Source organism: Prionailurus bengalensis, chromosome A2 (assembly GCF_016509475.1).
Source record: "Prionailurus bengalensis isolate Pbe53 chromosome A2, Fcat_Pben_1.1_paternal_pri, whole genome shotgun sequence".
In the NCBI taxonomy this organism is placed as follows: Eukaryota; Metazoa; Chordata; class Mammalia; order Carnivora; family Felidae; genus Prionailurus; species Prionailurus bengalensis.
Window position 1 is genome coordinate 68,647,415 of NC_057348.1, and position 288,358 is coordinate 68,935,772.

Here is a 288,358-nt window from a genome sequence, read left to right on the forward strand (position 1 = left end):
ACGTATTTCTAACCAGCACGATTACAAGACTCCTCAGCCCACAATTACGTTAGAAATAGCAACTACTTAAAAGGTAGCTGTCTTGCTCAATTGACGGATGGTTAAGGAGAGATACTGAAAGTTAATAAATGCATAGCCACCTAGATGTGGATTCAGGTTAGAGGCTAATACACCCCAAACCACCTTAGTGCCTAGGGGACCGCCATCTGATCGGCCAGCCTATCAGTGAGTGTCAAGAATGATGAATGTCCGTGGTTCCTTCATGCCCTTCAGATGGCAGCTTGCACATGAAATGCTCAGAGAAACCTCTCCCGTGATCCTACTGGAAGCAGCCCTAACCCATTATTGTTTCTCAGCACCCTTTATGTTTTCTTCCCAGCACCTATCAAAACTTGTAATCATGTTATTTATAACCTTACTTTTTTTTTTCTTTTGGTCTACCTACTGCATGAGATATGAGCTCCATGTGGCAAAGAGCCACGGTCTCCCTGATTCATCACTGACTGACCAATTCCTGGCTCGGTCCTTGTCAAATGTAAGGTGCTTGATAAATAAATATTGGGTGAATAAAGAAATGTTACCAGAGGGCGCCTGGGTGGCTCAATCCATTGGGCGTCCGACTCTTGGTTTCGGCTCAGGTCCATGATCTCATGGTTTCATGAGTTCATGCCCCACGTGGGGCAGCATGAAACCTGCTTTGGATTCTCTCTCTCCCTCTTTCTCTGCCCACCCCCCACCTCCACTTGGGCTGTCCATCTCTCTCAAAATAAATAAATAAACTTAAAAAAAAAAGAAAGAAATGTTACCAGGGAAGCACCTACATTCCTTAATTACAATGTATCACTTTAGAAACATTTTTTTAAGGGGTGCTTGGGTGGCTCAGTTGGTTGGGTGACTGAGTTCAGCTCAGGTCATGATCTCACAGTTTGTAAGTTCGAGCCCAGTATTGGGCTCTGTGCTAACAGCTCAGAGACAGGAACCTGCTTCGGATTCTACCTCTCTACCCTTCCCCTGCTCACACTCTGTGTCTCTCAATAATAAATAAACGTTAAAAAAAATTTTTTTTTAAAGAAACATTTAAAAAAATTTTTTTTACATTTATTTATTTTTGAAAGACAGAGAGAGACAGAACACAAGTGGGGGAGGGGCAGAGGGAGAAGGAGACACAGAATCTGAAGCAGGCTCCAGGCTCTGAGCGTCAGCACAGAGCCGGGCTCCGGACTTGAACCCACAAGCTGTGAGATCATGACCTGAGCCGTAGTCGTATGCTTAACAGACTGAGCCACCCAGGTGCCCCAGAAACATTTTTTTTAACTGAGGAACGCTCCTCAGAAAGGTGGTTAAAGGATGTTATTTCCTGGAAGGACAGGAAGGTTGGGAAAAGATAACCACCATTTATTGAGCAACTGTGACGTATCAGGAATGTTAATCCTCACAATGACGCAGTAGAATAGGTGTGATTAGTCCTCATTTCACTGATGAGGAAACAAGTTAAGCAACTTTCCAGTTTTGTGACTTAGCGGGAAAGCCTGCATTCAAGTCCATTACTTAGATGGGTAAATCTTCAATATTCTCATGTACGAGATAACTCTTTTATTGTCTGAGATGCTGGATGGGCCCAAACCAAGAACTAGGGTCCAAAGAGACTAATTAGGAAGGGAGGAAGGGAGGAAGGGAGGGAGGAAGGGAGGAAGGGAGGAAGGGGAAAGTTCGTGTAGATTGTGGCTGAGTCAGGTCTGAGAGTCATGGCAGAGAGATGAAGCTCAAAGGCCAGACACGGAATTAGGAAAGGACAGAATCAAATGTCAGGGGTCCTGTGAAGACAGGATGAGTCACTCTTCAGCCCATTAAAATCTGGCTTCCTACCCCCAAACTTTCCCCAAACAGCTCTCATTAATGTCATCAATGACTTCGACATCAACAAATCCAATGGGTAATATTTATTCTCTATCCTGCATGGTGTCTCAGTAGCATTTGGCATTCTGACCATTTCCTCCTTTGTGAATCATTGTTTACCCCTGGCTTCCCTGCACCCTCCCTTCTGGTCTTCCTCTTACCTATTTGCCTCTCCATCTCAGTCTGATTTGCCGCTTCACTCTGCACTACCTGGGCAATAAATATCAGAGCTTCAAGGTCAAGGTGAGACCTCTTTCTCTTCTGTCTCCCCGTCTGTATACCTCATGTCTATAGGTAAACTCATCCATTCTCATGGCCCTCGATATTACTGACCAGCTGATGACTCTTTAAAATTTCGTTTCCCATCCTACACTATCCTTCTGAGCTCCAGACTTGATTTAGCAATTGCCTACCTGGCATTGCTCTTTGACTATTCCAAAGGCAGTTCAAATTTAACCTGTTCAAGTACACACTCACCCATTGCAATCTTGATTGTCTTTAATAGTCCTCATCTTAATAAATGAGCCCATCTACCACTTGAGCAAGGCAGGAACTTAGCATGATCTTTATCATCTCCTTCTCCCTCAGTCCTCACATATAAACCTACCAATTATCTTTTTTTTTTTTTCTGGAAGCACACTTAATTGGTCTCTCCACCTCCACCCTTGGTCTCTTATGATCCATTCTCTATGTTGTCACCAGAGATTTGGTTTTAAAACACAAATTTGACTACGTCATCCCACTATAACCATAGAATAAAACCCCAGTTTCTACATGGTCTATATATTCCTGAATGATCAGACTTCTGCCTTTATTTCTAGGCCCATCTCAATCTGTACTAATTCTCTACTTTTGGGTTCTCGCCACCAATGGCCTTCTTTCAGTTTGTAGAACATATCATGCTCCCTTTGGCCTTAAGGCTTTGGACATATTCTGTCCCTCTGCCTGAAACATGATCACTCCCTTCTATCACCCCGCATTTGGTCAATCCTTAGATCTCAACTCAAATGTTACTTTCTCAGGGTCCATGTACATTTTAGGCCCCATAACACACACACACACACACACACACACACACACACACACAGGATTAAGTTCCCCTAATACCCAACATACTTGTTCATAGGTCCCTATACATTGTATAATTTGATTGTCTCTCTCACTGAACTATAATCTTGGAGAAGGGGGGCATGGAGATTGCTCATCATTTTGTCCCAGAAAGAAACACAACATTTTGCACAAGGAGGATCTGTGAGTATTTGTCAAATGAAGGAAGGAAGGAAGAAGAAATGTAGTTCTGAGGGGCCTTTCAGGTATCAACAGCTTATATGTATCAGGCAGTGAGTAGGCAGGGCAGGTATACCTGGCTTAAAGTGAGAGAGATGTAGTGTTATCAGTAGAGAATATGTACCATTTATTTATAAGGCAAGAAACATCTCACTTCATCTTTAGATTTCTTTGATTTTACAAAGCTGAGCTGTTGCTAACAATTTTTTGTTGTGATTGTTGCTGTTTTGGTAAATTATATTTCCCCATTAACTTTTAATTCACTAATTGAGACACATTTCCATTATAGAAATTTATTTTTTTTAATGTTTATTTATTTTTGAGAGAGAGACAGAGATTGGGCAGGGGAGGGGCAGAGAGAGAGGGAGACACAGAATCCAAAGCGGGCTCCAGGCTGCAAGCAGTCAGTGCGGAGCCCGAGGCGGAGCTTGAAGTCACCACCTGTGAGATCATGACCTGAGCGAAAGTTGGATGCTTAACTGACTGAGCCACCCAGGTGGCCCATCCAACTTTTCTTTCAATGATGAAAGAGATTTCTTCAGGCCTGAAGACCATCGTCAGTGGATTCAGATTGCTTGGGTTGATACAGCATCTAGCGCTCTTCTGATAAGAGCCCCTTAAGTGCTACCTTAGCAGACCACTTTGACTCAGTCTATGTGGTTGGGGTGGGACTGACCCATCCCTGGCCCCAGGGGAGGGCGAGTGATCCATGTCTGATCAGGGTACCACTTCCCCTGGCCAAAATGACTGGCACACAGAAGGACACAGTTGTGCCAATGGAATTCAATTCTGGTTCTCTGAACTGAGCGGAAAAAAGAGAAACTCTCCTTCCTTCCTCTTTCCTTGGCTGAAAGAACAGAAGTTAGTGTGCCTTGCCTTTCTGCACTCTTGCCCCAACAAAGTGAAAAGGGAGGGTCACCCGGGTGGCTCAGTGGGTTAAGTGTCTGACTTTGGCTCAGGTCATGATCTCATGGTTCATGGGTTTGAGTCCCACATTGGGCTCTGTGCCGCCAGGGACGAGCCTGCTTGGGATTCTCGCTCTTTCCTCTCTCGGCCCCTTCCCCACTCACACTTTTTCTCTCTCTCTCTCTCTCAAAATAGATAAGTAAACTTAAAAAAAATACCCTCCTCTTATTAAAAAAAAAAAAAGAAAAAAGAAAAAGAAAATGGAGCTAATACACAGAAAAGCATAAGTGGGGGATTGGTAAGATGATGTCAATGGGCATAATTTGGTGGTCAGTGCATCATAGGGGCCGGGGTGAAAACTTTTTCTGTAAAGGGTCAGCCAGTAAATAAGCTAGGTTTTGTGGGCCAGTTGTGACTACTGCCCTCATAGCACAAAAACAGTGATAGGTGATATGTAAACTAATGAGCGAGGCTATGTTCCAAAACTTTTATTTACGGATACTGAAATTTGAATTTCACATAATTTGTATGTGCCCTGAAATGTTATCCTTCTTTTGATTTTTTTCCAACCACGTAAAAAGTGTAAAAACCAATCGTAGCTTAATAACGGGCCATCAGCCAGATTGGCTTACAGACTACTTGCCTTTTCGGTAGAGGGCCTGTAAATTCTCTTCCTTGCCTTAAATCAATCAGAGTGTGGGGGTTCTTTGTGTTTTGTTTTTTTGTTTTTTGTTTTTTTGTTATTTGCAAATGGAAGAGTCCTGACCTTATCCCACACCTGGGATTTAGTTTCTCTTCCTTCTTAGCCTAAACAGCCAAGAGGTCTGGACAACTCATAGAAATGAATACATAAGACACTCTTTTCACACCTGCTAAGGTGGGCAAAAATGTTTGACAATATCTCAGCTGGTAAGCTGTACGAAAGCTGGGACTTCCTGAGGCGTCGCTTCAACATCCACAGGAAAAATTCATTAACAAAAATAACAATGCAGTTTGTTATACATTTACTAACCTAAAAAGAATTACTAACTTAAGAGCCTGAAATTTGACAAGAACTTATTCAGAACAGCGTATTTGTGTTTGACCCTTTCCAGATTGATCTCCCTTGACTCAAAAATACTGTATTAGATGTTAGTATTAATAGTTTTGCCATTGTCTCAGGTGGAATTTATCACCCAAACCAGAGTATACTGCTGACAGTGTTTTTAACAGTACCCTCAATCATTTATTCCTAATTAAAGTTGTCTCTGTCAATCTGCATATATTTTTCTTGCCGCCCATTACCTGTTTATTCGTCATTAAGTTGGTTCTTGGTATTTTAAAAACCTATTGTTTAATTTAAAGCAAAGTGCAACAAAGAGAAACGAACAAATAATTATAATAAATTGATCTCTATGCTAATAATTGACTCAATATACTCTACAAGCTTGAGATACAAGCTTAAAATTACTGTTTTTTTTTCTTTTTTACCAAATATTTTTACCTGTTTATTTATTTATTTATTTATTTATTTTTTAAAATATAATTTGTCAAGTTGGCTAAGAAGGAATTGATTTTCTTGCCCTAATGTGCATCCTAACATTGACACTAATTACTCAGCCATGCAAACTAATGATGAAAGGAAATGCAAATCTGTATGGAAACGCTAACAGAGCCTTCACTTTCAAAAAATATCCACTAATGACACGATGCCCTTTGTTCTTCCACCGTAACAAAATCACTACTTACACGTTTGCACGTTATCTCCCAGGAAGATAATTTTTACACTTCACATTGTTGTCACCATTGCATCCAAATTTCTGCATGTGTTTTTATTGTAACTTTCCATTGAAATTTGGCATTGCTTCGTGTTTCTACACTGTCTTCATAGTGACCATTTTATTGGCAACGTGACATTATAAAATATTACGTTTCCTTTATATATATATTAAGCAGAAAGATTGTATTTCCCTGATGTTTTAGAAAATGCTTCTTGGGGTCTCTGAATCCATCTAGAGTCTCTGAGGACCATTAAAGAGTTCCTTTACCATTTCCCTCTTGGATATTAAGCAGCTCCTTCTTGATTTAGTAACTGTCTATTCTCTCCTGTCCAGATCATGCAGGTTGTACATCTACTTTATGGGTATACCAAAAACAAAAGTAGTAATTCCATTACAAGTCCTATAGACAACATAGATTTCTTACCTTTTTTACTTTTTTTTTTTTTTTTAGAGAAAGAACATGCATGAATGGGGAAGGAGGGCAGAGGAAGGGAGAGAGAGAATCTTAAGCCTACTCAGGGCGCCTGGGTGGCGCAGTCGGTTAAGCCTCCGACTTCAGCCAGGTCACAATCTCGAGGTCCGTGAGTTCGAGCCCCGCGTCAGGCTCTGGGCTGATGGCTCAGAGCCTGGAGCCTGTTTCCGATTCTGTGTTCTGTGTCTCCCTCTCTCTCTGCCCCTCCCCCGTTCATGCTCTGTCTCTCTCTGTCCCAAAAATAAATAAATGTTGAAAAAAAATTTTTTTTAAAAATGAATGAACATAAAAAAATTTTTTTTTTAAGATTTTATTTTATTTTTTCTGTTTTTTATTATTCAAGTTAGTTAACCTGCAGTGTAGTCTTGGCTTCAGGGGTAGAATCCAGTGATTCATCTCTTACATATGACACCCAGTGCTCATTCCGAAAAGTGCCCTCCTATTTAACCCTCCCCCCTCCACCCACCTTTCCTCCCTTCTAGAAACAGTGTTTGGTCTCTATATTTAAGAGTCTCTTATGATTTGCCTCCCTCTTTGTTTTTATCTTATTTTTCCTTCCCTTCCCCTATGTTCATCTGTTTTGTTTCTCAAATTCCACACCGGAGTGAAATCTTATGATGTCTTTCTCTGACTGACTTATTTTGCTTTGCATAACGCCCTCTAGTTTCATCCACGTTGTTGCAAATGGCAAGATTTCAGTCTTTCTCATCGCTGAGTAGTATTCCACTGTATATATGTACCACATCTTCTTTATCCATTTGTCAGCTGATGGACATTTGGGCTCTTTCCATAATTTGGCTATTGGTAATAGTGCTGCTATAAACATTGGGGTGCACGTTTTAAAGATTTTATTTTGAAGTAATTTCTACACCCACATCGGGCATGTGAACTGACAATTCCGAGATCAAGAGTGACATGCTCCACCTACTGGGTCACCCAGGCACCCTCAAAATGTCCCCTATCTTAGTTGTGGTGGTGATTTCACAGGTGCACTCACTGAATTTTATACCTTTAGCAGATACAGTTCCTTATAAGTAAACTATACCTCGGTCAAGTTGATAATTTTTTTTAATAGGCAAAAGATTTAAAACAGACACTTCACAAATGGCCAATAAGTACATGAAAGATCTCAATACCATGAGACAATAGAGAAATGCAAATTTACACCATATAAAGCCACTTAATGCCTGCATTTTACTGCATGTAAATTATACCTTAATTTTTAAAGTGCAGCTCTTAAAAAGAGAATTAAAATAAATTTTCTTTTCATTTTAAATTTTTTTTCTTTTTTTTCAACGTTTTTTTATTTATTTTTGAGACAGAGAGAGACAGAGCATGAACGGGGGAGGGGCAGAGAGAGAGGGAGACACAGAATCGGAAACAGGCTCCAGGCTCCGAGCCATCCGCCCAGAGCCTGACGCGGGGCTCGAACTCACGGACTGCGAGATCGTGACCTGGCTGAAGTCGGACGCTTAACCGACTGCGCCACACAGGCGCCCCTAAATTTTCTTTTCAAATCAGAAACAGAACACTCAGAGATTTCACTTGCAAATGTGTGAAATCAGTACTCCAGGTTATTCCTTCAGCATTCTTTGGAAACACTCTAAATGTTCTTCAATAAGGAACAGGAAAATAATTTATAGTACATACAGCAAAGGAAGTACTCTACTATGGCAAAAAGAATGAGGAACTGTATTCCACTGATGTATCTGCAGGTTCTGATGGAGCTGATTAACTTTTCCCCTTTGAAACCTGTTCTCCACTTGCTTCCAAAACAGTAGATCAGGCCACTCCTCTCCCTGGTTTTTCCTCCTTAGGTCCAGGGTCTCTTTCACATTAGAGGCCCCGGGGCTCAGGACTCAGTCACCTGTCCTTGTCACGAATATTGTCTTCTAATCCCTTTATGACCTCATTCAACCTCAAGACTTTGAGTAGTATCTGTATATTGATGGTCCCAATTTTTGTCTCTTGCCTGGACCTCTCTCCTAAAGCCCAAACTCGTAGCTCCAACTCCTTACCCGATATCTCCATTTGAAAATCTAAAAGGATCTCACACATAGCAAGTTCAAAACCAGATTCTTAGATTTCGCCCTTCCAAACCCCTCCCCCCACTCTGTTTTCCATCTCAGTGAAGACCACCATCCTCCACTTGCTGACCAGGAACTTCAGGTCATGCTTGGCTCCTGTCTTCCCCTCCTGCCCCAGATTCAACTCATCAATAATTTGTATCAGCTCTTGTATCTACATACAACCAGAATCTAACCACATCTCATCACCTCCACAGCACCAAGCCAGGCCCACATCTCACCTGGATTATTACAAAAGCTTCTTCCCTGCCTTCATTCTATTCTGGACTCAGCCACAAAAGAGATCCAGTCAAGACCTAAGTCAATCATGTATCTCACTTCTCTGTTCAAAGGCTTCCAATTTTATCCCTTTCTATTTTTTAGGAAAAGCTGAAAACGTTACTATGCCCTACCAAGGCCCTGTGGTCCCCCTGCCCCTCTGACCTTAGCCCCTGTCTCTCCCACTCCCTACCCCAAACTCCATTCCAGCCACGCGGGCCCGCTTGCTGTCCCCTGTATAAACAAAGCCTCCTCCTCCCAGACCCCTGCTGGACTCACTGACTCTCCTCCATGAATTCACATGCTCCCCTTCTCACTGAGGCCCTCCACCCCATCTCATTTAAATTCATTGATCTTTATGCTGCTTCCTTACTTTGTTGTTCTGCACAGCCCTTATCCTATAATATTATGTGTACTGGCAGTCTTTTGCCGGTTAGAATATGTGCTGGGCACTGTTCTCACAATTCGGCAATGCAAGAGTAAGCACTGCTCGGTACACAGAAGTCTCTCAACCAAGTGCATGTGCGCAAGTGTGATGACTGAGGAGTTTACTACACATTTAACTGGAACTTACGGAAGGCCATCTTCCACTCACTCTTCTCCTTAACCCCAAACAAGATGCGCAGAGGTCTGTTCTCCATAGCTCTGTGTGTCCCACAGTCGGTATAAGAGGTGATAAACCAAGGAGCTGTCTCAGGAGGCGACCGGAAGAACATCCCGCTGCTGCTGGAGAAAAAGAACTGGTGATTTATGTGTATCAACCGCCTTGGAGAGGGCACAGCATCCTGGAGCTTGTCCTAGATTGTCTGGTCATAGTAGAACCCTAATTCCTTGGCCTTGGAGTCAGGTAACATTCGAGGCAGAATCCTGGAACCAGGGAAGGGGGCCCTGCATTTTCCAGAAGATGGTCTCTTTCTGTCTTCTGTACCCTAGAGGGCAGCCTTAGGTTCAGGGGAGGGTACATGACCATTGAAGATTTGTCCGTGAAGCTGTCTGATGCCACAGGATTTATCTTAATCTTTATCTAGAATGTGGGGTCATTAGATCTTCCAGGAATAGGTAAAGGTGTCACACTCCAGTAGAAACACAGCCAGCCGACCTACCCAAGGGCTGGCGGTACAGGAACTATAGGGATCAGGTGACAGGGAGACATGAGAGCTTCTCCGCTCCCCAGTTGTCATCTTCTCTCCTCCAGATGTGGCTACTCTTCTTTGAAGTTCTAGCCTGTCACATAAGTCAGTTTAGAGGGGCTGTAGAGTTGGGGTGCGCAGGTTACCCCCTGGCACTCCCCTGAAGACTTCCTGAGGACTCTCCAAAGGGTTGGGTGTGTTCAGTCACTTTCTGGGAGAGGAGTTAAACTTGGTGGCCAGGGAGGAAACTGGTGTCTCCCACCTAGTGCACTTACTCAGCACAGCTGGGTGAGGGGAGAAGGGCCAGGACTAGGGTGGGGGGAGGGGGCACTGAGGAAAGGCTGGGCCCTATGCCAAGAGCAGGCTGACCAGGAGAACCCTGGCTCCGTCTAGGGTAAACTGAGAGCAAAACAACCCTGTAAGGGAGGAGAGGCATCTCAGGGCTTGTCTGAGGCGCTACACACAGTGGGATATGCCCTCCGTGGTGGAGGGCCAGGACCCGTAAGGTGGGGCTGGGAGCTCAAGCCACTGCTTTTTTCTCTGGTTCCCCGAGGCCCCAGGTGTCCCCTGGTCCACTCAATGCTGCCAGCTGAAAAAGAAACCGCCCCAGCCAGTTGCCCTGGAGACATCTGGGCCCTCCCTCTTCTGCAGGTGCCGGGCAAGAGGCACTGCAGGAAATCGAACTAACAATTCCAAAAAGAAACTTGAGAAACCTTCCAATCTCAGAAGAGGAGTTGGGGGTGTGGGGGAGGAACGGATATCCCCATTCCTCATCTTGCTGAAATCAAGCTAAGACCCCCATTCTCCCAGGCTGGTCCGGCTTCCAATCTCTCATTTAAAAGTGAAAGGTTTACAAAGAGACAAAAAGTCTTTGTGGGGGAGGGGGGGGACAAAAGTAGTAAAAGGAAGGAATTACGAAGTATCCCAAGGTGTGGCTGGGATGTGGGGCCTGCTGGCCACAGGTCTCGGGTGAAGCTCTACAGGGCCAAAAATCCCACGAAAATCCCGCCCGGGGGCAGGAGGCCCTGGGCTTTCCCCGGGGGACTGCCTCTAGTCTTTGTGGAAGCCCTCAGGGCACCGCCAGCCTCCTCCTACGCGCGCTGCACTTGGCCTCAAAATCCCTCCGGCTGGAACGCAGCTAACTTCACCTTCACAGCTGCTCTGAGATCCCGATATCGGTCTGGAACCCGAGACTGCTCCCCACCCCCACCCCCCAGGAAGGGAAGCGGGATTGAAAGCCACCTTTGAAGCCAGGCAATCGGGGAGCTTTTGTGCTGAGGCTCCAGCCGGGCTCCGAAAGTGCCAGTCGAAGGAGCCTGCGTGGTCCCCGTTAGCGCGTCCATCCGCAGGCGGCTGGAGCACCGACGGGGGGGGGGGGGACGGGGGGGCGGGGGGGGCGGCCCTTTTCGGGACATTCATTGCCCCTTTTTCCCTTGCAGCTGCTGCACCAAATAGCAGTTCTTTTGAAGGCCAGGAACAAGGCTGGTCCTCAAAGTTCATAATTAGAAATCTCAGGGAGAAATCACTGTTGCTAAGTTATGCCATGGGGAAGGGGGTTTCTTTTTTTGTAATCAAAAAAAAAAAAAAAACAAACAAACAGAACAAAACGAAAAACAACACTAATTCTATGTTTAGATTGTTCATATGACCATAAAGACCAACTGACGGATAAATCTAATGGAGTGCACTTCACGGCAGGGGGCTCAGAGCAGAGCCAGTGAACTGTCTTTGTTTACTGCTGTCTGCAAATACAGAAAGCTTAGAAAATCTCCAGGGAAATGAAAGAATGTTATATATGCAAACCATAGTTCCAAGAACACATGTACATGGTAGGTTTTGTCAACTGCCCTGTGCTAGGTGCCTACATTATTTCAAGTCATAACAAACCTGTGGGGCAAATATTTATGACAATTTACAGAGAAAAAAAAAACTAAGGCTTTGGAGAGATTGAAAAAAATAAAGCATGCTCAAAGTCACATTTAGTTTATGGCAATTTTTACATCATATGGTTATTCCATATCCCTCCCAAGTTAAATATATATATATTTTATATATATAAATATTATATATATTTATATATTTAATATATATTTATATATATTTGTGTGTATACAATATATACAGAATAGTAATATGTATATATTATAGAGACATATATATGAATGTATAGCAAACAAAAATAATTTAATATAAAGTATACATAAAATCTACAAATATTTAATTAGGGGTTGAATACTTCTTTTATAAATTATATTAGTGTATGAGGGAGTAAAAAACAACCTGAAAATTCTGATAGCCTGATAAAGGGATCATTGCCTGGCACGTTTCATGCCCATCATGTAGATGTGACCTATGTGTCCCCCGCAGAAGGATCTACTCTCTGCCATCAATTCCACTCCAGGCCCAGGTTGAGGAGGAAGCCACTCTCTGGAGCATTACCGGCCAACAAGATAGAGGGAGAGGTGTCAAAGGAACACCTGTGACAGAAGGGGTGCCCGGCTTCTGAGAGCTTCTGCCCAGAAGTGACGTGTTTCCCTACATTACCATATCACGCAGCTGACTTCCAGGGGACCAGAAAGTACCACTCTCCCTTGGGGGTTGGGGTAGCCAGATCCTGAGGGACACACTCTACATTTTTTCCCCATTGGCTACCATGGATTGTTCTCAGGCTAGGTTACTTGCCCAAGAAGGAAAGGCAGCGGGCACTTGCCCAATTAGCTCACCAGGTAACAAAACTAAATGGCACATTGTCAGAACAACTCACTAATCTCCAATGACATAGTAATTTCCCTAAATTTCAATGCAAGCATTGAGAATTCATTTTTATAGTGGAATAGCAAAACATCCTATTTTTTTTTTTTTTGGTGGTGGCATTTAGAAATCAGTGAAATTGATGATTAAGGTAGAAAGGTTCTTTTTCTTACATACACACACATCTGGTTCGTCTAGGTGACCATTTACAGGCTGCTTATAATTTCTATGAGAGCAGGAACTGGTACCCGACCTCTGAGTAGGGTACTTCAGACTCACTGAGCAGACAGTAAATGCCATTTTCTCCAACTGTGAATTTTAATAAAATAGCTAACAACCCTGAGAACTCCTTTGTGTTTTATTTTACTACTGAAATATTATTAGTCCTTCCCCTCCTTGAAACAATTCATTTGGACAAGGTGCTCACCCTGTCATCTGCAAAATGGCAGGGCCCTCTCTCTGATGTCCCTGCCCAATCTGAGCCTTGACTCAGGCTTTCTTGTGGCTCAGTTCTACAGATTAACAACTGCAATAATTTCTAATTTTCCATTGAATTGCAGAAATAGAAGAGCAATTAACTTGGATTTCTCCAGCTCTGTTGATCATTTTTAATCTACAACATCCTACTCCTTACAGACCCTACAGACCCTGCCATCATCTAGAAATGCCACTTTGAAGGGTACCTGGCTGGCTCAGTGGGTACAGCATGTGACTCTTGATCTCGGGGTCGTGAGTTCAAGCCTCATGCTGGGTGTAGAGATTACTTAAAAAAATAAAATCTTAAAGAAAAATTAAAATGCCACTTTGAATCTAACTTCTGGAGACCCCCTCAAAAGCGATTTTTTTTCCTTCTTTAGTACAGATCAATCCTTCATTCATTTCCTCTATATTCCGTATGAAGGAAAATAAAGTGACACAATTCTCTCACTTTGTGAAGTGCCCTGAATTCCTGTTTAGAAGAAGCTAAGCTTGACAATAGGTCTTTGTCTCTTTCTTACAAGAGAAGAGACACAATTATATTAATTAAAATAAAAATTAAATATAAATAAATGAAAATAATAAATACAAATAAATTAAAATAACAATATTAACTTATAAATAGCTAAAATACCTCAAAATGTCTCCTTAGTTGTTTCCTTATGAAGCACATATTCTATCATGCATTACAGTTTATTATAGACAGATAAGCTGGGCAAAACTTGCTGATTTGCAATAATATTTTGTCCACACAGCCTTCTAAGCCCTTACCTCCTACCCCCGATTTTCTCCAACATTAGCACAGGTCAGCTCACAGTACATGGTCACTGTACATACAACCATCCATTGAGAAGGTCCTTCTTTCTTTATCCTACAGTAGGACTCTATTTGTCTCCAATAATTTTTAATTGACATATATATTACATACATATATATGCCTATAGAATGTCAACCATGATAATGGTATAAGCATCAGCTGCGATAAACATTTGCGTTTTTTGGAAAAAAAATAGAAATATGCTAATGTTTGAAATATGCTAATTTAAAGTGAGGTCTATCTTGATATGCTATGTATTATGACTCGGACCGAAATCTATCCACAAATGCATAGGCATACTCATGAGGTGAGCGAGGATGAGCCGGAGAGAGAAGGGAAGGTAAGGAAAACCAGAGATGAGAACCATACCTAATGCATCATTGGCATTAGCATCCTTTAACTGGGAAGGACACAGCTGTAAACTTGAATGTCTGCAGTAGCCATGAAGATCCATGGACTGATGAATCCAGCTGGTGTCATTGTGAGCTAGAGACTTGATGTCCTTTCTGAAGGGGGCAGCTATGACCCAGCACATTGCCATCTCGCTTGAAAGAAGACACAGTTGGCCAGCACTTCCCGGTTTTCAGGAGGAACATAAAATCTGGGGCACCTGGGCGGCTCAGTCTATTAAACATCGGACTTTGGCTCAGGTCATGATCTCGAGGTTCCCCACGTCAGGCTCTGTGCCGATGGCTCAGAGCCTGAAGCCACTTCAGATTCTGTGTTTCTCTCTCTCTCTCTCTTTGACCCTCCACCACTCACTCTCTCTCTCTCAAAAATAAAAAACATTAAAAAAAGAAACACAAAATCCATATTTTAAATATGAAATGTCCTGATTTTTAAATGTTGCTGTTAATTCGATTAAAATAACTATTGAATGGGCCACAGAAGCCACATCCTGAACTTGGTCTTCAGGCCACTAGCTATAACCCTGAGGCTAATGCTTTCACTTATAACTATCCCTGAGAGAAGCAGTAATACCTTGGACAAAATTATTTAATCTCACTTTGGAACTGTTAACATGGGCAAAACATTGTGCAGTGTCCAGAAGCTTCCTACAAGATCCTTTGCAAAGTAATTAACAAACATCTCAACAATGCTAGAAACTAGCATTCAGAAATGTGATCCTGCTTTTCAAGCATTACGTAACCCTCAACCCTAGAGATAATGAAGAATACTAATGACATATAATGCTAATAAGAATACTAATGACAAATGAATGCTTCAGCAGTTTTGTGCTAGCCATATTATCCCCAAAAAAGCAGCAGCTTCTTCCCTACTCTCTGCCAGAGATGGCTCTCAACTCAGAGTCAAATGCAAATAACTTGACTCAAAGGGAGAGAATAAATGGCTGAGGAAAGGAAGAATGTCTGTAACTAGGAACTACCCCCCCCCACCCCCACCCCCTCAGCAGCAGGCCTACTGAGGTCACTGACCCTCACCTTACAGAAATAGGTACTGTTCACAGTACAAAATTGCAAAGGTATAAAAGGACAGTTGAAAAATAGGCCTCCTTCCAACCCCTGACCCCCAGCTAACAAATCTTCCTCCCCAGAGGCAACCCTGTTACTGAATTCTTGCATCTTCTTAAAATAAATCTTCAGAAGAGCTGTTGAATGGATGAACATTGGAAACGTATTTTAGAAATACATGCTCTTTTGGAATTTTAGGATTGGAAGGGACCTGGTTCAGTCCTTAACTCACAGCCTCCCTTAGCACTGCTCATACATACCAAGCTTTCTAAGGATAAGAAACCATTCCATTCAGAGGCGGCTCATTCCACTTTTCAATTGCTCTAGTAGTTTATAAAGACTATCTTTAAAAATTTTGAAATCTGCCAATCAGGTGTTTTTCGTCACCAATCCTTGCTTTGCCTTAAAAGGCCAGAGAAAACAGGTGGTCAAAGACCTTTTGCCTCAGGTTTGCCCGAGAAGGAACTTAAAGTATTTGAGGCCCTCCTTTCTCTATTCTGTCAAATAATTTGTTTCTCTTCCCTTTCCACAGGGTGTGTGGTTGCAGAGGACCCACCACCACGTTCCTTCTAGAAAAGATTAAGCTCTTACTTAAAATACTCAGGAAGTTCTTCTAAGAGGAAGACTGCTCGTAAGAGGAAGAAAAGAGTTTCCGATTTGTAGCTGGCCAAGAGAACGGACAGCCTGTGTCGTGAAAATTGGTAGACCATATGAGACTTAATGTGGTAAGTACTGGGGTCTCAGTACATACTTGCCAAGATGGTATGCACGGATGCTTTATCCAGAAATTTTTTGGTCAAGCAGCAATTTTGGTTGTAACTTCTCTAAAAACTTGCCAAGATATCCTGAAACACAATTTAGGGTCCTGATGTCTCCATTTGAAATGTCGTAATTGAATGATGGAGGACACAGCCTGGATCTGGATTCAAGGCTGGCTTCATGACTAGCAAATCTTACTTTGGGACTTTTGGGGAAAATTATTTATTTAACTTCTCCAAGCCAGTGTCATCTTGCTGTAAAAGGCAAACACCGTATAACCTAACTAATGGGTAATCAGATGAGCTCATTTCTGATCAGTACTTAGCACGGAGTTGGGGTTGCCTCTGCTATTCGTATGGTGGTGGTGGTGGTGGTGTGGGGCCCAAGACATGCCCCAGGAGCACTCTCTGCAGAGACTGAGTGCCTGGGAACCCTTTACGCAAGGCCCAGTCTGGGCGAAGCTGTATTCTCTTGAGAGGATGTCATTTCTGCCAGCTTGGCCATATGGTTTTTCACTTCACAAATAACACATTATCAGGACACTCCACGTACCTGCCAAAGAGCACAAAATCATCTGGAACGTCACCCCTTCCATCACAAACTCAGGGCAGAAACTGAAACTTGAGACAGGTGCCCCAGGAGGATGTGAAGGTTACCCCTTCCTCCCCAGTCCTCTCCATTCCTTGGGATCAACCCAATATCAGATTGTGTGCCTGAAGTGTCCCACTGCCTCCTTGAGTAATTGTTTTCATAAAGCTTTGCTTCCTGAGATGCCATCATATATCAAAGGTCATTGGAACAAAATAGCTCTAGAAAGCTTAGTACTATTACAAAAAGGTGGCTACTAAGAATTCTGAAGTCTTTGTACATTGTCTTCTTTTGAGGAGTCCCTGGAAGAAATTGCTATGCGGTCTTAAAAATTAGTTGAAGCTTCAATTGATTAGTGTTTTAACTTATGGACAATATGATTTGTGCCACCCATCATATTTCCTTGACAGACGCCTTAGAGTCAAATCCGTGGCCTTGTTAAGTAAACGCACCGAACTTTGCTGTGTGCAAATCTTCTGTAAGACGCCATTCCAGCTTCATTCCAGGTTCCCCTGTGGTGTTTCTGGTTTGCTCTCCTCCAGTTTGGGATGCTTCTGTAGCTGTGTTTCTTTGCAAAGTGCTTTCAGTCCTTGTTTGGAACATGTGGAGGGAACTAAAACATGGCCTGCAGAATCTTCATAGCCTTCCCCATCCAGGGGCTGAGTGAGTTCAGAAGGCTCAGTGGTTGTCCTGATTTGTTAAAACAAAGGAACAAATGAGAATGACTCTAAATTCAGGTGAAAAATATATATAGGTTCTATGGATGGTGAGGGGCCCTGTGCCCTGGACCCCTCCTCCAGCGACAGGAAGTTTCTGAGCTTTAACTCCACTTACTTTAGGTTAGTAATTCCTACTTACACAGTGGGGAGGCCAGAGCTGAATCAGATCCGAATGTCACTAGTGAATCTTGTGTGGAGAGGAGGGAATCCAGTTGTAGAGTGGGGCCTGCAGGTATCTGTCAGGTCTAGGAAGGAGACTGTACTCTGAAAAAGAAATGTCGCTCAAGTTTCTGCTGCCAGAGAACGTCTGATTTCTTCTGGCCAAACCCTTAGTGAATTTCCCCGTCGTTCCTCCTGCTTGAGAGGCCTGGTTGTGGCAGAGAGGTGTGTCTCCACTAGCGTTTGTGTTGTCTTCATTAGAAGCCCTGTTGTTTGCGAAATAATTTACCAAGCACATTTGCTTTTCAGGTCCCCGTGGCTGGTTGATACGAAATGCTGTGGACTCTGTCGGTACTCATGCATTCATTCAACTAATATTTTCCAAGGCCCGTCTCTGAGCCAGGAGTTGGGTGCCCTCATTCCAGCCGATTTCTAGGTTGCTCGACGGGATGTGAAAGGTCCTCAGACTTGAGAGTTCCCATGTCAGCAGCCTGGCACTCCCGCCACGCAGGCGCAGCGTGGCCAGGCCAGCCTCTGACCCCCACTAGGGTCCCGGGGTGCTGTGGAGGAGTTGGGGGCCAGAATAAAGGGATGGTTTTCCATTCCTGCCGTTACCCGGTCTTGGGCCTAAGGCTCGACCAGTTTGCCCCGGAGCTGGTACAAGTTTGCTCCGCAGGTTGGAGGGACGAAAGGCGGAAATGGGAACCCTGGTACAAATTTGGCTCCACGGAGGCTGGGTCACTGAGTAACTGCTCGAGTCCGCGAGCTCCGGGTCCTGAGGGACAGCGCAGGGAACGTCCTGAGGGCACCCGCTCGGCTCCAGGACATCGCCTCCTGCCGCCACCCCAGCCCTGCCCCGAGCGCTTGGACCCCACGCGGGCCACCGCTGTCCGCCACCTCTAGTCGCCGCCCGCCCGAGGTCCAAACTGCCGGTTCTTCCTCCCTTCTCCGCGCTTTCTGCTCCTCCTCTGCTCCTCCCGATCCCTCCTCCTCCGCCTGGTCCCTCCTCCTTCCAGCCCAGCCTCCCCGGCCCCCGCCCCCGCGAGCTAGACGTCTGGGCAGCCCCCGGCGCAGCGCCGCGGCAGCAGCCTCCGCCCCCGGCACGGTGTGCACGCCCGCGGCCAAGGCGGCCCGAGTCCGAGCGGGTGCCGAGCTGGTCCCGAGCGAGCCCCGGCGGCCACCGCCTCGCAGACCGGACGACAGGCCACCTCCGCGTCCACCCGAGTCTCGCCTCGCCACGCACGGCCGTCCGACTCGCTCGCGACTCACTGCGGAGACCCGGAGCCGGAGCAGGGGGGCAGCGATGCGACCCTCCGGGACCGCGGGAGCCGCGCTCCTGCTGCTGCTGGCTGCGCACTTCCAGGCGAGTCCGGCGCTGGAGGAGAAGAAAGGTAAGGGCGAGTCCCGCCGGCCCCGAGCCGCAGCCGGCCCGGCCCGCACCCGCCGCACCGGCTCGGCGTCCCGCGCCGCCCGCCCCTCCTTTCCTGTTTCCTTGAGGATCAGCTGCGCTGCTGGCCGGGACCGTGGGAGGAACTGGACGTTTCGTTTCTGGGCTGGGCGAGGCAGAGGCGGCCCGGGACCCGAGGCTCCCTGCGCGGGGCAGCGGGGCTGCGGGCGGGGTGTGGGAGCCGCGGGCCGGAGCTCGGCGGCCCGGAGCGCTCGCAACTTTCTGTCCTCACTTCCTTGGCCTCCCGCGCGGGCTCCGTGTCCGAGCGCACACACTTGGCGCGGGGCGGCTCTGGTTCCCGCGGTGCCGGCTCGCGTTCCCGCACGTGCGCCCCGCGCTGTCCTCCGGGGGAGGCCGGGCCGGGGGACGCGTGCCCGGGGGGGGGGGGGGTGTTAGGGAAGCTAGGGAACAGCCCCCGGGAATCCATCGCACCCCTCTCGGACCTCCTAGGACGGGCGGTTTCCCGAGCAGACCCACCTCACATCTTGCCTACACCCGCGTCTCGCACTTAAGCCACCCCGCCGGCCCTGGCCCTGCCAGCGTTGCCAGGCCCACGTCGCAGGACCCTGCAAGCCCTTTTCCTAGGTGTGGTGCTGACCTGAGTGAGACGCCCGAGCGTCTCATGTCTGCCTCAACCCGTGGCTACAGGGAACCGGGGGCTTCGTTTCCTCTTAGGCAAAAAGGGGGTGGGGTCGGACCCACCCCGTGGGCGCAGACCCCCGACGCTCGCCCTGCTGTGGGTCCTCCTATCGGTCAGGCTCCGCGACAGCCCAGGGCTCCCTCCCAGGCATCCACGCCCCTCGGGTCCATGGGCTTTTGTGAACTCGTCGCTTCACGGGAACTCCTGAGATTTGTCCCCACCTGCAGCCCTTTGGTTGCAGGTTTTGCTGTGGAGCCGGACCCAGAGGTGGGGCCAGCAGCCACGGGACAGCTGGGTCCTGCTGCGGGGACTTCCTAGGGGCGGGACCCATCCTGGTCAGGTCCCCACGGTTTTTCAAAATAAGGCTCACAGCAAACTTTCCTAATCAAAATCCCGAGATTTTCTCTTTGGGATGTTTCCTTTAGCTTTTTGAAGAATTTGACATTGGGCCAACCAAAATATTAAACATAATTTAAAAAAGCGGGAGGGGGGTGGTGGTGGAATTGATGTCCGTGGTTCATGTGTGCCAAATGTCCAGACCAAACATGAGCGAGTCTGGCTTCGTGACTACCGACCATAAACCCACTTGACATGAGAAACATGCCTCAGAAGGTTTAATTACACAATTTCAAAATCAAGCAACCCGGGTTCCAAGAGTCAGGTCTGTACTTGCTGTTGATGTCATTGGCATAGGGAGTTGGGGCTGGAGCTGAGTGAGTTTGCTAGGGGAGCGGTAAGGCATAGACCAGTGGTTCCCCAAACTTTGTTGCACGTTAAAATCACCTGGGATTTTAACCAAACAAAACAAAACGAAAACTGATGTCTGGCTCCCACCCGCAGACGTTCTGATTTCATTGATCTGGGATGAAATCTGAGTGTTCAGGAGTTAGAAAAAGCACCTCTGGTGATTCTGTGGGGTGGCCGGGTTTGGAAATCATTGGCATAGAGGAGAAGCTGGTGAAGTGTATGGAAAGATTACCTGCCAATGTAAGGAACTCTTTTTGAATGTCTGGAGTTTTAACAGTCTTGCAGAATATAGGAAAAAGGAGGTGGGGGGCGGTGATTTCAGTAATCAGGGATTAGTCTTTTCACTGAGAGAGCTGGTGGCAAGCTTTCTGTCCTCTAAGGAGTCTGAAGGGCTCCGTCTCCAACTTTGCTATGAGCCCTGGGGGCTGTGGTCCTGCTCCTGAATAAGCTGGCAATTGGGTCCTCTTAGGCAGGTGGTATCTCTCCCTCTCTGTCACAGGAGACCCCTCCTTTTTAAAATTTTAAATGGACTCTTGGAAGGCCTCCAAAGCATCACTTTTTTTTTTTTTTTTTTTTTTTTTTTTTTTTTTTTTTACTTAAATGTTCACAGCGCTTTGCTATTTGTTACCCCTTTGAACACTGCTATTATCGCTTGGAGATTTGTTTCTGAGAAAAATATAAATACCACTTCATTTGACTGTCCCGTATCCACTTAAAACAGAATGCTCCTGAATAAAATTGCGAGAGTAGGCGGACAAATGTCATTCTGTTAAAGTAACATTAAAACACCCATTTCAAAGGGCAAATCATTAAAAATATAAAGTGAAACATTTTTACAAAAGGTGTTAAAGACCCGTATCAAATTCAGTCAGTGTTGTGCAGGAAAATCTGCTCATTTTAGAGAGACTTGTTCGGTCTAAGACGGTTATCTTCTGTTCTCACTGCACCTGCTACTGTCAAACACTGTGTTAAGTGTCCTTTTATTCCTTACATTAAGCATATGTGGCAGGTATTCTGTTTATAAAAGGGGAAACTGAGGTACAGAGAAATAAAGCGACCTCCACATTTAGTAGGAATGAACCAGGATTCGAACTCGGGCCTTCTCACCCTCTTGCCCTCCCCCAACCACCTAACTGAGCTGCACTGCCTTGTGTGACACCTGGGAGAGCCAGGTCAGGTGTGTGTGAACGTCTCATGTCAGAGGCTGGGAGCAGGGAGGAAAAGCACAGGAACGGGCGCGTTTTAGGATTGGACTCTGTGTGAAACTTGGAACAAACATCGGCCTGTGCGGTGGTCTAGACTCTTGCTCATGTACTCAGTAGTCGCTCTGCTTGCCTGTTGTGGAGGCAGCGGCAGCTCAGGCACCAGAGCAGTGGTGAGGTTGGAGATCGCTGGGGGGGGGGGGGGGGGGGGGATGGAACGGTAGAGGCTCTGGAAGAGACGCTGGGTGGTATTTTGAATTGTATCCCAAGTGAGGATCCACTCCCCGCCTTTCTCTAAGGAGTTCAGATGTGAGGAAGTTCAGTTCAGTCCTGGCCTGAAGCCAGGACACCTGCCTTCTCCTTGCAGCTCTGAGTCAAGGTGGACATTCACCGACCAGCTCCAGGCTCCTGAGTCCTCATTTCTGAATTCAAGAAGTGTTTATTGAGTGTATAGAGTGTACCAGACATTATGGGCTAAAAGAGGCAGGGGTGATTTTAATAGTTTCTACTGTTGCTTCCACAGTGTGATTCTTTAAGTCCCTAATTAAGTACAGATGGACCCAGATTTTCGATGGCTCAACTCAGTTTTTTTTGTTTTTGTTTTTGTTTTTGTTTTTGTTTTTGTTTTTGTTTTATGAGGGTGTGAAATCGATGCATGTGAAGTAGAAACAGGACTTGGAATTTTAAACTTGGGTTTTTTCTTTTTCCCGGGCTAGTGATATGTGGTACAGTCCTGTCCCGTGATACATGAGACATTCAACACTTCATATAAAACAGGGGCTTTGTGTTTCAGGACTTTACCCACCCGTAGGCTAATGTAAGTGTCCTGAGCACGTTTAAGGTGGGTTAGGCTAAGCTACGATGTTAGGTATGATAAAAGCATTTCAACTAATGTTTCTAATTTATGGTGACATAACTCCATTATAAGTCAAGAAAGATCTGTATTTGGAAATTGCTTTTCAAATCCGAAAAGGAGACCAGGGGTCTGTGTGTCTATCATACATTCACAGCCGTGGGTAGCTCTGTCTAGCAGTAACTGGTTGAGCTCCAGTAGGTTTTTGACCATTATTTCTGGCTGTATCTATTTAGTTTCATAGTCTGTAATTTTTCAAAAATTCATTCTTAAGTTTGAAGAAACCAATGGCCAGAATCCACTGTGCTACATAATTAGACTTGGTCCGCGTGACAGCACTAACATGTTTTGAAATGTTTTTAGAGGTAGTGTCAGTAAAAGATGAAGGATTCCGCCCTGTTTAAAAAGAAAGTACTTTTTTTTTTCTTTTTTCCCTTTGATCTAAGTTCCAGGGCCAGCAGCTAGTCTGAAACTTTACTGACGGGAGGTCCGAGCCAACTCTAATATTAAGTTGGTGATTATGGATGTTAAGAGAAGATAGCCCTACCCTGGTGCCCCAGGTCCCGAGATTAAGATGGGATCAGAATGTTGGGGACGTGCGGCTTGTTGAAGGACGCACCTGGGAAATCATTTGGCCCTTGCCATGTAGCTTGCTGTGAAAGTTGTGTGTTTATGTGTGTGTTTTGATTTGGACTTAGTACAGTTGAAACGGGCTTATTTAAAGTTAGGTTTTTAGTAATAGAGGTATGTTTTGAGAAAAGCTCCAAATTCTAGAATATGGTTCACCCATGCATCGTTTCCATGTACACAGTTTCAAAACTAGAGTCTGCTCCTCTGATCTGTACTGAACTACTTTCATTTTGTTACCTTCTGTCACTTTTGGACATTTGAAATTGTCACAAAAGACATTTTTGGCCTCAGTTATTACTGGTTTATTCTCACACTATCAACACACATGGAATAGAGTATCAATCTTGTTCTTGTGGGCCATTCCTATTCGACATCAGCACTTCTGCTCATTCCTTCCTTTTCATTTTCCTCCTAAAAGGTTGTCTTTTCTAAGACAATTCCCACAGTTGCTCTTTGCACAACATCTGAGTCTGCCATCCAGCTCATGGCCATGAGCAGGTTAGTTTGAATTTGGGCAAGGATCCAGTCTTACGTCAAATAACCGGTTTGACTGAGATTTTCACTTTTTCAGAGTCGTTAGGTACAGCCTCCTTCCTACACATTTAGATAGACACACTGAATTCAGTTGTCTAGAAAGTTCCCTGAGCCAGCTGGGAGCAGGAGGGATATCTAGGGCCAGTGAGCAATGGTAGCTTGTTTACTTAGCCCTGTTAGAAGCTAAGTGCTGGATTTGACATTTTAATCTCTGAAGGCCCTGAAGTATAATATCAAATGCCTGACTGGCCCTGTTGACTAAGCATCTGTGAATTGCATACGCTTAAAATAAATTTTACTCCTACCAAATTTCAGCAGCTTGCTTCGGAAAGTAGTACGTGAAAGCTAACACAGGGGGATCAAATTTCCCTCTTAGCTCCAAGTTCTAGCCCATGCTGGTGGGCCAGCACACCTGGCCCTGATTTAGTAGAAATAATTACCTAAGTTCACCACTATTGTTTGTCCTCTGAGTATAAGGGCGAGTATTGCTACCTATTACAACTTAGGCTCTTATTTGCTTTATTTCCTCCCCCCACCCCCTTTGTGTTTGAGCTACAGTGAGCAGTTCACACTCTTCTACCCACATTTTGAGATTTAGGAATGAATCGGAGTTGGCACTTGCCCTTAAGTATCTGGAAGTCAGTTCGGGAAAGAGGAATCTATAGGTGACAAGTGTAGAACAACATCAAAGAAGCAATGGTAGGATTCTGTACAAGATGATAAATTCTTCTGGTGTTAGTCTTTGCTTTTAATTCTACCTGCAGAGGGGAATATCCCCCAACGGAAGGGTGTACTCATCTGAGCCTGCAGAGAGCTGTAGGTATTTCCCTGGAGAATATAGTCGGAAGGCATCCCAAGAGTAGTGCCAGTAGTAGCAAAGGTCTGAGGAGCACTGGTTATTTAGTGCACTGGGAAGAGAAGGGGGAGATGGGGAGGCTCCAGTTCATAAGGGCTTTGCCGTCCTCCCCTGTGAAGGGGAGCTCACTGGGGAGAGTTCTCAGCTGAGAACCCACATGATGGCTTTGAGGTTTAAGAACGAGGACTTTATCAGCAGCATGGGGAGCGGATTGCAGTGAAAAATGGGGAGATAGGTGATTCCTGTGGGCCAGGAGAGATACAGAAGAGGGAGTAGCGAGGATGCAGAAAAAATGACTCAGGCTGACCTGGAGGCAGTTAATGTATAACCAGTGCAAGGAACATGGAATCCCAGGTGACACACAGCAGTTCTCACTTGGAAGGCAGGGTAAACACTGTAGCCATTCACAGGTTGTGAATGCTCCCGGGGTGGGGGTGGGGGTGGGGGGGGGCGGGGAGTAGAGTCAGCCTGGGGGATGTGAAGGGCTCAGATGGAAAAATCCAGGGGGCAGTAGAGTATACAGGTCTGGAGCCCAGGAGAGCAGCGTGGCCTTGAATTGTGTTTTATTAGATGTTTCAATTGCAGGCATTGTCTTTGGCCATAACACAACCCGCCTCCAGCCTGTCTCAGGCTCACTGTCTCCATCTGTTTTGAGTCAGGCTGGGTTCTTCTGGATTACCAGCTTCTTTCTTCATTAGGCTGCTGTGGTTACCAGCCCAATTAGTTGCAGTTATCAGCAACTGATAAGTAATATATTATGCGTATAAGTACATTGGGATTCCTATTTGTGTGATACTGCATATCCTTAGATGGGTATCCCCCAGTTGTATCTAAGGCAGCATCAGACTACTTGGTGTGTGTGTTAGGGACTGAACTGAAAAGACTAGAGGTGACTTTTTTCCTTTTTTTTTTAAGCAGTAGCTTTTGAACCTTGAATGTACCTTAGAATCACAGGAGGAGGATGAAAAATAGTGTGCCTCATAGCACCCTAAACTTCCAGGGGAAGGAGTGCCAGCATACGTGTTTTTAAAAATTTCCTAGGTGATCCCGATGAGTGCATTAAGTAGTGTGTTTCACTTCTGGCAGAGAAGAAGTTTTGTCTTTGTTCTCAGACTCACTGCCTGAGCTTCCTCAAGATCCAGGAACAGTGTTATATTTCATTAGTAAATCATCTCGAAGTTGATTTTTTTTTCTCATGAATTCTCGAAAAGTCTATTGCAGTGCCTCCCAGAGTGTGTTACCCAAGAAACTTTGAGAAAGCTGATAGAAACGCACATTCTTGGATCCTTTACCTGGACCTCTGAACAGGATACTAGAACACGAACCCTCCCACAGACACTGACACATGCCAGTTCCAGAACCACAGACACTACACGCAGACCTCATGCTGGGTTCTGAAAGTTTAAAGGGAATAGGATAACGGCTTGTCTTTGAAGCACTCACATTTGGAAGGGCTGAACAGGGAGAACCTATTGTAATGCAACATCTCATTAGAAGTGTGATTTGGGATTTCAGTGTGAGCCCCCAAAATGGGGTTAATTCTATTTCTGTGAGGGGGGAGGTTTCTCAGAAAGAGAACATTTAGCTGGATCTCAACGATGAGATTTTGCCCGTCTCCAGGCAAAGGGAAAAGCAGACGGACAGTTTGTGCACTTGGCGATCCATCAGCAAGCCCATCACTGGTCATTTTCTAAACGTGAGTGTCTTATTAGAGCTCCGGCTAAAGTTTTAGAATTTCCTGCTTTATGTTTCTAAACGACCATGAGGAAACTTACAATGTCAAAAGTAAAGTGCCTGAGAGGTAGCACATTTTACATTTAAAAATGAAAATGGCAGTTTTTAAAAAACTTATGGCCGGATGTGAAGAATTGAACTAGAATCTGGATTATAGTTGATAGTTTTAACATTCTTCCCAGTAGCATGACTTGGCCCCTAAAACTTGTTATGAATAAGAAAAATGATTACTTTACATTCTTGATTTGACTCCTACCACAGAGCAAAGGGAGAAAGGAAACAAAAGTCTGGGTAATTCTAGACGTTTAGTAAATACCCTTTGAATCACACTGAATCAGAAAACGTCTCTCAGATTAATTGAGCTCCTGCCACTTGTAAGTTTGAAGACATCTGTGTCCTGATTCATTGTTGATAATTGCACAAATTGACCTGTTTATTTGCAGAGATCATGTGGAAACAAAGGGTAACATGTGGCTGTTGGTGCTACCTTGGGTACTCAGGCCTCTCTTTATGCAAGAGGAAATATCCAAGTGGTTCTAGACCGTTTTGCTGCACAGTTGTTTTAAGAGCATTTTTGAAGGATTTTATTTTAAAACCAGAAATACACGGGTGCCTGGGTGACTTAATCGGTTAAGGGTCCAACTTTGGCTCAGGTTATGACCTCGCGGTTCGAGGGTTCGAGCCCTGCATGGAGCTCTGTGCTGAGCACTCAGAGCCCGGAGCCTGCTTAGGAGTGGGTGTCTCCTTCTCTCTCTGCCCCTCCCCCTCTCACACCCTGTCTCTCTCAAAAATAAATAAAACATTAAAAAATTTTAATTTTTTTTCAACGTTTATTTATTTTGGGGACAGAGAGAGAGACAGAGCATGAACGGGGGAGGGGCAGAGAGAGAGGGAGACACAGAATCGGAAACAGGCTCCAGGCTCTGAGCCATCAGCCCAGAGCCGGACGCGGGGCTCGAACTCACGGACCGCGAGATCGTGACCTGGCTGAAGTCGGACGCTTAACCGACTGTGCCACCCAGGCGCCCCAAACATTAAAAAAATTTAAAGATAATAATAAAAAAGAAACCCAGACAGGTGATACCTGAAGGTGTACCGCTCTGCACATGGAGGCCTGCACGTGCTGGGTGATGTCATGACTCCCTTAGCGGTTGTGTTTTCTTAACATGTGATTCCATTAGAACTGTTTGAAAGTCCTTTCACCCCAGGTTTCGTAGAAAATCAATGCAGTGCCTATCATCAGTCTCTCCGATATGACACACTGACATTTTTATGTGAAAAACTGTGCGTGTTTTAGTTTCTTTGCCCATAGTCATAAATTTATTGCTATTTTAGAGTCTGGAATAAAAACCAATCATTTATTGAATCTGTGCTAATCCTCAAGGGTGGGCGTGTGCGCCTGGAAAAATTCTTACCATCGTGAATGAGATTTCAGAAAGGGTTTCAGGATTTTTTTGTAACATCAAAAACCTGGTTTTGCTTCTTTACCAAGAAACATTCAATATCTGACAACTGCAGAGGAATTTCATCACCATGGCTTCTCTGCATTTACAGCGTCTCCTGATTCATTCCTATATATTGCAAGCCATAGCGGATGGATACATTGTTTTGAGCAAGATAAATTAGACAAACTATTTTAGGTGTGTTCTAGTATTCACTTGCAAGGTCCTTTTTAAAAAATAGATTTTAATATAGCATTAGAAATTAAATTATCGTAACTTTTCCAGGAAAAGAAAAAAAAAACCCAGAACCCCCCCGAATTTCATTGACTTTTGATTGCATCCAGATGAATGCCAGAAAAACAAAAGGTGGTTGTTGAAGAATTATCACTCCACCTGTTTGGTTTTTAAGATACTGATATCAAGGGTCTTTTGACTATGATGAATTTCAGAACTTTTTCTTGGCTTTGATTTGCTGCAAAGTGAATGGAGAATCAGAAACCTTATCCTTACAGCACTTCTTGATTTCTTTAACTCTGCCTCCGTTTCCTGGTACTTTAATAGATTGTATGCATGGAGCATATTTATGAGTGAGAATAATGTATTGCCTTAATCTGTCCTCCCTCCCTTCCTTTCCTGCTTCCTTCCTCTCTTTCTTTTTTGCAAGCTGTTATGGATAAGTCTTCACAAAGAAAGACTTTGACGTGTGATTATAAACGAAAAACCCTGACAAACGGCTGGAAAAATATACTGTGTAATTTTTAAAAGTTAGGACGTCAAAGCCATTCGGTGTTTACGATGATTTTTAATACAAATATGAATATGCATGTATCATTCCTTCAAAAGTTGTATCGCTAAAGGAGTTTTTCTGAGGACATGGCTTCACATGTTTTTCCCTGTAATCTGTTGTTAGTTATGATAGGAAGAGAACACAGGTTAGAACCTACCTTCCCGGTGTCATCTTCCATAAAATAACTAAACTAGATTGTTTGATGGAGCCTTCCAGCTGGAAACATCTATGAAATTAAAAGCAAATATAAATGCATGCAAGATATGTATTTAAACATTTAAATAATAAGTATGCTGTCCCTATAATTTAGATGCCAAAACACTGATGTCATAATAATCATAATAACACCTTGCATTTGTACAGCACTTTACAGTTTACCCAATGCCTTAACATCCATCTCTCCAAGCTTCCTAACAACCCCACAGGGTGGGAATAATTATCCACCTTTGAAGGTGAAGGACTCAAATTCTGCCGTTTGCCGACGATCACCAGGATGGTCAACATTTAGGTGCGGGGACAAACACTGCCTCCTGACACCGGTACCAAATGTCTCCAAAACTCTCCCTCTTCCTCCTTTAACACACCATTGCTTTTCTGTTTTTGATGTCTCCTCTCACTTTGAGTCTTATTTGTGAGTCAAAAGACTAACATAAAATATTCTCAAGTTTTTTGTTACACTTCTTTTACACCCAGTGCCCCTTCCAATTTTGTATATTCTGCTCCAGTGTTCTTTCCTGCTTTTTTCTTGTTGTGAAGCAGTTTTTCCTAGAGTTAAGTCTCATCTGTGTATTGTAGTTGCCCATTTCATAAGATACAGGGCAATACATTTATGCACCTTGAAAACATCTACTTTAGAAACTAGAACTGTGGCTTTTTGCAGTTATGTCATAAACTTCTGTAAGTTTGCCAGACCTATAAATACTTGAAGTAAAAAGGAGGAGAGAGAGGTGCCTGGGTGACTCCGTTGGTTGAGCATCTGACTTCAGCTCAGGTCATGATCTCACGTTTCGTGAGTTTGAGCCCCACATCGGGCTCTGTGTGGACAGTTCGGAGCCTGGAGCCCGCTTCGGATTCTGTGTCTCTCTGTGCCCCTCCCCCACTCACACTCTGTCTCTGTCTCTGTCTCTCTCTCAAAATGAATAAACATTAAAAACACATTTTAAAAAAAGGAGAGAAAGCAACTTGATGTAGCAGCTGAGTCAGTGAGCAGTGCCTATGGCAAGATGTGGTAATTCACTCACACAGATCTGTAGAGTCATTTATGTGATTTAAATGAAGCACACGCTTAAACTCATTAGGGTGTGTAAATAGCTCTTATGAAGAGAGACAAACTTAACAAGTTGTGTGTATTCCAGGATTGCTCATTTTCTGTATCAGACCCTTTATAAGAATGTTTTCTGCCCGAGATGATATGTGGAAGCATTGACTTTAAGGAGAAATTACTACAGAAGTCATAATTCTCACTTCGAGGTGCTTCATTGTTTGAATGAATAGAATTTGGAATGTGACACTTAGTGGGTCTCTCATTAATGGCAATATACCTTTTCCACAAGAAATTTCAAAATACAGTGTGTGTTTTCCTCCATTAGGAAGGAAAGAACTTTCTGTGTTCTTGTTTATTTCTAACATCATGGAAACTTTTCAGCACTCTAGTAGATTTTCCCCTCAAACATGTTTCTTTTTCTTTCTTTCTTTCTTTCTTTCTTTCTTTCATTCATTCATTCATTCGTTCATTCATTAATTTTGGGAGAGAGAGAGCAGCATGAACAGGTGAGGGGCAGAGAGAGAGGAAGAGAGAAAATCCTAAGCAGGCTCCACACTGTCAGCATAGAGCCCGACATGGGGCTCGATCCCAGGAACTGTGAAATCATGAGCTGGGCTGAAATCAAGAATTGGATGCTTAACCTACTGAGCCACCCAGCCACCCCAACACATTTACATTTCTTAATTATAAAGCAGAATAGGAAAAGGTCTCATATGTAAACAATAGTTGATCCTTAGCTGTCATCCATGTAGTGTAGGTTTAGAGAACATCACGAAGGGAAGATGTTGATTTTTTTTAGAGCCAAAGATGATGTATCTCTTGTTGAAGAAGTAAATTCTTGCAGCAAACAGGCAGTTAGCGTATTGATTTCAGGGTGGCTTGCTTCGTAACTGGCCTCTATGCATTGCAAAAGTTATTTGGGCAAAAGCTATGCCATTTCACCTTCAATCAACAGAAATCTGCCCAGCCAAGGCAGAACGGAAAGTTGAGCAATTTGCTGAAATGGGACAACATAGAGTCAGACTAGTTGCTCATTTTTCACTTCACTTTTGACTTCTCAGGACTCTCGTTTACATGCAAATCTCAGCGCTGTGCCTGGTTTGGAGGGGACGCATTGAATGGGAAAAGTCCCAGAAGGATCCAAGACCCGGGTAGTTATTGGAGTCCATCTTCCCTCATGACAGTCAGGTTCTTAAAGTCTTGGCTAGAAAAGACCGGCTTTTAGAGTGTTGGGCAGTGGCTACTACAGATTCATAATGTTGCCCAGTTGCAAAAACAGAATGTTCAAACAATAGCCAGGAAAATAGGTAGTCAGGGCCTGAACCATGCTAATGAAGCCAGTGAAAATGGGGTGCCCGAGTGAGGAAAATTGCCGATAGTGTATACACTTCTTTTGCAACTGGGGAGATTTTTTTTCTCTCCTCCTTGGACCTTGTTTTGGGAAGAGGTTGGACGTTATTTCCCCTCTGGGCTTGCATTCTCTCATCTAGGTGATAAGGGAAGAGGTAGGGGAGGTGCCAGCCACAGGTGAAGCACAGTGTTGGTCAGATAGGTAGCCAAAGCTGAACGCGGGTTTGTCATCTGGCATCATCTGGCAGAAGCTTTACGAGCTGGGTGACTTCTGAACACTATTTACAAGGTTGACTTTCAGTTAAAAGAGAACCCACTAGGTGCCACGTAGTATAATAACAGTAGTCCTGATCTTATGATCGTCACTTGTGCTGTTCACAAGATGTCCTGCTAAGCCGAAAAAAAAAAAAAAGCCTAGGCTAAGTTTAAGAGTAGTTTTACAAGTAACAGAGGATAATGAATACCCACTGATGTTGAAATGAGCCATCACATGTGTCAACTCAGCAGGGTCCTCTTAGAGATGAAGGGAGAACAGTGAAATTAACAAGTCCGTGTCTGTTTCTGAGGAAGCCCCGTAGTGTGGCCGGGCAGAGTGTTCAGTGCACCTCTGGGGGAGGAGAGTATGTCTGCGGATGAATTTCCTTTCGAAGAGAGTTCGATCCAGTGAAGTTTCATTCTCCGAGGAGAGCTTCACCTGCACACACTTCCGTTGTGCCTTCAGAGGTTAGCTAGCAGAACCCTGGTATGATGAACATTGGTTCCAATATTTCGGGGGGGGGTGGTGTATCATAACATGGGTGACCAGGGTACATTTATGGTTAGCACATGCTGAGCCCAGAGATAAGTGGCGGCTTGCTCTCCTGGCCGTGTGCACGGGTCGCTGTGTCTCTGTCTGGCACTCTGACCGCATGCTCTCCCTGTTGGTATTATTTTGCCAGCACATGCTTATGGTCACTTATCAGCTAGATGTGCCCACTTGCTGGCATAGAATTGATTCTCCTGAAGAATCTCTGTCCATTTGCATTTTTTTGTTCTTGGTTATAAACTGGAATGCGTATGTCATTTACTTAAAATGGGAAAAATGTTCTGGGGTTTCTCAACTCAGAGAAGAAAAGGGGATACTTCCTCAGCCAGGAGTTGACTACAATTTTGGGGTGAAGGGGAGTGACCAAGCCAGAGGTCAAAATGCCACCTGTGGGGTACCTGGCTGGCTCAGTTGGTTAAGCGTCCAACTCTTGATGGCAGCTCGGGACATGATCTCATGGTTTGTGAGACGGAGCCCCGCGTAGGGCTCTGTGCTGACAGCACTGAGCCTACTTGGGATTCTCTCTCTCCCTCGCTCTCTCTGCCTCTCCCCTGCTCGTACATGCGCGCACTCTCTCAAAATAAATAAATAAACATTAACAAAACCCAAGTCACCTGTGCCAGTTGTTCAGGGCTCTTGGAATAACTCTGCTCTTAAAATAAAGGCTACCCTAGGTGGGTGTTTGTGAAGTTCCACTCCCTCTATGTGTATCCAATGATCGTGTATGTGAATAATTTCCCCAATCTGAACATTGTTATGATGGGCTAAAGAATGTAACTAATCATCATTAACATTTGATGGATGTTTTTGTTGGTGGTGTTCCAGAAAAGGCAATAATAACCCTTCTTAAATCTAGCATCTATTTGATGTTAAATTTTTTTACAAGGAGGAAAACCAAAATGTATACGTGGGACTAAAACATAAGTATACAAAACAATATGCCAAAGAAAAAAAATGTCTAGACTTTCTATGTGGTGCTTTCTTTGGACAAAGGTGGTGCATTAAGACTTTGTCTCCTCCACACACATAGGACGGTGCAGACTATGATAGATAGGGGTGCTGTCTTGGACCCAGGACCCCTTTGGTTTCAGGGTGCTGTTGGCCAAGTTGGGTAACTACCATGAGACCTGGTTTCCTCATCTGGAGAATGGAGGTAATAATGGCCCTTATCTCACAGAGCTGGTGAGAGGATGAGATGAGATGATTCATGTAGAGGAAGGAGCACAGGGCTCTGTCCCGGAGCACATTCCAGAAATGGTGGATATGATCACTGTTTGAAGTGCTGACTCTCACTGTGACCTCTAACCCTCACCGTGCCCTTATGATCCCTGTTGTAGGTGAGGAACCTGGGGTTTACAAAGGTTGTGTCACTCTCCCAAGGTCATCTGCCTAGGAAGGGGAGACCCTGGCCTCCGGCTTGGAGGCTGTGCCCTTAGCGGCCGCCTGCCCCTGCCCTAGATGTCTGCCCTGCCCTCAGGGCCCTCAAAAGGCCACAGGACCCAGGCAGGGGAAGGCTCAGCTCGCCCTGCCCCCCTCACCTCCTATCTCAGGACTCCCAGAGCCCAACCATCTTGACCCCTGTTTCCTTCCATGGTGGGCCTTCCTTTCCCTCAGAAGAGGATCATTGTTTCCTTGCAGGGTGCCTTTAACATGCTCTTCATTACAATGTGCAGCCTAATGGTTTATTCCTGTGCTGTTTTTACTTTCAGACTTTTGTTATGGCTACTGTGAAGGCTACTGTTTTGTCTGTTTTTTCCTGCCATCCTCTCTCCCCTTTCATGGCACTCGTGGCAGTCATGGCCACGCATACTTACCCAGTCCGGCCTTTATGTCTTCGTGGTCCCCTGGATACCTGGACCACCTCCCAAGGAGGGAGGCAGGCGCCCCGGAGCCCCTGGCCCTTTCAGCAACACTTAAGCTTTCTAAAGAGAGAAAAGAATACAATCTGTATTCTCTCTTTTATTATTTGACCTGAATTAATTGCGCTGTCACAGGGAATGCTTCGTGCACTTGGCAGTGGGTTTTGAGCCACTGCATGCCCTTACCCAAGATACCTTCATCTGGGACTCCACCCTCACAATGTCCTTTGCTGCTGTCCTGTAATGTCCATAATAGCAAGGCCTGCAGGTGTTTATATGGACCATGAAAACACATCAACTCATCTATCATCGTTTTCAAATTTTGCAAAGTGGCGGACTGGTCGTGCATTAATACATGCTAGAGACTTGCTGTTTCCTCCCAGCAGTATATTATTCAAGTTATTGTAAAAGTTGTTTTAAATCTGCGAGCAAAAATAAATTGCTTTTGCTGCAAGAAACACCAAAAATGGAAAAGCTAACAGTTCAAAGATGATCATTTATCTCAGAAGCCCTACTGGCAGCATCACAGTTTTAAACAGTGAGATGATTTATGAGATGATTTGATCTACAAATGGGTTGAAGGGAGGTCCAACCTTTGTGCCACTTTTCTCTGAGCTCCCTGGACCCATAACGTCATAGTCATGGAGATGTGATATGCTTGGAGCGGTCTATTTGAAAACATGACAGACACAACGGGAAGATATGATCACTCCTAATACGTGAGGCTTGGGAGGCAAACTTTGTTTTCTTTGAACATTAACTTTACGGTTAGCATTTTTTTTTTTTTTAGTGTTAAAGCAGTTGAGGGGGGATGTGGGGTTAGGAAGGAAGGATTAAGGAAGTTAACTATCATGCATACCCTTGATAATGTTTTGAGGCATTAAATTCTTCACTTTCAAAACACATTTTAGAGTCAGTATTTGAACTTAATATTTTGATCTTATTTCTTCTCAGTACTTTTTTAGAAGTTAGTACAGAAGTTAAGAAAAGTTTTAAAATTTGCTGTCGTTGTTGGAAAAATCATACTGAAAACAAAGCACTGCCCACGTTATATAAATAAGAATAGTGGTTTGCTGCAAGACCAAAGCTTTTTGTTGCTAGCTTTTTATTTTGAAAGAATTACAGATTCACAGGAAGTTGCAAAATAGGCACAGGGAGGTCGGTGCACCCTCTCCCTAACCTCCCCCCAGTGGTAACATCTTCATACAAAGTTTTAAATATTTAGTTTGGCATCTTTATCTAGTATTGACCTAGGCTAAACGCTCACTGTTTTCGTTAACTAGTGAGAAGATATTCTAGAATTCAGAGCCTTCACAATACTGTTTAGAAGTTAATTTTTTAATGAAATTTTTTGGCCTTTAACATTTGGGGCTCTGCAGGAATGAGGAGGAAAGGGGAAGGAGGGCTAGAGGGAGAGCCTAGGTAGGCAGACAGACAGGCAGACAAATAGACACAGAAATAGGAAAATAGTATGGAGTTTCTTCAGAAGGTGAAAAATAGAACAACCTTACAACCCAGCAATTGCACAACTGGGTATTTACCCCCAAAATACAATAATATTAATTTGAAGGGATACATGCACCCTGATGTTTTTGGCAGCATTACCAACAATAACCAAATTATGGGAAAAAGTCCAAATGTCCATTAATTGATGAATGGATAAAGATGATGTGGTACACACACACACACACACACACACACACACACACACACACTAGAATATTACTCAGCTGTGAAAAAGAATGAAATCTTGCCATTTGCAATGACGTGGATGGAATTAGAATGTATTATGCTAGGCAAAAGAATTCAGTCAGAGAAAGACAAATACCGTATGATTTCCTCCTATGTGGAATTTAAGAAACATAACAGATGGACATGGTGGGGGGGGGGGGCGGAGAGAGAGAGGCAAACCATAAAACAGACTCTTAACTATAGAGAACAAACTGAGGGTTGCTGGAGAGGAGGTGGGCAGGGGGATGGGCTAGATGGGTGATGGGTATTAAGGAAGGCACTTTTTGTGATGAGCACTGGGTGTTGTAGGTAAGTGATGAACCACTAAATTCTACTCCTGAAACTACCAGAACACTATATGTTAACTAATTAGAATTTAAATAAAAACTTGAAACAACAAAAAAAGAAAAAGAGAGAGAAAAAGTGAGATAGAGAGATGGAGTCATTCATTGATTGGACCAACCAAATGCCCTCTTGTAGTTTTTGGACAATTTGCATAAGCTATGTTTCTATTCTATTCAAATCATAAATGGTTGGGTTTTTGTGTGTGCACCGAATACACATTCATTCTTGTTCATTCTTTATTTATTTTCATTTATTTGGCCTAACTTGCCACCTTAATATTAAGTTTATAGGTGCCCTTGATGCGGGTCTTCTGGAATGCTGATAATGTCATTTTTTTTGATGTAGATACTGATTACACAGATGTATTCATTTGGTGAAGAATTCATAGATCTGCACAGTTTTGATTCGTACCCTTTTCTACATTTATGTTATACTGCAATGAAAGTTTTACATACCATACTCACAGTCACTTCCTAGAGAAGATAACTTACAGGAAAAGCTCATATTTTATGAGAAAATTCAGGATCTCAAAGAAGGTGTCAGATTTCAGTCAAGGCAATGCATTTCTTCGGTTTTGGTCTGTATGACAACAGTCTCTTTATTTATTTATTTATTTATTTATTTATTATATATATTTTTTTTAATTTTTTTTTTAACATTTATTTATTTTTGAGACAGAGACAGAGCATGAACGGGGAAGGGTCAGAGAGAGGGAGACACAGAATCTGAAACAGGCTCCAGGCTCTGAGCTGTCAGCACAGAGCCCGACGCGGGGCTCGAACTCACGGACTGCGAGATCATGACCTGAGGTGAAGTCGGCCGCTTAACCGACTGAGCCACCCAGGCGCCCCGACAATAGTCTCTTTAAAAGTGACATGACTCTGGGGTGCCCGGGTGGCTCAGTCGGTTAAGCATCCGACGTCGGCTCCGGTCACGATCTCATGGTTCGTGAGTTCAAGCCCTGCATCAGGCTCTGATGGCTCGGAGTCTTGAGACTGCTTCAGATTCTGTGTCCCCTCTCTCTTGGCCCCTCCCCCGCTCACACTCTGTCTCACTCTCTCTCTCTCCAAAATAAACATTAAAAGAAATTTCAAAGTGAGATGACTCCTACTTCAGTTTGCTCTAAGGTATTAATTATTTTACAAATCCGGTTAAAAGAGAGTAGCAACAAAGTAGCATGCTTCCCCTCCTTTACATGCATCTCTAAATCCCTGTAGGGAAGGCCTCTGGTAACAGGTATTAACCAAGGGCAGAATCTTTGCGGAAAGACCATGTCTTTGAGGGTAACCACAGCTTCCATCCCTGTCTGTTACTTCCCGATGTCAGGCTCTTGTGGGGCTAGATTCAGACCAACCCTGGGAAAGAGAAAAGAAAGTCGATCCCGTGCTACAGGAAAGCTCCCACCTTCACACACCACACTGCAGATCCTCTTGTGGAGTGTCCAGAACCTTCCAGCTCTCCGAGCATTCTGAGCCCTGATTCTTATACCTGTCCTATTGCACAGCCACAAACTAGGTTTGCAGTATGGCAGGGCGGTTTATTTTAGTAGATGGGGGTATAATTTGGCAGAATCTTCTGTGCATGTTTTGTTTTGAGTTTGCAGTTTGGTTCCACTCAGTAGGCATGCATTAAATGTTTACTGCATCCCGTATACTAAAAAGCTGCTGGGTGCTGGGCTGCATAGAAAATGTAGCCTTTGCCTGTAAGGAGCTGTAGTCCAGCACCCCGTTCATTCTGCCACGTTCCCAGAAGTGAGAATTTAGTCTAGTGTGGTTTGTGAGTACTTCAAAACTGAATGATGGTCACAGAAACCACAGGGGGGTGTGTATGAATGTTAAGTGGAACATAATTTTGCAGAGCACTTTATAGCTTTCTCAGAGCCTTTGACACACTTGATCTCACTTGAATAATCATGTGATAATGACCTGAATTCGCTTTTTGATCTCTTGATCAGGGAGATGCAAGAGGTAACAAGCCTCCAGCTTCTGTGCTCATGGAAGAACTCAAGTAGTTCTGAAAATCTGTGTACACTCTTCACATTCCTTTTTCTTTTTAATTCTTTTTTTTTTTTAATGTTTATTTATTTGGAGAGAGAGATAGTGAGCCCGAGCATGGGAGGAGCAGAGAAAGAGGGAGAGAGAATCTCAGGCAGGCTCCGTGCTGTTAGCATAGAGCCCCATGAGGGGCTCGATCCCATGAATCGTGAGATCATGACCTGAGCTGAAATCAGGCGTCGGCTGTGTAACTGACTGAGCCGTCCAGGGGCCCTCTCTTCACATTTCTAAGTTGACATCTGAATTGTTTGTGACAGGCTTAATAGTTGTAAGAGAGAGAATTTGAATCATTTGCTAAAGCAGGTAGTCAACTGCTTTTCTACCAAATTGATTCTGACTTAAAAAAAAATTTTTTTTTTTATGTTTTATATTTGAGAGAGAGACAGACAGAGAGCAAGTAGGGGAGGGGCAGAGAGACAGAGACAGAATCCGAAGCAGGCTCCAGGCTCCGAACTGTCCACACAGAGCCCAACGCGGGGCTCGAACTCACAAACTGTGAGATCACGACCTGAGCTGAAGTCGGACGCTTAACCGACTGAGCCACCCCGGCGCCCCTGATTCTGACTTTTTTAAAAGTGATTTTCTGCCAGAAAGATTCTGATTTGTTTTCCTGATCAAAAACAAAAAAAAAAGTTTGTTGTCAAAAAAAGTTTTTGTTCATACTTTTCTCAAAAGATCTAAGTTCTGACTGCCCGTTCTAGGATGGGTATTTGACCCCACGGATGGGAAGGTGAGGCAAAGTGACACATCATGAGTTGGTCACCTTCGGCCTCAGTATTTCAGCGCTGAGTTAGCCTCTCTGCTGTCCCTCCATGCGGCACCTGGAAGGGCTTGTCCTGGAGGCCTGAAGCACTTCCGGTGGGAGCAGGTGATCAGGGGGACTGGGAAGGGGAGGAGAGCCCCAGCCCGTGGCGCACTCAGGCGGGTTGGCTTTAGGAAGGAGCACACATGGAAGGTGAGAGCCTGGACGTGGCTCTGTCGTGCCCCTACCCCCTTGGACGTCCCTGCACTGCAGGGAGACACCCCAGTTTGGGGACTGCCGCCTCGGGCCCGAGGACCATCCACAAGGCCGTGGTGGGAATTGACACCCGATGAGACTGAAGGGAACACTTGACACTCTTGGCTGTCAGGAAGCTTCCCAAAGAGTAAGCGCCGGCCCCTGGGTACCGTGCGTGCCGTTGGGTCCCCTCGCACCGCAGGTGCGTCGGTTTATACGGCAGCCTTGCACTGAGCACCTGCTGCTATGTGTCATGACCCGCGTTTGCACCTGGGATGCACACACATGTGTATTTGTTATCCCCCCGTCAGGGAGGCTGTAACGAAGCAGTGGCACAATGATGAACCTGCTCCAGGATCATTTTCTCAAACTGACGGCCACAAATGTACCCTTGGACAGGGCCCTGGAATTTTATCCTCTTTTTTTATACTACTTTAACATTGTGTTTATTCATTTTCGAGGGCAATCTAAATTCTTGCAAACTTGGGTGCAGACCGCTTTAGAGCAGTAAATCACGATTATCGCATATGTGCGTATATGGTAAACTCCACCTTGCAGTGATATTCTAAACAGTCACTTGTATCCTAAGGGAATCACGAGGGAGAAAATATGTATTGACTCACATATTTACATGTGTTTCCCTTCTCTTAGGTCATTCAGTCCTGCCCTGCCCCATTGTCTGTTGCCTGAAAACAGTTGCCCCAAATATTTTGCTCGGTTTTCTGGTTGTTTACAGCAGGAGGGTACATCTGGGACCAGTCGACTAGTTGCTAGAAGCAGAAGTGTATGGCTGAAATTTTATAACTGAAAAACTCAGTCCCACGGTCAGTGCTTCTCCAGTTGGGGTCTGTGGAAGTTGTTTTTCTGTAAAAAGGACCAGTACGTTATTAAATTTGAGAAGTATCACTAGAAGCTCATGTATAAGATGTCGTGGAGCTCAGAGGAGCAACGAGATGGGCCGTCTTGTTCCACATGATATGTTAGGGAGCTGATTATACACACACACACACACACACACACACACACACACACACATGTATTTATTTATATATGTGTGTGTGTGTGTCTGTGTATACACACACATATATATCTTTCTTTTAAAGTTTAAGAGAGAGAATGCAAGCAGGGGAGGGGCAGAGAAAGAGAATGCAAGCAGGCTCCGCACTGTCAGCACAGAGCCCGACGCAGGGCTCGAACTTGCGAATGCTGAGATCGTGACCTGAGCCAAAATCAAGAGTTAGATGTTTACACAACTGAGCCACCCAGGCACCCCTGGGAACATTTTTCCATTGGAGAGGAGCTTTGGTAAATACAAAATGGGTGGGATAGGCTTTTGCAATTCATTTTACCCATTGCTATTTTTATTTCAGAACTGATTTGAAATATTACAAAATAAAATGTAAAAGTGCTTTCCTAAACCCTCCTTTACTCTGCATTTCATCATTGGATGAGTAAATAACTGGAGAGAGAACTTTCTTTGTTTTTGTTTTTTGGTGTCTACTTAATAAAAATATGTTGTTGTTGTTTTTTAACTACCGTGTTTTGGGGACAGCATGCCTTTTCCCAGAAAAATCTCAGGTTAACATTAAATAGGCACTGGCTGTTTATCTGATCTTGTTTATAGCAGCATGAGAAATTCAGTAACCTTGTATATACTTTATGCTGTTAACTGGGTAAGAGGTCATTGGAACATTTAGAATTCCCTTATAAACTTCTAAGAATATCAGGTGAGGGCTGCTGTGTCCGTATCAGAAGATGTTTGTTACTCATCTAGGAATAAAATTAATGATGTGAGAAAAAATATATGTGGTTCTCTTTGGAAATCTCCACTCAGTGACAGAAACCCTGACCAAACTTCAAGTCTTTTCCAGAGTTAACAAGGGCCATCTGTCTGGACTGTTCACAAAGGTGTGCGACCTTAGTAAATTCAGTCTCAGCTTCTGTTGTGGTAAGTGTTGTAACTACACACGTGATATGAGAGTCACTGATTATGATTCAAAGTTATATATGTATAAATAAACACGGGGTGAGCCTGAGGTACCCTGTACTTCTTTGCCGACATTCTCTACTGCATCATCATTGTTTATATTCTGGTGGTAAAGCTTTCTCACTAGATCATAAACTCCACGCAAAAAGGAGCTGAATGGTTCATTCAGCCTCATAACTCACAGCATCATGCCATGTACACAGTGGGTACTAAATAAGTACTGAGTGCATACACTGAACATATCTAAGGCATAACTGCATTTCAAATAAACCTCTGAAAACCTAACATATCTTCATTCACTGACAAGCATAAATGTAATTGTAAAAGGTGGGGGGGTGGTAGACTTTGTTTAAAGCAGCAGATTATTAGATTACAGTGATCTCAGTTCATGAATTTCCTCATTGGCCTTCTTTATACTTAATTTGCAGAATATAGAGAAACAAGCATGTCTAAAAGAGTATGGCAAGTGTTTTCTGACTTGTTTTACTTTTCAGACAATTCATCTGTAAAGAACATGCATTGGTTTAAAAGTATTTTTAAGGAATTGGTAGTTGGATTAAAATTGATTTATCAAGGAAGAGTATCTTCACTTCATATAATCATGCTTAGATCTCTTCATAAAGAGGGGTCTAAGAGTTACCTGCAGTATTTGCCATCATCCAAACAACACAGAGGTATAGATTCCTTTTTTGTTTTTAATTCAAGTTAGTAGAAATTAGCAGGCAGTTCAGAGAAATATATGAACTTCAGAGTCCTCTCAGTAATGAAAGGAAAACTATTTTTACATCAATTATGACAAAATGAATTGAAGTGCATAATAAAGGTCATAACCATGATAACTCTTAAATATTACATCAAAGAAAAATAAGTTTGACTTTCATTTACTTGGAAATAATAATTAACTGTAACCTCAAGAAACACTATGAGTGGTGAGCTCTCTCCCCACCGGAGCATTGTAAAAGTCAAATGGCTGGTGGTTATTTACTAACAACAAGAGGCAGAAGTCATGCGCTGTGTGTCGTTGTGTGTCTGGAACTTCCCAGAGTTGGCACAGCGATGATAAGGCCACCATCTCTAAATGACGAGCTATAGTGAAATAAAATTGAATTTCAAGGACAGGGAAAGCGAAGTTTATTTAATTCTGTGATTCATGTCCTAAGTGTCATATGCTTTTACACATTCAGTGCAAGATATCACATTTTCTATTTTTAATTGAATTTTATTTTTCGAGCTAGAGTGCCAGTGGGGGAGGGGAAGACAGAAAGGGGGACAAGGTTCTGAGATCTGAGGTGGGCTTTGCACGGACAGCAGTGAGCCCAGTGCGGGGCTTGAACTCATGAACTGTGACATCACGACCTGAGCCGAAGTCTGACGCTCAACTGACTGAACCACCCAGGCACCCCAAGATACCCCATTTTTAATTATATTTCCATGTGGCATGGATGTGGGTAGGAGTCTCATTTAGAAAAAGAGTTAATGCAATTTATTCCATGTAAGCATATGAGAAAGTAGTAAGATAGAAAATTTTGAATGATCAGATTTTGAACGATCAGATGATATTTTGAATTTTTGAAGCAAAAGACATAAAATTGAGAGAATCAAAAGAAATATTTAAACAAAATAATAATAGTGGGTCAAACTTTGCTGCCACACGTGAGTCTGGAGAGGAGTATTGGCTTGATCTTGTGCGTACAAGCTTAAAAAAATGGTTATTTTTCATTTTACCTCTGGAAATGTAAATTGGCACTGTGAATGCCTTTATTGGGATGTGGAAGCTGTCTGTAAACTTCCTTTGTTATTTTTAAAAAATGGACTGCTCCATTTCAAATGTGAAAAATTAGGATAAATTGTCATCCTTTTGAAACATAAAGCACAGCCCTCTGGTGTGCATTCCACCTCTTTCAAATAGTAGAGCATCTGTCCTTCAAGCTGCCATTTAGTGTCTGTGTGCTACCTGCAAGGTGTTACCCTCAAAGTTAGGACTTAAAAGGTGGCCAGGACTTGCGTCACCAGTCAAGCTAATAGATTTCAGGCATATGGAGGTTTAGACCAGTTGTTCGTAACTGGAGACAGTTTTGCCCATCCTGCCCCCCTCCGCCCCTCCGAGCAGTGTTTGGTTTTCACCCTGGGTTGTGTTACTGGCATCTGGTGGGTAGAGGCCAGGATGCTGCATAGGACAGCCCCCACCACAAAGAATGGTCCCCAGCCCATGATGCTAACAGTGCCGACAGTGAGGAACCTTGGGCTAGGCCGGGCCAACCATACTCAGCTCTTAGCCATTTCTTTAATATAACAGCAGAATCCATTTGTATTCTTTATGCCTGTTGCTGTGGGGTTAATTGTGCCTTTGCCTGGGTTTTGTATGCGCCCAGAAGTGCAGCAGCCAGCGTGAAGGTTGGCGTTCCAGACAAGTCGCTTTGCCAGCATTCCAGCCTCACCTGCACCGTCTTGTCCAGCCTGAAAACTCACCAAGTGAAAGCAAGAGTCATGTGAAGACGCCTTAATTATACCCACTTGTAAACTTGCTTAAAAAGGAATCGGCAAGGCCCTGGGAGTTGGAAATTGGCCCCTTCGCTGTTGTCGAATCAACGGAAATTTAACATAAAGCACGTGCTTTTCTTTTTCCTTCTTTATTCCCCCTCCCAGGCGATGTAAGAGCGCCATTGGGTAAAGAAGTCTTTCACCACGCCGCTCTCTCAGAACCCAAAGAAAAACCAGCTTGTTCTAGCACAGCTTTGTCATGGACAGACGGCAGCTGCCCTATTCTGAAGTCTCCTTTCTCTGGGTAGCAGCCTGCCCGAGGCTGAAAACGTGTTGAATAGTGTGAGTTGCACAAGGGAACCGTAAATGTATGCCTGCTCCTGCTCTGTGGTATGCTGTTCGGGCTAAGGTTTTATTTACTTATTTTTTTAAAGTTTATTTATAGATTTTGAGAGAGAGAGAGAGAGAGAGACAGTGAGTGTGAGCTGGGGGAGGAGCGGAGAGAGAGAGGGTGAGAGAGAGAATCGCAATCCGCGCTGTCAGCACGGAGCCCGACATGGGGCTCAAACCCACGAACCGTGAGATGGTGACCTGTGCCGAAATCAGGAGTCAGATGCTTAACTGACTGATCCACCCAGTCACCCCCTTAAGGTTTTAGATTACTACACCTAATGGCTTAGCAGAGGGACAGGCAGCTTCCTCCAGGCAGAGGTCACCAGGTCAGAGTTGGGCCTTGACCCACCAGTTTCTTGAAATCCCCCCAAGGGCTGAGAAGTCCCATGCCTTTTGCCATACCTGAAGGGAGTTACCAGAGTCTCGCAACAGAGCCACACACCTGTGGGGTGTTCCCTGGACATTTGCACAGGACAGATGACCATTGGTCCTGTTGGAATTTAGAGGCCAACTTGAAAACCAAATCGGGTTGTGAGCTTGAGTTGAGTAACACCGGTCTTTCCCTTGTAATTCACATGTATCATAAAACACAACAATTTCTTTAATTTTACAGCCGCATCCTATAATAATGCCTAGCATACACCAGGTGCTCAATAAATATTTGTTGGGTGAATGAATGAGCTCAGAACTGGATGGGATCTTGGTCCAAGTCTCTCATTTATCATGGAAAGAAACTCAAGGTCCACAGAGGTTCTGTAATTACAAAGGAAAAAGGGTGCTTTCATGGCCTGTGGTTTGTGTGGCCCTGTGAATCATGTGCTCGTACACCCAGAAAAACATGCGACAAGCCACCCTGCTGGCACGGGTACCCTCCTGGTCCTCTTCCCAGCTTTCTATAAAAGGGCCTCCAAAATTGCTTCAGCTTTAAGTTCCCCCAAATCTGCATCACACCCAGTTGAGAAAATCAAAAGAATGAATAGTCAGGGGATTGAAGACCTCAGTATAATTATTAGTTTCAAAACAATGAAATAGATATTTTCTTTTCCTTCTCTTAAACGTTTATTTATTTATTTTGAGAGAGAGCGACCAAGCAGGGGTGGGGCAGAGAGAGAGAGAGAGAGAGAGAGAGAGAGAGAGAGAGAGAGAATGAATCCCAAGCAGGTTCTATGCCATCAGCACAGAGCCCGATGCAGGGCTCAAACTCACGAACCATGAGACCATGACCTGAACTGAAACCAAGAGTTGGGCACTTAACCAACTGAGCCATCCAGGAGCCCCTGAAATAGATATTTTCAAAGGTTTGACTCCATTAAGTAAGATTTTTTTTAAAGTTTACTTCACCATATGTTAGTAATTGCTGTGTGTAAATGCTATGCAAGTATCCTGTGTAAATTAATAAGTTTTAGAGAATCAAACATAATTTTTCAAATACATTGGACACATTCTAATCAAACTTAGTGTGACTACACCCAGCTATATAACTGATTGAACTTAATTTGAATTTGCATATGATGTTTTTTCCAACAAAAGACTTGAGTTTTCCCATCTGTAAAAAGAAGGGGTTAGATTGCATGGTGGCTAAGGTCTTTCAAGTCTAAGAAAAGTAGCCTAAAGGGAGGATTCTGGACAGTGTTCACGGCAGGGGGTGGGGGAGGGGTCCCAGAGCCCCAGAGATAGTACCATCACTTGGTGGCTGTGTGGTCCAGTGGAGACACCTCGGTATGCCTTAGTTCCACACGTGCCAAACACCCAATACGATGGGATCTAAGGCTGAAGGCTGTCATGGGGATTCAGAGAGGTAGAATATGAAAAGTACAAGATGTATAGAAGATGCTTAATAGATCTTAATCCTTTAATGCTGCTTCAATTATTGCTGTTGTAGTTTCTAGATGACTGCCATCCAATATGGTAACCGTGAGCCCCATTTGGTTGCTGCTGAGCACTTGAGATGTGGTTCATCCAAGCTAAGATGTGCTGATAGTATAAGAGGCACGCTGGATTTTGAAGACTCAGTATGAGAGGAAGGATGTAAAAAATCTCATTTAAAGCTTTTTTGAATTAATGACATTGAAATAAAAATATTTGGAGCGTATTGCAGTAAGTGAAATATATTGTTAAAATTCATTTTGGTGGTTCCATTTTTGTTGTTTTTAAGGTGGCTACTAGAAAAATTTCGATGATGTATGTGGTTCTCACTGCATTAGAAATGGTACAGTGAGTAATCTATATGGTTATGGTCTGCAAAATGTGCTGCTCGTTTTGTTATAACCTTAAAGTATCTCCTAGTCTCCTCTGCCTCCAGCCCTTGCATCTTCATTCGACCTGAAATCTTTTATTTTTTTAGCTTTATTTCTCTGAAGGGTTGGCATAGATTGAAAAAAACAAACAAACAAACAAAAACAAACCTAAACATCTAGGCAAACATGAATTTAATTTGTTTTCTGACCATTCTCTTCTGGCCGAGAGAAGTATGATCTAGGCGTGAATCTGCCTCCAGTAATTAAAGTGAGGTGCAATCCCTCCCTCTTCAGGGTGCCCACTGAGAAAATGTCACTGAACTTGCTGGGGTATCCTTAACGAGATTGGGTGTCATTATCAAGGGCAGCACTTTGCTTGGTACTCCTTCAATCAGTGGCTCCCAGCTGTATTCCTTAGACACATGTTAGTCTTAATAGATGTTCTTGAAAAAAAGTATTCTGCAGTCAAGTAAGCTTGGAAAGCACTGTGTCTACAAGACCACTCCTTGTGTATGTTTTATATTAAAGATTCTGAGAAGTCCTGCAATAAAGGGGCCGGTCTAACATGTTACAACCCACAATTACTTACATTTATTTGACTACAGATCAGTTTTTCAAAGAACGCCTGTAAGACACACCCCACTGCTTCAGAAACACTGTTTCAGAAACACTTTCTCATAGAATGAAAAGGTCCACTCACCTGAGCAGTGTTTTTAGGGAAGGGCAGGTGAAAACAGTTCCTCTGAAAATGTTCGAGGTCACTGTTTGCAGGAAGAAATCGCTGATAAGTATGTGTCTCCGGAAGGTGAGAAAACAGGAGGATTGCTGTTTTGTAAATACGTCCCCTTTTCATAAAAGAATGCCTTGTTGACGTAAGTAAAGTAAGGAAAAAATTACAAAAGTTCTCCCTTAAATTTGTATTTATTTGTAGTCTATTTTCTGAAAAGAGTTGACACATCTTATCAGTGTTACAAATATGACAGGGCGCCATTCCAGCAAAATGGTTAGGTAAGGAGAATGCAGTCCTAAGGGAGCAGAGATGGCTCTATTAGAAACTAGAGGCTAACGCAGCTGAGCAGGAAAGTGGGTTCTGAGCCTCCCCGCTGCAGGGAAGCCTCTGCAGGTTCCTGACCCCCACTCCAGACCTGACCTGATTGCTGCCTAAGTTATAGTGTGCAAGGTCAGCTCTGGGAGTATCTCCTCGAACATGTAGTTACTGCAGATTCCAGTTTATAGGACTTTGCATTATTGGAGAAATTGTAATGCAGAAATTCTTTGAGAAAGAATAAACCTAATGCTTTCAATGAAAATGTTTTTTGGTTTATTTTTTTTTAATGTCTATTTATTTTTGAGAGAGAGAGACACAGAGTGTGAACAGGGGAGGAGCAGAGAGAGAGGGAGACACAGAATCCGAAGCAGGCTTCAGGCTCTGAGCTGTCAGCATAGAGCCCGACACGGGGCTCGAACTCACAGACCTTGAAATCATGACCTGAGCCAAAGTCAACTGAGCCCAACCGACTGAGCCACCCAGTCGCCCCATCATTTCTTATTTCTTAATGTGCAACATACATTAGTACACTATATAAGTGCATTATAATTAAATAACATTTAGTAGAGGGATGTTCTCAGAATGTTTTTTGCAAGCAAGGAATGATGATTAAGAATATTTAGACCTTCCTGCTCTATTTGATCCACTGACTTATCAGTAATGAGGGATATTTATAAGAAGTTTTTAAAATGGCATATGCCTTATTATGGGATGACAGGTCATAGGTGACAGTCGTGTGTCGTGGAAAGCTGTGTAAGCTGGTATCTGGGTCCTGCTAGGAATGTGTCTTATAAGCAATAACGAAGTTGGCGAAGTTTAGAGAAACACAGCTGGGACTGCCCTGATAGCCTTTGGGTGACCTTGGACATCGCTGTAATTTACCTTTGGAGATGCACACGCACATCTTTTCAGCATGATAGGACCTTCCATGATGCTTTTCAAGCGGTTTTGATTGTTTGTTTGTTTTGCTCAACAGACTTTTCGTGGAGCCAATAGAATACGGTGGTCAGAGGCATCTCTTTGTAGACAGACTGGGTTCAAACTGGGGTTGCATCTCACTGGCCCTGAGACCTTGGATGTGGTCCAGTGTCAGATTCCTCAGCTTAGGAGGGAGGGTTGAGCCTTTGCCTCCTGTTGGAGGCACTGAATGGGGTAGCTTAGTACAAATGTCCATGGTGATTATATGGCACTGGCTGTGGCCCAACTCGGTAAAATACAGTAGCTCCCGATTCAGAATTCAAACAAGGAGAAAGTGAAGTAAGGGACCTAAAACAGGTTTCCTTCTTTTGAATGACTTCCAGAATTAAAATAGCCTAAGATGCTGGTGGCTCTAGGAAGGAGCTGTGCATCAAACACGGCCTGTCCCTTAATTAAAGGAAATGCAGCCTATTAACACAACTGGTGTGAACATGAACAAGCCATGTATATACACCTCGAACCAAGGCTCACCAAGATCTCCTTTTTCTTTTAATAAATACTTCCCAAACTGTCCACTCTGATTTTTGGTGCAGACACCAAGTTGTGTGTCCTGCTCTCAAGAATACCTGCTAAGGACCCAGAGGGGATCGTTAGTTTTAGGGGCTGGGTGTTTGAATTCTTGTATAAAGTGGCAGTAAAATCACCCGACTGTTGTTGCCTGAACTTGGAGACACTACAGTTATTTTAAAAAAAAATTCTTTTTTAACATTTGTTTATGAAAAAAAAATTTTTTAATGTTTCTTTATTTTTGAGAGAGAGAGGGAGACAGAGTATGAGCGGGGGAGGGGCAGAGAGAGAGGAAGACACAGAATCTGAAACAGGCTCCAGGTTCTGAGCTGTCAACACAGAGCCCGACGCGGGGCTCGAACCCACGAACCGTGAGATCCTGACCTGAGCTGAAGTCGGATGCTTAACGGACTGAGCCCCCCAGGCACCCCAGGAGCCACTGCAGTTAAATCTTGTCCACAAGTATATTGTGATGCTGGTGACAACCTGGCTGCCGATACAGTGTCTCTGAAACATACAAAGGGTGACCACGTGTGTAAAATCAACTCCAAACAAGTTCTTGTTCTTTTTGCCTTTTAAAGTGCTTAATTCTCTGCACACTGTGTTACAGACAGGCAAGGGTCTATTGTCTTGGCTGTGCTTTAACTGAGCCGATGCTTAAAATGTTCTCTGAGTTTAAATTGTACAGAAGCCATATTTCACTTTTCCAAATGTTTATTACTGGGTCACTTTTAACCAGCCTTCATTGAAAATTGAATCTATATTTAACTTTTAAAAAAGAAGAAAAAACTTTGTTATGAGTGTCTGTTATGTCTAACACCCACCTCCCTCTGCACAATTACAATTAAGCGTGTGTGGTTAGATTTGCCATACGAGACATATTCATCCAGTCTCAACCATTACATGCACACATGCTCTCTTGCAATTTGAAAAGAAAAATAAATCTGAAAAGCAGGTTGAAATTCTTTTATTAGTCAGAAAAAGGTGCTGCGCCAATATTTTTATTAGCTGTGAAAGATCGGTGAAAATGTAACCAGAACTGATTCGTGCGTTCACCAGCTTTTATAGAATTGGGTGCTGTCTCAGGCACTGGTATCCCTAAGGTAATAGGGTCAGGAGATCACGTGACTAGTTAGCGAACATGTACGACCAAAGCCTAGATCTTTAGACCTTTGTTGCTTCTGTAACATCAGAAAGAAGAAAGTCATTTAGGAAAAAACCCAGGCTGTGAGGATAACAGAATCTCACTAGCTTATTTCTTGCTAAGAAGACATTCCTGTAGCGTAGACTCATGGAGAGGCTGTGTTTTAATAATTGGAAGCCCAAATGTCCCGCGGTTACATCCAAGATAGAAGTGGAAACTCAAAACGCTATTTTAAAATAATATGTATATATGTTTTATTTGAGTGTCGTTGACACACAGTGTTACCTTAGTTTTAGGCGTACAACATAGTGATTCAGGTTCTCTAGACATCGTGCTGTGCTCACCATGAGTGTAGCTCCATCGGTCACCATACGACACCTTTACAGTATCCTTGACTCGATTCCCTCTCCCGTACCTTTTATCCCTGTGACTTATTCATTCCATAACTAGAAGCCTGGCCCTGTCATTCCTCCTCGCCTATCTTGCCCATCCCACGTCCCCTCCCCTCTGGCAACCATTGTTTGTTCCCTGTATTTATAGGTCTGATTCTGCTTTTTGTCTGTTGGCTTATTCGTTTTGTGTCTTTGTTTTAGATTCCGCATAGGAATAAGATCATATGGTATTTGTTTTTCTCAGTCTGACTTTTCACTCAGCATAATCTGCTCTGTGCCCATCCATGTTGTCACCAATGGCACAATCTTATCCCTTTTGATGGCTGAATAATATTCCAGTGGATTTTTAAGTAATATTTTCAGCTCTTTAAAATAAACAGAAGTGTTATTTACTTCTAGTATGCATGCTTTAGCAATATGAAGTACTTTGATCTTGCTAACGCAATTACGGGTATTCCGTGGCTTTTTATGCTCAACCTAGTAAAAGTATGGATTCCACCCACATTATAAATCCTAATATGATCCTTTATAGACTGACCACAGGAATAACGATCTTTGATATCTGCATAGAAAGCTCTACTCCATGTTTGTAACCTTCAGTAGGAGGCACAGAGAAAATAGAATTTTAATATGTCTTCCATACGGGGAAAACTTGAAACTCTTGCACGTTTCTGCCCCAGGGGATTTCATAATTTCATCTTCAGCACGAATCCTTGGAGAACTCGGCCGACTGGGCCTTCCCCACAGAACCCTGCACGCGGGCTTGGACCTGGGCCTGTACACACCTCTAGAGAAGGAAATTTGATACTTCTTTCCTAGTTTGTTTCTGATGATTGGGTATTAGGCGTTCCTTCACATCAGGCCCTCGCTTTCTCCTTCACTTTCCTCCCCCGCCCCTTCCCTTGTCAGCAACTAGCTGAGGCCACTTACCGGTCTGGTCCGTGCCACTGCCAGCCCTGGCCATCCATCATGGCTGTTCCAGGCCTTTGAGATGCATGGAACCAACAGAACAGGGCCCAACAGGGGGCCGGCAGGGTTCTTTGATTTATAAATGCATAAATTCAAACAAAATATGGACTGTGTGTCCACTCGATCAGAGGAGCCTAAGTCCCTTACATGTGGCATCGAGGACAATTTTTAAAAATTTTTTTTAACATTTATTTTTGAGAGACAGAGAGAGACAGAGCATGAGCGGGGGAGGGGCAGAGAGAGAGAGGGAGATGCAGAATCTGAAGCAGGCTCCGGGCTCCGAGCTGTCAGCACAGAGCCTGACGTGGGGCTTGAACCCACAAACCGTGAGATCATGACCTGTGCAGAAGTTGGCCTCTTAACAGACTGAGCCACCCAGGCGCCCCAAGAGGGCAACTTTTAAAATTAGTCTGGACCTGGAATCTGGGCATCATCTTGACTGCAGAATCCCCACGTGTGCCCTCACCTCCACAGGCTCCCACGTTGTCTCCAGAAATGCTGCTTGACTCTGTCCCTTCACGCCCCCCACCTTCCACCACCCTGGTCTCACTGTGTCACTGTGAGCAGAGCATTGTGACAGCCTCCTGCTCCTTTGCCAAGCCTCCTTTGATCAGCCTCACCCTCTCTGCCTGTCTGTCTCAAACTGGTTTTGGTTGTGATAAAATACATACAAGACAGCATTTGCCATGTTGACCATGTTAAGTGAGCCCAGTGTCCATGGCTGGGTGGACCTTGCATTTCCATCACCCTCTGCCTGTGTCCATGCTCTGTTCTCCATCTGGAAGCTGATTCCTAGATCTCTGCATGGTGAGATCTTATTTCTTCTTAAAACACGACAACACAACACCTGGAGAGCTCAAGCATCCTGGCCTGAGGTACAGCATTCAGCAGGGTGCCTGTTCCCTGTCCCTCCCTCCACAGTCGCACCTTGTTATGTGCGTCTGTGTCCTTGTCACCTCTGGGACCTGGGCTCCTGGACGGTGGGCATAGCATCTGCTAAATCCTGGAAATCCTCCTCTCAGATTAAGTGACCAGCTTCCTGAAATTCACTTACTTCAGGGGCATGACAGCTCCTGGCCCACATGAGAGCCCTTCTGAAGTTGTTATTCTGTAGATTCCACTTGCTGCCAAGGTCTTTGCAAGAGTTTATCTGGTCACCGGAGAAATGGCCCGTGTGGCAGGTGTGACTCTCGGAACCTTCTGTGCAAGACCGGCTTTCGGCCTTTTTGGGTCAAGTTAGGGTCATGAACCTCTCACATCTGCTTGTCGAACATTAAAAGGAACTTTTCAGGGGGCACCCGGGTGGCTCAGTCGGTTAAGCATCCCACCCGACTTTGGCTCAGGTCGTGATCTCGCAGTTCTTGAGTTCGAGCCCCACATCGGGCTCTGTGCCGACGGCTCTGTGCCGACAGCTCGGAGCCTGGAGCCTGCTTCGGATTCTGCATCTCCCTCTCTCTCTGCCCCTCCTCCGCTTATGCTCTCTGTCTCAAAAATAAGTAAACATTAAAAGGAACTCTTCAAGAGCTGCACTCAGGCTGTGGCCCCACCAGCTTTCGAGCGCATGCTGTCCGACCCGCTGTCCCCTGGCTCACTTGGCTCGGGCCACACTGGCCTCTGCTTAGTTTGTCACACCCAAGTTCTTCCCTCAGGGCCTTTGCACAAGCTGTTCCCTCTGCCTGGAAAACTTGTTGTAGGATCTCACTTACCTTGCAAGAGTTGTTGCAAGGTAAGCACCTTTGCACAAGCTGTTCCCTCTGCCTGGAAAACTTTGGTTGTAGGATCTCCCTTACCTTGCAAGAGTTGTTGTTTCCTCTTTATTTATTTTTTTATTTAAAAAAAATTTTTTTTTAACGTTTATTTTTGAGACAGAGAGAGACAGAGCATGAACGGGGGAGGGTCAGAGAGAGGGAGACACAGAATCCGAAACAGGCTCCAGGCTCTGAGCTGTCAGCACAGAGCCCGATGCGGGGCTCGAACTCACGGACCACAAGATGGTGACCTGAGCTGAAGTCGGATGCTTAACTGACTGAGCCACCCAGGCGCCCCTGTTGTTTGCTCTTTAAATGTCTCTCTAGCTAGACTGTCAACACCAGCAGGGCGGAGCTTGTATCTGCTTCTCTGACCTGTGTACCCACAGAGCCCAGCACTGTGTGGCAGCTGGATGGACATGAGATGTGCTGGGTTGAAGGTGAAAGAACCCGGATCCTGGCTCTGTGGCACCTTCGGTACCTGTGTGAGTTTGGTCAAGTCCCTTATTCTCCCTGAGACTTAGTTTCCTTTTGTGTCAAGTATGACCAGTTCCCCTCCCTGGGCTGTCTTGGAGGACTCATGTGCAAGGACACAGAGCCAGTGCCTGCACACTTAGGTCAAGGAACACTCAGTTCCACGCCTTGCAAGAGAAACGGCCGCAACACACCTTCCTTGTGCACAGCTTAGCTCTTTAATTAGATACATACAGAGAGATGATTTCTCAGGAAGTGATACATGCTCAGCCCTGATGGCAAGTCTTGGTCTTTGATGTCCTTGCCTGAGCCCTCCACGTTGCAACTTTTGTTGTTATTCTTTAAAAATCAGACTTTTCTTTCAAGACTTTCAGTAATCAATCAATTCTTCATAGCAGTAATCATAATGAGAGTAATCCTGCCCTGCGCTGGCTGTGTTGTATGAAAAGCAAACTACAGGGGCGCCTGGGTTGCTCGGTCAGTTGAGCTTCTGACTTCGGCTCAGGTCATGATCTCACAGTTCAAGCCCTGCATAGGGTTCTGTGCTGACAGTGCAGAGCCTGCTTGGGATTCTCTCTCTCTCTCTCTCTCTCTCTCTCTCTCTCTCTCTCTCTGTCTGTCTCTCTCTGTCTCTCTCTCTCCCCACCCCCCACCCCCTTCCTTCCCAAACTTGCACTGTCTTTGTCTCTCTCAAAATAAACTTAAAAAATAAAAACAAACAACAAAAAAAACCAGGGGCACCTGGGTGGTTCAGTCAGTTAGGCGTCCGACTTCCACCCAGGTCATGATCTCACGGTTCGTGAGTTCGAGCCCCGCATTGGGCTCTGTGCTGACAGCTCAGAGCCTGGAGCCGGCTTCTGATTCTGTGTCTCCCTCTCTCTCTCTGCCTCTCTTCCCCCACCCCCAAAATAAGTAAACATTAAAAAAAAGCAAGTTACATGCTGCTCTCCCCAGAAACCTCAGGGAGATTGCCCCGCTCAGGTGTGTGGGTCCCTGATAGCTGAGGAAAGGTGCAGGCAGGTGGAGAAGGGCTCCTGGCCTCCCCCTGCATTTGCCAGGCTTTTGCACAGGGAAGTTGAACCAAGGGGCCAGGGAGCAAATTCTGGGCAGGGCTGTGAGGTAAGGAGAGGCTCCCAGTGGGATTGGGCTGGAGCCGGCTGCCACGTTATAATGTGGCTGTTCTGGAAAAACAGCAGGTAAGCTCTCTAGTCTCCACTCCTTGTTCCTGCTTCTCTGGGGTGGGTCAGCTCCCCAGAGATCCTGAAGACTGTGAAGTTATCAGGAGAGGACCCACACAAGGAAAACTGGACTTCCCCCATTGGACGATCCCCCTACCCCCTGTCTGAAAACAGTGCCCTTTAGACATTTGGAGGATACGATTTTGAGGAGCAAGATGTTATCGTAGCTTTCTGATTCTTAGAGGATCTTTGCCTTTCTTGGGTCAGGGAGAAAATGCAACCCATTGCACATTCTTCAGGGCAGACTATTTTAATTATTACCAGTTTAATGTGTGCTTTGCTTATTTAAGGAAAATCCCTGTGGTTCCCTGACATGCTTCAATGTCCTAACTCCGTGTTTGGGTAAATAAGGCTTCACAGCCTGCCTCCTGCAGGAACTAATCCTTCGCGTTGAGGCCGGGGAACCTCCATGACCACTGAGTGGGAAGGCCGTGCCTCTAGAAAGGAGGCCAGCCACGCAGCCGAGGTCACCTTTGGCAAGAAACGAGTGTGTTCTCTGCTCCAAAGGATGATGCCTTGTCTGCAAGTGTGTGTATTCCAGAGCATTCCGTTTGCCTGTGGCAACTTTGCAAGACCATTCTGCAAGTTGGGTGTCTTTTGGCCTTGTCCAGAATGTTCCAGTTTTGATAGTCCTTAGAGCTCCCTCTGCCCCCCCCCTGCCCCCCGTGCCTCATTTCTGTTCCCAGGAGGTTCACCAAGGGATCACAGAACGAGGCATTTCATTAGAGAGCTCCGTTTACACCGCTTTCCATGTAGAAACAACGCAGTCAACCTGGGCTGACAGGTTGAAGGGACAAAAGCCAGGCAGCAGCTGCCTGCTGGGAGGCCTGTGTGCCAGGAGCTCTAATAGCCATCCTCAGCCTGTTCCTGTGCCCTCCCTGGTAGACCTGGGAGAAATGTGGATTATGTAATTATTTGCTGGTTTCCCAGGGCCAAAAAGGAGAGGTTACAATTGAAATGCCAGGGTTGGTGAACCCTCGGATTCCTACCTCCCCTGCTCAGGCCGGCCCTGCCCTGTCTTCTCCCCAGCCCTGCCGCCCCTGTGTCCCAGGTAACCTCAGTGGGATGGCACATTTCCTAGGAGGACATTTGATTCCTGGCCATTCCCTTGAGGTGATTCACATGAGCTCACAGTGTTTTTTTCTTTTCTTTTCTTTTTTCTTTTCTTTTCTTTCTTTCTTTCTTTCTTTCTTTCTTTCTTTCTTTCTTTCTTTCCTTCCTTCCTTCCTTCCTTCCTTCCTTCCTTCCTTCCTTCCTTTCAGCTCTTAACCGATCTGCTTTACACTGAACTAGTTTTGTTTGAAGCAGACAAACCCAATCCCCTAAGGACAGTGATGATTTCTTCAGTCTCTAAGGAGGAGTTTTCATTTTCCCCAACATGCAAGAAAGACACGGGCTCTCCCTGCCCCTCAGTGGAAAATCTCCCATTTATAATGACAATTGCTGAGTGCAGTACGGGTCAGAAACTTTGGTGAAGCCTGGAAGAGGAAAATGTTGCCTACCAGGCTGCCTGTTATTCAGTCTCTGCCTCGGAGTCCCCATCTTCCCCCTTTTCTGGAAGGTCTAAGCAAACCCGCTTACAGCTGGCATTTCCTCTTTACTCTTTTAGACCACCTCACCTGTGTCTCTCAGATACCCCAGGGCTCCAGCCTGCAGCTAGAACCTAGGAGTTCTGGTCTGACACCCTCCTTGACCTTGGGTGACCTTGAGCAAGTTTCTGGGAATTTCATCCCCAGGTTGTCCTCACTTTGGTGTGTAGGACTTAACACCGCATGGAAAATACCACCTGAGGACTGAAACCCATTTTGAAGACAGTAGGAAAGGCCACGCTTGTCCAGACAGGCATGGCATGGGTCTGGGCAGACACGGCTTTAAGGTCACCCTGCCAGGAGTCCCCCGTTATTTCTGGCTCATCTGTAGGGGCTGGGGCTGCGTCTCTCAACAGTCGCTCTAGATGGTCAGCAACTATGGTGGTGCTCCAGGCACTGCTGGTGTCTTTAGTTCCAAAATTGGGATACTTAGTCTGAAGTAGAGCTTGACAACAAGCTCGGACGTGTGAAAAATGTTTGGGAAAGTCTGGAACACCTGGAGGCCAAAACCCTGAACACAGACCAAGGGGCAGCGGATAATCCGGTGCATCTGTGTTTGCCTTCCTCATGTGGTTGTACGTAGGTCCTCGCTGTCCCTCGTGGCATTACCGCTCTTATTTTCACGTCAGGATCCCCCCACCCCCATCCTTGACCTTCCCATCTTGTTCCAAATTCTCTCCATGCTCATGTTTGGAGGCGGCCTCTGACTCACAGATGGAGAGCGTCCTGTCTGCATTGTTGTTTTGGAGCCCCCGGGAGGATATGCTGGCAGACCCCGTACCCACTTCCAATGACTTCCTCCTGCAGTACAGTGGGGCTGTCACTCCTATTCACTTACACACCTGAGCCACCGGAGCCACTCTAGACGTCCCCAGTTTCCCCACTTCACCCATCTTGTCCTCTGGGTCCCCGTGATGATGGTCTTGGGTCAGCCCTCACCGTCTCTAATTGTGTCCTCCCCGTCTCCCCTGCTCTGTCTCAGCGCTTCCCTGCTTTGCTGCCAGAACCATTTCTAGAACAGGGGTTCACAACCTTGGCTGCACATTGGGATCGCAGGGGGGAGTTGTGACGACTCCTAATGCCAGCCCCGACTCCTGATATTCTGCTATAGTGGGTCTTAAAGGAGCCTTATAGGTATCTTTTGAAAGTTTTCCAGGTGGGAATGTGTAGCTAGGATTGTTCTAAAATGCCAGTCTGATCATGTTACTAACTCTGTCACTCTTTTAGGTAGCTCCCTTTATCTAAAGTTCAAAATGGAACATATCTGGAATTAGGATACACATTTACACTTGTGCATTAAGTCATTCAGCCCACGGGCATTATTTAGGAACTCTTTACTGTAGTTGTAGATAAGATGTGATATGCTTAATAGTACACATGGTTATTTTCCTTATAAATACAGGACAGATGGGTCTGTCCTTGCACTGATCCACATCTGGTCATCCACTTTCCCCTCTCCCCTTGTCCTCTCCTCCTTCTCTGTTCCCCCCAACACACACACACACACACACACACACACACACACACACACATGAGGATCCACGTTAGCTACATTGAACTTTATCTTGAACTCCTTTAAGTCTGCGCGATTTACTCTATTGTTCACCCGCATTTTCTCTTCCTAATTATATTTCCACTTATTTGAGCTTCAGGCATTCACATGCTTAGAAAAGAGCTCAACAAATCTGAAGGAAGGAAAGGCAACTTCCGGGAGCCTCAGTATCCTCATTTGTATAATAAAGCATTGGGTTGGCTGATCCACTGGGTTCCTCCAGTTTGCTCTGAATAAAGTGATTCTGCAACAGTTTATCTGTTGAAAAGAGAATACAAAAGGTGAGTTATCTCTTTGGCTTGGAGCAAATGATTCACAAAACATGGAAAACCAAATAGGTGAGGGCAGATTGAATGGAAGGCATCTTATAATTCTGTAGCAATATTGTTAGTTTAAGAGTTTTATGGAAAACTTGTGGAGTATTTTCAATATATAAGTAAAAGTGTAGTCATCCTGGGTTATGTGTAGTTCATACCTGGAAAACTAAGGAACTTGTCTGACGTGTCCTAGTCAATAAAGTAGTTACCAGTGCTACTTACATCATTTCTATGAATAATCTTTTTGACCGAAAGGTTCGATTTCCACTGATTTTCAAACCGATTTTCAAATCTGACTCTTAGAAATATTCTTTGTGCCCCTCTGGACAAACTCATTTGAACATAAAGTGAAACGTTTGACCTCATTTGTCTCCTGCGATCCACATTTCACAGACCACTGGATTTCGGTGAGGTGGTTTTGCCTTTGACAACTAGCCGATAAATGACACAGCTAACTGTTAAATTAACGTGAACACATTTAATTTCAGGTTCACTTGCAGGTCAAACGTTCTTGCGTTTCCTTAATCTGTTTGTCGCCCCATCATCTTATGGAAAATTGTCAGTTTTCGGTGTGGAAATAATTTTCTTGAAGGCAATATTTGTTGAATGGCTGACGGAATGAAAAACACCGGTTGCGTAAGTGTGAAAAAGATCTGGGTGTTTTAGTTGGCTGCGAGTTCAATATGAGCCAACAACAGTCTGACGTTGATGTTGGAGTATGTTAATAAAAGTACAGTGTCCTGAATTCAGGAGGTAATCATCTGGCTAATGCCGTGTGCTGGTCAGCATGTGTGTGGAGGTTACTAGGTGATTCAGGGCCCGTTTTAAAGGGACCTCAGCAAGTGGAGTTTGTGAAGCGGGCGTGGCCAAGGGGGTAGAGGGTTAGAGTCTGTGCAAAGAGGGACACTCGGCACGGCCGACAGACTTCTGGGTGCTGTGACAGCCGTCCTCAAGCATTTGAGATGCTGTGATGTGGCCAGGGCAGCCGGCTTATTCTGGCTGCAGAGCACGGAACAGAGACAAATGGTATGAAGTTGGAGGGCGGCAGATTTTGGATCAACATAAGAAAGAATTTCATAAACAGCTACGGCGATCCTAAAATGGAATTTGCGGTTCATAAATTTGTAAATGCCGCGCCCTGGAAGTGTTTAAGCAAAGTTGGGATGGGCAGTTAGTAATCTCCTCTCCCGAGAGGAGATGCCAGCATTCGCTAGGAATTTGGGCTTCGCTGGCCTTAAGTATCTCTTTGCACAAGCATCTCCGTCAGTTAACAAACTCAGGATGGAAAAGAAGCCGTTTTATTTACGTTAAGTTCCACAGCCTGGGTTTCTCAGGAACGCCGTTGAGTAAAACGTACCTATTTTTCTGCAGACACTACAGAAAAGTTGAAGATTTTTGGTTAGGGTAAAACTGGAATTTGAGAGAAAGGTGGTGGGTGTGGCTTTATTTTCAACTGACACTTTTGTGCAAAAGACAGTTTCACCAGGCCTTCTTCTGTGTTTGGGTCAAGTCATGTAATGTGACACCCCAGGGGTTTGGTTTTCTTACATAAAATAAGGGCGATGCTGGAACATTTCAAGTTCTCGTGGGCTGTACCCTAAATTCTGCTAGGTCAGTACCCGAGAGATATGGCTGCATTTCGGAAAGCCAGGGGGGGATGCATTCTTGCCTTAGGATAGTCACAGAACCTCTGTTTTGCGGGAAACACTACCTGACAAAGAAGGCACAAAGATCGATGACATTGAAACCCTAAAGCCCATTTCACTAAAGAAATGAATTCTTGGGGCACCTGAGTGGCTCAGTTGGTTGAGTGTGTAACTCTTGATTTTGACTCAGGTCATGATCCCAGGGGTATAGGGGTCCCCACTGAGCATGGAGCCTGCCTAAGATTCTCTCTCTCTTTCTCTCTCTCTTCCCCCCCTCCCCCACTGGCACTCTGTCTCTAAAATAAAATTAAAAAGAATTATTTTAAAATAGCTGATTGGGGGCACCTGACTGGCTCAGTCAGTGGAGGATGTGGCTGTTGATCTTGAGGTTGTGAGTTCAAGCCCCATGTTAGGTGTAGCATACTTAAAAAATGAAATCTTAAAAAAATAAATAATACTCAGAGTTTTGTAAGACTTCTCCATTACGTCATCATTATGAGAAAACAGCGTTGTCCCAGAGATGTGCGGAGGGGACACTGGCTGTGTTCTTGGCTCAGGTAACTAGCTGGTTGTGGAGGAAAGTTGAGTGGGAGACACACAAAGCCAGTTCTCAGTTCCTGGCCCTGCTCGGCCTCAGGGGAGCATATGTTGAGTTACCTGCTGGCAGCGTTGGGGGATTACAGGCTAATCTGTGTGAAAAAACACCTCTACCCCCAAAAGAACAACATAATTCTTTTCTTTTTTTAAGATTTTATTTTTAAGTAATCTCTACACCTAACGTGCAGCTCAAACTTACATAACTCAGACGTCAAGAGTCAAGGCTCTACCGACTGAGCCGGCCAGGTACTCCCCAAAGAGCAGCTTAATTCTAATTTATTTCTGTCACTTTCAGTTTTCTTAACTTTTTCAATGCACAGGTTTATGAACGTTTAATCATGGAATTCACATTTATAGTCCTATGATTTTGTTTCATTTTGTTAACGTGTTCTGGTTTGTTCAACCATATTTTCATCGGGCCAATTTCTGTGGTTGTGCGATACTTGTGTTGCCAATGGTGCGTCAGTAGTTTTACACAAAATTAGTTTTCCCTTGTGGGTTATTTCCATACAGTATAGTTCAAGAAGTGAAATTAATGCAGTCTTGTGGTAAATTTTGGAATTTTACAACGTAATGCTGATTTTTTTTGATGTTTATTTATTTTTGAGAGAGAGAGAGAGAGAGAGAGAGACAGAGCATGAAGAGGAGAGGGGCAGAGAGAGAGAGAGACGGAGACACAGAACCCAAAGCAGCCTCCGGGCTCTGAGCTGTCAGCACAGAGCCTGACATGGGGCTTGAACCCATGAACTACGAGATCATGACTTGAGCCAAAGTCAGACACTTAACCTACTGAGCCACCTAGGTGCTCCTACAGTGTAATGCTGATTTTTGAAGTTCCATATTCTGTAAGGAAAGTGTACTGAGGCACAAAAAAAGCTTTAAAACTTGACCTTTTAAAAGTATCTTTTCCTTTATGTTTGTATTCGGAATACCTGACTACTTCAGGAGATCAAGATCTAATAAATATCCCTGAGTAAGTTTGGCCACTGTGGGTTTCTTGATATTTAACCTCCATTTCTGGAAAACATTTTATAACTTTTCACCTTCTTTCACTTTTGGGAGCCATAGATAGTTATGGGCAGGAGGCTGGCTGTATAATAGATGCCATAGTTTTAGATGATTATTTGAGATGGATCCCAGTGTAATAATGCAGTTTCCTCTGAAAATTCGATGAGTAGACTTTTGGAGCTCTGGATGCTGCATAGCCTGGAGAAAGAGTGTAGGCTTTGGAGCCCTAGAGACCTGGGCTAAATCCCAGTTCTGCCCATTACCAACTGTGTAACCATGTGATCCTTAAAAATTACATGCACACTTTGGTTGGCATAGGGTAGGAGCTCAGTAAATTATTTTTATTTTCAATTGTTCACATGGACCTGGTCAAATCCACTGTATTTTATCTTCTGCCACATAACAGTCTTTTTTAAAAGTTTACTTATTTTGAGAGGGACTGCGTGCACGAGCGAGTGCACACGCATGGCGGGAGGGGCAGAGAGAGAGAGGGAGAGAGAATCCCAGGCAGGCTCCGCACTGTAAGTGCAGAGGCAGACATGGGGCTTGATCTCACTAACCGTGAGATCATGACCTGAGCTGAAATCGAGAGTTGAACGCTTAACCGACTGAGCCACCCAGGTGCCCCCTGGCACATATCAGTCTTTTAAAGTGACTCTAAGCAAGGTAGACTATATGTTGGGAATTACTCCTTGTACTGTTTGAGCAGGGTGGTGCAGACCACAGCCAAAGCCCCCACGCAGGCTGCTCTTTACCATATTTCCACCAGCAACATTTGTGTTGAAAACCAGTTTTCCACCGTGAATCATTTTCAATGAATCCAGTGGATTTTGCTCGTTATATTTAACACGCCACTTCGTAATGGACGTTGGGTCTCTTGTGTGGATGGGGATTCTGCCTTTTATGTAAGATATGTGCTGCAATTCAGCCGTCGGGTCCCAGGCCTGGGAAGGCTACAGGGCCTTTATAAACTGGCCCACCCACGGGAAGGAAAGCGATTGTCCAAATGTGGATGGCTTTGCCTCCCACTGTTCTCAGCTGTTTCCAATTAGCCCCGATATACATAACCCCGGGTTGTATCTTTATCAGTGCAATTCTCCCATGTCGATGCAAATTTTAAACCACAGAGGAAAAGGAGACAACAATGAACATGCTTTTATAACACAGCTCTCTCTTTCATTGCAGCTCTTTCACGGCATAAATTTCCCTTCTCTGATTGAACTGCTTCATAGGCCAGATTGGTTGTTTGTGAGGCAAGCTTTTCCCTACCACGGATGAGGGTCCCAAAGGATGTCACAGATACAAATCACCATATAAATATAAACATATCTCTGTGTGAAACTTCATTTTCCATATGCAAATTTTTGGAACCAAGACAAGTGGAACTTAGCCACAAGACTGAAACCCATAGACTAACTATAATCTAATCTACTTGACCTACTAGGCAGTTTGTTATAACTCGATTGGCATGATTTATGTGCCATCCAAGAAATGAGTCTATTTATGTATTGCAAGCAGCAAAGTCACTAATGGGTATGGTTTTTGGAGATGAGTGGTTTGCTCTAACCATTCCTCAAAAGATCCAGTGTTTGGTGATCACTTTTAGTTGTAGGTTGGAATGGGGGAGCAGGGCCCTATTTGCCCAGGGTGATGGAACTTTAATTTCTAATTTGGGAAAATTTAGGACCCTGGAGGAGTGACTGAAAGACCCCAGTGAGCCAGGCGAGGAATTCAGTGCTGGGGAGATAAATGAAAAATAATAGCTCCAGCTTTAGGAGCAAGAGAACCCAAAAGCTAGAAGCTAGAGGTAAAATGAAGAAGGAGGTGAGGAGGAACTGTTCTAGAACTAAGTCTCAGCCTGAGCACCAGCCGCATCCAAGACTTTTTAGAGAAGGAAACTTCATTTCTGAACCCTGATTAGTCTTCAGAGTCACAGGAGAGGATTAAGGTACTTATCTCTTGCCTTCATGGTCCACCGTGTAATAACAAGGAGTTTTGGCTTTGGATGTGTCTGAATCAACATCGGCATAGTCCGTGAACATGGAAGGGTTAAACAGTAGAGAAATGAAGGATTTCACATCCCAGATACCCTTTATTAACTCTATTTAATTAAGATCATAGCCCTACTCACTCACAGCAATGGATAGATCATCCAGACAGAAAATCAATAAGGCCACTTAATGGCCTTAAGTGGCACATTAGACCAGATGGACTTAACAGATATTTAAAGAACATCCCGTCCAAAATCAACAGAATACACATTTTTCTCAGGCACGCATGGAACAATTCCAAGATAGATCATATGTTAGGCCACAAGGCAAGTCTCAATACATTTCCGAGGATTGAAATCATCTCAAACTTTTTTTCTGATCACAGTGGTATGAAACTAGAAATTAATTACATAAAGAAAAATGGAAAAATTACAAATAAGTGGATATTAAATAGCATGCTGCTGAACAACCAGTAGGTCAAAGAAGATATCAAAAGAGAAATTAAAAAAAAAAAAAATACCGCCTGAGTGGCTCAGTCAGGTGAGTGTCTGACTCTTGATTTTGGCTCAGGTCATGATCTCATGGTCATGGGATTGAGCCTCATGTTGGGCGAGGAGCCTGCTTGGGATTCTCTCTCTCTCTTTCCTTCTGCATGCCCCTAAAATACCTTGAGAACAATGAGAATGGAAATGTAACATAGCAAAATTTATCGCATGCAACAAAAGCAATTCAGAGAAGGAGGTTGATAGTGATCATAGGCCTACCTCAAAAATCGAGGAGAGTCTCAAATAAGCAACTGAACTTTACCCCAACTGAACTTTAAAGAGACTAGAAAAAGAAGAACAAACAAAGCCCGAAGTTAGGTAGAAGGAAGAAAATAACAGACTAGAGGAGAAATAAATTAAATAGGGACTAAGAAGGCAATAGAAAAGAGCGAAGAAACTAAGAGCTGGTTCTTTGAAAAGATAGACTAAATTGACAGACCTTTAGGTGGACTCCTCAGGAAAAAGGAGAGGACTCAAACAAATAGAATCCAAATGAAAGAGGATTTGTTACAAACGACACCACGGAAATATAAAGGATCATGAGAGACTGCTGTGAACAAGTACGCACTAACATTTGGACAACCTAGAAGAAATGGATAACTTCCTAGAAACACACAACCTGAATTCATACCAAGACCGAATTATGATGAAATAGAAAATCTGAACAGACTGATTGCTAGTGAGGACTGAATCAGTAATCAGAAACCTGCCAACAAACAGCAGTTCAGGACCAGACAACCTTGCCGGCAAATCTGTCAAACATTGAAAGAATAGCAATCCTTCTCAGACTCTTTAAAAAAATGGAAGAGGAAGGTATTCCCCTAAACTCATTTTGCCTGTCATATCCTGATACCCTGATCATAATAAAGACCCATGTGATAAACCCACAGCTAACTTCATACTTAACAATGAAAAGCTGAAAGCTTTTTCTCTAAGAACAAGAATGAAACAAAGATGCCCACTCACTACTTTTACCTAACATAGTATTGGAAGTCCCAGCCAGATTTAGGCAAGAACAAGAAATAAAAGACATCCAAATTAGAGAGGAAGAAGTAAAATGGTCACTACTTACAGATGACATAATATTATATATAGATCATTGTTAAGACTCCATCAAAAAAGCTGTTGGAACTAATAAACAAATTCAGTAAGGTTGCAGGATACAAAATCAATACGCAAAAAATCTGTTGTTTTTATACACTAATAATGAATTACCAGAGAATTTAAGAAAAAAAAAATCCAATTTACAATTGCATCAAAAAGAATAAAATGGCTAGGAATAAATTTAACCAGGGAGGTGAAAGACTTGTGTATTGAAAATTGTAAGACATCAATGAGAAAAAATGGAAAAAGATACAGATAAACGGAAAGATATTTTATGCTCATGGATTGGAAAAATTAATATCATTAAAATATCAACACTACTCAAAGCCATCTACAGATTAAATGCAATCCCTATCAAAATTTTAATAGCAGTTTTCACAGAAATATAACCCACGATCCTAAAATTTGCATGGAGTCATAAAAAACTGCAAATAGTGAAAGTGGTCTTGAGAAAGAAGAACAAAGCTGGAGGCACCATGCTCCATGATTTTAAACTATATTACAAAGCTATGATAATTAAAACAGTATGGTAGTGGCGTTAGAAAAGCAGCCACATGGGTCAGTGGAGCAGAATAAAGGGCCCAGAAATAAACTCACATGTATACAGTCAATTAATTTATGACAACGAAGCCAAGAATATATGGCAAGGAAAGGACAGACGTCAGTAAATGGTGTCTGGAACGTGAACAGCCACATGCCGAAGAATGAAACCGGAGCCTTACCTCACAACAGGAATTACACACAGGAATTAGTTGAAAATGGATTAAAGACTTGAATGTAAGATCTGAAACCATAAAACCCCCAGGAGGAAACATAGGCGGTAAGCTCCTTGACATTGGTCGTGGCTATGATATTTTGAATCTGACACCAAATCAAAAGCAATAAAAACAAACATAAATGAGTGGGACTCCTTTAAACTAAAAAGCTTCTGCACAGCCATCGAGGCCCGCACAGATCCCAGCCTGCTTGTGGTGTGGGGTTGCTACCTGGATTTGGCATCTTCTGGAAATAGGGAAGCAGGGCTTGAGGCCTCCTGAGTCTGGGTTTTCAGCTGAGGGAAAGAGAAGACAGTGCTTATAACCAGAAAGTCTAGAGCCAGGTGCAGTGCCCTCCAGGACTCATTACTGTTAACCCAGTCTGGGCTTCATGACCATCATAGAAGTGGATTCCTTAACAATAAAATAATGCAGTTAAAAAATAAATAAATAGAAGCCTCCTACACAGCAAAAGAACCCATCAATGAAATAAAAAGGCAACCTACTGAATGGGATAAAATATTTGCAAATCATATCTCTGATAAGGGGCTAATGCCCACAATAAATAAAGGACTTGTACAATTAAAATACGGGAAGAAGATCTAAATAGACTTTTTTTTTCCAAAGAAGATATACACATGGCCAGCAGGTACATGAAAAGATGTTCTACATTACTAATCATTAGAGGAGTGCAAATCAAAACTGAAATGAGATGTCACCTCACACACACTTCTGGGTAGTTATAGGAGGAAAATGAGTTCACTAACTCAAAAATGTCTGTACTGTCATGTTCATCACAACATTTATTTACAATAGCTAAGGTATGGGAACAATCCAGTGTCCATCCATGGATGGATGGATAAAAGAGGTGTGAGATACATATATAGATATCTAGATAGATAGATAGATAGAGAGATAGATAGATAGATAGATATAGATAGATATAGATAGATAGATAGATAGATATCTATATCTATCTATATCTATCTATCTATATATAGATAGGTAGATACACATACACACACACAAAGTAGATATATATAGACACACACACACACACGCACACTGGGATATTATTCAGCCATAAAAAACATGCCATTTGCAACAACATGGATAGACCTCAAGGGAATTATGAAATATGAGAAAGAGAAATACTATATGATCTCTCTTACTACTGGAATCTAAAATATATATACACACACACTATATTAGACATATAACATATTCCATACACTATATAAAAGATATATAATACATTCTATACACACTGTATATAAGATATATATAAGATATATAACATATCCTATATGACATATAGGATATGTTATATATGTTATATGTATAGAATATGTTATATAAGTATGAAACAAGTTCATAGATACAAAAAACATTAATAGTTGCCAGAGGTGAAATGGGGGGGTGGGGCGGTGGTGACAAGTTAGAGAAATGGGCAAAACTCTTTTTGCTTTTGTTTTTAGTTTAAATAAATTGAATTTAAGAAAAGAAAACAACAAAAGAACATAGCCCTGAACCTATTTTATAAATAATCCACTGTCGACCATGTATATCTTATGTTTTCTCTTTCTTTTATCACTGCTCATTTGCATGGAAAAGGGTGCATGGGCTTCTAAATATAACTTTGTGCTTCTTTCCATTATATTTGTGCCACGGATCATATTTGATATGCAGGCAAACGGCCATGTATTACTGCACATTGTTAAAGAACAAAAATCGATCCGAGTAAATGGAGTAAATGTAAAGACCTAATTGGCATTATTTAGTGATTCGTGAAGCGGAGCTGTATTCTATCGAACAAAGAGATGGGGGCTCTGACGAGTTGTGTAAAATGGAAGCTCTTATAAGCAGAAATGGGGCAAGACAAGAGAGAAAAGAAAAGATTGTTTCAGGCAAGGTCACCTTCCTTTAGGGCCAGGGATCTTATTATGCAGATTACTTCAGTGGTGCGGATCAGGAAATTCCAAAGTGATTGGCTGAAGCTTCCGTTAGGTTAGGTATTAAGTCTGGTGGGGCTTAACGTCAGCAACTCCATTTTCAGCTGTTTCTTTTTAACAAGGTTCGCATTGTTATTTTGCACGAAGATGGTGGGGCCGGGGGATGCTTTGCATTACCAGCTACCTTCTTTTCTTCTCCATTCTTTGAAAACATCAGAAACTGACTTTTGGCCTCTTTGCAAAGCTACTTCAAGTGTAATGCTAGGCCCTGTGCTAGAAAATGTGCTCTTCATACAGACTTTATGGAGCCCTTGCTTGTATGAGATGGATCTTACCATGTTGTGGATACTTGTCTCGTGTGCTTTAAACCAGCATTTCCTCATGTTAGTGCTTAAAATTAGCCTGCGAGAGAGACACCATGGTTCCTTTTCATGGAGGATCAGAGAGGTAGAGTGATTTCTCCAAACTCACAGAGCTAAAACCGGAGCCCAAGGTTGTGAGCTGCGAAGCGTGTTTACCCCTCCACACAACGCTGCAGCTCCGATCTCATCATCTAGGGTCAGATGGAAAGAACAGATGGGGTCAAGTTTCAAACAATAAGAGAAATTAAGAAACCTGTGCCCGGAAGAAAGAATGTCTGCCCTCATTAAAACTGGCTCCATCCACCTCCTCTCATCCCCATTCTTTTCTGCCTTTTGGCACTCTTTCTCTTCCCCCGTGTTTCCTCCTTGATCTTGTTTGAAACCCCTTCCCTGGTGAAGTCATTAGGCCCAAGCTTTTATATTACTTTGGCCCATAATTTAGATGGAACCACATGTGCTGATGTAATTGTGGAAATCTCTGGACAGCAGTAGAATTGTGGAGGGGTCGAGCGCGTGTGTTTGAGAGTAAAAGACCAGGTGTAGGAGAGGAAATACAATAAACAAAAAGTAGGGTTTTAAAAAATGAATACTAAACCCGCACTTACGGAAAAGACTCCCTTCCCAGGAGATCCTCTCAAAGTATCTTACCATTGGCACACACAGAGGTTACCCTCAGTCTCCTGAGCGGGGGCCATCTTGAAATCAACTGGAGGACAGATAGCGCCAGCCAGGCCAACCAAAGGTACGTCGTGAGCGCAGAAGCAGGTACAGATTTCAGCGCCGGATCTGTGTAGTGAGAGGAGCAAACCACGTGGATGGAGTGACTTACGAAGCTATGCTCTTCATGAGGGAGATGAAACAGTGAGGCAGACCAGGGGCGCCTCGAGATTGGAGGCAATTCCTAACTTGTCCTGGATTGTGAATTCCAACCGTTCTCTTCTTAAACTAAACAATGCCGCTAAATTGGCACGGCCATTCTTGGCGATGATCTGCTGGGTGCTACACATTTTGTCTAGTCTTCAATGGCTTCTCACCTCCACATGCAGACCTCAGAGAGTAAAAACCTTCATACGAAACATTGATTGCCACTGGTTTTCGTTGCTGACGGGAAGGTAATTCCTTTCAGTATTCTTATTTCAGCCTCCCCATGTGTGATGAGCAAGTGGCAGGAAAAAATGTATCAAGTATTTTAGGTTTGTTTGCCTGAACATAATAGGAAATTTATTTATTTTTTTAAGGTATGCTGTAGACCCATAAGTATGGAGAACAAACTGGTGGTTGCCAAAGGAGAGGATGGACAAAATGGGTAAAGGGGAGTGGGAGAGGTTTTCAGTTGTGCAATGAATAAGTCACAGAGCTGAAAAGTATAGTCTAGGGAATACACTCAGCGACCTTGTGATAGCATTTTATAGTGACTGTTGATGGCTGCACTTGTGGTGAGCATAGCATAAACCGTGGCCGTGTGGAGTTACTGTGTTGTACGGTTGAAACTGATGTAACATCGTGTGTCAGCTCTACATCAAAAATAAATGTTGTGTCTTTCACCGACCACAGAAACTTCCAGGACCAGCTGGACATCAGTTTTTGATGTACGTTTTTTTTTTTTTAACATTTATTTATTTTTAAGAGACACAGAGAGACAGAGTGCAAGTGGGGGAGGGACCGAGAGAGAGGGAGACGCAGAATCGGAAACAGGCTCCAGGCTCCGAGCTGTCGGCACAGAGCCCGACGCGGGGCTTGAACCCATCAACAGTGAGATCATGACCTGAGCTGAAGTCGGATGCTTAACCGACTGAGCCACTCAGGCACCCCTGTACAGTTTTTGATGTACAGCAGGATATAGTTCTTTAAACTGTGTCCTTGATATTCACAGTTTAATTTAAAAATGCATGCAAGTTCTGGGGGCACCTGGGTGGCTCGATCGGTTAAGTCTCTGACTTTGGCTCAGGTCATGGTCCCACAGTTCATGAGTTCAAGCCCTGTGTTGGGCTCTGCGCTGACAGCTTGGAGCCTGGAGCCTGCTTCGGATTCCGTGTCTCTTGTTGAATTCTAGAAATTCCCAGGTCGAATTTTGAAACAAGGGAACGGTCAGGGGATAAAGGACATGATGACAAGTGGATACAACCTGGTAGTCTAGGTCATTCGTGTAATGGCAAATAGCAGAAGCCCAGGAGACCTGTTTGTCCTAGCATCGCCCGGGTAATGTAACCAACCTGTACTGCCATGGAAAAGTTCAACTACACGCCATAGCACAAACCCGACATAGTAACATTGGAAGGCATATAGCAAGTGTTTTAGGGATGTGAGTATCCAGAAGCATTAAGCAAGATTCTCAAGTCTTACAGAAGTCAACCTGAGTTATCTAGAAGGTGACTTTTTTTTGATGATGGCTTGATCCCCAAGAAGTGGGAAGAACAGAGGGAGGGGATTTCCTCTCTCCCTTCTCAGAAGTGTAAAGTGTAATTCTGGAATTCCTTTAGTCTTCCTGGAGATCCTTGCTGCATTCTGGGGTTTTCATGTGTAAACACTTGGATGTCCGAAGCAAGTAACTCCCTAGAGAGGAGAGGGTGGAAAAGGAGTAACCTTTCCTTGGTGACTCATGAGCTGGGTGGAAATTCCCTCCCTGTGCAAGAGTGCTGCCTGAGTCTAGAGAGTTAATGCACTTGCAAAAGCCTCTAATTTACTCTTCCCGCAGAGTAATTGACTCACCAGAAGTATCTGGGTGCCTATTAACACATTTGTAGCCTTAAGATCGGTTCTATTTTAAGATTAAAAGTACAAAGCAAGAGCTGGAAAGTCATTAAAACCTGACGGCTGGTTTCCCCGTTTTTTGCGAGTAGTCATTAAAAGGTTCCTGTTGCAAAAGGAGCAAGAAATTGCTTGGGATCCTGGCACCGTGAATTATATTGTAAACATGTGAACTCTGGCTGGGGAGAGGTCTGTGAATAAAACCAAAGGTAAGAGGAAGCATCACTGGAAGGTGTTGGAAGAGGCAGGAGACAGGGACCCAATATCCCTTCTTCTCTCCACTAACAGCCTTTAGATCTACATGGCAGGGCTGAAAGGCACTGGGCGACAACAGCGTTAAGTGAGATAATTTTTCTACCAGATGAAGTTGAGTCATACAGGCTCTGCCATTCTAAAACTATCCTCTGTTACTATGTGCCTCTCACTGCTGCCTCCCTTTGTAATTCCGGAGAGGGGTTCCTGACGTGTGTCCCCCTTACGTATTCTGAAAAAAAGTAAACGATTCCAAATAGTTTCACATTGTTTCCTAGCAGTGACTGCATGATGAAAATGCGGTGCAGATGTGACACCTGTATACAGTGCTAAAAATGTCTCCAGCAGCATTTGGAGAAGTCCCCCTATGCATTCCTTTCTAGCTTCCCTTTTTTGCAAGTTAACATCTTCCTGCTGTTTAGAAAGACTCTCTTACCTTTCAGCAGGTGATGCTCTCATCTTCGGAAATATAAAGTAACATTTGCAAATCACTATGATCGAGATTCATTTCAGAGACTTACAGACCAGGTTAAAAAACAACAACATAGAATTGGTGCCTAAAGAATCAATGCTGTGGTCCTAATATAGAGATGACGTTTGATAGAAAATGAGTCATTGCCATGATTTCTATTGTTTTCAGACTTTGGCTGTACTTAAAAAAAAATACAAACAAATGCTTTGGGTGAAATGTGCCGCGGATGGGGGCAGGACTAGTGTGCTCAGGTCGCAATCTCAGATGCACCACAGCCGAGGAGTGTCATGAGCCTGTACCAGACAGAATTCGGTTCCAGTATGAAGCCAAGACTTCTGGATGCAGTTTAGTTCAGAACTCACTGTAACAGATTCTCTTGTCCTTCACAGAGGCGGCTCTTTTCACTGTCAAGTTTGGTTTGCTGGGTTACGGAAAAGGGCAATTCAAAAACTTTGATTCTTAGATTGATATGAGGAAAATAAGATAAACTTTTCCTGCCTGCTCGGGTAGGAGGCCACACTCAAGCTGAGTGTCTTTTCACTGCACTCAGTGTTGTGGATTTGCAAAGCCCTTCTGCACCTGAAGGTCGAGTTCTCTGGCGGCCCCTGAGGTTGGCTGCACAGTCCTCTTCTCTGAAATACACTGCAGCCTAAGCTAATGATGGGTGTGATTCTTTTTTTTTCTGAAGATTTTATTTTTAAGCCCTCTCTACACCCCACGTGGGGCCTGAACTCACAACCCTCAGATCGAGAGTCGCGTGCTCCACCGACTGAGCCAGCCGGGTGCCCTGATGTGTGTAATTCTTAAGCTTGAAAATGATACAGCAAGCAAAAATACATCACTTCACATTCACAGGACATCCCAAAGCTTGAAAGTAATTAATGTACTTGTGTAGAGTGGACATTATAGAACTTGAGGTTGAGGTTGGTAATTGCCAGGAGGCAGGTGGTGAGACACAGGTGGTAGCAATCCAACAGGTTCCTGTGGATGCCTGAGCTCCATCACCCATGGCTGACTAGGTGATATGAGGCCACTTCCACATCCTCAGGATCTCTTTTGCTCCACTACCCCTGGGATGGTCGGAGGGGAGAGCGCATCAGAATGAGTACCATTCTGCTGTTTCAGAGCAAATGACGAAGGTCAGGGAAAAAACCCAAGATGGAAAAGGCTGTTGTGCCCTCAAATGCTTTCAAGATTAATTAGGGATGCCATATGAGGGGGGAGATGGAACCCATGAGAATATTATTAAAAAGTATTCCACTTATTAGACAAAGTCATCAGTCTGGAAATGTCCAGTAAACGAATGAATGGCTGAACAGACAGAATCGTGATAAAAGCCCCTGGAATGCTAGCCACTGGGTGATGGTGTTCAAAACCTGCGGTGAGAACGCTCCAGAACAGTCATTGCTTTGGTTTGGCTTCTTGTTTTGGAATCTCAGAACAATGATAATTTTCCATTGACAACATTCCTCAGTTAACACTCTCGTTCTGTTTCAGATATTCCTCATAGACTTGGGGCTCGATAGTGAAATTCTTTGCCGAAAGCAGAGAAGGATACAAAGACGGGATTCAGAAATATCGACGGCGGCCCCACTCTCTTCATCTCTCACTTTCTGCTATCTTGGGTTTCCTCGGGTTAGCGTGCTCACTGGCGTCGGTAATCCTGTCAGTAGCTGCATCAGATAGACAGTGGTTTTCCTAAGAGACAGCCTAGAATGAACGAGCCACCCAACAAGGTCAAAGCAAGGATTGTTGGTGTCTGCCTGTGCAGGGCACAGTGACCGTCAGCCAGCTGGACGTGCCCTGAGGTCTTGGCCTTGGTGGTTGCTGTCCTGTCCTGAGGCCAGTCCTTCAGAAGCTCCACCACTGTGCTGGGGGTCGGTGGGGGGGGGGGGGGGCATCATGTCAGTGCCTCCAAGGACTGAAGTATGGAAATGCCCCATCGGCCAGGAGGCAATATTCTGTCAACATCTGAGAACAAACTTGGATAAAGCTGAAAGGAGAGAGAGAGGAACCCATGAAAGGCTGCCTCCACGCTTACTGGAAATGTATAAAAATGAGCTTGGAGAGTAGGGATGGGATGGGGAGCATGGGGGGAAGTATCCAGCCATGTATTTCGAGTAGAGAAGTCTGGCTTTGTTATTGAATTTCTAGGACGCTTTGGGAACAGTATTTGTTTCTTTTTGATACTGTTTATTAAAAAAGTCATGAGACTCAAGTCTTCTTATAAAGCAGCTTGAGACATTCAGTTTCAGATTGAATACAGAGGAGTGTGAAACTATTGTTTTTACTGTATTTTTTAAAATGAAATTCTCACTTCAGGAAAGGCAAAGAAACCTTGTGAAAGCTCTACAGTCCACTTTTCTAAAATTCAGATAATTAAGGCCACTGATTCTCCTGAAATTGTTGTGCTTATAAAAGAAAAACATTTATTTATTTATTTATTTATTTATTTATTTATTTATTTATTTTTCAACGTTTATTTATTTTTGGGACAGAGAGAGACAGAGGATGAACGGGGGAGGGGCAGAGAGAGAGGGAGACACAGAATCGGAGACAGGCTCCAGGCTCTGAGTCATCAGCCCAGAGCCCGACGCGGGGCTCGAACTCACGGACCGCGAGATCGTGACCTGGCTGAAGTCGGACGCTTAACTGACTGCGCCACCCAGGCGCCCCAAAAGAAAAACATTTTACACAGGTGTCTCTTGAGTTCCATGAGCTCAGCTGCAGAACAAAGTCATTCGTGACTACCCAGCAGGAGACGACTTTTAGCTCTTGCAGGGGTTCTGCTACACATATATGTCCAAAAATAATTTGTTGATTGAATAATAAACAGCCTCAAGAAAAGAGGCAGTAAGTGTTTGCCTGTGTATGGTGCCGTGCCTAGAACCCTCATCTGGCCCCATGGGGCCCCGGGGCCCTGGTGAGCAGGGCACATCACACCGGGGTCTTGCTCAGTCCTGGAGGCCACAGAACCCACAGCTGTTTTACCTGCTAAGACCCAACTCCCTGTCCCCCCTTAACCTTGTCTTCCTTTCAAGGACTGGAGACCTCCTAGGTCATGATACCGTGATGGGCAGGGATCTGCCCTTTCCCTCCTCACCGGTCCAGCTCCCTGAGACCACAGTCAGTGGGAATTGAAATAATACACCACCGACAGCAGAATTGGGTAGATGTGGTGAACCCAGGGAGATGCCTGCATAGATTTCCGATGTTTTCAAGGAGAAATCGTTACAGGGCACCCCAAAAAGTTACCTGCCTGAAACTTCCACCAACCTCAGAGATTTTATTACAATCAACCACGTATTCTCCCCTCTCCTCCCTCCCTCCCTCTCTCTCTCTCTCTCTCTCTCTCCCCCCTCCGTCTCTCTCTCCCCCTCTCCCTCCCTCCCTCCCTCTCTCTCTCTCCCCCTCTTCCTCCCCCCCCTCTCTCACACACACACACACACACACACACACACACACACAATCTCGTTGCTTAGCTTTAAGATTCTTCTTCCAGAAGTTTCCAGGGATACATTCTGTACCAAACTGAGATATTACCGAAAGCTTCTTTAGATCAACACATGATACAGTCTGTGTTATTTTTCACACATCACACTGGAGAACACATGACCACACACATACGTAGAAAAACAGGTTGTTTTTTTTTTTTAAGTTTATTCATTTTGGGAGAGACAGAGACAGCTCTAGTGGGGGAGAGGCAGAAAGAGACGAGAGAGAGAGAATCCCAAGCAGGCTCCGCATTCTCCGTGCAAAGCCCAACGCGGGCCTCAAACTCATGAAACAGTGAGATCATGACCTGAGCTGAAACCAAGAGTCAGACGCTTAACCTACTGAGCCACCCAGGCGCCCCAGAAAAACAGGTTTTAAACTATTTATTTAAATATTTTTTATTTTTAAGTCATCTCTATACCCAACATAGGGCTTGAACTTACAATCCTGAGACCAAGAGTCTCATCCTTTACTGCCTGAGCTAGCCAAATGCCTCTCAAAGTTTTTAAAATGGAGAATAATGCTACATGGCTCATCCCACCTTTCTCTGAAGGTTCTGTTTCTTTCTCATCCCAGCCTGCATGCATGCAGAAAAGGAATGTGCTCTTTTTTGAATAATGAAGCCGTTTGCTGCAACCCCCCACCCCCCGCCAGTCACCTTTCAAGGCACAATACTGTCCTTTATTTCTGGTTAGACAGGCACAGGTGTTGATAACTAAAATTATATGCTTCTGACTCTGCTAATATCATTGATTTTTTATTCTCTTTTAGGCATCGTAAGAATTGCTAACTTTCCTGCCTCAGCAAAACTTCCACTGCCTAAAGTATAGTAAAGGGATTCATTCTATAAACGGTTGCCACAACTAGAATGGGAACAGAACCAACACGTGGAATTTCTTATCTAATTTCCACATAGAGTTCTGGAATTTAAGTACATGTGTACACACGTACATAAATGCATACAGAAGAGAGAGTAGCACTAGCCTTTATTTATTTATGTATTTATTTAATTTAAATTTAAATCCAAGTTAGTTAACATATAATGTAATAATCATTTCAGGAGTAGAATTTACTGATTCATCACTTACATAGAACACCCAGTGCTCATCCCAATAAGTGCCCTCCTTCATGCCCATCACCTCTTTAGCCCTTCCCCCCACCTACCCCACTCCAGCAACCTTCAGTTTGTTCTCTGTATTTAAGAGTCTCCTATGGTTTGCCTCCCTCTCTGTTTTTATATTATTTTTGCTTCCTATCCCTTATGTTCATCGGTGTTGTATCTTAAACTCCACATCTGAATGAAATCATATAGTTTTTGTCTTTCTCTAACTTACTTTGCTTAGCATAATGCACTCTAGTTCCATCCACATACTTGCAAATGGCACAATTTCATTCTTTTTCATCGCCAAGTAGTATTCCATTATATATGTATATATGTATATATACATATATAATGGAATACTACTTGGCGATGAAACATACATACATACATATATACATACATATATGTATATATACATATATAATGGAATACTACTTGGCGATGAAAAAGAACATACACATATACATATGTGTATATATACACATATACATATGTGTATATATACACATATGTATATGTGTATATATACACATATGTATATATATATATATATATGTATGCATGCCGTATCTTCTTTATCCATTCATCATCGATGGCCATTTGGGCTCTTTCCATACTTTGGCTATTGTCGATAGTGCTGCTATAAATGCTGGGGTGCATGTGCCCCTTCGAATCAGCGCTCCTGTATCCCATAAGAAAATTGGATAAATACCTACCAGTGCAATTGCTGGGTCGTAGGGTGGTTCTATTTTTAATTTTTTGAGGCACTTCCATACTGTTTTCCATAGTGGCTGCGCCAGTTTGCATTCCCACCAATAGTGAAAAAGGGTTCCTCTTTGTCCGCATCCTCGCCAACATCTGTTGTTGCCTGAGCTATTAATGTTAGCCATGCTGACAGGTGTGAGGCGGTATCTCATTGTGGATTTGATTTGTATTTCCCTGCTAATGAGTGATGTTGAACATTTTTTCATGTAAACTAGCAGTAGACCTTAAGGTGACGGCAAGACGCTGGAGTTGGGAAGGGACTTTGCTCCAGCTCAGTGGTCACCTTTTATAGACGGGAGACAAATGTGGATGGTTCAGTGTATGTCATTATTCATGGCTAGTGCTTATTAGCAAGCAAACCCGTGCAAAAAGAAATCCCTCAAGCTAGGGCTTGCATTTCCTCCTATCCTGCTGTTTCTGTCCATACACAGACTATCTGATCCAAGGCTCCATTTCTCTTATCCCCCCGTATCCTGTCTTGTAGACAGGAAAGGAGGTGGAAGAAAGAAAAAGAAATGGACAAAGCGTGGGCTCTCTTCCCAGAAGAATCTTATTTAATCCCAGCTTTCTAAAGTGTTGCTTCATTCCATGGCAACGTGGGTATATACACATCCCGCTGGACGCTTCAGTGGTTTGGAGCAGGTGAGGTCTGTGCCAGATTCTCGGAACTGGAGCCAATGAAGGTGAGCCCCAGAGTTAAAATGCCGGCTCTTTTCTTATCCCCTCCGTGTCTCAGCCTAAAGATCTCCCTACTACCAACCACTGAAGCAGAGCAAACAGTCTGGGCAGTTTGCAACACCGTTAGGAAGAAGTGACAAGGAACTGGGAGGATTTGTGTTACTGTTCAAATGCAGGAAGACCTTGTGAGTAAAAGGGGCCTGGCACTCCCATTCCATTAATTATATGTGACAGTGGAAAACTCATAAAAGATACAAATACATATGCTTGTTTCCGAAATTTGTGTGTTTTTGTGTGAAGGCTTTTAGGGGCAAGAGGAAAGAAGCAATCATTTTGAATGTGTCCTTCAGTTTGCCTTCTGTTACCTATAATTCTGTTTCACCTGTTCTTTTTCTTTTTTAAAATTTGTAATCTTCTAGAAATCAATGGAAAGTTCTCTCACAATTTTTTTTTTGAAAAGAAAATTGAAAACCGGTACTCTGAGTGTATTAAAATACAGGGCCCAGGTTCTTCTGTTCCTTACAACCTTTCTGTCTAAGTCAGTCAGTGGTTATTAACTTGCTCCCTTCACTATTGTTGTCTCTTTCCAAGTGTAAATGTTCTTCCTTTCTAAGCAGTCTACCAATGTGCCTGTGTGTGTGTGTCTGTGTGTGTGTGTGTGTGTGTGTGTGTGTGTCTGTCTGTGTGTCTGTCTGTGAATGCACTGGGTAGCTCACAAGGACACTAAACAGATGTATTTCTGCTAAAATACTAATATGTTTGCAATTTTTATTTCAAATATTTATTTTTTGGGAGAGTGCAAGTGGGCGAAGGGCATAGAGGGGGACAGAGTATCTAAAGCAGGCTCTGTGCTGACAGGTTGACATCAGTGAGCCTGATGCTCAAGCTCACAAACCGCGAGATCGTGACCTGAGCCAAAGTCGGACACTCAACCGACTGAGCCAGCAAGGTGCCCCTGGAATCATTATTTCTAATCAGTGCAGAATCACATGATTCTCTACAAATTGTGTAAGAGAAAAAATAACCAACATTTATTTTACAAAAATACTCTCAGCCCATTTAGGTCACATATACAAAGATGTTCCAGAATGCAGCTTATCTCTTTAAAGACAACACTGTTTTCTGGGCAAGTCAAGGCAAAATATTCAGTAACTTAGCAACATAAACAGAATAAAGGTTGATATTGCGGGACATTTTTCTCTTGGATTGGACTAGAAAGCACACAGAGGAAACCGTGAAGAAAAACCTGACCTACATCAGTGAAGTTCCCAGTAGGTATACTGTAGGAATACGAACGGGCATGTTCCCCAAAGGTCCTTGACCAGGACTTGGAGTTCAGCGTTCATTTGGTGTGAAACCTACAGGAAAGGGGAATGTGTATACTTTATAAATTTCAAGTGCAAACTTCATTTTAAATTTACATAACATTAAGCGTCACAGCTGTGACTCTAATGCAAAGTAATTTGAAACTTTCTTCTTCGAGGCACTTTGCTCAGACGTAGACGCATATACCTTCCTGAACGTGTTTGGACGTTTGTGCTTTATTTGTAGTGGAATTTGTAGTGGAAAAGCATGTACCTCGGGGTCAGACGAATGAGGTACAAATCCTGGCTCTCCCACTCAGCAGCCGTGGGATTTTAGTAAATGCCGTAAGTTGTCTGGTGCCTGTTTTCCCATGGGGCCATGGGTGTGATCATTGCACTTCCCCTGAGAGGGCTGTGGCAGGGTGAGTTTGCTAGCGTGTGTAAGTAGAGAGGTGCCTGGTACATGGAGTGTTGGCTGCTGTGGTTAATGATGCCGCCGATGGCCTCCCTTTCAGGGAAGTGACTTGTCCTCGCAAAGGCATAAGGATAGTTTCGTGTCAACTCATTTATCCATTCTTTGTTTCCACGAATAGGGCCGGAGTCAACTGCTTGGTTATGTCCCCATAAATACTGACACATGTTTTTAAAAATCTGATGTTTCGTGTCCTCTTGTGGTGCTTAAAGAGATCCCTGAAAGATGACAGCACAGATAAAGAGATGTCAGGAGTCCCTTGACGTCTCCAAGTGAAATTTGCCAGTTTCTAAAATGTCATCTACGACGGACATCCACCAATTTATTTTAGGCACATGGCTGCAGTTCAGTTCAGTCCGTCGTCTGGAAAGTTCCCTAAAAATCAGACTAAAATTTCTCATGTTAACAACTCATTTACTTTCAGGTCAGAAATATTCAGGCTTTGCTGTGTCGGATCATGCTTGTAGGCCAGGCTTTCCGCTAACTAGCTGACCTTTTTTCTGTTAGTTAACAATTTAGTTAAGATTTTCCCAAATACTCAACTCGGATACGTCCAGAATCCAAGCAGGGATGGTCAGATATTGGGGAACAGCATCACGTGATGGCTGAGTGCCGTCGTCCATGTCATGCTAGTGGGTTCTGTGTGGCCTGGAATAGCGTCTCACCTGTCAGCCTGTTTGCTCATCTGTGAGGCTGGTGTGAGTATGGTGCCTCCCTGCTAGGATTTTTTGTGAGAGTAAAGACTTTAGCACAGTATGTGGACAAGGCACGTGCCGTAACAATTCTGCCGTCACTGGGATTGATGCCATGCCTTGTGTAGACACCGCAAGGATATATGCATATTACCCCAAACTCCCTGACCGTGACCTCGCAGGCAGCTCACGGTCTGTGTGTGGCCCACAGGGAAGTGAAATGTGTGATATTTTATAAAGCTCAAGTGTGAACTCAGTTTTGAATTTACAGAACATTACTGGCTCTTGGCTGCTGGCAAGAACATTTATGTCTATGTATGCTGTCCCATTTTTCCCTGAGGGGACCAAGGAACAAAAATTAAAGTACTTTCTAGAGTCATCTGAATCCCATTCCTGTTCTTTTGCCACACTGTTAATTATACAGAGACATCCACCTCTACATCAGATTTGGTTTTCCCTACCTCTGAAGATGTTATCGGCTTCGTATTAAAAGAAAGAATAATAAAAAGCAAACGTGCTGCTTACTCTGTGCCCTCAGTCGAGCAATTATAACAATTATAACATTTTTCTTTCAAGACGTTGCATAGTGACAGAGATGTGTGTCCTCTACAAGGATTACGTTTTAGGCAAATTATGATTTCAATACTGTTTACATCTCTTTCCCTTTAGAATCGAAATAATGATTTCTTGGATTGGGTTAAAACAGGCCCGGGGCCTCTGTCAGCCTGGTTCTGATGCACATGAGGCAGTGGCCCAGGGGTCACCAGTGGCTCTCCTGTTCACGATTTGTGGTCCTTTGGTAGTATACAGCCACACTGTGTCATTCCCACAGCACCATGGCTCGCTCCAAGGTACACACTATTAACCCCAAGAGAAAACAAAGAGCCTGGCTCCCCGCCCTTTTTTCTGGCTCTGAGTCATGCTGAAAATGTTTCAGGATATCTGTGTGGACAATAAGTGCTCATCTGGAACCGCGAAAACCTTCTAGAGGACCATTTGTTTACTATGACATCTCGTTTTGATCCCACCCCCTCCGCCCCAGCTGATCGATTACTTCATGACTTTCACGCCCTTGCTATGTTCGCATGCTAGCCCTCTCCAGGTTAGAGTTGAAAATATAAAGATGTCTTCGAAACAGAGCCCTGGGTGACAGCTGGTTCCCTGGTTGGGGTTGTGTATATAAAACAGAAACAGAAAGTGTAAGTAGTGACATCGTATTATTTCACTCATTGTGAAAACCACTGGAAGTTTTTTCAGAATGATTTTTGACACAGATTTTTAATTTTTTTTTTAATGTTTATTCAGTTTTGAGAGACAGAGAGAGACAGAGTGCAAGTCAAAGGAGGAACAGAGAGAGGGAGACACAGAATCCAAAGCAGGCTCCAGGCTCTGAGCTGTCAGCACAGAGCCCAACACGGGGCTTGAACTCACGGACCAGACTGCGAGATTGTGACCTGAGCCGAAGGCAGACGTTTAACCGACTGAGCCACCCAGGTTCCCTGACACTAACAGATTTTTAAAAAAATAATTATTTTAAACATCTTCTTACCAGTTCCCCATACACCTGATGTGTTTGCCTAAGATATATAGTGTTATTAAAGAATATATAATATTTAGGGATGCTTTTTTAAAATTATAGACTACTACTACAAAATGATCCATTCACTGAAGTCAAAAGAAATTTGTAATTAAGTAGCAAGCTGATTAGCTGGCAAAATCAAGATTATTTTTGCTTAAGGCAGCTGAAGAATAATGGCTAACCTAACATTCTAATTACTAAATAAAGAGTTCTCTTTGGAAGGCTATTTCAACAAAACGTTGCCATCCAGAATTTGAACCTTAGGATTGTACGGTATTTTAGAAAACTATTTTTATATCTTCAGTGAAAGTTCTTACTGAAAATGTCACATGAATGGAAAATGAGTATAAAAAAAAAAAAACCTCAGGAAGACACCTCACGATACCAGTATCATCAATTGTAACCCTCTTAAAACTTTTTACAGAACACTTGTAAGTAACTAAATAGAAGGTCAATGGTGTATAGGTAACTAAACCCTCAACTAGCTGCTAGAACAGGATCCAGCTGTTCTGGTCTTCATTCTCTAAAGGGAGGACCGATTTGACACAGCAGAAGGCAAAGCTAAAAGAAACAAATGTTTTGAATAATCCCACCAACCAGAGGGCACCACCTGAGACAATCTGGGCCTCACTAGTTTCCGTCCTTGTTTTAGGATGATCAGAGCCTCCGGCTTCCTCAGTACCTCTGTAGCCACGTCCGCGTGTGTCTTAGCCCTTTGGATGGAGGCCATTTTATCAGTTGAGTTGTAGACACAATGACAGAAGTTCCCATCTTAGGGCTTTTATAATAGAAAAATTATATTGAGTTTCAGAATATGCTCACTGGGGAGTGGACATAGCAACAACAAGGACACAAACAAAAAAGAAACCCAGTGCCTTTTGGAACAAATTTGTCCATCTGATTGTTTCCCCAGATTCAGTCACACATCACAGCTGATACAGAGCTGTGCCCCTCCCGAATCTTGGGAACACATCTTCTTGCACTGGATGACCACAGGGTACCTGAAGCTCCAGTTCCTCCGACAGGGACACCTCAGGGGGCAGAGCCGGCCACAGTGGTGAGGACGATGCTTAGGGGCTACCACAGGCGCCCCACAGCTGCCTTCCCTGGCAAGCTCCAAGCTACACAGTGTCCTCTGGAGTTGGAATGCTTTATGTTTTTCAGTTGGTTTGTAAATAGCATTGCACAAAAAATCCATGCAAATCAACTCTCCAAATCAGAATTTGCTCAGCTGAGAAGACCATTAAATTAGGTGGACTGGCTTTCAGTTGGTGGGGGTACAATAATATAACTCTGCATAACAGTCCTTTAAAAAAGACAGGCAAGCACATTACATGATAATTTCCATTAAACTGGAAATGTCCAAGCCTGTTTCCCTCAATTAATTGTCCTTGTCTACTTCTCCAGCCTAGCAATTATCCATTAGTAATTAGTTACGAATAGGGCATTGGAAATGAAAACATTTGAGGTACTGCTACTGCTTATTATCACATTCTATTACCATTTTTTAAATCAGCATTAAGTGTATTAAAATCCAAAGTATATATGAGCTTTATTAGTTTTTCAGGTGGCATACCTAACTGAAATTCTGAACTGAAATACGATTCTCATCATAATAAGGGGCACTACAAGACAGTTTTTTTTAATTTTAAGTTTTAAATGTTTTATTTATTTTTGAGGGAGAGAGAGACAGAGTGCAGGCGGGGGAGGGGCAGAGAAAGAGAGAGGGAGACACAGAATCCGAAGCAGGCTCCAGGCTCCGAGCTGTCAGCACAGAGCCCGACGTGGGGCTCCAACCCGCAAACCATGAGATCATGACCTGGGCCGAAGTCAGACGCTCAACCCACTGAGCCATCCAGGCGAGCCACAAGACAGTTTTGTCGTCAAGATTCAGGGATCCCAGTAAAAGTTGGTCATGTTGATTAGAGAGAATCCCAATAACCATTGCATTTATTCATTTTTATGATTAAAATTTTCAGTATACTGTGTGGATTGTATTTAGGAACGCAATGTCGACAATCAATCCTTTTATTTCTATCATCTGGAATACCTATTTTCACACGCACTTCTCCGCACATACACACCAGCCAAAAACAACCAGGCAAACACACACACACACACACACACACTCTCTCTCTCTCTCCTGCCTTCACCCATTTCGTTTATAGGAAATATACTCACCTGAATATGACCTACTTAATACTTGATCCCTGCTTCTTACAACAGTCTTTTTCCTGCAATGAATACTTTTCCTTTGAATTTCATTTGTAGAGTATAGGGCCCATTCTCTCTTCAAGGAGTTATTTGTATATATGTCGTCCCTCCTCTCCTAGAATATAATGTCCATAGAACTCTGAACACCCCTTTATTTATTTGGACCTATGTAATGCCTGCCATCCTGTCATCGACATTGTCCTGTCAGCTGTCCATAAATATATGATAAGTAAAATAGAATGAGGGAAATTGACAAGCCACCAAGGGTCTGAAACTTCTCTGCTTTGGTGTTTGAAAACTGAGTTCACTTACCATTATAGTACATGAAAGGCAGAATGAAAATTATACAAAAATCCATATTCATATCAATATGTCAGTACAGTTGAACAAACAACCATGTAGTGAGGTGTTGATAAACCTTATTTGATGTCTTGATGAGCTCAATTACAGATAATTATTTAGGTGAAAACATTCCAACAAAAAGAATATTTAGGTCAGATCTTCAGCCTTTGTAAATATAAGTGAAAATTGGCAGTTTAGTATTCTGCACTAGATGTGGCATTTTTTTAAAAGACACATCTGTGTGCTTAGCATCGGACCTCGGGCACACGGAAATTCTTTGATAATTATAGAATAAAATTTCAAGGTGAAAGCATATTAAGACTGTGAAATTATTTTCCTGGGTGGTGAAAAGAGTAAATAGATATTTTGCACAAAATAAGTTGTACAATTTTATTGCTAAATTTTCTGATCTTGGTCTTGTCAAAAATCTGTCTTCTGTATTTTCTTCTCTGATTGTGAAAAATATGTGAGTGTTGTGTGCCATTTCACATGCCCTACCATACAATCCCTGGGCTAATACCTAGATTGATTGTGCATGATTATAATGTAATCAAATGACAGAAACATTGACCTCTGAGTGGAACTAACCCAGTCTTCAGACTAAATGGCCGAGGTCTGGCAGAGAGCTGGAAAGCAGGCAAGAGTAGAAATATCAGGTCCCTCCAGAAAAGTTCTGGAAGGCCACGGAGACTCTTCAGTGCCAGAGTTGGTTAAATGCTCATAAAAAGAGGCCTTGTGGAGGTACTTTTCTGGAGGTAGCCTTGGTTTTTCTTTTAAACTAAGGCAGCAGCAGACAGCTGGACATTGTCCCCTGGGCTGGACCTGGAGAGTAAGCTCTGACGCCATTGAGTTTTGTTTTGTTTGGGTAGCAAGGCTTCACACAATTGTAATGTTTCACCAGCTAAACACCATGGTAGTGAGCCAGCGGCTCTGTGGGTGTGGAGGGGGAGGAGGAAGGGAGGCACTTTAGCTGGCTCTCTTGGGGTAAAGTACACAGTGGGCCTGGCTTCCCACTCTGAGCGGAGAAATCGACTAGAATAGGCTGCGTATGCCCCTCCTGGCTTTCTAGAGACTTTGGAGTTTTTATCCCTTTCCCCTTGGTGATACGTTCCAGTTCCTGAGCCCTCTGTTGCCTTTGGGCGTGTGGGGAGGGGAAGGTAGGGGAACAGGGGAACAGCTGTTGTGGCCAATGGTGGGAGGGCCTGCCCTTCAGGCCCCCCATATCTTCCCTCAAACCCACAGCAGTGCCAGAAAGCTTTCCCCTTACAGCCATACCTTTAAGTACCACACTGTCTCTAGAGGTATCATATACATTTAAAAAATATATATATATATTTTTTACTTTATTTCCCTTAATTCTTAGGATGTATGCTGAATGTACTATTCCAGATAACACTTAAGTATACAAAGAGTTTACAAACTTTGTCCTTTCCTCTGATCCCAGCACCCTGCCCACAACATGGGGCTCTGCTGAGGACAGAAGTTTGGGCTGCCCGTGGACAGCCCTAGGTTTCTGGGTCCCAGAGCATCACCTTCATCCTCTCTACACAGAAATGGGGTAAGAAAGACAAGAAAGAGTTTCAAGAACTCCACTGTTTTGTGGAGCCCCCACGTCTTCCGGTAGCATGGCGTATCTTTCACACGTCTTTCCCCACCTCCAGGTACCAGGCAGGGAGCTTACATTCAGAGAAAACGAGTTCACTGCTCAGGAGTCCTTCACTCTTTTCTACTCTGAGCCACAGGCATTCTGGACGCAGTGGCTCCTAAGCCTGGCCAGCAGGAGGGAGCAGGGAGTAAATTAGCCCACCGGGAAGACTGAGGCAGGAATAGATGGGCCAACGTGGGGGGCTGGGTGGAGAAGAAACACCCACAGAGGGGCTTGGAATGGAGCACCCGGAGAGGGGAGAAGACAGAGCAGGGATCCCTGGGTCGGAAGGGGGCAGACAGGGGAGCAAGCCGACGCTTTGTGGGCACTCAGTGCCGCAGGGCAGAAGAGGGGCCTGGAGTGGCTGCCATCAGACGCAGGAGGAGTGCGAATGGTCCTCAGTATGTGCTGAAAATCACCTGAGAAAATAAACTGAAACACCCACCCCGAAAGCTGTGTTCTTTCCATTGTTTTTCCTTCTGTGGCCAGAATTAGGTAACGAGTGAGGTGGGCATTGAATCCTGTGTGCATTACATTTCGATACTTGGTCCATCATGGATTTTATGACATTAATTCAGGTTATTAAAAATATTGCAAGGGGGCGCCTGGGTGGCTCAGCCGGTTAAGCATCCGACTTTGGCTGAAGTCATGATCTCATAGTTTGTGGGATCAAGCCCCGTGTCGGGCTCTGTGCTGACAGCTCAGACCCTGGAGCCTGCTTTGGATTCTGTGTCTTCCTCTCTCTGCCCCTCCTCTGCTCAAACTCTGTCTCTCTCTCTCTCTCTCTCAAAAGTAGATAAACATTAAAAAAAATTTTTTAATATTGCAATAAATATTATTTGTCCTGATTATAGTCTCTTGGTGCCCCCTTAAATTTCACACCTGAGACGTGGGTCCTGTTTTCTTCTTCCCTTCCATCATTGGTGAAGCATCTGAAATACCTGAGGAGAGAAAAGGAAGAGGCCAATCATTTGTGAGAAACTAGCCCTTTCTCCCCTGGCCCGGGCATCTTCCAGAGCTGGAAACATTTAGGCTGTTGCCAGAAGTGAGCATTTGTATATTTTGGGAGCTTCTTGTGTATTCTATAGATGAGTCTTTGAGCAGACATGTGGTTTTCAAATATTTACTCTCAGTCTGTAGCTTTTCAACCCCTTTATAGGGTTTTTTGCTGAATAAAAGTTTTTAATTGTGAAGTCTGATTTCTCCATTTTTTTTTTCTTTCATGGCTCATGCTTTTTATGTCACATCTAAGAACCTTGTACCAAAATCCAAATCTTGAAGGTTTTCTCTTATGATATCTTCCAAAAGTTTCATAGCTTTGCATCTGAGACTTAAATCTGGGATCCGTTTGGAGTTAATATTTGTATAGTGTGTGAGAGTTAGTTAGAAGGTCATCCTTTCGCCTCTGATGTCCAACTGCTCTAGCACCATTTGGAGAAAAGACTACCTGATTTCAAGAGTTATTATATAGCTCTAATCATCAGAAGCTCTTGTTTATATTTGTTGTGTTTTTAACAAATATCAGTCACTGCAACCTGGGTGTGGTAGGAACGAATGGGGAAGATTCCTCTATGTTGAGCTACAATCTAAGGTGACCCAGTGACATTAATCATTTATCAGGAGGTGGGGGTGCTGGTGATGGTAAGCTCCCCCCCACCCCACATACCAACCCATGTCACTGCACATTAGGAAAATGCCCCGCAAAAGGTGTACATCAAAGAATGAAAGCTCAGTCCTGTATTTTGAATGCTTGGAAGGTACTCCTGATTGCCACGTTTATATCAAAGAGTTTTCCAGGTAGGACTTTTCTTTTCTTTACAGGTAGAATTTTCCTCATGGAAAAAGCAATAGCCGTTTAAACAGAAAGCATTTTGAAATGTGCCTTGCTTGGCAAGGCTCCTTGCAGATAGGGAGTGGAAATGATTAACAGGGCAGTTATCAATTGTGGGCTTTCGGGAGCAGAAGGAACATTATCTTCTGATGTAGTGTCGGCCTGGGACATGTACCCTAGATATTGGCGATTGCCAGATTACCCTGGAACAGGAGTGACCATTTCTGCACAGCTCCTGGGTGCCTGCTGGCAGCAGAGTGGGTGACGTTTGTTTGTTTTTAATTTGCAAGCTGTTTTCCTCTCTCCAGAACATGCTGTTAAGTGTTTTCTTGCTTATTCTGTAAGGAGTTTTGAAGCCACGTGTAGACTCACGAAAAGTTGGCACCAGAAAGGCTGCTGCCAAATAGAAATGTTCAGTGGCTTTTGAGCATTTTTAACCAAACCAAAGTATGAAATGCATTTTGAAATCATGACATATACATATAGCTGTATGTAAGGTTGCATGACATAATTACTGTGTTCACAGGACCTGGTTGAGTAGAGGGGTAGCCTTGAACCTCATGCATCTACAGGAGATGCATCAACCTCACCTTATTCACCTTCTCTTCTTTTCCCTTTTGCCCCCCTACCCTACACTTTCTTCCTAAGCATCTTTGTTTTCCTTTCATTTCCTTTGTCTCCTACCTATGACTCGCAAAGAAACAGAGTATTTAAACTCAGCTTGTGGCAGATTCCTCAGACACAAAACCACCGAGGGGAGCAAAGCATCTTCATATGGTTATTTTCCAGAACCTCAAACAAGGATTTGTTTCATGAAGGATTACTGTCCAAGGTCTGCATTTTCAGGCCCCTTATAGACTGTCAGTCCCTCTGTCTACATATGCAGTAGGCCACTCCTTCACGCATTTCTGGAAGTCACCTCTGTCTGAGACCCTCACTTGGAGGTATGGTGGGAGTGGCTGGTTCCGGGCAATCATAGTGTATTAGTTCCCTAATAACTAATAGCAAATACAACCAACCATAGCAGATTACAACCAACTGGGTGGCTTAAAACAATAGGAATTTATTCTCTCCCAGGTTTGGAGACCAGAAGTCCAAAACCAAGGGGTTGGCAGAGGCTGGCTCCTGCAGAGCCTGTAGGCGAGAATCCTCCCTTGCGTCGTCTTAGCTTCTGGTGTTGCCAGAAATCCTTGGTGTTCCTTGCCTTGTGGATGAGCCACTCCCATCTTCGCCTCCATCATCACACGTCATTCTCCTCTCTGTGTACGTGTTGAAACTTCCCTCTTCCCGAAAGGACACGAGTCGTTGGATTAGGGGCCCACCCTAATCTAGTGTGACCTCACTTTAACTGACTTACATCTTCAAAGTACCAGTCTCCAAATAAGGTCACATTCACAGGTACCAGACAGAGATTAGGACTCGAACATGTCTTACTGAACAATTCAACTCCCAACAGTCATTTACACACTCCTCCTTGGGGACTTTGATTTTGGTGGTCTCAACCACTGCAGTATCAACAGGGCCACAGACAGATGAAGTGTGGGCCCTCTAAAGTGAAGGGCTTCCTTTGGATGTTCTTCATGACTCACTCCACTGAGCCCATGCCATAGTCCCGGAAGGACTGTAGCAGATGCCTGTGCCAGTGGTCTAGAGCTCTCTGTAGAATACTGCCTTTGATGAGCGCATTATGAGAATGACAACCATTAGTTCGTACAGGGGCAGAAAAACCTATCTGCATTGTAACAGAAGTGATACCATGAGGCATCATACGTATCCAGAGCTTGCTTCTAAGCCAAGTGGAGACCTATATGGTGGGTCTACCGATGATTATTGGAAACCGAGGAAAGAGAATTCTCTTTTCCCTGAAAATAAATTGCTACTCATTAGCCAAAATTGTGTTTTAGAAATATGTGCACTAGGGACACCTATGTGGCTCAGTCGGTTAAACATCCTACTCTTGCTTTTGGCTCAGGTCGTGATCTCGCGGTTGGTGGATTCAAGCCCTGCATTGGGCTCCGTGCTGATGACACAGAGCCTGCTTGGGATTCTCTCCCTCCCTCCCTCCCTCTCTCAAAAATAAATAAATAAACTTCTAAAAAGTAAATATATATATATATATATATATATATATATATGTTCACTAATATAACGCAATCAACCATTAACATTTAAATATACTGAGGAGTCTTTGGTGAAATGAAATCCCCTGTGTCTGTATGTTATTATGTACATGGGTCAGTGGCAGCATGCTAGGAATGACTGTCCAGGTTCAGTGAGTACCCAGGTTTTCTGAATACAAGAAATGAGGAGAGATGATCACACACAGGTTGGCTAGATGAGGATCCTAAAACATAGCCCACGATAAACAGAACAGAATTAGGGACTTTATCCGTGACAAGGTCAGGCCAAAGCCAGCTGCCGAGACACAGGGTAGAGGAAAGCTGGCTAACAAATAAACGCACCTATGAAAAACAGTTGGGGTAGTTTTTACCATAATGAAATAAAAGCCCAGACGGTGATGTTGTCACAAGTTACCACAAATGTCGTGGCTTCGAACAACACACACATATCATCGCACTGTTTCAATGCCTGTGTTCCTGGGGACTCCCAAGGCTGTGATCAGGCCAGGTTCTCATCTGGAGCTCACTGTTCTCCAGGCTCATGCGGGTTGTTGGCAGAATCCAGCTCCTGGAGGCGGCAGGACTGAGGCCCGTGCTCCTAGAGGCTGCCCCTTTCTGGGGCCTGTTCACGGAAGAACTGTTTGCTTCGAGTATCTCCTGCCAGGAAGGGCGCAGACATTTGTTAAAAGCTTTCACCTGATTGAGTCAGGCCCACCCAGGCTAGCTCCACTTCACTTTGGGACTTTAATGACTTCTGCAAAATGCCTTCCCTGCTGCCATTTGCCTGATTGCCAGAGTATTATCCATCTCTCATTTGGGTTGAATTGCAGTAAGGGATAAGAAGGAAATGGGAAGCTGGACAAGCTTCTGTCGGTTAGAAGTGCTCAGTTCCAGAGCTGCATGGGGGAGGGGTGTTTGCAAACCGGACCAGGCCCAGAGGTGGGGAAGGCACTGGGAAAAAGTCACAGCAACAGATAGAGGTGGAGCGGGATGTTTTTCTGAGGGAAAACAAAGGGAGGATATAATAGTTGTCTTCAGGTTGCTGGAGGGCAGTTATGGGGAGGAGGAATTTGGCATGCTGGTGTTCTGGCCTCCGATGGGAGTGAGGAGGTGTCCTGGGGCACTCATTCCAGCCCGGTGCTCGCCTGCATTCCTTCGTGGCCCCCTCAGTTCAGTGACTTGTCTGAATTCCAGAGGAGTACGGCCGGTCCATAATCTTTAGCAAACAGAAAAACAGCAGAAACGTGGCAGTGGCACGTTTTCATTGGAATGAAGGGCATGCTCAGATCCAAGGAAGGTACTTCTTTGCCTTCTCTGGGTCTCTAGAACCTGAGATGATCCTTGTAGCAACAGAAAATCAGGACACCAGCAGCCTTCAAAAGTGGACAGCAGTCAGCCTGCCTTGAATAAAAACATTCGCACAGGTAGTTCATATTTAATCGTGTAAGGGACTCATACCAGGTTGAAAAAAAAAAATACTAACAGCCACATTATGAGTTGGATCTTGCCGGAGGCATGGGAGTTGACACGTAGTCGCCCTCTTTGCACTGCATTCCTACAAATCCTCTCAATATTACAAAAACCCAAGTCATTCCTGTGTTCTTGAGGTCTCCAGCGTGCATTTGTTTTTCCACGGGTTTCTGTTTGGTGGCATGGAAAACGCATGGGCTCCGGGGTCAGGTAGGCTCTGTGCTCTTTGACCCCCAGACTTGGCTGCATCTTACTGGGCCCATTTGATTCTCTATAAAATGAGGATGATTCTCTTCTCCAACGGAACAAAAGAGTCCAGTACTTGGTTGGTGCTTCAAAACTAGTATTTCTCCTACTTTCTGAAAATACATCTGAAGTAACTGGACAAGAATCCCTGAACATTTAGAAATTTAGTTTTAGCCATACCATAAAGTGAGTGGTGTGAAAGTCTGCTAAATAAGATTTGCTAAGTATCAGGACAGAGGAGAGAATTGGCATTTGAGGTTTCTGTCTCCTGGCAACACTAGGTTCTTTATACATCATACCTCTTTTTCTTTTAATTTTTTAAAATTTTCTTTATTTTGAGAGAGAGCACAAGTGGGGGAAGGGCAGAGAGAGAGAGAGAGAGAGAGAGAGAGAGAGAGAGAGGAGAGAGAGAGAATCCCAAGTAGGCTGTCAGCACAGAGCCCTGTGTGCGGCTTGAACTCATAACCGACTGAACGCCTACATTGTATCTCTTAATTTTCACAAACCCACTTTTTACTGTGACAATAAAGAAATGGGGGTTCATCCCGGCCCCACGAGACACAGCGGGGATGCAGAATTCAAGCTCATGTGTATTTAGCCCCATGTTTCATGGGACCCTGAGTTGGACAATACTCATGATTTGAACATCACTCTGCCCCAGGAACACATGACCTTCTTCCACTAACGACTTCCTTTATGCCTTGGACCTCGTTTAAAACCATTATTAATAGTATTTTAAAAGCTGCTGTTGGGGTGCCTGTGTGGCTCAGTTAAGCATCCGACTTCGGCTCAGGTCATGATCTCGTGGTCCGTGAGTTCAAGCCCCGTGTCAGGCTGTGTGCTGACCGCTCAGAGCCTGGAGCCTGCTTTGGATTCTGTGTCCTTCTCTCTCTGCCCATCCCCACTTGTGCGCTCGCTGTCTCTCAAAAATAAATAAATGTAAGAAAAAGAAAAAAAAAGCTGCTGTTTGTCAAACACATATACTAGGCCCTGTGCTAAGTAATTTTCATGAATTGTGTAATTTCTATATTGGTTCACAATTTCCCTGCTTAATATCGCCAGTGTCCAGTGGAGGAAAGTGAATCTCAGAAGGTGATTTGCTCAGGTTCACGCAGCTGGTCAGTACAGAATCAGGGGCTTCTGAGCCAGGGACACTCTTAATGCCTTAAAACCATAATGACAGTTTGTAAGATTTATAAACTAAAAAAAAAAGAAAGAAAGAAAAAAAAAAAAAAGCCTGTGGTAATCCAAAAAAGTGAGATGATTTTGCTCCCTTGGAGGAAAAGAGAGCATGAAAAGATGTATCACTAGAGTCTGGGAAAAAATGAAGCTGTGGCTTTTCTGTCAGCCACGTCTTTTCTTTCCTGGCAGTCTCTTGGAGTGAAACCATCTATTCCAGAGTTTTCTGCTTTAATAGGAGCTGCAGGGTGACTCTTTTCTGTCCTGCTTTTATCGCTCTCCCCTTCCTTTTGTCTGCCCGCCCTGCTGCTCAGGGTACCGAGTGAGACCCCCAGCCTGGGCAACCTTGACTCCCCTGCCCAGGCCGGGGGGGGGGGGGCAAGGATGGAGGGTGGCCACCCAGCTGTGGACAAACAGCAGCTGGCAGGCCGAGCCGGAGGGACGTGTGAGATGTGAGGCTTTGACAGCCCATGAGAGAACAGCATTTTTATTTTCCCTTTGTGTTTTCCCTTCTAAGCCATGAATCGGTCTCTCCCTCTCCCTCTCTCCCCAACCCCGTGCCCCTCTCCCTCGCTCTGTCCACCTCCTGTTGCAGGCTTGCACGCTTGCATTTTTTTGGTACACAATCCTATCCTAATATTTCTCTTTCCTGCAGGCAGGAAATGAGAGACCCATTTTTTTAGAGCCATTCAGGAAGTCGTCCAGAGTTATAATGGCCTATTATCTAATGGTCAGAGTTTACTTAGGCTTTCACTGCTCCCACTGCCCACTTGAAACAAGGGAAAATATTTCCCCCACCGCCACGAGGGTGCTATTCACATCTGACCACAAATGCTCAGAGGCTGCGCGTTTTCCATCGAGAACTCAAAGTCGGCAAAACCGTGTCGTGGTGCCCAGCACAGCAGTTCACATGAGCACTATTTTATATTCATTTCGAGACGCTTCTCAATTACGTGTGTATAAGTCTGTGTTCTGAGCATGATTCACAATCCCTTTAATCCCAACGTTTCTTAGCATTAACGCCAGCAATGGCACTTATTAAAAATGCATAATCTGGGGTGCCTGGGTGGCTCAGTCGATTAAGCTTCTCAGTAGGATCTCGCGGTTCGTGAGTTCAAGTCCCGCGTCAGGATCTGTGCTGACAGCTCAGAGCCTGGAGCCTGCTTCGGATTCTGTATCTCTCTCTCTCTCTCTCTCTCTCTCTCTCTGCCCCTCCCCCACTCACACTCTGTCTCTCTCTGTCTGAAAAATAAATAGACATTTAAAAAATGTTTTTAAATGCATATTCTTAGACTCTGCCTGGTGCCTACTGAGTGAAATTGTTGCAGGGTGGGGATCTCAGGGATGTTCACTCTAGGAGTCTGAGTCTATGTGACCACAATAGGAAGGGCCATCGCTTTAACAAAAGGCAGTTTGCACCGGAAGCATGGAAAGCATTTAAAAGGTATGGCAAAACGTGTTTTACGAACACCAAGGATTTATGATTTTTATTAGGAGTGTTCAGAACAAGATCAAACTTTGAAGGAGGAATCAGAGAGTGGCATTTTTCTCATACGATTTTTGTGATGTTGTGACGAGTTAGAAGGTTCCCTATGAGGTTTATCAGTGCGTGAACACCGGTGTCCCCAGGTTAGCCCCAGCCCTGCCCTGCTCTCGTCAGGATGCAGAAAGGGCTGACTGACTCACAGCTTACAGGAACTTGTGCAGGTGAGCGGGAGACATCCTAACACCCGATGTGCATCGGTCACTCCTCCTCCTCAGCTCCTCCCTCCCATGTGGCGGGCCATGGAAGAAAGGAACTGGTTGTGGTAGCTTCTCTTCTTAATCGTGTAATCAGGGTGGGGGGGGGAAGGGAATGTGTGTTGGCAGCTGATTGAGGTGGCCCACAGGGAGGGAGATAAATGTAAATCGTGATCTTCCTCAAACCTTGATATAAGGGAGGAGAGTAAAAAGCTCATTCTTCCCCACATCTGTGGCACCTGTGCTACCTGCTCATTCCTCTCTCATCTGCATAAACAGCCCATGAAGCCTGAAGTACCGAGTCAGGAACACGATGGTCACCTCCAAGAAGAAAGCCTGTTTTCAGACTCTGTACTCTGGGTCCCCATGTGCCTCTACTCTGAAGATGGGATCAATTCAGGGGAGGCCCTCTGGACGCCAGGGACCCCAGGAAGACCCCAAAATCTAATCTGTGAAGCTGCAAAACATTTCCTAGGAAATGTTCTAGGACTTCTTCATGAGTCAGAACACAGGTGCATTTAACACCTTTGCTGGAAATGTCACCCCACAGCCTGCAATTTCCCATGTGCAACTCTCCCTGAGGAACCCTGGTCACACTTCTGGCTGTTCAGATTACACAGGGGTAATTTCAGAGTAATTTTCACGTCAACTGCCAGGCATCTGCACTTGCAAATTAAATGCCTGGCCCATGATTTTGCTAAGGTAATAGTTCATTACGATACAAATTACAGGGTGCACCTGGGGCATGTGGCCTCCACAGTCATCTGACTTTCCCTGTGATTACCCAGGGGGGTGGTCATCCTTGCCTGTCAGTCCTGATGAAAGCCTCCTTCATTCTGCTAATGGGGACCTAGCTCCATTATGAACCCCATTTCTTTAATGCTGACATTGTTTTCTTTTTGGAACAAAAGGCCTTTGCCACTTGAACTAGAATGTCGCCTGTCTTACCCCTGGCCCTTTGCATATGAAAACATCAAGCTCTGGAATTCACCAGCTTGCCTTGCTGTCCTGCATTCCTTTAGTCTTCCCTTTGTCTTCCACTCCCTCCCTTTTTTTTCTGTCTCTGTTTTTTTATTTATTTGGCTGTATTTAATTTTTTTTTTAAGTTTTTTTTAATGTTTATTTATTTTTGAGAGAAAGAGAAAAGAGGAGGGGCAGAGAGAGAGGGAGACAGAGGATCCAAAGTGGGCTCCATGCTCCACACTGGCAGCAGAGAGCCCTATGTGGGGCTTGAACCCGAAAACCGTGACATTTTGACCTGAGCTGAAGTCAGATACTTAATCGACTGAGCCACCCAGGGGCTCCTGCTCCTTTTTTATTTATTTATTTTTATTTTTTTTTAGCATTCATTCATTTTTGAGAGAGAGAGAGAGAGAGACAGAACCCGAGCAGGGGAGGGGCAGAGAGAGAGAGGGAGACACAGAATCCAAAGCAGGCTTCAGGCTCTGAGCTGTCAGCACAGAGCCTGATGCGGGGCTGGAACCCACAAACCGTGAGATCATGACCTGAGCTGAAGTCGGACGCTTAACTAACCCACCCAGGTTCCCCAATTTATTTATTTATTTTGAGAGATAGAAAGAGAGAGCGGGTGGGGTAGGTGCAGAGAGAAAGAGAGAAAGAGAATGTCAAGCAGGCTCGATACTGTCAGCGCAGAGCCCGATTTGGCTGTATTTTCATGACACAATACAAAAACACATCCTCTTGGGGAAAAGTTCAGTGGTTACAGGAAGTTGGACGTTAGTAAGAAGCAAGAACCATGCTTTCAGATGCCCTCAGATGCTACTCACACTATCAAGCATGTGGGAGGTGTCCTTCCAGAAGTTTTTCTCTGTATCTCACATGCAAATGCATGTTCACATAAAAATAAGTTTTCTTCCTACTTTTGTACAGATGGGTTCATATACTTTACTTGTTGTGCCATCGTTTTCTTTTTAACTTAATTTCACTTTATTTGAGAGCTTTCCAAATTGCAGTAGGTATGAAACAGCCGCCTTTGGGGGCGCCTGGGTGGTTCAGTCAGGCATCCAACTCTTGGTTTTGGCTCAGGTCGCGATCTCATGGTTTGTTGGTTCAAGCCCCCCATCGGGCTCCGTGCTGGCAGTGCAGAGCCTGCTTGAGATTCTCTCTCTCCTTCCCTGCCTCTCCCCCACTCGCACATGCACTCTCTCTCCCTCTCTCTCTCTCAAAATAAACAAAACAAACAGACAGCCTCACTTGTGTGATTACTGATGGATACTTAGATTGCTTTGGATTTGTTCGCTGATAGACTGAGCACTGCCATCAGCATGTTTAAATAAGCCGCTCTGGTGCACGTTGGAAGTGGTTTTCCAGGAGAGATCTGGAAGGGGAGGTGCCACCAATGGACTTTTTAATACTTTTTATTTTTTATTTCGCTTAACACTCAGAAGTCAAAACACACACCCAGAGCCCCTGACTGTCAAGCTTATTTTTCCTTTCATCATCCACCCTTCCGTGTCTGAAATATTTTAAAACCAGTCATGTCTCAGCTGAGGAATCATGTCATGCAGCACTCCAGCCTTCACCCTGAGCGTCTTCAAACACACAAGACTTAACCACCACTCTTTTATGTCATGTACCAACCAGTGCATTGGCGTTTCTCAAAATGCCTTTTTACTGGTAGATGGCTGGAACCGTGATCCCCCAATTGGGCCCACGCCTCACCTTTCCTCGTGCTCTCTAGCCCCTCGAGGGGACAGCCCCTTTCCGTGGTGTGTGGGCGACTGTGGGAACCGGTGTTCGCTGCATCAGTGCTGGGAAATGCCCCACCTGCCAGATTTGCTTCCCATGCTTCCCTCCAACTTGCTGGGCTGTTTTCTCTACTTCCTGTCACCACAAGCTGCCCAAAGCATTGACGAGATGCAAATTCAGCTTTCCAGCCTGACTTCTTGCTAGGTAATGCTCTGTACTTCATAATGCATCAAGGGTGACATGTGTATTTTTAGTTTGATCGTAATGTCTGTTTTTTAAGAAAAGACTTCAGATGGTCTGTAAGGTGCACACCCTTGTTTGCTGATAGAAAAGCTGCCAGTACAAAGGTGTGAGGTGGCAGGCTAAGGACACACAGGCAAGAAGCCTTGTCCCCAGGCCTCTCCTCTGTCTGCCGTCCCAGAGGGAGTGCTTTCTTTAATACCACTTTTCCAGCTTCCCACAGAATTGGGATTCATGAAACGGCCATGCAATTGAGGATTCAGAGACAATGACCAAATAGTAGAGAAAACATAACATAGAAGCCTTGAAAAGAGTAGAAAACATATGATTTACAAAAACACCAAGTTTACAGCTTGAAAGATTCACTAGACTTTTGAAAAGTGCGCACGTTAAGCCCTAATTAAAAGTCAAAGCTTAACTTAGATGTATGGCTGGAGATACCAAGGAATGACAAGCCATGTGTGTTGAAGGAGTAATCTGTTACTATTTGGACTTCGAAAATACTGTGTATATCTTCTCTTTCTGCATCTTTCTTTTAAAGACAACCATCTCATGGGGCACCTGAGTGGCTCAGTCGGTTAAGTGTCCAACTTCGGCTCAAGTCATGATCTCGCGGTCCGTGAGTTCGAGCCCCGCATCGGGCTCTGTGCTGACAGCTCCGAGCCTGGAGCCTACTTGGGATTCTTTGTCTCCCTCTCTCTCTTTCTGCCCCTCCCCCACTCGCACTCTGTCTCCCTGTCTGTCTCTCTCTCTCAAAAACAAATAGACATTAAAAAGAATTAAAGACAACCATCTTGACTTCAAGGTGCGAGGCCACTGAAAGGTAAAATTTTATCTGCAGGCAGCAATACCCCTTAGTTGTAGAAGAAAATCTCTTTTTAACTCTGAAAACCCAAACAGCATTCTGGTTTTCAAGGACCTAACCTATAGCTGTGCATTTTATAAAAGACAAACTATCCTTTCATATGTGAGGTTTTTGGGTGTGTGGATTTTGATTTTTCCAGATATGGGATATTCTTCTAGATGTCAGGCGCCATGCCTGACACCTCTCCTTTGATCATGATCTCATCTGAGCTTCTCAGCAGCACTGCTAGAGAGGCACCACCCTGGGCTAGGAGAGCACCATCCCTGTTGCCCAAGATCACCAGGTTGCCAAATAATAAAGCCAGTATTTTCAGCCCAATTTCTAATGTAAAGATTAGTATCATTTTCACAGTATCATGCTTTATTTTTTTAATTTTTTTAAATGTTTATATTTATTTTTGAGACAGAGACAGAGCGTGAGCGGGGGAGGGGCAGAGAGAGAGAGAGAGAGAGAGAGAGAGAGAGAGAGAGAGGAGGACACAGAATCCAAAGCAGGCTCCAGGCTCTGAGCTGTCAGCACAGAGCCCAACGCAGGGCTCGAACTCACGGACCGTGAGATCATGACCTGAGCTGAAGTCGGACGCCTAACTGACTGAGCCACCCAGGCGCCCCTATGGTATTGTGCTTTAAATGTAAAGGAGGATGCCCTCAACTTTGCAAAATGGGCCCTTCGAATGAAAAGGATCAGCAATATCTAGAAAAGAGCTATGGTAATAGAATATCATCAATGAGTCTTTTACCAATAATTGTGGGGTAAAAAGTGATGGAGGCTGTTGTCTTGAAAGATTCTGCTGATAGCAGTTCCTAATGCAGAGAGGTACATGGGTTGAAAAACTAGCAGCAGTTCCGGGGAAAACGAGATGACATACCGGCTGGAGGGAACACATGGTCGGCTGTCATCCCCTCCGACCTGCTCTCGTGTGCATGCCTCTGATCGTCACCTGCCAGAGATCAGGGCTGAGGAGAGGGGGATATTTCAAGAAATGCCAAAGCCGTCGGTCGAAAAAGCCTGGACTGTGTTCTAAACTCTGGCCCTGACGAGTTGCAAGCAGGCGTCCTTGAGGAGCACTTGAACTTGCCTCAGAGAAGGCCCATCATTCTTCGGAAGAGCTGCACACTGGTGCCACCAGGTCCAACGCTAATTTGTTGTGAGCACCCACGGGAGAAGGGTGTACTGGCACGAAGCTGCCTCTGTCCTCCCCTTGGGCCTGAGATCCCTGCTGTGCTGAGAGCAGAATGGCCTGTAACGCAATACTGTGGGTGAGATTTTGTACACTTGTCCCTCGCTTCTTTTGCATCTGGCCCGACAATTCAATTAGATGCTGAGTCCTGCAGATGTATTTGAGGAGTACAGGAAATGCCCCAGAGGGTGAGATTAGGTGGCTCCCTGTCAGGCTGAGTGTTCACCTTAATTACTGTGGCAAGATCTACATCAGTAGCATTAGCTCCAGCCTCATTTGGAGTCCTGCAGTGAAGCCACGTTCAGTGGGAAGTGTGCTCCCATTTCCCTGTTATTCCATAGTGCAGGGCCCATGCAAAAACTAGACCTATGGTCCACTGCTCTTAAATTTTATGCAGCCCCACAAATGCAGCAAATAAGATGAAACTGGTTTTTATTCCCCAGAACTGCCTTTTCTTTTCTTTTTTAAAAAAACATGTATTTTTGGTGGGGGGGCACCTGGGTGGCTCAGTCGGTTAAGCGTCCGGCTTTGGCTCAGGTCACGATCTCACGGTTTGTGCGTTTGAGCCCCGCGTCGGGCTCTGTGCTGACAGCTCGGAGCCTGGAGCCTGCCTCGGACTCTGTGTCTCCCTCTCTCACTGCCCCTTCCCCCGCTTGCACTCTCTCTCTCTCAAAAATAAATGAACATAAAAAAAAAATTGCTTAGAAAGAAACATTTTTAATGTTTTTATTTTTGAGAGAGAGAGAGTGCACGCGTGCGCAAGTTGGGGAGGGCCAGAGAGAGAGGGAGACACAGAATCCGAAGCAGGCTCCAGGCTCCGAGCTGTCAACACGGAGCCCGACTGGGGGCTCCAATCCACAAACCGTGAGATCATGACCTGAGCTGGAGTTGGATGCCCCACCGACTGAGCTACCCAGGGGCTCCTGCCTTTTCTATATCTATTATAGAAGCATTGGTTTTGAAGAAAGTGTTTGAATTTTCTATCACCCGAGTTACCTCTATGGAATCAAGTTTAGATACTTTTTCAACAGTTCAAAACATGCTGTCCTATCAAATGTCACCGAGCACAGTGGCGAGCAGATGAATGTCATTTATGTGCAGGGCTAATGACAGCCGCCTGCCCTTGGCGTCAGCCACTGGTGGGGCCAGCTGGTGCTGCATCTCGAGCAATTTGCAGATAATGAATGTGATTCTGATGATGTTGCTAAAGGTCTGTTCATTCTGAAATTGGATTGGGTGTCAGGGATTCAGAGGGCTTCTCTCGCTGGCAGTTATATGGTTAATGAGAGTGTTGTGGGTTCTAGCCCCAAAACCTATATGGAAACCCATATAGGACAAGAGTTTACTCAGTTGGTCACCTTTATGTGTCCCACCTTTCTAACTCGCCCAACATTTTCAGGTGGGCCATTTAATCAAAAGAATCCAAACTTAAATGGTACTTTGAGAAACCATTTAGGCTGTGTCTTGATTTCCTCAACTGACATCTAGAGAGAGAAGATGAAGTCACTGGTCTAATGGGTCCCTTCCAAACGTACGTGCCTGTGAACTGCTCACGAGGGGGTCAGGCCTGTAAAGCCCCTTTGTCCGTTGTAGCTGATTTACCTTCTACTCTTTTAGTTCTATGTTCCACGTTTGAAATTATAGAGGTCACATTTCTGTGCTTTTTAAATGGAATTGCTCTTGTGTTGGTGGTTGTGTTTGTCATGTAGCCCGGAGAATCGATAACCAAAATTGGTAACACACGGTTAGTAATAAATCACATAGGTGGGGCGCCTGAGTGGCTCAGTCGGTTAAGGGGCCGGCTCTTGGTTTCGGCTCAGGTGGTGATCTCACAGTTTGTGAATTACGGCCCCACATCAGGCTCCACAATGACAGTGTAGAGCCTGCTTGGGATTCTCTCTCTCTCTCCCTCTCTCACTCTCTTTCTCTCTCTGCCCCATCCCTGAGCTTTCTCTCTCTCTCTCTCTCTCTCTCTCTCTCTGAAAATAAATAAACCTTAAACATCAATCGCTCAATCAATCGATCAGTCACATAGGTGCCCAAATCCATGTACTCCTTCCACTACTTTTTTGCAGGTTTGAGTCCTAGTTAATGACACGCAAAGCAAGAACGTCTCTCACCTGATTGTGAGGCACCTCTCACTACGTTTCCTTGTGCTTTCATAATGTGGCCCAAGTTTCTGTTCCTGGAAACCGTAATTTCTACTCACGTCTGCACACAATCAATCATGAAGACGTGATTTTTGGACAAGGACACTGCATTTATGCCCATTCTAATTCTGACAGGAGACTTTCTGCCGGAGGCCGGGGTTTTGTTTGTGTTAGGGTTTTTGTTTGCTTTTCATTTGCCTTGTCTTAGCATCTGAGAGTTCTCTTCATTTAGGGGCATGAGGAAATTTGTGTCTGTTATCTCAGCACAAACGTCTCTGAGTTTCTCTTGGGCGGAGTGGGTTAAGGCCTCATGCTTGAGTTCAGTCTATTCGTGGCAGCAGCATTTTCCTGTGGGTGTCGTAACTGTTCCTGGAAGCCCAGGGGTTTGCTGAGGAAGCATGGGAGTGTGGAGGTGCCGACGGACATGGAGCAGTTGGCTCCATAAAATATCAGTTACATCGCGGATGATGGCAAAACCATACGTGGGACAGGAAGCGCGTCCACCAAGAACTAATAATACAGCCAACGTGAGGCATGTGAAACTTTCATACAGAACTGTGCACAGGCTCACCAAAGTTACATTTTCTCCGAGGCTGAGGAAAAGTTTGTTTTCAAGAAGGGCTGCTTGACAGGATGACATCTGGTGATAACATTGATTCATTTGGAAATCGGGCTTCGAGTGAGTTTCTGTTGACTGGCGAGGAGGAAAATGAATTGACCTAACTAGTAAGCAGCTCCTTACTCTCAGGAGAGCCTGTGGCCAGTCAGGAGAGGCAGCTGCCCGATCAGAGCGCCAACTCCAGAAGCTTTGCACAGTGCTCTTCCTGAGCACTGCAGTGGCGCCTCACAGGCGTGGGCCCTCCTCTCGAGGTGGTCATTTGGGGACAGACTGGCCTGTTGAGTAGGAAGTCTGGTCATAGACGGGTTTCCAAGGAGTTAGGTTTGGAGCAGCCGAAGACCAGTGCTCGGAGAATCCTAGTTGGAGGCCAATATTTAGGTCATAGTTTTCTGTTAAGAGTCCATAGGAAATAGGGAAAGGAATGTGCTACAGAGCATTCCAAAAATTCCCTTGGAACTTCATCTTTCACAGGGCTAGATCCCCTAAGGCCGCTTATCTATGCTGTTATCTCAGGTCTGTGTGGAAACTGGGTGAAGAGAAGTGAGTGCACAGTACTGTAGGTGTATTTTTGGCCTCAGAATTGCTCTGGCATTACATTTTCATGTGTGTTTGTCTTACGGGCTCTAGACAGACCCCGCTCTTTGGCAAATGAGGCAGATATCTTTGGGATATGAGAAAGGCCCCAGATGGATTCTGCAGAAGCGTTTTGGACCGTTCGAAACCAGGACTGGTCGTAACACAAATTCATTGACTCTAACTTTAGTTAAACAAAAAGAAACAGTTTGGGGGGGGGGTGCAGTGCAGACTTGGGATACTGCTCTGTAGACTTTGGAAGACATGGCAGAGGGGGCTCCCTCCTGAGTGGTATGCCTCTTCTCCTTTCTCAAGTGAGGACTCCAATAATTTGGAACTGCCCCCTTCCAGCTGAAATGCCGTGCAAGTATGAAGGAAAAGACAGTAGTGATTTCCTTGAGGATACCAACTTGGTCTTACTCGTTTGTAACTGACCCGGTGCCCAGACTCAGGACATTGATGGCATGATCTCTCAAGACCATCTCTGGACCCCAGAATGCTCACCGCAATTCACGGGCACATACACTTGGGAACTGTTGGGAGAATGAATTTGTGACCTTGGAAACAGCACTATCTCCGGTAAACAGGAAAATCAGGGATGAAGGCGGTTGACTCTGGAGCTTTATCCACTCTCAATACTGATCAGGGAAGCCTTTCTGGAAGATTTGGTTGGAAAGATGTCACAGATAAATGAGAAAATTGTATTTTATAACTAAAGTCTGTGTTTTATTTACTTTTGACTCAGTAAGCACTACGGAATGCCCTTGCTAGAAGCCATCCTGTGAGAACTGAATGTTTTAATTTTCAGTTCCTAGTGGCACTTACAGAGCCAACCACAACTTTGGGAAAAGGGGCTTGTACAGCCCCCTACGCGGGCCCGTCTTGCACTCTGCTCCTGGTTACCAGCTTCCGGGAGTTGCCTTCTCTTTCTCCACCAGAAATCAGTGACATTCCAGTTGTCTCCACAAACACAGGGCAGGTCTCCTGACAGAGGAATCCACCTCAAAGAACTCTCTGGGTCCCACTCAGATGCATCCCGCACACCAGAGAGTCAGCATTTCAAGTGTCAGGCGCTCCAGGTGGACTAGCAGAGCGAGGTAGATGAGCAGGCCGAGCAGGCCGGGGCTGGCCTTAGATCCAGCAGGGAGGCAGCAGGGAGGCAGCACCGGGAAATCCCTCCCCACACGCTAAGCCCAGGGTGCGGCCTAGCGCCAGCAGTCTTATCTCTTGGCTCTCTTATCTCTGGCTTTTATTTCTCCTCATAAAAGAGAAAAAAAGACTTGTGTCTTAAAGAAAGCCAAGACTTGCAGGTAGGCTCACTGAGAAACTAATGGCACTCAGGCTTCGGGGCGGCTCTTGCATGGGCCCGCCCCTTGGTCCGGCTCCTACTCTTCTTACACATCCGCAACTTGGCATTGCTTTCTTCAGCCCCCAGCCCACACTTACCAGCTCCAGGACCCACCCTTACAGGCACGTCTTCTCCTCTGTCACAGCCTTGTAACTCAGTTGTCCCTGAGCCATGCAAAATCCAAAAGGTCAAATCACTTAACCTTTCTAAAACTCCATTTCCTTTTCCCTAAAGTACGGAAATCAGGAGACGGTTGTACGGATTCAACGACTGGAGCTCCCACGTGATATGAGCCCGATAAGATTAGCAGCTGTTCTTATTGTCATTAGCGTCCTCTCTGTTTTTAAGCAGGCACACCACAGAGGACTCACTTCCCCTGAGCTGTTGCAGGGGCGCTGCTGTTAGCTGCTGTGTTAGGCCCTGTCGTCCGGAACAGGCAGCCCTGCTTCCAGTGACCGTGGCCCTGCTCTGTGCAGCTGTGGGAGTTCAGGCCGGCTTAGCCGAGGCGCCTCAGTTTCCAGATTTGTGTCAAAGGATCACATACAGGGACACACAAACAAACATATATATGTACACGCACACTCAGACTCACATACACACAGACACAGACACACACATACTACACACACACTTAGACACTCATACATGTACACACATACAGACACATGCAAAGAGACACACAGAGACACTGACAGAGGTGAAGTAATATTTACTAGTCAAGAGGGAGAAAGTGGATCTCGTTCCTCTCCACTTTTTACACAAGGAAACATGGAGACTCAGTGCAAGGCGAGTAAAGTACAACACAGAAGTGTATCCCAGGTCCCCGTGAGCCCCGTCTCTGTGATATTTTCTCTCTCTCACACGGACACACATGCTCAGATAGTTTTCAATGTCTTTTTTTTTTTTTTTCGAACTCGTAGTCTTAGCACGATCTGATAGCAAGAAATGGTAATAATTATGCAGATTACATCAAAGGGACCGAGGATAAATGTGATAAAAACACATCCATGCCTGAGAAGCAGAATCTCCAAGTTAGGAAAAACCAAGTCACAGGCACAGGGGAAAGAGCAGAGAGGCTCGTGCACAGTAAGGCACTGTGAACCCCAAACAATTCCTTATGTGTTCATCTGTCCTCATAATTAAAACACACAGGCACACACAAAGTCAGTCTTATTTACATCAGAGCCTATATTAATACCCGGCAGATGGGAGCATACAGCATCCTGACGGAAGCCAGGTAGAACACAGAAGTCAGGTGACCGCTTCCTTCTGCCAGAAAGCGCTCTTCCCTTCGCTGACCCTTAGTTCAATGGTTCTCAGCTCCCACTGGTCAATGGAATCATCTGAAGAGGTTTTACACATCAGTGCCTACCCTAGAGTGATTAATTCAGACTCTGCAAGTAATATTTTTAAAAAGCCCTCCAGTGGCTTAGCATGACTTACTGAATATCTGACTCAATTAAGCCGTCGACAAGTTTTTTCCCTTTAATTTTCTTATTTGTCCATGGGAGCTCCCTACCTGGTGCCTCCCAGGCCTGGTACTTCTTGATTCTATTTCATAGCAGCGTTGGCTCTGCAGTCAGAATTCAACCTACGACATGTTTCTAGAAAAGTGTAGGGGGATTTGTCTCCTTGGCACATAAAAAGCGGTGAATTTGTACATTAATAAGTTTCTTCTTCCGGATGGCAGTTCTCCAATTATTGTGCAGTAATTCTGTTTCTAGTCAGCTGACAATTACATTGGATTTAAAAAAAAAAAAATGTGTCGACAAACCCCGAGTTATCGTCAGTGGTGGCTAGTTACTAATGGGTGCATTCGCTCCTTTAGTTCAACAAAGGAACTTTAGTAGAGCAAACATTTGTTCAACACCATCTATCAGGTGTCTACTGAGTGTTTATTGATCATCGGGCACATGTGGGCACAAAGATGTGGAGGAGGCCCCGTCCTACCTTCTCATTTCCCCCGTTGAGACAGTCCTAGTTGGGCCGACTCAGTCGCTAGTGTTAAGTGGATTGAATCCCCCTCTTGGTGTCGTGACAAACCCTGTTCTCAGCTCCCTTGTCTGTTGTTGACTTGAATCGTATCTTTTGGATTCACTTTCCTCGTATGTGAAAATTAAATATTACTGTGGTGCTGCTGGCCGGGCCCTTAACCTGTTCTGCAACAAATCACTTACCTTCAGCTCATTTGTGGCTCCCCGCCTTTCTCTAGTCTCACCCCCCTGCTCTGTGTTTCCTTCCGCACTTGTGACTCCTAGAGGGATAGATGGCCCTTCATGGCTCTCCTGTGCTCTCTCCAGACAGTTAGGTCCCCACCTCCTCATCCTCCAGGCTTATCACTCAGTACTCAGGAGGATGACTCATTCAGAACTCCAAGGATCTTCCACTCCAGATGGCTTTTTCTCCCCGCTCCCAGGGCATTGGAGCTGTTTCACAGAAATCTTGAAGTTTAATATCCCCAACCCAAACTTAAACACTATGGTTAAGAAAAAATGCTAGGGTTGCACCAACACCTATTTCATTTTTTCATAGTGAAACTCTCGTCCCTTTAAGGATGTGACCCCTTTTCCCTCCTGGTTAAATTCTAGTCTTCAGGTCTTCAATCTGTCTTCATCATGTCTTCAGACATCTTCCAGTTCAGCCCCTCTGTCTTGCTTTGGTGGGGGGGTGGGGGTGGGAGGGGACCAACTGGTGTGCAACTCACCATCACGATGGTTTCGAAATCAGCTATCAGAAGATCAGTGCCTCTTGGTATTCTCCGGACACTGTTTCCTTTTCTATAGATGTGTGGTGTGTCGGCTGTGAAAAGTGCTGCAGGCGGCTTCCCTGGCTGAGGGTTGCCCGTGGCCTTAGGCTAAAAGCGATTTGGACGAGCTGATGAAGCACGTTCATTTCTTCTGTGTCCAGCTTTCCAAGCATCCTGATAATTACTGTCATTCCTCCTGCAATTAGAAGCCCTTTTTCTTTCTGCTCATTTACATAAAATTCACTTTGCAGATTCTTGACCAAAGGAAGACTTTAAACTCTTAGTTGAGATGGTTTTCCATTTATTTTTTTAATTTTTTTTTTAACATTTATTTATTTTTGAGACAGAGAGAGACAGAGCATGAACGGGGGAGGGTCAGAAAGAGGGAGACACAGAATCTGAAACAGGCTCCAGGCTCCGAGCTGTCAGCACAGAGCCTGACACGGGGCTCGAACTCACGGACCTTGAGATCGTGACCTGAGCCGAAGTCGGCCGCTTAACCGACTGAGCCACCCAGGTGCCCCGATGGTTTTCCATTAATATCGACCAAAGTACTTGGTAACAAGTGAGAATCCTCTGAAACATGCCCATGCTATTGAAATTTGTTTTAGGGTTAACTCCGTGGCACCGGTAGATTAAAGTGTGAATGCGTATAATGGAGATAAGATGTCTTCCCAATCCATGCTTACTTTTTCTGCTCCTTCGTAAACATTGTATCAAGCGATGGGATTAGATAGCGGAGATCACCTGTTGTTTAAAAACAGCAGATTCTGGGGCGCCTGGGTGGCGCAGTCGGTTAAGCGTCCGACTTCAGCCAGGTCACGATCTCGCAGTCCGGGAGTTCGAGCCCCGCGTCAGGCTCTGGGCTGATGGCTCAGAGCCTGGAGCCTGTTTCCGATTCTGTGTCTCCCTCTCTCTCTGCCCCTCCCCCGTTCATGCTCTGTCTCTCTCTGTCCCAAAAATAAATAAACGTTGAAAAAAAAAATTTAAAAAAAAAAAAACAAAAAAACAAAAAAACCAGCAGATTCTATGTATGGCCATTTGACGTCCAGGAAGAGATGGAAGCATTATGATCTCAGAGACCAGGAACCCAAAATGTTTTTTCCGCCCTGACATAAATTTCTGTTCCGGTGGGAGTTCGAGGCCAAGCTGCTCCTGATTAAACTTCCACGGTCACATTGGTAAAGCAGAAATGTATTGGTTCCCTTTCAAAAAGACAGCGCTCCTCTCCCTTACACAGGTGACAGTCTGCACCATTTTAGAATCCTGTCAGCTCCCATGTGGCTCAGGGGGCAAGCAGAGCTTTGGGGTGGCTGTATTTCTGGAGCGCCCCCTTCCTGAAGGTACTGGAAGGTCCTGCCTGGATTAGATACTAATTAAAGTCTTCATGCACCAGGCTTGTGTAATGGACCTGATGGAATGGAATGACTGTAATGAAATCCATTACCCCAGCTCCTCACCGATCCTCAGGCACGTGTTATTAGCTTCTTGTGACTGCTAAGGGAAATTGTGACTTACCCAAGGCCACATGACCTCTGTTCTTTCTGAAACCTGAATTACTGGTTTTAGAACTTTAGCATACAAAGAAGGTTCTGAGGATGTTTTTTCAAAATGCAGATTTCTTGGGGTGCCTGGGTGGTGCAGTCGGTTAAGCGTCCGACTTCAGCCAGGTCACGATCTCGCGGTCCAGGAGTTCGAGCCCCGTGTCGGGCTCTGGGCTGATGGCTCGGAGCCTGGAGCCTGTTTCCGATTCTGTGTCTCCCTCTCTCTCTGCCCCTCCCCCGTTCATGCTCTGTCTCTCTCTGTCCCAAAAATAAATAAACGTTGAAAAAAAAATTTTTTTTTTAAATAAATAAATTAAAAAAAAAAAAAAAGCAGATTTCTGTGCCCTACCCCTCAACATACAGAATCGGAGTCTGTGGAGTGAATCCGATGACCCTTTGAAAATCACTTGCCTAAGGTGCTACCACCTAGAATGTGGAGCACCAGCCTCCTTGCTCCTGGCCCGTGGCCCCAGTGTTGTCAGATCCACAGAAGAAGGGGGAACAGCAAAATCAGTGTGGGGATGGCTTCAGCAGATAAAGCCTCCCCCTCAAACATTTACCCAGTATTGTTTTCGTAAAGCAACAACACAAAAACTGTAACCAACCCAAATAGCCTTTGGAGCCAATGGGCCAGTGTGTCACCCCACAGTCACTTAGAGGGGATTTACTTGAAAGCGAATGAAATGTATGCCCCTTCTGAGGCCCTGGGTGGTCCCAGCAGTGCGCTGGCAAGGTCCTATATGTTACGAAATTTGCAAAAGGAAACATTTTGTCACATTTGGGGGACTTCTTGTTCCAGTACTCACTTTCCCTTTGTCCCTAATTTCGTATGCAGCAGCCTAGGACCCACAAACCCCGCGTCTACCTTTGCAGTCACCCAGGGGACACTGCACAGCAGCAAACAGATTGACAAAGACGACAGTGTGCCCAGTGAGCAGCGTCCAAGGTGGATTCTGCCCTTTGCCCCACAGTCTCCACAGGACGATTCTGTTTGTGAAAAAAATATGTATTTGTGTCTCTAAAAACTATGTATTTTTTTGCCCCATACCTGTCTGTACTCTTGAGATCCCCAAACATGTAAAAAATGACATTCATTCTATTATTTTTTCCCAATTAGAAAAGGATAGATTCTTTTTCGTAGGACGTTTGAAAAGTAATTAAAAATAGAATGAGGAAAATTCTTAAGTCAGTAGCAGTAACTACCGCTAACATATATGCAGTTGGTGTTTCTTCCAACGTCGATCCCAGAGTTGCCCTTTGCATTGGTGATATAGCCGCTGGAGAAAAAGCCTCCTAACTGTAGGTTCTGTTTGGTTTCAGACCCCGAAGAGAGGACAAAAATAAGGGTGTTGGTAGCCTTATCAGAAGCTGACAGCTCATTGATTTTCAACATACAAAGAGCTCGGGTTTCTCTGAATAACCAATTTGTGGACTGGTGGGAAGGGGGTGTGGCACTCCTACTCACCTACTGGTGGTGCACCGGCTTGACTGGAAACACGCGTGACCTTCCAATAACCAGAGAGGGATGGGTTAAGTACCTAATGGTTAAGTATATAACTACATAGGCTAAACAGTAAAACTATTGTGTAGATAAATATTAAAATGAAAACTTTTGCAATATAGTGAATGAAAAAGGGCAAGTGTTGATGAGTGTATGTAGTAAAATCCCATTTTTTATAAATAAATTCACCTACCTGCCATGTACATATAGAAGAAAAATTCTGAAAATATAATTACCATATGAATATTGTTGTTCATTTTGTCTTTTTTCTCTATTTGCTTATCTGTAATACCAATTTGCTTCAAAGAACATGTTCCTCCATCAATCTAAAAGAAAATAATTAAGGGTGCCTGGGTGGCTCAGTCGGTTAAGCGTCTGACTCTTGATTTCGGCTCAAGTCATGATCTCACGGTTCATGAGTTCGGGCCCCACATCGGGCTCCGTGCTGACAGTGCAGAGCCTGCTTGGGATCTTCTGTCTCCCTTTCTCTCTGACCCTCCCCTGTTCTCTCTCTTTCTCTCTCTCAAAGACACAAAAAATTAATTAATTAAAATAATTAAATTATATTCAGAAAGAACAGGCAAACCTGGTCCTCCAAGCTGTCACCCTTGGTGATGTGAAACTTGTTTTCTTACTTGTTGGAAAGGTTCAACAATGCACGGAGATAGTATTTGACAAAGTGCAACATCCATTCGTGATACAAACTCTCAACCAAGTAGATTTAGAGGGAACATGCCTCAACATAATAAAGGCCATACACAAAAACTCGCAGCTAACATCATTCTTAATGGGGAAAAACTGAGAGCTTTTCCCCATGACCAGGAACAAGGCAAGGATGTCCACTCTAAACCATTGTTCAGCATAATACTGGAAGTCCTAGACTCAGCAATTAGACAACATAAAGAAGAAAAAGGCATCCAAATCAGCAAGGAAGAAGTCAGACATTTGTTATTCACAAACGACATGATACTCTACATAGAAAACCTGAAAGACTCCACCAAAACACTGTTAGAACTTACACACAAATTCAGTAAAGTTGCAGGATACAAATCAATGTACAGAAATCTGTTGCGTTTCTATACACCAGTAACGCAGCAGAAAGAGAAGTTAAGAAACCCGTTTGCAATTGCCTCAGAACTAGTGCGATAGCTGTGAACAAACCTAATCAAAGAGGTGAAAGGTCTGTACTCTGAAAACTATAAAATGCTGATGAAAGAAATTGAAGATGACACAAAGAAATAGAAAGACATTCCATGCTCATGGACTGGAAGAACAAATATGGTTAAAACGTCTATACTACCCAAAGCAATCTATGCATTTAATGCAATCCCTATCAAAATACCAACAGTGTTTTTCACAGAGCTACAACAATCAGGGGCACCTGGGTGGCTTAGTCTGTTAAGCGTCCGATTTTGGCTCAGGTCATGATCTCGCGGTTCATGAGTTCTAGCCCCACATTGGGCTCTGTGCTGACTGCTCAGAGCCTGGACCCTGCTTCGGATTTTGTCTCTCTGTCTCTCTGTCTCTCTCTGCCCCTCCCTCACTCGTGATCTCTCTCTCTCTCTCTCTAAAAAATAAAATTAACATTAAAAAAATTTTAACAAATCAACCCTAAAATGTGTGTGGACCCACAAAAGACTCCAAATAGCCGAAGCAATCCTGAAAAAGAAAAAAGAAAAGCTGGAGGCATCAAATTCTGGACTTCAACTTCTATCATAAAGCTGTAGTAATCAAAACAGTATGGTACTGACACAAAAATAGATGCATACATCAATGGAACAGAATAGAAAATCCAGAAATGGACCCATAACCATATGGCCCACTTCTCTTTGACAAAGCAGGAAGGAGTATCCAACAGCATAAAGATAGTCTCTTCAACAAACTGGACAACAATATGCAAAAGAATGAAACTGGATTGCTTTCTTACACCATACAGAAAAATAAATTCAAAATGGATGAAAGACCTAAATATGAGACCTGAAACAATAAACATCCCTGAAGAGAACATAGGCAGTAACTTCTTTCTTTGACATTAGCCATAGCAACTTCTTTCTGGATATGTCTCCTGAGGCAAGCTAAACAAAAGCAGAAATAAACTATTGGGACATCATCAAAATAAAAAGCTTCTCTACAGCGAACGATAGAATCAACAAAACTATTGCAACCTATGGAATGGGAGAAGTTATTTGCAAATGACATATCCAATAAAGGCTTAGTATCCAAAACATAAAGAACTTATAAAACTCAACACCACAAATAAATAGTCCAATTAAAAATGGGCAGAAGCCATGAACAGACATTTCTGTAAAGGTATCCAGATGGCCAAGAGTCACATGAAAAGATGCTCAACATCACTCCCGCAGGGAAATGCAGATCAAAACTACAATGAGATATCCCCTCACGCCTGTCAGAATGGCTAAAATCACCAACACAAGAAAAAGGGAACACTTGTGCACTGTTGGTGGGAATGCAAACTGGTGTAGCTACTGTGGAAACCAGTATGGAGGTTCCTCAAAAAGTTAAGAATAGAATTACCCTATGATACAGCAATTGCACTACTAGGTATTTGCCCAAAGAATACAAAAACACTAATTCAAAGGAGTACATGTACCACTGTGTTTATAGCAGCGTTACTTACAGTAGCCAGGATATGGAAGCAGCCCAAGTGTCCACTGATTAATGAATGGATAAAGATTGTGTGTGTGTGTGTTTGTGTGTGTGTGTGTGTGTGTGTGTGTGTGTGTGTGTGATGGAATATTATTCAGCCATAAAAAATAATGAAGTCTTGACATTTGCAGCAACCTGGATGGAACTAAAGAGTATGATTCTAAGTGAAGTAAGTCAGAGAAAGACAAATACCATATGATTTCACTCATATGTAGAACTTAAGCAAAACAAACAAGCAGAGATGGAAAAAGTAAGAGAGACAAAGCTAGAAACGTGCTTGACTATAGAGAACAAGCTGATGGTTACCAGACGGGTGGTGGTGGGGGGATGGGTTAAATAAGTGAGGAGGATTAAGGAGTTCGTTTGTTGTGATGAGCACAGGGGGATGTATGGGAGGGTTGAATCACTAAATTATAGACCTGAAACTAATATTACACTATAAACTATAAATGGAATTAAAATAAACATTAGAAAAAAATAATAAAGATTTTAAAAAAAGAAAATGTTCAACAAGGTAATGAAATGATATGTGAGTAACCACACCTTGAATGGTGTTCAAGTGTTTGTCCATGAGTCCATCTATTAAGTAATTCGACTCCTGACTCCCAAAGTCTTCTGATTCCCAGGCAGCAGTGGGCACAGGAGAGTCTTCTTTTGACTCACTGTCAAGAATAGAACCTTGAAGGTGCCTTCACAGCATTCAGCCCTTAGCTGGCTCTTAATAGATGTGTTTTCTCCCCTCTTTCATTCTTCCTTCTCATGGACTTAAGAAGGAAATCAATTTCTAAATATTCCTGTTTTCTTTCTTACCTGTTTTTTGTGCATGTAATTGTGGTGCTTCGTTTTCTTTCTATTCCTCTCTTGATCCATTCTCTGGAATTAATTTTTTTTAAATTTTTAATGTTTATTTATTTTTGAGAGACAGAGAGTGAGCAGGGGAGGGGCCGAGAGAGAGGGAGACACAGAATCTGAAGCAGGCTCCGGGCTCTGAGCTGCCAGCACAGAGCCCGATGTGGGGCTCGAACCCATGAACCGTGAGATCATGACCTGAGCTGAAGTCAGATGCTTAACCGACTGAGCCACCCAGGTGCCCCATTCTCTGGAATTAATTGAGTCATGATTCCATGCCCAGGATGCTGTGAATATAGTGGTTGATCACCCCCACCCCACCATCTCTTTCAATTGCACAGACATTTCAGATGATATCACAGGTGCTTTTTCTGGGTGGTGGGCAGCTTCCTTTGACTCCTTGTGTTTTGGGGGCAGTCATGGGCTGGGTGATTTTTTTAATGCTACATTCTTTTAAGAATTAAAAGCCACCATTTGGCTGTCAGAGTTTGAAGTCAGTGTGACAGTACAAGCCATGAGAGTGAGGGCAACATTCCTTTTTATGAAGAGGTGAAATGATTGCTTGAAATTGCTGAGCAGGACATGGTCCCAGAGGCTTTGGAGGAACTCTGCATTAGCCAGGAAGAGAGCACTTTGCACGTCGTAACCTTGAGAGCTACAGTCAGCCGCTGCAGGACTCACTGCTGCCAAAGCCACCTTGTTGAGGGCTGCCCGGCTGCCACCAGCTGTGGCTCCTCTTTGAGAGCAGCCTCACCAGGCTGTGGTGGGGTGGGAGGCATCCTCCTCAATCTGATCCGTGAGAAAGCGCGAATGGGTTTCACAATCGTTCCCAGTACCTTCTGCCAACTTCTATGAACAGATGTGGAATTGTGGAATTTAAAAAAAAAAAAAAAAGGCTAAGGACCTTCATTCTCAATGTTATAACTGGAACATTTTTGATAGAAGAGCACAAGCTAATCAATTGCTTAAATACATCAATACCGATGTATTACATGCACTGGTGTTTACAGAAATTACAAGGTGGGCTGCATTTTATGGTTTCTCTCTTTAATAATTTTTTTTAAGACATTGTGTCTAGGAGCACTCCATGCAATCCACCAAGCTGTTTTGTCAAAAGGAGGTCAGTTTTCATCATGGACTTCGTGGCCGATCTGAATGGCGAGCTCATCTCCGAGAGTGCCCCAAGAGTGGCCTGCCTCTTCAGTGGAGCGAGCCTCCTCTGGACTCCTGCCCATGCTCATGGAGAAGAGAAAGCACTAGAAAATCACAAAGCTTTCCGCCCAAGCTGTGCTGGGCCACCTGACCTCGTTTTTTTTGTGTTTTTTTTTTTTTCTAATTTTAATTATGTCAAGTGCTTCACAAAGACGGTAGCTCCCTTGGGTCCCTCATATAAGCTCACGGTCATGAGATTGCTCCCATCACAGCTGTGTTGTGCACACAACGATCCTCTATGACCCAGCAGATGTTCTGTGTAAACAGTTGTATTAATTGCATCTTGAAAACATCGTCCTCCTCAGATTCTCCAGGGTTGGGTGAAGTCTGAGGTGGGCGGGAGGGCCCTCGAGAGAGACATGTCTGCAGGAAATTCTCTCCTTCCCATTGCTGTTCTCTAAATTGTCTTCGAGCCACCACAGCTGTTTACTGCACAGGGACCCTGCTCACAGTTGTGGTTACGCGGGGCTTTGAAAGGGGATCTCAGCTCCCACCCTCTTTGAGCGCGGTGCAGGGGACTTCATTGTCAATCTGCATGTGTCATTGAAGTCCTGCCCTCACTGGGACGCATGAAAAGGAGCCTGCCACCTGAGCCATCGAGCCACCACAGATGCTCTGTGCTATGTGGGAGTCAGCCATGAGCCTTACAGAGCACCCCCGAGGGCTGCTGGGGCCCTCAAGTCCATTTGAACACTTAGAATGACAGGGAACTTAACCACCACAAGAGACAGTCTGGGGGAGAGGGTTATGTTTTTGTGGGGTTTTTGTTCATTTGTTTTTTGACAGCTGTAATGCTTTAAAAAAAAAAAAAAAACTTGTTAACATGAGTCCCTGCCTCACCTTTATTCTTGCCCTCTAACACCACATACTAAGATTTTTTCCGTCATGCCAGCCCCTCAATTTAAAGACAGCTGATTCTCCTCTTCCAGGGGCTGAGCAGCCCCCTCCCTGCAAGCAGCTGACAGTTGGCGTCACTTTGACAAGCTCTGTGAGTGCTGCCCGGAAAGGGACCCGGTGCTTTCTGAGCAGCCCAGGGTGGAAGGCATCCATGGGGACCTGTTACCTTTACCACTGCTGCCCTCCCCCGTCCGTTGCACTCTACCTGGGTCTAATCGAGGCTCGGGGCCTACGGAAATTTTGAAACTTAAAAATCCTTTTTAAAAATTACTACTGTTGTCAACACCTCTAAATGCCAGCTCCTCGGGGTCACCTCAGACCCAGTTCTGCCGCCCGGCATACAGAGTTCTGCTTGACGTTGCTTCATTGTGCTTCCTAGGGCTTTATGTACTGCATCGGATTGAAAATGTGGAACGAGGCTCAATTTTCCGTTATTAACTGTAGTACCCCTCATCTGTTTAGAAATCAATCCACCATCAATGGTCTTTGTTGACACTACAGGAATCCGTGAAATCCTATCAGCCAGCACATCTTTGCTTTGAGGCAGACTTGCCAAGTACATCATTATCTGTGTAGCTTGCTGACCTCAGCTACTGCCTGAGGTCTGTCAACTTTGTGGTGCTGCCCCCAAGGTGAAACAAGTTAACCACATATGATCTGTGTTACTGGACTCCCTCGATGTACCCGCCACCAATCCTTTGTCTTTAAAGGCACATACACCAGATTTTAATAGCTGTATTTTTCCTGAGGTAGGTGTTTATCCTCGTCTTCCTTCCCTTCTTGAAAATGAGAGCATTTGCCTGTCAACAGTTTTCAATCTTTCGAAACATTCCCTAAGGTTGAACAATGGTGGTTCAGCTATTTCGACCCATGTTCTTCCCATCAGGTTCCCATTTCATTTATATGTCTTGAATTAAGATTTAAAAAATTATTCAAGAATTTTCTTCATGTTCATTAGTCTCTACCCAAAGGAGTTGAAAATGTATGTCTATACAAAAACCCGCATAAAGATGTTTATAACAGCTTTATTCATAATTGCAAACCTTCGGAGACACCAAGATGTGCTTGAGTAGGTGAATGGATAAATAAACTGGTGTATCCAGACAATGGAATACAATTCAGCATTAAAATGAACTCTCAAGCCATGAAAGGGCATGGAAAAACCTTAAATGCATCTTAGTAAGTGAAAGAAGGCAATCTGAAAAGGCTACATACTGTATGATTCCAACTGGATGACATTCTGGAAAAGCAAAAATGGAGTCAGTAAAAAGATCAGTGGTTGCCAAGGGTTGCATCAAGGGATGAATAGGCAGGGCACAGAGGATTTTTAGGGCAGGGAAACTACTCAGTATGATACCACAATGGCGGGTGTTTGTCATCGTACATTTTCCCAAACCCGTAGAATGTATAACACTCAGAGAGGAGCCTCATGTAAACTATGGCCTTTGGGTGAGAAGTCCATATCGCTGGGTTCATCAGTTGTAACAAATACACTACTCTGGCAGGGATGTTGATAATGGGAGAGGCTCTGCATGTGTAGGGCTGGAGGTAAATGGGAACGATCTCCCTGTACCTTCCCTTCAATTTTGTTGTGACCCTTAAACTAATTTTTTATAGTAAGAATAGCCTTGATGAAAATATAAGACACATTACGTAGCTGTCAGTTGACGTACTTAGCTAAAATCGCATACTTCGCGTGGAGGATGGAAAATCAGTCCCTGCAGATTTTGAAGTCCTTATATTTGAGAGGGAAATTTCAGATGGTGTAGTAAAAGGCCACGTGATTTGGCTCTGGATTTTAAATACCTCCCTGTGGTTTTCTCTTTCCTTTGAAGAAACTGGGACGTTTGGGAAGGTGGAGAAAAATGTAAGGAAAAGAATTCCCAAGTGGGCCACAAAGGCTCTTTTGCATTGATGTTCTTAGGTTTGGTCTCAGTATTGGTTCGTGGAGGTGGCGAGCTGCTTCAAAACTCAAATCTCGCACTTCTTTGAGGCCTCCTCTGTTGGTAGACATGCAGCACATTCCTGGACAAGCAAGGCAGACAGATACTTCTCACTAAGGGATTCTCTCCACATCCGGTATCTTCAAAGACTGAATTGCTAACTACGAATCCCAAAGAAATTCCCGAGACTTTGATTCCTTTTGAACCTTTCTATAGGAGAGGCGGAACGTTTTATTAAGTTGGTAATCATTGCCAAGTCCGGACAAGTCCTTAAAAAGTGTCCTCTCTGAGCATTATCCGAATCATGTGTTTCATGTATGGGAAGGGATGTTTTATTTTGGCGTCATTCTTTAAAAAACGAATTTACGGATTAATATTATGGTTTAGCTAACTAGACGGCCTCATTGAAGAAGTTCATAATTGTAATATGTCTTAAAATATCTCTACCTTTTTCCCCCTCTAACACTGTCTAATGCCATGTAAATGTAAAAGATCCCCTTACAGAATTAATCAAACCTTCATGAATGTGTAGTGTCGCATTAAGAGAATGAGTCGAAGGCTGACATATTTCATTTGAAGCTTAATCTAACGATGGAAGTTTGAATAGACAGAGCCGTGCAGATAGAGCTCTTTGGGAAGAAACGAGGTGGTGGTTGGTGGTGGTGTCCACACCTGAACAAGGAACATGACCAAGGAAATTTAGACATCAGACTATGTTCTTCTGAATACGAGAGTCTATACAATAATACTCTATAGAAAAACCCTCAATATTCTGGAAACCGCCTATTCCTTTTTTATATCTTTGCGTATCATTGAACCTAAACAGGATTTGGGAATATTCACACAGGTCCTGTCATTTCTGTTTGCAAGAATGAACAGTGCTGTAGGGGAAGGTCACATCTTTTAATTCACGAGAATTCTTTTTTCTTGAATGATGTGGTTTCTAAAAATTCATTATTTGAATTACATTTTCATTGTTCCATGCCAGACTGTAGACGTGCCCGTGCCCCTACAGCCACGTAGGGGCACCTGGGTGGCTCAGTCGGTTGAGCGTCCGACTTCGGCTTGGGTCATGATCTCATGGTTTTGTGAGGTCGAGCCCTGGGTCAGGTTCTGTGCTGACAGCTCGGAGCCTGGAGCCTGCTTCAGATTCTGTGTCTCCTCCCTGTTCCTTCCCCACACACAGTCTCTCTCTCTCTCTCTCTCTCTCTCTCTCTCTCTCTCTCAAAAATAAATCAACATTAAGAAAAATAAAAAACAGCAGTGTAAATCCATGCCTAAATCTGAACCCAGCTTAGAGGAAATATAATGCACCTAGAAGTACCCACACTCGCTGAGTATATAAGCACATCTGTTGCTACTAGTAATAGGAAATATTTATTGAATGCTTACTGTGTGGTGGGCACTGTCCTGTGGGCTTTAGATTCTCAGTAACAACCCTGGGTGGCAAGAAGCATTTTAAGCAGTTCAACATGAGGAAACTGAGGCATAGAAACCAAGTAAATTTCTGAAAGTCACGCAGCCAACAACTTGCCAGGCTGGGTTGAAGCCCTAGGATGTTAGTTCCAGAGCCCCCATGGGCTCCATCTAGATAGATGGAGAGTTGAAGTCCCAGCGGATGGTGAGACAGACGGGGTTTAAAGCCTCCCCCAGTTCTCTATAGGCTGTGTGACCTTGGCAAAGTCATTTTCCTGAGCTTCATTTATCATCTATAAATTAAGATAAAAGATGACACTCCCTTTAGGGTGTCATCTTAAGGATTCCAAAGCTGTGCTCAGTACTATCCTCAGTAGAAAGAGGCCAGAAACGCCAAATCACACGGCCACCTGTGCCTGGCCTCGCTGTGCTGGGTGATTAGCCCACCTTCCCACTTTACCAGCTCCTCACACCCCATAGTAAGGAAGGGTTCAGGTCAGTAACTTAGGGGAAGCACTGGCTCCTTTCATTCAAATGTATTTTTCTTGTTTTCTGTTGCTTTCCCATGAAGCAGGAAGTGGGCAGCCTGGCAGGGAAAGTGATTTAGAATCACTTCCTGTTTATACTTAGGCATCATTTGATCTAACGCAGATCAGCTGCTCTCAGAAAGTTAAATGAAGAAAAGGTTTGGGGGGAGTGGATTTGGGTTAGCCATCTTTTCGGTGAGAGAAATATTATTAAGAATTAATAACAACCTTTTTTCGGTCAACATGGTCAACTTATACCACAGAGTCCCCCTTACACATTAATTGCATAGTGGATATTTGCTTTTGATTTTAGGATTTGGAGTATAATCTGTGTTTTAAACTATTATGGTGTGGGATTATGGTTGTTGTCTGTTTGTCTTTGTTGCTTATTTTCAGCTATCTGCCCTGATGTCAAATACTTAGGCAGGAGTAATATGTTCAGTTGTAATGTAGCTTCTTCAGAACAATTCCATGTACTTTTTTGGTGTGGTTTATGGCTGAGAAGAATAGAGACTGTGCATGTGGGAAACAGCAGAAAGGCTGTGCCTTAATTGCTTCAAGTACTTGAGATGAAACCAGTTCATTTGCTCTTACTTTTTTTTAATCTCGTTCCAAGTGGTTTTGTAAGTCCTCCTAAGTTTTAAAAATGGTTTTCTATTGCTAGGAGAGAGGGATTTACCTTATAACCTTATAAAACAGAGGGTTAGCGGTATCTTCTGTGATCAGACAGAAGTTGGGTCTGGGGGGGAGGGGAAACGGGGAGTTGTAGGTCCAGTTTTAAGACGCATGAGTTCTGAGGATCTAATGTACAGCACGGTGTCTATAGTTAATAATAAGGTGTTGTGGATTTGAAATTTGGGGCACCTGGGTGACTCAGTAGGTTGAGCGTCCGACTCTTGATTTTCGCTCAGCAATGATCCCAATGTCATGGGATCGAGCCCTGCATCGGGCTCTGAGTTGAGCGTGGAACCTGCTCTCTCTCTCTCTCTCTGTCTCTCTTTCTCTCTCTCTTCCCCTGTCCCCACTCCCTGTTCTCTCTCTCTTTCTGTCTAAAATTAACAAAAAAAGGAAAAAAAAAAAGAAATTTGCTGAGAATAGATCTTGTGTTCCCCCCCACCCCCGCAGCCACACACACACACACACAAAAGAATTAACTATGTGAGGTGATGGATGTGTTCATCGTCTTGATCTTGGTGATAATTCCACAATGTATACAGGTATCAAAGCATGACGTTGTGCACTTTAAAAACATACAATTTAGATTTTTCGATTATTCCTCAGTAAGGCTCTCAGAAAAAAAAAAAAAAAAAACCTGTATCTAGCAGTTTCATGCCCTACATGTAGACACTCCTTTTCATCGTGAAAATAAGGCCTGCATAAATGATGCACAGAAATGCATGAACCATGAGCGCACCTTAAGGGGCATGTAGGGAGCTCTGGTGCAAACCTAGCCCACCTCAGTCTACCTCTACGGGATTTATCCGTATCCGGGGCGAATCACAGAACTTATTCTAACCAGAGCCTGTGAATAAAAAGAGTGAAAGAATCCTGATTGTATGCTAAAGTTCTTTTATAGTCAGCATTATTCCAAATGTATAAACTATTTTAATGTAGCTGTTTTGTGAGATAGATCTATTTGATAGATGGGATATCGTTTAAAATAAATGTTCTATTTAATGAATAGGTTTTTTAATACTAGATATCTTTATTCTTCCCTTTGACAGAAGTAGGATGATGAGAGTAAGTAATAAAGACCTGCAGGCTGGACCACTTCAGACAAGATCGGGTGCGTTCAGGGTGGTATGGCCTTGCACGAGGCTGGACCACTTCAGTAGGAAGCCACCACCATGGCCATCGTAAAGAGCAGATGGAAACCTTGTGTCAGGATGCAGAACTCAAAGCCTAGGTAATCCTGATAACACATAGCTGGATATTAAAGAAAAACGTAAATGCTTAGTCTTCCCCTCCCAAACGCCATGGGGAATAATTCGAGCCCAAGTGTCTCACCGTTGGCTCGTGCCCTCTCTTGGCTCAGGAGTGAAAGCTGTGTACCTGTCACCCCAGATCACGAATTCATTCTGGGTCAGAATCGACAGACAGTGTCAGGAAGGCTCTCCAGTGGGCCATACCCGTCCTTTCCTTTTGTACTTGTAGCAGTTGGTCTGTATTTCATAATGAGTTTTGCCCTGCTCCTAACATGACATTGATGTCGTTTCTCTGGGCACCAAATCGTCCAGTGGTTGTTCGTCAACACTCAGTCATTTCCCTTCACACATCAGCCCCTGTGTCTGGAATGCTGTGTGTGCTGCACAGTCCACAGGTCTGAGAGAATGTGCCTTTGATGTCACCCTTAATGTTTGTTTATTTTTGAGACAGAGACAGAGCATGAGACAGGGGGTGGGGCAGAGAGAGAGAGGGAGACACAGAATCCGAAACAGGCCCCAGGCTCCGAGCTGTCAGCACAGAGCCCGATGCAGGGCTCCAGCCCACAAACCATGAGATCATGACCTGAGCCGAAGTAGGACGCTCAACAGACTGAGCCACCCAGGCGCCCCCATGTCAGACTTAAAGTAAAAGCTTTCAAACTGTTTCATGTGGAAGTCTAGACCTGATTCATACAAAATGACTTTTTGGACTTTAATTCTAAGACATTGTCCCCCCAACTTTGGAATTTTGTTGCACCCTATCAACACGTATCTTTAATGCAGTTTCCCCCCCCTAAACCTACATTTTACAATGTATAGTTTAAAATCAGTTTTTTTTTTTTAATGGTATTTGGAGTTGTTAAAAACTGAGGAGTCAAGACATCACCCTATTAACCACAAATTGTCTTCAGTTGTTGTAACTCAAATATTCCTGAACTCGTTTTCATGATAAATGTATTAAATATATATCTGTAAATAGAGGCTTATGTATAATGCTTCCAACTTTGTACCTTTCCAAGAAAATTATAATACAGGAAAAGTCAGTCTGTCTTGTCAGAAAAAATCTATTAAGAGGCATAATTAAGAAGCATCTGGTTTATTAAAACTCAGACATTCTTGGGGCCCCTGGGTGGCTCAGTCGGTTAAGTGTCCAACTTCGGCTCAAGTCATGATCTCGCGGTATGTAAGTTCGAGCCCCACGTTGGGCTGTACTGACAGCTCAGCCAGAGCCTGGAGCCTGCTTCAGATTCTGTGTCTCCCTCTCTCTCTGACCCTCCCCCGTTCATGCTCTGTCTCTCTGTGTCTCAAGAAAATAAATAAACGTAAAAAATTTTTTTTTAAATAAATAAACATTCAAAAAATTTTAATAAGAAAAACTCAAACATTCTCATCGTTTACACAAAATAGTTAATGTTGTAACAGTTGTTTCCTTCCCTGTCCGTGCGTCCTCTGCCTCTCCATTTTTTTCTTTCTGATGCTAGGTATTTATTTTTTTTTCCGTTTCCACTGACAAGCCACGGGATAAGCAAATGATTACTAGAAGAGTTTTATTCTCTCAGTAAAGAAAACTCCATAACTCCTATGGAGTTAAGTGCTATAAAGCCTCTATTATTTCAGGTGTTTAATGATTTCACATGAAATATTGGCAATTTAACACAAGCAAAGGAAATATGTGAGGAGGAGACGCCACAGAGAGTGAGGAATGAGTACGGGACTCCTGACTGCCTGGCTCTTGTATTGTTCTTGCAGTGTCCTGCAGACAGAGCATATTGTGAAGTGCAAGGGTCCGGACTACATTTGACTTCCAAATTCCTGAGGTCACAGATTGGGAGACAGAGCAATGTTTGCATAGGAAATCGGAAGATGATTTTTACACAAGTGTCTATCTGTGATCTACAGTTTGCCTGTCCAGTCTGTCCCTCCCTGCCTGTTATCTGAAACAATCTACTGACGAGACAGGCCTACTTGTAAGATAAGTGATCTGCAAACTAAGAAAAATGTTTAAAATCCATATAAATAGTTATACTATCTTACATTATGCGTAAAAATGCCAATAAATAAGGAACAGGTCCTAAACAATTTCACTGCTGTGTAAATGAATCATCTTTTTACTGGATCCCACTGGATCTCTTACAAAGATATGTGGTTCCCCTTCAGTTGTCCTTGAAAGATGAAATTGCAACAAAAGTTCTATTCTTTTTAAGTTGGCAGAACTTCTGAAAGGTGATTCTTTGCTGTGTACCATGACTCATCCCAAATGTAAAATTCTCTGACCCAGAGCTAGCTCTGTGTTTTATGTAGGAGCCTAGAAAAAGCCATGAGTGATGGGACATGGCCATGTGTAGGCTCCTTGGCAAAGTGTGGGCCAGGTGACGGGGACAGCCCAGCAGTGGGGTTGACTGCAGGCTTCATAGGAGGCCACATGTGGCTGCTCCCGTCCCCACCCTGAAAGCTAGTGCACACTCATGGCGTTCCTAAACAGTTCTCTTGAGACCCTCTTAGGAGTTAGCGGGAGGATGCCTGGTCTTCAGAGCAAAGGACAGAGTAATCCTGATCTGTGTTTCCCACCCAGACCACTTCTGGAATAACATTTTGCTTCTCCGATAGTCAAAGTAACGTTAGACTTATATATATATTTGTAAAAACCTTCAAAAATTATAGAAATACGTAACATGAGGTAAAATATCCCCATAAACACATCCCTACCCTACTGAGGAATAACAAGTTTATAGCTTTCCCCCCAATTTTGCCTTTCATAAGCACATGTGTGTGTGCATGAATATATATACATATATATATAATGAATTTTTAACAAAAGTAGAATCATATTTATGTTTGAAACCATTATTTAGAGCCTACGACTCATGTTCATAACCATGTTCTAAAAGTTCCTTTTTGCTTTAACTTCATACCACAACTTGAAAAGATTTCCGTGTTGACCCATCTCATTCTTTTATTAGCTGCCGTGTATTGCAGTGTGTGGGTGATCCCCAATTCATCAAGTCCTCTGTTGTCGGATATTTGGGTTATTTCTTTTTTTTTTTATTGTTTATTTACTTTTGAGAGACAGAGAGAGAGTTGAGGGACGGGCAAAGAGAGAGGGAGACACAGAATCTGAAACAGGCTCCAGGCTCCAAGCTGTCAGCACAGAGCCTGACGTAGGGCTCCAGCTCACTCACCATGAGATCGTGACCTGAGCTGAAGTCGGATGCTTAGCTGACTGAGCCACGCAGGCACCCCTGCTATTTGGGTTATTTCTATAAAAGGTTACAATGAGCATCCTTGTTCATACATTATTATGTACTGGAGCAAGTCTCCTTTGGACAAGTGCTAGAACTGAAATCTCCAGTCAGAATGTGTGTGACAGGGGCACCTGGGGGGCTCAGTCAGTTGAGCGTCTGACTTCGGCTCAAGTCACGATCTCACAGTTGGTGAGTTCGAGCCCCACGTCGGGCTCTGTGCTGACAGCTCAGAGCCTAGAGCCTGCTTCAGATTCTGTCTCCTCTCTGCCCCTCCCCTGCTCACGCTCTGTCTCTCAAAAATAAACATTAAAAACAAAAAACAAAAAAAACTCAAAGTGTTGTGTGATAGTTTTAAGCGCTACCCTTGAAGAAAGTAAGAAAGTGCAGTAAGACTGAAGAAAAGTAGCCAGCCTGGGACTCGCGTATAGTAGTCTCAAGGGCTGAGCGTATTTATCTTGAAAGCAGAGAGGGGGAGGGAGTTGCAGGTATGACAGCCACCCTCAAATTTTCAAAGAACTGTCATTCAAAAGCAGAATATGATTCTCTGCTGACCCTTGAACATCGTGGGGATTGGGTTGGGGGGGGGGGGGGACCCGACCCTCTACACAGTTGAAAATCCAAGTATAACTTTTGATTCTCCCCAAACTTAACTACTCATAGCCTACTGTGGAGCTCACTGATAATGTGAGCAGTAATGCAAGTAACATAATTTTATGTTACATGTATTATATACTGTACTCTAACGACAAAGTAAGTTAGAGAAAAGAAAATGTTATTAAGAAAATCATAAGGAAGAGAAAACATGTTTATGGTGCTGGACTGTAATTATTGGGGGAAAAAAAATCTGCATCTAAGTGGACCTGTGCAGTTCAAACCAATGTTGTCCAAGGGTCATCTTTAATCTGTTAGGACCTCAGGTGGCAGAATATGAGTAGTGAATTGTACCAAAGTTTGACTTGATACGCAACTCCCTTAGGCTTGGAATTATCTGAACTCACCAGTGTCCCCAGTGCCCGGTGTGCGCTAGGCCTTGGCAGCGGGAACACAGGCCGGGCAAGCTGCCTGCTCTCAGAGAGCTTACACTTCAGTGGGGAAGATGCAAAATGAAGAAGTGAACTTATAAAAAAGAGAAAAAAAAAAAACAAGGAAATTTCCCATAATGGTCAATGCTCGTTGAATAAAAAAAAAGAAAAGAAAAAAATAGGGTAACATGATAGAGTGTAAGGAGAAGGGAGGCAGGACAGGGACATTTCATAGGACACACAGCAGAAGCTCCAGTGAGGAGCACGCTGCCTTGTTGGACAGTCAGTTCTGCATTCTTGGAAGTTACAAAGGGGATATGTTAATATGCATGGAGGATTAAATCACGGGATCTGCAAAGTCGCTTAAAGTCTCTTTCCACATAAGATATATTGATGTCATCCAAACACAAGTTATCGACAAGGGCTCCTATTCTTCCCAAGTATCAAGTGTTATTGTAGTTAAACTGGGATGCTGACATTCTTGTGGGGGAAAATTGTGAGGAATATCCACAGGAACGAAAGATCTTCGGGCATTGGGATGTGTTCCCAGGCGATGGTGACTTCAGGCTGATTTTGCCCTTAAGTTGCGGCCTCGTGGCTGTCTTCAAAACAACCAGGGGCCTGCACAAGGCTGTTCCCTGATCTGAGCGCTCCCACTGCCAGAGACCAGGCAGAAAGCAAGATAAGACAGGTCCTGAAGCAGTAATTCAAAGCCTTCCTCTCTTTTCCCATGTGAGTCATTGTTAGTGAGAATATTACCTTTGCAGAGAGGCTTAATTCCTTTCAGACTTTAAAGCCATACTTCCTCTTGGCTTAGGTGTAAGCTTTTGTCTCAAAGGACATACCCTATCAATTCTTTGAGCTTGGGATTGTGGGCATTTGTTTATTTGCATGGCAAAGACGTCTGTTTGGCATTTCAACAAATAAAAACAGACATATAACACCATTCTTTTTTTTGAATGAGTACCAGAATAGTTCTCATGTGAACTTGAGAAGGAAGTGGAAACCCTGGGGTCCTACTCTGGGATTGGCTATCCATCTGTTATGTGTGACCTCTGACGGGTTTCCTCTCTGTACTGAACAAGGTTATCTAGATAAGCAAATGTGAAAGTACATTGGGAGGCTTAACAAGATAGAAAAATATGGGATATAATTATATAAACCTATGTTGTTGAGAAGGTAATGCTATAAGATTCTGTTGGGGAAGAAGGGAGAGGATCCATATGAATGTTGTGAGAAATTTCAAAGAGAGAAAGGAGAGGGAAGTGTTTTGTGGTTTTTTTTAGTTTATTTATTTTTGAGGGAGAGAGAGACAGAGAGAGTGGGGGAGGGGCAGAGAAAGAGAGAGAATCCCAAGCACTCTCTATGCTGTCAGCACAGAGCCCGATGCGGGGACTTGAACTCTCGAGTTGTGAGATCATGACCTGATCCGAAAACAAGAGTTGGACGCTTAACCGACTGGGCCACCCAGGTGGCCCTGAAATTTTAAATTTTCATAGGAATGTAGCCAAAGTGAGAGAAAAAGGATCTCTATAGAGATACATGCCTCTGTGACTTGATCATCACTAATCCCGGTAGATAACAAAACAAAAGTGTGTGTCTGGGTCCATGCAGCCAAGCCCACCTGACCTTCTGGGGACAACCCTTCAGCATGGTACAGCCCTTCCCTGCCGTCAGCCACCAGGAAAGACTGGCAGAGGTTGGGCACAGCCCAAGGTTTCCACTGGCACCAACCAATGATTTGCAGGCCTTTGTTTTACATCTTAAATGTCTTAAGATTACTAAATTACTTATAACTCAACGAACATCTATCTATAACCAAGAAATTCGTAAGAGACTATTTCATCATGAACAGAATGAAGGACCCAGGCAACTCTCTATCTTGTAATTACCGGGTTTCCATGCTGCTTCCTGTTCCTATCCGGAAGTTGAATTTCAAATACTGCTTTTCAGACTTTATTTGGGACCAATTTTAGCTCCGCTTTCCTTTCTCCTGCCTCTCTCTGCTGGCCATCGGCCACCAAACTGCACAATGACCAGCTGGCCCCTGGCAGATCTTGGGCCCAGGTGTGAAGTGGCTGGAGAAGCGTTTCAAAGCCAAGAAGGGAGTGATTTCATTTTCCATTGACACTATGCAGAAATGAAGGGGATTCAAGTGCCTTCAGAAAAGCTTCCTTCCAGTGAGCGGAGTTTTGGGGGGTTTCCAGACTTCCACCGCTTTTATTCTTGGAAGCATCATTGTTGCTTTCCCCCTTCCATTTATATCCCAGGAACTGATTCAGAAACCATAGAAATTGGATTTGGAATCGCTGAATGCTAGCAGACAGCTGACTGCACTCTTCCCAAGAAATCCTGCCAGCTGGGTTAGGCTATCAAGTGGTGCATGCCCTCCTGGGCTGGTCCTGCCAGGGCCTCTAACGCCGCGGACTGCCATCGTACAGCAAAGTGCGCTCCAACTCAAGTGTTTTGCTTCATTCTTTAGACATTTTGTGGTTTGGGGCTCAATCAACCGGGGTATGATTTGCAATCCACAGTAACCGGTTTCAGAACAGCTGCCCAACTAGGCGGGTTTCATCTTGCTTGCTTGAGGATTTTTTTTTTTTTTTTTACCCTCACACCTTTTATTTTTTTAATTAGACTTGGATTTCAGTTTCCTGAGCTTTTCAGTGACCGTGGAATCAGCCTCCGAGCAGGACCTGCCGGCCTTCCTGAATACAGTGCGGCAGTGAATGTATTTGTAGGTTTCAAGTTGCCCAAAATGTGCTCTAAGAATCACTAAAAATATTGTTGCCGTCTAGATCGGATAAAATCCTATAGAAAGGAATTCCTGGACTTGTGTAAGAGAGCTGGCTTTACCTCAGGAGTAAATGAGTTCAGTTGAATAAGTTAAATTCAGATAAGATCACAATGGATGAGTGTTCACCAGAGAAGCATTTTGGAGTCCTTTCTATTAGAGAACCCCTGTGTGAAAAGCCCGGGGCTTTTGTGTTAGCAGCCCACCAGGTAAATACCATATAAACACTACATTTAGGAGGGCTTGGGATGGTGCCAATAAAAGGAAACGGTTTTAAAAACAGGAAGGAGGTGAAATGTATGCCCCTTGATTACATGTTACTCCGTGCCAGGCATTGTGCTAAATGCTTTTGTTCACATTATCTTGCTTAACCTGAGAGCCCAGGGTTGGTGTTAGGGTGGGGATACAGGAGCTGGGAGAGGCTGAGGGATGGGCTTAAGATCTCATGCTAATGCCTGACCGAGCTAGAACTGGAACTCGAGGTGACTGACGCCATCTCCTGGGCTCTCCAGCCTCACCTAACCGCCATCCCCACCCCCACCCCGATCAGTAACCGAGATTCATAGGCAGTGGGGCAACCAGGCCATTCCACCTGATGCACAGAAGCTTCCTTTTACCTACTCCTTCTCAGGCTGCAAAAACCCTCACGCAGTAGAAACAAGAATTCAGTCTGTGCTCCACAGCTGACCCCCGCCGCAATATGAAAACACCTTCACAGAGTGGTGCCTTTCTGTCCTTCCATGTCGTGTGGATGCCCATGTTGATGTCAACACTGTTTTAAGGGTGGTTTAGTCATGATGTTTTGACTGCCACATCTCAGTGTCCTTCCCGCGTCCCAGCACTTCTGTGCTCCGAGTGCAGCCAAGACGTCAGTGCCCTGCATGGCGGGGGACAGAATCTCGGGCCAACCGTGAGAGCACAACAACCAGACGACTGAGGCAGCTGGTGGGAGGGGGTCTATCCTCAAACCCGTAATTTGGGGTCAAAACAAACAGATGATTAGCTGGAGGTTGTCACTTTCAATCAAGGGCTTTAGCGTCGTCTAGACATGGCCTCAGAACCTGTTGGGCCCCCTGGCAGGCTCCACGGCAGACGGGGAAGCAGGGAGGAAAGGCTACAGCAGGTCCGAGTCAGAAAGCCGGGCCGCCCTGTCTATGCCTCAGTAGTTTCACAGGAAAAGGGAGAGGGGTTTTCCTACACGTGTCTCAGGCTTGCTATTAGAATTGAAAACTAAGAAACAATGAGTATGGATACTGTTTGGAATATGATATCTTGATGATCCTTGTATAAGCTATGAAACTGCAGCCCACAGGGCTTTTGAAACTGGCCAGGGTCACACAGGCACTGGAATTGTCTCCTGACCTTCACTATTCACTCCTTCCCTGGGCACTTTTCATTTTGCCCCAGAGCCTTCCAGTCAGAGTCCTTGGACTCCAGCCTTGGTCTTCTGTGATAGGCATTGATTATATCATGGAGATCTTGAAATAGTCATCAAAGGAAGATAAAATGCCATACAGACTCAGGGTGTCCATATTATTTTTCCCTCCAAACCAGGGCACTTTTGAGAGTGAAAAGAGAGAAAATGACCAGACCCTGGAAACACAGAGCGTCCCATACACTTCAGAAAGTTTTCCAAAAGTCAAGATGGAAAGAGGCTTCATTACTCAGCTTCTAGTTAAATAGAAAGTTCAGTGAATTAGAGCAACTCATGGCATACACATGCTGACTAATCATGAGACAGTGCTGATAACACTGCTATCTCGGTCCCATGGTTGACTAAAGAAGATAATGTGCGTGCTTAGTGTATGGTGAGCAGTCAGGAAACATGTTTATCCCATAAAAATATTTCCTAGTCAGATCACTAGTGTCCAGGCCATTTCCTTATTTATTTCCCCAAGTGAAATAGATAGTTGAAAACACCTTGATAGCTCTCACTTTCCCCATGTGTTTACAGGACGGTGAGTTTAGTTTCATGTTACCCCTAAAATAGTGGGAAGAGTCTTTGGTGTATATAAACATTATGTTTTTGTCCTGTAGGTAGGTAAGTAAATCACCTTCTCCCCATATTCCCAATATTATTTCAATAGACCTCCTCCAATAAGTAATCAATAAGGGGAAATTCATTGAAAGCTTCAATTAGATTCACTCTTGACCCGAAAACCTAGCTCAGAAATCCAACCTTTTTTTTTTTTTTAAGTTTATTTATTTTTTTGAGAGACAGAGAGAAAGAATGAGAATCTCAAGCAAGCTCTGTGCTCAAACCCACGAACCGTGAGATCATGACCTGAGCTGAGATCAAGAGTCAGATGCTTAACCAACTGAGCCCCCGGGGCTCCCTAAAATCCAACTTTTATTCAACATTCTTGCCCTGTAAGTTCACAGAACTTCAATTCTGTAGAAACACCCCTGAATATTTAGTTTTTACAAGGACCCCAAGGTGATTTGATAAGATGCAGGGCTGTTTGGACTCTGTAATTTTTTTTATGTAAGTTCAAGTCCTGTCCAACCTCTAGAAAGCAGAAGACATGCTTTACTGCAGTGACCCTGGGCCTACCTAGGGAGCTTGGAACAAAGACTGCCCAAGCCCCACCCTGACATTCTGATGTCCTTTGTCTCTGCTCTGGTGGCAGACGGCTTTAACAGCTTCCAGGGACTCTGTGGATCCAGGGCAGGAAACTCTGCTCCAGAAAGATGCTACTGATGCCTTCTTTCCTTTCTGTCTGCACTTCGTACCTTCTCCTTGACTTAAAAAGTAAGACATGGCCATTCAGGAATATTAGAAAAATATAGAAAAGCATGATGTAATAAATAATAACCATACAAAATATTGTTATCCAGACACCATTATTAACACATTTGTATGTGTATGGTTTTCACTCATTAACAAGAATACTGAGATTTTTCTGTGCCATTTAATAATTTTAAAAGATGTGTCCAATAGACTGGAAGTATTAATATATGTGGTTTTTTTCCTGGCATTACCAAAAAAATGAAATATATTGTTACAACCTATGTAAATGTCCACTTTTTTTTTATAATTTTAAATTTTTTAACATTTATTTATTTTTGAGACAGAGAGAGACAGAGCATGAACGGGGGAGGGGCAGAGAGAGAGGGAGCCACAGAATCAGAAGCAGGCTCCAGGCTCTGAGCCATCAGCCCAGAACCCTATGCAGGGCTCGAACTCACGGACCACGAGATCGTGACCTGAGCTGTAGTCAGATGCTTAACCGACTGAGCCACCCAGGCGCCCCGTAAATGTCCACTTTTGAGAGGAGACTGCATAGAAATAATGAAACGTTGCTGCCTTTTATTTATTGTTCTTTAAGTTCATGTGAAAAGTTAAAGATGATTTCCAAAAAATGCCTTAAGTTAAAATATCACCAAGACTCTACTTAGGCAAATGTACAATAAAAGTGTGTCAGATACTTTAAAGGCATGATCTTTTTTAACCCCATGATAGGTTGGCAACAAAAGGATTTTACCTGCTAGGATTACTGTGAAAACATCATGCGTACTGCCAGCATAAAGTAAATATTCAGTCAATGGTTGCTATTTTTATGAATTCTGTTTGACAAGTATACATTGTCCTGTATCACATTTCAGAAGTTGTATTATCAGGGCGCCCGGGTGGCTCAGTCAGTTAAGTGACCAATTCTTGCTTTTGGCTCAGGTAATGACTTCGAGGTTAGTGAGTTTTTGCCCCACATCGGTCTGTGTGCTGACAGCCTGGAGCATGCTTGGGATTCTCTCTTCCTTTCTCTCTGCCCTTCCCCTACTTGCACTGTCTCTTTCTCTCTCAAAATAAATAAATAAATAAACTTAAAAAAAAAACCAGAAATATTATCATTACCTAAGATTTTAGATATTCTATCTTTTAGAAATAGATTGATTCTTTTTTTTTTAATTTTTAACGTTTATTTTTTTTTTTTATTTATTTTTTTTATTTATTTATTTTTTTATTTTATTTATTTATTTTTATTTTTTTATTTTTTTTTTTCTGAAATTTATTGACAAATTGGTTTCCATACAACACCCAGTGCTCATCCCAAAAGGTGCCCTCCTCAATACCCATCACCCACCCTCTCCTCCCTCCCACCCCCCATCAACCCTCAGTTTGTTCTCAGTTTTTAACAGTCTCTTATGCTTTGGCTCTCTCCCATTCTAACCTCTTTTTTTTTTTTTTTTCCTTCCCCTCCCCCATGGGTTCCTGGTAAGTTTCTCAGGATCCACATAAGAGTGAGACCATATGGTATCTGTCTTTCTCTGTATGGCTTATTTCACTTAGCATCACACTCTCCAGTTCCATCCACGTTGCTACAAAAGGCCATATTTCATTTTTTCTCATTGCCACGTAATATTCCATTGTGTATATAAACCACAATTTCTTTATCCATTCATCAGTTGATGGACATTTAGGCTCTTTCCATAATTTGGCTATTGTTGAGAGTGCTGCTATGAACATTGGGGTACAAGTGGCCCTATGCATCAGTGCTCCTGTATCCCTTGGATAAATTCCTAGCAGTGCTATTGCTGGGTCATAGGGTAGGTCTATTTTTAATTTTCTGAGGAACCTCCACACTGTTTTCCAGAGCGGCTGCACCAATTTGCATTCCCACCAACAGTGCAAGAGGGTTCCCGTTTCTCCACATCCTCTCCAGCATCTATAGTCTCCTGATTTGTTCATTTTGGCCACTCTGACTGGCGTGAGGTGATACCTGAGTGTGGTTTTGATTTGTATTTCCCTGATAAGGAGCGACGCTGAACATCTTTTCATGTGCCTGTTGGCCATCCGGATGTCTTCTTTAGAGAAGTGTCTATTCATGTTTTCTGCCCATTTCTTCACTGGGTTATTTGTTTTTCGGGTGTGGAGTTTGGTGAGCTCTTTATAGATTTTGGATACTAGCCCTTTGTCCGATATGTCATTTGCGAATATCTTTTCCCATTCCGTTGGTTGCCTTTTAGTTTTGTTGGTTGTTTCCTTTGCTGTGCAGAAGCTTTTTATCTTCATAAGGTCCCAGTAATTCACTTTTGCTTTTAATTCCCTTGCCTTTGGGGATGTGTCGAGTAAGAGATTGCTACGGCTGAGGTCAGAGAGGTCTTTTCCTGCTTTCTCCTCTAAGGTTTTGATGGTTTCCTGCGTTTATTTATTTTTGAGCAAGAAAGAAAGAACATGAGTGGGGGAGGTGGAGAGAGCGATGGAGACAGAATCTGAAGCAGGCTCTATCCAGGCTCCTAGCTGTCAGCACAGAGCCCCACACGGGGCTCAAACTAACGAACCCTGAGATCATGACCTGAGCTGAAATCAGATGCTTAACCGACTGAGCCACCCAGGCACCCCAGAAATCAGTTGATTCTATAATCAATCACAGGATGGGAGAGTGACTCACAGACCTCCAATCTCCAGGGTTTCCTGGAAGCCTTCTCGAAGGTGGAGACTGTTGGGAATCAATCAGCACCTGGCATAGGGACCAGCAGGGACACAGGCTGCAGGTTTTGCTTCCACCCACAAGTTTTCTCCAGAAGAGCAGGCTGCTGCTACGGAGCTTTGAACAAATACTGACCTGGTTATTTATTTACATCGGTCCTGTCAATTACGTGGAGAACTTCCTGTGTCCCGTCCCTCTGCCATCTGAGTCCACTCACAACAATATGCCTGTGTCTGCTGCGAGGCTGGACTGGTCGGCCCCTGATTGCAGAGCCAGAGAGGAGAATGACTTCAGTAACCTTTATAATCCCCAGGGCAATCGTGTATTGTTATAACTTTACATTTTAAAGGACAACAGGTGATGTATAGGAAGATGGGTGTGCACGCACACACACATATGCACACTTTCCAAGTAATGTGGATAAGCATCTCAGGTTGGAAACAGAAGTATTCCTAAGTGAAGGTTTATTGTTTTTTTATTAGTTCACTCAGTTTGGAATAGGGAGCAGGCATGTGGGTTCATAATTACTGTTAAAACCTTGTTTGACACCTGAACATATATCTTAATCATGCTGGAAAAGAAAGATTACCATACGAAAAGCATGGTCGATCCCCTGATACCAAGTTCTGGGAGCGTTCAGGTCTTTAGGCCTGTTTGTGCTCAAGGGCAGGTGATTGAGATTTCTGAGCCTATAGTGTGCTCAAAATTCTACCCATGGCAGCATTCCAGAAGGAGTCTGGTTGTACCAAGCTTCTCATCTTCTGTGGGTAACTTAGTGAGAGGCCCTGAGCTGGATCCCATCATTCTGGCCTTTCTCTGCTCCCCTATTTGTGTCCCAGGCCAGCCACATATACAACCCCATTCTGAAACCCTGAATGCCTGATGAGGGATTCCATCCCACCAGATAGCTTTTCTCAGAGGAAGCAGCATTCCTAGAATTTTTTTCAAGTACACTTTCAATTCAAGTATAACGTAAAATCAGAAAAGTCCACAGACCAAAGGTGTACCATTCAATGAATTTCACAAACCAAACTCCCTTTGGAACCAGCACCCAGATAAGGTCTTTTGTGCCTCCTTCCGGGATATAGTAATCACTATTCTGATGCCACATCTGTGGATCAGCTTTGCTTATTATATATATATTTTTTAATTTTTAAATGTTTATTTTTGAGAGAGAGAGACAGACAAAGCATGAGCAAGGAAGGGGCAGAGAGCGAGGGAGACACAGAATCTGAAGCAGGCTCCAGGCTCCAAGCTGTCAGCACAGAGCCCGACGCAGGGCTCGAACTCACGGACCAGAAGATCATGGCCTGAGCCAAAGTCAAACGCTCAAGATACTGAGCCACCCAGGCGCCCCTAGCTTTGACTATTCTTGAACTTCGTATATATGGAAATCATCCAGTATGTACCCTTACGTGTCTGATTTCTTTCACTCAACATCGTGTGTTCAAATCTGTCCATGTTGTTCTGTGTAATTGTTTCAGGCATTCTCAGCTGTACAGTTCATTGTAAAAGAATACCGCAGCGTCCATTCTCCCATGTTTGGGTTGTTTCTCTTCTTTTGCGATTATGGGACTGTGAAGTCATCATACGTGTTTCTTGGTGCACTTGTGTATGCCACAGTGAGTGAGGTACCTACGAGTGGAATTGCCAGGTGGTAGGGTATGAATTTGCTCAGCTTTAGTCGATACTGCCATAAGGTTTTCCAAAGTGGTTTTAGCAAACTACATTCTACCTGCAAATGCTTGAAAGTTTCAGTGTCTCTGGATCTTCCCCAATGCTTGTATTGTCTGGCTTTTTCATTTTAGCTGTTCTGATGAGTGTGCTCCCTAGAAATGTTATGATGAAAATTGATATTAATCAACTTTTAAAAAAATTTATTAACTTCCTTAAATTCATAAATATAGACTTCTTTGCCAAGGAGGCAACATGGGACCTTGCACAGTGTATGAGTGTGTATGGAGTCAGGCAGAAATGGGCTTGAATACTGCTTCTGCCTTTTGTCAGCTGAGTAACTTACCTCTAAACCTAGGTTTTTCCTTTGGAAAAATTAGAATAAAGGACAGGATTGAATGAAGATTAAAAGACAGTGTGTAAAACCAGTAAAGCCCTGAGCCACATGGTTTCTTGTTTATACCCCACTCCCAACAGATTCTCTCTTTCTCTTTTTTTACGTTTATTTGTTTATTCTGAGAGAGAGTTTGATCAGGGGAAGGGCAGAGAGAGAGAGAGAGAGAGAGGGAGAGAGAGAATCCCTAATAAGCTCTGTGCTGTCAGTGCAGAGCCTGACGTGGGATTCTATTTCCTGAACTGTGAGATCACGACCTAAGCTTAAATCAGGAGTCGGACGCTTAACTGACTGAGCCACCTAGACGCCCCAGATTTTCTTTTTTTTTTAAACACAAATTTATACTTGTTACAGAAAAGCTTGCTTTCCTTAGCAGAGTATGAGGGTTGTGTATGGCCATGAGCCACTATTAACCATGACCAAGAATGGTGAACTGACATACAGTCTCTGCTTTGTTCTCTTCCTAGATAATATGAATTTTCATAGTTTTCCCACGGCCATTTCTAAAATTATAGAGGATGACACTTAAAAGAGAGATTGGAAGCCATCCAGCCCAACAATTCACTCCCCTAAACCGGAACTGAGCCTCAGCGTGGTTGAATGACTTTTCTAAGACCCCACAGGTAGCTGTGGTCTAGAAGCAAATGGAACTCAAACTCTCTGATTCTAGTCTAGTGCCAGTTTCACAGTGTTTGGTGACTCCAGTAATTCGGCCTATATCTGTTCTTAAGTGATAATGAAAATTAAAATAACTTCTGACAAAGGCAGTTACTGTAATTAACAAATTGTTCCCAATAAACCCTAAAAGACTGCTGTGTACATCTGCCACACCAATGACTTCATTATTCAGCAAATCAAATTCAAAGGGAAATTACTTGCTCTTTTGATTCAAATGGTTTATAAAGTGGGATCGGGACATGATTAAAGCTACCTTCTTAGATCGGTAGATGGTGATTGAATGAACGTGAGCGATCGAGTTACCATCGTCCAAGGAAAGATGTCACAGTCTAGAACAGAGAAGCATTTCCTCTGGGAAAACCCATGCTTTCTAACTCCCACATTTAGGAAGCATGTTACAGTTAAGCTGCAAAAAACAAACAAGGCAACTCGTCAAAACGGAAGGACTTTTGGCCCTAGCTGCAGCAGCAGTGGAGGAGGGGGGCGGGGGACATTTGATCCCAGGAAAGCTATGGCAGGCCTGGAGAAAAGGCTCTGAATGAGCAGTGAAAGCCCTCCGGGAACAGGGCCCTGCCCTAACTGAAAGAACTCTGTAAAATACCCAGAGAAGCCACAGCAGGCATCTTGCTGAGAGCAATTTGCAGACTGTTTTCTCAGACTTTTGCACACAACGTTCTGCAGAATGCCCTCAGCAGAGTGTGAAGGAAAACCTTGTCTCTTAAGGTTCACGTTTGTGTGTATTTGTGCCATGGGGCTTGAGAGTGATACAGTGGCTGCTGAAAACCACCAATAAGGTACAGTTGAGGTCTTGGAAATTGCAAAAGATTGGATTTTGCAGACAGAAAAACGGAGCAGGTATCATAGTTAGGACCCTCCGTGCTCATGCCAGGGAGACTGGGGTTAGGGCCCATGCAGAACTGGGACCTAGAGAAAGGAGGAGAAGGAGAGGACCTAAATATCGACCGTCCACCCAGACTCAGTATTTGTAACTTGCTGTTAGAACGGTATTATAACTATACCCTCTTACACTGTGGGTGGGTGTGCAAACTGGTGCGGTCATTCTGGAAAACATGCGAAGATTCCTCAAAATGTTAACAATAGAACTATCCTACAATCCAGAAATTGCATCACTAGGTACTTACCCAAAAGATGCAAAAACACTGATTCGGAGGGACACATGCACCCCCGTGTTTATAGCAGCACGATCGACAGTAGCCAAATTATGGGAAGAACCCAAATGCCCATCGAGTGATGAATGGATAAAGAGGATGTGGTATGTGTATACAATTGAATATTACTTAGCCTTCAAAAAGAATGAAATTTTGCCATTGGCAGTGAGGTAGCTCGAACTAGAGAGCATTATGCTAAGCAAACATAAGTCAGTCAGAGAAAGACAAACACCATGTGATTTCACTCGTGTGTGGAATTTAAGAAACATAACGGATCAACACGGGGGAAAAGGAAGAGAGGGCAACCAGAAAACAGACTCTTCGCTGTAGAGAATAAACCGAGGGTTACTGGAGGGGAGGTGGGCAGAGGGATGGGCTGTGTGGGTGATGGAGACTAAGGAGGGCACTTGTGATGAGCACTGGGTGTTGTATAAAGTGGTGAATCACCAAATTCTACAGCTGAAACTAATATGCTGTATGTTAACTAACTGGAATTTGAATGAAAACTCAGAAGCAAAAAAAAATAGTCGGACCCTTACATTACTGGTCGCTTTAAAAGTCTCTAACACAAGTTGAATGTTTATTAATTAATTAGTCCTCCATGTGCCTTCATACAATGCTTAGCAGGAAGCCAGTTACCCCTTCGGGTTGTAAGCAGAAATGCTAGCGTGTAGCGCCAGTAAGGAGCCAAGGATGCCATCCAAACCCCAGAGAAGGAAGATTCCTTCCACCACACCAACATGCCCGCTCCCTGCTGCTTAAAAAGCTTATCACCTTTGGCTTGGTCATTCAGCAAACACATATCAATCAGCAACCTCCCTCCACGTGTCAGCGACCGGCAAGGCACTGGCCGTAGCAAATCCGATAAGACACCCTGCCTGCCCTCTAGACATCTCACATCCCCCGGACACATGGACCAGTAAATCAGTCATTCACAGCCATAGCATAAGTCAGGGGGCTGCAACCAGGATGGGAGACTGGCTGATCCCTCGGGAAGGCTCCCAGGGAAGACTGAATATCGAAGTGACAGATGAGAAGGCCCACATGTTGCCCGTGAATGTTTTCTCAGTACCAGACTGTCAGGAAAATTGGTCAGGTTATTTTGCTTAAAAAAACTCCAACTAGAAAGCTAGAGTTTAACTTTAAAAATACATTTCAAAGACATTTTTAATTTTTTTTTTACATTTATTTATTTCTGAGAGACAGAGCACTAGTGGGGGAGGGGCAGAGAGAGAGAGAGAGAGAGAGAGAGAGAGACAGAATCCAAAGCAGGCTCCAGGCTGTCAGCACAGAGCCCAACGCGCGGCTCGAACTCACAAACCGTGAGATCATGACCTGAGCCGAAGTCGGACGCTCAACCAACTGAGCCACCCAGGCGCCCCAAAGACATTTTTATTTTTAACAAAGTCTCCCTTTCCTCCGAAGTCAAGGACTAAAGAATAAGGCTCCATGGTGGGGCGGGGGGCGGGGGGGGGGGAGATCAAGCAAGCCTGAAAAGACGGCCCTTCCCACCCCTTTCCCTATTGCTCATTTTACACCTCAGGTGTTACTGTGATACACTGAGTACTCTTTTTTCTCCACATGCAGTGTGTACAACGGTCGCCACATCTCTCTCCCAGGAGCTGTAACATAGTGACAATACAGCCTCAGAAGGGAAGTCAGACTCTGCTGTGCTTTGATGCAGTAGAGATATGACATAAGTGCCTGATACCAACACAGCCTTTGGAGTGTTTAAAAAATATATGGTGACTATAATTAATAATACTGTAGTGTATACTTGAAATTTGCCAGCAGAGTAGATCTTAAGTGTTCACACTCCCTCCCCCCCGCCCCGCCCCACAACAAAAGCTAACTATGTGAGGTGATGGATGTGTTAATTAGCTTGATTGTGGTAATCCTTTAACACCATGTACGTATATTAAATCATCACGTTGGAAGCCCTAAACATAGAGCTTCTACTTGTCAATTAGACCTCAGTAAAGCTAGGGAAAAATACGGGGGAATAACGTTGGCTCTGGAGTTGCACATCTCCGGCAGATGTTTAGTGCTTGGAAACTAGAATTTCAGTGTCGTCAGAGATGATCTTATCCCAGTAGATGTTGTGAGAAGAGAATTTCACTGTGCATTTGCCCCGCCTATTCAATGCCTGAGTTTTTGCGGGTTACAATCTCTGTTCTAGCCGCTCCACTGAATCTTACCCGGAAAGGTTCAAAGAATTTACCACTACAGTCGCTCTGTAGCTGGATCCGGCACGTGCCTTTGCCTCTTTATCTGCTAGATCCTTTTGCAGGATTTGACAACATGGTATCTGCTTTTGTCTTTTGCCTTGGGGACAGGCCCCTCCCTGTCCAGGTTCTCCTGTCTCCTTGAGGTCTCTCCTTGTGTCTTTAGCGGCCTCTCCTGTTAGGAGGACACTGTTGCAATCCGTGAGCGGTCAATCTCCCTAATGCCTCCTGTGATGAGCTTCCCCTGGAGCTTGTTAGAAATGCAGAATCTCAGGTTCCCTGGAAACCTCTGAATCGATGTTTGGACAACGTCCTGGGCATTTTGTGTGTTCCTTAGGCTTTGAGAAGGGGTCTAATGAGCTCCTGGAGTACAAATATTGCTGAGGTCAGTGTTCTAATTGGGCGGCTACATATAAGTGTGGAATCTTTGTGTTTCTTGCCAGCCTGAATGGACCCAAGGCCATCCACCTGGGCCAGAACAGGCTGTTCTTCTTGATTTCTCTCTCACATTGCTGTATCTCTCTGTAAGCTCAGGTGCTGTCCTTCCTGGCAGGAGGGCCATGGACAGGATGAGCTCCCGGCATTTCTGATAACACAGCACACATGCCTGTTCCCCAAGACTGGGGTCCCCGCCCGCCTGCTTGTCTTGTCTGTCTACACCTAGCTGGCCAAAGAGGGCTTGTGGCTCGTGTCTACTTCCTGGTGTTCTGTGTGGAAAACTGAGCTCACTCAATGGATGTTGAGCAACGTGATTAACAGCCAAGGGAAGTACTTTCTGGGTTTGACACATAATCGCTCCCATCCTTTCGCTTGAATAATTTCTACTAGATTATTCACTTTGGTAGAAAAAAGAATGTATGACAACAGTGAGGACATTCACGTGTAAATGACCTGCCTGAAAAGGCAAGTACTCATTTTTCCCTGTTAATCAGCAAGTAAGTGGTGCTGTGAGACGTACTGCAGTATTGAGTGTCTGTCTCCCTTCCTAGACTCTCAGCTCCATGAGGGCAAAGATCCTCTGTATCTCCAGCAACAAGCACAGGACTTGGCACATGTTCGGGGCCCAGCGAACATTTGATGAGTGGCGCATGGACCCATTCGTTCTCCTCGGAGCACTGTTGACACATCTTCACTCATCAGGCTGTGTGTTATTATTGTCTTATTTTCCACTGGTTACAGTGCCTTCAGACTTAAAAGGCATCATTAATATTGTTCTTCAGAAGAAATGTTGATGGAAATGAGTCAAATGGCATGATGGCTAGAAACTTGCCAGGTGTCATTTTTGGGAGATTAGATAACCTGTGTTTTCTGGTGGAGTGAATTGCCTGTTTGTTGCAAGTGAAGACTTTGCTGGACTGGTTTACAGGGCCAGGGGGAAAGAGATAAGTGAGTCTTCTAGTGAGAGGTCATCTGTTTTGAAAGCGGGGAAGATTCCATGAACCAGATCCAAGGGTTACAACACAGGGAAATGTCTCAGACTTCAGGGCAGTGCAGCCCCCGACTGAACATTAAACATAAAAATTCTTCACGCCGTCGTCTTTGGAGAGCCCACAGAACTGTGAGCGCTTGGATGTTTACGGCCGTGAGTAGATTTGGGATAAAACGCTGATACCAAAGGAAACATGAATCTTTAGCAGGTATTCATGGGAAAAGGCTGTTCCCTCTCCTTTCCTTGCCTCTGCCCTTTCGGAAGCCATTCCAACCGAGGCGATGCAAACAGACATTCCTACTCCTCCGCCAGAACAGGAACAAAACCGAGCTGTCATCTCAATGGCATCATGTGCTTCCCTGCCTCTCAGGTAATGGCTTGACCATGACAGGAATGTCTCAGGCATCTTTGTGTTTGCCCTCACGGGAAGAACACAAAGGTCCAGACCTTCTAGAGATTTCATTTGTCCTAAAAAGCCGCTGGCCAGAGCTGTACTTTCTGCTGCTCTGTCCCCCTCCCCACTCCCCTGCCCAACCAAACCACTTTTACTTTCTTTCTTTCCATAGAACCCCTGGTTCAGAGACTTGCCATTAAAAACAGATCAGAAATACAACCCTCTGCAGCATAATGGGTGGTTTTTGTCTTTTGTTTTAGGTTAACAGGCTCTCCTGGATACATTTGATTCATGGAACCTAGTATGAGGAGAACCTTCCCTTACCACAGTGAAAAGACATTTCAGTGATGTAGTCAAGTGTGTGCTGTAATTAATTCAGTCATCTAACAAGTACATTTGTCATCCTGATGTGACTGGTGACCTTGACTGGGAACAGAGAGCCTCCTGTTAAGGTCTCTTCAGTCCAGGGGGCTCCTGGCTGTCCGATTCCATCAAGTCATATCGGATTGTGCACTTCAGACTTGTTATGAGGATCAATCTCACGTTAAGTGTCTTACCACAATGAAGTGTTTAAAAATTAAATAGGCACACTGTTTGATTTTTTGAAAAGTCAGTTCAGACCATTTGTGTCTCTTTAATCCACACTAGGGGTTCTTTAATATCCAGAAGGATTGAGAAGGTGGATCTGAGCCCACTTTCTGGAAGAAATGGTAACGATTTACTTGGGTAATCTTCACGAATCAGGCATATAACTCACCAGAGGACTCTCTTCCCAAAGAGCCCTCTGAGACCTTCCCACACCCAGAAGTCTCGCTCCACCTCTGCGACCTCAAACAGCCACGTTTCCCTCCCCGCCCCTTCCTCCCTGCTCTCAGCCTTGCCCCTGGCTCTCCAGACCACAGTCACCCTGTCCTTTGATAGCGTGGAATTTCCATCTAGCAGCTCCCGTGTAGACTCACTGCCATTTTTAAGTAGACTACATTGCTCAGTGTTCTTGCCCATTGGGGGCGGCTCCCCCTCTCCTCTCACTGCCCCAGCCCCTGCAAAATCTCTGGCCCTGCTGCCTTCTGGGCACCCCCTCCCTTCCAGTCAGTGTCAGGCTCATTTAGCGGCTATTCTGACCAGCATCCCCTTCCCACTCTTCAGTAGACGTGCTTGTGTGTCTTCTCATGCTCCATTCCTTTGCTTTCTCTTTTCCTCTGTGCACCTGCAAGCTATTCTTCACAATACAGCTCCAGCATCCCCTCCTTTAGGAAGCTTTGTCTGTAAGTGCGTTCCATCCTCTCCTAGCTGAGCACCAGCAGTGTGAGTGCTTGTTTTAACGTCTTTCCCAGCATGTCACCTTCTGTCTCTGTCATTGGCTGAGTTCCTTTGGGGTAGGGGCCAGTGTAGCGTCTTGCCTTCAATAAATAGTGACGGAGGGGGGCGCGTGGGTGGCTAAGTCGGTTAAGCATCCGACTTCGGCTCAGGTCATGATCTTGCGGTCCATGAGTTCGAGCCCCACGTCAGGCTCTGTCTGTGCTGACAGCTCAGAGCCTGGAGCCTGTTTCAGATTCTGTGTCTGCCTCTCTCTTAACCTTCCCCTGTTCATGCTCTGTCTCTCTCTGTCTCAAAAATAAATAAACATTAAAAAATAAAATAAATAAAATAGTGATGGAAGATTTAATTGACTAGTTAATTAATTAATAGTTTACGGGGTGCCTGGGTGGCTCAGTCGGTTAAGCATCCGACTTCAGCTCAGGTCACGATCTCACGGTCCGTGAGTTCGAGCCCCGCATCGGGCTCTGGGCTGATGGCTCAGAGCCTGGAGCCTGCTTCCGATTCTGTGTCTCCCTCTCTCTCTGACCCTCCCCCGTTCATGCTCTGTCTCTCTTTGTCTCAAAAATAAAATAAACGTTAAAAAAATTTTTAAAAAAATTAAGAGTTTACAAGTAGCATACCTTGGGTGCAAAGATCACTTTAAAATAATCCACATGCTGGGTTATTTTCCAATGAAGACTAGGCTAATCTATGATCAGCAAAAAGTCATTAGACTAGGTCACAAATTCCTTTTTCATCTACTGGCTTGCTGTAGGAGATATTGGTGCCTCCATTTTACCAGTTTCATCTTAAATTTCTTGTCTAGAAAAAAATGGCATGACCTAGTAAGACTAGATAAATTAATGAAATAACAGGGGCATTGTGGGGAAACCAAGTAATCAAAGAGTCATTCTTTGGCACATAAATATCTGTTCAACCAAGTAAGAATTTAATGTTCAAAATTTATTGATAGTAATTAGCATCATCATTTCTTTTATAAACCTATATAAAGAAACTTAACTAAAAGTATTTTACATTTCTGCTTCAGACTTTATGCCCCAGAACGGATGTATTCTTACAAGCTTTTAGGTCCCCCATTCCACTTTAGTATAGAGTCTGGGGACATGCATTTCTTCACATTTGAAGTGTACCTACTTGTAATGTAGAAGTGTACCTAGATGTAATGAAGAAGAAATGTCTTCAGAGTTTACTTGTAGGCAAACAATTGCAGGCAACATCCTGGGGAGTCTTATCTTGTATTTATCACATGCTTCATTTTATGAAGAGAGGAGCTGCGATGTCTGATTGATCTAAATGTCAGTGCAAATCCAAGAAAAGGAAGGCCTGCAGGAGAAGACACAGACAGGGATCAAAATGTGGGGGGAATGTAATAAAATATTAGAGCAGGTGACTTGTCCCAGCTCAAACACAGAATCAAAGCTGTGTATGTGTTTGTGTGGAGGGCAGTGTGTGTGTGTGTATGTGTGTGTGTGTGTGTGTAGTTCCAAAGTCTAATTAGGGACCGTACATGAAGGAACAAGGATACGAGCAAGAAAACTATAGCTTAAGTTATAGGAAAAAACTTTGCTCTAGATTGGTCATGTTTTTCAGATGCCCGGGCTTGTTGGTATTTTCCCCTTGTGCTATTGGCACAAAATGTTCTTGTGACATCCCATGGTACTCCAGTCAACTCTAAAAGCTTTGTTTTAGCATGTTTTATGGATATCAATATGTTTCCAATCTCTGCCAGGTTTTTTAAGGCACATTAGGCATGAAATTGACTAAATCATTCAAACCAGAGGCCACAGACTACATCTATGGACCTAGCAAAGCTCCAGAGACTTACTGGACTGTGTTGTGAAGTTTTCAGATTTCCAAAATCTCCAATTTAAGCCCAAGGTTATCATAGTGTGTATAATCTTCTTCGTTTGTAAAGTATGGTTGGAAAATGATAGGGGACCCTGTGTGAATCCTATGGATCTTGGGATCCTGATGAAATGTGTGTTGTCATATGTGGGTTTGGACAGGGTATAACTAAAGCAGAGGGTAAAGCCATCACGGGCAGTGCCCTTTGCTGACTCGAGCCCAACAGAACAGTAAAGAGCCATCACCACCTGGTTGTCCCTTAAGGGCTCTGCTGTTCTCCACAGCCCTAGCAGGGACACACTGCCCAAAGATGTCTGCCCTTCTTGCCCTGGCCAGACTGAACTAAAGTCTTCCCCTGTGATCTAGGCCTTTGAACTATGATCTAGTCCCCTGCTGCTTGAATATTCCAGATTTTTACCTGGAAAGATCCATGGCCTCTGACAGTCTCTTGTAGTTCTAGAACTAAGCCATCCCCAGTTCTGTTGATTCAGACTCCTTAATATTTGTCAGGGTTGTCTGTGACCCTTTCACCATTCTGTTGCACCGCGTGGAAATCTCGGTGCAGAGGCATCTCCTGGAAAGCTTGTGAAGATGCGGATTCTGATCCTGAGAGTCTGTGGGGAGGACTCCCCATCTCTAACAGGCTTCCAGGCAAGGGTGATGTCGCTGGCCCACACACTGCACCCGGAGTCATGAGGTTCTAGATTTCAGCTGCAGTCACCTAACTGGTCTGTCCACACTCCCTCTGGAGGCCACACTCCCTTCTCCACATGGTGGCAAGGACTTTCTTTCTTTTTTTAAGTTAGAAGAGGGAGATTATTTAATTTTACCAAGATGCAGCATGGCACGGAGAAAAATAATTCTTAGTCATAAACCAAGTATGCACCATTGAAAAGCCACATGCTTTAAAAAATAATGGCTTCTTCAAAAATAAAGAAACACTGACAAAAGGGGGGGCACCTGGGTGGCTCAGTTGGTTAAGTGTCTGACTTCAGCTCAGGTCATGATCTCGTGGTTTGTGAGTTCGAGCCCCACACTGGGCTTGTGTTGACAGCTCGGAGCCTGGAGCCTCCTTCGAACTCTGTGTCTCCCTCTCTCTCTGCACCTCCCCCCATCTCAAAAATGAATAAACATTAAAAAAAAAAACAATAATGGCTTCTGGGGGCTCCTGAGTGGCTCAGTCAGTTAAGCATCGACTCTCGATTTTGGCTCAGGTCATGATCTTATGGGTTTGTGAGATCGAGCCCTGCCTCGGGCTCTGTGCTTGGGATTCTCTCTCCCTCTCTCTGCCCCTCCCCCACTTGCTCTCTCTCAAAATAAATAAGCTTAAAAAATAAAATGAAAAATAAAAAATGATGGCTTCTATCTTTATAAGAAAAAAAGTCACAGTGTTTAAAAAGTATAAGCTATTATGCGTTACTCTATCCATCCCACTTAGAGGATGAGTCACCTGTCACCAAGGCATTGCCAAAACCCAAGCTCATTTCATTACCAGTAGCACCGTGGGCCTCCAGCATTAGGGTGCTGGCTCTTCCTGCAAAGCTAACACATACTTAGGGATGACTGTTTTTTGTAAGACCTCGCAGTTTGTGAGTTTGAGCCCCACATCGGGCTCTCTGCTATCAACTCAAAACCTGGAACCTGCTTCAGATTCTGTGTCTCCCTCTCTCTCTCTGCCCCTCCTCTGTTCGTGCTCTGTCTCTGTCTTTCTCAAAAATAAAATAAACATTAAAAATTTTTTTTTAGCTTTTTGTTTTGAGGGAAGTATAGATTCACATGTTGCTGTAGGAAATAAAACAGAAAAGTCCCATGTATCTTTTACCCAGTTTTCCCCAGCAGGAACATGTGATATCACAAGCAGGATATGAATGGCAACACAGATTTCTTTCACCACAAGGACCCCTCCTCTTATAGACATGGCCACTTCTGGGCACCATCTAGATCCTTCTTTAAAAAGCAGCAGCAGGTATTTTAAAAACACAAATCTGAGCAAGTTCCTCCTTGTTTAAAACCTGTCAGTGGCTTCTTATTGCCCTTAAAATGGAATCAAAATCCTTCTTAACAAGCTCCTCAGCTGGCCATCCTCTGCCTCCCAATTTCCGGTACTTTCCCAGTTTCCTCTGTACTAGATTTCTGCTCAGTCACAGAACCTTTCACTATGGCCACTCCTTCCGCAAGGAAGCCCCGAGACTTCCCCACACACTTTGCCAAGCTCCTCTTGTCCTTAAGAGCTCAGCTGAATGGTCATTCCTCAAGGAATCCTGCCACAACCTGCCAGACCAGGTCGAGTTTCTACATTCTAGAAGCATCCGCACAGCCATGATCACAACTGCAGTTTGGTCCCGGATTGTTCAACAGTTTGGTGCAAGTCTGTCTTCCCCACGGGGTTGTTAAGTTTCATGAGGCAGGAACAGTGTCATTGCTATCTGTGCATGTCCCTGGACCTCGAGTGTTGTGTGGCACCCAGCAACACCACAGAGATGATGACGACAATGACGATGGTTCACAGGAGCCCAACACTCTTTTATAGATGTTAACAACTACACCTCCCATGAGGGAGGCACTTCTTATCCTCATTTCACAGATGAACAAAGTGAGGCTCAGCAAGAAGTAATTTGCCCAAGGTGACACCACTAGCTTGTTCACAGGCAGGCATCCAGAGCTGGAGCCCACATGCTTCAGCAGGACAGCCTTCGGCCCCGATGGCTGACCTTTGTGCACTTGGCCACCGTGCTGGATAAATGGTGAAGGGAAATATTTTCTGAGCTGGATCTGATTAACCACTTGCATGGAAGTCACAAGTGGATGAAGATTACAAGGAGCATTTTATTCTGGTGGACCTGATTCTCAGTGGTTTCCTTATTAGTTTTATTTTTTTAATAGCTTACGTGTTAGACATGAATTACAAAGTCTAGATGATTTGCAAGTATAAACTATAAGGCATTTTGTAAATGTGATTTTATTTGTGAGTGGATGAGTGTATACGGAGTATAGCATTCATTATATGACAAGTATTGTGGGATTTAGGAATTGTTTTATGAAATAACACCAACATCCAGCAAAACACAAACACCCCTATTTAACCTCAAATCAACACTCAGTAATAAATGAATAGACTTCAGAGGAAAAAAGCAAGTGTATTTCTAATGGTAAAAACCATTCCCAGTGAAAATTAATTAAGTTAATAAGAGCTCCTCTCTCACTTGGCACATTAGTACTTACTCCTAATTGTTATTTGATATTTTCGGTTTTGTATTTCTTTTGCAAATTGAGGCAAGCATTTGATGAATGACCGGGTTCTGCTACCCAACTTTTGGACTGTTTCCAAGCATGAAATTACAATTCCAGATAATCCTGTCACAAAGATCTGGATTTCATTAGGAGGGAGGGGAGCTGGGAGATGGCCCAGTCTGGCCTCCCCCAAACCAAACATCCCTGGCTTTCTCTAGTTCTACAAACGATTTAAATTTTTTAGTAATCCTAAAAATTGATGTGCTTTTTCCATGAGAGGAAGTGTGGCCACATTTTCCAGAAGGGGCGGCCATATTCCCTCATGCTCTCATCCCCAGCCCCTCACCCTGGCCACCACCCACATAACATCTGTAGTTCTTCAACTAAAAGCACAAATTATTGTAAAAGTTAATTGAGCTTACAAAGAAATGCTTGTGTAGAAAACTTTCTCGGCTTCAGGGAAAACAATCTGATTTGAGTGGCCATTCAGCAGAGTAGAAATTAGTTCACTGGAAGGCACTCCTACAGCCCCCTTCTGCGGCCACCATTCCCCGCCCCGCCCGCTCCCCCCTTTCTCAAGATTTGACAACTTGCCAGAATAAACAGCTTAAGGATGAGTTCGGTTAAGGCGTAAAGCACATCCTTACAGTTTTTTACTTCTCTGGTTACTGGCCTCAATAACCAGAGAGTCAGCTGGAAAAGCAAAAACAAACAAACAAACAAAAAAAAAAAAACACAAACAAAAAAGTGGTTTAGATTACAGATTACTGAGTTATTGAAATATGTCCAGTATACGGGGCCTAGGCCTCCAGCCATTTCAAAGGCCGTCGGATGCCACCCTCACGCAGCACTGGCCTTGCAGGGACATGCAGAGCCCCGGGTTGCCAAGAATGACTTTATCTTCATCAACATGTTCTGTCAGATTGAATGGGACAGCCAGAGAAGCCAGGGCTGGCACGAGAACAAATAGAAAGGTTTCCGATCTCCTGGAGTGAATTGTTGAGCCAGGATTTGGTCCTTAGATCACAGGGGTAAGGAGCTTTCTTTCTTAGTGCTTTTCTCGGCCCGGTGACTTGGCCGCAGGTTCCTTTCATCACAGAGCATCCTGGTGGACTTCTTATCGCTTCACCTAATAGCACCTGCATTTTGAGAGACACTTTTGGCCCAAAGCAGCATATGTGCCTCCTGGAGATTAGTCTTTAATTGTCCCTGCAGGGAAAAAATCAAATAGTTTCTTACTAAGAGGTAAGGAAGTCCACTCTAGTATTCTTTGGCCTGGACTTTTTTTTAATCGTGGTGGAACAGTTCACCTTAGTCATTGTATTTAAATGTGAAGGCTGTTTAAGAAAGCTTAGGGAAGAAGAGAATCACAAAATGTTTTCTGTTAGCAAGATAAAAACGTAAGAGAAAAGTGGACGGTAGAAATTTCTTCAAAGGAAGATATGAAATACGTTTTGTAAGTCACCTGGATGAGTTGTTTTTTATGTATTCTGTTGGATAATAATAATGGAGCAAGGATGGCAATGATATGTTTTCTTATTATTCTAACAGACTCATGTTTGGGGAAGACATTGATTGCGCTGGTTAATCTCAGATGTATTCAGTCAGAAGATGGGCTTTCAACGTCAGAATTCTATATCTGCAGTCACTAGCCAGTCTAATTATCTTAGGCTACTGGGATGTGATAGAAACGAACATGTAAGAGAGACCCAAGCAAGGAAAAATACTTCCTCGTCCAAGTTGGAGAGGAATTTACCGTCAGCCCTACTATTAATAGATGCAGCAGAGAGATTCCATTTTCATTGCTCAACTGCCTTATTAGTTATTAAACTTAAAAGAAGTGAATCAAGTCTGAGAACTCACATGTGACGTTAATGCAGAAATTTGAGTAATTCAGCAGTATTTATTCGTCTTTCATTCCTTGCTGAATTTCTCAGTATAATGAACTAAATGGGAGCCAAGGGAGACAGAATGTTTGCTGTTGTTCTCAGATGACACATTATTCTTTAAGAGAGACAAAATGTGCTGTGAAACAACAGAATGCTCTCACCGCCCAAGTATGAGCAAGTGCAAGTCCATAAGAGTCAGCCACAGGACTGAGGACCTGGGAAGAGGAGCTAGCTGGATGGGGTAGTCTTTCGGGAGGATGTCGCTGTGAAGGGAGGCCACACAGGGTGAGAGCAGTGAGAAGCAATCATTCATTGTCTTCCCATATCTGCAGGGCTGTAAGGTAGAGGAGAAATAAATTGCAACTGTGTTAAGCCAGAAATTATCAGGGGCCCAGCTTCAGATCACTGTAGGGAATGATTATGTGATAGAGTTAGAAATACAAGTATATTGCTTCACAAACTCGTAGCAGGATTGAAATTCAGGACAGACTAGCAGGACTTGATAAACATTTGCCATGAACATGGAAGACCAGGATTCTCAGGTGGGGAGGTGTAGAGTTGGACATTCACTTCTAAAAGTAAACGATGCCTAGCATAGAACTGCAACACCGCCTACACAAACACACGTCAGTGACGATTCCCAGCGCCTGCGCTTCCCTATCAGTTTTTAGTACCTTGTTATCTTCAATTCCTCTATTTAGCTGATGAAATAGGGAGATCTTAACCCTAAGAAAATTCTTTTTTTATATGAAATTTATTGTCAAATTTGTTTCCATACAACACCCAGTGCTCATCAAAACAGGTTCCCTCCTCAGTGCCCATCACCCACCCTCCCCTCCCTCCCACCCCCCCATCAACCCTCAGTTTGTTCTCAGTTTTTAAGAGTCTCTTATGTTTTGGCTCCCTCCCTCTCTAACCTTTTTTTTTTCCTTCCCCTCCCCCATGGTCTTCTGTTAAGTTTCTCAGGATCCACATAGGAGTGGAAACATACAGTATCTGTCTTTCTCTGTGTGACTTATTTCACTTAGCATAACACTCTCCAGTTCCATCCATGTTGCTGCAAAAAGCCATATTTCATTCTTTCTCATTGCAACGTAGTATTCCATTGTGTATATAAACCACAATTTCTTTATTCATTCATCAGTTGATGGACATTTAGGCTCTTTCCATAATTTGGCTATTGTTGAGAGTGCTGCTATAAACATTGGGGTACAAGTGCCCCTATGCATCAGCACTCCTGTATCCCTTGGGTAAAACCCTAAGAAAATTCTTTAGGAGTTTGGCCTTGGAGGAGAATGATTCTTTTTAACCACATGTACCTTCTAGAAAGTACACGGAAAAGGGAAATCTAATCGTATACTTTCTGACCTCCTCGTAGGCTTTCCTCTAATACAGACGTTGGTGAAGCACAGCCCATGGTTCAAATCCAGCTACTGGCTGTTTTTGTAAACAAAGCTTATTGGCACAGAGTGCCACACGCCTGCTCATTTGCTTAAATGAATTCCAGCTACTGGCTGTTTCTGCCTGCCAACAGCAGAGCTGAGAGGTTGAGACGGACACTTTATGATCTGCAAACCTGAAAATATTTACTCTCTGGCTATTCTCAGAAAATGTTTGCCAGCCCCTGCTCTGGAATACCATAAAGGGTGTTTCAGGTTCTCTCTCTAGACTTAGACCTGCTATTTCCTCCTTTTTTCAGGCAGGTGTTGCATCTAATAGCAAATGGTTGCATAGGAGAATGGCTAATGTTAATTGACAGCTCTCTTCATGGAGGGGTGAATATGTTCTAGAAACAATAGTATATGAGCGAAAATGAAAATTCTCCTATGGCAGAAACTTGGCTTGGGCTTCTCCTGACTTAACTTAGTGTCAGTGATTTTCAGGTCTGTTTTCATCTTTGTCCATGAACCCGGGAAGTGGGCTTCGGCACACGGAGCTAGCTAGGGAAAGAGGCTTTGGACCTCCCCCACTGGGACCAGGTCTGTCCTCCTAAATCTGCTGTCTGCACTGCTATTTCCTCTTCTCATTTGAAAGTGAAACTTAAAAGGAATATTTAGATTAAGTAGGAGTAAATGAAAAAATGCCCATTTTAAAGCAAGCATTAAATAAAAACATGTGCATGCACACAGCACAAAAATCCAACTACTCTTACGAAACCACCACAAAGGGTCAGACGAGGCTTTTTCTAAGTGAAAAATAACAGTAGGGAATGTTCTGAGCAGCAAGTTGGGAGTTCTCTTAAGGGAATTCTAAAAGGCATGTAATAGGTGTGGCTTCCTCAGCTTTCAGTGCCCAGCACGGACTCCCTGGGCAGGTATGGGTCCAGACACCTTCCTTTCACGCCATGGGCTTGTCTCTGGACCCAGGCAGACTGGGTAGCTCAGTGGCGAGAGCTCACATCTGCTGGCCAGGCCACACACAGCTTGCGAGCAGAAGGCAGAAGGGTCCACCACTCAGAGCGCTCGGAGGAAGGAAGCGATTCATTCTACTCGGGTCCAGTCTAGATGTAATTCAGATTCAAGCCATAGTCCTATTTGTTAAGGGTCTGCCACATGTCAGGTGCTTTGCCCAGGGGTTCTGCAGTCTCATTGAATCCTCCTGAGTCACAAGTCCCTGTTTCATAGATGAAGAAAAAGAGACCAAACGTGATCAAGAAGTTGCCTCTGTAATGGTGGAACCAGAGTTCTAATCCAGACCTTGTGACTCCAGGGTCACTGATCATTGACAGATGCCAGTGAAAGTTTCCTTATTGTTCTGTAGCCGGAATGGCTAGGGGATGGTTTTCCACGTTTTCCTTTTTTAAATTTCTTTCTTTCTTTCTTTTTTTACTTAACTTTGCTTTATTTATTTTTTTACATTTATTTATTTATTTATTTATTTATTTATTTATTTATTTGACTTTTCAAATCCTTTATGGCATAAAAGTGAAATATTGGTTCATACAGTTCTGCTGAGGTCCTGGTATGTTTCAGTAACTTGAAAAAAAAGGCAAGCGGGAGACTCTCCTCATTAGTGAAATCAAGCCACTAATCTTTGTAAGCAGATTATTTTTCTTCCGCTCCCTGCTTCTCATTTGTTCCCAGCAGCAAAAGGGAGGAGATGATGACACAGAGAACAATTCCACCCCAAAGTAGCACAGTGCTAGCTCAGACGGAGAAGCAGCTTGGAAACGTCAGTTGTGTCTGCTTTGTACCCCCCACCCCAACGAGCCCCCTGTACTCTGACCCCATCTCCCAAATCCATCTGTCTCCCAAGAACCCCCTATAAAATGGCTCTGCTTCCTTTTGCCTCCAACATCTATGCTTCCTTTCCCCCTGCTCCTTTGGGCACTGATTGTTCTATGTCGATGCTCAGGGCAGATTCCAGATCCACCCTTGCTCCTGGAGGTTCCCGGGTAGAAGTGCCCTTTGATCTCCATGCACTTCATTTCCAGGCTTGCCTGTGGTTCTGCGAGAGCCACCTTTGGGATCGCAGGCTAGCTAAGGAGCTAGTCACACCTTCCCATGGCAGGTGCTGCCTAGGGGAGGGGACGGAGGAGAGCTGGGACTGTTTTAAGGAGGAAACGTGGGCGTAATGGCCTTTTCCTGGTGTCTTAGTGATTGCTCCCTTGTTTCAATTTTTATTGTCATTTGCTTTGTTTTTTGTTTTTTTGTGTTTTTTTGTAGGGGTGGTGGTGGCTATTTCTGTGTTGTGTTTTTTTTCTAATGCTTATTGGTAAACCAACTTAAATGTATGTGTATTTATTTTTTTTAAACTTTTCAAATTATGTTTTTAAGTTTTTATTTATTTTGAGAGAGAGGGAGAGCACGAGCAGAGAGGTGGCAAAGAGAGAGAGGGAGAGAGAGAATCCCAAGCAGGCCTCCGCATTGTCAGTGTGGGGCTCGAATTCACAAACTGTGAGATCACGACCTGAGCTGAAATCAAGGGTCAGGCGCTAACCGACTGAGCCACCTAGGCACTCCAAATGTGTGTGTATTTAGAGACAGACTTAAAAACAATTGTGCATTGCAGACTGATTTTTTAAAAACATGGATAATAATAGAGGAAAAAGTTTAAAAGAACATTTAAGCCATCTTGGGGTAGGGGTAGACATGAATTGCCTCATAGAATTGCAGAGAAACTCTTGCCAAAAAGATCTGTGTCCCCTGTTTTTGGATTGGAAACCTTTTATTTCCTTGCAAATTACGAATCTTTTTCAGAATTTTGTTCAGTAAGAATGGATGGAGACATGACGCTTACAGATGACTATAAACAAACTTAGGAAGGGTCACTTGTACCCCCAAATTAGAATACGGGCAATGACCCCGAGGAGGAGAATGCAGAAAAACAGATAGGAATGGAAGAAACCCGATTTTCTAGGTGTGGTATATTGTGGGACTGTGTATGGTAGTCACCAGGCTCATCACCTGGCACCTGTGAGCAACTTTTTCTTTTACTCCGAACGTAAGTAAAAGAGTATCATGTTTCCATTTGCTTGGTAGTAAAAGATACTGGAATCCCTTCCCCAGATGACTCCAGATTGGCGATTTCTCTGCTTTTTGACTTGTGTTCCTTTAGTATGTCTCTACCTCGAGTATCTTTGGGATATCCTGTGATAATTTCATGTGTCATCTCCCCAAAGAGCGAATATATTCCCTCAGGGCGGTGAGTACTTCTGAGCCATTCTTGGCCACTGTGCTTATACTATTTTATGAAACATGCTTTAGTTCACTAAGTGAGTGAACAAAAGAACACCCAGGCCCTCGTGGCCCAGGTGAAGATCACAGAGCACTGGGGACTGAACCCTTACTGAGAGGCTGTAGCAACACCTAAGGGTGAGGACTCTACCTTGCCATGATGCTTCTCAGCCATGCATGGCATTCAGATGAATTCTGGAGGGACAACTCAACCAGCCACTAAATAGCCCAATGTGGAGAATATTACTCACCCTTTGTCATTAGGGGGTGAGTCACGCGGACCTGGGCAGAATATAAAACAGAAGGTATGTGAGTCGGGTGAGGACTGTGCCCAGAGGAGTGAAATCTTGTCAGCCCGGCTTCACTTCACCTCCCTGTCACCTTGCTGAGAAGGACATAGATTGTGAGGCTGTATCTACGGAGAGAAAAGCTGCACCCTGAGATGTGACACTAGACTCTACTATGAGAAGCTGTTGAAGGTGTAGTAAGTCGCCAACCAAGCACACCGAGGGCTCTGGCATGCTCTCACCCAGCCTTCGCCTTTCAGACTGTGCTCTGCTTACCAGTTCTCTACTGAACAGAGTCCAGCTAAGTCAGAATTGAAAGGCGGCGCTAAAATGAGGGCAGTCTTGACTTTCTCACAGGTTTGAAACTCGGTTTTCAAGCAGTGTCCTTGACACCAACCCCGTCTTGGAATTTTCTACTTTCCACTTTCTTCCACCAGCCCTTCTCTGGGCTTACCGTCGGTGGCAATCATTTGTGTAACCTTTACCGTCCATCCCACCCCCTACTGCCCCATCCCTTCAAGTCCCCTCATCGTCTGTGTGGCAGACAACGAGTTAGATGGGCAAGCCCATCCTTTCATTGGGTTCTTCTATGGCAATGGCTTTGCCACAGCCCTTCCTCATCCAGGGAACAGGCAGGTTTTAGGGCAGCCTTCATGAGAATGAGCTTTGAAAACTGAAGGACTGTGCAGATGTCACACGCTAATGTTATTCTTGACTCTGCACTGCCCTGCACTGGTAGGTCTGAGAAGGCAACAGAACTCTGAAGAAATAGGTCAGAAGTATGAAATTGCAGTGGAGGCAAAGGATATAAGCAAGCGGCGGCTTGGCCACCAGACTTTTGGAAGGGAAGTGGTATTAGTCACTTCAGAAGTATTCTTATATGTGAAGAGAGAGCCCCTGAATATGAGTCAGCAATAATCCCCAGCTAGGAGATTAGAAAAACAGAGCTCGGGCCAGAGAGGAGGAACTTACTCATGATATCTCTAGAAAGGAAAAACCAGACACACTAAATTCACTATTGTTTATATTTTCACATGGAGAGGTTTTAAACCAAATCCAGTGCTCTCTTTTCTTCAGGGTGCCCTGCTCAGCATCCAGCATTCAGTGAAGGTATATGTTAGCCACCTACAACCCTAGTTCTATATAACCTGATGTAGAGGCTGATAGAGAATCTGATACACGTAATTCCTCCATCCGTGGATTTGTGTTCAGTACGCGTCACCATGTTTAAAATACAGAGACACTGGCCACCAAGACAGAGTGCTGCCAGACACATAGTAGGTGTTCAAAAGAGATTTATTGGATTGAATGAGTAAAAGATGGATGAGTATTGCCTTATGAAATCATTTTTAATCCAAATCAGTTTCTCATAGTCCAACAATGTAGGTCAAATTCATCTCTGACTAGCCATTCAACTACTTATTAAAAAATGGAATGGATTGCCAAGCCCTGTGGTTTAAGATACTTAGTTTCCATTGTTAGGGCCAATCTTTGGATAGTATCCTGTAACAATGAGAAGTGATGACTTTTATTTCAGGATTTTACCTTAGGATTTTATTTTATTTTTTAAGTAGGCTTCACGCCCAGTGAGGAGCCCAATGCAGGCCTTGAACTCATGACGCTGAGAACAAGAACTGAGCTCAGATCAAGAGTCAGATGCTTAACCGACTGAGCAACCCAGGTGCCCCTATTCCAGAATTTTAAAGCATCCCAGATTTCAACACAACTCCTCAATTCTGCTGAGTCTATTTTTAAAAAAAATTTTTTAAGCCCCCAGGGGAAAAATAGTTTGTTGGTATCATTGAAAACATAGGCAGAAATAGATTGCAAAGGTTTGGTTGCTGTGGATACTGCTAAGATGAAGCTTCAGTGTCAGACATAATTTATATTTTGAGAGAGTTGTGATTTATGAAGTACTTCTGTGTCCATGATCTCATTACTGCTCACCCTACCCGGTCAACTATGCTGAGTTGGTCCCATTTTTAACCAGTCAGGACACTGAGACCCAGAGACTTAACTGGCGGGAGACCATCCCATAAGGATACTATCGCCATCGTCACTCTGATAGATGTTTGATGTCACTGGAAGCATATTCCATGGTCTGTCATAGAACTGGACTTCCTGAGGTTCGGACCCATTAGTTAATTCCCAGGAGACTGAACACACTATACAAAGGTATCCCAACTCCACATATTGTTTAAAGATCATACACTTGGCTTGGGATTATGTTAATGGCTAGGAGGAGGGTCATGGGAATGGAAATCAACCAGTTTTGGTGTTCTCTTCCCTAACTCAAAAATAAAAGAGATGTTATTTTAAAATCTTCTGCTTGATAACTTAATTGGAGTGACTGTAGTTTGCCCTTGTATTGGATATGCCAGAGCTTGGTAGATCATCCAATACTCAGGAGGACTTTTTGACTATTACATATGCATTTCCAAATTGCAATGTAGATTCAAATTCAGCTTGATGACTATCTTTGGATGCCTGCAAGCTGAGAACTGCTGGTTAGTTAAAAATCAAATATGACAAACGAACTACTGATAAAATATAAAGTTTTGGAAAATAAGGAAAAATCTTCATAATAAATTAGAGACTTTTCCCCTTCTACAAAACCTACAAAACCTTTGGTTAAACCCCCAGTGAAAATTTATTTATTTATTTATTTATTTATTTATTTAAACATTTATTTATTGTTGAGAGACAGGCGAACGGGGGAAGGGCACATAGAGGGAGACACAGAATCGAAAACAGTCTCCAGGCTCCAAGCTGTCAACACAGAGCCTGATTCGGGGCTCAAACTCACGAACCATGAGATCATGACCTGAGCTGAAGTCAGATGCTCAACCACCTGAGCCACCCGGGTGCCCCACCTCCAATGAAAATTTAAATGCTACTTTGTATTTACTTTTATTGTTTTCCCAAGTATTTTATTATGGCTCAACCATAGATTTTCTGTGTTCCCATTACAAGCTGTTGTGTGAGTTAAATCAGTTTCATAGAGTAGTGTGGTACTGTAAACATAATTTATAATATTTTTCCATGGGAGAAATTTACCCTATGCTCCCCAAAACCAATGTAAAAAATAAATTTATAGATCAGGGAAAAAATGAAATTTGAGAAGCCCATCACTGTTTGTAACAGAACTATCTCTGTGTAATGCATGGTGTTTTCCAAGGGCTCCAGTATGCAGCTATTCAGAACAATGAGGTGAATAATCTACAGCTTACTCTCTCTTCTAGCATTTTCTCTGTCTAGCACTTCACCGTTCATCAATTATTTCTAATTTTTAAAGCACTTTTATAAAGCTGTTTAACACGGATAATGCAAAACTTTGTGGATCTTCGTAGCTGTACTCGATCATTGCTCCTCTAAAAATGTATTTTATTAAAATGTCTTTCTTTTGGCTTTTTTTCAACATGGATTTTTGCAAATGTTCCCCTTGGTATTTTTTTATTATAAAGGAATGTATGGTCACTACAGAAAACTTGAAAAAATATAAGGAAGAAATAAAACACTCAGAATCCCACTGTTCATAAAAGAGCATCATTAACAACTTGGTGTATTTTCTGGGCATTTTTAGCATAGTTGAGATGTACATATGTACACGTTTTAAAATTACCACCACAATACAGTTTCAGTAAGGCAAAAGAAATGAGCAGTTCTGATATGATAAAACCTCTGGCAAGTTCTCTGATGATCTTTTTCTTCTGTATTTTTAAAAATTTTTTTTTAACATTTACTTATTTTTGAGAGACAGAGTCAGAGCTTGAGTGGGGGAGGGACAGAGAGAGAGGGAGACACAGAATCCGAAGCAGGCTCCAGGCTCCAAGCTGTCAGCACAGAGCCTGACACGGGGCTCGAACCCACGAACCACGAGATCATGACCCGAACCGAAGCTGGGCGCTTAACCGACCAAGCCACCTAGACGCCCCTTTTTCTTCTGTATTTTAAAATCCAGTGTATAAATGTCATCTTATTTGGGATTTCCTTAAACCTCTTCAGCATGAAAGTGGAAAAAAGTCCTTTGGCTTTTAAGGCTTAATCAAATATGTTACTTAGACTAGAAAGATTTTGTGGTGACCAACTAGAAGGTTGTGAGGACAAACCCTCTCGTAAGACATCCTGCCTCCACCTCCTCTATCAGACATTTGGAAACAATAAAGGCAAAGAGACCCATGTCGAGTCATGTAAGACTTTCACGGTCACATCTCTGTCATCTATGATCACACAGCCACCCGTTGCTTTCCCACCGAAAATAAACATGCAGGCACACACGTGCACGTCTCACAGTAGTCAGGGCAACGAGATACCCATATATCTATACAAAGTCCACCTCTCTTCACCATCTAGATAAATGAATAAATATATATATTTGCAGAAACAATAATTTTAAGTGGTGATAAATTTACTAAGAAGTAAAGAAAGCAGGGTGACGTGATAGAATGTAATGGTAGATACTTAAGCTGATCTGGTTCTAGGATAGGCTTTTCTGAAAGGATGGCCATTGAGTTGGAATCCCAATGATAAAAGGGAGGCCAAGATGCACACATCTGGAGGGCAATGGAAGAACATTCCGGGCAGATGGGACAGCCCTGAAGTGGGCCAGAACTGGGCCAGCTGGAGAGAACTAGGGGAGTGAGCAGTGAGAGGCTGAGAGAAGGCACGCTGACGAGAAAGGAGCTTGTACTGTGTTCCAATTACACTGGGAAGCTTTTGGTTCGAGCCAAGGAATAGTGTGATGTGATTTCTGCTTCAAAATAAGGTGTTCTGTGGAAAATGGGGCACGGATGAAAGCAGAGATAATTTAGGAGGCCAAGGGGAGAGATTTACAAGAGCCCAACTGCTTTGGCAAACATTAATATGTAGTTGAGAAAACAACAAATTAAGACAATTATAAATTTTCTTAGGCAATTTCAGAAGTCTCTAAGTGGGTTTGGGAAAATCTGGAGAAACTTGTTTTAATGTTGTGTCTTAATCAGCAGGACATAGTTGCCCAGGCTTGTGGGGAAAGAGAGGTGTCCACCCCCATAATGACACGGGAAAGCCACAGGCCCTAACCCATAAAGTCAGGGGGATCCAAGACTTCAAGCAGGCATATTGTTTTTATTTTCAGTTAAGATAAACTGGGGGGTTCTTAAGAAAAAGAACGACCAGACTGTGGATCAGCCTTAGATGCCCAAGGATAATACACAGATAACTTCCCATAAAACACTTGTCTCGGGGCGCCTGGCTGGCTCTGTCGGTTAAGTGTTCATTCAGCTCAGGTCATGATCTCACATTTCATGAGTTCGAGCCCCGTGTTGGGCTCTGTGCCGACAGCTCAAAGCCTGGAGCCTGCTTCGGATTCCGTGTCTCCCTCTCTCTCTGCCCCTCCCCCGCTCACTCATGCTCTCTCTCTCTCTCTCTGTCTCAAAAATAAACATTAAAAAAATGTTTTTTAAATAGTAGACTATGAAATAAGCCTTACACAAAAGGGCAAGACTATGTAATTCCATTAATATGAAATTTTACAATAGGCAGGACTGTTCTTAGTGAAAACAAATCACCGTGTGGTTTATGGTATACGGGGGCCAGGATTGCCTGGGAAGAGGCATGAGGGGGCCCCGTAGGGATGATGTTCTATGTGGTGGTAGGAGTGCAGGTCACGTGGGTGTGTGCATTTGTTGAAACTCTCAAATGCTATACTTACGGTTGATTACCTCACAGTTTGTGGATGTTGCACAGTTGTGGATGATGTCAACAACAACAACAACAACAATAGCTGTAAATTAATCTTGAGCTGTGATCAGTGGTATGCCAGGGTGAAATGTACTGACATTTATACCTTACTTTAAAATGCATCAAAAAAAAAAAAAAGTAAGATGGATAGATATGTGACAAAATGAATACAAGGCTAATCTAAGGATATTCACACTATATCTTTCTTTCAGCTTGTCTGCCCATTTATGAATCTTCATAATAACACTGGAGGATGAAAAGCCAAGTGCTTTGTAGGGCCTGTGTCCCAGGGACTGCTGCTCTTGATTCAGTAGAACTTGTCTTCAGATTTGTAAGAGGTAGAGCAAATCAATAGCATTTTGTATGGAGCTGGATACACTTTTAATTATCTTGGCTTCAAATGTATAGCCCTAAAGTGATACCAAACAGACACAGAGAGACAGAGTGCGAGCAGGGGAGGGGCAGAGAGCAAGGGAGACACAGAATCCGAAGCAGGTTCCAGGCTCTGAGCTGTCAGCACAGAACCTGATGTGGGGCTTGAACGCACAAACCACGAGATCATGACCTGAGCTGAAGTCGGATGCTTAACTGACAGAGCCACCCAGGCGCCCCTCAATGTGTATTTTAATGAAATCATTAAACGTGTTCCTTTTCTTTCCCTTCCTTTTCGGATACATATTCTACAGACAGAGTAATCTAATGCCCAATATTTGAGTCAGGTTATCTGCAGATACAAATATTCCCAGTTCAGGCAATACCTTCGGGCAAGTTTATGTCCACAGAGGTCCACTAACATCTGTGCAGTTGCATCTTGTATCACACAGTTCTCAGTAGTTAACTTTAACAAAAGAAAGCTGAAAGCTTTTGTGTTCATTCAGCCTTTGAAACAGTTCTGAAGGTCAGTATTAGTTTCACCACATTTGCTACTTGAGGAAAGCCTGCCGCAGAGAGCTTAGAGAAGTCATCCAGGGTCACATCATGAGGAAGTGGCTAAACAAAAACTTTCTCCTGGATGAATTTAAAAGCTCTTGCTCTTGGCAGTTTTGTCTTAAATCTGCCTGCTTTGTGATTTAAAACATAACAATTTTACTAATTGAGTGGTCTCATTTAAATCTTTCCATTGCTTTATAGTCATAATGTGAGACATTTGGTATAAATAGAGAGCAAAGATTAGGCTTTGTTGAATCAGGAAACCTAGGTCAAATCATTCTGATTGTCACTCTGGATTTCACTTGGACACTGTCATCCCCTTTGGGGCACATGGCAGGAGAAAGCCCCTGAAGAAACACCTTTGTAATGATTTCTCTTGATCCTTTAGTAATTAATCCTGGAATAGAATTCAAGACGGACTTGTCTTACGCTGAATCACGCAGCGTATCAGCTGCCTTCTTCTCAAGAATACACGTGACAGGCAATTGAACATTTAGGGCTTTTTGCGGGTTTTTTTTTTTTTTGCCATCATTTAAAAAAAAAACATTTTGCATGAAGCTTTTTTGAAGCATATTTATTTCTTTACACAAGTTGTCTAGTTGCTTCCCAAAATGTTTTATGAATAAAGGTTCATATCAATATTGTGCAATGCTGCTATTGCTTCCAAATATAGCAGCATCTGGTTTTCTGAATATAGAAGTAGTTCATGCTAATTGTAAACAATGACGGATGATGGTAGAGATTCATCAAACAAATATTTTAGGAGCTCATTTGGCACTTTTTTGAATGACTGAATGAAAGCACAAATACAACATTTTTGAAATTATTTTTGCTATGATGTAACAGGCTAAACTTAAAGGGCATGTTTTCTTTTTTTACTGACAAAAGTTACTTTGTCATTGATTTAGTAATGAAAAGTCCCGGGGCGCCCCCTGAGAGAAATTTACAAGCTGAAATCCTTTATCATTTAAAATGAGAGCAATCGTTACTGTTTTTCATTTCTCTGCGAACTGAAGAAACTCTTCTGAAACGCACTCCAACCCTGAGTTCTAGGATGCTGTTCACCTGGCTGGGATGAAGGCGTGACCAATACTGAGCTACTTCAAGGATAGCCAATCAGTTAGGATGAAATTTAGGGACCGTAGTCTCCCAGCAGGGAAAGCAGCTTTTGTTTACCCGTGTGTCGACTGAAAGGTCATGGGTTATTGTCACAACCCCATACCTACATTGGTGGTGGCATCTTTAAGGACCTTGGAATTGGGAAAGCAGTCTGGCCCCATCTATGTGATTAGTCTGGCCCCAACTGTGTACAACTGTCCCAAAGTGAGGTTGCAATCAGAGCGGCCCATACTCCTGAGTGAAAGCAGCCCCGAGATGTTGGGTCCATCCAGTGTTATAGTTGGAAGAAATATGGAATCATTCTGCCCCTGGAGCCAGTAGATAGGGCTTTAGTCTTGTCGACTGTCGAAGTTCCCATGCGAGCGTTCTCTCTACCGCCAGATTTGAATGAGACCACAGAAGAGCAGAGGAGGGAAATCCCCACAGAGTTGCAGAGGATGTGGCGATTGCTTCATTTTTAATGTTGGTGTAAATGCTTTGGGTTGAGAATGTGGTGTCTCAACATGTGCTCACGGCCGTGGCACCAAAATGTGAGGGCAGACGGTCAGATGGTGCCCTTCGGAGCAGTTCCCATGGGAGGGAACAAAGACATCTATAAAATGGAAATGTAAATTTAGAGTTTCCGAGGAAAGTACCTGCATATTGACTTTGGCCTTGGTTTTGCGTTCAGCCACCTGGTTACGGATTGCAGCCATGCCTTCGCACATGTAGAAGAACCTGGCTAGTTCTGAATCTAACCTCCAAAGCCAGAGGCCATATTTCTTCACTCTTATGATAATTTTGGTTCAAAGTATAGTCGCTTAACAAGCTCCCTGCTTCAAAAGCCCCAAACCTCTTTGTTTTGTTATACTTGCTCAAACATGCCTTTCAAAGAGCTATGACTATTATAATCTCCTTTGCTTTTAAATATAGACTGTCAAGTGTATTTCCATAGTCTAACTTTGTCCCCCATTTTACTTCTTGTATTAAGTTAAAACATGAGGGAGGTGAGCATGCCAAGACTGTGTACAATTGTGTCTCCACCGTGGATTCTCATAGAGTGTGGACAAATAGAAGGACGTATTGGTTTCTCAGTACCTGAGTGTGTTTTTGCCATTTCATTATTTTCTAGATGTATAAGTAGGCCTTTGATTTATTCTTTGATGCATTAGTTTAGAAGAATATTTTTAATCTCTGGCCAGTTGGATTTTAATTTACACTCTTGTCACTGATTTTAAGTTGTACAACACCGCGGTCAGAAAATATCGGCTAGCGTATGTTATGTTTGTAAATATCCTTTGGGCTCACAGTAGTGTGATAGTCTGTCTTTTTCGTAATGTAAAACATTCATTATATAGTTACTAATTCAACATTGTAATTATCTTATTATCTAGTGATACATATGTTTTTGTCTACCGAAGCTCTAAAAGACTATTGTGTCTTAAAGATTTTCATAGAATTTTCCCGTTTCCCCTTGAATTTTTAACATTTTATAAAGATTCCATGCATTATAGGGATGAGCTGTCTCTTGTTATGAACTGTATACCTTAGATAAACATTTTTGGCCATACTTGTCTTGAGTGACCTTTTACCAGAATTAATATTGTAAGTCACTGAGACTCTCAAAGTTTGTTGAAATTTGTGAACATTTTATGTTATTTCTGCTACTCTACTTGGCATTTCATGTGATATCTTTTTCTCTTTTGTTCTTTTGCAGTTTGCCAAGGCACAAGTAACCGGCTCACCCAGTTGGGCACTTTTGAGGACCACTTTCTCAGCCTGCAGAGGATGTTTAATAACTGTGAGGTGGTCCTTGGGAATTTGGAAATCACCTACATGCAAAGGAATTATGACCTTTCCTTCTTAAAAGTTAGTTTGATGAATTTGACTGTCTTACCCACATGTGATGGAAGGAAATAGAAGTAGACAAAGACCTTGACAGAATTTAACTGGAAGTCTATATGCTTTTGCCATGGCAATTATGGGCCAATTACAGGTTTTATCAGAAAGCCACTTCACCAGCTGGTGTGAAGTTAGAGCTACGAAATAATGTCAAAGAGAAGGAGGCTAGCCTGACGCTCCTCTATCATCATAGACACTGATATTAAACGTTTAACCAGTGCTTTAGCTGGGGTATCCTGATATATTGGCTCTTAAAAAAAAAAAAAAGTCCTGTTTTGTACCATTTGCCTATTTCCTTTGTGTAAATACTTCCACTCTGGTTGGTTTCAGTGACACCAATTCACAAATCTCCCAGCTATTTCACAGTAGCCTCTTGTGAGCCAATAGGAGCCAGCTGGGAAGGCTTCAGATGTTGGTGATAGTTGAACTTTCGATTTGATTGGCCTCCTTCTGGGCTTCTCTTTCTTTTCTTTCTTCCTTTCTTTCTTCTTTTCTTTCTCTTCCTTCCTTCCTTCCTTCCTTCCTTCCTTCCTTCCTTCCTTCCTTCCTTTCTTCCTTTCTCGCTCTCTTTCTTTCTTTCTTTCTTTCTTCCTTCCTTCCTTCCTTCCTTTCTTTCTTCCTTCCTTCCTTCCTCCCTCCCTCCCTCCCTCCCTCCCTCCCTCTCTCTCTCTCTTTCTTTCTTTCTTTCTTTCTTCCTTCCTTCCTTCCTTCCTTCCTTCCTTCCTTCCTTCCTTCCTTCCTTCCTTTCTTCCTTCCTTTTTCTTTTTTTCTAATAAGAAAGCATGCAAGAAAGACACAAAATGAATTAATAAAACTTTTTCATTCTCTTCTGAGTACATTGAACACCAAGTAAAATGAGTCACAGCATTCCTGAATAATGTACATTGCCCTTTGGCTCAAGAGGTGAAAGTACAGGAGTCATCGTAAATTCTGTCACCTCCCATGTCCCCACTGTAGTTATCTACATGCTTTATGTTTGTCAGCACTCATGTGCATAGCTCACGTAGGTGCCCTGGGCTTTCTTGACCCATTTGAGATCTTGCATTCTTGACTTCTGCACAAGAGAAATAACGTGTTCATGTTTTCTCTCCTTAGACCATCCAAGAGGTTGCCGGCTATGTACTCATTGCCCTCAACACAGTGGAGAAGATTCCTTTGGAAAACCTGCAGATCATCCGAGGAAATGTGCTCTATGAAAACACCCATGCCTTATCCGTCTTATCCAACTATGGCACAAATAAAACCGGACTGCGGGAGCTGCCCATGAGAAACTTACACGGTGAGAGGCCAGGGTACAGGGAGGCTGTGGGTGCAGAGAGCCACTCAGGTGGTACTCAGCAAAACTGTCACTTTTCTTTTCTTTTGTTTTTTAAGTTTATTTATTTTGAGAGAGAGAGAGAGAGAGAGAGCGAGAGCGTGCATGAGCAGGGGAGGGGCAGAGAGAGAGAGGGAGAAAGAGAGAATCCCAAACAGGCTCCACACTGTCAGCACAGAGCCCCACACGGGGCTCAAGCTCACAAACCATGAGATCATGACCTGAGCCGAAATCAAGAGTTGGATGCTTAACCAAGTGAGCCACCCAGGCATCCCCTCAGTGTACCTGTCACCTTTCTTAATGCCACTCGAGAAGACTTTTATTCATCAAATACAAAGGTATTGAGTGCCAACTGTGTGCAAGATACAGTAGATGGAAGTTTTTAAGAAGATGGTAGCTGATGAATGTTAAGAGAAGATTTAAGCCAGGTACCACTTCCTTTATATTCATGGAAAAATATCCAGACGACCTTGGCTGGAATGCAGGCTTTCTGTGCCTAGGGAGTGAATAAACTGCCTATCTTACTACCTGGACCTCGGGTATAAGGGATACACATTAAAAACCAACCCCTATTTGAGACCGTGTTTGGCATAATGCTGTTATACAGAAATTCATCTGTAAGTTAAGGGCAGGGAATGACGTGATTACAGAAGAAGTTTGAATTCCTCTGAGTAGCACACTTGTGAAGATCCTCTGAGTGGGAACTAAGGAAGATCATAGAAGAGACAGGAAGTGGATTTAAACAAAACTGAAGATAATGACGACCGTGCCCTCGCTATGTGGCAGGCACGGTGCCGCTCATGTTAAATCAGGAACTCCGTGCTCACCACCTCCCCTCAGGGCAGGCGTTTAAACTCCCACCAGTTTATACATAAAGATATGGTGGCAAAGTAACTCTCTTAAGGTCCCAAGTTAGTGAAAAAATGGCCAGGAATGGCCACCAAATGTCTGCCCCCAGAGTCCTTACCCTTCCCACATGCCGTGCAGTTCTGATGGGAAGGGGGCTCACCAGGAAAGTGAGGGGAGCGGGGGTGACAGCAGAGGATGCAAGACAGAGACCTGGGGACGGTGGAGGCCTGACAGGCGACAGTGCTGGAATGTGCCAACACATCCAAACCCGGGCGTGCGGGCGGCTGGCACACCACACGAGCGGGGCTCCTGGTTTGGCCATTCTATAAAACCGCCCTAAGACTTTCCACCCACCGCTTTAGCTGCTCAGAGCGCCCACGCACACGGTCTGTGTTTACGCTAATACTAATTTGTGCTATTTACACATTTTGCGAAAGAGTATGTGCATTTAGCGTGTCTCAATCTGCCTGTCTGGCCTCATGCTATCTCATGGTGACAGGCAGATGTGGTTAAGAGCGTGGACCCTGGAGCCAGACTGTCTGGGCTCCAGCCCCTGCCTCCATCACTCACCAGCCAGATGCCCCTGGAGCAGATTCTCTCTGTGTCTCAGTTTCCTCCTCTTTAAAAATGTGGGTAGCAATGGTAGCACACATCCTAGGGGTGTTGAGAAAATTAAGTGGATTGCCATAGAAAAAGCACTTAGAAGTTACTCCCATTGTTGGTATTATTTCTGGGGTTGGCATGGGGTTATAGAAATGCGGATTTGTTAATGTTATTAAGTAATTATTGTGAATTTTTTAATATTAAGTACTGTTGTTAATAATTAACTCAGGGCCCACCACCAGGCATATAATCACGAAATACTGAAAGTTAAAGAAATGACAAAGATGGATCTCCTCTTTCTCTTCTAGGTGCTCTCTGCCTAGGCAGGGGCACCTGAATTGCCCAGCACCTTTGCTGCCTTCCTTTTCCTTGTCGTGATTGGAGATCGTAGGTACTCCGTACGGCCCCACCGTGACCTTCCATCGTGCACTCTTTCTTGCCACCGTGGTCTGTTGTCCTGATTGTCACAGCAGCTGTGATGCCCCTAGTGTGCATATCCAGTGCTGACCTCTCATCAGAGATTCGTCCTCTCCACTCTGGCTGCCTCCTGGCCGGATGTTCTCTCTTGATGGTCCTGCTGTCATCTCTGACTTTATACCCAAAGCTCCACAACTTGGCTCTTTGGACCTCCCAGCCTTCCTTCCGTGATTCCTTTGTTCCCCACCACCCGCCGAGGAAAATGCCCGCCTGTCTCACCGACACACGTTGGCTGCGGTCTCCTGGCGAGAGAAAGCCGACTGTGCCCTCCCTCCGTGCTCCTTCAGAGTCCACTCCTGTCTGTGTTCTGTGAAATGCCATTCTTTCCAGCAGCCTCAGACCCCTTTTTCGGGAGACCCCTTCCTTTTCCATGATGGTACTTTGTGCACAGAGAGTCCTGGGACCATTCTGAAGATTAATTACGATAATGTGTTTGAATCAACTAGCAGAGTACCTGGCCCTGTCGCATGGCTTGCACGGTCTTCTGTGGCATGACCTCATCATGTGACCTGCCCTGCTCCCCTTGCCTGTCGGCAACTAGATGTGCTTCATCCTCGCAGGGTCCACAGCTCTTGCTGCAGTGTTTCGTGCCACTGTTTCTGTCTAATGTCATCGACGCAACGCTCTCCCTTTGCTCACGCTCGAATCTCTTCTTAATCTGCTCTGATTTTTCCTGTCCTATCAGTTCTTCCTTTGAAACAATCATACGTTTTTTTTTTTTCATGCCATTTGCATTCCCAGTGTCTGCCATGTCTTCATCATGCACGTAGATTCTTCTCAGACCCCTTCACTGCCCACCCCACCCCCACCCCACTTTCTCCAGTGAGGAGCTCAGAGGCAGCTCACAGCATCGCCCCCTCTCCTGGCCTCCCCGGCCCACAGTGAGTGACTGCCGTGGCCCTGCCTTCCTGGTTGCCCCTTCACATCATCGTACAGCTTCCTTCCTCCCCACATTTCTGAATTCTGATAGTTTGCTGATCGAAGGCCCATTTCGGGGTGGGGGGAACCTAACTCCTCCAAGGCACTGTCACCAACTCATTTTTCAGCTGCCCCCACTAAAGCTCTATGGGGAGTCTCGTTTGCACACTGGCATTTTAGCAGGACCCAAAATGTAAAGAAATGCGTATGTACTTTGTGGGAGTGTAAAGACGTGGCAGATGGCTGACTGAGGTTCTTTGCACGTGCAGAAATCCTACAAGGTGCTGTGCGGTTCAGCAACAACCCTGTCCTCTGCAACGTGGAAACCATCCAGTGGCGGGATATCGTTGACAACGATTTCATAAGCAACATGTCGATGGACTTCCAGAACCACGTGGGCAACTGTAAGTGTTCTACAGACGTCCCCTCTTCGTGTAGCTCCTGTGGTGGGACAGAGCCGTGGTGCTTTGGGGTCGGGAGGGGGTGGGGGTGGCGGAAAGCTGAGCCATTGTTTAAGTCACATTAATCTAAACCCAAGATATCTAGCGACAGTTGATCTGCCCACGAGAAGAGCACCTATTTAAGACAGAGGGAAAGTCTGTTTTGGCAGATCATCCCTGAGACAGTTGAGCCCTCGTGTGGCCGTTGAGTCCTGGCATGGGGGGTTCTCCCGTCCTGGCTGGAGGAGGCAGACCAAACTTTTGTGTGCTTCTGACTTGCTGCTGAGCCTCAGAGTGATGCCAGGTCCCTCCGGAAGCACTAAGCTGACCTCTGCCCTCCTACACGGAGCCTCAGGCAAGGTTGGGCACAGCACACAGGGCGGGAGTCTGTCCGTATTCCCCCTAATGCCCATGACCTAGTCACTGCCATTCATCAGTAAAGCGGCCCGTGCCAGGAAGAGGCTGGCAGGGGGCCAGGCTGTAGGTCAAGGCTGTACCCCTTGGCTCCCTGGCAGTGCTGTGTGGGAATCTGCAGACACTTGCCTACAGTTACCAGGCTCCGCTAAGCATCCCCCTTCCTGATCTCCCTCGTCTTTCAGTCCTTTAAAATAAGAAGCCATCCCCATTTCCTGCTTCTCTGTTTCCCTAAACTATGCCATGGATGCATGTTTTTGTTTGGGGTTTTTTCTGGTTGTTGTTGTTGTTGTTGTTGTTGTTTTCTTTGGTCTCAAAGAATTTGGAGCGCACACGGCTCTTCAAAATTGACTGGAGCCCCTTTGTGGGGATTTCACTTAATCTTACCGATTTGTTTGTTTGTTCGTTGCGGTGAAATACCTCTAACGTAAAATTTACCATCTTAACCATTTTTAAGTATACAGTTCACTGGTATTAAGTACATTCACACCGTGGTGCAATCATCACCACCCTCCGTTCTTCAAAACTCTTTTCATCTCACGAAACTGAAACCTTGTCCCCATCAAACATTAACTCCCCGTCCCTGCCCCCAGCCCATGGCAGCCACTGTGCTACTTTCTGTCTGTGAGTGTGGCTGTTCTAGGGAGCACATACAGGTCGGGTCACATAGTTTTTGTCTTTTTGTGGCTGGCTTTGATCACTTATAATGACCACGAGTTTCATCCATGTTGTAGCATACATCAGAATTTCTCACCTTGATGTGGATGAACAGTATTTTGTTGCATGTGTATACGTACCCACATCCCACATGCTTTGTTTCTCCGTTCATTAGTTGATGCGCTTTTGCGTTGCTTCCATCTGTTGACAATTACGAACAACGCTGCTATGAACATGGGTTTTGAGCCCCTTGGTTTGATAAGTAGATTATTCCCACACATACTCAGCAGGGCACCTACTGTGTTTGCAAGAAACTCAAACCTGTATTTTACGACACAAGATTTTGTGTTATCCATCACATCAAGGTTAACCTTTCCCTAGCTATCTGATGGACAATGAGGAAGTGAAATCGTGCACATTTATGACGACAACAACAGAAACAAAAACTGACACAGGAAGGCTGTGAGGCTTATATGGGTTTCCTGTACATGAGGTCAGACAGCCTGAATGGCACACGTGCCCCCATCACACCAAGACCATGGGAAAGACCCGGAAGAAAGTGTTGGGAAGGAAGAATGACAGGTGCACGCAATAACAAGATTCAAATACAACAAAGCCACAAATTGCAATCTGATAGGATATTGGGTCAAGAATAGATATGTAACAATAAGCCACCAATATGTAAGAGAAAGACAGTAAGAATAAACCTTGCTAAATTAAATGTCCATGAAGAAATGACATTTCAAGCAAATAAGGGAAGAATTCATTATCCAGTAAATTCCTCTAGAATTATTTAACTGTTAAGGAGAAAATGTCAAAGTGACAGAACTTTAATGATTGTTTTAAAAAGGAACACCATTCCCCGGCCATCCTTATTAATCCCCTGACCGGCGACAAGTGCAGGAGTCTGCTGCTGTCCTTGTGGAAAGGGAAACCCTTCCCTTTCCAGCCCTTTTCAGGCCACACATACCTTCTGAGAACTTGTCTTCTTAAATTTTTAGCCAAAAAATCTGATAAGGTGATTTAAGTATTTCATGGACAATGGATTTGAGATTCAGAAAGGTTACCCAGGGTGCCCCTACACTATGTTATTGTTGATTTGTTTGGCAATCAAAGTTATATCAGGTGGGTTTACTTAAGAGGAAACTAAAATAAACCAATCATCCACTTTGTACATCCATATCAATCCCAAATCATATTATATGTAATAAATCACTGAATATATATGTAAGTGCTAGAAGGAAACTTAAAAGTGAATGTGTGTCAAATCAAGTTGGAGAAAAGCCAGTCAGATACCATAAACCGTGTTAACGACAAACAGAAAATATTGTGCGTCATCTGCTTGCCTTGGAAAGGGCTAATATTCTTGATGATAAGAATGTATAAAGTAGTCTTAGGAATCCCAAGAAAAAGGTGAACCTCCCAACAAAAAAAGAAAAATGGGCCAAAGACATGAACAGTTTGTATCTCCCCACACACAAGTTGGCCAAGAAATAAAGTAAGAAGTTATTTCTTACTGTAATTTTAAAAGGGTCAACATAAAACAAAGAAGCATCATTTTTGTCTTTGCTAAATATTTGGATTCCTTTTGATTTTTAGATACTCAGATCAGGAAGGGTATGGAGAAGGAGAAATTCTCATATTCTTCTTGTGGGCCTATAAATTAATAAAACATGGTCAGGGATAGAATTTTGGCAATATGTATTGAAGCTTTAAAGTATGCCCCACCCCCCTGGCCTATGAACTTCATGTCTAGGAATAATAAGAAAAAATAATAAGGAGAATGAAAATTATAGGATATAAAAAAATTATTTTTGTACAAAAATATTCCTTGCAGCCTTATTTATAATGGATTTTGGAAGGAATTTATATATCTAAAAATAAGAGATTGGTTAAAGAAATTATGGTACAACCATGCTAGTAAGAATACTGAGAATGTAGTGGGTGCATAACAGCCCCACCAGATTAGTCACACTTAATGTCATGGGAGAAGCTGAAAACTTCTCCCAAGCTTAAACAAATATGGGAAACTGGACCATTGAGTTCATTTGAATTCCAGTCTTCATAGCCTGTGACAAGTCCATAATTACTCTCTGCCTCAGTTTCTACAGCTGAAATGTAAATAAAAGCAGAACGTGGTTCATCTTTTTTTTTTTCTTATCAAAGTCTTTTGAATCATCTTACAAGTCAACCAGCAAATAAACAGAGAATAAGGAATGTGAAAGCTGTTCCTTGTTTCTAGAACATCATGTTGCTCAGGGGTTTGGGCAGTCCCTGCCATCAGCCTGCTTACTTCCTCTGAGATACGAATTCAACTATTACCTTTACATTTTAGGCCAAAAGTGTGATCCAGGATGTCCCAATGGAAGCTGCTGGGGTCCGGGAAAGGAGAATTGCCAGAAATGTAAGTCAGCAAACAAAATTTCGGATAAATGTGTGCCCACCTTCTTCCCCTTATGCTTAACGAACTGTATGTGTTTTCCCTTTGAAGATTCCTAAACGCAGTCTTGTTTTAAGGCCAGATGTGAGCAGTTATGTGAATGACATTCTTGCAGATCTCCCCGCATGCAGTTAATCCAGAGTGGGCTCTTTGGGGCACTCCAGCCTGTCGTAAGTGAGTGAAAGCCAGCCACACGCATCCAGCCACTCTCTCTGAGCAGTATGTTTGGCAGATCTTCCTGGGAACAGAAGACTCGGCCATGTTACCTGAGCGTCACAACACTTCTTATTTTCTCTCTCTTGGGAGCCCGCCTATACAGAAGCAGGAGGAATGCTTCTCAGGAGGGTTTTTCTGCAGGAATCCTAGTTTACGAGCATGGGTGGCCTAGGGATCTGGGGACCTGTCACCTTAAAAGTTCATTATCTGTCCTTCAGTTTAATTGTGATGTGAGGGTTTCGCCCTTTTAAACACTCCTTTCTGGCAGCATTTCTGTTATTTGATGTGCTTTCCATATCATCCAGAATCTCAGTTCTAACTAACATGTAATTATCGAGCAGGTCCAGAAGTCTAGACTTGATCTGGTTAGTTCTCCTAAGTGATTAAAAATAAGTAGAAAACAGAGGCGCAATAAAGAAATGTCATGATTCAGTGTTATTAGGCAGAGCGTGAATGTTTGGGAACATTTTAACGAGCCGGGAATCACTAAATTCATCACCTGGTTCACGTTTTCATCTGTTTCCAAGTGCTCTGCAAGGTTCCTGAGGAATGACCCTTCCCTGGCTCTTCAGCTCACAGGTGACTTTTGCTCCTTTTCAGTGACCAAAATCATCTGCGCCCAGCAGTGTTCCGGGCGCTGCCGCGGCAGGTCCCCCAGCGACTGCTGCCATAACCAGTGTGCTGCCGGCTGCACGGGGCCCCGAGAGAGCGACTGCCTGGTAAGGCTCACCCCTCCCCCAGCCCGACCACAGCATCTGGTATCGTCCCGCCTTCACCACTCACCTTGTGACTTCAGGCAAATCATATGACCCCTCTGTGCCCCGGTTTCCTCCCCTGACAACGATGGATAGCAAATACCCACCTGTTAGGTTATTTAAGTGACACAGCGCATGTGGCATCCATAACCGGGACCTGGGCATCGAATGAGCATCAGAATAAATACGAGCTCTCTGGGGTTAACGTGTATTGCGGCCAGTAGCACTGTTCTCACACTCTTTATTGTTCCATGTCAGTCTCAGTATAAACCTATGGAGTTGATTTCGTAAGGCCCCCAACCTGGATACAGAGATGTTACGCAACACATCCAGAGCCACACGGATCTCAGCACGGCTTGGAGCTATGGTTGGATCTTCTGACCGAGTCCCTCTGCTCCTTCCACCACAGCTCAGAGCCTCTGCCCACACCCCCGACACAAGGTCTTGAAGCAGTCGCTTTTGTCCCTGTTACTACAAAGCCCTGGCAAAAGCCTAGTGTCCCAGGGGCTGTGGGCACCACATGTAGGTGTACCTCAATTGTGGGCACCATGGGAGTCCTGGAGACACCAGGGCTGGCAGATGTGAGTCTGGAGGCAGCACCAAGTGCTATGACGACCCTGTGGGCTCCGGGCGAGGAGGCCCACCTACGGTGGAATCCAGAAGACTCTCAATTTAAGGGAAGGGAGGATTTTTAAAGTCCAGAGGCTGGACCTGGCCAGGATTTTGACTTGGTTCGTCTGGGCTGATTGTAATGTGCCCCTGGAAGGGAGACGGCATGCAGGTCTCAGGGCCATGACCGTATATGGTCTGGTCCCCTCTGCATGGTACCCTTCCTCATCAAGGTTATCTGTAATTTGGCAGTAAGTGCTAAAATATATCCTCCAGGCTCTGCGCTGGGTGTGAAGCCTGCTGAGATCCTCTCTCTCCCTCTGCCTCTGTCTCCCTCTCTTAATCTCTGTCTCAAAAAAATAAAAGTAAAAATAAAATGCTTTTTAAAAAATGGGGCACCTTGATGGCTCAATCCGGTAAGTGTCAGACCTTTGATTTCGGCTCAGGTCATGATCTCACAGTCACGAGATCGAGCCCTGCGTCAGGCTCCATGCTGGGCCTGGAACCTGCTTGAGATTCTTTGTCTCCCTTTGCCTCTGCCCTGCCCCAAAATAAAAATAAAAAATAAATGTTTAGCATATATCCTCAAGTGTTCCTTATAAGGAAACCCAATGTAAATTGAGTTTAAAAATAATTTCACTCTATAGTTCTCACTCTAGTATGTGAACTCCTGCATCCTTTCGTAGTTAATAAAGATGTATTTTTTTCCATCATAAACCATAAATTATCACAGCTAAGACAGTGTAAGAAAAATCATACTTTTAAGAAAAAGGTCTTTCTGACTCTACTGAAAGTACTTGGCCAGTTTGTTTTTTTGTTTTTTTTGTTTTTTTTTTTTGCTTGTTTTTGTCTTCTTTTTTTGCTTCAATCAAATTCCTGGACATTGGGAACTATAACCTGAGCTTTCTGCACAGAATTGACACAGTGCTGAGCGTCCTTGCCAGTTTGACCAGTGCATGTCCCTCCTGTGAACAGGTCTGCCGCAAGTTCCGGGATGAAGCCACGTGCAAGGACACCTGCCCGCCACTCATGCTCTACAACCCCACCACCTACCAGATGGACGTCAACCCAGAGGGAAAATACAGCTTTGGTGCCACCTGTGTGAAGAAATGCCCCCGTGAGTTCATCACATGCAAAACCCTTTCAGTTATCAGGCATCCATTTCCTGTTTTGTCTCCTACTAGAATCCTTGAGTCCCTCTGTCTTGGGTAATTTTTTTGTCCGTATGTTTGCCTCACAGACAGGTGACCGTAGGCCTGTCCAACGGTATAGGGGACGGGTTAGGACACTGCCACAGGTGACAGGCGATGGCTGGTGCCCTGTTCACCACCGTCAGTTTTCACATCCATGGTGGCCAGGACAAGAAACACACCCTGGGACCGAGGTCCAGCTGTACTGGTCCAGAATATCAGTTGTCTGCTTGGCACAAACCCCATGGCCACTGGGTCATTTCACTGTTTAGCTCTTGCCCCAGTAGACCTAAGTTAGAGAGTGTGTCACAAGACCCGCCCTCTTTAGTGGTTAAAATCCTGGTCAAAACTGTGCCTTCCAGGGGTTCTAACACTGCACAGGAGGGATTTTGTGTATTGGTTTGTTTTGTTTTAATTGTTTTGGATTGGGTTTTGCTTATTTGTATTTGCCCTCTACAGATGGCTATAGTATTCAGGGAAATGGTGATAGGAATTATGTCCTAAAAGAGAAAGTGTAGAGTTGTCTAATTAAAAAGCTTTATAAACCATTCCCAATTTCTAGGAGGGAAAGTTAACCAAGAGAAAAAAACAATTGTAGGCACCATTATGAGAGGGAGCATTGCCCTACCAGATTTGTGGACATGCAAACCTTTAAATTCTATACAGAAAAAATAATTTACAAATTGAACAGTACACCATGGTAATGGGACTAACTGAATAAAATTTCTAAAAATTGCCACAATTATGACACAGGTATCATTTTTGATGGAGGGCTTATAAGGTAGAGTTTAAAAATCCACAGGAGGGGCACCTGGGTGGCTCAGTCAGCTAAGCATCCAACCTTGGCTCAGGTCATGATCTCACAGTCCATGAGTTCAAGCCCCACGTCGGGCCCTGTGCTGATAGCTCGGAGCCTGGAGCCTGCTTCTGATTCTGTGTCTCCCTCTCTCTCTGCCCCTCCCCCGCTCATGCTCTGTCTCTCTCACTCTCAAAAATGAATAAATGTTAAAAAATTTTAAAAAAATAAAAAATAAAAATCCACAGGAAAACAGGGTGCCTGGGTGGCTCAGTCAGTTAAGCGCCCAACTTCGGCTCAGGTCTTGATCTCATGGTCGGTGAGTGTGAGCCCCGCGTCAGGCTCTGTGCTGATGCCTCGGAGCCTGGAGCCTGCTTTGGATTCTGTGTCTCCCTCTCTCTCTGCCCCTCCCCTGCTCACGCTCTGTCTCTCTCTCTCAAAAATAAATAAACATTAAAAAAAGAAAAATAAATAAATCCACAGGAAAACAGAACCTGGGAGAAAAGCAAACAATTTACAGAAAGAAAAATTACAAATGTCCAAGAAATATGTGTGAGGACATACTAGAGGAAGTCAAAACAGGAACACTTAGAGCTCCAGAAACATTGATATTTATGTTAAATTAAGTCAGCGTGAGGGGAGGCTTGCAAGATGACCCATGTGCCTGACTTCATGCAGCACCAGCTGGTGGTCCCAGCCCCCAGCAAAGGGAAGGTTGTCAGGCTGGACAGAACCACAGAGGGCAGCAGGTCTGCCACACGAATTATGCGTATCCCCAGATGAGGCAGCTTCGCTGGAAGAGTGGGCTTCATTCGGGGTCACTTAGTTTTAATAAGTATTCAGGCTTTAACCATAGGTCCTGAAGGTAGAACGTCCAGAAAAATGAGCTGTGAGGAGATGTTTCCAAACTTGTGAGCAGACACCACGTTCTACCTGACACGTCCGTCTCCTACGTGCTGAAATCTATTTCTCCATGTCATGGCTGCGTAAGCTGTTAAAAACTCTTGAACTAGATACCTTGTCTGTTTGCAACCTTTCTTTCTTTGTCCTTAAAGTAAATAAAAGCAGAGGATGATAGGCCCCTTTCATCCGCCCCTTTGTAGGAGAACAGGTGACAACTGTGTGAGGCCCAGAAACACCTGTTGCTGCTTTCACCACCTTCCTTTCCTTGTCTCTCCCCAGGTAACTATGTGGTGACAGACCACGGTTCGTGTGTCCGTGCCTGCAGTTCTGACAGCTACGAAGTGGAGGAAGATGGCGTCCGCAAGTGTAAAAAGTGTGAGGGGCCTTGCCGTAAAGGTAGGAGGCCTGTACGGGGTGGGGATGAGGCTTTCTCTCTGGTTACAAAGCTGGGGGTTTTCTGCCCTACCCCCGCCGGACCCCCCTCGGCATCAGACTCGGGAAGAGATTTGAGCAAGTCTTTTTCTTCAGGCTCGCAAATTTGTTCCTTCATCCCGTGCCCTGTTTTTGGAGTATCCTCAATGCTAGTGTGCTCCTACTTGGGCTTTTACTTTATCATTTTTGTAAAAATTTTTGAACCCCCAGAAACATTGCAGGTATGGTGCAGTGAACATCTGTCAGCCTATTTTCTTACAAAGGGGGCCATTCTCCTAAGTAAAGAAAGACCAGGTTCACACTCAGGATTGTTGAACATCGACTCAATACTCTTTCCTAGTATTCTACGTAGTTCAGACTTCCTCTTTCTGTCCCCATTATGTCATATTTAGCTGCTTTTCAATCCAGACCCCAATCAACAATCATGGGTTTCAGGTAGATGTTTGCCCCCATTTTCTTCATTACTTGACATTTGTGGCTCAGCTCCCCTCCCCCCACTTGCTTTCCTCCTGTTTTCCCTGACCTGATGTGAAGAGTCTAGGCCAGGTATTTTGCAGTAGGTCCCTCAGTTTGGCTTCACTGACTGTTTTTCCTCATGGTCACATTCACGTTGAGTTTTCTTGGGCAGGAGTATTATACGTCATGTTAATTTCCTCTCATTGTCTCACAGCAAGGGACATAGGATGCCATGTTAGTTCATTACTAATGATGACAAATCAGAAAAGATTTTTGGGTGGTTATAAAAGAGTGACTTCCTATTTCTGTCATTTCTTCTACATTTATTAGTTGGCATTCTTTTAAAAAAATTTTTTTTTTACCTCCTACATGAGATCATGGAATCCTTCTTTATTCAATTTCTTGTAATTCATTCCTGTCATTCCTTTGGGTGCTCAAATTAGCTCAACATGTGGCCAGTGGGAGCCCCTACAGCTGGCTCCTGTGTCCCAGTCGTGTCTTCTGCTCAAAAGCTACTGTCTACGCTCTTTGTACTTTGCTTCTTAAACTTCATATATCCTAGAAATCACTCCGGATGAGTCCATGTAAATCTTCTTCATTCTCCGGTACAGCCGCATAGGCTCCCCTCTGTGGCTGCACCAGAATTTTTTCAACCGATCTCGCTTTATGTGCTCATTTTGATTGTTCCACTATTTCAGTGTTATAAACAGCACCTCAGTGCCCAGCTGCTTACCTTGATATCCACGGGTGCCGCCTTCCCTGTGAAGCTATCCGTCTTTTCAGTTGAAACTGATTGCTCCCCTTTTTACTCCCATAGACATTTGATACACATTATCCACGGGGCCAGCTTAGCCTCCATGTCATTGAACCCTCCCAACACCTCTGTGTTATGGTGATCCCATTCTACAGATGAGGACACCGAGTACCAGGGAGTCTAAATGACTTGCCCAAGTTTCAACAGCTAAGAATAACAGCCAAGATTTGAAGTTCATGCAAGCTTGGTCCTAGGCCAGACCCATGAGCTCGTCAGCTCGGTCTACCTCTTCCTGGTCTTATAACCCCTGGGGGGCAGGCGGGTCAGTGCCCTGATGGATGAGTGTCCTTTGGCTTCAGGAAACTGTCTGGCAGAGGAGACATAGAAGGAGGAAAATAAGAATGTGGGGCGGCGCCTGGCACAGAGGGAGTAAGAGAGAAGAGTCCGCTGAGGAAAGAGAGGGTTACTGTCAGCGCCCTCGCACGACTGACATAATCAGAGATGGTTTGGGTTTGGTTTTGTCCATTTTGTGTTCAAACACATTATGTGTTCAAACACGTAAACAGTTTGATTCTCCTGTAGTGATTCTGACCTATTTTTCTGCGTATCCCAAATTCAGAGCCCTTCAGGTATAGGGCAATACCACTGGGTAAGGATGACAGTGCAGGAATTAAAGTAGGAATTAAAGTAACCCTGCCCCCACCATCACACACAAGCAGAGAGAGAGAGAGAAAGAGAGAGAGAATGAATATTCTCTCAAACACATGGAATTCTCTGCCAGACCTGTAATTAAATGGCAAGTCCTTATATGGCCACCTCATTCTCCATTGTCAGCCAGACCCTATGAATCCTAAAGAAGCCTGGCCATGAATTCCACAACCCACAATGTGTTAGGTGCCGCACAAGAAGTTTTGAGTGAGCCAGTCGACACAGGAGTCCTTAGAGGAGCCGCCTCCACCCCCAGACCAGAGAGGAGGCTGGCACACAGAGTGAGCCCAGAGACCCAGCAGGACAGTCATGGCTGCCAGAGTGGAAGGTTCTTTGCAACAAGGGACTCCCAATGGAGCAGAGCACAGAGGCGGGCGGTGGGACAGCGGGGCTTGACGGTACCCCCTAGAAGTCCAGGGGGAGGACAGGATAGGACCTTATCCTGAGCAATGAGATTTTCAGTGACTGTACTTCAAAGTCAAGATAGGTCTGGAAGATAGGTACCAAAATTTATCTGCAAATTCTAGAGGGAGAATTACAGCAGATAAATATGGGCTTTAGGGCAGAGATGGCATTTGAGATGGAAATTTAGGAGTGGATATAAATTAATAAATGGGCTCAGGGTGTGGAAAAGGGCATCTGAGACTGATGTAGCAATAGGACACAGATCAAAGCATTTGGCTCAAGTAAACACAGGGGAAGAACAGCAGTTAATCTGATAAAAGTTATTACAGTATTCCCTAAGATGTAATATAAGACAGCCATTAACAATCACCTTCAACGAATAGTTTATATGATATGAGGAATGTTCACAGCAGAAAAAGCGAAAAAAAAAATACATATCTGGCGTGTCATCACCACAGAGGATAGCTGGAAGGAACACTTTTCAAAATATCCTAGAGTGGAATTTCTGGTCATTTTGGTCCCTTTATTCTATTTTTCAACATTCTCAGAGGAATGCACCTTAGTCTTACTAATTAAAAAAAAACATCTGTGCCCATTGTTTCTGTAAGATGGATGACAAAGACGTAACCAGGTTAGAACAATGGAAAGGTGTTGAGTTTTAGGGGAATGCCCTGACGAGAGCCGGACAGAGGTGGTGCTGGCGGCAGCCGTGGATTGCACTGCCAAGGACACAAACCAGAGGAAGCAAGAGTAGTTAAGAGCAATTAGACTAAGTCTAGGAGGGAGATCGTGAGGAAGAGAACCCAAGTTGAGGGCAGCAACGGCAATCAACGAGGACAGCATCACCTTCTCCAACCGCTTAACTCCAAGCCCTGCCACAGTTACGGTACCCAACCGGCCTCCGTGAATGTTTGTTGAATGAATGAATGATGGCATGGCAGTGATAGTCAAATGGCTACAGTTCCCTTCTCGCTTCCCTCTGCCTGTAGATCCCTAGCTACTCTTAATCCAACATATGTGAGTGGAATAAACATCTCCCTTCTCTTTATAGTTTGTAATGGAATAGGAATTGGTGAATTTAAAGACACACTTTCCATCAATGCTACAAATATTAAACACTTCAAAAATTGCACCTCGATCAGTGGAGATCTTCATATCCTGCCAGTAGCATTTAGAGGGTAAGTAACAGATTAAGGCACTGGTAGGGAGAGACACAAAATCCACTTTGTTCACTGGACGAGATTGTTAATCAATAATCATTCTGTTGCTTGTTTCAGTGACTCCTTCACACATACTCCACCTCTAGATCCAAAGGAACTGGATATTCTAAAAACTGTAAAGGAAATTACAGGTGTGTGCTGCTAACATATCCATCAACATAAATGGAAAATGAGTGTTGTACAGAGCGAACTTGTGGATGTAATCTCTTCTCTCTTGGCATAAAGACATTTCTTCTGAACGTCTACCACTAATGACTAATGGGTTCTTGATCATTTTCACAAATGTGCTTTCCCCTGCACATGAAGGGTAAACACTTTAATCAAAGACGAGTCATTCCCGATTTTGTGTCCTTTTCTTCTTGGCCCCGGCCAGCCGTCCTGATGGCCCAGTGACTTTCATGGGTAGAGGGAGAGGAAAGGCAAAGTGCTGAAGGAACAGCACAGGCTATCGAACCTCACAGACTGGACTTCACGTCCCTGCTCGGCCACCGGCCAACATTTGGTCCATGACTGCCATCAGAGCTCCACTGCCTTCATCCATAAAAAGGGAATAATTGGACCTAAATAACAAGATTGTTTGGAATATTGGAATTAAGTCAGGAAAATCTGTGAATCTCATTCTGTGACAGCTTAAGACATGGCACTTGTCATTAAGAAACCAGTCTGGGTCATCAGATACGGAGCCCAGCAAGGCTGTCAGGGCTACGGCACCACGGGACAGCCTGTGGGGGTGTTGGGTGGTGGGAGAGATGCAGGGAGTGACGGGGGATTCTACATCAGAGGCAGGATGTCCGCTGTATAATTGTGCCTTGGCTTGTATCAACACATGGGTAGGGTAAAGATTAGAAAAAGAATCCAATCAGATGTTCACCTTTCTTGGTCCTGTTACAGTCTCTCGAGAATCCTAAAATGTCTCGTAAAAAAGAAACGTATAAGCGGTGCGTGTCTGAGCCTTCCTTCTGCCTTTGTAGGGTTTTTGCTGATTCAGGCCTGGCCTGAAAACAGGACTGACCTCCATGCTTTCGAGAACCTAGAAATCATACGTGGAAGAACAAAGCAACAGTAAGTTGACCCGAGCCAAAGCCTGGTAGATTAAAAAGCAATTTTTTTTTTTTTTAAATAAGACCAACAGGGGCGCCTGGGTGGCGCAGTCGGTTGAGCGTCCGACTTCAGCCAGGTCACGATCTCGCGGTCCGTGAGTTCGAGCCCCGCGTCGGGCTCTGGGCTGATGGCTCAGAGCCTGGAGCCTGTTTCCGATTCTGTGTCTCCCTCTCTCTCTGCCCCTCCCCCATTCATGCTCTGTCTCTCTCTGTCCCAAAAATAAATAAAAAACGTTGAAAAAAAAAATTAAAATAAAATAAAATAAAATAAGACCAACAGAAGAGTTTGAAATTAGACTTCTAAAGCTGTTACAAAGATCCTGCAGAGAGCTGCCATCAGTCCTCCAGCCAGCTTCTCACCGAAGCATGGCACGAGAGGCAGAGGAAGAAATTAACATCGGCACATTGCTGTGACCTCCACCACCAGACGTCACTCCGATGTCACCAGTTTGCTCGTGAATGCCACGTGTCAGTGTGCAGTCCAGTACCCCGCACTGCACTTGGTGGCTGTGTCTCCTTAGTCCCTTCCAATCTGTAAACAGTCCCTGTGTCTTTTCGTCTCGTTTATGGCCTTGACACTTTTAAAAAGTACTGGCCAAGCATGTTGTGGAAGGGCTGATGTTTTCTCATGATTCGATGGAGGTTGTATGTGTTTTGGTAAGAGGAGTCCTGAAATGACATGTCCTTATGAGCACACCACGGCAGAGGGGGCTGACAGACTTTTTAATACATGACTGGTTCAGCGGTTCCACTTTTCCAACTCCGACAGTGGCATACTCACGTAGAAGCATCTTGAATATAGTTCAGAGTAATAATGGTTTGAGAATTTCTTTGTCAGACCTGCCTTAGAAACAGTCTGATGCTAAGAACTATTACTCATTAATTGTCCTTTAAAACTACTACATAATATCACTCAATATTAAAGAAAATCATGGGGTGCCTGGGTGGCTCAGTCAGTTAAGCATCCTACTCTTGATTTGGCTCAGGGCCACGATCTCACAGTTTGTGAGTTCGAGCCCCGCGTCAGGCTCTGCACTGACAGATTCTCTCTCTGCCCCTCCCCTGCTCATGTGCACTCTCTCTTTCTCTCTCTCAAAATAAATGAACATTTTAAAATTATATTAAAGAAAATTAGAGTACAGTACACATAAAATATATACTGCTTTTTAAAAACATTCTTGGCTGTGCATCTCTGATAATAATCATTGCTTCCCAGAAAGACCCCTTTGTTCTGAGTTCTCAAGACCACTTCTTTTGAACCACTTCTTTCATAGAGACAAGAGATTTAGATCCATTTTCTTAAGTGACTGGCAGGTGCCAGTTGGCTTACATTTCGGAATTTAAACAAAATTAGAATTACTTTTTTTTTTTTTACCTTTTCACATTTATGAGAAGTCCAGAAATACACAGTCCCTCCTGGGGCAGGGTGATCGCTGGCTCCAGGTACAGCTCATCAGAGCCAAGTCTGGCCTGCACGGAAGACACCAGCTTTGTCCTAGTGCCTAGGCTTCTGTGGGCATATGTTGAGAGAGAATTCCTAAACAGTAGAGTTACAGGTCTTCAACACAGAGCTCCTTGCTTTCCACAGGAGCCAGGTTGTGGGAAGGGAGAAGGAGGAAAGGGTCAGGAGAGAAAGAGAAACAAGGAGAGGAGGGGTCTCCAAATTCAACTTTTGTCATCTCCTGTCTGATGTCTCCTCATTGAGTGCTGCCTCAGCTGGTCTATTCTCTGTCCTGGTGTCCAATGAGCTTCCTAAAAATGCAAGTCTCTTTCCTGTAGTTCCCCATCATTTGCACACAACAACCAAGCTCAAGGTGTGCAAGGTCTTCTGTCACCCTCCCTAGATCCCTTGCCCAAGCCTCCTCACCTCCAGGTTTCTGCTCCAGCAGGAGCTCCTGGTTCTCAGCACCCCATCAGATGCTTTCTTGCCTTCCTGTTCCTCCTGGTGGTTCAGGATTTCCCTCCTTTTAGTCTGAATTACTTTATCCAGTCTCTTGATGATAACATATGGATAGTCTTATAGAGTTCTAGCACAGACAGAGTTGGATGGTTCAGATGTTTGTTCAATATATGGATGGATGGGTTAATGGATGGATTGATGGGTCAGTGGATCAATGGATGGATGGATAGATAGCTGAGTGGATGGATGGTTGAATGAATCCATGGATGAATGGATAGATGAGTGGGTAGATGGATGCATAGATGAGAGGATGGAAGGGTGGATGGATGGATGGATGGATGGTTAGATAGGTGGAAAAATGGATGGATGGAAGCATGCCTGCCTAGATAAGTAGATGGACAAATGGATCAATAGATGGGTGAGTGGATGGAAAGATAGATTAATGGGTAGGTGGATGGATGGAAAAAATGAACCTATGATTTTTGAAGTGTATTTGGATATTTGAGGGATTAGAACATGTTCTCGGGGCACCTGGATGGCTGTCAGTTAAGTGTCCAACTCTCAATAGGCTCAGGTCATGATCTTCAGATTTGTGAGTTCAACCCCTGCTTTGGGCTCTGTGCTGACAGTGTGGAGCCTGCTTGGGATTCTCTCCCTCTCTCTCTGCCCCTTCCCATGCATTCCTTCCCCCTCCCCCATCTCTGTTATGCTCTTGCTCTGTGTCTCAAAATAAATAAATAAACATGAAAAAAGAAGATGCTGTTCAATTCCCAGGCAAAAAAAAAAAAAAACATGCAGTAAATATAATAATGACATTAATATTTATTCACCTTCAGTATTCCACTGAATACTCACAAGGAACTAGCTTTTCCCTGGAGGAGCTTAAAAAAATCTGTTGTCATTTTCAAAATTTGCAATACAGACTTCCTGCAATATGACTTACAGTCACTGGGAGGGGGACTGTAGTACATATAAGGTGGTCCAGAATAAAATTAAAATAAAGCTTTTAGTGATAGAATTTTTTGGTCATTTTTCACAATGTTATTTTTCTTCCCTCCACTGTAGTGGTCAGTTTTCTCTTGCGGTTGTCGGCCTGGACATAACGTCCTTGGGATTACGCTCCCTCAAGGAGATAAGTGATGGAGATGTAATCGTTTCAGGAAACCAAAAATTGTGCTATGCAAATACAATAAACTGGAAAAAAACTGTTTGGGACTTCAAGTCAGAAAACCAAAATTATAAACAACAAAGATGAAAAAGGCTGCAGTAAGTAATCACTTTCGTTGATCATGGAGATGGTTCACGTGGGTCATGTATGTTGATTTAGAAGATTCCCAAACATTTAAATTATATTTTTCATTCCTAAAGAAGCAGATTAAAAGAAATCTGTACAGTCCTACATGTGAAGTTATCATGGGAAGTTCACCGGAATTGTTTCCAGATCATTCACATTTCGTAGGATGAATTCACCTGGAGGTTTAAGCTGTCAATTATTTGTAACGTACAGAACTAAATTCAGCATTAATTATTTTACCTTTCAGCCGTTCTCCCTGCTCATTTCAGCCTCTAATGACTCTAGCTGGCAACACATAGAGGCATACACACACATGCAGATAGAATGAGCATTTTACAGTGACATTTCCTCATCTGAGTTTAGAGCCACAGGCTTCTCTTGAAGCCAGGCCATGCACATTTCTTTTTACCGAGACCCTGGTCACTGGGAGAAGCAGATCTGAGTTCAAATTCTGCCTCTAGCCCTTCCTAGCTTCCAGATCTTGGTCAATGTACTTAATACCTTTAGGCTTTGGCTTCCTCATCCATGAAATGGAGACCGCATTCCCACTGCTAGTGAGAGAATGAAGTGAGATTTTGTATATAAAACTCTTGATATGGTGCCCAGCACATGGCAAGGAACCACAAACCTTCCCTTGTGTCTCCATCAGCTATGATACTCATCAGCAAAGTGCTACCCAGGTCCGGACCAGGAACCCTGGACTCCCAGTCCGGAAAAGGGAACTTGAAGTTGGCCTCTAGAAGCCCATTTTGTGTCACTGCTTCTTCCAGGGACCCCAGCATGTCTTTGCAGCTCAGGGTCACAGAGAACCCAGCGCCTCATTTACAGGTGTTGTCTCAACTGGCCCCTCTAGTCGCTGTCCCCTAGCTGACTCCTTGTGGCTCCCTGTGTCTTCTCAGAGGCCATAGGCCATGTCTGTCATCCATTATGCTCGTCAGAGGGATGCTGGGGCCCAGAGCCGAAAGACTGTGTGTCCTGCCAAAACGTCACCCGTGGCAAGGAATGTGTGGAGAAGTGCAATGTTCTGGAGGGGTAAGGTTATTTTGTAACCCCTTTGTTCTGATAAAAACTAAGGCGATTGTGTTTATAAGTTTACTGTTGTTCACTTTGATACTTTTCCTTTTTTTTCTTTTTCCTTTGTTTTTATTTATTTGTTGACAGCTGTTAATCACCAAAGGAAATGAACAAACTTTTTGCATTACTTAATCCAATCCACTAATTTATAGAGTCTCGGTTTTGGAAATATCTAATCTCTTTCGAAGCCACACAAAGTTCCCAAGAGAAATGGAAAAGCCATAAATGGTTCATGTGGCCAAGACCACAGTCACTTAGACTTTTCTTTGCAGTACATTTTTCCTGGTGTGTCAGAATATAGTAATACAAATTATATTTCCTGGTTAATTTTTGTTTTATGTTCAAGCAATATCGAACAGTGCAAATAACTTGAAACATAACCATGGACAAAGAAATAATCATATAAATTTGTTGGATTTTTTTGCTATCAGTTAAAAGTACAGTTGCTTGATTCTGTGGGAATCTTGATATTGATGTAAAGCTCAGACCACAAATGACCACAAATAATGACTAAAAATAAATTAATAGGAAAGTAAAATATAAGGATAGAGAGAAGCAGAGGCTTTTTCCTTTTTAATTTAAAGAAAAGGGGACATTTTGTGAGAGAGGAGAGCCATAGGAATTACAAATGGCTACGGGAAATCTTCCTTCTTGTTTTGCTATCAGGACTTGGGCCACAGCGCGGATTCAGAAATATTCAGGGGGCTCCTGGGTGCCCAGTCGGTTAAGCGTCTGTCTTCGGCTCTGGTCATGATCTCACGGTTTGTGAGTTCGAGCCCCGTGTCGGGCTCACTGCTGTGAGCGTAGGACCCACTTCAGATCCTCTGCCCCCCTCTCTCTGTGCCCCTCCCCAACTAGTGCTTGCTCTCTCTCTCGCTCTCTCTCTCTCAAAATAAAGACACATTAAAAAAAAAAAAAAAGAAATATTCAGGATCAGAATGAGAGGACCAAGTCTAATTCTGTAGGAATCCTTTAGCAGAGACACCGAGTAACCTAACAGAGTCCTCTGTGTAATTCAACAATATTAATGCAATCCTTACTGCTATGAGTAGACGTGAATGTTGTGTTTTCTACATCTTTTTAAAGGGAGAGGGAATTAAAACCACCATGTTGTTGGTGCCCATGCCTTTCGGCAGCACTTGCTCGGTTTGCAAGATGGGCTCCTCCGGCCGGCATCATGACCCAGAGAAGGAGGGAAGGAAAAACTGGGCACATTTGGTTTAATTGATGACATAAGGGAAGACTTAGGGAACATGTTGCGGGGTGTAAACATTCCTTGTGTTTCCTTGTTCACTGGCGTGAAAGCCTGCAGTTAATTACCAGGCGGCATTCAGTCTTAATAGCTGTCACAACTGTTTTGTCTTTTCAATCAAACATCATCTTCTTGCTTAATGTTGACCCATACGTCTTTGAGGAACAGGGAAACTAGTTCAAGCAAAAGTGTTCACACCTGTGTTCCGTGCTTCCTATTTTTATTAATAATCATTGAGTACGTTTTAATATCTTTCCTTCCCTTTCCTGTGAGTCAATCTACAGTTACCATTTCCTTCTAGCTTAATTTAAATATCCATGAATCTGATATTGTTGGGGGTGGGGGAGGTGGTCACCTCTTCCGGACTATTACTTTTTTCATTTGTTGACCTGTTTGCCTAATAGACAAAAACTGTGCCTTATAGAAAAATGTAGGGAAGATATTTTGACTATAAATGAAGCTTGTGCATTTATTCGGAGAGGAGATGACCATGGATTCAGTTAACACAATCGGTTTATCATATTGCAATATAATCCTAGATTTCATACCGTTAAAATGTTTACCTAAATTTTTCTCGCATTTCTGAGAAAGGTGTTCTGTGTCACCTGAAATTTCAGACAATTGCAACTCAGACAGTGGTAACCTGCCGGCATTTTGAATCAGGATCTCTAGAAATAGCACTGATTGGTTTTCTTTCTTCTCTCAGGGAGCCAAGGGAGTTTGTGGAGAATTCTGAGTGCATACAGTGCCATCCAGAATGCCTGCCCCAGGCCATGAATATCACCTGCACAGGACGAGTAAGGAGCACATTTGATGTTATTCACTCATACATCCAAGGGAAAAGCCTTACCAAGCAGCAGAACCACGGCAATGAGCCAGCATCACTCTGCGGCTACCAAAGAGGCAGCCATGCCCATACAGGGGGCCTTGTGACCTCCCAGCTGGGTCACAGAGGCTGTGGTTGAGTTGACGTCATCGCGCAACCCACCTTGTAGGAGCATTCACCCTTTCTGTCCAACACCCTCCAACAAATCTAATAACATCTACTCTTTTACCAAAAACCAGGATGCCTGTGGGAGGCTGGGGACATCGACAGCCAGTGTTCACTGTTTCTGACATCTGTCATCATTGCTTCGTCATCTTAATCAAACACCATCAGATTCTTATTTAACATTCGTTCATAATTATTTGAAGAGTTCTTAAAGAAACACCTAGCGGAGCACCTGGGTGGCTCAGTCGGTTAAGTCTCTGACTTTGGGCTCACGTCATGATCTCACGGTTCGTGGGTTCGAGTCCGCACTGGGCTCTGTGCTGATGTCTCAGAGCCTGGAGCCTGCTTCGGATTCTGTGTCTCCCTCTCTCTCTCTCTGCCCCTCCCCCCACTCATGCTCTGTCTCTGTGTCTCTCAAGAATGAATGAACGTTAAAAAAATTTTTTTAGGGGCGCCTGGGTGGCACAGTCGGTTAAGCGTCCGACTTCAGCCAGGTCACGATCTCGCGGTCTGTGAGTTCGAGCCCCGCGTCAGGCTCTGGGCTGATGGCTCGAAGCCTGAAGCCTGTTTCCGATTCTGTGTCTCCCTCTCTCTCTGCCCCTCCCCCGTTCATGCTCTGTCTCTCTCTGTCCCAAAAATAAATAAACGTTGAAAAAAAAAATTTAAAAAAAAATTTTTTTTAAAGAAACACCTAGCAAAACTTTTCAAAATTCAGGTTTCTATTTACATAAAGAGTATACGTGAGAATTCAGGTCCTCCTCACATCAATGTCCCAATGTTGTTCATTCTCAATATTATTTGTAAGGAGTTCTGTTTGTATTTGAGCTTCAACAGCCATATCTAAACCTTCTAATTGAACACATTTTTCAAAAGCTGTCTCTAAATCGGGCTGAAGGCTGTGTTTTGAGGTGTAGGCTGCTAACAGGGCAGTTTACAAAGTAAACCATTGGTTTATAAGTTTACATGGTGTTAGGTTAAATTTTCATCATTGAAATAAGTCTGTTGGTGATTCTGACTTAGTCATCTGACCGTTCTGGTTCTGGGAACGCTCAGTCTTTGGACAAAACGGAGACATCAGAGAACTTCACCAGTGAGCACATCCTTCCCTACCAGCTTTATTTCACTCCCTTGATGTAGGGCACAACCCAAACAGTCAAGTTTCACTTCTGTGAGTTTTTCAGAGTTTAGCAAACGGAATCAAATAAACACGGTATACAGTTAATTATGCCCCCACCGCTTACTTCCACTTACTGCCTTCTTGTCCCTGGAGAAACATAGATGTGGGCTTTCTTCAGTTCGCCTCAGCAAGTCTGGCTTCCCACATAGCTGCTCTTTAAGTTCAGATATGATATGTAAGCAATGCCATCTGAGCAATAGAGATGTAAACGTACACGTAGACTCATCAAGATTGTTTTGACAAAGAAACTTGCCCACAGTCTGTTAACTGTCACGAAGCGTACAGTATAGTTTCTTTTCCGTTGTTATATCGTCAATGCATTCGAAGACTTCTCAGTAGGCTGTGAACAGTGGTTCACAGTCACAGACAAGCTTGTTGTGTTTCTGCTTTAAGAACGTCTGTTGTTTGACTTCTTTTTCACACAAAGTATTATAAGTAAAAAGTTACTTCAGTTTCGAAAGAGAAGGAAGCCTATATACGTGTCTCTCTCCATCTTGGTGTAGGGACCAGACAGCTGCGTGCAGTGTGCACACTACATCGACGGCCCTCACTGCGTCAAGACCTGCCCGGCTGGCATCATGGGAGAAAACAACACCCTGGTCTGGAAGTTTGCGGACGCCAATCGCATGTGTCACCTGTGCCATTCAAACTGTACCTACGGGTGAGTGACAGCCTGACTGTGGTGCAGACGACGCCGGGCAGAATGTTTCCTGTTTTAATTGTACGTAACCAAAAAAGAAGAAGTCAAGTAGAGGACAGAGAATAAGTTTTCTGACGACATTAAATGATAGCGTGATATGGGCTCTTTTACTTCATATTCAACAATTGTTTCTGCAAAATTATGCAAAGGTGTTATCAGCTTTCCCAAGGGGCTCGAGCTTTGTACTCAAATCAAGACTCCTCTAGCGCCTGTCCTGTCACTGTCCTTGTCAAGTCACCTCTTCAGATGTAAACTGGCTTTTCTTTCCCCCTGAGCTACTTCTGCATCAGTAGCTTCTCCCTAGTAACCCCTGCTGTTTCCCCCAAGCACCTTCAGAGGCTGCCAAAAAAAACCAAAAAAACAAAAAACAAAAAAACAACAAAAAAACCCCGCGTGTGGTCCCAAAATGGACAATTTCAATTTGCACTCACTTTGTGTAGTATTCCCTCTTGGAGACTGCGGGGCATTGTGGGGGAGAAAAAGCTAGTGAGCGGGGAGTTTATCAGTGGTCACTCATTAGTGATGCCTTTTGTCTTTGAGTTTTGGTTTCCCTAGGAGATAATAGAGTGTGAAATAGGGAGGCCTCCCATGCATCCACTTCCTGAAAAAGCCTGTGTGTGTGTGTGTGTGTGTGTGTGTGTGTGTGTGTGTGTGTGTGATGTAGGAAGGAAGGCCCAAAGGCACTGGGGAGAAAGGAGCAGGACAGCTTGAAAATGGGGGAGGAAACAGACCCTACCCTCCGGGAGGAGTGTACAAATCCCAGCCCTTGACTGAGGTAGGAAATGGGGTGTTTGACAGGCACCTCTGGCCTGGTCACATACTTGAAATGTAGTCCTTCATCCTTCCCCAGGCCATGAAATGGTAGTGTCCCCCATCTCCTTTTTTAAATTGATATAGAGCTTACACACAATGTTCTATTCGTTTCAGGTGTACAACATAACAATTTGACAATTCTATACATTACGCAGTGCTCCCCACAATATGTATAGTCACCATCTGTCCCCAGACAAAATTATTACATTATGGACTATATTTTCTGTTCTGCACTTCTCATACCCATGTCTTATTTATTTTATAACTAGAAGCTCATACCCCTTAACCCCTTCACCCATTTTAGTCATCCCCCCTGTTTCTCTGTGGCAACCACCGGTTTGTTCTCTGTATTTATGAGTCTGTTGCTGTTGTTTGTTTGTTCGTTTGTTTTATTTTTTTAGGCTCCATTATATAGATGAAATCTTACAGGATTTGTCTTCTTCCGTCTGACTTGTTTCAGTTAGCATAATTCTCTCTAGGTCCATCCATGTGCAACAGCATGAGTTGTCTTTTGCATTTAATTGGAATATTCTGTTTTCCTACTGATGTTTGTCTTGGCAAATGTTGCCATACTTCAAAGCCAATGTATTCTGCCTTTTTATATCATTCTGTAATCAAAATAAGGGACGGTGGCCTCCCTCACTAGAACGGGGACCCAGCTTCTCAAGAGTCATTTAAGACCAATGCCGTCTCTGCTGTATGTAAGACGTTTCAGTCCTGTGGGAGGAGAGGAAACCAGCTCCCGTACTGCCCCTGGATTCCAGGGTCTGAAGTCATCACTGCCGTTGCCCTGCCCCTGAGACTCATCCTCACACATCGGTTCCTCTCCTCCTACCCCTTAATCAGTATGGCTCTAGTCTTGGCCGCCTCTCCTCCCCTGCCTGTTCTGACATCCTAGAGCCAGAGACAGATATACCTATATCATAAAGTACGCATGAACGCATTTCAGTAACAGAGGCCAGAAAATGTCCACTCTGCTAAATGCTAGAAGAATCCATGTCACAGAGTGCAACATTCAAAAATACATGCCGAGTGAATGAATGAATGAATAAATGCAAAATAAATAATTAACTGCTGCCCCCCAAATTGAGATTCATGGTGATTTTAATGATTTGAGAGTAATTTAAAGCACGTTGACTTATGATCAAAATGTGTATTTCTCCCTCAATACCCACAGCTGTTCTGGGCCAGGTCTTGAAGGCTGTGCAACAGATGGGTAAGTGTTCTACTTGAGTCTAGTGGACCTTCTCAGAAATGACCAAACACTCTATCTGCACAGATAATGCTTTCCTGCATTTCTGATTCCCCTCTGCCTTCACAGGTTCTTTTTTTTACAGATTTTTAAAAATGTTTTACCTTATTTTTTGAGACACAGAGAGAGACAGAGCACGAGCAGGGGAGGGGCAGAGAGAGGGCGAGACACAGAATCCAAAGCAGGTTCCAGGTTCTGAGCCCAACGTGGGGCTCGAACCCACAAACGCGAGATCGTGACCTAAGCCCAAGTCAGAGGTCTGCTCAACCGACTGAGCCACCCAGACGCCCCTTTTACAGATATTTTTTTTTAAGTTTATTTTTTTTATGTTGACAGAGAGCACTTGCAGGGGAGGGTCAGAGAGAGAGAGAGAGGGAGACAGATTAAATCCCAAGCAGGCTTCGCACTGTCAGCGCAGAGCCCGAGGTGGGGCTCAGTCCCATGAACTGTGAGACCGTGACCTGAGCCGAAATCAAGAGTCAGACGCTTCACCGACTGAGCCACCCGGGTGCCCCTACCTTCACAGTTCTTATTTCTTCTCTGGGCTGGCACAGCATCCCTGGCAGAGACCATCCTGCTGGTTGCACCCACCTCTCCCATGCCTACTTTGTTGTGTGCTTCGGTGGGAGGGATGCAGGATGTGAGCCCTGGGGCCAGTTCCACGCCCAGCTCGTACTTGGTACACAGTGCTCCTCTTTATGTGGAGTCTATTTATGACTTCTTGGTCACACCAGTTCTGCTAGAGCCTCCTTCTAGCTTCTCTTCTTTTCCTGCTTGATGATCCATTTGACCGTATCACAAACCTTCCTGTGTGATGACAGCTTCAGCTTGGGGGGACTTTCTCCCCTTTTCTAAACAATGACTTCCACTAGCATTTCAGTTCTGATTCATTTGCTATCATTGCTTGAAATGCTGCACTAGGAAAGGCAGAATCGGGAATGGCTGTTCAGACTCCTCAGGACAGAATGGTGTTATTGACCAACACCGTCTAGTGAGGAATCAGAATGATGTACAAGGCTCCTCTTTGTCATTCCTGATGTCCCCAACGCTAACCAAACCTCCATCTCTTCCATTTCTCATCATGTCTACAAAATCCCTTCAATAACCTGCCCTCCCTGTCAGCTGACTCTTCTGCCCCAGAATTAACCCTACTCTCAAGTGAAACCTTAAAGACAAGTAAAGCAGTCTCTCGCTTCCTCTTTGCTGAGCCTACAGGGACGTCAGCAAAATTTGTCCTATCTTCATGCTACACTCGGTACCTTTGTAATGAGGTTTTCCGTCAAAGCCCCACCTGGAAACTAGCCAATGGCCATTCTTTATGATATTTACTCTTTTTATGTTTTTCTTCCTTTTTTATTCACTCACCCTTACTACAGCTCCCCATGGAACAGATAGTCTGTAACCAATTATTCTTTATATCTTTCTGGTGTTCTTTTCAATATAATAAAAACTCATTAATCCAAAGGGCATTCACTGGGGAGATGGGATACTGCAGGAGATGACTTTTTCACTCACTGAGAAGAAAGTGTTGTAAATATCATTGTCATGAAGTACCTTTGCCCCACTTACAAGCAATTTATAAGGATCTTGGGATACTTATGTGCTAATGATACTAATTAATCTTTGATGTTCCTTAACATTTCTTCCTAAAAATACGAAGTTTGCCAGAAATTCAAATAGAATAGATACTTGAGAACAATAATTTTAAGATGATTTTTATAGAATTTTAATATGTAAAATTAAATTATTTTATATTAAATTGATACAGATTATATTTATAGGACTTGAAGATTGTATTATAGTATTTCTAGAATCTATAAATACAGATTATATTTATGGAATTTGAAGATTCTAAATTCAGAACCCACAAATTCAGATGATTGTTTCCTCAGTGAGCTCTAGAACCTGAGTTTTGGGTTTTTGCTGTCCCTGAATCAAGCACCACCTTTGTGGGAAGCAGAATGTGGCAGAGTGGTTTGATGTTGCATGGTGACATCACTCATTTATGACAATGATCTTTTTTATGTTGAAATCCTATCACATGATAACCTCCCCCAAGCTTATTCATAAAGCATTCCACATGGCTGTCATCCCATCTTGAAAGCCAAGAACACTTTGAAGAATCTCAACATTATGGAAAGAGTCCCTTCACCTAGGCAAACCAGTAGACAATGCATGTCTTAATACATGTGATGTGATGTTCTAGGCTTCGTATGTATGGAGATACTCTGGGGATACATTAGAATTCATATAAAAAGAATTACTGAAGTCTGAGTTACTTTTTGAATTATGTGGTTTCTTAAAAGATTAAAATATAATTGTCGGGGCACCAGGTGGCTTAGTTGGTTAAGCGTCCAACTCTTGATTTTGGTTCAGGTCATGCATGATCTCATGGATCAAGCCCATCTAGGTGTGGAGCCTGCTTGGGATTCTCTCTTTCCCTCCCCTTCTGCCCCTGCCCCATGTGTGTGTGTGCATGTTCTCTCTCAATAGATAGATAGGTAGATAGAAAGATAGATAGATGACAGGAAGGAAGGAAGGAAGGAAGGAAGGAAGGAAGGAAGGAAGGAAGGAAAAAAGAAAAGGAAAGGAAAATAAGGGAAAGAAAAGAAAAGAAAAGGAAAGAAAAGAAAAGAAAAGAAAAAAGGAAAAAAGAAAAGAAAAGGAGTCATATGGAGATGTACAGATGATAGGTCAATTTAAAAAATGCAAAAAAAAAAAAAAAAAACCCTGGGGGCAAAGCCTCTTATGCTCAAGAAGGTGGAAACACTACCCTAGAAACTCTTTGCTTTCTTTCCTCTCTGTAGAAGCCACATGGTATCTATTTTCTGAGATGATGTTAAGTGATGTCAATGTACCAAAATATGCAGGGAATACATACAATGCCAATGTAATAGAGTCTGTCACCAAACCTCACTTTTCCACGTCTCCCTCTTATTCCAGGCCCAAGATCCCATCCATCGCCACTGGGATTGTTGGGGGCCTCCTCTTGGTGGTGGTGGTGGCCCTTGGGGTGGGCCTCTTTCTGCGCCGACGCCACATCGTCCGCAAGCGCACACTTCGCAGACTGCTGCAGGAAAGAGAGGTGAGTAGGTGCCCAGGCCCTGCACGCCCACCAGTGCCCCTCTCCCCAGCACCCCAGACAGGAACGAAGGCTCTCCTGCCAAGTGTTGCCAACTATTTTAAATATGTAACTGTATTATTATGCCTTATTGCTTACGATGGAAAAACCAGAAAGAATCTCTGAATGTCCAGGTATAAACAATTAATGACGTTTTGGTACCTCTCTGGAGTGAGATGCCAATGTTCCTATTATAAGTCTCACGACACAGATACAAAAGCCATAGGAGTCCTGTTTAACATACAGCATTCAGGTACATGCACAGGAGAAGGGCTTGAAAACAGGTTGTCTGGTGATTCCTGTGAAGGCACATGTTGAGATGTTACTTTGGCAAATCCCATTGTCTACAATAGTGCTGTTCCATTTTGAGCTCTGTTTGTGACTCACTCTACTGGTGGGTCTTCGGCCGGCCTCTTTGTGTCCGGCAGTGTGTCAGAAGCCAGAGTCCCTGGGAGGAGGGACCCGTAGCAGCTCATAGCACAATGGCACTTGTGTGCGTTAGGAGGCCCGACAGGCTACCAAAATGACCAACCATATCAAAACTTCCCTCACCAGAATTCTCTCAGTCCGGCTTATTGGCTGGAAACAGAAATCGAAATTGCATTTGTTGAAATGGAGATCTTCTGTGCAAGGACACCTGTATCAGGGAGTCCCTGTCCCAACATATCTTTTCTGAAGACCTAAAGAGAAGGTGCGCATTCCTCCTTCCGAGTGAGCATGGCGGGTTCTTGGTGCTGATGCCCATCCACACATGGCTGTGTCTGGGCCTGGCTCACACCTCCTCCCATGTGGGCCTGAGCATTGAGGCCGCGACCCTCCTTCCTTGTCTCTCACAGCTTGTTGAGCCTCTTACGCCCAGCGGAGAAGCTCCCAACCAAGCTCTCTTGAGGATCTTAAAGGAAACAGAATTCAAAAGATCAAGGTGCTGGGCTCTGGAGCATTTGGCACAGTGTACAAGGTGAGGCCACCAGGGCACTGAGACTTCTGGGGATGCAGGTTGGTGGGCATATTCAAAGTCCTGGGCTGTCTACTGTCTATCAAGCTTGTCTACTCTATATGTAGCTCAGGGTTTGGGAAATTCCGATGTTTTCCCCAAGTTGTCGAGAGGGAATCTTTTATACTGGTGACGTATAAGTGGTCCTGTGAGACCTGTACACAGGCAACAAAGTTATCATGGAGGACAGCACTGACTTTGTAAAGGGGTGAGTGGCAGGGATGGAGTCTGAAGGGGGACTGCCTCTCACTGCATGACAGCATCCAAATAATGCCCAGGTCAAAACAGCTCTTAATTTATTTTTCCTGGATCCTGTTATATCAAGTCTGATTTCCATTAGACCCAGAGCCAGTATCTCAGAATTCTGGACAAAATGATCCACACTGGTTTTATAACTCGCACAAGCTTAGGGTTTTTTGTAATCTAACTGCTCTGATTCATGGAACACGATATAGCCAAAGAGCTGCTGAGATATCATGGCTCCTAGCACTGGTGACCTTGGAGCACAGAGCTGTGCTCAAGGTCCCTCACCCTTTCGGATGGTGTCACTGGTAAAGTCCGTGCATCTTGTGAGTCAGCATATTGCATAGTGTGACAGTCGCCAGTTAATGTCTTCTCTCCCTCCTCGTCACAGGGACTCTGGATCCCAGAAGGTGAGAAGGTTAAAATTCCCGTGGCCATCAAGGAGTTACGAGAAGCCACATCTCCAAAAGCCAACAAGGAAATCCTTGATGTGAGTTTCTCCTTTGTTTCCTAGTTATCCACAGGCGTGGACATCAGAAGCCACATTTTAAAAGCCATACACTGCCCTGTTTTAGACTTTCTCCATCACCACATTCTAAATGTTCACTTTCATGTCTTTTTTTCCCTTCAGGCTGTAGTTGGTATAATTCCCTCTCACGGCTTCTCCGATAGAGAAGACTTGGGTCCTCCATTCTGCTATGTCTCCCAAAAGGATAGAAACTCACAATCGCTGGCTGTCCACCAAGGGCCAGGCTCAGGACTAGTTGCTTTGCACATGAGGAACTCTCCCCATGAGTCTGTGGTGCAGGGGTTAACACTCAGTATGCTTTGCAGGCATAAAGAAGCTTGCTCACGTTCACGCGATTGGCACAGGATTCCAGCCTATCGTTATTTCTGCCCCTGAAGCAAGTGTCCATGTTGCTCTACCAAGTTATCTTTGAAGTGGCTTTTTTAAAGGTGCCTGGGATTATAGTATGGATGCTCTCTAGAAGCTCTGTAAAGTGTTGCCCCTCTTTGGTACTTTCCCCCAAATAGCTTAAATGTTATTTCCAGTGTTCTCCATTAGTTTATGGGGCAAGACTTTGAAATGTGCCACAAGATTATTTGCACGTCTTTACTTTCGGTACCACTGAACTTTCGTCATCTTCTCTGGATCCTCACCAGTCGGCGAGGGCACTGCATCCCTTGAAACAGCAGTTGGCTGAAAGAGGGGCCACCATGGAATGTGGCTGAGCCCGCTTCAAGGGATGCCCAGGAGGATCCAGCGGACAATCCCGTTGGGGTGTCCTTGTGAACACCATTGGCCTCTGTTTGCTGTGGGTTGATGCAAACTTTTGCTCCTGTCCCAGGGCAGAGCCAGAGAAAGAGAAGCTGGAGAGGCTTAGCAGAAGGTTAGGGGAACAAAGTCAAAGCAAAAGAAAACCGACTGCCTCAAAAATCTAGAGAATTCAGTTATCCTACGGTGGGGAGGGACAGGAGGCAAATGTAATACTCCCCCAACTTACATCTAACCCACAGGATATATACCAAACAAAGCAAACATGGGCCTTTTAAAAAATGTGTTTAGACACAATGAGCTTCCCAGTGGCATAACACTATACACTTCAATTACCCCCAGCTGACTTCCCTCCTTTATAATAGGAGATTCCCACTCTGGCACACCCTAAATGAGAGATGATGTATTAATAAATAAAGTGCAGTAGCAAATCGCACACATTGAAGATATACGTATCGAGCAAAATTACCTCTCATTTTCAATGGCTTACAAATTAACGTGAAGTCCAATTAACATATACCGTCAACTCTCATTGGCATAACCGCAAGAAATATGTTTGCGAAGGCTCTTGACTTAGAACCTCCAGCTCCCTCACGTATTGCGTTGAAAAGAAAATCTTTTTTGCGGAGTCTGCTTCCTTAATTCGTGTTTTACTCATTCAGGGCATTCCAATAAATCTCACAAAACAATGCTGAAATGTGAATTTCAGCAATGTTCACAACCCAGAGTAAGGGGGATTTTGAAGACAATAGGTGTGCTTTGGGGGAGAAGTCGTTTTCACTGAAAAGGACCTCCAGGTCCCGTGAAACCGGAGGAAATCTGCTGTGGTGGGGTAGAGGAGGGGTGGACAATAAAGTAAACCCTGAAAAGTTTACAAAACACGAGCCTCTGTTTACCTCTTGCTCTGCTTCTCTCCTGCTCTCTTCTCCCTCCATTTTGGGGGAAGTTTTGTTTGTTTTGTTTTGTTTTTTGCGTTTTTTTCTCCAGGGTTACTGAGATATAATTGGCGTAAAGCATGGTGGCCTGACTTGCACATACTGTGACGTGATACCGCAGTAAGGTTCACTAGCGTCTTTGCCTCATACAGATACAATAAGAAAAGCAAAAAAACAAAAGTTGCTCCCTGCCTAAGAACTCTTGGGATCTACTCTCTTAACTTCCTTGTATACCATACCACAGTGTCAACTCCTTTTCTCCCCCCATTATTTTGTTCCTGCCTTTGATTCTTGTTTCTACTGGACTCTTATCTTTTCTGATATCAGACATCACAGCTGTCACAGTTCATGGGTGACACACTTGAGAACTTGTCATTTGCTTTTCCTGAAGCCCAGTCTTCCCAGAATTCGCAGGCCATCCCATCAGGGCAGGGTGATTCCTGGGTAATGGAGAGCCCCTGAAGGAAAGAAGGAGCCAGTAAGGGAAGTGATTATAAGGCCAGTTTCAACAGTGAGCCAAGGGCAAGTCAGTTCTGTGACAGGACAGCCTGATGGGGCTGAACGTGTCCTTTGAAGTGCTCATACTCACCTGTAAATGGTCCCACGCACCCAATACTGGCTACCCTTCTTCCCCTACTGAGATCAGGCACTGAGATCCAGAACATACACGAGGCAGCCTCTGGTTTAAGCGGCTGCTGGTGGCTTAGTTAACTGGTACAGTTTCAAAAATGTAGGGGCACCTACCTTTCATTCTTAAGGTTCAGTGTATGCCTTCCTGAAGGAGTTTAAAATGTAGTGGAATCCTTTTCCCCAATTCTTTTTTTTTTTAATGTTTATATTTTGAGAGAGAGCGAGAGGCTGTGAGAGTTCATGCCAGCAAGGGAGAGGCAGAGAGAGAGAGAGAGGGAGAGAGAGAATCCCAAGCAGGCTCCATGCTGTCAGCACAGGGCCTGATGCGGGGCTCAATCCCATGAACCGTGAGATCATGACCTGAGCCGAAATCAAGAGTCAGATGCTTAACCGACTGAGCCACCCAGGTGCCCTCTTTTCCCCAATTCTTTTTTTTTTAATTTTTTTTTTAATGTTTATTCATTTTTGAAAGACAGAGACAGAGCACAAGCAGGGGTGGGGCAGAGAGAGAGGGGGACACAGAATCTGAAGCAGGCTCCAGGCTCCAAGCTGTCAGCACAGAGCCCAACACGGAGCTCAAACTCATGGACTGTGAGATCCTGAGATGAAGTTGGACGCTCAACCAACTGAGCCACCCAGGTGCCCTCTTTTCCCCAATTCTTTTTGTTTGTTTTTTTTAATTTTTTTAATGTTTATTCATTTTTGAAAGACAGAGAGAGACAGAGCACAAGCAGGGGTGGGGCAGAGAGAGAGGGGGACACAGAATCTGAAGCAGGCTCCAGGCTCTGAGCTGTCAGCACAGAGCCCGACACGGGGCTCGAACTCACAAACTGCGAGATCATGACCTGAGCCGAAGTCGGATGCTCAACCGACTGAGCCACCCAGGCGCCCCTCTTTGCCCCAATTCTTAACCTAAAATAGTTCACAGCTGAAGGAGAAAAGTGAAAAGGAAGGCATTAAACATCATTTTGGCAACCGGGACAAAATAATAGACTTTCAAGGTCCCAAAGCCTCAGAGGCACCCTGCCATGTGACTCAGCCTCGGGGTCTCTGAACTGAACGTGGGCTCTGCCTGCTGGTCTGTGCGCGTGGCTGGCGTGTCCAGTCCAGACACTGTTGTGGACTACCACGCATTCTTTCTGCAAGTCACAGTGCACCTTTGAGATTCCAAGATAAACAGCTCAGAACAAAGCTCGCTTCAACTTCTGTGCACACCAAACAGGACACACGACCAAACAGCGTCTCCATTGTATTTGGGGGCGGGGCGGAAGCGATGACCTAGTTCTGTTGCACTATCGGATTTTAATAGGATCGGGGACCTGGCAGGGCTCCAGGCTCTGTGTGGCCCAACACCCACGCCCCGTGCTCCGTTCCCCGATCCCCCCGTCCAGGTCAGCTCCTCGCGGCCCCACAACAGATGGGCAGCTCAAACTGCTCTGCTCTGCAGATTTTTCTCCCCTCGAAAATGAATACAACATGTTTCCAAATCTCAACCAGATCTTGAGAAAATAGGAACGGCCAGAGGACTTCTTTGGAGTTATGGTTGTACAGTTTCCCAGACTTGGGGGAGAGACGTGATTTGTGCTTTTCTGGCAATCGCGTGGCCTCTTAATTTTTCCATAGACTTCCCAGTTTAAGTTTAGGGAAGGCAATGGAAAAAGAATGCAAACATTTATATATGTGCTGTGTGTGTCACGAGGTCTCCGAGCTTTCTGGTAGCCTGTTAACCAGAGCGCTCAACAAGGCATCACAGGAGACCACAGGGTGCAGCGTGTGGGGTGAGGAGGGGGCTCGTGGAGGGTGCCTCCCTTGTGAGGAGACCCTTCTGTGGGCCCAGCTCTGACACAAGGCGTCTCCATTCGCCTCCCTGGGCCTCAGTTTCCCTTTCAGGCAAGTAACTGCCTCAGAAGAAATGGGACTTGCAGGACCCTCCAGTTCTAAGTTTTATAAACAGCCCTTCTCCAAGATTAAACGATGTTTGAATGTGCATAAGTGTCAAATGTCTACCCTGCCCTTAAATGTTGTGATACGATGTTTATAATACAGAAGAAATACCAGCTCTCCCAGCTCTCCCTGCAAGGAGAGGGCCTAGGCCTGCAGGAAAGCATCCACACAGACGTTGGCAGCGAATGTTAAAAGCTAAGGGAATTTTTGTTGCTGTTGTTAATGGGAGTGGCACGGTCTCTGATTTGCTTTGAATTTCTGCCTTTGTATGATTTCAGTGTAGTTCAGTCCTGACCGTTTTGAGGCACTTACGTGCCTAGACAGGTGTTTGGTACCACTGGAAGGACAAAAGAGGAATAAATGTCCACCCTCGCACCAAGGCATTAACCCCACTTGCTGAGGCCTCAGGTACATGCAGGGGATATTGAGGCGACAAATGAACAGCGTTTGCCAACAAAACATGGCGCTAAATAGGCAAATGACGGGAGCTGAGAATGTAGTCCTTTCCTCAAAGAGCTTGATGGGGAGGGAGGACATTTTCAGAATCACACAAGTATTTAAGAGCAGATTATGATTAGTGCTCCTGAGCACTCAGAATCCCCTGGGGGGGTTGTTCAAACAGATTGCTGGGCGCACCTCCCAGCATCTCACACGGTAGGGTAGGCCTGGGTGGGGCCCAGGAATTTGTATCTCCAGCAAGTTCCCAGGCAGTGAAGAGCCTGCTCCCCCCAAGGAAAAACTGCGAGATGCCAAGAGAGTTTGAGACTGGGGAGTCGGGAAGGCCCCTCGGAGGAGGAGTCAGAGAAGGAAAGAGGAGGTGGAAAGACATTCCAGGCAGAGGCCCTCTTGTGGGCGAGGGCCTGAGGGAGGTTGAGAGAGCCCAGAGCAGGAAGAAGGGGAAGGAGGGGCGGTGGGGGGTTCCGGAGGAGGGGCTGACGTTCAAGGCCTGGGGCTGCCCAGGAACTGTGAGGCCGGAGAAAGGCTGAAGGCAAGAAACATGATGTGATCAGGTTTGAGTTTGGGAGTATGTGTATTGCTCTCCACCCCCAGCCCAGCGACCTGTGTCCTCGGTCTCCTCTGTCACCCCTGGCTCCTGTGATGTTCTCACCCAAGCATCCCCCTTCTCCTGGGGGCCAAGTCCACATTCCACCCTCAGGAGTGGTGGGAATATATGAAAGAACTTCTGAGCTCTCTGTTGCAGGCCATATGGTCCCTGTCACATCTGAATTAAAGGTGTTCGAAGGGAGGACAGAATTTATGGGTGCTGTGAGACAGAAGAGAGGGTCCCATTGTGTGTGCAGTTGGAAATAAAACCTGCTTCTTGCACCCAAGAATAGAAGGGTTAAAATAAAGTCTGTAGTCACAGTTCTGTGTCCCAAAAGGCCTCTGCCGTGACAGCCAGTTAAATGAGGGAGGGGGCACTTTGCAGAACAGCAGTTTCCCATCTTGAGACTGAGGCACGGAGGCAGCATCGACCCCCCTCTCTTGAGAAATGAATCCTGGGCAGGGGCGCCTGGGTGGCTCAGTCGGTTAAGTGTCTGGCTCTCAGTTTCAGCTCAGGTTATGATCTCACAGTTCGTGGGTTCGAGCCCCACATCAGGCTCTGCGCTGACGGTGTGGAGGCTGCTTTGGATTCAGTCTTGCCCCCTGTCTCTCTCTGCCCCTCCCCCACATGCTCGCATGTTCGCGCACGTTCCTCTCTCTCTCTCTCTCTCTCTCTCACACACACACACAAAAATACATAAAAACTTAAAACAACAACAACATCAACAAAAAACAAATGAATCCCGGGCAGCCAACAGAGTCTGCAGTCACTGTAACATAATGCCCTCTGTCTGGTTCAAAGCCACCCAGAAGGGCCTCTCTGGCTCTACTCCCAGGACCATGGTGGTGCGGTGGACCATTGCCCGCTGAGACCTGGCCTTGTTGAGAAGTGAGGTCTCTCTCCGGGGCCACTTGCAGGCTTGTGTGACCTCTGCTGGGAACTTTCACCATCATACCTCTGCACGCGTGTCTCCATTCAGCGAGAAAGGCATTACCAAGGCGTAGGGGCCCAGACACGGATTTCTGCAGCCCTGACAACATTTCAGGGTGCAGCAGCTTTGGCCTTCGGACAGAGGTCTTAAGAACAGAGACGTCAGCGGGTTCCGTTTTCATTCAGTGTGCTGTTGCCAAATGCTGCGTGGGTCTCTCTGTAGACGGAAAGCCTTGCTTCACACTCTCAGGGTCCCGTCTTCCACTCACGGGTCCTTTCACAGCCTAATATGTATGCAGTAGACCTCGCATGAGTGTAAATGTCCGTTGCACTGAATCTTTCATGGGCCGCCCCGTCCTCCACAAGTACACATTTTGGAACTCAAAATCACGTTTGCGCTTTGCTTCTTTTTACCCGGAAAGGGCTCTGCCTGCCTCTCCCGTCAGCCACCATAGGGGGACCTTTCTAATGCTTTCCTCTCCTCTCCTTCATGCAGGAAGCTTACGTGATGGCCAGTGTGGACAATCCCCATGTGTGCCGCCTCCTGGGCATCTGCCTGACGTCCACGGTCCAGCTCATCACACAGCTCATGCCCTTTGGCTGCCTCCTGGACTATGTCCGAGAGCACAAGGACAACATTGGCTCCCAGTACCTGCTCAACTGGTGTGTGCAGATTGCGAAGGTAAGTCGACGTGGAAGCCCACCCAGAGGGGTTGTGCACAGAGCAGGGCCCTGCTCCGAAAGTAGGGCAGAGATGCCCACTAAACAGGAGGTGCGGCTGCCTTAGCTCACGGTGCCTGTCCCTCATGGCCTGGGAGGATGCGGTCATTCGTGGGAGCCCCGAAGAAAAACAGCAAGGGGAAAAAAATAAAGACAGCTGGAAAATCGACAATTGGGTTCTCCATCCTGGGACAACTAAGTTTGCCGCAAGGGTACACGCGTGAGTGTGCTTGTGTACCCAGACACACAACATACGCTCTCCTTTATTTTGGTTTCAGTTGAATTGATTGCCTTTGGCATCAAATCAGTGCCTGTCCCACTGCACGTTGAAAATCTAATGATATGACTACATTTAAACAATTTTCTCTTTATTAGGTGTTAGTATGATTTGATGGCCAATGCTCTTATTTCTCTGGCGTCCTTTGTGTTGACTATTACGGTCAAGATGTGGCTTCTGCCCAGTCGGGACTTGATAACAAGGCAAGCAGGGAGGCTGAGGCCGAGACTGGGACTCAGATGGCAGTGTGGCTGTGACGACAAGGGCAGGTGCTGGGTGCGAGACCTGGCAGGTGAACAGGTGCTTCTGCTGCTTCACTGGGACTTCTCATGTGCCCACCCCTCCTCTGTTAACAGGCCTGATCCAGAGCGAGGGAGGGCAGATAACTCTGACAGTGGCCAGGTGGCCCTACCTGTGTGCTGAGGACAGAAGCAGAGCCATGTGCTGGGTATTTAACTACCCATCTGGCCTCCAAAGGACTTGTACTTTAATCTCAAAACTCCCCCCCCCCTTTTTTTTTAATGTTTATTTATTTTTGAGAGAGTGCGAGGTGGGGAGGGGCAGAGAGAAGGGGACAGAGGATCTGAAGCGCGCTCTGTGCTGACAGGCCGACAGCAGTGAGCTCGTTGCGGGTCTCGAACTCACAAACCGCGAGATCATGACCCAAGCCGAAGTCGGTTACTGAACCGATGGAGTGGACCAGGCTCCCCTCAGACCTCTCTCTCTTGATCCCAGCACTGCATCAGTTATTTGCAACCCAACTGGCCAAATTCTGTTTTTTCCTGGCAGTGTTTTACTGGGTTGAATTTGGGGAGTTTGTGGGCAGGCCCCTTTCTGAGCATGTATGTCATTGACATTGTCTGTCTCCCCAGTGCGGCAGGGTGTGGAGGGGTGTGCTGGGGCCACAGAGTCAGAAAGCCTGTCTTCCACCAGATGTTGTTTGGTTCCTGCCTGCTCACATCACCCCGCGTCGTGGTGGTAGTCAGTCCTGTGGAATTACTCGGCAGTGTTCTGATCTTAATTCCTAGCAGGTGTGCGAGGTGACTGATAGGACAAATAAAACATGTCTGGGGCACTGGCCAGCCAGTGGATGCCCATAATACCACAGGACAGACTCTTGCTGAGAGCACCGGCACCAAGGGAACGCAGGCTCCTTTCCTGAATCTAGGGTTCTGGGCCACGTTGGCCAAGTGGGAGGCCACCTCCCAGGATGACCAGAGAGCAGCACGTTGCTGTTTATTCCGGTGCCATCTACAGCTGCCGGAGGCTCCCAGCACCCTGGGAAGTGGGGGGGGGGGGGGGGGGGGGGCTCTCCTCCTCTCACCATCTCTAGTCGCCTGGTGTTCCTGTCATTCTCCCAGCCATACCCTGGCCACAGAGCAGAGGGGTTATTCATGTTATTAGAGAACAGCCCTGGAAGTGTGGGGAGCCATGCCTCCGATGCTGTGGTTTCATGAAAATGCTCATTATTTCTGTGACTGGTTTAGTTTCCTGAGGCTGCCACAAATTGTCACAGACTGGTGGCTTACCACAACGGTAACTCACCCTGTCATGACTCTGCAGCCCAGCAGTCCAAAATCAAGGTGCCAGCTGGGCCATGCCCTGTCTGAAGGCTCTAGGGAAGAATCTGTCCTTGCCTTTCCTTTTTTGGTAGTTCTAGACATCCCCAGGCTCCTGGCTGTGTCCCTCCAACCTCTGCCTGAGTCTTCACATAGCCTCCTTCTCTATGTCTCAGTCAAAATTGCCTTTTCCATTCTCTTAAAAGACACCTGTCACCCCTAAATCCAGGGTGATTTCATCCGAGACCTTTACCTGGTTACATCTCCAACACCCTGTATCCAAACAAACCAGGTCACTTTCTGAGGCTCCTGGTCAGCATGAAACTCAGGGACCCTATTCAGTCCGGAGCAGTGGCTGATCTGGGGGAAGAGGTGGTTAGCCCCAAGTAGGTTTTACTGAATATAGAATTATTCCTAGAGGTCTGCTCATACACTGACTCCTGAACCCAGAAATTCTCACTTAGCTTTCTTCCTCGATTATCTAAGGCAACAAACTGGGAGTATGGCCCTCCGTACCTTGCTTTATTTGCTTTATTTTCTTTTAAGCACATCTTGCTACCTGGGAAGATGTGGCTTATGTACTTGTTCACTCGAGTGTGTGCCCACCTGCCCCATCTGGAAGGTGAGCCCTGGAAGAGTGGGTGTCCTGGCCGCATCGCTACCCGGGGCAGAGCGTCCAGATCTCTGTATATCCACGGCTGGCTTCTCCTCCCAGATTCATGAGGCCCACTTCACCAGAGGGTGCCAAGAGACTGAGCATTTCTTCTCTAATTATCTCATGGCAACCACCAGCTCCACGAAAGTGACATTTCTTGCGATGGGGCACATAGCCTCAGCAAGTTTTGTCCAATACAGAACTGTGTTTACGAGTCAGCAGAGTGTAGATTCAAATCTCAGTGGTGGCATTTATTAGCCATGTGACCTCCGGCAAGTTGCTTGTCTTTTTGTGCCTAGTCTCTTTGGCTGTAAACGAGATTCTGCCATCGGTCCTCCCGGGTGGCGACGACAACCCCATTTAGCCTCTGTGACGCATCTATCATGGTTCCCGCATGCATGTGGTGCTCACTAAATGCTCCCTCTCTCCGTTTCTTGCCCCGTATTTTTGGCTAAGTTTTGTTGCATCAACAAGTGAAATCTAAGCTGAAATGCTGTCTTCCTCCAGTTGTACATCCGCTTTCATTTAGTAGAGCATCTCCTGTTTCCGGATCTTCTCGCAGTCGTGAGGTTTTTTTTTTTTTTTTTCCTCTCTCTCCTTTGCAACCTTACGTTTCAATCTGCCTGACCCCTGGTGTCTACAAAGTTGGAAGTGTATTTTACCCTAAACACCAGCTTCTCCGACCAAAATGGAAAAAAAAACCACACAAACATAAATATGCTGGTAGCCACAGCAAGGAGGAATTCAGCTTTGCCTGGGCCCTGTCATAGGAGTTACCAGAGTCCCCGAGTTGAGTTTCCAGGGCCTGAGAGTTCTGCAAGATCGTTCTCCGTATAACGTTACTCACAATTTCAGCCCGTTAATTGAAATCCACTATTCTGTCTATTGTACTTTGTTTAGCTCTACTTCACATTGATATTCTTCCAGGTGGTGGCTGTTAGCGGTCTGGGATAGATTTTCTCTCTAATTCAGAAGAGAAATCTTTTCCCACTCTATTTGAATAGCTGTAGTGATGGAGTGCCTGTCCCGGAGGGAAAGGAAAATAATGGTTTCCTCAGTTGTGAAGAGAGAAATTTGCTCTTGGGTTAGTGACTTTTTATCTAAGTATGAAATGCTGTTTTTGAAACCACCCAGAAACACTTAGTGGCTGACCAGAAACTAAACTCGTGGCATTTTTAAAGTGGGATGCATTGACTTATAAACGTCCTGCATTGATTTACAAAGGCATGGACTCTCTTGGGAAGTTTTCTCAATATTGATGGAGAGCTGCCCACTGTTAGGCAAGTTTATTTTCCTGGCTGAACTGCTGAGAGGACAAATTATATCACCTGGGCAAAAGGAAAAGAAAAGAGAAGGAGGAAGGGACTTGGTCAGGATGGGACTGGGAGAGCAGAAGAGAGCCACAGCCCCTCACCATACACGGTGAAAATGGATTCTATTCTCCGGTCTCAGGACCGCCACCTGCCCCTAGTCAGAAAGATCTTTGTTTCCTAAGCTCCTGGCTCATGAGGCTGGGTAGCTCCCACTTGCTGGGACTTAGCTGCTTCAGAAAGTGTATCCACTCTTTCTGGCTACATAAGGCAGCTAGTAAGTCCGAAAATATATCAGATGGCACAATAATGTTATAGTATGTTCTAATCTGAAAGATCCTATTATCCTATCATCCATCTCTTGGAAAATACCCCTCAGAGTATCCGTTGTCCCGCACATTATTGCAAAGTCCTGCAGGAAAGCAAGCTCTCCAGACTGTGCTTAATCCGTCATTTTCCCAAACCTTTGGGACGAAAGAACTTTCTCATCACCTAACCCTGATTAAGATCTCACGGAGTTGAGTTTTCAGGGAATTGGCATACATCACGGATCCTCGGGATCAGGCCCCAGTGGGGTTTGAAGACAGAAGGCAGGAGGCGGCAGAGGCTCTCGGGAAGACATGGGCTGCAGGGCCATTCTCTGACCACAGCTCAATGGGCACCAAACCATGCTTAGGTCAGGCTGTGAGATACAGTTTAATAAGGACAAACTTAAAAAGTTAGTTCAAAGCTTTCATTTTGGAAGTACACGAGATTACTTGGTGTGGTGTAAGTTTATTTGAAGAAGCCCCAGGTGTTTTCATGGGCCACACATTTGTCAGAACCGTCACTGCCTGGGAGCCGCTAAAAGGGGGAGAAGACAAGATGGGCAGAGCCATTCGCAGGTTATCAGGTCCAGGTGAGGAGAAAGAAGTGCTCGTTCTACCCTGATGTAGCCGGAACATTCCAGGCCACGTATGTTCGGTTCTGGGTGCCCCGTCATGAAACCCACGTTGACAAACTCTACTGTGGTCATAATAGATGAGCAGGGGTGTGAGAGAATGAAAATCATGCTGGCTGAAGAACTAAGAAAAGAACTACAGTCTGTTAGTCTAACCAGGGTGTCGTGGCAAAGAGACACTCCATTCTCTGGAACTTCAGATGCACAGGCTCCTGGTCCCGCCTGGGCTCTGGCCTTCCCACTCAGGTCAGCGCCCTCTACACTCCAGGTCAGGATTCATCAAGGTGAGGTTCAAGGTGCAGCCCAAGGGTGCTGATTCACCACTGACCTCTGCTCCGTCCTCAGAAAGGACGACTTCCAGGAGCTGATTCCCCTGCAAAGCACCCTCCTCCGTAAACACCTAGGCAACAAGACAGATCAGCAACAGAGCCAAACAGTAGATCCAGTTACCAGACATTTCAGTTATTTGGATTATTTTTTACTTATTCTCGAATGTTCCACAAAAGGTTACAGTTGCATTTAATCAACCTAAATGATCGCTTTGCAGGAAGTCATTAAAAAGCCAAAAGTTACTGTGCTATTAAAATATCAAAGCATCAAAATACCAACGTTTAGATATTCCATTTCATCATTTCTTGGGTGTGTATGTGCCAGTATTAGGAATCGTGTAAAATAGATGTATAAATAAGATGAAATTTCTTATCTCCCCAGTTTATAAGCCAGTGAGGGAACCGGAGCCACACAGCTAGCAGTGTTGCAGGGAGTGAATGGTCAGAGCAGGAGAGCTGGGTGCACGGAGGACAGACTCTCACAGGCTGCTATGAAGAACACACGGGGTCCGGCAAAGTGGGGAGGGGACGGGGGGGGGGGGCAGGGGATGGGCACACCAGCCTGTGCCTTAGACTCGAGAGTTCTGTGCTGGAGACGTGAGTGAGAGGCCTGACCTGCCTGTTGGCAGTGAGCACACAGTGAGAGGTGGCCATCCCACAGTGTCAGGAATGCAGAGCAGCTCAGGGCTCTGAGAGCTGGGCTGCTGCGGGAAGGGAAGGGCAGGGTGCGGAGCTAGAGAGGAGGAGGGGAGGCCACGGCAGGGCCAAGAAGACAGCTTCGGATGAAGAAAGCAAAGGGCGCCTCTCGGGAATTTATTCACGATCAGACTTTTTGGGAAAGTGGAGGAGTCGCGGCCTAATTCAAGCTCACAGCAAAAGGGAGGGAGAAGTGTGGGTGGATTTGGCAGTTCGGGGGAGATGATGAAGGGCTTTCACTGGGCACCATCCTGAGTGTTCTACATGGATTAACTTATTTAACCATCTGAGGAGCCCAGTTTACATATGGGGAAACTGAGGCACAGGCATGTGTAAGTCACTTGCCGAGGTCTTGAGCTAGTAAGTAGCAAAATCAGGATTGGGCCCCAGGCAGCCAGTCTCCCAAGTCCATACTGTTTTTTATTCTTCTCTCTTTTTTTTAAATATATTTATTTAAAGTGAAGTTAGTTAACATAAAGTTTCAGGAGTAGAACCCAGTGATTCATCACTTACATATAACACCCAGTACTCATCCTTAACAGGTGCCCTCCTTAACGCCCATCATCCATTTAGCCCATCCCCCACCGACCTCCCTTCCAGCAACCCTCAGTTTGTTCTCTATAGTTAAGAGTCTTTTATGGCCTGCCTCCTTCTCTGTTTTTATTTTTCCTTCCCTTCCCCTATGTTCATCTGTTTTGTTTCTTAAATTTCACACATGAGTGAAATCATATGATATTTGTCTGACTTATTTCGCTTAGCATAATACACTCTAGTTCCATCCACATTGTTGCAAATGGCAAGATTTCACTCCTTTTGATGTCCGAGTAAAACTCCATTGTATATATAAACCACATCTTCTTTATCCATTCATCAGCTGTTGGATGTTTGGGCTCTTTCCATACTTCGGCTGTTGTTGATAGTGCTGCTATAAACATCGGGGTGCGTGTGCTCCTTCAAATCAGCATTTTTGTAGTCTTTGGATAAATACCTAGTAGTGCAACTGCTGGGTTGTAGACTAGTTCCATTTTTAATTTTTTGAGGAATTTCTGTTCTATTTTCCACAGTGGTTACACCAGTTTGCATTCCTACCAACAGTGCAAAGGGGTTCTTCTTTGTCTGCATCCTCGCCAACATCTGTTGTTGCCTGAGTTGTTAATTTTAGCCATTCTGACAGGTGTGAGGTGATATCTCATCGTGGCTTTCATTTTCCGTACTCTTGCACTTGCTGTCATGGCTCAGGGCAGAACCCACAGACCAGTGAGCCTGGCTGGTCTCCTGTCCCCTCACAGTAGGATGTTGGTGCCAAACGAGCCCTGTCTGGGATTGGAAATTCTGACACTTTCTACCTCTTCTGGGTAGGGGCTCAGTGGTAGGTGAAACATACTGTTGAGTTTACTCTGCCAAAACCATCTGCCAACCTCTCTACTTCCTACTTTGTGCCATTTCCGTACTCACGAAGTCAGGGGTCAATGGACTCCCCATAGCTGTTTATGAAATAGAACAGAAATGGATCCCAGCCTCTCACTCTGGACTCCTCCCAAGAGTTGTAGGATGCTGCAGCCCTCAGGGAAAAGAGTCTGTAAATGTCAAACTCAACCACCCCCAGTTCTTTCTTCTTCCGTAGGTGGTATGCCAGAAAAATCCTTAATATCCGTGTGAAGCATATCCCTGGGCTTCTCTTGTGTGCATACAGGTTCCAAGCTGGCTCTTCAAATTCCCGTATAACCTTCATATTTCAAAATTCATCCTAGCTGTCCTGTAGTAATTAACAAAAATAAATATGTTGATTTAAATTAAAGAGAGGATCTCTTCAGGAAATGAGCTCCCCAAAGAGGCCCTACTGAGCCCGTGCTGATACAGCTTCCTGTGGTTCTCTGTGTAGATGGGCTCTTATCACATCTCTTATCTTTGCTGACTGGTTAAAATATAACTTTGCTGGGCACTGAGATGGTCTTTGAAACTGCCTCTATAGTGTGGGACAGACTTGATGAATAGAGTTTTATCTAAGTTCAAATGAGCCTAATCTTGCCGCCCCCAAATCATCTCTGATTTAAACCTCTCTGGCTGATTAGCTGGTGCTCCAGAGGATGTAAACGGCTCTTTCCTCCACATTCCCAAGGCTTCTCTAAAGACCGATGTTCTGAGAAAACGTCACAATTTATTAAAGTGGTTCTGGTCCTTTAAAGACCGGAGGGTCTTTTTGTTTGTTTATTTGGAGTTTCTTCGACATCTGAGGCAGCCTTTGGGCCAGCATGCGAGTATCAGTAGGAAATTAGGTCTGGGTCCCAATGGTGGTCTTAAGGACCCAGAGCACTTGGTCTGACCGGCCTCTAGACCCTCTGGGGCGGCTCTCAAGGTGGTCATGTGGGTGCCAGGACCCCAGCACCAGAGTGGCTTTCTTTGGAGGTGTATTTGGAATGCCTGGCACATCATCAGTGCTCACAACTGTCCACTGCTCTGATCATTCATTCATTCATTCATTTTTCAACAACTTTTGTGCAAATGTGTCCAGTGCACAGATTGTTAGGCATTCCAGTAGGAAGAATGAAAGGTTTGAGATGGTAGTTAGACGAAGCTGGAAATTCCCTCTAATGTCTCCCCTTGGGGATCTTGTGAACTCAGAGCACAAATTTGAAATAAAGCGAGAGGGATAGGGCAAGATTGACGGGCTCCCGTGTGTCAGGACTTAATGTGTGATCATTACTATATGAATGTGCAATAGCTACGTGATCCCTACCACTGAGGAAATCTTAGGGAAAGGTCTGATGAGCACGCAAGCCATGCAGGGTGGAAGGAAAAAGAGAAAACAAGGGCAAGAGAGAGGAGGAAGGAGGGAGAACAAGTGAGCTAATACAGCCTGGAATGCACATGTTGCGCTAACCAGGCGAGAGGCCAAGCTCAATTAACCCTTTTGGAATGGGTAAGAGTACACCATATTTAATAGAGGACTTACTCTTGTATAAGAGACAGGAGGACCAAGCAGGAACCAAAGGAGAAAAGGAAGCTGATGAATGGAGCCCCCTGTGAAGGGGTCGTGGGGAGAGGTGACAGGGTGTAGTAAGTCAGCCTTCTGTTTGGAAGTGTTTTCTCAGCTTCTGTTCCTTCCCTCTCACTCTCCACAGGCCATTCCTAAATAATAATCCCTAATTTGGAAACGCTGTCCCAGGGAGAGCCTGCTGGTTTCCTCTTGAGTAGACGTGAGCCCTATTAACCTTATTATGCAGCACCTGAGAAATCTTAGAACGGGGGCACTTAAGTCAAACAGTATCTTAAACATTCAGGAACTTTCTAGATAGTACCACAGAGAAGGGAGACATGGGAATTAATCATTTTTTTCCCAAGGAAAGAAAAACATTGAAGCCCTCAAAAATAGCCCGCAAAGACTAATTACTGGTAGCATCTTCCTAAGATCCTACTTTCCTATGAGGGTTAGTTTTGCTCTAGAAAGAAAAAATTGGGGCACCTGGGTGGCTCAGTCTGTTAAGCGCCCGACTTCAGCTCAGGTCATGATCTCACAGTTCATGGGTTCGAGCCCCACGTCGGGCTCTGTGCTGACAGCTTAGAGCCTGGAACCTGCTTCGGATTCTCTCTGTCTGTCCCTCCTCTGCTTACGCTCTGTCTCTCTCTCAAAAATAAATAAACATTAAAAAAAATAATAAAAAAATTTTAATGTCACTTCACTAATAATGTTTACCTAACATCCATGCAAAAGGAAGCAAAGAATTTGCCAGAAAATCTGGGAATCCATACCTACCTACAGGTACTCCCTTCCATTGCCCCTACATGGAAGTCCCGCCATAGCTACAAAAAAGCTAGAGAGTAACGCAGGGTCAGTGAAGCCCATTTGGTTCCATTTCATGCATTTCAATAAGCATTTCTGTGCCTGTCTTTACTGGGGACCTCATGAGTGTCGGCTGTAAAGGAGGTTGGAAACCTGGCCCATTCTCCCGGCTGGAGAGAGAGAGGCACATTTGTGAGTAAGTGGGAGAGAATGTGGGACAAACAACATAAGATGTCTGCAGAACTTAATGGCTTCTCCCACCTGCCAGACTGGCCCTGCACAGAGGTGAGAGCTGCCACGCTCATGTCAACAGGTTGGAGCTTGGGAGGGTCCCAGGGAGCTTGGCTGAGCCAGGCAGGCATGGAGCAAGGAGGAGTAGCGGCCGGAAGTGACCTCACTTGCCAGCAGGAAGTGCGCACGACAGACCCCAAGAAAGCTGTGGGCAAGGACAGGAGTTGAGGGGTAACACTTCTGGGAATTCAGGTGTCAGGCAATGTGCTGGGTGCTTCTCAAGTATTCTTTCTTTCTTTTGCTTTAGCAGTGACTCTGGTTACAACAGAATTAGGGCGGCAACCCAAAGAGGGGGTGGGAAGGGCCACCTTGTAAAAGCAGATGCAGTATCCACGTGATTGCAATGAAAATAAAATCAAACTGGAAAAAGAAACAATCTTCTCTATTGGTAGCGAATCCCGTCAGGTCGTCCAGGGAAGCAGGAGGGGAGTGTGGCTTCACATCACCCAGAAGCAGGGCTCTGCCCCAGCCTGGTGAGCACCCTTACCTTCCCTGCTTCGTAGGTCAACTAAGCACAGGGAAGGGGACACCAGGCAGGGGGCGCGGTTGCCCGAGTCCAGACAGTCGTCCAGCCAAGTCTCAGCCCTACAGCAGACTTCTGGCTCTGTCACTATTTAGTAGGTAGTTACTGGGGCGCGTGGGTGGCTCAGTCGGTTGGGCGTCCGACTTCGGCTCAGTTTGTGGGTTCGAGCCCCATGCCGGGCTCCGTGCTGACAGCTCAGAGCACGGAGCCTGCTTTGGATTCTGTGTCTCCCTCACTCGCTGCCCCTCCCCTGCTTGCACTCTGTCTCTCTCTCTCTCTCTCAAAAATGAATTACCATTAAAAAAAAAATTTAGTAGGTGGTTACTAGTGTTGAAGGTGCAAGTAACTGTGTCCTGCAGGGGAAGCACACAGATGGGTGCAAACACAAAGTCCCTGACGCAGAAAGCTCAGAGCCTGTGTGAAGATGGCCTCAAATCCCTGTGCGCAGGCACCAGCTCTCCCGAGGGGAGCGCCTTGCCATCTTTGTATGAACCCAGGTCTGCGCTCTCCAGGGGAGTCGGCTAACCAGTGCGTTCCTTCACCGCACGGCCCCATGTTTCAGGGCATGAACTACCTGGAAGACCGGCGCTTGGTGCACCGTGACCTGGCAGCCAGGAATGTCCTGGTGAAGACGCCACAGCATGTCAAGATCACAGATTTTGGGCTGGCCAAACTGCTTGGCGCCGAGGAGAAAGAATACCACGCGGAAGGAGGCAAAGTAAGAAGCTGGCTGGTAGACCAGCAAGCATTTTCTTGCCAGCAAACTGACCCATGTAGGGGACCTTCTCAGAAGTTCTGGGTGAGGTCACAGCAGCTGCCCTGACACCTGGGTCGAGCCAGGGTCGTCTTCTGGCCACGCAGGCTGGAGGCGCTGCTTTGAGAGCAGGATTTGCTGGGAGAGTGGGTATAGATGGTTCTATCACGTCCAGAGGCCAAAGCCACAACTGTGAGCCAGCTCTGTCTTCAGGTGACCATTGGCCAGGGTTAGGTTTCAGCCTCCTCCTCCAGGATATAGCACCCTTCAAAGGAGCATCTGGGAAGTGTTACAGCCAATTTGGTGGCACACAGCTCTTGAGGACATCTTAGAAATATGGAAAACTCCCCATGCTGTTCTAGAGCTCCCGAGGGTCTCCGTGACTCTTGTAGAGTTGGCTCCCTCCTCCCAGACAGGCTTGAGGGTCTTCCGTGGGACTCTCTCCCAGCACTGAGGGGTGCAGGTCCCCCAGGATTTCCGAAGTGGCTGTACCCCTCTTAAGCTTCATTCTGGCCTCTATGGCTCCAAGCAGCTTCAAACACCCCTAAACATGAGGTGGCTAAGACCACAGTGCACGACCAGGGCCCCCAGCCCCCAGCAGGTGCACCCAGTTCACCAGAAGAGCCCACAGACCAAAGGTCCTCAGCTGAGGCATTTATGAAACTGCATGTGGGGACCAACAGAATAGCCCTGTTTTCTACCAGGTATTAAACTTGCTCCTCCCGCTGGCGGGGGGAGCACTGCTCCTGGGGTACTGGGGTACAGTGGCCTGGCTCTCCCACATTTATCACTTGTAATTTGTTCCAATGTGATCTAGTTTTTTTTCAACAGAGGTAAGCTAACAGTTTACCTTATTACTTTTTCTCTCATCCTTCCAAGGTGCCTATCAAGTGGATGGCTTTGGAATCAATTTTACACCGAATTTACACCCACCAAAGTGACGTCTGGAGCTATGGTGAGTCAAAATCTTGATGCTAATGAATGCGTACTGAGACTAAGCCGGCTTGTATCGTTTGTTGATTTACATTATATGCTCTGTCATCCAAATACTGTCTTTTGAGACAATGGCTGATAATAGTGTCCTCGTTGCTGTCTATTATACTAAGGACATGACAAAGGAAATTGAGTCTAACTACCACACTGCCTGTCACTGGAGATGTCAGTGAACTAGTCAAGAGGGGGGAAAGGGAGGGAGAGAGAGCTTGGACTTAGGAAATGCCTGTACCTGTGACATCAAACCAAACTTGACCTCCTGCCATGGATTTCAAGTGAACCAAAGGCAGATGACAAATGAGGCTTCATGGGGAAGAGTTTCCAGGTAGAGAAATGAGGTCTTGTGACAGACTAACTCAGTGGCTGTTGTTTCCTGCAGTGAATGGTGGTCTGTGTGTATCAGAGAGAATGACTTGACAAGAGTGCACTGTGAGGATGTGTCTGTGGGGAAAAAAATAATAATAGTAGGCGAGGGAAATAGTTACTGCTTGTGGCTCTAGTGAGGACATCTCATCGGGACCTGACTCTCTGTTTCCCCCTCCAAATCTCCCCATGGCCCTGCACAGGCCTGTGCCTCTCCTCTCAAACACTCCTTTCCCATTCTTGCCTCATTGCCTTTGTACAAAGGACATCCTGAGCCTACAAGGGCCTCACCATTTAAGAAAGTGTCACTAGCACATTTTCACTGACTGCTGTGCTAGGCACCCACACCTGTTCACAGTCAGCCCTCACAAGTCCAGCAATCTGCTGGAAGGCTGCCAAACAGCTCATCTAATATATTTATCCATGAATTATCCGTCTATTTCCACTATTAAAGCAATGGGGGTGAAGCGGAGGGGCCACCCCCTCCGTAGAAATGGGTTCTTGGGGAGAGAAAAATTGAAACAAATTTCCAAGAGTAATTTAGTTATTATCACAAAACCAAATCATTCAGGATATCATCTGTTTAGTGGTTTTTTTTCATAGTACTATTGACTTCCTAATATTCTAAATGTGCTTTAATTTCATGGATCTTTGTCTTCTGCTGAGAATGCAAGCTTTACAAAGACAGAGATCCTTGTGGGTGAACAAGTGAATTTTTACACATGCCTGTGAGCAGGGCTGCCTGCCATGAATGAACCAGATGAGGAAATAAAGCTCTTCTGATGCCTTGTTAGTTTAGTCATTTCCAAGATATGTCTACTCCCCAAGAGGGATAGGAGGAAATGCTTCTTTTCCTGATCCTGAATCCAGGCCAGAGGCATCCGCATTGTCACCTCCCTCCCTCAGTGACACCATAGCAAGAGTTGCCATGGGTCTTTTCTCTTCCTGTTCTACACACATTCATCTATTCTCCAGACAACAGGCAAAAACTATCTTTAAACTAAAGCAGGCTTTTACTTCTCTGAGTATCATCCTTCTTTGGTTTTCCACGTATGTTCCAAATAAGACCGGAGCCCCTAACCACGGTGGGTGAGATCACAATTACGACAGGTCTGGCTTGTCCAGGATCACGTGGCCGAGTTTCTGTCCTTGCCACTGGCGTGAGCCAACTCACAGTCCGTGAATTGATCCACATTTGTTGAATCGATGAACACTCTCTACAGTTCTGTGACTTAATACCTTTGAATGATTACAACCAGTATCAGAGACTCAGCATCACTATGGCGGTCATGTGGTTTTCATTTCGGCGGAAGATGTGCTGTCAGCCATTAGGATCGATCTGCTGTCCCTGGCAGTACGCTGGAATTGTTAAACCGTAAGCCTGAAGTTTTAGTTTAGAAAACATATCCTGTTACCCCACTCTCTAGTCCCCACTCAAGACAAAATATTTTAATAAATTAGGAATGTATGTGTTATGCTTAGGAGTTGAAAAGAGAATTTGTGCCATGTTTCAGGCCCACTCAAACCTTGACTTCCCAGAGGAATTGTGCACATTTAAATTTTAATGTTTCTTTATTTTTGAGAGAGAGAGTAAGGCAGAGGGACAGAGCACGAGTGGGGGAGGAGCAGAGAGAGAGGGAGACACAGAATCCGAAGCAGGCTCCAGGCTCCGAGCTGTCAGCACAGAGCCCGACGCGGGGCTCGAACTCACAAACCATGAGATCATGACCTGAGCCGAAGTCAGACACTTGGCCGACTGAGCCACCCAGGCACCCCTCGATGTGCATATTTAAACACAATGTCTAAACCTAGTTATAGGAGAATTCATTGACTTCATGGATCTGGAGATGAGATATTTTTTCATCCAGTCCATATTGACACTGGTGAGGAAGGACAAGAGAATCTACTTTCTTACCCCTGAACCATTACTTTACTCCATTTTTCACTCCTGCATGTTGCATATTCAGGTCATTCAGTTTGGTGATGGCCTCTGGATGATCCAAGCAGACCTGTGGTAATAGGTATCTAGAGGCCAGCTCTAAAGAAAGTCTGTCATCAGACCAATTGGATTATCAGGAAACTGCCAGGATCCTGTGTCTGTCCCTCTCCATGCAGTCGGGGACCTGGGCTCAGTCCCACCGGCCTCCTCTCTTAGTCTCCCCAGTGCTCCTTCGCTGTCCAGGTTTCTAGAGCAGAGAATTCCGTCAAGGGAGGAGGCACAGAGATGGAAGGATCGCCAGAACTCAGGGAGGGCCTGGAAAAACACCAATTCTAAAACTGCTTTGCTTTTTTTTTTTTTTTTTAATCATGATGCTTGATGGGTTTTTGAAATAAAAGGTATGGTGTTTTTAGGTTTGTTAAAAAGATTGTGGGGTTCTCTGGTTTCCAGTTTTTATTATCATTTTAAAACGTGCAGTGTATATAACCCTGTCTGTAGGTCTCCATCTTCCGCAGATCCAAGTCGTTTAAGGGAGATGTCTGAGTGTGTGACTCCTGCTTCCTTGCATAATAACATGTATGTCATTACGGTGCTTGTGTTGTCATTGTTGCTGTTACTGAAGTTTACCATTTATTGGCCACTTACTATTCGCCTGGCCTTGTCTGAACATTTCCGTTGTGTTATCTCATTTGATCTGCACAACTGTCTTCTAAGACAGATGCTGTTATTATCCCACTTTACCCAAAGGTAAAATGAGTCTTCTAGCACTCAAGCAAATGGCCCAAAGCCACAGGAACATGGGTTTTTAAATGTTAGAAACATTTAAATGATGACTAAAGACAAGGCAGTGTGATTATTATTGACTTGTAAAGCAACTCTTCATCCTCTCAGGAGTCACCGTTTGGGAGTTGATGACCTTTGGGTCTAAACCTTACGACGGAATCCCCGCAAGTGAGATCTCGACCATCCTGGAGAAAGGAGAGCGCCTCCCGCAGCCACCCATATGCACCATCGATGTCTACATGATCATGGTCAAGTGTGAGTGACTGCTGTGGCCATCCACTCTTGCCTAGCTGGACCTTGGCACTCAGAGCCCCTTGTTGTGACTAGAAAGGCATCACTGCCCTTAGCCAAAAAAATCGAGGCCTCTGATTCCCTGAGGAAATATTGTCACATCTTTACAGCAGGCACTCAAGTCCAGGAACATCTGTAAACAGCCTCTTCCAACATTCTTCAGGAAGCACTTGCTTGACCCTTTGAGCACTGTGACCTGGCATGTGCCCATGTTTGGAAGCAAATAAATAAAATCAAATTCCTCCAGAAGCCATTACACCGAAATATTCTAGTCTCTGAGTTGCTCAATGAAAAAGGCACTCTGCATTTTGAGGCCCGTTACCAGAGAGACAGAATGTTTTTAAATGCCTGACAATGAGTAAGCACATGAGGCTAACAGAGTCAACATTTGTGTCTTGACTTCAGCCTTTCAAATAATAGATCAACGTGAGGTCTTGTGCAGTGTAGCAAGTACACATTTTAATCTAAATAAGAGTGTGTAACTTGATTGATGCTGTTATTCCATGCTTTCAGCAGGCTCTGAAGGTAACGTTATACTGATGAAACAAGGGAGCACAGGGGGTATGATAGGGCCAAGTTGATGTAAATATTACTGCCTTTCTGAACTTCAGACCACAGAGGTAAGCTACTCTCACTTCCTCGCTTTGGGCCGGGGAAGCTGGGGCCCAGAGAGGTTACATGATTCCTCTAAGGTCACATAAGCAGTCTGTCCAAAAATAGCTTGACATCCTGCTGATAGAAAGTAAATGTGAACCCTCAAGAGACGCGAGGACTTCCAGCTGAGAACCGTTCCTCCAGCTTGTTTGATCCAGACTTAGATCGTTGTGTAATCAAATGTGCCAGCGAGGTTAACATGTGTCTTAAGGAAGACTCGGGAACACCCCCCTCGCTTGCGTGCTTGGTTACTGAATATGTAAGACAATGAAAGCACCAGGATGGGAAGTTCCCAAACCCTGAGGCTGTTAAAGAAAGTCCCTAACTTTCTCTAAATTGAATCTAGTGTCCAGCTTGCAAGACTGCCAAGTGAATATAGACAAGCGTGGACGTCCAGGGAGGACTTTGCCGGAGAGCCTGCACGCCGGGGGCTGCCTACAGTCAGAGCAGTTCACAAATAGTGTGGCCCCCGATGCTGGGTCACTTGCGGTGAAAATGCCGGCACTCCGGCTCTAGGAAGAGTAGGCATAGAAAATTAGAGGATGCTCCTGTCATTCTGATTCAAGCGTACTGTGTCATCACGGTCTGTAAACTGTGACCAACGCTCGTCTGCCAAGACAGAAACGTCTATCACAGAGATTAGGTTTCTGCATCACCTATTTGCCTACAAAGAGGTCACCATAAATGCCCCCGTGAAGCAGTGCCATCTCTACCATTTCTTTCAGGGCCTGACTGTACTGTTTTCCTCATTCCTTCCCCAGGCTGGATGATAGATGCAGACAGTCGCCCGAAATTCCGTGAGTTGATCATTGAATTCTCCAAAATGGCCCGAGACCCCCAGCGCTACCTTGTCATCCAGGTACCGGATCACAGTCTGAACTTCCACTGGGAGAGGTCCCTCTGATGGTGTCAAATGTCACTGTGTTGCATCGTGGGCCAGCTCGGCCTCCCTGTCTCCCAGGTCCCGTCCTTAAATCCTCAATGCATTTGCAGCAAGCCTTGAACTAAGAGGAGGGCATGTATGGTGCCTCCAAGTTCATTTGCCATTCCCTTCTAAAGTCTAGTGCCCAGACACACCCCCTCCCGTATGTCACCTTTACATTTCAGTTAGCCAGACCCTTCGCGCCGTCTGATGGAGAAGTGGGGCTTGGTGTCAACCAATCTGGCTTCAGATCTCTGGCTCTCCACTTCCCACTTTAGGTTAAAACCAAACTCACAGGGCTGTTTTAATTGAGTCAGTGAAATAATGAATGCAAAATATATCACATAGCACCCAAAGGTGCTGCTTAGCATTCCGGTGTGTGTTGGGGGGTGGGGGAGAGGGGGTCTCCACGCACCTCCAAGCAAGCAGTTCTCTGACACCAGCTGGGTGTCTCTCCCCAAATCTCCATGTGTGCACTGGCCTTGAAGCTCTCTGACCCTGGTCCCTGTGGGTTTATATGGAGTCTTCATTAAATAGGCATTATTGATTAAATTACTGACCATGGGGACTGATGCAACCTCCAGCCCCTCCCCCATTCCAAGACATCAGGGGTGAGACGGATAGTTCCAGTCCTTGGGTGTGGTCCTAAAGCCACTCATTAATGTAGCAAAAGACACCTTTGCAGCTCTCATCACTTCGGAAATTCCTGGGGTCTAAGAGTTCTGTGTCCTGAGTAGGGATAAATTTCTTATTACAAATGACCACAGCACCTAACAGCATAGTAACACTCAATAAATGCTGCTGCTTCACCCCTGTCTTCTTCCTCTTATGCTGTTTCTATTTTATTCAGGGTCTTTTATTTTATGTTTATTTATTTATTTTTGAGAGAGAGACAGAGAGAGACAGAGAGAGCGTGAGCATGCTTAAGCAGGCAGAGAGAGAGAGAGAGAGAGAGAGAGAATCTCAAGCTGGCTCTGTGCCGACAGAGCAGAGCCCAATGCAAGGCTCGATCTCATGAACCGTGAAATCATGACCTGAGCCAAAATCAAGAGTCAGACGCTTCACCAACTGGGACACCCACCCAGGCGCCCCTCATCCAGGGCCTTTAAAACATCAAAGAACTTTTAGTGTCTTAATGTCAGTAGGGGAGGGAAGGAAGCGGCTAGACTTCAGAGAACCAGGGTGATTTTGTTATAACTAAATTGGCGAACAAATAGGCCTCCCTGTTTGTGACCACAGATCCCTCCTCTAGGCAGGAAGTGGGCTAGCATCTCTCTGGGTTTCACTAACTGTCTCACAATCTCTGCACCAGGGAGATGAGAGAATGCATCTGCCAAGCCCTACAGACTCCAATTTTTACCGCGCCCTGATGGACGAAGAAGACATGGAAGACGTTGTAGATGCCGATGAGTACCTCATCCCCCAGCAAGGCTTCTTCCACAGCCCCTCCACATCCCGGACCCCCCTCCTGAGTTCTCTGGTAGGAGACGTCATTTACTCTCAAGCTGTATCCACTGGTTTGAATGACATGTTGAGAGAAAGTGAGAGAAAATGAGACCCATCTAGTGGAACGTACATAGAGTCAAAGAAGTAAATTTCAACCCAATGGTCAAGCCAATGTCAGAATGAACCAGTTAAGTGTATGAATTCTCTTATTGCATTGCCTCTACTGGATCATAACCTTTTTAGGTCTACTAAGGATTAGAATTAAATCAGAATGAAGCCTAGTTTTCTAAAGCTAATGGGTCAAGACGAAATTAAGCACCTTTAGTTATATCCCCTCCATGAGACCCACCAGTCAGTGGAAATGGGAGAGAAGATGCAAGTGTACGATCAGCAAATTTTTGTTTACCTTTTGTTTGTTTGTTTGTTTACCTCTTTCAGAGTGCCACCAGCAACAATTCCACCGTGACTTGCATCGATAGAAATGGGGTATGTGTGAACACCTAATAAACCAGGATTAAACAACAGCTCTGGATCATGGCTCTCTTGGACATAGAAAATGCCTGTCTTAACCCAACTAATCTTGATTTTCCTTCCTGTATCTCCTTCCTTTCTTCCCTGGTTGGTTTCCTTGACCCCTACTCTGAGGCCAGTAATAGCTATCACTTATCACAGTGCTGTTCAGTATGTGGTTTGTGGACTTGGGGTAGCAGCATTACCTGGCAGTTTGTGAGAAATGAAAACTGCCGAGCCACCGGCCCAGACCTACTTACGTAGGAATGCTGGAGGCAGAGCCGAGCCATCTGTGTTTGAGCTGGCCTTCCAAGGGGTGCTCATGCTTGATCACATGAAGCCTTGATCCAGACCCATACTTACCAAGAGAGAAGCCGCCAGCCACACATATCTGCTTCGATTTCAATCGGCAACCACTGAAGAGCACAGATTATGGAACATTTCTGTTGTTGCCGAAATCCCTGCTTCACAGCACTGACCAGGTCCCTGCCACTTGCTCTGTGGTCTGTGAGCCAGCAGCACTGGCATCATCCGGGGGGTGGGGGGAGGCTTGCTGGAAATGCAGAATCTCAGGCCCTCTCTAGGGCCTGCTGAATCAGAATCTGCATTTTACAAAATCTCAGGTGATTTTTATACACATCGAAGTCTGAGCAGCACCGACTAATAACCTTGCCTTCTTCCCTCCCCTCAGAGCTGCCCCCTCAAGGAAGACAGCTTCTTGCAGCGGTACAGCTCAGACCCCACTGGCACCTTGACTGAGGACAACATGGATGACACTTTCCTCCCGGCACCTGGTGAGTGGCTAATGCTGAACATGGTCATAGGCTTCCCCAGGCAGCAGGGCCAGCCTCCATCCCCTGGTGCCCAGAGGACATGCTTCCTTCAGGCTAATCCGGAGGTGGGGACTCTGGAAAATTCACAGACACAGTGTAGACAGTGAGAGGCAGAGAAATACAAACCGACCGAGCACACGTGAGGGTCTTTGTATTGAGCTCAAGTCACGTCCAGGTTGGAGGTGTGCTTTTAGAATCAATCAGAAGACGTTCTAGAATTTGAAGCAGGCATTAAAGGCGTGTGTGTGCGTGTGTATGATTGTGTGTGTGCCAGTGAGTGTGTGAACACGTGTGACAGATTCGATCCTGGCTCCATTCTTGGCCCATGAAACATGTATTTTCCTAATCTGAGCTTTATCCCCAGACGTACCATACCTGTGTGCACACATGCACCTCAAGGCGGGCCATCTTTTTCCAAACTTTAAATTGGCAAGAGACAGATGTGCCAATTGCTTTGAGAAATACAGAAAGGAACGTAATTTACTTTGCAGCAACAGCCAGAGAATCATCCTCCCAGCTGTCCCTACACTTGGTTGCCTCAGGGAAGAGTATTGATAGGGTTCAGATGGTACACAGGAATCCTGCTTGGGACGATGCTTTGCTGAGTACTTCACCTGCGATTTCTTTTCCATTTCAGAATACATAAACCAGGCTGTTCCCAAAAGGCCTGCGGGTTCCGTCCAGAACCCCGTCTATCACAATCAGCCTCTAAATCCAGCTCCTGGCAGAGACCCTCACTACCAAAATCCCCACAGCAATGCAGTGGACAACCCTGAGTATCTCAACACCCACCCCACTTGCGTCAACAGTGTGCTCGACGGCCCCACCCTCTGGGCCCAGAAAGGCAACCACCAGATTAGCCTGGACAACCCTGACTACCAGCAGGACTTCTTTCCCAAGGAAGCCAAGTCAAATGGCATCTTTAAGGGTCCTGCAGCTGAAAATGCAGACTACCTAAGGGTAGCACCGCCCAGCAGTGAATTTATTGGAGCATGACCACGGAGGATAGTGTTGGCCGTCACAATCTCCAATGTTTCAGTCCCTGGGTCAGGCCACGGCAGCTACTCAGTGCTGATAGTCAATGCCCACGTTAACTCTTGGACCCGTGGACTGGTTCAGCCATATTTGCTCCGATGGGACCCATCTTTCGTGCAGGAAGTTCCCCCTACTTGGACGCACTTTGGGGAAGTTTCTGGGACATTCCTTTGTCTTCAAACTGTGAGGCCTCCACAAAAAAGGCATCCAGCAAGAATATTGTCTGTTTGGGCAGAAGTTCACCTTGCCATGAGGTATATCTGATGAAACAAACTGTGTAAGGAGTTTTATTGCTTGGGGACCCTTGGGGTTTTTAATTGTCATTGTTGATTTTGTTTATAATGGGCTTTTCCAATGAGGAAGAAGCTTGCTTGTAGCACTTGCTGCACTGAGTTGATCCAGGCCCACTGTGACCAAGAAGCAAGGGTCAGCGTCTTCCAGCTAACATTTGATTCCACTGACTCTGCTTCATGATTCTTCCATTGCAAGACAAAACTAGAAGTGCTCTATGTCCTGAGCGGGACTTATTGGTACTGTATCAAATCATACCAGGTACGAGAGGATAAAGCCACTTTGAACCCTTCCTGACTGAAGAAGAAACGGAGGGGGGGAGAACTCTTCTTCAGACTTCTTTTTATGCAGGTTTCCTCATGGTACTTACTCTCCGTTGGTTGTCCAGTGTTTTCTAGTTATAAGTATTAGACTTACTTGTTTATTTTCCATTCCATTGAAACTCAGTATGCTTTCCCTGTCAGTAGGAGGAGACAGTACATCAAACCATAACCAGCATCGGCTTGTATTTAGACCAATAGCCTTTAATCAAGATGGAACAGTAATGCAAAAGTTCACACAAGAACATGGCTCTCAAATTTGAGTCTCGAAGGAAATACATCAAGTCCCTTAGGGGTCAAGGAGTGGCCATATATCGGGACACTGCTGAGGTACAGCCACTCCTAAAACACTTTCAGCCTCCCACCACCAAATTAGGCTACTTATGGGAGATAATTTTCTTTTTATGTCACTTTAGAAGATTTTTACTCAAAGGGTACTTTTTTCCTTTCTGATGAGCTGCCCCAAAGCGCCCGCCTCGCTCTTCGGGAATGAAGGGATCCAGGCTCTGAGGCCCCTGTGCGGGAACGCACAGCCCTCGCCGCTGGGGGGCGCATTTTACAGGTGGAAATAAAGACAACATTATATATAGGGGAAGAAAGTGGTAAATATGAAATCAGAGTTTGAAATTGATGACAATGCCTTAACGACATCTACGGGTATTTTAGAAAAAAAAAATTCCCTCTTAAAACAATTTCCCAGTTATTGGAAGATCCAGATAATTTAGGACGTTAAGTGTTTTTCCAACCTGTGTGTCCCTGTAACCCAATCGGTTCACAGCCGTGCTTTGTATACAGTGTTTTAAACACTCTTAGTCAACATCCAGCTTATCAAGGGAAGAATGTTGCAGACAGTATTTCCGGCCTACGGATGTGTTCAGCCACACACACACGCACACACACACAATTGTCCTTTTGCTATTAAATTGACTGTCAGGTCAGGGCCGCACAGCTTTGTTACCAAAATATTGATCTTGTCCCAATGGTATTCAATACTCTTAAGCAACTATCCCAGCCCAGCATAAGCACTAACGATAGAAAAATAAATAAAACATAATCCCGATTCCAAGAAATTCACAATTTGGCCGAGGGAATTGACTCATAAAGGCCAACCTTAAAGCAACATGATGGGATGGTAGGCAAGACAGGTCTGCCGAGCACGGACAGCACAGAACAGGGAATAGTGGATGGGCCCTGCCTGGGGGGACCTGGAAACCTCTTCGGGGAGGGAGTGGTGGAGTTGGGTCAAAACAGGACCAGGGTCTTAGCCACAAGGGAAATGGGACGTGTGTTCCAAGCAGAGGAAAACTTGACCAAGAAAGCATCTGCCAGAGGAACCACTAATGAAAGTGGGAGAAAAGCCTGCCTTAGGTGGTCTTTACAAACTGTCCCTTTAAGCCTGGGAACTAGCCTGTAACATTTCCCAAGTGCCCTACATGTGGGTCCTTATGGGGATTTGAAGATGAGCAAAAAGATTAAACATCGTTCTAAGAATCTAACACTTTATGCCATTGTCAGTAAAGCACTTCTGTTATTTATTCACCTCAGAACATAAGTATTTTGATAAGTTTCTCCAGCCCCAGGAAACAGAATGATGCACATTTTTGTCACCACTTATTCTTCAAGAAGCAAGGGACTAGTGAGGGAGAGCAACTGAATGTGAGTTCAACTGTAGCAGTTAAATCCCAGTATTTTTGTAATTTGCAATATTTTACTATAACATAATAAAACAGCAAAAACTATTCAAGCTTTTTCTTTTTTGTATTTCAGCTTTCCTGCATAAAATCTGGTTGCTAAATTCTCTTAATTGTAGGACTGTGTTTCCCAAAATGTCCTCACAATGGCTGTCCAGGGAGGTGCAGAGGGGGCTTGTAGATGCTTCAGAACCTGAGAATGCAGAGCCCGAGTCAACAGCCCCAGCTGTCACTGTGGGCAGATGAGGAGAGGGCTCCCCGCAGCACCAGTATTTCCATTTCATGGCCCTGATTGGCCAGGGTTCAAAGCTTCTACTCTGTCTCTTCAGTTCCTCCTTGTTGACACTGGGTTCAAAGACCCTGCAGAGAGCCTGTTCCTTCCTCAGTCAGTTCCTGGAAACGTTCCCCTTGACCCCACCTTAGATTTGGTCTTTGGAAACAGTTCAGGGAAAAGTAGTTGGAAGTGAACGCTTACAATGGGCCAGCGTCCTCACACGTCTCGAATAAACTTTAAGGAGTCCCTGCCGTCATACTCTATGAAACACACTTTTGTCACCTCGCAAAGTAAAAAAGATGAATCTTCCAAATTCTAGATTTGCTGAGTGCCAGTTGTCACTGGTTTTATAACCAGGAGCATTGTGGAGGCACCATATGGCATTCGAATTGATAACAAGGCTTAGGTATTTGTTGAAAGTGCTTAATCTGAAGGATTCTTAGTTTGGCTCAGGTGCAGCCTGGACCCATGGGCTTTTCAGAGCTTCCCCAGCTTATTCTGATGAGCACCAAAGTTTGGGGAAACACTGGTATAAAGGAAAGGCCTATGGGGAGGCCCGTCCCTCAGCTGGAGGCATCCCGCTGGCCTGTTGCACACTCTCCAGGCCTCAGGTTACTCAAGCAGGGGTCAAGTTGCTGAGTTATGGTGACCCACAGATCTCACCCTTGCTGCCAGAATCACCTGGTGAGCTTAAAAAGCAGGGGCAGGGTCCCTGCAGACCAATGAAGGGGACTCTCAGGGCTCCCCACGTGATCCTAATGGGCAAGCAGAGTTAAACCCTCACCTCTAAGGTGACCTGTAAGGTCGTCTATACCATGCCCCCAAGTCAGGGCCGAATAGAAAAGCCTGAGTCAGGTAAAGGAAGGTGGTGGAGTCCTTAATATTCCTGAGACTTGCCCACTCGTGACCGTTCCAAAGCCTCTAATTCTTCGTCACCGGCAGCTTACCCTGAAAGTGGCAAATACCCAAACCTGAGCCTCCGGAAAGCCCCGGAACAGTTTGCGTTTTCTAAGAAGTTAGAAAAATCGTCTCTCTCACAGTGAGGCGCTCACCGCGTGACAGCTGGTGGAATTGCCCTCAACGTCTACTTTGCATTTCTCTTTTGATAAGTGAACGTTTTTATTACAACGTAACAATCTGTTTATATTTCCTTGCCCACGGGCTGTAAAACCTTACTGAAAAGAAATCCCTGCCTCTATTACCAGCCACACCTGCCGTTTCAGGGGCATACATTTTTGTACTATGAAAGACACACTCACGTAGGGTTTGTAAATGTTAATCTATTTTTGTAACTTTTTTTTGAGGAATAGTAGCCTCTCTTGTAGCACTGAACTTTGTAAGGTATGTTTTTAGAAAAACTCATTTTTCTACTAAAAGTTAGACTGAAATAGAATCAAAAGTCGAAACTGAAATCTTTGAAGGGATTTAATTAAAGCAATGGAACGCTCCTCTTTCTCGTAAAAAGGCACAGCCTCGTCGCAGAGCTAAGCTAGGTCATTGTCCTGATAAAGAGGAATCATGCCTTTTATATTTATAAAATGAGAAAAGGTAAAAAGCACATATGGTTTAGTCTTCCGCTAAAGCAGGCTCTCTCCATGTTAGAGAAAAAGAATGACTTTGTTATTGCTAACACGGATCCAACTGCATGCTATGCTGTACTCAACTGCCAGCATGATCCTGTCGATGTAAAAAAAAAAAAAAAAAAGCAATAATATAGCACTTTGTTGGTTTGTATACACTAATCTGACTTTGATACAAATTATTTTTATTTTTATATTTATAGCTGATGTGCATTTACCAATAGACTAAACAGATCTGCAGAACCCTAATAATGTTCAGCATGTTTTGGTTACTCAGTACACTGATGAAGTCCATGTTTCCCAAGCCTTCTCATGACCTCACCTTCCCATTCCCGAAAAAGTGTTCTCAGCCCCTGGCTGCACAGTGAAATCCCTTGGGGAGCTTTTGAAACTAGTGAGGTCCAGCTGCACCCCAGACCAATTCAATACAAATCTTTATGGGTGAAATCCAGGCATCCGTGCCTTTGAAAGCTCCTAATGGTCATTCTGATGGACAGCCAAGGTTGAGAACCACCAACCTAGGTGCCTGGACAACTTAACGCTTCAAGGACCTCAGTGCCAGTTGCTGCGGGGGAGGATAGGTTCTGTGACAAGCTGCCCAAGCACTAGAAGGGAGAGGTTTAACCAGCTGATGAAAAGGGAAGGAAATGTGGAACAGACAGGTTTTTCCATTCCCCCTATTAAAGGTGGACTGGTGGTATAATAAAGGTAGAGAGCATTCTCACTGCTGGTCCAACCAACATGGCACCCATCATAAGCAGGTAACTTTTGTTTGCCTTGCTAAAATAAAACATTGACATATATGTTACATTATAAAGGGGAGACATTAAGAAGATTGTGTAAGTAGCTGGATGGCTTTTACAAAAACAATAGTCCAAGAAAAGGATTCTTCAAGAAACACTTTTATATATTTTCCATAAATTGCATCTAGGGAAAAAAAACCTAAAGCAATTAGGATTTTCTCTTCCACGGTTAAAACTTTACAGCCACGTTACGCCCTCCGAGGTCACAGGTCTGTCCTGTCTAAATTGCCCACAAAAGTTCTTACTATGCATCCCCACCCTATCACCTAGCAGACGAAACTTCAAGGAAAAGCATACTTTTTTTTTTCCTTAGGTGCATTTAATTGTTATTTTTAAACCCTTTGACCTGATTTGGTTACAAAATAATCTTATACTGTAACACCATCTCTTGGAAATGAAGAGATCCTATAGATCTGATGCCTGATAACCAGGGTGACCATGTCCAGTTAACAACAGACAGCAATACCTTCATTTCTAAAACAAGCAAGCAATAGCTTTATAGCTTCTATATATGGTACGTCTTAACAATGTAAAATTTTGCTGTGATGAAAGCAATATGTGTACAAATGAAAAGCAAGATTCTCTTTTATATGGTTTACACTGTTGATCAGAACATGTTGATTGTATATTGCGTATTAAAAAATTAGATGTATATTATTCATTGGTCTTTTCTTATATAAGTACCTTATAAATAATAATATTGTATCCTTCGTTAGCGATGCAGTGTTGACAGTAGTTATTAATCATATCTGACCTACTGTAGATGTTCTTTCCCGATAACTTTTTTAAATTAATTAATAAACTTTATTTTTAGAGCAGTCTTAACTTCAAACACTGAACTGAGCGGAAACTACAGAGGGTTCCCATATCCTCCCTGCCCCCCACTCCTGCCTCCACTGTATCGCGTCCACACCCAAGTGGCCTGGGAACTTTTTAATGTTTGGAGGTTTCCTGTGTGAGACTGAGACTCCTCAATGCCGTGCTGCGTGGCAGCAGCGTGTGGTCTGACCGGGGTCTGCCGCATCTTCGCACCTGTTCCTAGGACCTCCCCTCCCCTGATTTCCTTCATGGTGGAGAAACACAGAGCCAAGGGGAAATGCCTTTTTTTTTTTTTTAATTTAAATTTTATTTTTTTATGAGTATGATTTGTTGTCAAATTGGCTTCTGTACAACACCCAGTGCTCATCCCAACAAGTGCCCTCCTCAATGCCCATCACCCATTTTCCCAAGAGGGAATTCCTCGGTGGACGGGATTTTCCTATGGCAGGCACCAAAGCAAACAGAAGTTTTGTTGCGATTCTGCTAAATCACAAATGCTAGAAGCCTGAAGAATGAACAAGGCACACCCTTGTGTGAGGGTCCCGCCCCCCACTCTGGGCTGCACGGCTTACACCTTACCACCCACCTCCCTTACATCTGAGGGCTTTCCCAGTCCATGAGGACTCCATGTGGCGGAAACACATATCCTATGCTTCCTGTGAGCCAGGAAAGTAACCACCAGCATGGAGGGGAATTGTTCTGCCAAAGTCAAGGTAAAAGTTCTGTAAGAACCTGGTTCTCCAGCTAAGTACTTGAACACGTAAGGGAATAAGCAGTTTTCTCATCTGTAGTAACCACAGAGTGCGAGTCAAAGGCAAAGGGTGTAAACCCATCTCAACAGCTGAGGAAAAGCCAACTTGGCGATGAAGCAGGTGCCAGCACTGGGGAGGAAACTAGAAACGGGACCAGCAGCTGACCAGCTGGGAGGTGGGAGGGCACAGGGCAGGAAGAGGTGGGCGTGCGGTTTTAAGTTGGCTTTAGATTGTGGAACTAGCACCTGGAATCCCCTGGCCCTGGCCTGGAATCGTCCACAGGGCTTCAGATTTCTTTGACTTTCAGTGCTCTGACCCCAGAGAATAAAGCCCCAACTCCCTCTGCCACTGCTTTCTCCTGGACCAGCTGGTCGCCACACAATGCTCTACCTTGTTCCTGTTACTCAGGAGGACAGAGAGCAGGAAGTGGGGCTCGGCTGGCTCACGACCACCACTGATCCCTGCAGGGCTGACTCTCATCATTTCCAGGAAAATTGCAGCTTTGTTTTTGTGTTGTTCATTCAGAAGATCATCGGTCGCCTACATACAAACGGAGGGCTGAGAGTAAATTGTAATTCATGTGGAAGCAGGACTTCAGGACAACCGCGTCCCTGACGAATAAGCAAATCGGGAACTTTCCAGTTCCCCATTGTGGCCCCAGGCTCCCCTGGCTTCCTGGCCTCCTGACCTTCCACACGCTGGTATTGTCAGGCACCTTGGGAAGGAGTAAGCCTCTTAGAGCTCAAAGCCTTCGATTAAGGGGTTTAGCCCCACGTAGAGAAAGGCAAATGTCAGCAAATAAGGTAGACTTGGAGAGCATTATGGGGCACTGGCCCCCTCAAGCCTCCAATGTCATGCCCAAGGGAAGGCCATGGCTTATGATCCCAGAGGAGTGCCCTTACCTCAGGGCAAACTCCCTAACACCATAATCTCCACCACCGCCCCACCATCCTGCTCCGCATAATTCCAAACTGAAGCTCAGGACAAATGGAGTTTCAGCTTGAAGAGATTTTGCTCTGGGCCAATAATCTTGTGAAACTATAACTACCTGGGGAGAGAAAAGTTTTCCCAAGAACTGGAGGGTCTGAAAAGGAGGACAGAATTCTTTTTCTTTGGGTTTCCCTTTGCTCGGGGCTTGGGCAAGTCCTCCAGACCTTGCCCCTCTCAAGGTTTTTCCTCTATACCCAGAAAGGACAGCTAAAAACTTGGGTAGACTGGGCGCCTGGGTGGCTCAGTAAATTGAGCGTCCGACTTCGGCTCAGGTCATGATCTTGCGGTCCGTGAGTTCGAGCCCTGTGTCGGGCTCTGTGCTAACAGCTCGGAGCCTGGAGCCTGCTTTGGATTCTGTGTCTCCCTCTCTCTCTGCCCTTCCCCACTCATGCTCTGTCTCTCTCTCTCTCTGTCAAAAATAAATAAACATTAAAAAAAATTAAAAACTTGGGTAGAAAAGCCCTGAGAACAGATCTGATGTCCACCCTAATTTCAAAAATAGTTAACAAAATACAAGAAAGAGCCTATGGGCATATTTGTAATTAGTCCCTTGAAGGAGCCTCCCATTCTGCTCCCCATTAGTCACACTGAGAACCCTGAGAGATACAGATCATGGGAAGAACAGCCAAGTCCACACTCTGAAATGCTTCTACAGATTCTACCTTGAATCTCTCTCCTTGCCCGGGACACTGAGCTAGAAAAGCTGGATGCTAGGGTCTAAAGGAAATAAAAATATATCCTTTACCCCATTCTTGAAAGCAACCCTTCTGAGCCCAAGCAAAGCACATCCCTAGTCCTAAATCCAACACGTGTACACCTGGAGCAAGAGAACAGGTGGACCTGTGGTGCCTCCCACTGTGTTCTCACCTGTGGCTCAGTCCCCCACCGTGTAGGCCACCCCTGGGCCACTCTTTGGCATGAGATCAGCGCAGGTGAAGATGCTGAACAAGCCTCCATCCTGGGACCACTTGGCAAGAAATCCCCAGGATCCCGGACCTGAGCATGGGGCAGGAGAGGGAGGGCAGGCTCCAGGTAGGTGCTCCCTTGCCTGAGAAAGGGTACAGTCCATGGAATGGGAGGGGGAGGCGAGAGAACAGACTGGGGAGACTGGGGAGGTCTACAACCCAGGGTCCCCAACACCTGGGACCAGATGTGGTCCCATTTGCTCAAGCAAATGAGACCTGATAACTTAATAGAAACTGGGTTTCTTTGATTCCACTTTCCAGGAGCCTAAAGGCCAATTCAGTTTCTAAAATGCACCATCCTTTCTTTTCTTTAAATAGTGATGTAGGGGCGCCTGGGTGGCTCAGTCGGTTAAGCGTCCGACTTCAGCTCAGGTCACGATCTCGCGGTCCATGAGTTCGAGCCCCGCGTTGAGCTCTGGGCTGATGGCTCAGAGCCTGGAGCCTGCTTCCGATTCTGTGTCTCCCTCTCTCTCTGCCCCTCCCCCGTTCATGCTCTGTCTCTCTCTGTCTCAAAAATAAACATTAAAAAAAATTTAAATAGTGATGTAAAAAACAAAAACAAAACCAAAACAGTGATGCTCCATCTAGGTGAAAGCGAAGGTTGGAAAAAGAATAGCATCCTCCCTTCTACTTCAGATAGAGCTTAGTGCCACACCTTACCAACTGTTTTTATTTCTAAATGGCTTGCTTTTCCCTTTGCTATGTTTCCAGAGCCTTCTTCTTTTATCTTTTTCTACTGTTGGCCACAAACAGAAATGGGCAGATAAACCAACAAGGATATTTTAACCTACAACAACTTTCCCTCAGCTCTTACACTTGGCTGATCAGTTTCCACAAGGGCAAGTCTAAGTGAAATTGACCTAATACAGCACACAACCAGGCTTCCAGGGGAGAACACTGTTTTTCACATAGAACAATAACATAAAAGAAATTGAAATGACAAAGGTTCATCATTAAACACTTCACTAGACTCAAAGAGTTTTGGGGCGTTCTGGGCAACGTGCGAAGAACAGTTATTTTTTATGTCATTTAAAATATTTCAGAACAGGGGCAACTGGGTGGCTCAGACAGTTGAGTATCCGACTCTTGATTTTGGTTCAGGTCATGATCCCAGGGTCATGAGATAGAGCCCCACATCGGGCTCCACACTTAGCATAGATATTCTCTCTCTCTCTCTCTCCCTCTGTCCCTCTCCCCTGCTCACACTCTCTATAAAATAAAAAAATCAATCAATCAATTAATAAATTTAAAAACTAAAGTATTTCAGAACATAGAAAAAGATGGAAAGTTGCCCAATTCATTCCACAATGTTGGAATAGTACTAAAAATCAAATAAATACACAAAAAGGAAATCATGGCTTCACTTATGAATGTAGGTGTAGAAATCCTAAATAAAGTAAATGGAGCCATTTATTCCAGGAATTCAAAGATAATTCAACATAAGATATTTTGTTTATATGCATGAAAAACAAAATAGAGAAAATGTTAAGATTAAGAGATGCTCTTAATCAAAGCTCTTGATAAAATTCTTTCATATTGCTGTTAAAATCTCTTAGTAACCTACAAATAAATAACATCTTTAACTGGGTAAAAATATCTATCAAAAATTTAATAAGAAACATTGAAATAGGGGTGTCTGGCTGGTTCAGTTGGTTAAGCGTCTGTCTTCGGCTCAGGTCATGATCTCACGGTTCGTGAGTTCGAGCCCCGCATCAGGCTCTGTGCTGACAGCTCAGAGCCTGGAGCCTGTTTCAGATTCTGTGTCTCCCTCTCTCTCTGCCCCTCCCCTGCTCACACTCTGTCTCTCTCCAAAATAAATAAACATTAAAAAAAATTTTTTAAGGAAACATTGAATTTAATGGTGAAATACCAGCACCTTAAATAAGAACAAGAACACTTCTATTTTTCAACACTGTCCTGAAGTTCACTGTTTTAGAAACAAGGAAAAACATATTATTTATGTATGATATACTTGCATCTTTAAAATATAGTCAGCAAGACTTGTCCCATACCCAAGGACTAAATCCAGCCAGCAGGCTGTTTTTTGTAAATAAAGCTTTATTGGAACACAATTGAACCCATTCCTTTCCATATTGTCTATTACTGCTTACACATTATAATGGCAGAGTTGAGTACTTCCAACAGGGATCCTATGATCTGCAAAGCCAAAACTATTTCCCATCTGGCCCTTTACAGGAGTTTGCTGACCCCAAAACAACTGGCTGGAAAAAAATTATTAAAACAAACCCTGAGAGACTCTTAAAGACAGAGAACAAACTGAGGGTTGATGACTAAGGAGGCACTTGTTATGATGAGCACTGGGTGTTGTATATAAGTGATGAATCACTGAATTCTACTCCCAAAACCAATATTACACTGTATGTTAACTAACTAGAATTTATATAAAAATTTGAAAAAAAAAAAAAACAAGAAAATTCAATAGGGTGGCCATGTGTAAATATAATCAATAGTTTTTGCATTTACCACCAATCATTAACTGGACAATATAATGGAACGAATCTTATTTAAAATAGCAACTAAAACTATAAAATACCTAGGCACACACTTAAATGTGCAAGAGGAACATGAAAACAAAAACCACAAAATTTTGCTAAGGCATAAAAAAGAACACTTAAAAATATATTACAGTTGTGGATGTGAGGACTTAACCTTGTAAACATACCAATTCTCTCTATTATATAAATTCAATGCAATTCAAATGAAAATTCCAATTATTGTTTCAGAAAGTAGAAGTATTAGAACTTGGAATCTAGAAAAGAAAATGCACAACAACAGCCAAGACCAGGTGAAAAACAATTGAGTTTTCAATTGATATCAATGATATAAAAACACACTATGTAAAACTTTAATAATTGAAGCTGCATAGTTTACCAATGCTGTCCAGGACACAAATTAATGGAAATACTTCAGAAGTTTGGAAATAGACACGTACTATGTGTGTAAATGCATAGAAACAAGGAAAAACATATTATTTATGTATGATATACTTGCATCTTTAAAATATAGTCAGCAAGACTTGTCCCATACCCAAGGACTAAATCCAGCCAGCAGGCTGTTTTTTGTAAATAAAGCTTTATTGGAACACAATTGAACCCATTCCTTTCCATATTGCCTATTACTGCTTACACACTATAATGGCAGAGTTGAGTACTTCCAACAGGGATCCTATGATCCCTGATCATGATCATATGACATATGACAATGATAACTTTCTGGAGAGTGGACGAATGGAGGACTGTCCAGTAAATGGTTTTAGAGAAAACATCTATGCATTTAAAAATTAATTAGAGCTCTATTCCACACCTTACCCAAAACAAATTGCAGATGGACTAAAGATCTAAGCATAAAAACCAAAACAATCCAAGGATTGGGCAAAATGTATGTGAGTATTTTTGAATCTCATGATGAGAAGCTGCTAACCCATAACAACAAAACCCCAAAGCCATAGAAAAAGATTGGCAATGTGGCCACCTAAATTTCCTTTTGTTTTTCTTTTTTCTTTTTTCTTTTTTTTAGTTTTTAAAGAAAAAAAAATAACTAACCACCATTCAAAAAAGTCAAAATTCATATGAGGAAAAAAATTTAAGATACAGCAAGGATTAATATCTTAAAATATGAAGAATTCCAATGAGCCCATAAAAAGTTAAACACCCACCAAAACTCTGACAGTGCATAAATGGACAATTCGTGGAAAAATTACAAATGACTAAAACATTTATGAAAGTGTGTGTTCAGCCCCTCTAACAATTAAGAAAATGCCAGTTAAAATGAAATGATAATGTCATCTCACGACACATTTTGGTGGGAATAGGAAGTGTCACAATCTTTTTGGAAGACAATCAAAATAGTAAATATGTGTATCCTTTGATATGCAGTTTCACTTGCAGAAATAAAAACTTTACTAAAATATTGTTATTGACTGAATGTGGGTCCCCTAAAATTTCTATAGTGAAGCCCTAACCCCAGGACGGTCTTTGGGAGGTGGTTAGGGTTCGATGAGGTTGTGAAGCTGGGATCCCATGTGGGACTAGTGTCCTTATAAGAAAATAAGGTCCTCATTTTACGCCTGATGAGGACACCGCAAGAAAGCAGCCACCTGTAAGTCAGGAAGAGTGTTCTTACCAGAACCAGACCATGCTGGTATCCTGATCTCAGACCCCAGCCTCCACAATAAATGTCTGTTGTTTAAGCCACCCAGTCTATGGTATTTTGTGTTTTGGCAGCCTGAGCTAAGACGATATTCAAACAACTATGCAAAGATATATGAATAAGAATGTTGACTAAAACATTATTTGTAATAGGGAAAAAAGTTTTCAATGTCCATCAAAAGGGAAATTATTAAATGAGTCATGGAGCATGGTAGTATGGAATTCTGTGCAGTTGTTAGAACAGGATAAATCCATATGCAGTGGGATGGAGGTATATTCCCTCCTTATGATATATGATATACGATATACAATATGTGATATACAATATATGATATACGATATATAAGACTGTATGATATGGTTTTAAGTGAAATGAAGCAAGATGCTGAATAATATTTTTGGTTTTCTAAGAAAGCTTATATTTGTGTATATACCTACTGTGTGAGCGTGCCCCTACGTATACAATCTGGAAACCATCTAGAAACATTAATGTCAACCCATTAATGGAGGAGACCTGTGGTGAGTAGGGAGCACATTATGTGAATAATAAAGTAGCAAGGAGGGAATTTTACCTTTTATGTTCTATACTTCTCTGTTGTTTGGATTTTTATAATGAATGTGTATTACTTTGGCAATTGTGTTGGGACAAAATTTAAACTATATCAGTTCATAACCTTTCCCTGCCCTCCACTCACAAGACATTTAGCAATTTCTAGTTTAGCATTCTCTTCTTCCTGATCTCTCTGTCCGAGAAAATCCTGTGGCAGCGTCTCCTGGGAAAGCCATCAGTGGAAAGAGAATGCAGTCCTCGGGCACTGTGTGTGGCAGGGAGGATGTGGTGGGCAGAGAGCATCTGGGGCTGAGTGCATGGGTTCTTGCGATGACCAAAGACGGACACACAGCTAGGATGACAGAACCCCTCTAGTGTGACAGTGTCTTACTCAGCTCAGGCTTCCATAAAAAAAAATACCACAGACTGAGTGGCTAACCGTTTATTTTTCACAGTCTGAGAAATCTAAGATCAAGGTGCTCCTGACTGACTTGGTCCTGGTCCAAGTCCTCTTCCTCGCTGTGTCCTCACATGGCAGAGAAAGCAAGATCTCTGTTGTCTCTTCTTAGACAGACACTAATCCTATGCTGAGGCCCCACCCTTGAGATCTCATCTAACTCTACCTCCTGAAGGCCCCATCTCCAATTACCATCACATTGGCGGGGAATTCAACATAAGACTTTGGGGGTGAGGGGAAACACAAACAGTCTATAACAGAAAGTCTTCTTTAATTTAGGAGCAAGAGATTAGGGAAGAGGAGAGGACTTTCCTGAGAGTAAAGTTCTATAGTTTAGATGAGATCCAAATATGGCCTGGAATTTCTGTTTGGGTCTTGTTTCTTTAAATGAGATATTGATTCAAGCATCCAAGTGTCAGCCATTAGAGGTCAAAGTTCCAACACATAACATTTTAAAGCTTAAGAAACAAAACAATATATTTTTTAAGTTTATGGGCCACAGGCACGAGCCACAGAAAGATTTAGAGGGTGTTTTAAAAAGTGAGTTGGAGTAGAAGGGGGTTAGGAAGACTTTCCTTAAATATAATTCACTTTAAGCAGCACATCCTGAAGCCAGCCTCAACCCCATTCCACAACAGAATTTAGCCTTGATGCTGCAGGAATCCACTGTATGTAGCTAATAACTTCTCCCCTGCCCTTCTGGAACTGTGCTAGTTATGCACCATCCTTGGGAGAATTGAAACAATAGTCACTTAAATTATTTTCTATAAGGTTTAATTCTCTCCAGGTACTCCTGCTGGCCACCAAAAATAAACGATGATTCCATATTTCACCCATTACATTAATCAAAGGAATATGCTCAATAAATCAGTAAAGTGCCAATTAATCCTTGGAACAATGAAAGAATTAACTAACGAAACAATAATAATTGATAGTATATATAAATATAAACAATATGTATACTTACATATTAGACACTGTGCTTAGTGCCCATCTACACTTAGGAAAGAAAAGGATTTTCTTATTTTATAGATGAAGAAGTATTTAAAATGTAATATTCTGCTACTATTTTGGACAGAGGAAAAATCATGTCACCCTTGCTCAGGACCAGAGCCTACAGCTGGAGTATTTCCTAGACATCAGGTACCACACTTCCTGGACTCCAAACCCAAAGTAAAACCAGTCATCTCTGGTGTAGGATTGGTTCCAGGCCCCTGAGAGTGCACAGACACAAAGTACTAAACCAGCATGCAACTAAGACTCTCAGCTCACTCAACAAACATTAATTGACCCACTCTGTTCCAGGACAGGTGTTGAGCTCTGTGAAAATACCAAGACTAGTGTTGCAAAACAAGTAAAGTTACACACGCCCGCACGCATGCACACACATCAGAAAGTTGGCTAGGAGCCATGTACGTGGACCCCCTCCTCCTCAGCTGCCAGGTGGGAATTCAGACAACCGGAAATGGTTACAGTTCAGCTGAAATCATACATCCTGATAAAGGGCAAGCAAAAAAGAAAAAAAAAATCAACATGGCAGCCAAGATCATATTCTTTAGCATAAAAAGTACAGACCATAGCACAAGAGATACAGAAGCAGAGTTTACTTTGATGAAAATAAAAAAGATCTTCTTCAAGGAAAGAGAAGTATATTTTCAATAAATTCTCATTTGTACTTCTGGTAAAGACTTCTAAAGACAGCCTTGCCCAGCACACGTCCTCTTCTTGGCACATGGGAGATTGCATTTCCTACTCCTACGAAGCGAATGGGCCGTGTGGTTTTTCTGACTACCAGGCTATGAAGAAAGTGACTCCTGAAACTTCTAGAACAAAGCATTACATTGCAGAGCAGAATCCTCCAGCACTGTGTCGCCAGACCCCAGCATGAGATGGGCACAGTGAGCTCGGTTAGGGTTCTGTCCTTACCCAAAGATGTAATTTACCTGTGCTTTTAGACCTGTTACCCATCACTCTGCCCACCTCACCACCATCCTACTTCTACACAGTCTCTTATTTTCAGTCCAAAACCAGAGGTTTTTGAGTCGAAGGGTTGTATCTTTCAGCACCCATCCACAAATGACAACTTTCTGTTTTCCAAAAATAGCTTTAAATGTCCATTTTGTTCTCTTTTTTTTTTTAAATCATTTTTTACAATACTCATGTAGGATATTACCCTGGCTGAAACTATTTGCTTAGATCTTACCAATAGAAAATTTTGATTCATTCATTCATTCATTCATTCATTTTCTCAACAAATATTATTGAGCACCTACCATGTTTCAGGAACCGTGCGAGATGCTGGGAATTTGATGGGAACAAACCAACAAGGTCATGCCTTCCTCCAGGAACATACAGCTTATTTTTTAGGTTCCCTTTTTCCTGTGAGGATACAGATGACTTGAAATATTTGGGTCTGGGGGCGCCTGGGTGGTTCATTCAGTTAAGCACCTGACTCTTGATTTCAGCTCAGGTCATGATCTCACAGTCATGAGATCAAGCCCATGTCTGGGCTCTGTGCTGGCTGTGGAGACTGCTTGGAATCTCTCCCTCTCCTCCCCTCTTCTCCTCCCTTTTGCTCTCTCACTCTCTCTCAGCAACCAATCAATCAATCAATCAATCAATCAATCTCTGGATCTGAAAGCACCAAGGAGTTCCCAGAACAGCCCTATTGGATTATTTAGGTGGTTCCTTTTCCTCAGGGAGATATTTACTCATTTTGAAGACCTCCAAACCCCCCTCAGTGAGCTTTCCTTTAAGAAGCTCATGCCTTGACAAAAAGTCTACCTTACCAGGTCTAATGTTATCTAACCAAGCCCAGACTTCTTCCTCTTTATTGCAAACCCTAAGGAAGTACAGACCATTTGTCATTTCTCACCTGGAACCCTGAATTATCTCCCAACTTGTCTTCATAACTCCAAAGATGACATTCCTCTGCTGCCTGGGTGATTTATCTGAAGCTCAGATCTGACCAGAGCGCTCACCTTCTTGATCCTCTACATTGTCTGAGAGGATGAAGTCCAAGCTCCTCAGCATGATGTCCGAAGCCCTCATGACCTCCCCCGTTGCCCCACCTCGGCTCATCACTCCCCCTTACTGCTCTGTTCAAGCACTGCTGAGTGACTTTTGGTGTCCATTACTCATACAATATCATGCAGCCTTTCCCTCTGAATGTATGGCTTTCTCCATTTTCCTTACTAAATCCAACTGTCATTCATTCATCAAGAACCTCCACATCAGGGTGCCTGGGTGGCTCAGTCAGTTAAGCGATTCTTGATTTCATGATCTCATAGTTTGTGGGTTTGCGCCCCATATCAGGCTCCACACTGACAGCTCAGAGCCTGCGTGGGATTCTCTCTTTCTCTCCTTCTCTCTCTCTGTCCATTCCCTGTTTGTGTGCACTCTCTCTCTATCTCAAAATAAATAAAAATAAACTTTAAAAAGAAGGAAGCCACTTCTGAACCCCCAGTTTGGGCCAGTGCTTGTTTTTAGGGCATTCATAGCACTCTGTACCTCTATTCTTACATATCACATTAATACCGAAAATTCTATTGTATGGAGCCTTTTCCCCTACTAGAAAAAAGCACCTTGGAATTAAGGATTTGTCCATATTAATCATTATTCTCTGCTGCCTGAAGCAATAATGCTGCTTAGAAAATGCTCAGTAAAGATTTGGTGAAATGAACTAATACAATCCCATGTCCTTCTTCCTCAATAAGCAATCTTTCACTTAGATCCAGAAAGGGGAGGCACCCATAGTGACTTTCTACTTGCTCTGTAAGATTAATTTTTCAGTAATAAGGGCCTAATTAGCAGAATGAAATGACCAAGAAAGTTCTAGTTGAAATCTCTCATCATGAGATGTTCGGTATCACATCTCTCTTCCATGACCTGTATCAGGAACATGTTGGTTCCTTTCTTCCATCCTGTTCCACACAATACTCCTCTTTTGCTCCACCTCTGTCCTTTAATAAATGTTGTAATTCTTGCATATAGCCCTTAAGGCTTATATTCATGTAATATGTGTTTATGTGAATTCATCCTTCTTTTTAAAAACTAAAATATTGCAGATGGCAATGAATTTTTTTTAGTTTATTTATGTATTTATTTAGAGAGCTAGAGAGAGCACAAGCAGGGGAAGGGCAGAGAAGAGGGAGGGAGAGGATCCCAAGCAGGCTCCACGCCTGCTTTCCCACCAGGCAGAGACCTCCAGGATCTATTGCTTAAAGAGTGTGGATGCAGAACTCAATCCCATGAACCTCAAAGATCATGACCTGAGCCGAAATCAAGAGTCAGCCACTTAACTGACTGAGCCACCCAGGTGCCACTGGATTTGGTTTTTTTTTTTGTTTGTTTGTTTTTAATTTTTTTTTTCAACGTTTATTTATTTTTGGGACAGAGAGAGACAGAGCATGAACGGGGGAGGGGCAGAGAGAGAGGGAGACACAGAATCGGAAACAGGCTCCAGGCTCCGAGCCATCAGCCCAGAGCCCGACGCGGGGCTCGAACTCCCGGACCGCGAGATCGTGACCTGGCTGAAGTCGGACGCTTAACCGACTGCGCCACCCAGGCGCCCCTGGATTTGGTTTTTTTAATGTCGAGGGTTAGTCACTCTTTCATAATCCTGTAGCTTCCTCTTTTCCTTCAGCAATATGTTTTGGAAACCTCTCTCATAATGGCATAGAAGTTCAGCTTATTCTATTTAAGTATTTCCTAATACTCTGCAGTGTGACCATAGGTTTTTTAAAAAGCACCTATCTTGGGGTGCCTGGGTGACTCTGTCAGTTAAGCGCCAGACTTCAGCTTAGGTCATGATCTCATGGCTTGTGGGTTTGAGCCCTGCGTCAGGCTCTGTGCTGACAGCTCAGAGTCTGGAGCCTGCCTTGGATTCTGTGTCTCCCTCTCTCTCAGCCCTTCCCCTGCTCACGCTCTGTCTCTCTCTCTCTCTCTCAAAAATAAATAAACATTAAAAATTTTTTTTAAATAAAAAGTATCTGTCTCTCTGTGGATAGACTTTGGTAGTTTGATTCCAACCTTTTACTATCATAAATAATGTTGTGATGAACATTATTTTGTATCCCCTCTTGTACCTCTGCAAGGCTCTCTCAGGGGTTCTGCAATAGGAAATTGCTTTGTCAAGTTGTGGGCTATTTTAAATAGAAATTATCAAATTGCCAGGAGAATATGAGGGACCCATTCCTTCACATCCTTGCCAATTCCTAATATTATCAAATTTTGTAATTTGTGTCAAGTCAATGGAGGTTAAATAACTGGTTTGTTTTAGTTTCTGTTTTCTTTTCCTTTTTGTTTTCTGCATTTTCTCAGTGAAGATCAGCATCTTTTTAGTGTTTATATTTGCACACCAAATATGCTTATTTTAAATAAAGCATACAATAAATATAAATAAAAATACATACAATATGCTTATTTTTCTTACTTTATTACCCATTCAAATTTCATTTGTGGCCTTTTTTTTTATTGGTATGTCTGTCTCCTTTTTATTGACTTATAGGAGTTCATTATGCATCCTGGATTCTCATTTTTAATTTTCTAATCACATATATATTGTAAATATTATCATTGGTAAAACATAATTTCGACTTTTTTTTACATCAAATTTATTTTTTTCTTTGTGGTATTTGCTTATGCATCTTGTTTCAGAAAGCCTTTCTTTTCCTCAAGGACATAAAAATGTTTTCCTGTATTTCTCCTGTCCGCAGGCTATTTTTACTTCCACTTGATGAGTTTCAATGGACTACCTACCATTTCTGGTGTTAGACCACACACCCTGCTGATGAGGCCATTTCTTCTATCCTGGGCACTCTGCACTTGGCCCTTCCAGGCCTCAGTCTCCGTCTGACCAGGTCTGTGTCCTTCCCAGCAGCTCACATCCACCCTCACAGCCTCCCACACCACCCACAGAGCCTCAAAACCAAGGAGAAACCCTGGGACTTACCTCACTGATAGGAGGTTCATGTGATTCCTAGACAATCCTTAAAAACGCTTGTCTGGTGTGTCCTGGCAAAGTAATATGTACCCACAGAAAGCAGTGAAGGGATCTGAAAAATCTTGCCAGGTTCTGTCACGGCCTGAACAGTTTTTCCAAGAAGAACTCTTAGATGCTGTTGGCCACCAGAGTGGTACTGAGTTGCCTCCATAGGAAAGAGTCAACCACATAGCCAGGCCTGTCTTCTTCCTAGGGCTGGAAAGAAAACTCCCTCACACCCCCAAGTGCCTATAAGGAGTCCCTACTTCTCTGGAGCCTGCAGACTTCCAATTACTACACTTTTTCAGTGGGAGAGAACTTCCCCTCCGTCAAAGGCCTTCCCTTTCATCAGAAAACAACCTAAATTGCAAGGATCCAAGCCTAAACATAAAAGAATTTAGTTTCCTTATGGTGAGCCTGGAGGTAGGTAACCCAAGGCTGACACAGTTGCTCAGCACTGCCTTCGGGCACTGGACTTTTTTCTTCCTACTCAGAAAGCAATGGCTTTCATCAACAGACGGCTTTGCGGGATAACTGCTGCTCCCCCAGATAATATAGAATTACAGGCAAAAAGATGGGGGGAGGATAAGGAGATAAAGACGAATTCCAAATGAAGCTAGTGCCTTTTGATCAGGAAGTCTAGAAATTGGTTGTAGATCATCTGCTGGACACTGGCCAAGGGCAACAAGGGCACATAACCCTTGTAGGGCAGTCATGTTTCATCCATTTGGGCTAGAGCTCTCACCTGCCTTCCCAGGATCAAGGAATTTCTGCCAAGTGCCTGAACAATTGGGGATTCTACATCAGATGATAAGAGAGATGAAATGCTGTCGGATAAGTAATAGCCAGTGAACACAGCAAAGGGAAATCTGTGGGAAAACAGGACTGTGGTAAAGGATATAAATTCTCCAGGGTGGTGATCAGTGGCCCTATCACAACTTTCATCAGACAGACTGGAAAACTCAAGCTTGATGTAGGGAGTGCCCAAGATGAGCTGGGATGTGTTTCTAGAAAGTTGGGGGTGCCAGGGCTGTTTGAATCCTACAATTATGTTGTATATTCTACCCAGTGTGGAGCAGAACCCTGGAAAGCTAATGGGGTTAAGAAGAACAGAGTCCAACCCATAGAAGAGGGACTGGAACAGAGTGTCTAGGCCCAGATAAGTGGGTCACAGAGCAGGATTCAGCAGCAGCTTCAGGAGGAATCTAGAAGACAACTGAGAAATCAAGACATAGATGACTCTATGGCCCAAGAAGACACAGCTAGCATTAAAAAGGAAAGGTCAGACTTTGTAGACATCCTCTGACCCAAAATTGCCTCCAGGTGTACCCCAGGAATGCCAAGAATAAGGTTTAAGCAGGAAGACTGAGTGTAGCCTCAAGACACTGGTTGAGATGAGGCTCTCATAGTCTTCCTGCCCCTGCCTGTGCTGGAAATGACCAGGCCTGTTAAAGCTGTTCCTAATTGAGGTATCAATGGCTAGAGTTGGAAAATCCAAGGAAACAGGAGGTAACACATTCTATTCAACTCTTCCTTATTCATCAGACTTCTCTGTATCCATCTCTATAATGAAGCAGACAACCCACTCCTTTCATCTCTTTTCATCCATGTTTATGGTTCTAGAGGAAAGATGGAAAAAATAAGCCTCCTTCTCTTTTATTCCCCTTTACTTCCTTCCCATTCTCTTGGCTTAGGTTTTGACTCTTGGCCATGCTGCACTTGTGTACCCCCTGATTTTATTTATGCATCATTGCTCTCCATTTCATATAGGAGCGCTCCATCTACTGAGTTAACCTAGAGTGTAGACAGACATTAGAAACCTGCAAATTGTTTATGCTCCAGGATTCCTACAACTGGAATCTGGAACCCCTTTACTTTTTTCCCACCCCCTTTCCCACCTGGAATTGTAACTTGTTGCTTGGAAGCACAGTGGCCATCTTGCCACCGGGAGGGATGCCTAAAGATTTTCTTTTAAGACTTTGTCATCTCTTGCATATTGCAGCTCAGTTTTTACCCTCTACCTCTTGGTCTCCTGTCTTCCTCCATATAATAGAACATAACATGATGAGCATTTACTACAGAGCAAGAATCAGTGAAGCACTGTGACACATGGCTTCATTTATTTTGGGATTTTCATTCCTAAACAATATAGAGTATAGGGTATCTTCTTGCTAGTAAATTACCTGATTATTAGAATAAGACATCTTGCTTAATAAAGACTCCACAATTGTTATGAAGTCATATATTCTATCCAGAAGTTGGCTTAATATCTTACCCCTCCACTGCTTTTTGACCCACTACCCAACTCATTATTAAGAACATCACCAATTCTGCCTCTCTCCTATCACATTCCCCTGTGGACTTCTCAGATATAACCACCACCCTGAATTATGTGTTAAATCATTCCCTAGCTTTTTCTAAAAAAACAATGATCATAAATGAAATGTACTTATGGACAATATATTATTTCATCTTGTTTGATCTTTATCACTCTAAAAATGAATCCCTAGTTTAGGCAGTGTCTCAGGGTTGCTTTTCCCAGTCTGAATTATGTTGGTGAGATTCCTCCTGTTTTGTCGAGTTGGAGTAAATTCATTTTCAGTGCTGTAGTGTCTTTCACATTCAGTAAGAGATGAGGAGAATTACAGGCCCTGTTCCTCCTACTTTTAGCCTGCGTGGCATTCTGTCCTCCACGATGAATCTTGTGATGGTTCACCCTTTCATGATGCAATATTGGGGTATTTGCGCTGCCAGGCAAGTGAGGGCTGGTGCATGTGTGAGGTTGCTGAGTGAGACAGGAACCACTTTTCTAGTTTAGAAACAATGTTATTACTCCTCTGGTATAGAACAGTTCTTCAGAAAACAGAAATTGTCATGTTATTTCTCAAGAATGCATTTAGTGTGTTCTAAGATGACAATGTCATAACCTATACAGTTAAGAGAGGGGACCCCCTGGGAGACCTCAACACAGACAGATCTCATGATGAGTCACATTTCTCTTGGTCTTGAATGCATATAACTTGAGGCTTAAATTGCTTTCCATGTGACCTTAATCAATAAGCTTCCACAAGAAAACATGAATGGAGCACTGTGGGCACTAAGGACACTCTGGGCAGACAGCATCATCTGGAATAGGAGCCACAAGACCTACTCTGGTCCCGAGTCTGCAAGCCATTCACTGAATGGCCTTGAGTGGACTTTCCTTCCTGGCTTCAGTCTACTCCTCTCTGAAATAAGGGGACTGGGCCAAATGGGCTTCACTGAGGTCCCTTCTGGCTCCCAAATTCTAGCACACCTTATCTCAGAAAAAAATTAAGAAGGTAGAACTCTTGCTGCCCAAGTCCAAGGTGAGAAAAGGGTTTAAGCTGCACTGTCTGTTCTGCATGCATATTCATCAAAGTTTCTCAGCAGCCAGAGATGTCCCATCGTTTTATTAATCTGCTTCACTGAGCGTAAGTTTGGTTTGGAGGTAGACCAAGACTAATTGGCAGGTGACGGAAGCTCCAGTTTTCTTTTCTTCCCAACAAAACAATAAAACCCACCGTCTGGGTTTTGCCCAGCTATATGGTTTTTCCAGTAACAGGCACTTTGAGTCAGTTTCAAAAGCATGAGCTTATGCTGACCTTACAGATTCTAAAATTAGGAAGTAGAAGAAATATCCGCACTTATCCCATAAGTGTGGTTTTAGCTCATAAATGGACAAGGAGCAGACCTTTCCTTACTCACCCAAGGAGCTCATCTGGTTCTGCCACTCAGTTCTGGGTGACTGTAAGTAAATCATATATCCCCACCCCCCCTACAATGAAGAAGATGGGCCAGAAGGTCCCTGAAGTCTACCACCTCTGAAGTCCCAAGGTCAGACAATCTGTCTAGAATAAAAGAAACATATGCAGATATCTATTTGAGGAGAGTTCAACATACAGAAAAAGAAATTTGGATCCAGACATTACCTTCCTCTATGTCTTAGGTATTCACTGAGCATCTATTCTGTGCTGGACACAGGCATTGTGTCTTTATACACCCTGCCAAGATTATTAGGGTGTCAGTAATATTGTTCCCATTTAACAGATGAGGAAGTTGCATCTCAAAGAGAGTAGGTAACTTTCTTAATAATATGAGTCCCACAAATACTGCGTGCCAGCACTAGGATTTGAACTGAGGCCTGCCCCAAAGTCCACACCATATTTTTAATTTTTTTTTTTTTAATTTTGAGGGAGGGAGCGTACGTGCAAGCAGGGGAGGGTAGAGAGAAGGATAGACAGAGAATCCCAAGCAGACCCTGTGCTGTCAGCACAGAACCCCATGCAGGGCTCAACCTCATGAACCATGAAATCATGACCTTAGCCGAGATCAAGAGATTTGGCCCTTAACCATCTTAGACACTTAACCAACTGAGCCATCCAAGCACCTGCAAAGTCCACAATCTTTAAGCGATAGATCCCAGAGATCTTCACCTGGTGGGAAATAGCACCGCATGTGTTTTCGTGGTGGCATGCTGTTAAAATATCTACACACAGTGTCCCTGTGGGATGTGTGCACTTCCCAGCAGGCCAGCTGCTCCCATTGTCCCTGCTTTAAAAAACATACCTGGGAGTGGCAGGGGGGTGGGGGGTGGGGGTGGGGAGGACACCTGGATAGCTCAGTTGGTTCAGTGTCTGACTTTGACTCAGGTCATGAAATCGCGGTTCGTGAATTCGAGCCCCATGTCGGGCTCTCTTGTGTCAGCACAGAGCTGGCTTCAGATCCTCTGTTGCCCTCTTTTTCTTCCCCTCAAGCTCTCCCTCTCTCTCTCTCTGAAAAATAAAATAAACATTAAAGAAAACATAACTGGGAAGAAAGGAGATTGAGAAGCTCTATGCTGCACGTCTGTAATGAGCCTCACGCAAAGGGCAGGGAAATACTGTTTTATTTACCTTGTTTTATGCTCTTTGAAAAAAGAAGGAAGCCAGCTTGGATTGCACATGGGCTAACACTACTTTGGCAGTGAAGTTTTCAAAGTAGCCATTGGTGTGATGTTTACAGGTATATAGGAGCTAAACACCAGGGGGCCAGAAAATGTGCAATGATTCCACAATGATGTGCCTTATCATTTTTAAAAGACTCATCTTGAGGCAAATTTGGACTTTGTAATGTCCTAACACAAGTATTTTCTCACTGACTGTAAGTAAATATTTTCTAGAATGCCTACATGGCCCAGCCTATTCCCCAATGTTAGGAAGCCATAAGCCATAAGGGGACCCCAATGTTATGTACAGGATAATATAAAATGAGATTCTCTTCCTGTAAGTGGGGAAGAAGAACAAGTGGAAAGAGCATATAACTATTTAGATTTGAGTTTGGAGACATGGACTGTACCAGTGTCACAAGACACTGCCAGGTCTAGTCAAAAGTGAGCCCCAGGGGCGCCTGGGTGGCTCAGTCGGTTGAGCTTCCGACTTCGGCTCAGGTCATGATCTCATGGTCCGTGAGTTCGAGCCCTGTGTCAGGCTCTGTGCCAACAGCTTGGAGCCTGGAGCCTGCTTCACATTCTGTGTCTCCCTCTCTCTCTGCCCCTCCCCTGCTCAGGCTCTGTCTCTCTGTGTCTCACAATAATAAAAAAAAGTTTAAAAAAAATTTTTTTTTAAAGTGAGCCCCAGGTTATGACGGAACAGTGAGCCAGAATTGAGAAAAATAAAATGCAAAGCTGCCTCCACCTGCTTTCCCTTCCTTCCCTCTTGTGCCACTTTGTCCCGCCCCCCTAGAAGATAAACCAGAGTGGGGTAGAGTGGGACAGGCAGACACAGAGGTGGCCTTGGGCCAAACGTCTCCCCAGGACAGCACGAAGCCATTGGCTTCCAGGGTGGTGCTAGACCAAAGTCCCAGCGTTCCAGCAGGGATTCTGGAACAAGGCTGAGTTTCATAAGCTGATTTTCTGAAGGCAGAAGTGTCTGGCTGAGGTGACAGGAGAGCCAGGTGGCTCTGTCCACAGAGAGGAGGGGAGCTGGAAATGCCCTGCCACAGCACTTTGTGTCTCCCTGGACTCCTGCCAACGCGGGCCCATGGAGCCCCCAGCTGCTGGCCTGAAACCTGGAAAGGATGACATTCCCTGCCGGACATGTGCCGAGGTGCTTTGCAGCCGTCCCACGCTTGTGTTTGTGAGCGAAGAAATTCATTTTGCGCTAAGGGGAGGGAGAGAACTTGCAAATTTCTGCACCTACCTGGGCTCCCTGATTTTAATCTTTATTCTGTCTGCCACGCCTGCACGAGCCTCTGTCCCTCCATCACTCTTTTCAGTCTTGCTGTCCTTTAAAAACACCGCCATCGGGGCACCTGCGTGGTTCAGTTGGTTTCAGAGTCTGACTCTTGATTTCAGCACACGTCATGATCTCAAAGTTCATGAGTTCAAGTGCAGAGCCTGTTTGGGATTCTCACTCTCTTCTCTCTCTGCCCCTTCCTCTCTCTCAAAATAATAAATCAACTAAAAAAAAAAAAAACACCTCCATTGGTGATACAGGAAGAGAAACATCGGCCGTGGACACTTCTGGGCTGGAATCCTGACTCGGCCCCATGGTGGTCTTGTGATGGCAGATGACTTTAACCATACGGCACCTCACTTTCCTCATTAATAAGACAAGAGAGTAAGGCCCCTGATGCGTGTGACAGAATTGAGGGGTAGTCTGGGAGAAGGTTGCTGGCTGCATGATCCTAAGTCCAGGACCGTGCCTCCTCTGATCACTGATGTTACAGCGGCCAGTCTCTTTCTGCACAACTGCACTGTGCCGTGCTCCTGCTCATCAGCCTGTGACCTGCCCATGGGCACGTGGCAAGGACAATGCCTAGCGTGAATATTGCCCGATTCAGAGACACACAGAGTCACTGCCATTGCTCAGGTTCTGCTCGTGCACCCATGAAAGCAGAGGGTTTTCCACCTTGGGACTCAGCCAATCACGTTTCCTTGTCACCATGGCCTGGACCGGCCCCGGTGCCAACCAGGCTGCACCCTTGCCAGGGCTAGCCCAGGGGCTGTCGTAAACACAAGCTCTCCTCAGTACTGTGTGCGCTCTTATTTGTGCCAGGAAAGATCATAAAAACAGGGGGTTAGACCCCATTCTACTGTAAGTGAGGAGCGCCAGGACATGTCTCACGGGATTGGCAAGGCAGCGCATGAACTAGTGTACGAGAAGAGCCCAGTATGGGACCTCGTGCTAGTGAGTGCCAGGAAATGTTACTTTCCTTTTCCTATTCTGTCACTGCTTCTTTATGCTTGTCTGTGTCAGATGGCAACGAAGAAGAAAGAAAAAAGAAGAAAGAACCAAGTGCGTTAACCAAAAGTTTTCCTCTTTACGGGTACCAGCCATGTTTCTTTTTTGATTCTGACTCCATGAAGACAGGAACTGTTTCATTTGATTTACAAATATATTATGAATGCTAATGTCTAATATCAGTATCAAGGAGAGTTTTAAAATGTCATCTCTGGGGTGCCTGAGTCAGTCAGTTAAGCATCTGACTCTTGGTTTCAGCTTAGGTCACGATCTTATGGTTTGTGGGTTTGAGCCCCACATTGAGCTCTGAGCTGATGGCATGGAGCCTGCTTGCAATTCTCTCCTTCTCTCTCTGTCTCTTCCCTGCTTGCTTTCTCTCCTTCTCTTTCAAAATAAATAAACAAATTTAAAAAAAGAAATGTCATCTGTGCACAGGAAACCCTTCCTGTTACGCAACCTGATCTCTTGAGGAGTCAACAATCTGTGAACACGAACTTGTCAGTAAGACATGGTTGAAATTCTAGAACAATATAAATTTTGATGAATCTCCTGAAATGAAACCTTGTGTTACAAACTAATTCCATTCCAGGCAAAGGTCAAATGAAGCAGAAGGTTGAAAAAGTGCTATTACGTACACAAATCCCATGGTCCAGACTCTGGGTAAAGCTCATAACCAGAGCTGTCTTTCAAATGTTTTAACTTTTTTTTTTTCATCAGAAAGACATGTACGTGTTTTCTAAAAATCAAGTGTAGAGTGTAGAGTGTAGAGTGTAGTGTAGAGACACAGATAAGGAAAAACAACTGTCCCCTGCCTGCCCCCCCAGCCTCCATCCTGGTCTCCAGAGGCAATCATATTTAATAATTTCTGATTTAGTTCTTCTGTGCCTGAAGTTCTCAATAACAAGCTCATGGAGCTATTTCTAGATTCATCAGTCTTATATATTATCCTTAAACTTTCTGTTGTGCTACATGACAGTTTAGTTTGCTTATACCCCGACATCTTTCTTTGTAACACATTCACCTGCTATATACATATGTATGTATAGGAAATATATGTTTATAATGCCTTTTTAACTCATTTATTTATTATCTTTATAACTTTATATCCTTACCTCTCTCTATATTTTCCCATCAATATAGACAGGATGTATTTCTCTCTTTTTGAGCTATAATCACTAATACTCATTTATTAATCCAAATCAAATGGGAAATAAAAATAAATATCAAACCACTAGACAAATCCCTTTTCTGCTCTGATTTAGTATTTAGTATTCCTAGCTGTTGGAGACAGTAAGCACTCAGCTGGACAAGTCTACTGACAAATGTAGATTATCTTAGTGGTGCGAGCCTTGATCCATACACGTGGACTCACCATTTACGGCTGAGCTCCTTTATGAGATCCCTTAGGCATCTTCCAAATATCCAAGGCCTGTAATTCTGGGACTCACATGTGCAGTCCTGTAAGCCCTGCTCATCCTACACCAATAAGAATGTGCTGCTTTCTCAGACTAGGAATAATAGCTTTTCATCAACGTTCCAACCTTCTTCGGAGCTCTCTTGAATTGGACCCATTTGGATCCTACAGCTTTTTTTCTTTTTTCTTTGATCCTAATATTTGCTACAGTACAGTTTCCCAGGACAGACACAGAAAAGTAAATGCGGATTTACTGTGATGCTAATGAAGCATAAAAGCTTTAAGGTCCCCAACCAGCATGGGCTTCTTCCAAGGCCCAAGGAAGGAACGGCCTTTGCTTTAGCATCACATGATTGTGTGCTTTTATAAAATCTTCAAAAATAAAATAGTTTAACAATAATTGTTTAGGACAACATCTCTCTCCTTTTTTCCCTCTGTCACACGTATGTTGCTAGGTGATGATGCAGTGGCCTAGAAACGTGTTGAAAATTAGGTAAGGGGAAGCTGAGTTGGCGATACAGAGTTTGGGTATAAGAGTCATGCCTACCTCTATGTATAATTGAGTACTTGTGAATTCAAAGAAATGGCTTCCAGAAAACTCTTCTCTCTGTTTCTCCTCCCTCTCTCCCTGTCAGCCTCACCAGCTCAGAGCCTGAGGTCATATCTCAATATGAACACATTAGTTTCCTATACTATCAATCAGAAATAACAAATTTTGGTCAACCATAAGAGCACAGAAAAGACTGAATATTTCTATTCTTTCTATAAAAATATAAGCCTGGGTGGCTCAGTCAGTTGAGTGTCTGTCTCTTGATTTTGGCTCAGGTCATCATCTCATGGTTCATGGGCCTGAGCCCCAAGTTGAGCTCTGCACTGATAGCACAGAGCCTGCTTGGGATTCTCGTTCTCCCACACTCTCTGCCTCTCTCCCACTTGTTTTCTCTCTCCCTCTCTCTCTCTCTCTCTTTCTCCCTCTCTGTCTCTCTAAATAAATAAATAATGACAGAAATCAGTGAATCAAAATTTTTCTGGATTTTATAATGTTTATAATATTTAAAGCTAAAATTTTTGTTTAATTGTGATTTCTTCATGAGTCTAAGTAAATATTCACTTTTGAACCTAATTACAGAGTAGTAATTTATTTTTATTTAAAAAAAATTTTTTAATACTTATTTAATTTTGAGAGAGAGGGAGAGATACAAAGCGTGGGCTGGGGAGGAACAGAGAAAGAGGGAGATACAGAATCTGAAGTAGGCCCCAGGCTCTGAGCTGTCAGCACAGAGCCCAACGCGGGGCTCAAACTCATGAACCTGTGAGATCATGACCTGAGCTGAAATCGGACACTTAACCGACTTAGCCACCCAGACGCCCCCAGAGTAGTGAGTATTAATGCTTTTCTTAAAGAGAACCCCCCCCAATTTGCATAAGCTTCAGGCCCCACCAAACTTGAATCCATCACTCTACTGGAAGTACATTTCCTGAGGCCTTGCAAGTCTAAAAATGACTTTTATTGATGGATAGTGTGGCCAAGTCAGATTTCTAGTTTGATTTTTTTTTTGTTTCTCAGATACCCAAAAGCACCGAACCAGTGCTGAGAATACCATTTTGATTCAGTTCCCTACTTTGGCGGAGTGGGGCAGAGAGTGGGCAGAGTGGACAGATGTTTCACACTAAGATGTATTGCTAAAATACAGAAATTCTTCTGTAGCAGTAGGTACATGGCCAGTGTCCTCTAGCGCCCCCACCCCCACCCCGCCAAAGTCTCCCCAAGCTGTCCTGGCCTCTGAAGACTTTCCTCTTGGATCCCCTAGACTTCCCACAACCCAAACAGCTAACGGGCTAATGCCCGGTACAGCAAGACACTATTTTAGTGTTACTTCTAGTAGCATCCATTCTGATGGGTCAGTGCCCAGGCCATACAAAGTGTCAAATATTTTGACTACTGCCACTTGAGGGTGGGACTTTGTTGTTATCATTATCTGTTTATTTTAGTCTAGAAGCTGTCAGTATTTTCTTTTGTTGTATGAATTCTGAAATTTCACGATCATGTGGCTCATCTGAGTCTCTTTCCTTTCATTGGGCTGGGTCCTCTGCCATGGATGTCTACAGTCAGTCTGGGACTTTATCCTGACCCCTCTTCTGCAGAAAGGCTCATTCTGATTTTGATAGCTGTCCAGCCTGTAATGGGATTATAAATTCTTTCCTTAGGGAATTGCCCTGAAACTGTCAAGTCAACTGACTCTTCAGTTTTCTTCCAGAAAACACTGTACACAATTAGGCCAAAAACTGGGTCTTCACCTCGCGCCCCCCACCCCGCCTCCCCTTCACAGATCAGCACACACTAGTCTCCCACCCTCTCCACTTGCATCTAGCCCTTTCCATCCTCCCACATCTCTTTCACGGACATGATGTGGATACTTTTACTCCTAAATGGTCTTTGTGTTTTACTCTTTCTTCTGAAGCACAGATGCTCACCTATCATTTTTGTCTTCCAAAATTATACAGAACTGTCCTTTGCATGCAAAATATTATCTATGGTGTCCAAAGATGTCTAGAAAGTAATCTGTGTCTGGTTTCTAGATTTGCATGATAATGTCTACCATCACCATCCCAACCTGCCCTCTGTGTCATATTCCAATCCCCGTTTGGCCTGAGGAGACCTTTCTCCCCAACCACCCTATAGAATTTAGCTTTCCTTCCACCTTTTCCATAAGGTTGTCACAGATCCAAATATCCCCCTCCCCACTACCAAAGGAATCTCTCCCTTATCCTACTCCCATTGAGTTTCCAAAGCTTTTTACTTTTAGGTTCCCTGGTGGGACTATCTTTCCCTATGTTGTGAGCATCTGCAGGCAGAGAGCTCTTTCCCAGCTGCCAGCACACTGGTTTCTACATTACATAGTATCTATCATTTAATTTGAGAGAATGGAAAGAGAGGGGGTTCTGTGAATGGAAACTCTTTGGGTAAAAAGGTCGAGAAGAGCCAGAAAACCAGAGCTCTGCAACTTTTTATAATGGAGGCTTAATTCCATTTGCTGAGACTCTGCATCTCTGAATTTCAGACTTAGAAAGGGGAAAGTTGGAAGAGTTAAAAAGACTTTTTCCTCTGGTTTTGCCATCAAGCCTTGTTGTTCAGCTGCTCCTTTTATTCCTGACCCAAGTTTAAGGTTAAAGGAGGAGGATCAGGCAAAGGGATCTGTATGTCCCACTAAGTAAAAGGAGCTTGCAGATTATAAAAACAGGAGGCTAGCCCACACCATCTGAGAGCCAGGCCATCGTTCCCTCCGGAGGATGTCAAATGATTCAGGCCTCAGAACTTGGAGGCAGGCACACAGCCCCCCTCCCACCCTGCATTGGAACAGCCCCAGACAAGGGGCTGGGTCTGGGGATGAGGAGGCCTAGCTCTTGACTCGCCAGCGAGCACCTTCGCTCCAGGTAAAAACATCTGATCAGCTTCCTGAAAAGCAGGAATATGGAAAAGAATCAATTACCACTTCCTCCTCTGCTAGATCCTTAGTCTTTATGACCCTTTGCTCCCCGTATGTCGCAGTCAAGGGAAGCCTCAGAGTTCAGATACTTTGTAGGACAGCAGGACCAGTTAAATATGAGGCTCAAGGCTTGAGCATCTACAGAGAAAAAAAAAAAAAAATCTGGGGTCTAAATCTGACCTCTGCCACAAGTATTCCAAAACCCTCTTTTTTTTTTTTGTTCCTGAAACAGTCGAGTACTTTAAAAATCAAATTATCAATTATTTTATTTATTTTCTCTGATATCAGAAAATACTTGAAGTCTTAATAGATAAAGTAAAATTTCAAATAGGCCTCAAATGGTGGAATTTTATGTTATGTTTGATTACAAAAATAATGCAGGTAGAAACAAATATAATCAAGAATTCTTATAATTTTTTTTTAATTTAAATAATATTTGGCTCATCCATGAGGAGCCCCTGTTTTCTCTCTTTGGCTGTCCCTGCCATTACTCAGCACAAAGCTTCCACGTCTTAATCCAAGATGGCTGCTCTAATTGCAGCCAAAATATCCACATTCTGGGCAAAAAAGGACACAAAGGCAGGAAAGGGCTGTGCCACGAGCTCTTAAGAATGCTTCTCAGAAGTTGTGCCCACGCTTACGTGTCATCCGTGCTATGTTCTCATGTAGCCACACCTCACCGTGACGGGGATGCTGGGGAACAGAGTCTTTTCTGTGCCCAGATAATATACTTGAGTTCATTTGTTGTAGAAAAGTGGGAGAGCAGATATTGGATACTACCAACAGCCTCTAGGACAGGGAGTAAATTCCAAGGAGAATCTTTGTCAGGTCAGCAAAGGGAGTGAATGTGAAGATACAAATGGCGGTTTGCTCTGTCTTAGGGAAGAGATGGTGTGGGGGGGTCGGGGAAGACAGGGCTGGAGCCAGCCTAGCCAGAAAAGCCCAGATGCACTGACTTTTAGGTGGAGACATGAGACTGCTGACTCCAGGAAAGAATTCAGGCAAAAGGGAAAAAATGTAGAGGATTTTGTAATAGGGGTTTGCAATGGAAACCCTCTGTACTGAATACCTACATAATCCTCCCTAAGTATCGGTGCCTTGTTAATGTGGTGTGGAGCCGGATCTGTTTCGGAGAAGGACTGGGGTTGCTGCATCCTGCTTTGGGGGAGGTATGCAGTTGCTATACTGAGGCAGAGCGGCTCAAATACCAGAGTTCTGCACATTTTCTTGCGGGGTGTAATTGACCTGGGCAGGGAAAGATTCATTCATTCATCTTTGAAGGAAGAGATTTCTCCAGGTCACAGGGAGTGGAGAATATCTCCAGCCCACACTATCCACATGTGTGTTGGTGGATTCTTTCTGGTTAGACATGGAGTTCTCACACATATGACGGAGTTTTTTCCTGGTGTCCTGGTGAACACAGCCTTACTACCAAGAGTAGAAAGCAGTGTGAGTCCTCATGTTCACTGCCTTCCTCCCTCGGGTACTGATGAAGAAGGCAGGGGCGTGCCTGGGTGGTTCAGTCAGTTAAGCATGTGACTCTTGGTTTTGGCTCAGGTCATGATCCCAGGGTCATGGGATCCGCACTGAGCATGAAGTCTGTTTGGGATTCTTTCTCTCTCTCTCTCTCTCAAAATAAATAAATAAACTTTTTTTTTTTTTAAAGAAGGCAGGTATGCACAATTTATAACTACTATTGGTGGCCAATAAGAGTGATGTCTGAATAGATGGAGTCTTGGCTTGAGGAATTGTTGGCGGGTGGGCTGGCCATCCTAGGAAGAAGTAACAAGGTGAGAAAAGATATGGAGTTAGGAGGGTGAAGCCTCAAATCAGGAACTAACAGCAAAGTGAGGATACAAGGTGCTATAAGAGGCAGGGCTAGAAAGATGCAACCCTCGGCAGATAAGTGTCTCAGTTCAAGTGCCAGCTCCCATCAGCTGGAGGCAGTGGCTCCCCAGGGGTCTGTGGCACGGTGGACAAGAACGGCTTGATTAGCTAATGAGGTTCCCCCCAAGCCTGAGGAGACAGAAGTGGCAGGAAAGGAGCCACAGAAGCCTGTGACAAATCTGAGAGAAGAGGGTAGAGAGCCTCAGAGCCACATGAGGAAGTCTGAGTTCTGTCTGAAGGGACTTGTGATACAGCATGCGCCAAAATACATCTAATGATTTCAGAATCCCGGGGGACTGAAAATTAAACTGACGTACCCTTCTCCTAAGAGTTGGCCAGAGAGGTGGTGGGGTGGAATATAATCCCTGGGATTGTATTTGCTTTGAGAATAGTAATGACGGTCAGGGGCAGGTGCACGAGAGATCACAGGGACACGTGGGCCGGAAGGGGTGTTTTTCAGCTGCTTACTTGATAATGATAATGATAGCGAAGAAGCTCTGAGAACCTGGTAGAAGGAGACTCAGAGGAGGACTCACAGTTTTGGGATTCCCTCCAACATCCCTCTCCATTCCACTTCTGTGGTTACCGGGGGAAGGATTCCACCCTCAGCTTCAAATCTCCAAGTGACCTCAAGCATTTGAAAAGGTCACTTTGCTCCTCCAATTTGCTGTCCTTCCCGTGAAAGAATTTACATGTCACTGTGGTTGTGCTCATGGCACAGAAGGGTCGCCACCACAGTCCCTAAGTGTTCTTTTCAAAAGCTGGTGTTCCTGGATGGAGTTTCATGTACTCCTAGAGATTCTCCCTCACGCCCAAGGGTAAAGTCACTCTTATTGCTCTATGTGTGTTCATGAATCTTATCCCAGTGTCTAAAAATCCAGACTGGTGGTCCTCAGACCATCTGGGCCATTTCTCAAAAAAGCACAGGAACTCCCATAGAAAGCATTCTCCTGGTGGTCACCTGACACCCCAGGCTTTCTGAAGTGTATATTCAAAAAAGACACCTCACCTAATAGCATGACTCTAGAAATACAGCTCTTTGAAGCTTTCACATTCCAATTTTCCCCATCCATCAAAAAAAAAAAAAAAAAGATTAAGATGCAGCAATGGTGTCACAATTTCACCTGCCTGTCATCAGACTTTAATACAACTACCTGATCTTGGCAGTGTACCTGGTAGGGACAATGAAGTCTTCTTAAAACAAAAGTTCCTGAAATGGATGAATGGAATTTCTCGTTTATTCATGAAAGCCACTCCTCCTTTGCCAACAATGCCCTTTGGTACCCATTCAGTGTTCTCTGTCCTCATTATCTGCCTCCACGTGACAAAGTGTCCCAGTCTCCGTTCACACCCCCTGCTTTGCTGCCAGTTCTAATACTGACCTTAAAATGACCATGGGCATGCTGGGGATGGATGTTGCAAATAGAGGCTGCTTGCTTGTTTATTTACTTATTTAAAAACTCAGAGCTTTTGTCTAAGGACACAGTGCAAACAGTGATCTGCCAGCCTTTGGTATCTGATTGGCCTAAACAGGCCATATGTTTTTAGGTTCCTTTACTTCCAGACATCCTACTAATTTCCTCAAGGCTAATTTTTTTCTGACTCTATGTTCTCCCAGTCTTTTTCTGCCTCAGCCCCTTTTAGACACTGCTTGCATTTCTCACAGCCCCTACTACCCACCCGCCTCACTACCCCTCACTTAGACCATACGTCTCTGTATCATCTTTCTAACCTAGCAGTAGTTGGGCGTGTCACTGCTATCTTACATTCACTGGCTGTTCACATTCACATTCGCTCCCTAGCCCCTCAAGTCTTTTTAGTTTGTGTTTCCCAGAGTAAAGTTAAAGAAGATATCCAAGAACATAATCCTGGAGAGCACTAACAAAGGGATGGACAGTGAAAAAGCAGTTAAACATAGAAGAAATGGTCAAGTGGGGGATGCACCTGGGTGGCTTAGTCAGTTGAGCACCTGACTTCGGTTCAGGTCACGGTCTCACGGTTCACGAGTTCGAGCCCCACATTGGGCCCTCTGCTGTCAGTGTGGAGCCCGCTTCAGATCCTCTGTTCCCTCCTCTCTCTGCACTTAGCCTGCTCACACTCTCTCTCTCTCTCAAAAATAAACATTAAGAAATAAAAAATAAAAAAAATGGTCCAGTGGATTGGCAGAAACCAAAGGAGAGGAGAGTTTCAAGGACACAGTCTGGGTCAAATACCAGATGGATGTGACAGAAGATGAGGACTGGAAAGGGTCTACTGAAGAGTTGTATTAAGTGGGTAGCTGGGCATGACCACGGAGGAACTGGGTCATTGGAAAACTGACAGTCTGGTCCTGTAGGCATGCAGCCTCTGTAAGGCAGCTGGGCATTGTGGAAGGAACTTGGATTTTAGAATCATTCAATTTGGCTAGAAGCGTGTTCTGTCATTTACTAGTTCTGTGATCCTGGACAAACAGCTAAGCAGAACCTCGGTCTCCTCTGCAAATGCACATAAAAATACCTTCCTCAGAGGGCAACTGAGAATGGAGTGGAATGACACTGTGAATGCCGGGAGGTCCCATTACCTTTCCATCTTGTTTCTTCAGTCAGCGCTATATTCCACCTCACTTGTTCACGATGTTGTCATGCGGTGACTTGTTGGTAATTTCAGCAGAGAAGAGGCTGCCTTTTGCCTTGCGTTCCGCCTCCTCAGTAAAATGGCTTCAGAGACAAAGCCCTGTCCCTGGCAAGGCTGTCAGCTCATGAGCACTCAGCAGCTGAGCTCCAAAGGGAGGACTCCCCCCCCACCGCCCCAGTTTCTGCAACCTCCCTCACCACTGCATTGTTTCCCACTCACACCTCTTGCGGCCCCTTTGCTGCCTTCTCCACGGGCTGTTCTGTCCCCTGTAGGGCCCTAAAGCAGAACTTACCTCAATTTTCAATCCAAGCCCCCTCTTGGCTTGGTTTTTTTACACCTCAGAGGTTTTATCCACACTTAATTTATAACTTCCATATGGAAAACATCCAAATAGGTCCACATGCACATCTACTGCATCTATAAACCAAACATCGTAACTTCCTCCTACCCCTGCTTCCCTCTAAAAAATAATTTAAAAAGAACAGCAAGGTCTTCAAGTCACCGAATCTGCAATTGGCATCATGACCCGGGCATCAGTTGCCATTCCTTCACCCATTTCCGCCCGCAGAGCCTTGTAGACTCTGCCACTGCTGCTTCCACAGGGGTCCCTATTGAGGCCGAGATCTCAGGACATCCTCTCTAACCTGTGGGAAGGAAAGGGGAGGGAGGGGAGCAAAGGAGAGGGGCCAAGAGAGGGGAAAAGGGGAGGGGGGTAGGGGAAGAGAAGGAGGAGAAGAGTGGGCAGAGGGATATGGGGAAGGAAGGGAAGGAAATTTTAATGAGAACCTACTTTGAGGCAGAAGCTTCCGGAGGTAATTTCTAATAGCTAATCGGAATTAGAAACCTTGGCTTGAACGATTACTGCACCACCTGCAGGCTCGGTCTGCTAGTTCAAGACCCAGTGGGAACAGAAAGCGCTCCACCATGTAAATTGCCCTTCCCATGCCCACTCACACACGCACACATAGTGCCACACACACACCAACACACACATGCACACGGAGTCCAGGGGGCGTGGACTCAGGCCATGGAGCTATGCCTCTGACTGCTGAGTTCCCATCTTATTCATGCAGCAGTTCTAACTCCGCCCTCTGATCAAGGCCCTCCTGAGTCAAGGGACAAAGCTGTGCCCACCAGCTTGCCCATGTTCAAAGCACCCGGCCTCTGCTTTCATCCTGACTCCCAAGCCCCTTTTCCTATTGGGATTCCTATTTGTCAAACATAGCCGAGGACTGGCTGCCTCCAACCCTACCTAACTCCCAAACGCCCTCACCTGGAGACAGATCCTCATCACTCTGGCTTACTATGTGTCACATACTGTGCTGGATGGCTCTCACACAGTGACTCATTTTATTCCCACCACAATCCTGCAAGGAGGTCTTACTATCCTCAGGTCAAACAGCTGGAATGTGCAGAGCAGAGTTTCACCCCATCTGTCTGTTAAACTGTCCCGGGGGACCTTGCATTGTGGAAGGGCATGGATTCGTTTGAAAGTGGTAATGTCGCAGTGGTGAATTGTTCTAAAAGAAGAAATAAATCCAGTTGTGGCCACCTGTTTTCTGTCAGCACAAATGGCAGTGTATTTCTGTGCCTGGATGACACAGGGACAGAGATATCCAGTGGCTTCTGCGGTACTCAGCCAATGCTGATGCTTCTCTAAACCTGGTTTTCAAATGAGCTTCCATGTGTCATAGGGATATCTGTCTCCAGGTTAGAGTACATCACGATGTTTCATATCCTTTTATAAAATCCAGTGCCTTCAAACACTCAGCATATATTCTTAAAATTATGAATGCAATATCCCCATATTATATTTTATCAAATATTAATGCCTTCCTTACAATGCCTGGACTAGAAACCAAAATTGTCAAAAACACCAATAGATTAATGGTGCCCTCTGCTGGTGGCACTTTGTGCTTTACAGCATAAAGGCCGAAGGTCATCAATGTTGAGATTCAGAAATGACAGTGTGACGTGTTAGAAGTACTCAGAAGTGAAGAAACCAAATGTCAGCCCCAACTCTTCTGCAAGTTGATTTCCTGACATTATACGAGTGATTTCCGCCTCCTGGGCCTCAGTGGTATGTTCCAGAATGGAGTTTGAGTCAGGTGGTCTGCAGTGCCTCCAGGTTCCTACGTTCCTAGACAGCACAGGACTCAGATGCACGCTCTTGCCAAAATTTGGGAAACAGACCCTTATATAACCTGGTAGAGAAGCAATAAAACTCCCTGAACCACCATATCCTATAGGTCAATAACGTATCACGTACTTTATCATGACTTATTGACTTTACACTAGACTGGAGAGAAACCTGAGACAAAGGAAACAGCTGGCTGAAATTCCTGAACACACAAGTGACCAGCATGCTCACGGGCTTCCCAGTGGTCTGAATCCTGGGAGGTAATGACCCCGAGATAGAACAGTCACTCATCTTTCCACCTTGGGCATGGCTGATCCTTTGAATTTCTCTTTAATTTTTTCACTTGGAGGTATGCAGATTGTGCATTAACTAACACATGAGACTCTTACTGCTGGTGAGGGTCATTGACAAGCTGTCCCGAAGCCAGAACTTTGGTTTGTTCCTGATGGGCCCTGGGCCTGGGGAACCTGGCAATGCTAGAGGCTCCAGTTCTGCTTCTGCCACCTGTGTGTCCTGAGTCTCCATTTCTGCATTGTTGAAAAAAGAAGGGGTTTTCCTGAGGAGCAAACAAGATAATGAACACAGTACTGCTTTATGAAGCTTGAAGATCATGCATATAGATGTGGTCATTAGTATAGAAAGGCATCAAATAACCGTCGGCCATATTTTCCCAGTAAAGAGTGAATCAAAGTAAACTGAAAAGGAAACTACAAATTTATGCAAAAAAGAAACTAGGAGGTCTTAAATAGCAAAAGCAAGATTATCTCAGGGCATCACTTCCCTAAATAAAACTCCCTTAAGATGCTCCCAAGATAAAATGATTGCACAGGCAAATAATTTACTCCCCTCTAGAAGATTCACAATTTCTGTCAGCATGTAGGACTGCATTTTGCGACCAAATTTGTTACCAAAAATGTTCCATTTTTCAGAGTTGTTTGGATTTCAGAATTGCAGTTAAAAACTTGTAAACCTGCATCAAAATCCATAAAAAGCTTTCAATCTAAGTGGCTCCCTGCTCTCTTTAGAAGAATCCACCTTTCCTCCTAGTTTTATTTTACCTAGTTGTCAGTAACTTAGTAGTCAGAATAATCTTCCCAACTGGGGTTGAGTTAGGACTACATCGTCCAATGTATATAAAGTGCTTGTCACGTAACTGGGCAAGCGAGGGTTTAATAACTGTGGCTATAATTACCACCTGTGGTGGAAAGGGTTCATTCTGGCTCCAGGTCATGCGGGAGGGATTCGATACCAGAACTGTCTAAGAAAGAGGACCCATGCCCCCACTTCGTGCCAATATTCTGAATCCTGAATAAGGACTGGTGATCTGAGAATCACAGAATAGACTACTTGAACTCAGGACTGGCACAGAACATCTAGGATACATGGATGGCATGAGAAGGTGGTGTCGATTATTTAACAATTGCTCCATCCCACAAGGTCAGATTTATATCTGTCGTATAACTCTTACTTACAATATAAGATGAAGGAGGAGGGAGAATGATGATTTTACCCAATGCCTATGGTGAGTGGCTCTAAACTTTAACTTCCTGAAATACTACCATGAGCTATGGACCTTCCTACAAATTACGGTCTTTTTTCAGCTGGCACACACTTCCTTGTCTTGAGTATGCTGAACATGAATTCAAAAGAGCCACTGTTCCCAAGTCAAGTCATGATTAAACACCAGTGGATCCTGTTCTGGATATTCTCTGCTGTTCTTTTGACCTCTTTGTTGATTTTTCTGCCTGCACCAAATGTCTTGATTACTATAGAATTATTAACTTTATACAAGTGTTCAAATTGGGGAGTGTAAGCCTACCAATTTTGCTCTTTTTCTCCCAAGATGGCTTTGGATATTCTAGGTCCTTTGCATTTTCATGTAAACTTTAGACTCATCTTGTCAATTTCTACAAAAAGTCATGTTGGGATTATGATTGAGATTGCAGGGAATGCCTATGTGGGGAGAATTGATAACTCCATACTACCAAGTCGTCTAACCCATAGACATGGTGTATGTCTCCATTACGTAAGTCGTTAGTTTCTCTTAGCACCATTTTGTAATTTTCACCATAGAGGTCTTGCATATTTTTGCTGATTTATTGCAAAGTATTTTTTTTCTTCCAAGATTTCATTTAAATTCAGGTTAGTTAACATATAGTGTAATATTGGCTTTAGGAATAGGACCCAGTGATTAATCACTTACATATAACACCCAGTGCTCATTCCGAGTGCACTCCTTAATGCCCACAACCATTTAGCCCATCTCCCGACCCACCTCCCCTCCGGCAATCCTTAGTTCCTTTGTCCTCTGTAGTTAAGAATCTCTTATGGTTTGCTTCCCTCTCTGTTTTTATCTTATTTTTCTTTCCCTTCCCCTGTTTTCATCTGTTTTGTTTCATATGTAAGTAAAATCATACATTTGTCTTTCTCTGACTAATTTTCGTTAGCAAAATATACTCTAGTTCCAGCCACATTGTTGCAAATGGCAAGATTTCATTCTTTTTGATAGCCAAGTAGCATTCCATTGTGTGTGTGTGTAGCACATCTTCTTGATCCATTCATCAATTGATGAACATTTGGGCTCTTTCCATAATTTGGCTATTGTTAATAGCACTGCTATAAACATTGGGGTGCATATGCCCCTTCAAATCTATTTTTTAAATTTACATCCAAATTAGTTAGCATATAGTGAAACAATGATTTCAGGAGTAGATTCTTTAATGCCCCTTACCCATTTAGCCCATCCTCCCTCCCACAACACCTCCAGGAACCCTCAGTTTGTTCTCCATATTTATGAGTCTCTTCTGTGTTGTCCCCCTCCCTGTTTTTATATTATTTTTGTTTCCCTTCCCTTATGTTCATCTGTTTTGTCTCTTAAAGTCCTCATATGAGTGAAGTCATATGATTTTTGCCTTTTTTGACTGACTCATTTCACTTAGCATAATACCCTCCAGTTCCATCCACATAGTTGCAAACGGCAAGATTTCGTTATTTTTGATTGCTGAGTAATATTCCATTGTATATTTATACCACATCTTCTTTATCCATTCATCCATCGATGGACATTTGGGCTCTTTCCATACTTTGGCTATTGTTGATAGTGCTGCTATAAACATGGAGGTGCATGTGTCCCTTTGAAACAGCACACCTGGGGGCGCCTGGGTGGCTCAGTCGGTTGAGTGTCCGACTTCGGCTCAGGTCATGATCTTGCGGCCTGTGAGTTCAAGCCCCACATCGGGCTCTGTGCTGACAGCTTGGAGCCTGGAGCCTGCTTCAGATTCTGTGTCTCCCTCTCTCTGTGCCCCTCCCCTGCTCATGCTCTGTCTCTCTCTGTCTCAAAAATAAATAAAAACATTTAAAATTTTTTTTTAAAAAAGAAAAAGAAACAGCACACCTGTATCCCATGGATAAATGCCTAGTAGGGCAATTGCTGGGTTGTAGGGTAGTTCTATTTTTAGTTTTTTGAGGAACCTCTGTACTGTTTTCCAGAGTGGCTGCACCAGCTTTCATTCCCACCAACAATACAAAAGAAATCCTCTTTCTCCGCATCCTCGCCAACATCTGTTATTGCCTGAGTTGTTCATGTTAGCCATTCTGACAGGTGTCAGGTGGTATCTCATTGTGGTTTCGATTTGTATTTCCCTGATGATGAGTGATGTGGAGCATTTTTTCATTGTCGGTTGGCCATCTGGATGTCTTCCTTGGAGAAGTGTCTATTCATGTCTTTTGCCCATTTCTTCACTGGATTACTTGTTTTTTGAGTGTTGAGTTTGATAAGCTCTTTATAGATTTTGGATACTAACCCTTTATCTGTTATGTAATTTGCAAATATCTTCTCCCATTCTGTCGATTGCTTTTAGTTTTGCTGTTTGTTTCCTTCGCTGTGCAGAAGCTTTTTATTTTGATGAGTTCCCAGTAGTTCATTTTTGCTTTTGTTTCCCTTGCCTCCAGAGATGTGTTGAGTAAGAAGTTGCTGCAGGCAAAATCAAAGAGGTTTTAGCCTGCTTTCTCCTCGAGGATTTTGATGGCTTCCTGTCTTACATTTAGGTCTTTCATCCATTTTGAGTTTATTTTTGTGTATGGTGTAAGAAAGTGGTCCAGGTTCATGCTTCTGCATGTCGCTGTCCAGTTTTCCCAGCACCACTTACTGAAGAGACTGTCTTTATTCCATTGGATATTCTTTGCTGCTTTGTCAAAGATTAGTTTGTGTGCCCATCAAATCTATTTTTGTATCATTTGTATAAATGCAGAGTTGTGCAATTGCTAGGTCATAGGGTAGTTCTATTTTTAACTTTTTGGGGAACCTCCACACTGTTTTCCAGAGTGGCTATACCAGTGTGTATTCCCACCAACAGTGTAAGAAAGTTCCCCTTTGCCACATCCTTGCCAACATCTGCTGTTGCCTGAGTTGTTAATTTTAGCCATTCTGACAGGTGAGAGGTGGTATCTCATTGAGGTTTTGATTTGTATTTCCCGGGTGGTGAGTGATGTTGAACATCTTTTCATGTGTCTGTTAGCCATCTGGATGTCTTCTTGGGAAAAATGTCTATTCATGTCTTCTTTCCATGTCTTCACTGGATTATTCATTTGTTGGGCATTGAGTTTGATAAATTCTTTATAGATTTTGGATACTAGCCCTTTATCCAATGTGTCATTTACAAATATCTTCTCCCATTACATTGGCTGCCTTCTAGTTTTGTAGTTGTTTCCTTTGATGTGTAGAAGTTTTTTATCTTTTTTTTTTTTTTTAATTTTTTTTCAACGTTTATTTATTTCTGGGACAGAGAGAGACAGAGCATGAATGGGGGAGGCGCAGAGAGAGAGGGAGACACAGAATCGGAAACAGGCTCCAGGCTCTGAGCCATCAGCCCAGAGCCCGACGCGGGGCTCGAACTCACGGACCGCGAGATCGTGACCTGGCTGAAGTCGGACGCTTAACCGACTGCGCCACCCAGGGGCCCCTAGAAGTTTTTTATCTTGATGAAGTCCCAATAGTTCATGGAGTGCCTGGGTGGCTCAACTAGTTAAGTGTCCAACTTTTGATCTCAGCTCAGGTCATGATCTCATGACTTCTGAGACTCAGCCCCATGCCAGGCTTTGTGCTGACAGCATGAAGCCTGCTTGGGATTCTCTCTCTCTCTCACTCTCTCTTTGCCCCTCCCCATCTTGAGCATGCTCTCTCTTTTTTTTTGTAATTAAAGTTTGTAAAAAAAGAAAATTTTGTAAATAAAATTTACAAAAAATTGTTCATTTTTGCCTCCTGAGACATTTCTAGTAAGAAGTTGCTACAGCCAAGGTCAAAGAAGTTGCTGTCTGTGTTCTCCTCTAGGATTGTGATGATTTCCTGCCTCACATTTAGGTCTTTCATCCATTTGAATTTATTTTTATATATAATATAAGAAAATTGTCAAATTCCAATCTTCTACATGTCACCATCCAACTTTCCCAACACCATTTATTGAAGAGACTGCCTTTTCCATTGGATATTCTTTTTGGCTTTGTCAAAGATTAGCTGACCATATAGTTGTGGGTCTATTTCTAGGTTCTCTATTCTGTTCCATTGATCCATGTGTCTGTTTTAGTGCCAGTACCATACTGTCTTGATGATTATAGCATTGTAATACACCTTGAAGTCCAGAATTGTGCTGTCTGTCCCCCACTTTGCTTTGCTTTTCAACATTATTTTGACTAGTTGAAGCCTTTGTGTTTCCATATAAATTTTAGAATTGTTTATTCCAGTTTTGTGAACAATTCTGGTGGTATTTTGATAGGGATTGCAATGATGTGTACATTGCTTTGGGTGGTGTAAACATTTGTAAACATTTCAACAATATTTGTTCCTCCAATCCATGAGCGTGGAATATTTTTCCATTTCTTTGTGTCTTCCTCTATTTCTTTATACGGGTTCTATAGTTTTCAGAATACATATCTTTTACCTCTTTGGTTAGGTTTATTCTCAAGCATCTTATTGTTTTTGATGCAATTGAAAATGGGATCGATTCCTTGATTTCTCTTTCTGCTGCTTCATTATTGGTATATTGAAATGCAACAGATTTCTGTACATTGATTTTATATGCTGTGACTTTGCAGAATTTTTTGGTAGTCTTTTGGGTTTTCCACATAGAGTATAATGTCATCTGTGGATAGTGAAAGTTTGACTTCTTCCTTGCCAATTTGTATGCCTTTTATTTCTTTTTGTTGTCTGAGTGCTGGGGCTAGAACTTCCAATACTATGTTGAACAACAGTGATGAGAATGGACATTCCTATCATGTTCCTGACCTTAGGAGAAAAGGTCTCAGTTTTTCCCCTTTGGGGATGATATTAGCTGTGGGTCTTTCATATATGGCCTTTATAATGTTGAGGTATGCTCCTTTTATCCCTACTTTCATGAGGGCTTTTATCAAGAAAGGATGCTGTATTTTGTCAAATGCTTTTTCTGCATCTATTAAGAGGATTATACGGTTCTTATCCTTTCTTTTATTAATGTGGTGTATTATATCCATTGATTTGTGGATATTGAACCACCCCTGCATCCCAGAAATAAATCCTACTTGATCATGGTGAATAACTCTTTTATTCTTTTATAATAACTCTTTTATTCTTTTTTGAATACTGTTAGATTTGATTTGTTAGTATCTTGTTGACAATTTTAGCAGCCATGTTCATCAGAGATACTGGCCAGTAATTCTCCTTAAAAGTGAGGTCTTAGTTTCTTTATCTGGGAAAGGAGGCAGCTGAACACCATGGGACAGATCAGACCACTGCTTTCCAAGTCCTGCCATTGATCACAGGCTTGTGGGCATGTCCCTGTGCCTCTCTGAATGGGACCATCATTGTCAGAATCCTCCAAATACGAGCAACCTCATGTATTTGGATCAGATGAGAAAATGGACACAAAAGTCCTTCAAAAATTGCAAAATAGTGTACAAATGATAAGTCAGCTTCATCTCATTCTCCAAATTCCCTTTCAGACTCAATTAATTAACTAATTAATTAATTCACGAAATATTTTCAGGACCTATTATGTGCCACACACTATGGTAAACCATCTATATCTATAGTGATAATCTATACAAACACAACCCTTGTCCTCATGCTGCTGTGGGCTAGTGGGGGAGAAAGACATTAAATAATAGCATAAATATTTTTGTGATCCTGTAACACAACCTCTTTTCTTCCATATTCTTCTTTCCCAGTCACCTCTAACACCATGTGGTCCCAGTGGTGAGTATTGAGGGGAGGGAGGAAGACTCACTCCCATCCCCACTTACCCTCTACTGCAGGGGAGAAGGACTCTGTCACTGACACTGTGTAGAATTTCTAGCAAGTGGAGACTATAAAAAGCAGATGTATTTTAGTCAACTTTATGATGGTTTGTAAATTCATTTGAGACAGTCCACCCCTTATGGTCTGCACCCAGGGGGGTACCATGTCTGTACACCATGGGAACCCCATGCAGTTACCTCTCTACCACTGCCTGTGGTTTGGCCCACAGGCTGTCATATCTGTCAGGAGAGTGTCTCTTTGTTCTAACTATCAGTGTTAAAAATCCTAACTCAGCTCCTGTATGCTCTCACAAAACAAAACAAAACAAAACAAAACAAAACAAAACAAAACAAATTCACTCCCAACTATCTCCAAAAGAGGTCCATGTCAAATTTTGAACTCAGAGCCTTTCAATTACTAGGAGGCTTATATCATCTCAGCTCATTTAAGCACTTCAGTGCATGTAGGCCTCTGATTTCTAATATGTCACAAATAAAATGAGAAATATTACCACTCGCAAAATAGACGACACTCAGACAAGCTTTAGACCATAACTCTTGTGGTCAACAGAATAATATCCCCACAATATGCTGTATTAGTTTGTGAGGGCTGCCATAACACAGACTGTGACACAGAAAGTACCAGAGACTGGGTGGGTTCAACAGGAGTTTATTTTCTCATGATTCTCAAAACTGGAACTCTGAGATCGAGGTGTTGGTGGATTGGTTTCTTCTGGGGCCTCTCTTCTTGGCTGTAGAGAGCTGTCTTCTCCCTGTACCTTCACATTATCTTCCCTCTGCCTGTGTCTGTGCCCAAATTTCCTCTTCTTATATGGACATCAGTCATATTGAATTAGGGCCCACCCTAATGACCTTATGTTAATTTAATTATCTCTTTAGAGACCCCATTCCCAAACGCAGTCACAATCTGAGGTACTGGGGGTTAGAACATCAACATAGGAATTCTGAAGGAACACAGTTCAGCCTAGAGCAGATATCCACATCTTAATCCCCAGAACCAGTGAATATGTTACTTTACATGGTAAAGGGACTTAGAAGATGTAATTTCATTTAAGGATATTAAAGTGAGGATATTACTCCGGTTATCCAGGTGGCCTCAATGTACTTACATGTCCTCAGAAGGAGGCTGAAGAATCAGAACCAGAGCAAAAGGTATGACAGCAGAAACAGAAGTCAGAGAAAGACAGACAGACTTAGAGAGATAGAGAACTGGCTTTGAAAATGGAGGGAGGGACTGTGAGTCCAGGAACACAAGTGACTTCTAGAAAATGGAAAATACTAGAAAATGGACTCTCCCCTAGAAACCCCCAAAGGAACACAGCACTGCTGGCACCTTGGTATTAACTCAGTGAAACTTCTGACGTCCAGAACAATGAGATAATAAATTTGTGTTATTTTAAGCCACTAAGTTTATAGGAATTTGTTATCGCAGCAATAAGAAAACTAATATAATTTTCCAGTCTGGATATATTTTAGAAGCTGTGAAAATGGGGAAAAAAATCAGAACAATAATCAGAAAATAATGAAAAACCAGAGATCAAGGGACAATACCAAAGGAAATGAGGAAGGAAGAAACAAGGAGAAAAAGAAATTGAGAGAGAGACATGGTAAGGAATTCAGAAGGTAGCAGGTCTTTCTGGCCTAGAGAAGATTATAATACTAGAGAATTTAAAACACAAAGCACAGAGTATGATAAAATCAGTTGTGGAAACTGGAGCCTCTAGGAAAGGAGCCTTATTCAACTGCACCCAAGACTCTGACTGCACTGATACAGCAATACCTGGGAAGAGCTCCCTCAGCAGGGACAGGCCACAAAACTAATCATCCAGATCTGAAAATAGCCCAGGGCATGCATGCTTTAGAGAAGCCACTGACCTAAACAATACCTAGTTCTAAAACCATCTGGGTGAACAATTGGGGCATCCTCAGTGGGGGTGACCATAACAATAATAGCTACTTTTTAGAAGTTTGTTACTATGTCCAAGCACTTGAGAGAATGAACATATAAACAGACAATGGCCAGCCTAGCTAACCTACAACTTGCAGCAGGCAGCCCAGGAAGCCAGCCTGCCATAAGTCAGACTTAGGGGAAGTCAGACTGCTATCTCTGATAACAATCCAGGAAACCAAACAACAGCTTCTGTAACAATTGGCCCCAAAGGGCCAGGACTTGATTAACAACTTACAGCTTCATTAGTTTTTGCCCTTATTTCCAACTTAGGTCCAAGCAGAGAAAGCCAATTATACACTCCTGGTTACACATTGGTTATAAATGTAACCAATCACATAGAATGTCCTCCTTCTAGTACCCATCTCCAGCTTTGCCATGACAACAGCCTCCAATCAGGACACACTAAAACCTTCTGCTTTTTCCACAATGAAGCTTTCCTACTCCTCATCTGAGTTTCTGCCAAAAGCAAGTTATGGTGGCTGACTCCCTTGCTATAGCAAGGGTTTGCTTATTTTCATCTTTATGGTCTTCATGTAAACACATAGGAAATACTTTCTCACAGCTTCCCTAGAGATGATAATGTATATGATGGACAGATGGCAGCACCTAAAGGGTCATTCTCTGATTGGGATCTGAGGCTCAGCATTCATTACCTGGGACTTAAATACCCAGAGAAGTTTGACTAAATACTTTTCCCAGAGCTGACCACTAACCACCTTTGGGAAAGATCAAGCTAGAGTTTGGGAAAGATCAAGCAAAGCCAAGCCTGGGAGCCAGAAAGTAATAGTTGAATTGGATACCAGAGCAGAAGGATTAAACATGGAAAACCAGAGAATGGTCAACATGAGGTGGTCACATGTATCTGGCCCCATCACAGGGGTATTTTGTTTTAGAGATTAGCATGCTTTAAAATTTGCCCAAGTATTCCTGAGGGTTCCCCCAGGGTCTTGTCTCATTGTCAAGCACAGTCCAGGCTCTCATGCCACCACTGTGCTTGCCTTGATGCTTCTAAGACCACTGTGTTCCTGGGCTTAGAAGATGCAGATGCCACCTCTCTCTCTCTCTTTCTCTAGAAGCTAAGCACTCAGAATCCCATATTGTTGCACTAGATATGGCACCACAGTCCCAAAATCAGGATGATCCATACCTACCAAACATCAGAGCCTTGATCAAACAGTCCCATCACAGACATTAGGACTTTCCCCTGACTCTGTCTCAGGCTCACCTCCATGAGCCTTGTGCTTTGTCCAGCATCACCGTCATTCCAGATGATTGACAACAAAACATCTACTCCTTTCCTGCTATGATTCTGAAAGTCACTCAGTGATCTAACATTGAGACATTCCCATGATTGTCTTGGAGCAAATAGTTTTAAAATTAATTCCACAAATATTATTCATGCACTAAACTATCCCTCTTTTGGAGGATGATGAGCACTGGGGATGGGGGCTGGGTTTTCATCCAAAAAGTAAAACATATTCAGTGAAGCCAGGAACAGGATTTCAAAGAAATTAACCCATCATAGCTGCCATCCACATCCCCACCATGAGCCCTCACCACCTAGGTTCCCTTTGCTGGGTGGGGTAGAATCTGAGGGGGCGGGGACATGCTGGAGAATAGGTCACCATGTAAAGAAAAGGGCAAACCAAAGAACACTTGCCAAAAATTTAAAAATTCATTGGCATTAAGCCAAAGCACTATAAGATTATGGCCAAGTACCACATACTTGCATGTGGGAAGTCAGGTTTACTTGAATCTCATCCTGTGTATCCATCATTTAAGACAATGCTCGTCAAAATCCAAAGGCAGCAAAGGTTCTAAAAGTATGATGTACAAAGGACAAAAACCAAGCTGCAATGTTTTCTAAATGGAGGCATCAGAAGGATAGCTATGTGTGAACTTGGCAGTGTGGAACCAAGTGGTCCCATTGTTATGAGAGTGGCAGGTACGATTCCTGATGCTCTCTTGTGTGTGTCAATACACCCCAGCTAAACCTCCCCACCTCAAGTGCATGCACTAGAGAAGTTAAATAGCAGATGTATTCACCTTTGGTCTGTGACACATGCTTTTCTTATGGAAACTTCTGCCCTCAAAATAATATTGTCAAGGCTGAAAACTGAGGATTTCAGCCTCTTCCATTATAAAGTTGGCCTATTTGTGTGCCCCATCCCTCCAGACTCTGTGATTGGTAAAAGGGTAAGATATGATCCAACAAAACCAACCAGAATATTCAGGCAGAGGGATGAGGGCATTAGGAAACACAATTCTCTTTCCTTAGCAGATTGCTAGCTATGGGGATCATGTAAACCTGGGGCATCTGGAAGTCATTTTTCCCACCACCAGGAAAGAGCTTCCCAGAGCAAAGCAGAGCTGAGAGAAAGAGACGAACCAACTCTTGACAACAAGCGTTGAAAACCAGAATTCTGCATTGCTGAAGAAACATGCTGAATGAATTCTTAGTTCTAAGAGTCAGCAAAGTCCCTTGTTTTTTCTAGGCAGATTCAACTTTTACTTTTGTCAATTAGTCCCAGCTAGAACAGAGGGAAATCTACTAAGCCTATACTTAAAATTAGGATGTACACTAACAACAGATTTCCTGCCTCTTCCCCAGTGCTCATGTCAAACAGTTAATCTGGGAAGGCAGCAGGGAGACAGTGCCTTCAAGAAACACAGCTCCCTGCTAGATCTGAGCCAGGACCAAGAGGAGGTAGTCATCTTACACTGGGCACATCAGATGCCTGAAATAGCACCATGGTGTCAGGAAGGCTAACATAAAGTGGCAAGAGAGGTGCTTTCCTCCAACAGGGCTTTAGCCTCAGGACCTGTAACACCAGCCCATTTTTCCAGGGCACATAACTCTGAATAGCAGAACATGTCCACTTTGATGTGGTGCCCCCACCCCCAGAAATCCAGAGAACCAAAGTGAGCGGAGTCAGAAACTCATACTCCAGTGTGTACAACCACTTATTTGGAGTGGAGCCCATTTTTGTTTTCAGAGCCACTGGGTTATCTGGTAGAGCAACCAAACATCCCTGGACATAGCCTGTTTTGGACTCTAAAAGGGACTCATCAAGTCCAGGCGAGGCCATAGGATAGCTACAAACTTTATTGTGTCCCCTCCAAATTCATATGTTGAAGCCCTAACCTCATGTAGCTGATTGGAAATAGAGCCTTAAGGAGTTGATTAGGATAAAGTTAAGGTTAAGGGTAGAGCCCTGATCTGTTAGAACTGGTGTCCTACCGAGGAAGAAACACAGGAGACCTCTTTTCTTTCTTTCTCTCTCTCTCTCTCTCTCTCTCTCTCTCTCTCTCTCTGTCATGCAAGCATGCAGTGAAAGCCAGGAAAAGAGTTCTCACCAGAAGCCAAATCCTGCCTTGATCTTGAACTTGCCAGCCTCCAGAACCATGATAAATAGATTTCTGTTGTTTAAGCCCTCTGCCTTCCTCCCCACATCTGTGGTATTTTGTTATGGAGTTCTGAGAGGACTAAGACATGCACCATAAAGCTCTTGGATAGCTATGTCCCAAGATCTCTAGTAGATATGACACCCATCTGATATTGTAGTTTCCTGACAAAACCTGAGACAGCACCTCAGCTAACCTTGAACTCCACATGCAAAAAGGATGGGGACTGTGTCCTGGCTGCTGCCTGGCAGCTAGAGGCTGCAACTTCTGGAAGCCTCCACAGCTGGTCAGATGCCTTCCATGTGAGGCCAGCAGAATGGAAGGGTAGACTTTATGACCAGGAGTTCGATTTCCTCCCTGAGGAAGGAAATCAAGTCTGCTGGGTCAACTTTGAGGAAAATTAAGTTCTAGGCAAAGTCCTGTCTCAGGGCCCACCTAGTCAACTGGCCTCAAAGTTTGGAGTATGTCAAGTAGCCACAGACTGAAGCAGACCTTCCAATTACAAATGTCTTAGTTGTGTCAGAAGCTGGGCTACAGTCAAGAACCTTTTTCTGACAATTATTCAGCAGAGCAGCCACACTGGACAAGTGCATGGAAAATGGCCTCACTGGGTGGGTCCCTATTGGCTGTTCTCACTGCTTCCTTCCCAAAGTGTGGAGCAGAACAGGCAGGGAGCTGAATAGCTGTTTCCCTGATGAGGGGAAATAGTGGGGCCTTGGACAATTCCTGGCTGCTTTTCTGGTTGCTTCCAATCAACAGTAACAGAAATGCCCCATTTGTTCTTACACCATGGGTGTCACCTGTCCTCGATATTCGGCCTGGTTTTCCCACCCTGTAGCTCTCTTCCTAGTTTTGTCAAGTGGAGGCAAATTCTCTGCCTCAGTTGGACTATTGCTTCCTCTTGGGGAGAGGGGATTCTCTTCTCCTTTATAACCATAAATCCCAAAGGGACCCTACCCTGCCCAGTCATCCTACCACATTGCTAGAATCCTTTGCTCTCTCATTTCCCCTGAAGGTTATTTCATTACTCCTCAGTGCTTGAATTTCCCACACCCCTCTCATGCTGGACCCCAGCATCTTGTCCTCACTAAATATGCAATCATCTCCTGCCACCACATCTGCTGATCTCCCTGCACCTAGACTCCTCCACTCCCTGTTCTCTCCATGGCAGGTAGCCAGCGGTCCTTGCTTCTTTCTTAAGCAACCCCTTTGCATGTGCTCTGGACCTTATCTCTCCTTTATACTCAAGGACGTTTCTCCTATAATTATCTTCCCTCCCTCTGGCATCATAAATCTACCCCTATATCCTGGCTTATCACCATAAGCATATAATATGTTCTAGTATCTCTCACCTTTTAAAAAAGTCATTTCTCTGGAACCCATGGTCCCCCTTGCACTCCTTCTTGCCTTGCTACAGCTCCTTTGTAGGGCCCTTCATTGGCTCCTCACCCTCTAAATGGAGCCCGGGGTGGCATCTCTTCTATCTACAGTCATATGCCATGACATCTCATTGGTCCCTTGGCTTTAATGACACCAACGTGCTCATGATTATTGAAAGTCTATTTCTAGCCCAATGTCTTTTCTGAGATCCAACCTCAGATATCTCAGTGCTGAGTTAGATACCTAGTAGGTGTCTCAAGTTCAGTAAAATCAAAACAAAACTCTTATCAGCTCTGCTCAAACTTGTGGGTCCCTCTGATCATCCCCATTTCAGCAAATGGTACCAATATTTCCCTCATTTTCAAATCAAACCCTGGGAATCCTCATTAACTTCTTTTCCCCATATACCCTGGAATTCTTCCTGCAATTTCTCAGCAGGTCACACTCATTCTTACTTTGTGAACCCCGAATCCAAACCCTCCTCATCACGACCTTTCAGCCATGTGTTCAGATTCATGACACCTCTCAAGCTCTAGCACAGATTGCTGTGCATGCTGTGAACACCACAGCCCCTGAGGAAGGACAGATTGTGAAGAATAAGCAGGGACAAGAGCAATTTCCACTGGCTACCACATGCAGGACCAGGACCACAGAAAGACAGTAAAGACAGTAAATAGAAGAGGCAGGAATTGAACCTAGGAAGTCTGGCTCCAGAGTCAGTGCTCTCAACCACACGACGCTAAAATAAACACAAGGGCTGGATGAGGAGAGTGTCTGGCATAACTAAGGAACTGTCCAGCTGACCTGCGAAACTTTTATTTTTGAGATGAAAAAAATAGGTTTACTCAAAACCCTCTCTATTTCACCACCCACACATTACCATGATGATAGGCCATATATAGTTGTAGGAGGTCATAAGGCCATTTTTCAGTCTTTGAAAACACTCTCTTCCCAGGATGAGAGGCTAAGTTAAAGGTTTGGATCCATCAAAATGACCATTTGGGCAATTGGTATGGTGGGGATAAGGACAAGGGGAGCCAGGGAATAAAGGAGTGACCAGAAGAGGAGCAAGGTACAAAACCTCAGTTCTTGAACTAACACAGGGACTCCTTTCTGGGATTACAGAGTCCCCCTTATGTGGCCTGACCCATGGGAACAAAATCTAAGAGTCCCACCTGGACCAGAAACTAACTGCCCAAGTCAAAGAGACCATACGTTCCTATTGTGACCACCAGAATTGCTTCAGGAGACTAAAAATATGGATTATATACCTTATTGAATCAAAACATCTCAGGTGGCATCTGAGAATCTTTACTTTTAGAAGCTTCTCAAATGATCCTGTAGATCATCCAGATCTGAGAATCACTGGGGCAGCGTGGAAGAAGGAAGAGATGATTGAGGCCTGTAGTGACAGCCAACTTCTAGGCTGACCCCCAATAATTCAAACTTTCTGATAGTTAAACCCTGTGGAATCTCCTTCTACAATGAATAGCCCTGACCTGTTTAATCAATAGAATATTGCAAAAATTATGATGTGTGGTCCTAAGCCAGGTCATAAAAGACATCACAGCTTTTTTCCTCACTCTCTCTGGATCACTTTTCTGGCACTTTGTGTCATAGGGACGCTCAAGCAACCCTGCAAAGAAGTTTACATAGAAAGGAACCCAGGCCTCCTGCCAACAGTTTAACATCAACTTCCTTGTTACATAAGTACACCATCTTGGAAGTGGATACCCCAACCCCAGTGAAACTTTAAATGTTAGTTCTTCCTTACATGACTCCTCATGAAAGGCTCCAAGGCAGAATACCCAGCTAAGCCACTCCTGAATTCCTGACCCACAAACTGATATAAAGTAATAAATGTTTATTATTGTTTTAACCTGCTGAGCTTTGGGGTGATTCATTAAACAGAAAGGAATGATCAGGACCACTTCATGAAGGAAATGGGGCTCTGAGCACTGATAAGAGAAGGGACAAGAAAGAGAAGAGACAGAAGGGAGGACATTAGGTAGAACAATAATCTAGGTCAGGAACAATATATTTCACTGGAAGTGAAATGGAGAAGAGCACATTTATTCCTATTTTCCCAGAAAGAGTCACAGTGCTCCTCCAGGGTGCAGGAGGACTGGCATCATTGTGTTCAGTGATGTGGAATGCCCACACTGCTCCAACAAGTTGGCCTGGATGCTCATTGCCTTGGTCCCTGCGTCTCAAGCTGAGCTACACATTAAGGTCACCTGGGGAACTTTAAAAAGTATTGATTCCTGGACCACATCCCCAAAGATTCTGGTTTAATTTGCCTGGGCTATCACCTGGGCATGGGGGGAAGTCTTAAACTCTCTCCAGGTGATCGTAACATGCAGCCGTGGCTGAGAACCACTGCTATAGTCAAAGAACTTCAGTATCTTTCTACGGCTGCACTAAATGTGTGTACAGTGAGCATAAGCAGAAAACTGGGGGCCCTTTGTTCTAATGTAGCTAATGTGCAGGGGTGCTGGGACCATGCACACTAAAGTCAGCTCTCTTCTGAAGGGCAATAATCAAATAGCCAATGGGATTGCTGTTCTGGTTATCCATCACTGTGTGGCATAAACCACAGTAACCATTTATTGTAATTATCACTCTTGGACTGGCCTCAGCTAGATGCTTTCTTACTTGGACTCTTTCATGTGGTTATAGAGAGATAGTGGTGAGGGCTGGAGTCCTCTCTAAGGCTTCCTCAAAGATTGTCTGGTGGTTGATGCTGGCTGTCAGCTGGATCTTGTGTGCACTCTTGGTGGAACATCCACATGCAGACTGTTCATGTGGGCTGAGCTTCTTCACAGCATGATGGTTGGCTTCCAAAAGTAAGCATCCCAGGGAAACCCTCACAAGCTATAGAATCTGTTATAAGCCAGCCTTAGAAGTCATGCAACATCACCACATTTCGTCATCAAGCCAGTCACAAAAGCCCAAGATCAAGGTGCTGTGGACTGACTTGTGTCACCCCAAAAATTCATATGTTAAAGCCTAAGTCCCTAATGTGATGATATTTGCAATAGGGTCTTTGAGAAATGATTGTAATTAGATGAGGTCTGAGGGTGGAGTCCTCATAGACACACCAAAAAGTTTGCCCCTCTCTTTGTTTCTGCCAGGCGAAGACATAGCAAAAAGGTAGCCATCTGTAAACCAGGAAGAAGACGCTCACCAGAACCCAACCACACTGGCACCTTGAACTCAGACTTGGTCTCCAGAATGGTGAGAAATAAATGTTGTTTAAGCCCCAGCCTATGGTATTTTATTATAGCAGTCTGAGATGACTGGGATAAAAGAAGGGTCAGAGACTCCACCTCTTGATAGGACAAGTGTCAAGGAATGTGCAGACATATTTAAAAACCACCTGAAGTAAAATGGACAGGAACAACACCTCTTGGATACATCAAGATTCATACCCAGTCTGAAGCAGAGAAGTTTCTGGTATTTCATAGAGATGATCAGCAGTAAAATTATTTTGTAATCCATAGAGTTACTGTAATTGTAGGTCCCGGGCCTTTTCATGCAGAAATGAGAGGGGTGGAAGTCAACTTGGTGGTCTTACCGGGAAAGCAGCAGAAGAAATTCTCACTTGTTTTTAAAATTCCAACATACAGCACTCTGCCTAGTACACGGGAAGCACAGATATTTAGTGAACTGATGAATTCGGTTCAATTACCATCTCAGTTACCTACAATACTCATCCTTGAAAACCCAACAGAAAGGCCCTGTGCTTGAATCACCTCTATCCTATGTCTGGTATGGCTCTGCCTATTGCAGAACAGAAGATGTGAAGCGACAAGGGGTCCACCTGCTGCCCAGTGACAGAGATGGGAGCTGGCAGCAGAAGGCTGAGAGTGTTTAAGAGTAGTTACTGGAACTGGTTTATGCTCTGAGGGAACAGCGTGGGAATCTGTGAGGGGGATTAAGCTGTAGCTGAGATGCTGTGATTCGTTTCAGATGTGGATGACAAGACACAGTGGGAACGGAATGCAGACAAACTCTCAGGCTGCCCTAGCCCTTCAGCTGCTGTGAGGTGGTCCTGTGACCAGACATCAGGCACTAATGGTGCCTGGCACAGGCACTGCTCTCAGGGCCCCTCCGGGCCTCACAAGCAAAAGTATGGTGTAGATACAATTCCACTGGCCACACTACACTTGCATCCACTCAACTGGTCCCATTGGGGAAGCCAGATGGGAGGACCAAGCAGATGGCAGGAGGCCCATGAAGGTGAAGGGCACAGGCTCAGCAGTGGCTGAGACACTGAAGGGAGGCTCATGCTCCTCAGAGCAGCAGGGCACCAAGAAAACAACCCCAGTGCTGCCATGGAGGGTGTTGGGTTGAGGGATTTGCTAACTGGGTGAAGAGTGAAAAGGCCACAGGGAAGGTGACCTGAGATGAAGTGGGAGGGGATTCCCAAGAATGAGGAGGCTGTCAACCATGAGGACTCTCAAAAGCAAAGAAATCAACACAAGTAATAACTTTTAACATTCTAAGGGCTTACTAAATGCCTGGCAAATGGCCTTCAGCCATCCAGAGCTGTGAATTGGCTATCAGAGTGACTGCACAGCCATTCATAAAACATACATTATTTAATCTCACAGCAAACTCTGAGGTGACATTATCCCTGCTTTGCATCTGAAGAAACTGAATGTATTAGTTTCCTATGCTGCTGTAACAAATTACCACAAACTGAGTGACCGAAAAGAACAGAAATTTATTTTCTCATAGTTTGGGAAGCCAAAAGTTCAAAATCAAGGTGTCAGCAGAGTCATGTTCCCTCTAAAGGCTCTAGGGAAAAATCCTTCCATGCCCCTTCCTAGCTCCAGGTGGCTTCTGCCAATCCTTGGCATTTTTTTGGCTTATAGACACATCACTCCAGTCTCTGCCTCTGTCTTCACATGGCATTCCTTCCTGTGTGCCAGTCTCTCTGACCTCTCCTTTTCTTATAAGGACATCAGTCATTGGATTTAGGACACACCCTAATTCAGTATGACCTCATCTTAACTAATTATATCTGCAGAGATCTTATTTGGAAATAAGGTTATTTGGAACATTCTCAGCTTCCAGGTGAACATGAATTTCAACCCAAACATTGAGTCTTAGAGAGATTTAAGGAATTACCCAGTTTCCACAGCCAGTAAGAAGGCAGTTGAAATAGGGTTTGAACTCATAGAGCAAAGTCGTTGCGCTGGTCCCAGCAGCCCAGAGTTGCCTCAGCAACAGAATGGTTTAACCCATTCTGTTAAGCCCCCAAGAAGCATCACCACCACTACCATCACTTTTTAGCCATGGGGACAGATATTGTGCCATCAGCGTGAACTCCTGAATAAACAATTACCTATGCCAACAAAGAAAAATGTAAGCAGAATTTGGAGAAAATGAACTCTCAGGGAGTAAAACATAACACTACCCTCCCCATCATAAGCTGACAGGACCCACAGGGAAGGAGTTGAGGAAAATTTTGCCCAGTAATTTGAGGACATGAGAATGGTCTCATCAAGCTTGAGGGAGATCATCCAACCTGACATCCACATTCCCACCCTCACTGAAATTACTGGGTGTAATCCCAAACTCTGCAGGACAACCTGGGACAGCCTCCAACCTCAAGAATTCTATGCAGACTACAGTGACCCCTGGTGGCCTGGAGGAAAAGTGCTGGTGAGATAGTCAAAGGCTCAAATGGAAAGCAGGAGCCTCCAAGGGATGTTTTCAACTCCAGGAGGGACCCCAGAATTCCAGGGAGAGGGAGCCTGAGGGAAGCAACACAGCTGGAGGGCCTTGGCATTATCGAGCTGGGACAGTGGCATGTGGGCAACGAGTAGGCGGGCCCTGAACAATGAGTAATCCTTCCTTCATCCAAAGACTCCAGGCTACACTGTGCAGCATGTTATCAGAAAGCAAGAATTAAACACAGCACAAGACAAAGGAATAAAGACCTTCTTCATGTACTCAGTGCTGTTGGCCTTCATAATAGAGGGGCTGGGATGAGGTCCCTTTGCTGTTAAAACCCTTTACCCTGCCTCCTGCTGGGTCTCAGACTGTTCCCAGGGTCCCAGAGAGCAGGTGACACAAGCTAATCCTCTGGCTTCTGCCTCAGCTGTCTCACCCTTTAGCTGTTACCTCAGCCAAGTTGCTAGCCTGCTCTGGGCCTCAATCCATTCAGTTAAACAAGGAAAATAACAATACTGGCCTTGTCCACCTGACAGAATTATAGCTGGGAACAAATGAGACAATAACAAAGTGTAACCTGAAGCTCCCTTCCCAAAGAAAAGAAAGCAAAATGGATTTTTTTTTTTTTTACAAAAAAAATGTTCTAGATAGTTCCTCAAACCAGGGAGACAGGCTGGAGCTCAGAGCTGGTTCCACGTGTTGTGGCCCAGGGAGTTGGCCTTGGCTGGAGCTCAGAGTGGGTGTCAGGAGTAGGGTCCCTAGAGGCTGTAGGGCTGAGTCCACTGCCCTGCCTGTGTCCCTGTGTGGCAGCTCTGTGACCCTCAGCAGGCTCCTCTAACTCTCCAAACCTCAGGGCTGAGGTGAGTCTCAAAGAAGCTCACACAGAACTTCTAGGCATCCGTAGGTATGTTTCAGAAGTCTGCACATGTTCTCCAGATGATTATCTCTCCCTTAATTTTATATTCTGCTGCCACTTTCTAGTTTATATGATGTATCTTTTCAAGGGCATTTCTTCAGTCCTCTTTCTATATTCCTCACCTCGTCTCCGGCTGTACCTGGTGGTTCTCCCACTCCTTTCCCAAATGCTGAATTTTCCTAACTAGCGGGTGGACATTTCATAGCTCAGCCCTGCACCCTCCAGCAGAGCACTCTAGGAGCTGTTGGCGGAGAGAAGTAAGTAAGGCAGTGCCTCCAGAAGTAAGGCACTCTTCTGGGAGCTGGAATTGGAAAGCTTTAAACCCTCACCAGCACTGCAAACAGTAGAGGGCAGTGGTTCCTACTTATCAGATTTGGAGACGGGTCATCTCAGTTTGGAAGTCAGACTCAGGTTGGAAGTTGAAAAAGGAACCTGGGATTCCCACCCACTCCCCAACCATCCCCACCCACCACGTTCTCCTGCTTTAGACCCAGGCTAGGGAGGGAGTGGAAAGAAAATATTAGGGGAAGTTGAGAGAGGAAAAGAGAATAAAACAAGTTTTTATTTCTTTGCCCATGTGCCTCAGAGAGATCTACCCCTGAGGTGCACAGACAGACCAACCCTCACCCCAGAGCAAGCTGTAGCCTCCAGAGGAGGCTCAGAACCCTGTGGTGATTTCCTGGCAAGATTTCCCTGACTAACCCCTTTCCCCTCCCACATTCCACCCTACTGCCAAGTAGGGAAGTCTTTGGGAAAGGTAATTAATTAAAAGTTGTATACATTAAATATGTAGAGCTTTTTGTATATCAATTATAGCCAATAAAGTGGGTTTTTAAGGCCCAAAACATGTACTTGTCATCAATTTCAAATGCAGAAATTTATTCTTTTTTTTTTTTAATTTTTTTTCAACGTTTATTTATTTTTGGGACAGAGAGAGACAGAGCATGAACGGGGGAGGGGCAGAGAGAGAGGGAGACACAGAATCGGAAACAGGCTCCAGGCTCCGAGCCGTCAGCCCAGAGCCTGACTCGGGGCTCGAACTCACGGACCGCGAGATCGTGACCTGGCTGAAGTCGGACGCCTAACCGACTGCGCCACCCAGGCGCCCCCAGAAATTTATTCTAAGAAAACAAACATGTCAAGAGGAATTATTACTAAATTCTAATAATAAATGATACAATGAATTTAGTAATAAACTATGCAGCCATAAAATCTTGAGGGAGAATGTGTTTACATGGTAAAATGTCCACGGGCAAGTCGAAAAACAGATCATAAGAGTATGTATATTACGATCATAGTTTGCATTATTTAAAGGGGAAGGAATGAGAGAAGGAAGGAAGGAAGGAAGGAAAGAAGGAAAGAAGGGAGGGAAGGAGGGAAAGAACAATAACTCTATTAAACAAAATGTCAACAGTGATTAGTTCTCGTTTTCAATATAATTATAATTAACATATATAATCATATAACAAATTCTATGTTTACACAAAAGAACAAAAAATTATCTAAATAAGTTTATGTCTAACAACCTCATGCCTCAGAAGTATTTTATTAAGAAAAAAAGTAAAATGAAAATTGAACCACAACTTTAAATTTCAGATGTAATCACAAATGAAAAGAGAAGGTGTTTAGAAGTTTTCTGTCCTCCTCAAATCTCTGTGTGTCTTGATTTGAAACGGTAAGTCATTAGGAATTGAGAAGAAAATTTATGCCTTATCTATAATATTGCTTCTTCATAAGTCTGGTATTTAACTTCAGGAATTGTTCTACTTACAGACATGCAGCTTATCCCATTTTAAAATTAATGTTTACAAAAGCTCTAGCACCAAGACTCTTCTCGCCACCAGCAGGTAGCAACAAAGGTGCTGGGGATTTGCAGAGAGAAGACAAAGGGGAAATAGAGAAGCAGGAAAAGTCAATCAATAGCAGTGGTTCTCCAACTTTGGTGTTCAGCTCTCTTCAACAGACACTTGTTTGAATACAGCAGGCATCAGGTCTTTTTCCCCCCAACAACGGCTGCAAACCATTCATTCTGCCCTATCTTATTAACTCCAGAAGATCCAGGATCCCAAGCAAGTCCCCTGCAAAGCTTTCTCCACTTCCCTTTTGAGGCTGCATTGACAAATAGCAACATTGGGATTTCAAAATCTTACGAGATTAAAAAACCATCCTCCCACATGCTGACTGTTAAATTAGTTAACTTGATTTTACTGGGGGTGCCTGGGTGGCTCATTTGGTTGAGCGTCCAGCTTTGGCTCAGGTCATGATCTTGCAGTTCATGAGTTCGAGCCCCACATCAGGCTCTGTGCCGACAGCTCAGAGCCTAAAACCTACTTTGGATTCTAGGTCTCCTTCTCTCTCTGCCCCTTCCCCGCTCATGGTCTCTCTCTCTCAAAAAATAAAAAAATAAACATTAAAAAATAACCTTTTTATTAAGTTATTATAATCAGGAAATAGTAATATCAAAGAATATCTATTTCATATTAGCTGTGTCCTGGCTGACATATTCAGAGTCTAGATTATATACTCTTATTTGTAGAGTCAAATAGAAACTGCAGATATATGCAATGCATGGAGTTGCATCTGTAGATTATAAGCTGTGAGTGTAAAGTAGTGGAAATGCGAATAGAACAGTTGGCCACATCATACCTTAAAATCTGCCCTTATAGCAGAAGTCCTGATCCAGCATCTTAGAGTCATCAGAGGAGGTCATTTGAACTGCAAATGTCTCCCAGAAATTCTGATATGTATCCCCAGTGCCCACTGAAGCACCCTCTTCCAGTGTCCCACTGCTGCTATTGAAGAGCTGGCATCATTTATCAGAGTGATGGGATGAAAAATTATTTAGTAACTGCTCTCTTAAAACAACTAAAGACAACAGTGTGGTACTGGCACAAAAACACACATAGATCAATGGAATAGAATAGAAAATCCAGAAATGGACCCACAACTATATGGTCAACTCATCTTCGACAAAGAAGGAAAGAATATCTAAAGGAAAAAAGGCAGTCTCTTCAGCCAATGGTGTTTGGAAAACTGGACAGTGGCACGCAGAGGAATGAACCTGGACCACTTCTTACACTAAAATAAAATACACAAAAACAAATCAAAATGGACGAAAGAAGGGATGCCTGGGTATCTTAGTTGATTAAGTGTCCAACTCTTGATCTCAGCTCAGGTCTTGATCTCAGGGTCATGAGTTCAAGCCCTGTGTTGGGCTCCATGAGGGGCATGGAGCCTACTTAAAAAAAAAAGAAAATTGACTAGCACAAAATGGATGGAAGACCTAAATGTGAGACAGGAAGCCATCAACATCCTAAAGGAGAACACAGGCAGCAACCTCTTTGACCTCAGCTGGAGAACCTTCTTAATAGACACATCACTGAAGGCAAGGGAAACAAAAGCAAACATGAAATATTGGGACCTCATCAATTAAAAAGCTTCTGCACAGTGAAGGAAACAATGAACAAAACTAAAAGTCAGCCTATGGAATGGGAGGAGATATTTGCAAATGACATGTCTGATAGAGGGTTAGTATCCAAAATCTATAAATAACGTATCAAACTCAACACCCCAATAACACATAACCCAGTTAAGAAATGGGCAGAAGACATGAAGAGAAACTTTTCCTTTTCCAAAGAAGACATCCAGATGGCTAACAGTCACACGAAAAGATGCCTAACATCATTCATCATCAGGGAAATACAAATCAAAACCACAATGAGGTAATACCTCACAACTGTCAGAATGGTTAAAATTAACAACACGAGAGGGGCGCCTGGGTGGCGCAGTCGGTTAGGCGTCCGGCTTCAGCCAGGTCACGATCTCGCGGTCCGTGAGTTCGAGCCCCGCGTCAGGCTCTGGGCTGATGGCTCGGAGCCTGGAGCCTGTTTCCGATTCTGTGTCTCCCTCTCTCTCTGACCCTCCCCCGTTCATGCTCTGTCTCTCTCTGTCCCAAAAATAAATAAACGTTGAAAAAAAAATTTAAAAAAAAAAAAAAAAAATTAACAACACGAGAAAGAATAGGTGTTGGCAAGGAGATG

The 288,358-nt window shown here is 44.3% G+C and overlaps 1 protein-coding gene and 1 long non-coding RNA gene across 2 annotated transcripts; one reads left to right on the top strand and one right to left on the bottom strand.

Moving 5' to 3' along the window:
* Positions 1–14,823: 14,823 nt before the first annotated feature.
* On the bottom strand, positions 14,824–18,559 carry LOC122487678. Its single transcript, XR_006298436.1, has 2 exons — positions 17,519–18,559; positions 14,824–17,350 (listed from the first exon to the last, which is right to left on the bottom strand). It is a non-coding gene; the product is annotated as an uncharacterized LOC122487678 (long non-coding RNA).
* A 32-nt stretch (positions 18,560–18,591) lies between these two features.
* EGFR (epidermal growth factor receptor) lies at positions 18,592–230,883 on the top strand. The gene is given in 30 exon segments (XM_043588477.1): positions 18,592–18,929; positions 164,251–164,402; positions 165,531–165,714; positions 168,867–169,001; positions 172,444–172,512; positions 173,365–173,483; positions 175,104–175,245; positions 177,297–177,413; positions 180,824–180,950; positions 181,050–181,123; positions 181,964–182,054; positions 185,058–185,190; positions 185,192–185,258; positions 186,186–186,318; positions 188,319–188,409; positions 190,284–190,441; positions 192,471–192,509; positions 195,489–195,630; positions 196,503–196,572; positions 196,575–196,624; positions 197,295–197,393; positions 204,160–204,345; positions 215,307–215,462; positions 216,378–216,453; positions 219,685–219,831; positions 221,283–221,380; positions 222,756–222,923; positions 223,328–223,375; positions 224,091–224,193; positions 224,870–230,883. Coding segments are annotated over 30 exon segments (3,621 nt in total). The 5' UTR covers positions 18,592–18,841; the 3' UTR covers positions 225,229–230,883.
* Positions 230,884–288,358: the final 57,475 nt, after the last annotated feature.